At 43.1% G+C, this 288,358-nt stretch overlaps 1 protein-coding gene across 2 annotated transcripts; it reads right to left on the bottom strand.

The window, feature by feature from the left end:
* Nucleotides 1–78,020: 78,020 nt before the first annotated feature.
* PLD1 (phospholipase D1) lies at nt 78,021–245,648 on the bottom strand. 2 transcript variants are annotated; one of them, XM_041002931.1, is made up of 27 exons: nt 244,888–245,648; nt 202,738–202,928; nt 202,367–202,494; nt 200,509–200,654; nt 200,196–200,301; nt 198,597–198,662; nt 192,664–192,722; nt 191,722–191,814; nt 182,192–182,344; nt 179,087–179,236; nt 177,327–177,410; nt 167,998–168,079; nt 160,840–160,950; nt 158,219–158,419; nt 157,064–157,277; nt 156,393–156,506; nt 148,232–148,360; nt 147,456–147,574; nt 145,508–145,621; nt 132,919–133,029; nt 128,958–129,046; nt 116,573–116,686; nt 114,440–114,489; nt 103,210–103,344; nt 93,855–94,008; nt 86,405–86,522; nt 78,021–79,187 (listed from the first exon to the last, which is right to left on the bottom strand). In XM_041002931.1, the coding sequence occupies exons 2-27, from the start codon at nt 202,895–202,897 to the stop codon at nt 78,963–78,965; spliced, it is 3,225 nt and encodes a 1,074-aa protein (XP_040858865.1). In that variant the 5' UTR covers nt 202,898–202,928; nt 244,888–245,648; the 3' UTR covers nt 78,021–78,962. The 2 variants fall into 2 exon arrangements, with proteins under 2 accessions (XP_040858865.1, XP_040858866.1); XM_041002932.1 differs by lacking the exon at nt 156,393–156,506.
* Nucleotides 245,649–288,358: the final 42,710 nt, after the last annotated feature.

Raw genomic sequence — 288,358 nt, 5'->3', positions numbered from 1 at the left:
GCTGTCTTTTCCTAACTAGTTATCTTTGTGGGCAGTCCGAGTTCTGCTGCCTGCTGCCCATCATTTGAGCGTTATTTTGTATCCCAGGCTACAGTTCTCCATGCAGGAAGGTAGGTGGTATGGAGGTGGGTGAGTGTAGGGCATGGGAGTGAGTGCAGCGCTCCCAGGCCCTGACTGTGACAGCCTGAACCCTGCAATAGACAGCTGACATCCCCTGCAAGAGCAGGTGCTACTGTGTCGCCCACTCAGCGTAAATTGGGATGCTGCAGGAAAAGGAACAAAAGGGAAAATGTCCACTTCTGATAAAGATGAGAGGAAATGCAATTTAAACAAAGCTTGAACATTTTTTCAACCTCTCCTCTCTCATTCACTTCCAGTATGCTTTACCCACACCATCTTCGAAACCCAGACGAATCTAATCCATCACTGGGTATTTTCTTTGTTAGGAAGAAAAAGATACCAGGGCCACTAATCTGTTCAATTCTTTTGCACAATAGTCCTCTTATCTCTGGGTGCACTTGACTGTAGGCAACTTCTGAAAAGATTGTATTTTGAGCACTTCCTGTGTGTGAGAACTCTGATGTGGCAGATAACTAGGCTGGAATTCCAGGCCTCCCACTTACTAACCAGGTGAGTGTGGACAAGTCACTTAACCATCAAGGATGCAATTTCCTCAACGGCATAGTGGCAATGATACGGGAGGAGTTTATAATGAGAGGCAAGTGAGACAAGGAGAATGTTTATTATATAGTAAACACTCCTGAAAGGCTTATCACGAGACGATAAGAGTCACACAACAGTGAAAACACACACTGCCTTAGTGCAGGGAAAATATATAAAGGTTTAACAAATGACCTGGGAGCACAAACAATAGATATTCAATTAAATCGCTCAGGGAAGCTGTGCATTTCCCCTGGCATGGGCAGACAAACCAAGTCTCCATTTGACTGGGGACTCACAAGGAGGAGACAGGAAGTAGATGAAGTGTCTGGACAGAAAAGACAGTGATAGGAATCAGGGACCGGGAAGGAGAAATGCTAGCAGACAATAGTGACTTCCCCCTGAATGGTGCAAATGAAAACTGACCTCTCCCGAGATCCTCACAGCTTTCCTTTCATTTGCCAAAGCAAGAGTCCTGAGTTGGGGTTGGAACAACTGGCACGCCAGCATCTATTTCAGCATTACAGCAGGTACAGTCAGTGCGCAAGGAGAAGTGGGAGAAGGCGATGGGAGGTTAGCTGACTGACCCTGTGCAGGGCCTTGAATGCCATGAAAGGAAATGAGCCATCGTTCGGGTGCTGCATGGTGCAAAGCCCTAGCTGGCTTTGGGTCTTGTGTGGCATAATTTTAGGAAGTCTATGTTCTCAATGTGCAGGGTGAATTAGAGGAGGGGAAGAGACTCGGAGGGTTATTGTAACGAAGGCAGGAGAAATATAAAAAGGGAGAAAACAGAGCTAGTAGAAAAGGGGTTAACGTATGGGTTTTGACTGGATGTGGGCAAAAGGAAGGTATTGCAAGTTAACACTAAGATTTCTAGTCTGGGTGACGGAAAGCAGAGGGCTCCCGTCCCTTAGACAGTGGAGTCACATTCATTCCTGAGTTTGAGCTGACAGAGATGTCCTCAAGGTGCCTGGAGTCGTGAAAACATCCTAGCTGAGGTCGGAGGGAGGTGGGCCACGGTCAGCAGGAGCCTGGGTCACCTGGAACGAAAGGAGTGTCTGGTCAGTTGAAACTATTTTTTTGTTGGTTCACTTACCCCTGGAAGCTCTCACCTTCATGAATTCATATCAAAGAGTAAAGGATTGGTATGGCTTTACGGTGTCATGTCTTTCATGGGGATTTATATATCAGTAGGGTCCAAGGCCTTGAACTTAAGAACTCCCAGACAAGAAATTCAGAAGTAATGAGAACAACCAAGTGGCCATCACTGAAACCTCAAAAGCACATTTTTAGATTCAGTAAAATAAGCAAATCTTGCAGCATTGTTTTTCTGTGCTTGCTTGTTTCTCTTAATATAATGTCTCCCAGGCTCATCTGCATTCTAGCAAATGGCAGGATAGGGTTTCAGGACGAATAGGGGTGTGTGTGTGTGTGTGTGTGTGTGTGTGATATTTTCTCAATTAATTTGACTGTGTATCTTGACTTATGAATAATATAGCAATGAACATGGCAGAGTAAATGTCTTTTCAAGACTTCTCTTCCTTTGGATACATACACCAAGTGGTTTATTGGATCACATGTGGCAACATTTTTAATTTTTCGAGGGCCCCCCATTCTATGTTCCATAATTACACTAATTTTCATTCCCATGAAGTAACTGGGGCTCCCTTTTCTCTAGGTCCTTATCAGTACACCCTATCTTTTCTCTTTTCAGAATAATTTAGAAATTCCAAACTGATATATCCAAGTTATTCACAATTGTAAGATCTCATGGAACATTCTGATACATGTATATTTTATTGTCCAGAGTGAGCGCATGTATCTTCTCAAACATTTATGATTTCTTTATGGTGAAAACATTCCCACATCTTGTCTTGTAGACTTAAAAAATAAACATACACTACGTTATCAGTATTTCCAGTTGCCTTACTATGCAGTAGAGGCCCAGAACTTGTTACAGCTCTGTAGCTAGAGCTTAGGACCTGCTAAGGAACTTTCCCTGGTCCTCCTCATCTTCTTCTCAGGATTTGGCAACTACTCTTCGACTCTCAACATCTATATCATCAGCTTTTAAAAATCCATGTGAGGTTGAGAGCGTGATGTACCTGGCTTATTTCCCTGAACATGAAAGCTTCCAGTTTTATCCTCACATGACAAGATTTCATTTTTTGTGACTCAATAATATTCCATTGTATATATGTACCCTACTTTATGTATTCATCAGCGAGTGGGCACTCAGGTGAATTCCATGTCGTGCTATTTTACATGATGCTGCAATAAACATAGGAGTGCAGAGTAATTTCATTTCCCTGAGTTATTAATCCTTCATGATGAGATGCAGGATTATAAGGCGTTCATTTTGGTTTTTTGAGGAACTTTCATATTGTTTTCTACAACAGCAGTACGATTTGACATTTCCACCAACAGTATAAAGGGCTTTTATCCAAACCCTTCCCAAAAGGAGTCTTACCAAAACGCTGTTACAACAGGTATGAGATGATATCTCATTGTATTTTAATTTGCATTTACCTGGTACTTGGTGTTGCCAATCACTTTTTTTTTTAAAGATTTATTTTTATTATTATTTTTTTTTTATTGGAAAGGCGGATATACAGAGAGGAGAGACAGAGAGGAAGATCTTCTGTCCGATGATTCACTCCCCAAGTGAGCGCAACGGTCGATGCTATGCTGATCCGAAGCCAGGAGCCTCTTCTGGGTCTCCCACGTGGGTGCAGGGTCCCAAAGCTTTGGGCCATCCTCGTCTGCTTTCCCGGGCCACAGGCAGGGAGCTGGATGGGAAGAGGGGCCACCGGGATTAGAACCGGAGCCCACATGGGATCCCGGGGCGTGCAAGGCGAGGACCTTAACCACTGCGCCACTGCGCTGGGCCCCAATCACTTTTTTTTTTTTTTTAAAGATTTACTCATTTTTTTATGACAAAGTCAGATATACAGGGAGGAGGAGAGACAGAGAGGAAGAGCTTCCATCCAACGATTCACTCCCCAAGTGAGCACAATGGCCGAAGCTATGCCGATCCAAAGCCGGGATCCAGGAACTTCTTCCCGATCTCCCACAGAGGTGCAGGGTCCCAAGGCTTTGGCCCGTCCTTGACTGCTTTCCCAGGCCACAAAGGGAGCTGGATGGGAAGTGGAGCTGCTGGGATTAGAACTGGCACCCATATGGTATCCTGGGGTGTTCAAGGCAAGGACTTTAGCCACTAGGCCACGCCGCCGGGCCTGCCAATCACTTTTTCAATGAATTGCTGGCCATTTGCTGTCTTCCTTTAAAAAATAAAATATCTAGAGGTGGTATATTTTAATGGAAATACTGCACTTTCATAATTTCTCCTGCAGAATATGCTTATTGGAATTCTCTGTTAACTAAACACCTCCATAAGGGGAAAAGGTTTGTCTATTTTTTTGTATCAATGCAAATTTAGTGCCTGCAAAGAGGTAAACACATGCTAGAAATCCAATAAATATTTATTCAATGATGTTTTCCTAGAACAAAAATCTTACGGTTCTTCCAACATAAAGCTAATGAGCATGATGTCATGGGTGTTAGCTCAGGCAGCAGAACTGCAGCTGCAGGACCACGCAGGAATCAGAGCAGCTCTGACCATGGGACAGCGGCTTTTTTCTCTGCTCCAGGGATGCAACCATTCAGCTCCAGTAACAGTGCTTGCCTGGTTCAGCACGTGTCAACCCAAAGCATAAACCATCATGCTGAGGCCTCCCAGTAGGGAAGTGTCTGGCAAGGCCAGGGCATTTGAATTAGGTGAAAAATCCAACATTTCAAGTATAGCACGAGAAGCACCTTGATGAACAACTTTATGTGATTAAATTTATAATCAGTGTGTATGATGCTTTGCCTTAATATCTGTCCATAGTTCTTCCTGCCTTCTCATATGTAGTACTTAGCAGCAGCACATTTTAAACTATATTCAAGTGGCCTTCCTTTCCTAGTTTTTACTCCAAATTTCCAATACAATTAAAGACTTGAGCTGATCGTAAGAAATGTGCCACAATAAGTAGAACATTTAAAAACATCTTCCTAAAAGCTAATCATTTTACCAAGTGAGAACCCCTTAGTCTCAATGATAAAAGGATTTTCTGCTGGAACTGACCAAGCATTATGTTTTTAAATCCACAAACCTGGAACAGCCTCATGATTTTCTTTCTTTTTTTTTTTCAAGATTTATTTTTTATTTACTTTTTATTGGAAAAGGCAGATATACAGAGAAAAGAGACACAGAGAGAAAGATCTTTTTTCTACTGGTTCAATCCCAAAGTGACCACAGTGGACAAAGCTGAGCCGATCCAAAACTAGGAGCTTCTTTCAGGTCTCCCATGTAGGTCCAGGGTCCCAAGACTGTCCTCGACTGCTTTCTCAAGGTCACAAGCAGAGAGCTGGATGGGAAGTGGTGCAGCTGGGGCATGAATTGATGCCCATATGGGATCCTGGTGCATGCAAGGTGAGGATTTAGCCATTAGGATATCGACCAGGGCTCTCACAACTTTCCATCTATGGAAAAAAAAAAAAAAAACAACTCTTGTGTCCTTCTCTCACAAGCCCAGCTCTGATTTTACAGTAGAACCGGCCTGATGTTACCCTGCAGACTTTCCCAGAAGCACCCTCCAGAAAGAAATTAGAGGCATTCAGAGAATCTGCTGTCCTCTTAAGTGACACGAATAGGGAAGGGAGGAAAACTGAGCAGAGGCACCGCATGCATCTGTTTCTCCCTGATTGCGAGGCCAGCCCTGGGCTGCCGGATGGAGGGAGGCAGGAGAGCTGGGATCTGCAAGGACAGCAGGTGTCATTCCTAACTTGGAGTAGTTACTGATTCCTTTCTACTGTGGACTGGGCAAGGACTGTCATGACTTGTTTTACAGGCCAGTTCTTGGAAAACAATAAAAAAACAAAACAAAACAAAAAAAACACCGGGGCATGCATTGATCCATTGTGTACATGAAGAAGGCCTTTAATGTGACTTTTGCTATACACATGCACCTTCACAGACACACAGCTACATCATCCAAGAACACCAGATTCTGCCCCTTCCTGACAGTCCCAACCTCCTACCAGCTCTATTTCTTGGCTGAAGAAGTTCCTTCAAATTGGAATACCTCTCCCTCCACATCCAGGTTTTCTGTCTATTAAATCTCCACTTCTTTGCAACATTCAGGGCAAATCATTCTCTTTCATCTTCTTTTACTGACTATGGTGTTTGTGAAAGTCATTCACATTGTTGTAGGTATCTGGCATTTGTTCCTTTTAATTGATAAGTAATATTCTCCTGACCGAATGGACAACAGTTTATCTCTTCTCCTGTTGATGGACATGGTCTTCCGCCTAACCAGTGTGATACCGACTGGTGGTACTGTGAACCAATTCTAACCCTACGGGCCAAGAGTGGAGTCCTCCTCAAGACTGCCCTCCCTTCAATGTCAGCAACACATTGAGGAATCCTAGATCCCCTGAACTTCTGGCCCACCTGGCTATATCTTTGGAGGTTCTCGTGGACCCCTGTTTTAATAACTCACTAGATGACTCAGAGAATGCAGGAAAGCCAGATTATAATTTAATGATAAAAGATACACATACGGTGAATCCAGGAAAGAAAAAACATATCCCTTCTCTGTGATATCTGAACAAGTCACCCTCCTGTCACATCCGTATGTTATGGAACCTCTGTCTCCAGAATTTTCATCGGAGTTTCCATATCTAGGTGTGCAGGATAAATTCATGGCCCACATGACTAAATTCAATCTTTAGCTCTCTGCCACCGCCCACCCTGTCACCCGTATTCCCAGAGGGCAGGCTGGATGAGAGTTCCAACCTCTAATTAAATGGTTGATCTTTCTGCTGGGCAGCCCCATCCTGAAACCATTTCATCGTGCCCTCTGACCCCTGCCAGGAACACCTCATTAGCATAATAAAACATTCTTGCCATTTAGGAAATTCCAAGGGTTTTTTTGAAGAGATGAATCAGGAACTGAATATAAAAACCCTTGGGCTTTTCCTGGTGTGTGGCTCTTATGGCCAGAGCAGTATGACATCTATGTACTGGTTTGTTAAATGAATGAGGGAATGGCCATTGCATCTTTTCCTGTGGTGCTACAGAATACTTCCTCAAGGCAAATGTTTGTTCATAAAGGGACTGTGGCTCTGAGAACTGATTTAGGTCAGGAAATAGAAAAATACATATTTTCCTTACATTGCACAGCTAAAAACCAACCTCTATTTTTGCATTTGTCACATACTTGGGGAAAAAGTTAGATAGTATTACATGTTAAGGATCTCTATGGAAACAGAGCCACACAATTATTTATTATCAGGAAACTGACTCACCTGATCATGGAAGCTGAGAAGCCCCATGATCTGCTATGTGCAAGCTGGAGGCCCAGGGATACCAGCGGTGTGATTTAATCCACATCCAAAGGTCAGAGAACCAAAAAGACTGATGGTCTAAATCGCAGTTTGAGGGTAGGAGAAAATGAGTTGAGACCACCCAGTGCAAGAAATGAGGCAGAAAACTGAGGGCAAATTCTTCCTTCCTTTGCCTTTAGTTCTGTCCAAGTCTTCTAGGGAATAGAGGCTTGTCATCCACAGTGAAGAGGGTCATCTGTCTCATTCAGTCAGCAGTTCAGATGCTGATCTCACCTAGAATGCTCTCACAGAGAAATCCAGAAATAATGGTAATGTTGGATGCTGATGCCAAGGTGACATGATCTCTGGAAAACCTAGCTCCATCGTGTAAGGGACTGCCTCCCAGTAGGCGCTGATTCTCAGCCTTCGTCTATTTGAGAGAACTCACACTTCATCTGCTGCTTCGTGCCTGGAAAAACAGTAGGAGATGGCCCAAGTGCCTGTGCCTTTAGACCCACATGGAAGATCCAGATGAAGCCCTTGGTTTCAATGTTCATGGCTCAGCTCCAGCAGAGAAAGAAAACAAGAAAACCAGAGGCCAGGGAAGCAGTTAAGATGGCTCAGGTGGAGTCTGGAGGCCTCCAAAGCAAGGAAGCCAACTGAGTGGTAACCCTCAGTTCAAGGCAGAAGGCGTGACAGGGTAACTCCCTAGTGCTAGCATGAGCAACGAACACGTCCATTGTTGTTCTTGCCTCCTACAGTGATAGAACCATTAGACACAGACTGGTATTGAGTGCCAGTGGGAACAGAATTCATTTATCAGTGGAGAAATAAACTTACATTCATGTGTGAGTGTAGGCCATCCTACAGGGAGACACACCCAACATGATGGGGTCAAAGTGTTACCCATCAAGGAGAGAACAAAAACCAACGAAGTACCCCCCAAGCAAGAACGGAGAGATCCATCTGTCCTCAGGGAGGAGAAAGAAGAAAAACTGAGCAGTCGAATTCAGCAAGGTCATTATAGAAAGAGCTCTTGCTCACGGTCCACTTCATTGTACAAGGCAGGGGGTAGTACCCACATCAACAGGCAAACTGCTGGGAGTGAGCATGTGCCCCTTGTCCCAGATGCACCTGCTGTGTCCTCTGAAGGTGGGCATATCAAATAAACAATTAAAGAGACGGGGTTCATTGTAGGGATACATGGGTTCAAACTCACATAAATTTTAACTAGTTATACCATATCAGTGCAAATTCAAAGGCAGCAGAACCTAGAGTCCAGACATCCAGGGTTAAAAGAAGGACATCCCAGCTACAGGAGAAGGATTTGCCATTCCTCTGCCTTTTTTGCTCTAATCAACCCCCCAGCTGATGTGATGGTTCCTGCCCAAATTCAGAGTAGATCTTTTGTGCTCAGTCCATTGAGTCATGTGCTAATCTTCCAGAAATATCCTTTCAGGCACACCTGGCGTGACCCAAGCCGTGTCAGCAAAAGGAAAATCATTTGGATTTCCCTTCCAGCAAGGGGGTTCAAAAATTTATCATAAATAATGCTTTACCAGTTATCACTTAATTCAGCCAAATCCACCTGCCAAATTAAACATTACCTTCATCCTTTGGTGACCATTCACATGGGTCTCAAAGATATTCACCTTTTTTATTCCCCACGAAGAGACCTGTCTTCATATACCTTTCCAAATTTGTCACCAGCTTTCCAATCATGTTCCTTTCAAGTCCCTGGTCATCCAGCCAAACTATTGGTCACATCCTACACATCAAATGGCCACTTCTCCCTCAAAGCCAAGGGAATAGTCAGGTGTCAGGCTGCAAGTAGGGCCAACTGCCAGGACTTCCCCTCCCCACCACCCTGTAGGGACATCTCGGGGAGAGTTTATAGGGCTGCTGCTGCCTGTTTTCCAGTGGGGCTCACATATTGAGCAGGGGCATCTGCAACCACACTGGAGCTTTTTCTTCTCTGTTATCTGGTTGAAAGCAACATCCTATGAAGTCAGAGGTGCAGGCTGGAGAGGGAAGGAAGAAAGGGAAACCACGGGCATTTGGCTACTTTTTCATGTGAAGGGACATACTTGTGCCTATAGGCTTCCTTGAACTCAGGCATGCATTTGCCATGAGAGCTTGGTGAGTGAAGTAGGGACCTGTTCACAATGGGCAGTTCTGGTTGGAAGGTAATTTGGTGACCCATGGTAGACGGTAAGTCTCTGTGCAGGTCCAGGAGTGAGCCAGAAGCTGATTCTCCAACAGAGAGTAGTTATGGGATATCTCCTGAGGGCTGAGGCTGCGATTCACTTACACGAGCTTGGCCAAGATTCCAAACAGCTTTTCCACCCAACACTACTGGATCTGCTGGGTCACATGACCCAAGTGCCAGTGCCTCTTGCACAGCCGCTTGGACCAATTGCAGAGCCTTCTCCCACTCTGGCAGCTTTGTAGCTCACTCAGCAAGTAGGCGGGACGAACACACTGCTGCTTCCAAAGCCCAAAGGGTACATCTCTGCCTTGGTTGTAGAAGTGGTCAGAAGGAAGAACTAGTTCTCTATTGCAAAAGGGATGCTGTGACATAACCTACAGCTCAGGGCTCCTAGGAACCTTTGACCTTGTAGTTGGAAGTTATTTCCCACTCAGACATGCAAAATTTTGCAGCAATCCACCTGGAACGGCTACTACTTCTTACTCACCAGATCCAAGCCGCATGCTCTCATCACTGTAAAGGAACAGCGTGATAAGCTGTGAAGGCAAAGGGGACAGAGATCCCTGTGGACTAAACCACTACGTAGGACTGGAGAGTTGATGGGCTCCTGGGACAGAACAGGGAAGCTCTAGTCCTGACCTTGCCAGTTGAGAGCAGATGGCTTCTGGGAAGACCTTATAGACCTGCAAGAGGAAAAGGGTACTTGGCAGAGCCACAGCTGTACCCCAAATACAAACAAGTGTATTCATTTGTTCAAGTAATGAAACCGTATCTGGGACAGCAGCCATAGTGGGCGTCACCACCTGGTTAAGCTTAATCTAACTGGTTGAGCTTACAATAACCCACCACCATCCTGTCAGATCCATCTGCCAAATAAGGACATGCAGAGGTACACAGCTGAATTCCCCATCTCTGCATGCCCCAAGTCCTTCGTGGTGGCACTATCTTTTGCAGTTCTCCCAGGGCTGTGGCGTGGTTGCTGATTTAATATTTTTTTTCTGGGTAGACTTAGCTCTGCTGGCTTCCCACCAGCATACCTCTCATTCCCCAGGTCAGGAAACCAAGCTGGGGATTCTTCCAGCAGCTAAGTATTTAAGTATGTGGTTTCCAATTCTGTATTCTGGGGCTGAAGAAATCGCTTCAGGAGCAATTTGGTGAGGGGATTGGAAGGAACATCTGTAAAATCAGTGGCAAAGAATTTTTGAGCGCAAAAGAGTATCGATTCTTGCCACCTGACCATCTATCTTGTCCCTTGGTGTTCCCACAGGTCCCCGGCTTCCACGCTGACCAAACTCACTGCCCATTTCTTGCTCTGCTGCCTTGGTGTTTCCCTCTAGCTTCAGCTCTGTGGATCCTGGAAGCCCTTCCAGCAGGTGCTCTCGCCCACAGAGCACAGCCACCACTGGACTTTCCCTTGGTGCGGATAGCTGACCCAGCAGCACGTTGTGCCTCACCTTGGGGACCAGTGTGCCCCAGGCCCTTGGCATGCATCTGCTAGGGTAATGGGAGGCTGAATTGAACAACCCAAATTTACTTTCAGTCTGGAGATTGGAAGCCCAAGATCAAAGTGCCGGCCGTGAGGCACTCCTGTGAGGCTCCATTTCCTGGCGTACAAATTGCTTCCTTCTAATGGTGTCCTCTTAGGACCTTCCCATGTGTGTGCTCAGAGAGGCAGAGCCATGGTGTGTTGGCTTCTTGCAAGGTTACTTTTCCTAGCAGATGAAGGCCCCACTGTCATTTAACCTTAATTACTTTGTTAGCAAACACAGTCTTTAAATACAGTCTCATTAGGGGTCAAAGTTTCCACAAATGAGTTAGAGAAGGCGGTATACACTAGAGTCCACATGACCCTCCCAAGGCTGGCTGGCGTTCTAGTTTTATACAGCTGAGCTTTCATAGCCAGTGCACTGTTCTGAACTTTGAAATCCCTTCTTCCAACCTGCACTTCTTTCATAGGGTCCTTGCTTGTTATACACAGTTCCCGAGATCAGCCCAGCAACAGATCAAGAAGAAGTGCTGCTCCTGGGGTCCTTGCCACAGTCTAAACTATTGACCTCTCCACAATGTGGAGGTGTGAAGTGGCTTTCCATGTCCCCCCAACCCCCTGGGTGTGGTACCCTTGTGATCCTGCCTCAGGAACACTTGATGGGTCCTGCTGCTGGAACGTGTCATCCAGGCCTTACAGCTTCTTTGGCATATAAACCTGTCTCCCTCTGTGCCAGTCGGGGCACACTTAGAGCTTCAGCATATGCCAGGATCGGAGGTGGAGGCAGATCCTAGTGAGGAAAAGCATTGGGTTCCAAGCCTCTGCCTTCTTTGAGGCTATTGCTTGGCATTCAAACAATGAGCAGAGGTGCTTCTGCAAGCCCGCTGTGTCTAGGGGATGGGGGTTTACCTAGATCTCACCACCCTAAGGCTCCGATCACTACCCTTCCCCTCTGACTTTGGCATTGGACATGCTCACTCTGAGAATGCAGCTTCTGTTAGAATTCTTGTACCTTTTCTGGGAGAAGGAAATGTGTGGTGATGGTGGAGGGGTCTCCTTAAATGCTGTCTAGGAATCTCTCCGATACTCACATTTTGCTTTGCTACAATTCCCCATTGTCTACAAGGGAATGTTGTAGCCACTGCTCTGTAACAGCACAGCAAGCGTGACCAGCACCTACCACCACCATTGATGGAGTCCTCATTGTCAACTGACCGATGAGTGAGCCAACCCCAGAATCCCACCCGGAGTGTCCGACTCCCAGAATCACTCCAGGATCCAGCTACCTCAGATCACATTCCCTGGAAGAAGATTGTTGGGGGGGAGGAGGGGCAAGTGATTGAGCGTGGACCGACTCAGGTGAAAAGGTAAGGGCATGAGTCAGTGGCACTGAGTAAGGAAGGATGCCCCAAGTGGGTCCTTGGGGCACATCTCCTCAACCTTGCTCCCTTGGAGAGCTCCCCATGTGAGTGGCACCCAAAGTTGACCCACCCGGAGTGCTGGAGATGGGGCATCATGTTAGTCAATGTTTGAGGACACACTGCCTCCTGGGCATGTTACTAAACCTCCCACACCACAAAGGACCAATTTTGAGATGGAAGCAATTGTGCATCATCATGAGAGAGCGCGCTGGGCAGCTGAGGCTGAAGGCAACGGGGCAGGGCAGTGCCAGGCCTTGTCAAAGCACCGGGAACGGGGATGGGCTGGGCTGATCCTCAGCGCTCACTGTATTATTCGCTCAGGGCTTATTCCAACCGGCTTCCTCTATGATCACATTTGAAGCATTTCCCAATGTCATTATCTTTTTCTAGATGACATATTTACTCACTGTATAAATATCTTTAATTTGTTTAGGCATTCTTCTGTTGATAGATAAATCACTTCAAAGTTTGCTATGGTAAGTAATGCTAGAATAATCATCATTAGTCTTGATGTATTATTGTTTTCAAAAATCGTTGGATTCAGTTTGATCAAATTTTGGTAATTTTGCATTTATATTCATGAGAAAGAATAGCCTGCAGTTTTATTTTATGGTAATGGCTTGGCTAGCTTTTAGTGGCAGGGTAGTGCTGGCTGCAAAAACGGAATTTGGAGGTTGAATTTAATCCGGTTATTGCGTTCTCCTTGACTAAACTTTGGTAAATTGTGTCTCTTATTTTCATAGGTTTATATATTAGTTTATTACTTTTAATAACTGTAAGATCTGTAGCAGTGGTTTCCTTTTTATTCCTGTATTGGTATTTTCTGTCCTTTTCCTTGATTTAGGCTGGCTGGGACTTTATCATTGTAATTAATCTTTTAAAAGAGTCAGCTTTTAGAAATACAGATACGTAATCATTTATTTGCATTTATCTGAAAGGCAGAGCAACTGAGAAGGGGAAGCAGAGAGAGAGACTGACAGAGGCTGGAACAGGCTGAGGCAAGGAGCCAGGAACTCCAGCTGGATCTCCCACATGCGGTGTAGGGACCCATACACCTTAACCATCATCTGCCACCTCCCAGTCTGCATTAGCAGGAAGCTGGATCTAAAGTAGAGTAACTGGGACTCAAGCCAGCACACACATATGGGTTGCAGGTGTGCCAAGCAGCAGCTTAACACGCTGTGCCACAATGCCAGTCCCAGAACCAATTTTGGATTCACTGATTTCAGTTTTCCTGGACCTCTGTCCCTGTCATTATTATTATCATTCCTTTTATTTCTCCCTGTGGTAGAAATCTCACAATCAGGATGAGAGGGAGACTTATCTACTTACCCTCCCCACCGCCCATTTGTCATTTTCAGTGCTCTCTCCTCCCGGATGGATTCAGAGGAGAACACTTTCGTTTTTCTGAAGGACTTCCTGCAGCTTGCCTTGGAGTGGAGGTCTGCTGCTAGTGCTTGGAAGGAAAATGTTTTTGTTTTTGGTTTTTTTTTCTGTCCTGTTTTAGAGGAAAAAAAAAAACATATTTTCAGAGGAAATACAATTCTGAGCGGTAGTGTGTGTGTGTGTTTGTGTGTGTCTGTGTGTCTGTGAGTGTCTGTGTGTGGTGTTTCTTCTAGTGCTTTAAAGATGTTACTCTGGGGCCCGGCGGCATGGCCTAGTGGCTAAAGTCCTCGCCTTGAACGCACCAGGATCCCATATGGGCACTGGTTCCAATCCCGGAAGCTCCACTTCCCATCCAGTTCCCTGCGTGTGGCCTGAGAAAGCAGTCCAGGATGGCTCAAAGCTTTGGGACCCTGCACCCGCGTGGGAGACCTGGAAGAAGTTCCTGGTTCCCGGCTTTGGATCGGCGCAGCACCACGGAAGATCTTCCTCTCTGTATATCTGACTTTGTAATAAAAACAAATAAATAAATCTGAAAAAAAAAATAGGGAGATGTTACTCTGTGTCTTCTGGCTTGTAGGGCTTCTAACAGGAAACCTGCTTTCATTCGATCTTGTTCCTCCTGAAGGGCTTCTTGTGTCCCGTCGTTCTCTCACTGCTTCCCTCAGCTACCTAGCATGTGCTCCTGGGTATTGTTCTTTCTTCTTGTCTTGAGTTTGAGGTTGAGCGGGATGCTTGGGGTGTACATGGGCAGTTTGCCAAAAAAAATCATTTCTTATATATATATATTTTAAAAAGATTTATTTTTATTGTTTTTTCATTGGAAAGGCGGATATACAGAGAGGAGGAGAGACAGAGAGGAAGATCTTCCATCCAATGATTCACTCCCCAAGTGAGCGCAACGGCCGATGCTATGCCGATCCGAAGCCAGGAGCCTCTTCCGGGTCTCCCACGCGGGTGCAGGGTCCCAAGGCTTTGGGCCGTCCTCGACTGCTTTCCCAGGCCACAGGCAGGGAGCTGGAAGGGAAGCAGGGCTGCCGGGATTAGAACCGGCGCCCATATGGGATCCCGGGCGTGCAAGGCGAGGACCTTAACCACTTGCGCCACTGCACCGGGCCCAAAAAATCATTTCTTCAACTGTCTTGCTTTCCTCTTCTCTTTTATGATCTGAACCCCCTAACTCTGTACGCTGGATCACCTCAAGTTTACCAGATGATGTCACTGGGCTGCATTCATTTAAAAAGCGTTTTTTTCACTCATTCCTCGTTTTGAGTAATTTTTATTCTTAGAGCTTTCTGTAAATTCTTATTTTTTCAGTATTAATCTACTATTGCTTCTGTCTAGTGCATTTTAATTTAAATATTATTTTTCCATATCTAGACATCCCAGTGAGTCCATCGTTAAATGTGTCTTCATTTCCCTTATCATTACATTCATCTTTTCTTTACATTTTTGAGCACCTGGGGCATATTTTCAATTCCTGTTCCATAGTCTTTCTAATTCCACCATTACTGTCATTTCTGGTTTTGATTTTATTGATTAATTGGTATCACGATTTGGGTCATAATTTCCTTGTTTTTTATTTTAATTTTTATTGGAAAGTCAGACATACAGAGAGGATGAGAGACAGAGAGGAAAATCTTCCACCTGCTGATTCACTCGATCCGGAGCCAGGAGCCAGGAGCCTCTTCCGGGTCTCCCACACAGGTGCAGGGTCCCACGGCTTTGGGCCGTCCTCGACTGCTTTCCCAGGCCACAGGCAGGGAGTTGGATGGGAAATGGTGCAGCCAGGACATGAACCACACCAGATGGGATCCCAGGCATGCAAGGCGAGGATTTAGCTGCTAGGCTATTGCGCCAGACCCAGACCTTACCTTTAAACTTGCCTAGACTGGGCCTGGAGAAGCTTTGGTTGTCTTGTTAACTGAGCCACTCTGGGAAGGCTGAAACCTCTGAGGACTCCGCCCACTGCTCCGGGGATTCCGAGTTTACTGCTGTGACTGCGAGCACACTCCAGCCTGGTGCGACCTTCAAGGCTTGTTCAGCACAGCGATGCTGCTTTTCTTTTGTTTTGTTCGTCTTTTCTACCCTGTGATTTTCACCCTACACATGCCTAGGTCAGTATCAGCAAGAGACTTAGGAGCATCCGTCTGCCGCTCTCCAGCACCTGCCCGCTCTGTGCAGCTGGCATTTCCGGTACTCATTCTTGGGCCCCCACCCCACACTGCAGCCTGGAAACCTCCTCCAGGCAGTGACGGGCAATCCCAAGCAGGGCTCCTGCTTCTCCATTTCAGAGATGAACTCCCCTGCCTTGCTTTCTGTCCCAAACCTGCAAATTACCTGTTGGACGTAACCTGAGATTCGAGTTGTACAAGTGAAGGGGGCAATTCCTATTGCAGGGAATCCTCGAGGACAGAATCAGAAATCTACTTCATGTTTTCAAGGTATTTTTGATTTATTAGTGTCCTCAGCATAATTTTGAAAAGAACTAGATGGTGTGTGTGTGTCTGTAGTGTTTATCTGTGTGCGTACTTGTGCAGTCACTGAGTTCAGATCGAGGAATTCTTGATAGGAAAATTCGGACAGCAAGAGATCCATTTGGTTCTTCCCTTTCACCTGGGAAATGGCCGCACCGGGAGCAGAGAGGATTGTCCGTCAGTGAGAAATACAGAGTCTGCAAAGCCCTTCTGGTTTAATGAAAAAAACAAGTGAAGAAAAGCGCAAGGAATGGCGGACAAAGCTACTGAAATCAGCATGAATCCCGCGTCAAATGATGCCATTGTCCCCCAAATGGCCAAAGTGGAAGGAGACAGCCAACAGAAGCAACTGCCCCCGAAGTTAGGGAAGGGACAGTGGACACAGATGGGCAGATGTAAACGGACAGTACTCACCACAGGGGAGAGGAAGGCACCTAAGCACTGCCCGCAGTGAGCCCGCCACAGTGAGCCAGGAGCTGGGGAGCAGCGTGCGCCACGCAGGCCTTGGTGTGGGTGCTAGGGCACAGAGCAGGCTCTGGAGTAGGGGAAGTGGAGCTGCAGAGCAAAGGGAGAAGAAGTAGGACACGAGAGATCATTTCCATTCCATCACTGAGCTCAAATAGTGATTGTTTAGAAAGCAAAAGCTACACGTGTGCGCGTGCTCCTACGGCGATGATATGATAGCATGGCTTATGCACTTGATGTTACTTCTGTAGCTATACAGGCAGCGTCTCTGAACTAATTCATTATGTTCAAAGTTCTAAGGAAAACAAACAAACAAAAACTATGCACTTCCTCTCAGCAGCAGAGAATGGTTATAACAGATACTGTGACAAGTGGCTGACGTGAGAAGTGCTTCGGAGGACAGTGCTGTGGCATAGTGGGTTAAGCCATTGCTTACAATTCCGTATGGGCTCTAGTTCAAGTCTGGATTGTTCCACTTCTGATTCAGCTCCCTGCAGACAAAGGTCAATGGTAAGCAAGCCTTGACACTAGAAGGAAATGGACCAGGTATAGTTTTGGGAAGTGTTGTAATCATATCCATGGCACTGTAGAGCTCAGTGGACACTACCCCCAATGATGATGTAACTTACCCAAGCCTCTTCTTTAGGTCAAAAATGGTGTACTCAAGTCTGGACCTTTTATAAACGGATCTCCACATAAGTACTCTAAAGACTTCCACAGGATAAATGTTATGAATTTATTGGGCTTCCTTCTTGAGTCCTGTGCCAGCAACAGAACATGCATCTCATGTTAACTTAGGCATAAATGAGGGCTTATTGGCTCCATGAGTACATTGCATCAAGAACAGAACTGCCAGGACCTGGCGGAGCTAGATCAGGGCCCTCTCTGGCGGTTCCCTCTACTTCATTCTTTGGCATAGGCTGTCTTCACCTGCGGGGGAGCAAGGCTGACTGCACCTTTCTGCTTCACCACTACCAAGGAGTGGGGATTGATTCTGAGGCCAAGTCCAAAGCTCCCAGAGAGCGCCAGTGTCTGACTTAAGTGAAAAAAAATGAAAGCCAAGCATACCAGCAATTCTGAGTGGACCTCTCTTTTTTTTAAGATGTATTCATTTTTACTGGAAAGGTATAATTATACATACATATATATACATACACACCCTTGGAGAGAGAGAGAGAAAAGTGACAGACAGAAAGATCTTCCATCTGCTGGCTCATTTCTCAAATGGTTACAACAACCAGAACTAAGCTTATCCGAAGCCAGGAGCCAGGAGCTTCTTTCGGGTCTCCCACATGGGTGCAGGGTCCCAGGGTTTGTGGGCCATCCTCAACTACTTTCCCAGGCCACAAGCAGGGAGCTGGATGGGAAGTGGCGCAGCCAGGACACGAACCAGCACTGATACGGGGCTTCAGCTCATGCAAGGCTAGAACTTAGCCACCGAGCCATCATCCTGGGTGCCCTAGTGGGCCTCTCTAGGTCATGTGATGAACTTGACCTAGATGAACCAAGTGAGCAGGTAGGGGCCCTGTGAGAAGAGAACAGCTCCATTTGAAATATTGGCTGGAAGTCAGAGGGAGGAAAGAAGAAGTTATATTCTCGTATGGACTCTGCAAGTTGGGTATGACTATCCTCATTTTAAGATGAGATCACTGAGTCCCAGCGAGCCCAGAAATGCAGCTAAGGCTGCAGAGATCCTAGGCAGTGACACCGTGACTGATCCAAACAGATGTGTTATGGAGAGGAGGAGCTTAGACCCTAGCACACGCAGTCCTGAACCCCCAAATCTCAACTATCCTATTTGTCAGTGTTTTTGGGGCTAACTCACTTATCCACCTCTGATTTCTCAGGCTAACGATGGGTGCAGCAAAAGCATCTTCCTTGTGTAGTTGTGTGCTGGGATGCGGTGACACATGGGAAGTGCTTAGCGCACTGCCAGGCATAATACAATTGCTCCCCACGTGTCCGCTGCTATTACTGGCCAGGAAGAACCTAAGTGCACCTGCTTTAGAACTCGGCCTGGCTGGCTTGTGAGCCTCAGGGAAGCTGCAAAGTGCTTTGCTCCATAGTCTCAACAGCTTTGGGCATTTTGGAATAATCCACCAGCAAATGACTAGAAGTCTGGAACCCCTAGCTCCATAATCCAGTCAGCGAACGGACTTGAGCGATTGGCTAGAAATCCAACTAAGCCCCAGAAATTAAGTTCTCCAACCATGTCTTGTTAGCAGGGGGACCTGGCCACGTACACGAAGAGCTATGGTGCCTCCCACCTTAGGTTGCTTCCAAGTTCCACACTCCCAAACTGGACTCACGTGTCTGTGTCGGTCACTCGGTTAGTCAACAAACATCACACGTTGACTGAGGTTCTATGTGGGGTTTGTTACTTATGTATGAAAAACGTCCTCCTAGATAGAGAATCAGAAGGCATTGCATACCGAGAGGGAGGACCAAACAAAATCAACCCCCATATATAAGATCCTTCAAAATACCAGTGGAAACTGGAATGAAAGGATGCATTTATTTTATGCTTGAAACTGTGAAACCCATGCACGATTTTTCATAACATGCATTTTCCATGAACTTTTTGAAGAATCCTTATGTGTAATAGTTGACTCTTGAAAGCAAGTTTGAGAAAAGCTGTAAAGAGTTCTCAAGGATATGGGCCCAGTGTGGTAGCCTAGCGGTTAAAGTCCACACTTTGCATACACCAGGATTCCAGATGGATGGCAGTTCTAATCCTGGGAACCTCGCTTCCCATCCAGCTCCCTGCTTGTGGCCTGGGAAGACAGTCAAAGATGGCCCAAAGCCTTGGGACCCTGCCCCTGCGTGGGAGACCTGGAAGAAGCTCCTGACTTCTGGCTTCAGATTGGCTCAGCTTCAGCTGTTGCGGTCACTTGGGGAATAAATCAGCAGATTGAAGATTTTCCTTTCTGTCTTTCCTCTTCCTCTCTGTATATCTGAATTTCCAATAAAAATAAAATAAATCTTTTTTTAAAAAAGTTATCCAGGATACGTAGTATCCATTGTGATCAACTCATGATAGACAAAAAAGCATCAGGATAGCCTCTTAAAATCATAAAATGAATTATTTTTATGTCGTATAAATCTTCCTTGGGCAAATTTCAAGGAGAATGCTTCTCTGTTGTACGTGCACGACCTATGAAGAAGGCCTATTTTTCATAATCACAGTTTATCAGTGGGTATTCAGTAATTATAACAGCATTTCACGGATACACAAGCCCTTTCATCCCTCATTTTTAAAGCGCTTTACAACCAATAATTAGATTCTCCAACATCCTAGGGACACATTTATTATTTCCCCCCCCCACACACACAATTTCAAATTATTTTTGTATTTCTTTGAGAGGTAGAGAGATACAGAGAGGCAGAGTCAGAAAGAGAGAGCCTGTATCCTGATTCACTTCCCATGTGTCCACAACAGCTGCAGCTGCAGCTGGGCCAGGGCCAGGTGCCGGGAACAAAAATGCACTTCTCCTGCTTGGAGGTCGGGCACCCAGCTGTCTGAGCCACCACTTTTGCCCCTCCAGATCTGCATGGGCAGGAGTTGGGAGTTAGAAATCAGAGCTGGGAGACCAAACACACCCACCCTGATATGGGGAGTGAGTCTTGACCTGCTAAGGTAACGCCTGGGCACACACTTAAAGGTAATTTGTAACAAAACTTACACTGGCACCCAGGCTATCCTGGATGTTGTGGACCCAAATCCTGGCTGTGGCCTGAAGCCTAGGGCTGAGGAGCACATGTTTTTCACATTGCATCTAGAAGGAAATTCACCAAGTTGCTTCAAATGCTGTCAAAGGAACAAATTCCTAACGTGAGACAGAGAGAGGCCCTACCTGGCATTGGGTCAATCCAAATCTAGGAGGCGCTACTGGCAAATGTTCCCCAGCTCTCATGACAATGCTCACTACCAGCTTCCATGAAGAGATGTGTTGTGGCATGGCGAGATAGGCAGTGGCATGGCCTAGCGGCTAAAGTCCTTGCCTTGAACGCACCGGGATCCCATATGGGCGCTGGTTCTAATCCCGGCAGCTCCACTTCCCATCCACCTCCCTGCTTGTGGCCTGGGAAAGCAGTCAAGGACGGCCCAAAGCTTTGGGACCCTGCACCTGTGTGGGAGACCCAGAAGAGGTTCCTGGATCCTGGCTTCGGATTGGCATAACATCGGCCATTGCGCTCACTCACTTGGGGAGTGAATCATCGGACGCAGGATCTTCCTCTGTCTCTCCTCCCTGTATATCTGACTTTCCAATAAATAAATAAACCTTTTAAAAAAGAGAGAGAGATGTGTTGTGCCCATGATGCTGAGCTTTTTGCCAAGGTACAGGCAGAGATGGCATGGAAGAGTGGGGAGAACACGGGTACAAGATTCCACAGACCTGGCTACATCACTGTTCTGCCGCGACTTGACCATGGCCTTCAACGAGCCTCTGAGACTATTTCTTCATTGATAAAATTGTCCTGGATTACTCATATGTGATAAGTGAGCAGCCCAAAGAACAATGGTAGATAGCAGCGGTATTGTCTTTGGTTCGTGGCAGCTCCACTGTTCCGTAGTTTCTTCTGTCCGGTCTTCTTTCCTCCTGCCTGTCACCTCCCTGCCCTGCCTTCCGACAGCTGGGCTATATCATCTCTAATGTTGCTTTCGTCCCTGAGACCCAGAGAGTCCAGGCCCCAGGAGAGTGCCAAGCCTCAGCAGCAGGAAGGAGAAGTATTACAGGAGCAGGAAGCTCTGGGGTTCCTTTTTTTTTTCAGATTTTCCAGACTCTTCCATCTGAAAGCTGGTGATGTCAGCTCTAGGCCTCTTCCCTTAAGTCCTGAAAGCCAGGCTCGCCATCACAGTCACAGCGTGAGCCTTTTCTGTCTCTTGCTCATAGTAAGTGGCACCGCAGAGCTCAGGCGCCTGGGCTTGTTCTCTAATCCGCTCTCCTTGATTCTTGGAAGCCAGCTGAGGGATATAACCAACAGGACAAGATAACTCTTAGTGGGAGCAAGTGTTGAAGCAATGATGGGGAAAGGAGACGTGAGAGAAGAGACTCAATCCAATAGAGATTCTCCCAGCTCTGCCCCAGAAAATTTAATTGAGGAGATTTACAGGCAGGCTAGGCATTCGCTTCTGTCAACTCTCAAACTTCTTAACTCTTTACAGCACATCTGGCTTTTTAGGAGTCTTCTAGCTGAGTCCTAGCATTCAGCTTCCTGGCCGGGCTCCCTCTGGGCAGGGGAGCTTGTTCACATTGACCCTAAGGGCACGCAGCTGCCACAGGCATCCAGGGCACAAGGCTTTCCTTACAAAGCAGCCCTGTATTACAGGAACTTCCCCACACATGTCTGCACACAGGAGTCCTGTCATTAACTCCATCTTGGTCACCCGGTGGAATGCGCTAAGGGTGGGGGGCAAACAGCTTCTCTCTCAAAAGCTTTCTGTCTGCTAGCGTTGGCATCCAGACAACTGGAATTTTCTCTTGAACATTAGGTTCCACTCAGTTGTGGGTTGTCAAGGATCTCTTCACAAGATAAAAGAGACGGGAGCCGAAGAGGATCCACTTACAGATTAATTTGCCTACAAAGTGTAGAGTTTGTCTCACGGTAAAATCAAGGAACTGATTCTGGGAGCAGCACTGATTGTAGCACAGTGCATTAAGCAGCTACCTGGGACACTGGCTTCCTCTACTAGCGAGCTTGCTGCACATCCTAGCAGGTGGCAGGGGATGACTTAAGTCCTTGGACCACTGCCTCCAGTGTGGGAGACTCAGACTGTGTTCCAGGCCCCTGATTCCAGATGATTCACATTTGGGAAGTAAGCAATAGATGGGAAAGGACTCCATCTCTCTCTCTCACTCGCTCTTTCTCTCTCACTCGCTCTCTCTCTCTCCTTTTCTGCCTTTCAAGTCGATGGAAACAAACACACAAAAGTAGCTGATTCCATGAGCCCTGTCACAAATGTGATTGAACCGTCAGCTGTCCTTTGTGATGCATTCTTCTCCCCATAATAAGCCAATCGGTCCCACTGTACAAAGTAAAGGGAGCAATGCCGATCACTCATTACCTTGCTGCCCAGAGAATCCATTCGCATACCTTTTCTGGAGCCTTTCCCCACGCTGAGGCATAGCCTCTTCAAGTCACACTTTCCTTGTCAGGACAGTATGAACTCTGTGAGGGAAGATGGAAAGCTGTATCTTTCTAATAAATCTAATTGTAACAAAGACTTTTCAATGGTTCGAGGGAGACATTGGCTCACATGAGAGTTTTAGGCATTGAGAGAAGACATCCAATAATCCTTAAAAAACGTCATGGATCAAAATCCCACTGTTTACATACTGTGCAAACAGAAGCTTAGATTTTTGCCCATGTACACCTTAAATGTGACTTTTATCCATTTATTTAGCTTCATCGCTAATAGAACATATAAGAAGATAACTCACTTTATCTATTCCTGTTATTACCTCCTAGAACATCTTCAATAACCACAAAATTTTTTTTTAAAGATTTATTTTTATTATTTTCTCATTGGAAAGGCGGATATACAGAGAGGAGAGACAGAGAGGAAGATCTTCCGTCTGATGATTCACTCCCCAAGTGAGTACAAGGGCCCATACTATGCCGATCCGAAGCCAGGAGCCTCTTCTGGGTCTCCCACGTGGGTGCAGGTTCCCAAAGCTGTGGGTCGTCCTCTACTGCTTTCCCAGGCCACAGGCAGGGAGCTGGAAGGGAAGCGGGGCTGCCGGGATTAGAACCGGCGCCCATATGGGATCCCGGGCATGCAAGGCGAGGACCTTTAGCCACTTGCGCCACCGCGCCGGGCCCCACAAAATTTTTAAGGAAGCCTTAAGAAAAGTCTTAACGGACTCACCACATCCCAAGACCTTTGCCTTGGAATTCTATAAACAAGTGGGTTTAGAGTGTGGGGGTGGGGGGTAGGGGAAAATAAGGTGCAGCGCACATCGGGAAGTCAGAGCTAGGAAGTGTTTTCACTAGTAAATAAAAAAAAAAAAGAATAGAAAGAGAACCTCATGATAAATGGCGGTACGCGCAGTTCCAACCCTCATGAAAGATGAGGGTTGGGCAGCATCTAGAGCACAGGTGCTTCAGCAAGGCACTCAGGGCCCCACAACCTTGTTAGGCTCACTGGCAAAGTGGAGCCTCTCCACGATAAACACTCAGGGAGGAATTCTACAACACAGAGAGGGCAGCAACTCCAGGAGTGTCTGTTCTTCCTTGGCTCCAGCCTTGGCCACACCCCAGATTCAAGGCCTGCAGAACCTCCAGGCTCTTGCCACATGCGGCTGTCAGGGATGCAAGTGTGTGCTCCAGGCTCTTTGTCCCTGATGAGAACAAGCTCCAGAACCGCACCAATGGCCATCATTCCACCGAGTCCTTACAGAGATGCGCATTGCGGATTTCCACTCAGTTTCAGCAGGACAGCTCAGTGTGCCATTACGCAAACTTTCCCAAACAGCCCAGCCAGATACAGCTTTCAAGATGCTCAGCACCCAATTTACCCAGGCCTTGGAGGAGACGCATTTGTCTGAGACCGGCTGTTCACGAGGTGGACAAAGGGCTCTGAGGGTGTGACTCCTAAAGAGCTCGGTGGAGACACTTATGACAGTTATTTTGACTTACCAGGTCCAATCGGCATCAAGGCCCAAATTTTCATTAGCCAGAATTCAGCTACTTATAATTTTCTGATAATCAAAATGTGATCCCATGCTGATTTTAGCTGAAGCAAGTTCATGATAAGACAACTAAAGTTAAAGGTAGAAACATTCCAATCCCATTACATTTGCTTTGTGATTGCTATACAAATCAGTTTGATGGATCTCCTTCCCTTATCTGTGTGACAGCAGATAACAGGGATGTCTCTTAACTTATTTTAAGCAATTTGAGATTGCTCTCCTTCCTTTTCAGAAACCAATAGTAAACACCGGTTGATTAAAAGTGATAACTTGGGTTGGTCACCTGTGCCGTGTTTAGAAAGGAGTCGGAAATCTCATAACCTCCATGGTGGCCATGACAGCATAACTCTGAGCTCTCCTAGTGTGGGAGCTTAAACTTTTGGCCTCAGCTGATGTGTTCAGAATTCCACTTGACTCTGCGGAAACCATATGCTCCACAGCCAGCTCTGTGCCAGCCACGGAGTTGGGCTGGGAGCTAAGGGAAGCCTTGTCCTGAAAAACTCCCAGACTCACTGTCCTGCTGGGATTTTCTGTGAAGTGCAAACACAGAATTCTTTCCCACCCTTTCCCCTCCCTGCCTTGGGGCTCAGCCCTGCAGCCTGGCTGGCTGGTACTCCAACCTCTTCCCTCTCTCTCCTCTTCCCCTCACAGGTGCGTTCTTTATTACATCTCTCATACTCACCTCGCAGTCTTCAGAGAACTGACCTAACACATCATATTTGACAGCTGTCATCTGCAATATATCAGAAAGATCCTCATTATTCCAAGTTAGAAATGAATTTTGGGAGAAAAATTGGCTACATCCCAGCATTTTGCTCTCCAGTTTAGAAGCAGGCTTAACTCACACTCTCATTAAAATAATAATAATAATAATCCATTCGACTGTACAGTCCCTGAGCTAATCTTTTTTCAGCTTCTTGCTTATCTTTGGGAGGTTGACTGCCTTGGTTTCCATGAACTACATTTGCGTGAATCACTCTTTCCTAGTCTAGCTTTGACATGCTGACGTCTTGCTGGGCTTATAGCTTAGTGGATAAAGCCATTGCCTGCAATGATAGCATCCCATATTTACACTAGTTCATGTCCTAGCCATTCTCTTCTGACCCAGCACCCTTTGAATGAACTGGGAAAAAGCAGTAAAATATGATGGCCCAAGCCTCGAGACCCAGGCCACCCACATGGAATACTTGGATTGTGCTCTAGTTTCCTGGCTTGTGCCTGGCCCAGTATAGGTGATTGTGGTTATCTTGGGGAGTGAACCAGCAGATGGAAGATCTTTTTCTGTCTCTGTCTCTCTGTCTCGGTCTCTCTCTCTAACATTAAAATGAATAAAATAAATCTACAAAAAAAAGAGAGAATCTTTCGTTTACTGGTTCACTTCCCAGATGTTTACAAGAGCAGGTTTGCTAGACTGAAGCCAGGAGCTAAGAATTCCATCTTGTTTTTTGCCCACTGTCCTAGGTAGCAGGGACCCAAGCGCTTGGCCCATCATCTGCTGTCCTCCCAGGCACTGGAAGCTGGACAGGAAGCAGTGCGGCTCCCAGTAGAAGCAGTCCTTTAACATGGAGGTCGGCATTGCTGGCACAGGTATAACTTGCTTTGTCACAAAAATGGTCCCTTATGCCTTTTTTTTCTCCCCTTCCATTTATCTATATTCATTGCTTCAATGGCCTGGATAGTCCCTGATCCATATCACCTGTTGAGCTAAATAAATAAAGGATGAATGATGCAAAGAGACAGAAATCCAAGTATGATTCAGGGGCGAATGCCTGACTCACCATAATATGGCCATTAGCAGAGTAAGTTTTGCTCAGTGTACACATATTACAAAGCAGGAAGGAAGGCTGACTTTTTTTGAAAAGTAAAATTTACCAGGTATTCAAAGAAAATATTTTTCCACTAAATTTTTCATTAATCTCATACACTGAGTATTGGGTTGTTCTTCATAGGCCAGAGACTGTTCTAGACATAGAGAATATTGCAATGGGTCAAAGAGGTAAGACAGCTCTCACACATGTCTTATCTCCTGGAAGAAACAAATGCACACAAAACAATGTCAAGCAGAGGTTAGTGCAATAAATAGAGATGATATATACAGTGGAGAATGGGGAAACTGAGGGGAAACCCATTTAACAAGGAAAGGCCTTACTGAGAAGTAAATGGGAAGTGAGACCTAAACAATGAGAAGTGCTCAAGTTCCTGGGGGAGAACACTCTAGAGAGAGGAGCCAGCAGGTGCAAAAGGCCCTGTGGTTGCAATAAGCTTGGAATGCAAAAGTGGACAGAAAGGGGCCAATGTGACTGAACAGAGTAAAATTTGGTCAGCAAAGCAGAAGTGTCATGGGGTCTTCTATGGGGTTTGCATGAGTTTCAAGGTCTCATTCTCAGTAATGAGGAAGCTTGAGCCACCAGAGTGTCCTTGAATCTGATTTATATGGTTTGTTTCTCTAATCACTCTGGCTGCCTTTTGGATTGTGGCATTCAAAGTAGGAACAGGAGGGTCAGCTAGGAGACTTTCAAAGCTAATGGCAGCTTGAATCAGGCAGAAGCTGTGGAAGAGGCTGGGCCGGCATCATTTGTTGAATGCTGGTGCTCATAGGACCTGGCACTTTGAATGGAAAGAAAGAGAAAAAGTAGACATGAATGTTGCAGTCTTGGCTTGAGAATTTAGTGCATGGTGAAATTTTTGTTGAAGTCGGGAAAACAAGAACAGGAAACTCGAAAAGAGTTGCCTTTGGGATAGGCTGAGTTGGATATGTCTAGTTGGTACCCCCACAGTAGATGCTGTCCATGCTGGAATGTCATATGTGAGACTGGGAGTCAGGAAGGTCAACGCAAGACAGACATTAGTGATCTTAAGACTAAGGGCATGCATGAGGCCATCTAGAGTTAGGAAGAAGGCCACCACCATTTAAAGATAGCCCAGCAGAAGGAATCAGAAAGCAGGTTGCAGCAGTTCCTAAACATGCAGAAACATCTGCATTGGCCACAGAATGCCAATGTATTTTGGAAATATATATAGAAAGAAACAACAGTGCCAGATGTTGCTTGGGAGGCTAAGCAAGCTAGCTTCAAAGAAGGGAAACTCAGTTTCAGGAACACAGAGGTTGGAGGTTGCACCAGTCGAAGTTTCTAGGCATGGTGGGAAGGAAACAACTGCAGAGACAGAGCCTTAGCATGTCCGCATCCTGCATCAGTGTGCTTGGATTGGATACCCTGCCCTACCTCCTGACTCCAGCATCTGCAGTGATGGCTCCAGTACTGGGCTCCTGCCACACATGTGGGAGACTTAATTACAGCCATTTGGGGAGTCAGCGAGCAGATAAATTCTCTGTCTGTCTCTCCCCCTCCTTTCTCCACCCATCTCTCAGTCTCTCTGTCTCTTAAAACAAGATGATTCCAGATGATTTAGACAAGAAAGAAAGTCTAGGATCATCTGCTGTTGCTGGAGTGGTTTGTGCGTTCCAGAATGGCTCCGTGGAAAGAACTAGAAACTGTACATATCCCTTGATCTCTTTGGTTAGGCCTGATGGACAGAGGTTTTCACCGAGTGGTAACACAAAGATGGAGCAGGGAGTACTGCACTGTTCTGTGTGATGCAATGGCCCTTTCTAGAATGTATTGTAGCTGCAGAGATACAGAGGAGCGTGAATTTTGGCCTTTTCCTGGATAAGAGTCTCTAACCCCCTCCTTCCAGTGAGGAGAGGGCTATAGGAGGAAGAAAGACTCCATGCTGGCAACTCAGCTGGTCCTCCTGCTCTGAGAGTGGGAACACCACTGTTCCCCCCACATTGTGTCAGTTGCCAACCATTCCTGCCCCAGAAGGCCCATGTTCCTGACTTCTCTAACCAGTTCATTTGGTCTCAACTATGGCTGGCATGGGATGGAACCTGGGCCTGGGGTCTGCCACAAGGGTTGGGATTGTGCCAGATCCAAGTCCCATTGGCTCTTGGGCACAGCATGGCACTGCAACCTGAAAAAATGTATTGGGTTGTTCGTCTTAGCACCAAATCAAAATATTTTCATTGTGGAAAATTTGAAAATTAAAGATACGTACCAGAAGAGAAAAAGAAGAAAGTCTACTCAATTACTGCATTTACCATTTAAATCCACATATATATGGACAGAATATATACCATATATTATGACCTTAACTTTTTAAAAAGATTTATTTATTTTCATTAGAAAGGCAGATTTACAGAGAAGGAGAGACAGAAAGATCTTCCACCTGTTGGTTCACTCCCTAAATGGCCGCAATGGCCACGGCTGAGCCAATTTGAAGCCAGGAGCTTCTTCCACATTTCCCAAATGGATGCAGGTTCTCAAGGCTTTGGGTCACCCTATTCGGTTTTCCTAGATTATAAGCAAGGAGCTGGATGGAAAGTGCAACAGCGAGGACACGAATTGGTGTCCATGTTGGATGCTGGCATGTGCAGGCATAGGATTAGCCGGCTGAGCTCCTGTGCCAGCCTCTCTGTTAGTTATTTTGCAATCTGCATTTCATCCTTAATATATAGCAATCATCCTTCCATGTTAACTATTTGCTGCTCAGAACAGCAATTTTTCTTTCTGTATGTCACTCACAAGCACTAAGCACTTGAGGACTTCCCTGCTGAGATAGGCACCAAAGACTTCACATTGAGCCACAGAATGAAAACAAGTCTTAGGAAATGAACATGGCTCTTCCCCTTGCCCAGTTGCACATCAGGTGAAGAGGGCCCTGTGCCCATTGGGAAAGGGCATGCTCAGAACGATCTTAGAGACAATTAGAGTCAGGGAGAAGATGCAGGGCGGGATGCCCAGGGAGCCGGATGCAGAGTCTAAGGTCATCTACTGCTCTTGAAGGGCTCCTGACACGTCTGCTCTCCATGGCAACAGGCTTCTCACTGAAAGGTAAGTCTGAGGTTTCTATTCCGTGTTTATCACGCGCTCCTTTCAGCCCACATGGAGGAAGATCACTCCTGGGTGCACCTGTCAAGAGGGAACAGGGGGTATTTTATTACCCACATCCCTGATTTTGTCTGTCTTTTCTAACTTTGGAATCATATCTGGCCATGTCTGAAATGGAATTTCCAAGATTCCAATGTTTCCTGAAGTACTGCTTCTGTTCTATCCTGACTTTGCTTAGCCAGAGAAATAGCTAGGGCCTGGTTATCCATTACACTTTTCACGGGGAAGGTTAGCACCAAAATTTGTAATTTCTTTCTATGCTGCCACTCAAGGCAGAGATAGCATGGGCTCAGTGGTCTGTTTCCAGCAACACAGCCGTCCATGATAACTTGTGTTGCATCCCACACTTCTTAACTGGCTCAGTTTTGAGAGGAGATAAAAGGACAGTACTTTGCTGGAAAAACAACAGTTTTATCACTGATTTTGCTAGCAATTTGTAGAAAAATACGGGCTGGGTTATCTTTCAGCTTTTTCAGTGTGGACCCAATATCATTCAACATTTATATATCAAACATTGCCAAAAGGCAAGGCACCGTAAATGATGAGAAAGATACATCTCTAGTTTCTGTCATCCAGTAGAGAGGGGATAATACACGCTCACAAGCAAGCATACACCATAATTTAATAAGAGTCAGAGAGAAGAAAAGACAAATCCTATCAGGATTTAAGAAGGGGAGGAAAGGCCCGATATGATGGCTCAATTGGCTGATCGTCCTGTTGCAAGTGTTGTGATGAGCGCCAGTTCTGTTCCAACAGCCTCATGACAACATGAGAGTAGAGAATAATGTGGTAACTGAGAGTGATATTGACTGGGATAAAGAGGAGACAAAATGTAGGGAGGCTACTGGCATAGGGCAGGTAGGAACTAACAGGACAGAACCAGGAATCAAGGACAGTGTTCACTGACAGCACTCAGCAACTACATTGGACCAGGGGTAGAACAAAGGATGGTGATGACATTGTCCGAATCAGGACCTTGGTGTATCAGAATCACTTGGAGGGCATGTTAAAGTACAGACTATGGACCTGTGCTCTCACAATCTCTGATTCCAACCTGGAGTGGGGCCTAGGAAACTGGGTTCCAGTGTGTTTGTGATGACCTGTGTTGCTGCTCTGCAGACTCTTCTAGGAGGACCTCTGCTTCAGGTTAAACTGCACAGCCAGGGGGAAGGCAGGGGCAGCAACAAGTAGTGTGACGCGTGTAACTTGCAGGGGACTTTTTTGAATTAATAGTGACCTAGGTGCCTGGGGCCAAACATTAGAGCCGTTTTCTACATACAGAAATATTTACATTAACCTGTAAGTCATAGTGCAGAAGGGCATGCATTTAGGGTTTGTTTGTTTTCAGTTCTAATTTTCTCTGAGGACACATGGGTCCTAACCTTAGCAGCATTATGCCATTAACATGGGAATGGATAGTTCTTGCTCCAAAACCTGGTTCTATTGGAGTTAACTTCTTGATGTCTCAGATACTGTACCTGGAAATTAAGACTGGGAGAACAGCATCTGTTGAGCTGCGTTGTGGGTCTGTGTGTGGTAACCCACAGGAAGCACTTGGCACCACGCCCTCCATACTGTGCAACTCAGTGACTTTTCATTTCCTCTCAGCCCCAACTTTTTTTTTTTAATTTATCTATTTATTGGAACATCAGATATACAGAAAGGAGGAGAGACAGAGAGGAAGATCTTCCGTCCCAAGTGAGCGCAACAGCCGATGCTATGCCAATCTGAAGCCAGGATCCAGGAACCTCTTCCTGGTCTCCTGCATGGGGTGCAGGGTCCCAAGGCTTTGGGCTGTCTTCGACTGCTTTCCCAGGCCACAAGCGGGGAGCTGGATGGGAAGTGGAGCTGCCGGGATCAGAACCGGTGCCCATATGGGATCCTGGCACGTTCAAGGCAAGGACTTTAGCCGCTAGGCCACTGCCGGGGCCCAAGCCCCAACCCTTCTTGTGAGAGTAGAGAGGGGGCATCCTAGGGGGAAACCCTGAGATGCCTAAGGTCATCAGACAGCTCCCTAGGGACACTCTGATGGGCCCTAGTGACCCAGCCATGGCTTGGGACCAAGCATCACTTCTATCCTTGTCTTTGCAAATGTGGGGGTTGAATTGGCCCAGGGTGTTGGCCAGTTCATTGGTCAGGTGTTTTCGGCCTTTGCGACCAGTCTGGGTAGGGAGAATCAGAATATGGACTCGGAGCAAGCAGATACAGGAGCACAGAAAAGCTTTGTCTCCTGTGGGCCCCTGATCAGAGCTGGACTCATGGACCTTGAAGCTTTGATCTTGACAATGAGGCCTCTATGAACCTCAGAGGATTTTTAGAGGGCAGCTGTGCAGCCCTTAGGCCTTGGTAAAGAGATAAGTTGGGGGTGGGGGCCTGGCATGTTAGCCTGGTGGCTAAATTCTCACCTTGCTTGCACTGGGATCCCACATGGACACTGATTCATGTCCAGGCTTGCTACACTTCCCATCCAGCTCCCTGCTTATGGCCAGGGAAAGCAGTCAAGAATGGCTCAAAGCTTTGGGACCCTGCAGCCATGTGAGAGACCCGAAAGAGGCTCCTGCTTCCTGGCTCTGGATTGGCTCAGCTCCAGCTGTTGCGACCACTTGGGGAATGAACCAGCACACAGATCTTTCTCTCTGTCTCTTCTTCTCTCCTTCTTCTGTTTATCTGCCTTTCCAATAAAAACAAATAAATCTTTAAAAAATGAGCTAGGAAGTATTTGCTCTTTAACTAGATAAATCTGATGTTGTAACATCCTCCAAACAGGAAAGCAAAATGCAGACTTTGTAGGGAACTACTGAAGGGTTATCTTGGAGTTTTTCATGGGAACATGGTGGCAAAACAGGCCCGGAGGTCCCCGGTCCCATTGTCAGGCAAACAGACCTCAACTCAACCAGCTGGAGCGGAGATGAGGGTTATTTGGAGGAAGGTACTATGGGACACAGTGCCCCTACAACTCTGGGCTGAGAAGAGCGATGATACGATCATAGATTTTTTTTTTTTAATTTTTTTTAAATTTTATTTTGACATTCTTTACATAGTTAATTAGGGTAAGAAGGTTCAAGGGCTACAGGAAAGTGGATAATACTAGTATGTTTTCCATATTGTTACCTTCATGTTTAAAGGGGGGTATTTAAGGGAGAAGGCCCACCCAATACGATCATAGATTAATAGGATCAAAACCCCATGCGCCCTTCCAGTGAGAATTAGTGAGAGGGCCTTCCTTCCATGATCCATATCCCCTCTTGCCAAGATGATTTGATTCTAAGACAATGCGGCCAGCCCCAGATGACCCAGGTCTTGATGTAGAGTCACTGGCTGGTGCTGAAGAGAGGCATTCAGGTGCACGGTGGCATCACCTGTTAACTGGCACTCTCCATTTTTTTTTTTCATCAACTTGGTTAATTTTCCCCTCCATGAAGTCCAGCGCAGGTACCAAGGCAGTAGGCAATTACACCAATGGCTTTGGAGAGCACCATTTAGGGACAAGCAGAGATGATGCAGCTTTTAGGGACAGTACAGCCCCACTTGGATTTCTTTCTTTTTTTTATTATTATTTTTTTTTATTGGAAAGGCAGATATACAGAGAGGAGAGACAGAGAGGAAGATCTTCCGTCCGATGATTCACTCCCCAAGTGAGCGCAATGGCCGATGCTATGCCGATCCGAAGCCAGGAGCCTCTTCCGGGTCTCCCATGCGGGTGCAGGGTCCCAAAGCGTTGGGCCGTCCTCGACTGCTTTCCCAGGTCACAGGCAGGGAGCTGGAAGGGAAGCGGGGCTGCCGGGATTAGAACCGGCGCCCATATGGGATCCCGGGTGTGCAAGGCGAGGACCTTAACCACTTGCGCCACCGAAATAGAATTTTAAAAGACTGTGAAGATGGCTCAGGGGTTAACTCTGCAATTACAGATGTCATTTTTGCTTTTCTTCGCTGAGTCTCTGAAATTATTTATAAATAAGCAATGCATTGCCTATGAGAGAAGGAAGGAAAAATAATTTGATTTAAATAAATGTGTTCCTTCTAAGACACAGCACTTTTTTTGTTGTTTGTTTTTACGAAGTACAGGTAAATAGAGTATGCAAGTGTGTGACCTGAGCATGACTCATTTCAACATGGTATCAGCAGGGCAGGCATTGTGGTGTAGCGTTTAAGCCACCCCTGGGGTTGTCCCAGCCCATACTGGAGTGCTGGTTTGAGCTGCGGCTTCTTTGCTTCTAATCCAGCTTTTTGCCAACCTGCCTGGGAAGGAGCAGGTGATGGCCACAGTCGTGGGTCCCTGCCACCCATGTGGGAGATCTGAACGGAGTTCCAGGCTCGTAGCTTTGATCCGGCCCAACCCCGGATGTTGTGGCAGTGAGCCAGAGGATGGCAGATCTCTGTCTTTGTTTCACCCTGTCTTTATTATCCTTGCAACTTAGTAAAAAAAAAAAATTTACAAAATGATGTCAACGGCTACATAATATACACCATAGATTGCATGCTATAACTTCTTGTCTCAATCCCCATTTGTTGGCTGTTTCTATTGCTCCCGGTTTTGTCTTTTGTAAAGATTTATGTTTTATTTTTATTGGCAAGTCAGATAGCCAGAGAGGAGGAGAGACAGAGAGGATTCACTCTGTTTCGTTGATTCACTCCCCAAGTGGCTGCAACAGCTGGAGTTGAGCCAACCGGAAGCCAGGAGCCTCCTCTGGGTTATTCCACTTGGGTTCAGGGTCCCAAGGCTTTGGGTCATCCTCTGCTGCCTTCCCAGAACACAAGCAGGGAGTTGGATGGGAAGCAGGGTCACTAGTATTATAACCAGGGCCCAAATGGGATCCTGGAGCATGCAAGATGAGGACTTTAGCCTCTAGGCTGCCGCACCAGGCCCACTGCTCCCATTTTTAATACTATAGTTATCACGTCGATCAATATTGTTTAAGCTTTTTTAGTTTTCCCATGGATGTTTTGAAAACGAGCTACCTACATGTTTCAGCTTATCTCCAGGTGTCTTGCCGATTTCAACTTCCACGTATTCACACACTTACCTAAACTGGTTTTTCTTGCTCACGCTATGTCAAGAAGGTCTGTGCTGCATAGGGCCCCTCCCCCACACTGAGATCTTTTCTGGTGGAATGGTTAGGTGTTCAGATGGCCAAGAGCACGTCAGCCTCAGATCTCAGCAACCATCTGGTGCTGAGTCCACTAGAGGGAGGGAGCCGAGACCCCGCAGGGTGAAGTGACTGACCCAGGGGGTTAGCTTTCGGAGGGCCAGGCAATTGGAAGGACAAATGATCATTAAATGCTTAGCAGCAATAATATCGGAAGAGAACATCAGTGACTGAGAACGGAGAGAGGGGATAAAGAGGCCTTCATGCTGAGGGGGAAGGGCGTGGAACGGTAGGCAGGAGGCAGAGAGAGGAGGTTTGCTGAGACGGGGGCTGGAAGGGACTGAGACCTGGCCAAGAGTCTGCAGGGGGAAAGCAGAAAAAATCAGGAAGAGTGAACAGATGGGGACTCCATGGCTGCGTGCCTCCCTCTTGCCATTTTGGATCCAATGGTTCTGTTCCCGGGTGTTCTTGCATTACAGGCCCTTCGGCAGAACCTCTTGCTTCTGTCTACTTCGGGGGGTCTCCCTGCTCCCAGCCTTGATGGCCAAAAATATCCGCAGACACTGCCAAATACCCCCCTGGGATGAACCCAAGCCCTGCGACGTGACTGTCCAGGCCCACCATTGGGGATGCCCTTCCCCCCTGAGAGAGGAACCCAGAGCATGCAGGCGGGGGTGGTAAGCAGGACAGGCAAACACAGCCTCTGCGACATCGTTTGCAAAAAGGAGCGTTGTGCTGAAGGGCAGGCAAAGGACATGATGAAATAAGGCCCATTTTTCAGACAGAGAAAATGAGACAGGAAATACATAATTTGTTTCAGACACTAGGATGAGTCAGAGAGAAACCGGTAAGAGAAATGTGAATTTGCCTTGTGACCTTTCGAGAGCAGAAAAACAACTTTGTTACCCACCACTGCCCTGCTTCAATCCCGATCCTTGTGACAGCAAGGAGGGACCTGGCTGCTCCTTCTGGAAGCCTCAGGAGGGAAAGCCACTGGGAGAAATGGCTGTTTTTCCTGGAGGGACAAAGAAAGAGAGAGGGGAGCCACAGCCACTCATTCAAGGGATAGGAGCTACTGGGAACCCACAATTATGGAGCACCTGCTCATCCTCCAGCCCTCCCAGCAGCCCTCTGCTTCAGGCCAGCAGTTATGCCCACCTGACAGACGAGGAGCTGGAGGCTGGAGGTGACATGGCTCACCCAAGGTCATACAGCAAAGGAATGAGGTCAAAGTGACCAATTGGACCTCCCGGCACCCACAGCAAGGCAATGAATGGCCTACTGTCTGCAAAACCTATTCCTGTAAGATTTCCTCCCTGTCTCCTCTTGAGGTGCATTCCATGAAACCCATCCACCGGCAAGAGTATTACAGCTCTTCAAATCATTCGTGTACAGTGCATAGTATGCAAAAAGCAATGCAGGGATCTCAAAATGATTTGGGCTCCAAGATAAGCTTCCCATTTAATTCCACTTCCCACAAACCTTTGGACCCGCCACCCTCCCTTTATTCCCTTACTACGACAGAGGTGTTCAGCCCTCCCCCCGAGCATTGGAATCAGCAGCCTCATTCTGGGGAGTCAGATGCTGACACCCCATCTCAGTCCCTGCCTTTTGCTGCCTCCTGCGAAGCCACAGGCTTCACCCCAGCTGGTCCCACACAGCCACAGTCGCCCTGGCACCACCTCCACACAGGCTGCTTTGCTTTCTTTCTTCTATAAACACAATCAGGCAGGATGGCATGGCCAGATTTTTAAATTTCTAAATATTTTTCAGAGCTTTATCTCATTACAAGTATTGTATTTGGTATCTTTAAAAGAATATGTGTGGCATTATATTTTGAAAGCCAACTTACTTTTACCTGATGGAGGGCTTCAAGGAAAGAGTTGGTTTTAATACGCTTCCACTTGCACAGAATATATATACACACATACATACACACACAGATACACACACATATATATATTACACACACACACACACACACACACACAATATGCCTCCCCTGGACCCCAGGATGAACAATACAAAATAAATAACAAGCAGAATCCGCATACTTTGAACCATGCTCTAGTAGAGAAAAGCTATGTGTTTTTCCACAGGCCTACATGAGAAATTGAGGCCCGCAGAAGTGAGAGGACTTGTCCTAGGTCACAATTCTAGGAAGTGACAAACTTTGAAAGTAATGGAGTGGAAATCCTTCTATCTGGTTAGAAAGGCTCTCTGCTTTCCATAGATGCTGTAGATGGGCAGTTCTGAGAGTACAGCCTTGCTTCTTGCCATTTGGGGCTAGTAAATCCTGCAGTGAGCCGCTCACAGGAAGAGAGGGGCTGGACAAGACTGGGAGCTCCCGATCTAAGAACTCAGTGCTAGACAGAAGCACCCAGTGTCATTTGTAAGTCTTTGCAACCTAGTCTTCTATTCAAGGTGTCCAGGTGGCACTGTCCCTCCTGCCTCCCTTCCCTTCTCAAAAGAAGGCAGTGAGGCCAACTCCTGCTACTTATTCGTCGCCGGTGCTCAGTCCTGGCTTCCTTTCACCTCCACCAAGACACCCTTCCTAAGTGAGAGAGGTGCTCCCCGAAGCCTTGGCCTAACACGCATGCGGAATCTTTACCTTACTCATCTTTCTGGCATTTGACATCCTGGCAAGCTCCTGTTCCTTGACACTCCCTCTCCAAGGAGACTGCAGACCCTGAGTCTCCCCCTGCCCTCTTTTCCATGCCCTTCCACTTCTCAGATACTCCTTAGCAATGTCCTTCATTAGGATTAATTGCAGAACTTGAAATTCTCAGCTAGCTTTGTGCATGAATAGCTCACAGTGGTTGTGCTGGTGAGGGGAGAAGAGAAGAAAACTCATTCAGATCTGAGTCTAATTTTCCTCAGCTTCTGCTTATTTATTTGAAAAAGCGAGAGAGCCAGAGAGAGGGAACTGCAATTTATTGGCACTCTCCAAATGCCTGCGATGGCCAGGGTGGGTCAAAGCTGGGAGCTGAAACTCAATCTGGTTCTCCTGTCTGGGTGACAGACACCCAACTCTTTGAGTCACTTCCATTGCCTCTCTGGATTATTAGCAGGAAGCTGGATTCTGCAGTGGAGCTGCGAATCAAAACCCCAACACTTCGACATGGATCACACACATCTTGACCGCTGTGCCCCATGCTTGCCCATGGCTATGTCTTTTGTGGGCATTCACTGACAGCTTTCAATGTAAGAACATCTCAATCTGCTACGAACTATGCTGAGGACAGACAGAACCTGATGGCTATGGGAGACTGCAGGTTGGGCAGAGGGCCCAGGCTTCAAGGTCTAGATCTACAAACCCCCCAGTGTTTGTTGTGTGGTCATTTCCAGGGAGTGCTTTTTCTAACAAATAGGTCCCAGCTTCCACCAGCTCTGAGGGTTATAGGTTTGCTCTCCTGGAGACAGATTGCTCAGCTACCTCCCAGAAGACATAAAACTCCTTCCAGTCATCCCAGAATTAGGACCATAGATTTTCGGGTATGGAAGATGGCCATTCTGGGCAACACAGCAGATGTAAATTATGTGCCTGAATTGACTTTTGCATTCATTTCTCACAGGCTAATTTGCATGTTGGTTAAATTCCAAATTTTCAAAGCGACTATGCTATTGTATTTTCGGAGCTGACTTGTTTCCACTGCAGAGAAGACTCCGGGAGACAGGAGCTGTTTCTCAAAGCCTGGCCCTCGTGCGAGGGTAGGCTCAGTGGTGTGACAGCCACAGCAATGCGCTTCCTGTTTGCACAGCTCCTCAGCACCTGTTCTCAGGCTGCTTCTCTATTCTGCTTTTGCAAGATGCATCATGGGACACATTGGCATCCACGCTGTCCTCGGAGGACCAGCCCTGCCCCCACTGGAGCCGAGGAAAGCAGTCACATGGGAGACTGGGGCACAGACAGAGGCATTAACTGTCTGCTTCCTTAGGATAACCCCCCCCATGCCTCGTGCTGCAGATTCTCCTACTCAAGCCAAGTGCTCTTAGAAACTATCAGACGAAGGAGACGAAGGCCATCTATAGCCTGCCCCCTCCCACACTTTTTTTTTCCCCTGTCATTGCACAGATCTGCAGCCCGAACATGATAAAGAAATTCCCACTAGAATCTCTGATTCATGCATACATGCGTTTGTTTGTCAAAAGCTACATAGTACACAGCAAAGTGACAGCACATCAGCTGTTCCTGCCACCAACAGATGGTGTGTGAAGGCAGTGGCTTTTCAGCCGCGTATCTTCATGGCTGTAGTTAATATTTGCTGTTTGGCTTTTATTTTCAAAATGTTTTTCAAAAACGGGTTGATGGGCCGGCCCGTTCACCTCCCCGTTGAGTACCGAAGTTCTGAGGACAATGAAAACGTAGCCAGAGAGAAGCATACAGTGCTTGAGAAACGGATGACGAATGTGGTGAACCTATAAACACGCGATGTGCAACTGACATGTCAAAAACATCGTGAGCCGGGCGCGAAGATTGGACGTGAAGTCGGATGTCTGACACCCTCACGCTAAGTCAGAAGGCTCCTCAAAGACAGCTGGACTGAACATTCTCCTTGGGGATGCGACTCAGAGGGGAAGGGATTTTACTACAAAGCGGGCTTCACCAGGAGGCTGTTCCTTTTGGAGTCTAGCACCACCTAGAGGAGAGAATGAGATCACTTCCATTCTCTGCTCGGTCTAAGCAATGTTACGTTACCCATGTCTCAGTGTTTAAAGCAATTTTTAAAAAGTTATTTGAGAGGCAGAGAAAGACAGGCAGACAGGCGGAGCAGACTCCCGTCTGCTGGTTCACCCCCAGATGCTCACAAGAGCAACCGCAAGGGTCAAGGCCAGGAGCTAGGAACAGCCCCAATCTCCAGGAATCCAGTTATCTCAGCCTTCTTCACTGTCCACCTGCCCCCCAGAAACTGCTCTGGCATGAGGTTTGGGTTCGGAGCCAGAGACTGGCATAGAACACAGGCACTGCAGGTGTTTTAAGCATCATCTTAATGGTTGTGTTAAATGCCCACCCCTGAAGCACTTTAATTTTAATATCTGATTTGATATGCAAGTAATTAGCTTTGAGGTGAGAATTTTTATCTTCATTATTCTGGTAAACAAATTTATTTCTTAGCAGCTTGTACTGTGCAAAGAATTTGATCAAATTTTGTGTGAGAAAAAGTTACCCGTGAATGTATTGTTTTCAAAATAACTTTGTTCAGATGCAATTACGTGTGTAAAATTCATGAAGTTTAAACGTACAATGCTAAAATGTATAGTAAGTACTTTAGAACATCTCACTGTGCTTGATGCAATGGCTCATGGGGTAAAGCCTCATCTTGCAAGTGCCAGGGTCCAATATGGACTCCTGTTCATGTCCTGGCTGCTCCACTTACCATCCAGTTGCCTGCTTGTGGCCTGGGATAGCAATAGATGATGGTCCAAAGCCTTGGGACCCGGCACCTGTGTGAGAGACCTGGAAGGAGCTCCTGGCTCCTGGTTTTGGATCGGCTCAGCTCCAGCTATTGCGGCCATTTGTGGAGTGAACCAGCAGATGGAAGATTTTTCTCTCATTGTCTTTGCTGCTCTTTGTAAATAAATACATTTTTTTTTTTAAAAATAAAAGATCTCATAGACCTTCCTGTGTCTTTACGGGTAATCAATCCTTCCCACCACAGCCCTGGGCAGCCATCAATCCACTTCTGTGTCCATAGGTTTGCATTTTCTGGGCATTTCACACAAAATGGAATCAGATAATATGTGCTCTATGAGTCTAACTCTTTTCACGAAGTACACTGTTTTGGTGATACAACCATATTGTAGCATTTATGAGTCTTGTTTGTTTTTGTTCCTGTGTAGTGTTCCACTGTATTGGTATTGCCATCTTACACCTGCCCACTTATCAGTTGATGCACACTGGGTTTGCTTCAGTTTTTTGTTGTTATAAATAATGCTCTTATACATGTCTGTGTGGCAGTCGTCTTTGTAAACAAGAAACTGTCATTAATAAACAAGGTGGTGAAACAAGTGTGTATTGTGGACTGAAATTAGGTGAAGCAGTCAAGAAATGGCCTTGGAGAAAGAACTTCGGTCCTGGGTTTAGAATGTTGACCTTGGAGCGAAGGGGCTCTGGAAATCACAGTCATGGAGAAACTCAGAAGGTAGAAATTATTCAGGGCTTGATCTGATGGAGTAGTAGCATTCAGATAGTTATTCTAGAATCTCTTTTTGTTGGGCCAATAGAGTAAATCATAGACACAGACGACGCTGGCGACTGCTTCTGAGATTGGAAATTAGGGTATCATTATAATTCTTTCCCATTGAGAAGATCAAGGTCATGAGAAGCTTACAGATGCATCAAAGACCAGATAGATCCAGGCTCCGCCAACATCCTGAAGGCCCTGGCAGATCAGATTCCCCATCAGTAGTCTAAGATATAAAGGCACCTGCCCCCTCCTCCAAGAGGCAATGGATCTTTTTAAAAGATTAACTTATTTTTTAAAACAAATGTGAAAGGCCAAAGTACAGAAAGAAACTCGCACAGAGATCTTTCATATTTTCATCTCCAAATGGCTACAATGCCCAAGACTGACCAGGAGGCAACCTTCTTCCAAGTTTCTCATAGAGGTGCAGCAGCCCAAAGACTTGGACCATCCTCCTCTGCTTTCCCAGGTGTATTAGCAGGAAGCTGGGTAACAAGTGGAGCATCTGGGTATTGGACCAGCACTCACGTTGATGCTGGTGCTGCAGGTGCTGACTTAATCCACCATACCACAGCTCTGACCCCAAAGCAATGGCCATTGAGAGGATATGCTAGGGTGGAGTGTACCAAGAACTTAGCACAGGTGTAGATACACAATGAGTTATGATGATACTTTTATAGGCCTGGATGATTCCCATAATACTCAGAAATAGAGATATTGATCTCAGGTTACCCCTGAGAATCTTCTATGGTATTTCACTAGATATTTATGGTCCGAGGTCCTGGCCAATAGAAAATAAACTTCCTGCCGAGGTGATATAATGTTTGTGAAAGTAGAACTTAATAAAACACAAACAAACAAACAAAAAACACTGCTTACCTCCCAGAACGCTGTCATCTGGTAGAGAGATTTAAAACAAACCTGGAGGGAATGGTTAGGACAGAGGGGGATAAACATAGCAATAATTAGCATGATGAGTTAGTAACTCGCTTTGCATATTAAAACATTGCCTTGGCCTCTAAAGAGTTGTCCCCATTTATGGAAGACAGTCAGAGGTCCTTGGGCTTAATGAAAATTTAATACGCTGTAACGAGAAATATGAAGCATGCAAATTCTCAGTAATAGGTAGTATGTCAAACGCAGCAATTGCCTGTTTTATACAGTCTTTCCTCTTGTGCACACTAATGGAAAAACATGGCCAGAACCGTATTCAGTCATCTCTGGGAAAACAAAGGAATAAGGTGCACATTCTGATGCAGGAAGACTCATCAGATTCCACTAAATCATAATCTCAAAACATGGCAAAACAGCATATTCTGAAGTATATTCATCAGGGATATATCCCCTGTTTGCCCCATGCCCCACCAATCACTGCAAGCTTGGGTTGGAGTACCTGCATTTGCTGTGATCTGCTGATGCTTTTAAATTCACCCAAGCTATAAACTAAGAAGCCTGAAGTAATATTGGGTTCCACAAAACTTTCTGCTGGGGAAAGCCGAGATCCGAAGAGACAGAGGTCACAACCAAAGAGTGAATGCAACACAGTTAGGCAAGCAGAGCTATATAGATAGGGGCTATGAGTGTCTTGTGGGGTAGTTAGAACTAACCCCGTATATACTGTAAATGGAATGCCTGGTAAGCTTATGGGTTTACCCTTTGGTGTCCTGACACTTTCTGGCTTCCATTTCTGGAGACTTTCTGCCACAGCCCTACCCTGGGACTTTGCAATTCTTCCACCAGGAGGCGCTGGTGTTGGCTTTGAGCATCTGGCTTGTGGCCACACTGACCATGCACCTGTTCCAGGACTAGCCCTTGGGAGGTTTCAGTGCATTGGCGATGTCAGGCGAAGAATATACGCCTTCCAGCCAAAGAGGAGGGAAGATACGTGAGGTAGATTGGCATCCACATCAGCTGACCCTCAACTCACCCGCAGTTGCACAAGCAGGAATGTGTTGTCGAAAACCCCTGGATTTTGAAGGTGTCAAGCAGCATGACTGTGACTACAGGTGACTGATACAGATGGCCATGGCTACTTTACAGGCTGAGAGATGTCCATCTAAGGAGTCCCAGTTCTTCATGCCTGCTAGGACTTGCCATACCACTGGGACACAATGGGGACATACTGAGACACAACAAAAGCAATGGCCTGGTTCAGTTGGTATCTGGTAAAATGACCATGAGAGTGGCACAGTGGTGGCATTGTATTGCCTACAATTCCACCTGTTCAAGCTCCATGGCAGGGACATCCGGGACTTACAAAACCAAACGCTGTGCCCAGCGTGGTAGCCTAGCAGATAAAGTCCTATTCTTGCACACACTGCGATCCCATATGGACCGCAGTCTAACCCTGGTAGCCCCGACTTCCCGTCCAGCTCCCTGTTTGTGGCCTGGGAAAACAGTTGAGGATGGCTCAAAGCTTTGGGACCCTGCACCTGTGCAGAAGACCCAGAAGAAGCTCCTGGCTCCTGGCTTCAGATCGGCTCAGCTCCAAGCAGTTGTGGCTAATTGGGGAGTGAATCATCAGATGGAAGCTTTTCCTCTCTGTCTCCCCTCCTCTCTGTATATCTGACTTTCCAATAAAAATAAATAAATCCTTAAAAAAGAAAAACCCAACACTGTAAATTACTGACCCTGGCAAACACCTGTCAAGGAGACCTTATCCATTCAGGCCTATTTCATCATGGTGAATGTGGATCGGTGTACACAGGCCTGGTCCCTTCCCAGACAAAGAGCATAAAATAAAACTGCAACCACATGGTGAGGGTGTGCCTAACCTCTTTTCAGCCCTTGCCGTTCAAACATGTACTCATTTTCTTATACTGTGCTATTCTATTTGTGATAAAGGTCTTTTTTTTTTTTTGTCCTGATCAGCCATCTTGGCTCTTATTTTGAATTTCAAAACCTGCAATCTAACAATGGCCACATTTATTCTGTGTGAGTAGGGCAAAACACGTCTGAGTACAAGCCTATACTGAAAGTGGGTGGCTGGGTCATTTGAGAAGCAGCAGAAGCGAGTTCTCCACTGATGTATATCACACGGGGCTGGGAAGAACCACACTCCACCTACTCCAGAGAAACCTCTGCTCTCTTCCAGCTTATCCTCAACAGAGGACTGACCAGCGGTGTGGGGCCTCAGCAGCTTGTCCTTCCCTTGCGATGCCTTCTCTTTATGCATCTATTTGTGCTGCTTACATTCTCACATCAGCCACATAGGAGAAACCTGAGCACCCACAGACACAGGAAGGGAATAGGAGAGCAGGAGGAAGGCTGGGAGGGCAGGGGAGAGGCTGTGAAGGCAGGGGGAGAGGCTGAGGGCAGGGGAGAGGCTGAGGGCAGGGGAGAGGCTGTGAAGGCAGGGGGAGAGGCTGAGTGCAGGGGAGAGGCTGTGAGGGCAGGGAAGAGGCTGTGAGGACAGGGGGAAGGCTGTGAGGGCAGGGGAGAGGCTGTGAGGGCAGGGAAGAGGCTGTGAGTGCAGGAAGAGAGCTGTGAGGACGGGGGAGAGGCTGTGAGGACAGGGGGAAGGCTGTGAGGGCAGGGGGAGAGGCTGAGGGCAGGGGGAAGGCTGAGGGCAGGGGAGAGGCTGTGAGGGCAGGGGAAGAGGCTGTGAGGGCAGGGGGAAGGCTGTGAGGGCAGGGGGAGAGGCTGAGGGCAGGGGGAGAGGCTGAGGGCAGGGGGATAGGCTGTGAGGGCAGGGGAAGAGGCTGTGAGGACAGGGGGAAGGCTGTGAGGACAGGGGGAAGGCTGTGAGGACAGGGGGAAGGCTGTGAGGGCAGGGGGAGAGGCTGAGGGCAGGGGGATAGGCTGAGGGCAGGGGGATAGGCTGTGAGGTCAAGGAGCATGGGGAGAAGCCGTGAGAACCATCAGGCAGCCCAGAGTATCCCTGAAAAGGTTCACTGGACACAGGAATTGGGGAGAAAGATGGGAGGAGAGCGGGATCAGAACTCTAACGGCCAGCACTTCCCAACTGGCTCTCTTATATCTTAACCCACACTGGGTAAGTGGGGATCTGGAGCTCAAATTCGGGGCAGGAGTACAGAAACCTGGGCTGGAGATGAGGAGGGGGTCACTCAGAGACCTGTAGCGGTCCCAAGGAAGGACCCACCTGAGTGCTAGCACAGAGGGACAGTGAAGGCTAGAGAGCACTATTACAACCCGGCCTGGGGAGCACGGAGAGCGGCCAGGCCTGGGCCTGGGAGAAGCCTGGGGCTGCTCGGCATCGCTGCCGGGGTTTCCAGCAGACTCACTGGCCTTTCCCAGCAAGGGCACTACTCCAGTTTGGAAGCAGGCTCAGTGAAAATCGAAGGCCAAAAACTGTGCCCGCCCAAGCCTGCCAACCACCAGTGGCAGCAAATGTCCTTCCAGTTTCATGCTGTCTTTCTTATCTGAATTCCTATATATATATTTTAAACAAGATGAGTTATGAAGAAGGAAAGATCAAATTCACGCTGTGGGTTCTAGCTTTCTAGCAGCTTTCAGTTCACTGAAGAAAGGTACTTATTTATTTTTTGTTTCTTCCACTCCTAATTAGGAATTTTAAAAATTCTAAGTATCTGAGCCCCTTATATATTTACCTACCCTACTTCCTACCTTTTTATGCTACCTACCACGCCACTGTCCTGGGTAGTAATGTCTTTCCAGCCCATGGAAGGTGGGGCGGCAGTTCATTGTTGTCCCATTGTGGGCAGAGCATGGAAGCTGCAGATGCAATGGGGCAAAACCCCAGGAGAAAAAGCCCAAGTTTCCTTTGAGGGAGGGAAGATGGAAGTGGTTGTGTATGCACTTGGCGGTGACCTGTTACAATGAGCAACTGACCTGGTTTGCTTTAAATGTGGGATTTCCCGGGACACAGGACCTTCACTCCAAATCCTGGGAATGGCAGAGCTTTTACATGCTTAGCCCCTGGATGCAAAGGGATTGCATACCTGGTAATGTGCTGTTGGCTGCCTATTACCGATGAACAAGCTGTGGTGGATTCCTACTTGCAACCAATTCAGCGGCTTAAAGCAACACGTACATATGATCTTACGTTTATGTGGGTTGAATTCTGGATATGGGTTGATTGGTCCTCTGCCCAGAACCTTCTAAGCTATGATCAAGGTGAGCTGGCTACACCCCGATCTATCTGGAGGCTTTACTGAGGAAAATTCTGCCTCCAAACTCAATCAGTCTTATTTTTGAAGAAAATTTTAAAAAGGGATTGATTGATTGATTGATTGATTAGAAAAGCAGAGCTTCAGAGAAGACAGAGAGATCTTCCATGTGCTGTTTCATTTCCCAGATGGTCACAGCTAGGTTAGTGGTGAATCTGTAGCCTGGAACTTCATTGGGATCCTTCATGTGCATGGCAAGGCCCCCAAGCAACGGGACCATCTTCCACTGATTTCCCAGGCACAGAGAGCCAGATCAGAGGGAAGCATCTGAGATTCAAGCCAACACGCACGTTGGATGCCAGCAGTACAGAGGATAGCTTAACTTGCTGTGCCACAATACCAACCCTAATCTCATTCAGGCTGTTAGCAGAATGCACTGCAGAGTCAGGACCATGGAACTCAGGTCAGCTTTCTTCTTAACGTTCTGGAGTCTCCTTTAAGAGCTTCTGCTCAATTAAGTCAGGATCTCTGAGGCTAATATCATTTTGGTTAGCTCAAAATCAGCTGACCTTTGTGATTTAAAAATCTTCTCTTGGTTGGAAGTGAGCACAGTTCCTGTCTACATTCAAGGAAAGGAGATACGGGCATTCAAGTAGGATATGGGCACGAGAAGTTAGGAATCGTGGGGAACACTCTAGATTCTGTATGCCATGAAAGCCGTCTCAAAACAGGGCGGCTTATAAAGTCTTTGGTTTCTTCAGCAGCCAGTGGTCAGGCTAGGTCCAGCAGGGAAGCGCTGTTGAATGCACCTGTTGTCACCTGTGTGGCTGCAGACAGCTGGGAGACTGTTGATCTCATCAGGGACAGCTTGATTCTGGTGCACATGGTCTTGTCCTACAGATGAGCCCATCACGTAGTAGAATGACTGAAGCTCCTCAACTTGGCGGCCACAGAGTAGCAGTTCCTAGGCATATCTTATTGTCTAAAGCTTAAGTTCTACAACTGAGGTTCAGCTGTACAACACAAGGGCAGGTATGAAGGGAGAGGTGGTTTGTGGGGGTCATCACTTTAACCACCTACCACGAAGGCATTGGGAGAAGCTTCAGAACTTGCTTTTGGGTCCAGCATTATGATTCAGTTGGCTAATCCTCCCCCTTGTAAGCATCCCATGTTAGTGCTGGTTCATGTTCCAGCTGCTCCATGTCCCATCAGCTCCCTGCTTCTGGACTGGGAAAGCAGCAGAGAATGGCCCAAAGCCTCGGGACCCTGCACCTGCATGGGAGATCCACAAGAAGCTCCTGACTCCTGGCTTCGGATTGGTTCAGCTCTGGCCAATGCAGCCATTTTGGGAGTGAACCAATCAATGGAAGATTCTCTCTCTCTCTCTCTCTCTTTTTCTTTCTCAATCTGCCTTTTCAATAAAAATCAATACGTCTTTTTAAAAACTGCTCTTTCCCAGGTAATGGTGGGTCAATGGTGGTGTGTCTCCAGTGGAACCCAGGAAGGGCTGTCATTGCACTTAACATATGACTACCAAGTCCTTAGGAATAGAGACACATTCTCAAGTTTTCTAGACGATGCAAGTCTACCACGTTTCTAAGCTCAAGGGCATAGAAGGGATCTTCATAATGACTGATTTTGTGTTTCTCAACACATTGAAAATTCAGGAGTTAGAAATTTGTCTGATTTAGAAAAATAAGATGTGGGGCTGGCACCATGGCATAGTAGTTCAATCTTCCACCTATGGTGTTAGTATCCCATATGGGTGCTGGTTTGAGTCCCAGATGCTTCACTTTTGATCCAGCTCTCTGCTAATATCCCTGGGATCGCAGCAAAAGATAGCTCATGTGCTTGGCCCCTGCTCCCACATGGGAAAGCCAGAAGAATCACTAGGCTCCTTCTTGCCAGCCCCATTCTTGCTATTACAGCCATTTGGGAAGTGAACAGCAGATGAAACAGATCTTCCTCAGCCTTTGCTTCTCTCTTTGTATATCTGTCTTTCAAGTAACAATGAATCTTAAACAAAAGCAAAGGAAGACTTAAAGAGAGCTGAGCAGTGTTATCATGCCAGCCACCTCTTTCCTGGGTTCTCCAGACTTTGAAATCATAGCATCTTTCTGCTAACAGCACCATCACTCCTGGAAAAGCCTGTTTTAGTCCGTTCCTCACAACGCAGTTGTTCCCCCTGGACAGCAAATGTCAACATAGACAGGTTCCTTGTGTCAGCACCTGTATAACTAATGGTTACAGTCATAAGTGCCACTGAACTGCCATCATCAGATGTACTTAGGCTAAGAAAATGCAAGTACAGACTTTTAAATTAGAAATCATTTTTTAAAAAGCCTCAACATTTCAGAAGGCAATGCATGGTCATTGTAACCCAACGGGAGGGAGGACAAAGCACGCGAAGGGAGCCTGGAGCTCCTGGTCCTCTCTGTTATTATCTGAATTCAGTAACAAGCTGGAGGAGAAAGAAGCTGACTGCACTGCACGTTGCCCGAGGCCGGTTTTGCCTTTCCTGGCTTTAGGTTCTGAGCTGATGAGCATTGCTCACTGATAACCTCCCAGGACAGGAGTGTTGGGGGACATATAGGTTTCTGTCACAACCTGGACCTGGGTGGTGTGAAAGGGAGGCCCAGATGGAATATTGAAACATATAATAGAATCGACTAGTAAGTAGCACATAAGCAGCCATGCCTGTTTCTGAAGCTCAAAAAAGAGACCAAACCATCTCATAGAGATGAAAATTGCAGTATTCTGTCTGCAGGATTTATAATCTGATGGTATTCAGTGGGGTCAAACCACACAATCATTCTTTAATGATTGAAGCACAGAATTCCACAGGATCACAGATCAGAGGCAATTCTCTGCTGGCAGGTAGGTGTGGATGTGCCTGATTCTGGCATCAAATTCCTGCAATACCACACACCAATAAAAAATTGTGTTTTCTTCAAGTATGTTTCCATTAAAGCACCCTTGAAGTAGTTGGTACACAGAGATGAAGGACATCTCTCTATGCCCGATGTAAGTTTTATTCCTAGCACGAACCCCCTTTAGGTGCTAACATTTTCAAACAGCGTTTCTATACAATTTATCCAGGTGCTCCTAGAATTACAAAGGTGTTAAGACCCAGTAAATTTGGCCCAGTGCAGTAGCCTATGGCTAAAGTCCTCGCCTCGCATCTGCTGGGATCCACTCTGGGCACCACTTCGAATACCAGCAGCCCTGCTTCCCATTCAGCCTCCTGCCTGTGGCCTGGGAAAACAGTCAAGGATGGCTCAAACATGCGGGTGACCCAGAAGAAGCTCTTGACTCCTGGTTTCAGATCGCCTCAGAACAGGCTGTTTTGGCTGCTTGGAGAGTAAACCAGCAGATGAGAGGTCTTTCTCTGTCTCTCCTTCTCTCTGTAGATCTGATTTTCCAATTTAAAAAATTAAATCTTTTTTTTTTTTTTTTTTAAGAAAAGAAAGCGTTTTTCAAAAATGAGGAAATTAGGGCTGGCATTGTGGTATAGTGTGTTAAGCTGTTATATGTGATGTCAGCGTTACAAAGGAACCCTATCGAGTCCTTGGCTGATCTACTTCTGATTCAGCCCCCCTGTTAATGCACTTGAAAATGCAGCAGAAAATGGTTCAAGTACTTGAGTCCCTGACAACCTTCTAGGAGACCTAGATGAAGCTCCTGGCTCCTGGCTTCAGCCTGGCACAGCACAGGCCACTGCGGCCATTTGTGGAGTTAACAAATGGATAGAAAATCATTCCTTATCTCTCCCCTATCTCTCCACACCCCTGCCTTTCAAACACACAAATAACTTTTTTTTAAAAAAATGAAGAAATAAGCCTATCATCCATAGATGAATTCCACTAATTCTCTTACTATTTAAAATCTAGGGTTTTTTTTTTTTTTTCTTTTCTGGGAAAAAGTCAGTTTTGTTTCTTCAATGATTACTTTTTTATAAAGATTTATTTTTATTATTTTCTCATTGGAAAGGCGGATATACAGAGAGGAGAGACAGAGAGGAAGATCTTCCGTCCGATGATTCACTCCCCAAGTGAGTGCAATGGCCGATGCTATGCCGGTCCAAAGCCAGGAGCCTCTTCCGGGTCTCCCACGCGGGTGCAGGGTCCCAAAGCTTTGGGCCATCCTCGACTCCTTTCCCGGGCCACAGGCAGGGAGGGAAGGGAAGCGGGGCTGCCGGGATTAGAACTGGCGCCCATATGGGATCCCAGGCGTGCTAGGCGAGGGCCTTAACCACTTGCGCCACCGCGCCGGGCTCAATGATTACTTTTTAAACAAAAATTAGCATTTCCTAAGCTGTACTTCCTGAGATGGTAAGAAATATTCTATGATGAAGAGTGCAGGGATCCACTCAATTTGAAAAACACAGTTTTTTTCTGATCTCTTTAGAATCATGTTAATATTCTGAGGAAATTTGCAATAAAGAAACTTTTAGTCAAAAATGTTTACTTATAGAACACTTTTCTTCATGGAAATCTACTAAAGTCTCATGGAATACTAGAGAACACTTGTTTTCAACAATAGGTTGAAATTGAGATGTTTATCGCTTTTTACTTTTTAAAAAGATTTACTTCTTACTTTTATGGGGAAGGATGGATTACCATGAGAAAAGGAGAGACACCGAGAGAAATACCCTGTCACTACCCAAATGGCCATAACAGCCAGAAGTGAATTCATCCTAAGTTAGGAGACAGCTTTTTACGGGTCTCCTGCATGGGTACAGGGTCCCGAAGACTTGAACCAGCCTTTGCTGCTTTCCCTGGCTAAAAGCAGGAAGCCAGATTGGAAGTAAAGCAGCTGGGATGTGACCTGGCACCCATACGGGATGGTGGCACCTCATCTAAGCTTGCCATTCCACTGTGCCAGCTCATCTTTTCATTTTTACTGAGTCCTTTTAATTTAAAGATCAGATCTTTATTTGGATGATAAGAGTTTTCTTTGGTTATTCTTTTTAGTTGCAGGTTCTTCTCTGAATGTTTCTATTATTCCTAATATTACTGTAAAAGATCCCCTAAAAGTTTCTTGTGTTGCTCAGCTTTATTCTCATCTAATGATGTTTTTCCTATACTGACTCTATAGTATATTTTATGTATTGGTACCCAACTAGAATAATTTAGCTACCTATAATATTTAATCCATAGTTTATCCAATTAAGCCTGCTTCCAACAAGTGTTTATGTTCAAATGGTAGACACGCTTTCAATGGTTCATTAAATGTGCACATTGATTTTTTTTACTTCTTTTCAAAATTGGATTTAGAAATTAAGTTCTAAACGTTTGCTTTTAAAAATAATGCAAAACTTTTCATTAAAGTTTGCCGTTTGTTTGAAACTCCCTCTCCATGAATTAGAATAAGGAATAAAGACAGTTCTACTCAAGAAAATAGAATTTCCTAGATAGGTATAACTATATATAATAAGGATGTATATAACACACAGAATTCATGCCATGTACAATGCCCTTCTTGAAAGATGTAATAACATATTTGTCAGTATTTCTTAGAAAAGGGCTCCTGATAAATACACTTTGTTCCCTATTTAAGAATACTGGCCAATTCTGTTGATTCATTGCCGAGAATCTCATGATTGGTGTACTCATTTTCCAATCAAACCTTTTGTTGTTCGTAGGTTTTGCATCTTTATAACATCAGGTTATAATTTTAACATTTGATCTCTATGAGTGCTTTGCTTTCTCTTATCTACTGTGCGAAGATCCCCACCGTTACGCCCCTTGCTGCCCTCAAAATGCGTCCTCTCTCCTACCTGTGCTCCTGGCCCGTCGGGTTTCCCTCGCCTGTCATTCAGCGTTATTAACTCTGGTAATGCTCAGATCAGATGTTTGGCATAGCAAGTTATTTTTTAAACAGACACCGGGTTTGAAAAACAATTTCTCCAACATAAAACAGTCCCAGCAAGTGCTCAAGGACATAGCTGTCCTGCCATCGCCACACAGGTTTCGCAGGCATTTAAATTTCTGCCCAGGGGACTCTATGCTTGGTATATGCTTGCATGAAAGAATCTCATGTGAACTTGAACTGTGGTAATGCAACAGGGTGCAGGAATCCACCTTGTGGGGAGGGTTTAGGGAAGGGTTGGGGGGAATCGCAGTACCTATAAAACTGTGTCACATAATGCAATGTAATTAATAATAATAATTAAAAAAAGAGAACTTCCAAAAAAAAAAAGTTTCTGTCCTGGGGAAAACAAATCTTGGATGACTACAGCAGCTACAGCTCAGTGGGTCCTGTCTCAGACCTTAACGCCAAAATCTTCTTTGTTGAAACCTTAGATTGATGCCACTCACTGTCAAAATATTTACTTGCTTCTTCAAAGCTACATGACATTTCAGAGGCAAGTTTAAAGTGGAACAATTTCTAGGAACAAAATAATTAGGATCGCCTGGGAGCTGAGCATTTGTGTTAACGTAATTGCAGTTATCTTTGCTTCTCTGTTAGCCGTTGGGAACTCAAGTGCCCTTCATCGCTCCAGGCTTATGTGCTTCATTCTTCTCAGTTACTCTGAAGGCGGAGTTGACACGTGAGAATCCCTATTTCAATTTGGGCCTAGGTCCTTGCCTTGCAAGTGCCAGGGTCCCATATGGGCAGCAGTCTCATGTCCTAGCTGCTCCACTTCCCGTCCAGCTCCCTGCTTGTGCCCTGGGAAAGCAGTTGAGGATGGCCCAAAGCCTTGGGACCCTGCACCTGTGAGGGAGACCCGGAAGAAGCTCCTGGCTCATGGTTTCTGGCTTCGGATTGGAGCTCAGCTCTTGCTGTTGCAGCCACTCGGGGAGTGAACCAGAGGACAGAAGATCTTTCTCTGCCTCGCCTTCTTTCTGAAAATCTGACTTTCCAATGAAAAAAAAAAAAAAAGGAATATGTCTTTAAATGTGAGTGTCAGATATTGAGTTCTTTATTAAATATCAGTATATCCCATAATTTACAATAAATATACATCATCCCATGTTAAATTACATGAAAGAAGTTCAAAACTTAAACTGCGATGACTGCAGAAAATGATGAGAAACTAAAGATCTAAACGAATAGGATCAACTCTCCTTACTTACTTATAGATTATTTAAGATATATTTAAGATATTTTAAGACAAGACTCTCCATATTGATCTACAGGTTTAATGTTATCAGCATTAAAGTGCCAGCTGTTTCTTTGTAGAAATTAATAAGCTGTATCCTATAATTTATATGAAGAATTTGGGAAGCAAAAAGTAGACTAAAAAATAGACCAAAACTATCTTGGAAAAGAACAAACTGCAGAACTTGTTTGCCAATTTCAAAAGTGACTATGATCCAATAGAAATCAAGGCATTGTGGCATCAGCATAAAGATAGATGGCTAGATTAATGGAATAGAAGTGAACATCTAGAAATAAACTCATGTTTCTATGGCAACTGACATTTGACAAGAGCACAGACCATTCAGTGGGGAAAGAATGAGGAGCTCTGGGAATGTTACCTCACAGTATGGCACTTGTTGAGGACTTTGAAGCAAAAGAGATCGGAAAACCTCAGAAGCAAAATACCTTTTGACCTTTCCTGCCTTCCTGTCTCCCGACCACCTCTGTGCCCCGGGAATCGCTCACAGGACCTGGGGTATTTCTTGCCCAAAGAAGACTGCAGGTATTAGAAACATTGCCTTCCTTGTCCCTTGCCTTTCTTTCTGGTAGCCAGTCATAAAGAAATTCTCGACTGTCTTTGTCTGATAATAAGTCCCTTAACTCATGTGCAGGGGAAATGACTGTTATACAGGCAGGTCAAGAACAACTGGAACAGAAAGGCCCTTCTGGGTTTCTCCATTCATTCTCTTCCTATTACATTATGTGATTTTGTCCAATCACACTTCTTTAGGTCGCTGTTTCTGAAGGTTCTTGTGCCACATAAACATTGGGTGTGTACGTTTGTTATGCTTTTTCCTTGTCAATCTGTCTTTTGTTACAGGAGTGTTAACTGTGCCCCTTATATTGTGAAGGAGAGGTATCACTTATTTGTACCTCTCCATCTTTCCAACAAATGGAGCTGAGGCCATAGCATAGCCATATATGAAAGGATGAACCTGGATTTCTCCCTCATACTGGATCAAAGGCCTAAATAAAAGACTTTAAACTGCAAGAATCTTGGGAAGAGAGTGGGATATATCATTGTGACTTTGGATTCAGAGATAAGTTCTTAGATCTGACACCAAATGCACAATCAACACCAAAAATATAAATGGACTGACTTAAGATTAAAACCTTCTATGCTAAAAAGGATATCATAAAGAAGCAAAAGATAACCCACAGGATGGGAGAAAATATTGCCAAATCGTGTACATAACAGGGTGTGAGTATCAATGATTTTGAACATAAATAACTCCTATAGTTCAACAATCAGAATACAAACTAATTAAGGAATGTGCGAAGGGTTGGAGTGTCTGAAAAGCATCTGAGAAGATACTTAGCATCACTGTTCAGCAGGAAACTGTGAATGAAAACCCCGGTAAGATACTACCTCACATGTATTAGGAGAGCTGGAACACAACAAGAGTTTGTGAGGTTGTATCTGTTGGTACAAATAAAAAACAGTGCAGCCACTTTGGAAAATAGCCTGGTACTTCCAGGAAAGATTAAAAATAGAGTTAATATTACGACCTAGCAATTCTATTTCGGGGCCTATACCTATAATAAATGTGAACACACACAATGAGTCCACAGAAAAATTCATATCAAAGTATTTGCAGAAGAACTGTTCTTAATATCCATGACTATCTTAGTTACTATTTATGAACAACCTCAATGTCCATGAGTTGATAAATGGATGAACAAAATCTGGTGCATTCATACAACAGAAGCTTATTCTGCCACAGACATGAAGCACTGAATCATATCATTTAACACCTTACAACATGGATAAACTTTCGAAATATGATGCTAAAAGAAGCGAGCTATAAAAGACTGTATAGTATATAATGCTGCAATGCACAAAGAAGGCATATCCCTAGAGAAAAGATAAGTTACTGATTGTCTGGGGCTGAGTGCAGGGTGTAGATGGCTGTTGGTAGGAAGACAGTTAAAGACCTGAATTTTCTCCTTGGGGGGAAGGAATACGTCTTGACTGAGGTGAAGGTTAAACACACCTGTGTGTGTTACAAAAGCAAATTACTTGGAAACTTTAACTGGATAAGCCTGCATGCTAGAGAAATTACGTATTACTAAAGCTGTTTGAAATACAAGTTTTTTTTAATTCAAAACCACATTTAGTTTGGGTCCCTTTTAAAATTATTTTATTTTGATAATATTCACATAGTTGATTAGGGCACAAAGGGTCAAGGGCTACAGGAAAGTGAGTAAAACCATTGTTTCCACATTCTCATTCTCTCTCTCTCTCTTTCTGTGTCTGGGGTAAGGATAGAGTTAAGTGGAGAAGCCCCATCCAGCCTCCTAACCATCCCAGGGTTCCCAACATGGAGTATGCTCCGAGGGCACTGCTCAAGTGGTTTTGAGAATTCAACAGTTCTGAATTGCTGCCAATCTCACCATTCCAAATATGAAGAAATCTCTCCAGAATCCACTGGCTGACACAGTCCACCTTAGAGTCTGTGTTTGCCCAGATTTTCACTGCCAACACATGACTGGGGTAGATGATCAATTTGTTCTGTTCTCTGTCTTCTGTTGTGGTACTAGGTGTCCTCTGCAATTTCCAGTAGACTGCCATATCCTCCATGTACATGTGGATATGCTGTCCACTGCTCCATCTGAGCCTCTGAGGCAGCTCAGCTTTGGCACATGCACTCCACGGTCAGACCACGGAACCTGCACTTCTCTTCATGGTTGGGGTTTTGAGATCAGCAGCTCAGTTGGAGGGATCCCCGAAGAAACTTCATCTGAGGTGATCCCAGACCTGATTCTTGCGTGTGCATGCCTGTACAGGGTCTGATACAGTCCAATGTCCCAATCAACTTATGCATATACTGGTGGTTGCAATTGCTAGGTCAGTTCTGTTTCCAGCCCTGTCTTCTACATGAATCAATGGGTGCTGGATTCTGGCCTGATCCTGCACAGCACACACTCAGCCCTCACACAAAGCAGTGGGAGCTGCAGCCTAGTCGGAGCGACCCACAATAACCTCCACCAGGCTCACCCCCGTCCTGGTTTCCATGCTTGCCAGTCTGTATAGCCTATTGGTCCAGTCTGTCCCACATCCCATTCAGCTCTCATACATGTCAAAGGGCATTGAAACCTAGTTCAACCCAACCAGCCCTACTACCCAGCCCACACAGGCTGCTGGGTGCCATTCTGTCTAGCCACACCTACCCCAGCCCTGGTTTTTATGGCCTCCAGTGGGAGTGGTAATCCAAAAAAAGGTACCCACTATTTTCCCACAATTTTTCACTCCCAAGCGAGGATCAGAACCACTCTCCAGGTGGTTCTGCAGTTTAACTTGACAGAATTAGCCCTCAGTGCCAGCCTCTGCCAGCCCCACCAACCCTTACCTACTCTGATTTATGCTTGCATTAGTAGGAACAGTCAGCCCAGTCTGGTTTTCCCCTTATCTAGTTTACATGAGGCCAACAGGTGTTGTAGCTCTGCCGGGTCTGATCTACCCCCGTCCTGACTCATTCTCTCCAGTGGGAGTGTTGGACCAGCAGAAGAGCCCTCCACATTCTTCCTACCAGCTTTGTCCCCTCTCCCCCAGTTCTCATGTATGCTGGTTGGGTGCTGCATCCAAGTCTAGCATGGCCCACCTTGCTTCAGCATTTACCCGTGGGTGCTGTAGTCTGGCCTAGCCCAGCCTGGCCCACCCTCAGTCCCAGCTCACGCTAGTGGGGGTTACAGGCTAGTCTACCCCAGCCAGTACTCAGTCCCAGCTATAATGTGTACTGGTATATCTGGACAATAAAACGCTAGACTTTATGCTAGGTATATGCTTGCAATGAAGGAATCTCAACTGAACTTGAACTGTGGTTATGCAGCAAGGTGGAGGAATCCATTATGGAGGGAGGGGTATGGAAGGGGTGGGGGGAATTCCCAGTGCCTATAAAACTGTATCACATAATACAATGTTAATAACAATAAAAAATATAAAAATACGCATGAGGCTTGGAAAAAAAAATAATGTGTACTGGTATGTGTTACAACCGAGCCTAGCCTGACCCACACTCTATTCTGGTGCTTGGATTCGCCAGAGGTGACGTGAACTGGTTCAGCCTGGTCCCCTCCAGACTTGTGCCAAATGTATGCTGGTAGGTACTGTTCCCTGGTCTGGTCTGGGCTGGTTCCTATTATGGTTCTTGTGCTCACATGCAGGTACTGTGTCCTGAAAGAGGAATTCCCCAGGTTCCTCCATCAGAACCTCTCCCAATGTCAGATCTTGTGCACACTGGTGGGTCCATGGGCCAGCCCTGCTTAGTCCACCTCCTGTCCTGGCAGGGACTTTGGCTTTTCCCGACTGGCCTTCACCCATTCTGGTTCTTACTGTTGGATGTTTCAGCCCAGCCAAGGCTGGGGTATACCCAGACACAGCTCACACATGGCTCACTAGAGGCAGAAACCTAGCCTAGCCTGTCCTACACCTACCCTGGTCCTCCACAGCACCAGTTGGTGCTAGAGTCTAGCCCATCTCGGTGTGCCCAGCCCCAGTCCACATTTGTGCCAAGGGACACTGTAGCTATATCCAGACCAGAACACAGCTCCTACTCTTGCCCCCTGCACTCACCAGTGGCAACCCCAACCCAGCCAGGGTGTCCTCTTACCTCCCCAGTAAGGCCTGTTCTCAACCATAGACTGCACACATGTTAGTGGTTGTTCTGACCCAGCTTGGCATTACCTTTCATCTGTCTTGGCCTTTGTCCTAGATGCTGAAGCCTAGGCTGACCTGGCCTGGCCCCCGTCCCGAGAATCACTGGCAGGTGATGGAACCTGGCCCTGCTGTGTCTAGTCCCATTGCTGTCTCATGCAAACCAGTACAGTATACAGATAAAAGAAACAGGGCTGGGATCACCTCAGATGAAGTTTCTTTGGGGATCCCTCCAACTGAGCTGCTGATCTCAAAACCCCAACCATGAAGAGAAGTGCAAGTTCCGTGGTCTGACCGTGGAGTGCATGTGCCAAAGCTGAGCTGCCTCAGAGGCTCAGATGGAGCAGTGGACAGCATATCCACATGTACATGGAGGATATGGCAGTCTACTGGAAATTGCAGAGGACACCTAGTACCACAACAGAAGACAGAGAACAGAACAAATTGATCATCTACCCCAGTCATGTGTTGGCAGTGAAAATCTGGGCAAACACAGACTCTAAGGTGGACTGTGTCAGCCAGTGGATTCTGGAGAGATTTCTTCATATTTGGAATGGTGAGATTGGCAGCAATTCAGAACTGTTGAACTCTCAAAACCACTTGAGCAGTGCCCTCGGAGCATACTCCATGTTGGGAACCCTGGGATGGTTAGGAGGCTGGATGGGGCTTCTCCATTTAACTCTATCCTTACCCCAGACACAGAAAGAGAGAGAGAGAGAATGAGAATGTGGAAACAATGGTTTTACTCACTTTCCTGTAGCCCTTGACCCTTTGTGCCCTAATCAACTATGTGAATATTATCAAAATAAAATAATAATAATAAAAAGTCTCAGGCTATCAATCTAACAAGAACCACCACCAACACCTTTAATTGAGTGATTGCTGAATGCTATATGCTCTGCATACATCAATCCATTTAAGCTTTTAACACCTCCCTGAGAACAGTGCAGCGGGTGCTACTGATGTCCTGGCCCACACTGCCTCTGCCTACTTTCAGTTCATTGAGAACCATTGTAGATGGTTCTCATACAAGCTGCTTCCCTATGGTACCTCTACCTGGGGCCTTTCTCCAAAACCACATGAAAAGAGCTCAACTCTAGACAGGAAAGCCTGCCAGATTATTCCTAATACGTACCTTTAATACAAGAATGTTCACAGCAGCTTTATTAAACCAATTATAATTTATTCATGAACTACCACACTGTATTGGGCCTGGCGGCGTGGCCTAGTGGTTTAAGTCCTTGCCTTGAATACCCCGGGACCCCATATGGGCACCGGTTCTAATCCTGGAAGTTCCACTTCCCATCCAGCTCCCTGCCTGTGGCTTGGGAAAACAATCAAGGATGGCCCAAAGCCTTGGGACCCTGCACCTGTGTGGGATACCTGGAGGAAGTTCCTGGCTCCTGGCTTCGGATCAGCATAGCACTGGCCGTTGTGGTCACTTGGGGAGTGAATCATCGGAGGGAAGATCTTCCTCTCTGTCTCTCTTCCTCTCTGTATATCTGACTTTTTAATAAAAATGAATAAATCTTAAAAAAAAAAGAAATACCACACCGTGATAACAAAAGATCCAAGTACTGTTAGACACACTAACTCACAGTTACTGTGTGAAGCAAGAAAAAAAAAAAATCCTCCATCTGTATAGTGTTGGAGAGCAGGCAGAACTAATCAATTGTAATGAAAGTTAGAAGTGTCCTTATCCTGGGGGAATGGCATAAAGGGGGAAAGGACTCCTCGTGGGGTGCCGGAAGTGTGGCATTTCTTGGGCTGGGTCATAGTTTAGTGCAAGTGTATTATGGAAGCATTGACTAAGCAGTACTGACACACTAACTGTATTCTCTTTACAACATAAAGGAAGAAACAAAACATGCCAAAGCCATGGTAGATAGCAGTATTTTCAGTCTTCATGAGGGTATACTCCAGTCATAGATGTTACACTCCAGCCATAGATGCTACCCTAGACATGGTATCTGTCCTGTGTCTGATCAGCTCTTCTCTGATGCTTACTAAGCAGCTGTTGATGTGGCCAATGCACTCTCCTTCATTTCCAGCAGGTTAAAATAAGGAAAAGTGCATTCATTTTCCCAAGAAGGCCAGGGAACAGACTATGTTAACTGTCTTGCTCCAGAGCCATATTCACTTTTCTACTCTTTTTGCCACAATACAGCCTAAAGGATGTTAACTTTCTTTCCATTAGCAAAAGACTGTGATACTCCACTATGTGGTTTACATCAAGTTAACCAGACTTAATGGGTAGAAAACATAAGTTCTCTGGATGCCTGGGCAAGATACATGTGCCAGAGAACATTAAAACAAACAAAAACACACCAAGATCAGGGGCTTGCCACATCTGTGAAGACTTTGGAAGTCCAGTGACTGGACGTGTCAGGCCATGCCCCATGCAAGGAAGGGACCCTTATCCATGCTGAAAGAGGAGCAGCTTTATCGGGTTCCCTCAGATATTTAATCACCCCTTCAGAGATCCGCATCCCGATATTGCTGATTTCCTTCTCTTTCAAAATTTTTGTTTTTAAGACTTATTTATGTAATTGAAACACAGACTTAGAGACGAGGGGAGAGAGAGACAGAAACCTTTACTCACTCTCTAAATGGCCGCCATGCCACACGGAAGCCAGGAGACAGGCGCTCCAATCAATTTTCCTTCACGTGTGATAGAGTACTTGGGTCACTTCTGCTGCTTTCCCAGGAATATTAGCAGGAAGTTGCATTGGAAGTGCAGCAATCAGGACTCAAAGTAGCTCGCTGATGGTACCAGCATCACAAGCAGCAGTCTAACCTACTCTTCCAGGACACCAGCCCCCACACTTGGAAGTTTTGCAAATCCATCTTCCTTCTGGTCATCCAATCCCAGGAATAATAACTGTGCCTACAGACTTTCCTTCTGTGCCACATCAGCCTCCCTAGTCTTCGTGCTTTTCATTTCTTCAATGATGGTTAATCCTTATAACAAACGCCTGTTTTGAGTCCCCCAAAACTGTGACAGACAGTTCTGATACACACTGACAGCCTCTCGGCTCGAAAGATTTCGATTGTGATCCTAAGGACACTGTTGGACCACAAAGCCTGTGTTCCACATCACAATTGGAAGTGAGAATCTGGAGGCAGCACTGAGCTCTGGTACCAACACTGGAATTGGCTTAATACTGCGTATGTTGGTGGCATTTGTTGCTTTCCTGTGAAATACCTCAAAAGTCAGTGAGAGTAAAATCAAACAGAGGAAAAATATTAATGAAAGCATTATAAAAATAACAATCCTCCCCCCAAATCTCCACATTAATTATGTTGTTGACTTTATCAACAATTCAACACTTCCACTGTTAATTGTAAGCATCTTTAACTGGTTTCCCTTGATAGTCTATTTCAAAGATAGGATAGGGCTCATGCATATAGAACTTGCTCTACAAATGTACGTGTATTATCTTTGCTAACTGTATGCTTCAGCTTGACACGGCTAAGGGATGCAGATGCCCATGTAGCTGGTAAAACATTATTTTTGGATGTGTCTGAGGGAAGAGATTAGCCCGTGAATCAGTAACCTACAGACGTCCATCCTGAGCAAAGCCTCTGGCTCCTAGGCTTTTGAACTCTGAACATACACCTTCCCCACCTCTCCTCCAACCCTTAGGCCTCTGGCCTTGAACTGAGTCATAACCTGGCTATCCTGGTTCTCCAGGTTACAGATGGTGGCACTTTTTTTCCCTTTAAGACTTATTTTATTTTTATGAAAGACAGGGTGGCAAAGAGAGAGTGAGAGAGGGGGAGAGAGAGAGAGGGAGAGAGGGAGAGAGAGAGAGAGAGAGAGAGAGAGAGAGAGAGAGAGAGAGAGAGAGAAACGGAGATCTTGCATCTGTTGGTTTACTCCCCAGATGTCCACAAAGGTTAGGTCTGCAGCAGGCTGAAGGGAGCAGCCAGAAACTCCCCATCCAGCCAGCACTTGGGCCACGTTCCATTGCTTTCCCAATCCAGAAGTTGGATTACACTCAGACTGCTGCTCCAGTGTCACGCCGTCATAAGGGGTCGGTTTAACCTACTGTGCCCCAGAGGGTGGGACTCTTGACCTCCACAAATGCACAAGCCAATTCCTACAATAAATCTGTTTTTAATACTCTTTAAGTTGATGAATGTGCAAAAGGGATACGTTTATTTTAATGCTAAGAAATGTGTTCACTACAAAAAAGTTATGCATGGATTTAGAAATATTTGCACCCAATAAACATCTTTTACGTCTTTCTCCACATACATATCCTTTAATTTTGTTGAAGAACCTGGCTACACATGCAGTAGAAGAAGCTGAAGGCTAGAGTGAATGTGTAACTTGTCCAAAGTCACTCAATAAAACAAGAACGTGGTTTTAACCTTGGGGTATATTCTCTTAATTATTAAACAATACTGACTGTCTAACTAGTGATTTAACAAATAATTTGTATTTTCATTCGGATTGCATTTGTGTATCTTTTGAAGATGTTTCACATGCTTTCAGGATAAGATTTCAAAAACAAGTAGATCCTCGGACTTCTGGAAACTGAATGGAATGCTGAGGCAGGGCCAACGGAGCATTTAAACCTGGGCTGTGCTCAGCACTGTCTGTAGACAGAGTATGGGTGCATGCAAGGGGAACCCACAGGCTGCTTAGCTCAGTCAAATACCTCCAACTGGTGGGGAAGTGAGAGCATACACAGTGAATGTGTCTGAAGACTGTGGGGTCTTTGCTACTTGCTGGTAAGACATTGTTTCATTTCATCTCTCAGTTTTCTACTTCTAAAATGTGGGAAAGCAATAGCTGCTGTGATCTGCTCTCAACAGTTCTTCGGAGGTCATACTCAGGAGTGCTTGAAGCTCTTGGGAGGAGGGTCGACCATGTGATGGTGTTGCGTTGGCCTCCCGTAGGCTAACCTGGTCAGCCAGCTTGTCCCTGGCATACTCCGATAAAGACTCCGAGGTGTTGAATTGAAAGCTAATTGGCTTCAGTCCAACCATTGCGGCCAGAGGCTGCAATGAACCAGAGGCTGGACTATTTTTTTTTTTCTCTTTTCCACATCACACTGCCTTTCTAATAAATAAAACACCTATTCAAAAACACAAAGCCATCCCTTGGCTTGGTTGTAGCACTTTCACTCCTATAAAAGTGTTCAAGAAGTGGTTTTCTCTTTCATATCTCTTGATTTCTAAAAAATAAGACCAAGTATCTCAGTAACTTATATATGTGAAAAAATATTTTGAAAATAAAATCAGGTGAAATAAATCCCACCACTCATAATATAGTAGAAAAACAGCTGAGGTTGACTAATGTGAAAAACAACAAAACTACTTCCTTCAGCTTAAACAAAATTTAGGTTCCTGAATATAATGGCTTCTTTTGGGTGCTGAAAATCTATACTGATCTCACTTCTTTTTTTAAAAAAAAAATTATTATTTTTTTTAATTGGAAAGTCAGATACATAGAGAGTAGGAGAGACACAGAGGAAGATATTCCATCTGATGATTCCCTCCGCAAGTGGCTGCAACGGCTGGAACTGTGCTGATTCGAAGCCATGAACCAGGAGCTTCGTCCAGGTCTCCCACATGTGTGCAGCGTCCAAAGCTTTGGGCTGTCCCCGACTGCTTTCCCAGGCTTTCCCAGGCAGGGAGCTGGATGGGAAGTGGGGCTGCCAGGATTAGAACCGGCACCCCTATGCAATCCCGACACGTTCAAGGCAAGGACTTTAGCTGCCAGACCACTGTGCCGGGCCCTGATCTCACTTCTTAAGAGCAGCATTTGGTAGCCATCTGATAATTTTGTAAGTCTCAAGGTAAGTGTGAAGACAAAGGGTTTTACAATTTTTCAAGCACAGGAATGTAAAGTACATTTCCTAGAGTTCTCAGATAAATAGTAACTCATGCAAATAGTTGAAAAGTCCAAATATCTACCTAGAAATCTAAAATCTGAAAGAAAATCATGTAACAGCCAATATATGTGGCATTTAGTTTCTAGGATGACTCCCAAGAGTCCTGTATCCTGCTATTCATGCTATTGTGTGGTCATCAACCTCTGATTAACTATACCAGGCTGGATACCGTCATAATGAAGACAAATGATTTCTACACTTGATCTTAGCCAAAAGGCCGAGAAGCAATGACAAATGATTTCTAAGGCTAGATCCTAACACAAGTGTGGCTTCTGCTTTGGTGTCTGTTGGAGCACTGATGTTGAAGGAAGCTAGCTGCCATGTTGTGATGCCATTCAAACAGCCCAATGCTATTAAAATTCTCACTGTCACATGTTTGTGGGGTGAGGAGTTGTAGGTAATCTGGTTGCCAATTTTTGGAAAGGTGATGGGTGTAATCATACAGCATTAAACACATGATTAATGCAAGGTACTAGACCTCCATACATCAATAGGGCTGGATTTAAAAAGTATGCTTTGTCAGAGCCTGGCACGGTAGCCTAGCGGCTAAAGTCCTTGCCTTGCACGTGCCAGCATCCCATATGGGCGCCGGTTCTAATCCCAGCAGCCTCACTTCCCATCTAGCTCCCTGCTGGTGGCCTGAGAAAGCAGTTGTGGCCCAAAGTAATGGGACCTTGAACCCATGTGGGAGACTTGGAAGAAACTCCTGGCTTCAGCTCTGCTCAGCTCTGGCCATTGTAGCCACTAGGGGTGTGAATCAATGGATGAAGATCTTCCTCTGTGTCTCTCCTCATCTCTGTATATCTGACTTTCCAATAAAATAAATAAATCTTTTTAAAAAGCGTAGGAGACCTATTCGAAGAAAACTACAAACTATTTAAAAAGGAAATTGAACAAGACCTCAAAAGATGGAATAACATCCCGTGCTCCTGGATAGGCAAAATCAATATCATTAAAATGTCTATACTACCACAAGCAATATACATTTTCAACGCAATTCCAATCAAATTGCCTAAAACATTCTTCACGGAACTGGACACAATGATTCAAAAGTTCATCTGGAAACACAAAAAACCACGAATAGCTAGAACCATCCTGAAAAATAAGAAGTTAGCAGGGGGAATCACAATCCCGGACCTCTGGACATACTATAGAGCAGTGGTTATCAAAACAGCCTGGTACTGGCACAAAGACAGAAAGGAAGATCAATGGAATAGAATAGAAGCACCAAAAGGGAACCCACACAGATACAGCCAATTAATCTTTGACATTAGACCAATGACAGTCCAAGCAAGTGGGAAGGCCTCTTTAGTAAATGTTGTTGGGACAACTGGCTGGTAGCCTGTAGAAACAAAAAGATAGACCCACATCTATCACCATACACTAAGATCCAATCTACATGGATAAAAGACCTAAACCTACATCCAGAAACCTTCAAACTCTTGCAAGAAAATGTAGGAAATACCCTGCAAGACCTAGGAGTAGGTCCCGACTTTCTAAGAAGGACACCAAAAGCAATAGCAGTTGAGAACAGAATAAACAAATGGGACCTCATCAAACTAAGAAGCTTCTGTACAGCAAGGGAAACAATCAACAAAGTAAAAAAGCAACCCACAGAGTGGGAGAAGATCTTTGCACACGATATAGGCGATAGGGGGCTAATTTCCAGGATATACAAAGAAACAACCAAAAAACCAAAACGAACAAGCCACTCAAGAAATGGGCACGGGAAATGGGCAAACATTTCACAAAGGAACAAGTCCAAATGGCAAACAAACATATGAAAAAATGTTCCAGCTCCCTGGCAATAAGGGAAATCCAAATTAAAACATCGATGAGGTACCACCTAACACCAGTAAGATTGGCCCACATAAACAAGAACGCCAACGACGCTTGCTGGCGAGGATGCGGGGAAAAGGGAACCCTACTCCACTGCTGGTGGAGCTGCAAATTGGTACAGCCTTTATGGAAATCAGTCTGGAGAACACTCAAACAACTCAAAATCTGCGTACCATATGACCCAGCAATAGCACTCCTAGGAATATATCCAAAACACCTGTTTTACGACAAACCAACATGCATCCCTATGTTCATTGCAGCACAATCAGTAATTGCAAAAACATAGAAACAACCGAAATGCCCATCAGCAGAAGATTGGATAAGAAAGCTTTGGTTCATCTACTCCATGGAATACTACTCAGCTATTAAAAAAAACAAAATGCAGTTCTTTGTGGCTAAATGGGCACAACTGGAAACTATAATGCTAAGGGAAATGAGCGAATCCCAAAAGGTTAGATACCACATGTTTGCCTTGATTTAACCTGTAATTTTTTGTTTGGTTGTTTGTTATTTTTTGAACCTGTCATTGATACTGTCTCAACCCAGATGTTTCGAAGAATGGAACTTGCATTATTTTTAACATATTGTTTACTCGATACTATGTCAATTAATTCCATAATGTTGTATATTGATACTGAGGTTTTGTTGGGGCTTTTAACTGACCGGATCTTTACTCTGTTAGCCCTACCTTCAGACCAGAGAAGGTCTCCCCAAGAGGCCACTGAACTTATCTGGACAATAAGACGCTGAACTTTATGCTAGGCATGTGATTGCAAGGAATGAATCTCAACTGAACTTGAACTATGTTTATGCAACAAGGTGGAGGAATCCACCATGGGGGGAGGGGTATGGGAGGGGTGGGGGGAATCCCCAGCGCCTATAAAACTGTATCACATAATACAATGTAAACAACAATAAAAAAAAAAAATAAAGTATCCAAAAAAAAAAAAAAAGTGTACTTGGGCCCCGGCACGGAGGCGCAGTGGTTAAGATCCTCACCTTGCATGCCCGGGATCCCATATGGGCGCCGGTTCTAATCCCGGCAGCCCCGCTTCCCTTCCAGCCCCCTGCCCGTGGCCTGGGAAGGCAGTCGAGGACGGCCCAAAGCTTTGGGACCCTGCACCCGTGTGGGAGACCCTGAAGAGGCTCCTGGCTTCGGATCGGCATAGTATCGGCCCGTTGCGCTCACTTGGGGAGTGAATCATTGGACGGAAGATCTTCCTCTCTGTCTCTCCTCTCTGTATATCCGCCTTTCCAATAAGAAAAATAAATCTAAAAAAAAAAAGTGTACTTTGTCCAAAAAGATTGTAATATATAGCATATGGTTCATGTAAATAAAAATTCACAATTTTTTATGCAAGAATACATTCCAGTGAAAATATAGGCACAAAATGCATTAAAATGGAAGCTAAAGATGAATTCAGTATGGAGATTTGAAAAGGTAAATTTAAAAAATTCAGAGAAGTGATTTTAATAGGTTTCAAATAGAGGATTATAATTAGCCCAATTACTTGCACTGGAAATACAAAGCTGAAATTAAATAGACCCAAATAGAGCAATGAATCTATGGTTTGCACATGGCACAGAGGTTAAAGTGCTGCTTGTCACACCAGCTCCCGTGTCAGTGTGTCTATTAACGTCCTGGCTGTTCTAGCATCGTCCCAGGGGAGGCAGCAGGGGAGGGTCCAGTGCTGTGCTCCTGCCGTCCCGTGGGAGACCAGGCATCTGGGGAGTGAGTCAGCGATTCAAAGTTCTCTGTCTCTCTCTAGAAAGAAAGGAAATAATGTGGACACATGAAAACAGTGATGACAAAAAAGAAGAGTTGCAGCGAATGCCACGCCAGGTCAGTTTCAAAACAGAGAAGTCTGTGCACAAAGTTGGATTGTTCTGAACATAACAAGCACACAATTAGTTGGGCAAGAAAGTGATTAAGACTGCCGATCAAGAACTTCCTTCTAGTCACTTCCTTTTGGGATCCCTGTGTCCTGATCTGGGTAGTTCCTTCAAAGTGAAGTTTCATTGGAATGAAGATCTGAAAGAGGCTTTGAAAATAACATTTTTATTTATTGTCCAAGGCATTTAAAAGTATTGCTCCTTCTTTTGCTTTTCCTTAGAAACTATCAAGTGTTTGCCTGCTGAGTTATCTGGAATAATTCTAAAGCAACCCTTTTGTCTATTGTCTATGAAATGGAAAGCCAAATATCATGGAGGAAAACAGCATTGTTTAAATTATGTGCAATTATGCTACCTGGCACTGTTGAGTTTCATTATCAGAGTTTTAAGTGCTATTTGTATTTTTTTAAAAAGTGATGCTTCATAAATACCAGAGAAAAATTAGATGTCTACTTGCTAACGTACCACTCTAATAGGAAAGAACCTTTATTTGGCGTGGGGTGGGAAGGTCGCACTCCGCACTATGGCTCAACCTCATGCATCTTGTATCTCATACTCACCTTCGTAAGGTGCGTAGAGAATACAACAAAATTTCACTTCAATGTCTGTGTAACCTGAGCAATATGCAAATGCAAACGCCAAATGCACACATGCATACATTCAAAGAACACATTCTGCTTCAACTTACATGGTCGTCATGATATGAATGCTGCCATCAAGCATGTCCATGACCTCATGTTTTGGTGTTGTAGGAAGCACATGTAAGGTCTGTTGCCTTGGCAGATTTTTTAAAAATTATTTTTTTCATTTCTTTTAAAGATTTGCATATTTATTTATATTTTGTTTCTTTTTGTAAGATTTATTTTATTTTTATTGGAAAGTCACATATACAGAGAGGAAGATCTTCTGCCTTATGAGTCATTCCCCAAGCTACCACAATGGCCAGAGCTGAGCCAATCCGAAGCCGGGAGCTTCTGCTAGGTCTCCCACATGGGTACAGGGTCCCAAGGCTTTGGGCTGTCCACAACTGCTTTCTCAGGCCACCAGCAGGGAGCTAGATGGGAAGTGGGGCTGCTGGGATTAGAACTGGTGCCCATATGGGATCTGGGCGTGTACAAGGTGAGGACTTTAGCCTCTAGGCTACCACACTGGGACCTATTTTTATTAGAAAAGCGGATCTACAGAGAGGAGAGACAGATAGTTCTTCTGTCCTCTGGTTCACTCCCTAAGTGACTGCAACAGCTGGAGCCAAGCTGATCCAAACCCAGGAGCCAGGAACTTTTATGGGTCTCCCATGCATGGGCAGGATCCCAAAGCTTTGGGCTGTTCTCTACTGCTTTCCCAGGCCATAAACAGGGAGCTAGATGGAAAGTGAAGCAGCTGAGACACATCCCTGTGCATGCAAATGAAGATTTAGTCACTAGGCTATTGTGCCAGGGCCTTTCTTGGCAGATTTCAAATATACAACACGGTATTGCTAACGTCACAATTAGACATCCTGATTGAATTCATTCTGTGTCCGAAAATTTGAACAGTAACTAACACCTCCTTATTTTTAATCATTTCTTGAAATACAAATAGTATTTGCATTTGGCCCTTGTACTTGGTTCTGGAGGTTGGCAAGTCCAAGGTCAAGGTGTTGGTGTCTAGTTAAGACCTTCCACTATGTCATACTAGCCAAACTAGTACTCAAACTAGTACTCTTAAAAGGAGCCACCCCCACAGTAACAAAGCTACTCTTCTGATGATTACATTAACCCATGAGCAAGAACAGAGACCCCCGTTAGGGCCCACCTCCCAGCACTGTTGCATAGGGAATTAAGGTTCTTGCATATGCTTCTTGGAGAACACATTCAAATCAGAGCAGATACATAACCCAACGTGGGGCTGTTGGAGCATATGGTAGTTCTATTTTTAATTCTTTGAGCAACAGCTATGATTATTTTCCATAGTCACAGGACCAGTTTTCAAGAAAGATTAGTGGCTTATGCTACCTGGCACTGTTGATGTCCAACATTGCAGGCTTGTCTCAGATTTCACATTGCCAGCTTTGCTCTCCGTGAGTTTCTCTCTGCTTCTCCAAGGGTTCTCTTGGCCCCATAACATCTTGCTGAAAGAGTGTGCAAGAAAGTTCCAGAGTGCTGAAGATTTGATCTCCGCAGTGGTGACCTCAGTCTCCCGCTCTTCGGAGGCCTCGGGTAACTGAGCCCTGTGGTCTTCAATGCAGCTGGCACTTTCAGGCACCCTCTCTTGGCTTTGCCCTTCCCCGTCTTGCTTTGCTCACTCCCTGACCCATGTTCCTGAGAATGCAGCTTAATGAAACCACCTTCACTGTGTCAGGGCTTGCTTTAGGGAGAGCCCAGAAAAATGGACCAGATAAAGTGCCAAGATGTGTCCAAATGAAGAGTTTCCCTCACAATCCAACAACTTCTCCCTCTCCTCCAGCTCTTCTGCTCCTCCCCAATTCTCTGGCGCATCTATGTGGACAGTGCAGGCTTCCACTTGCCTAACCTCTTGCTCATTGCCCTTGATCATGTGATTGGCTGTGGAAGAAGTTGCCATGGTTATCACTCCCTTCCCTTTATACCTTTCATTCCATCATCAGTTTTGGTTTGCTGCTTTCGTTTAGGCAGTTACACGGTCTAAATATTTTCATGGTCTAAACACTTCCGTTCTTCCTAGCTCTTGGCAGGTGCCCAGTAATTTCCTAGCCTTCTCTATTTTCAAGTTTAAAAAATTATTTTTTCCTCCACCTGTTTGTCATGCATTTGGTACAATGACATATAATCTGGTAAGACTGGAGTATGTGTATTCAAGGATTGAAAAACTTTTCTTGCAGGCCTGGCGCCATGGCCTAGCGGTTTAAGTCCTTGCCTTGAATGTGCCAGGATCCCATATTGGCACTGGTTCTAATCCCAACGACAGCCCTGCTTTGCATCCAGCTTCCTGCTTGCAGCTTGGGAAAGCAGTTAAGGACGGCCCAAAGCCTTGGGACCCTGAACCTACATGGGAGACCCGGAAGAGGTTCCTGGCTCCTGACTTTGGATTGGCCCAGCTCCAGTCATTGCGGCCGCTTGGGGAGTGAACCATCAGATGGAAGATCTTCCTCTCTGTCTCTCCTCTCTGTATATCTGATTTTGCAATTAAAAAAAAATCTTTTTTAAAAAAACCTCATCTTGTGCAAAGCAAAAACAACAACAATCTTATCTTCTAATTCCATTTCTTATAAAATTGTAAAAGCGTCCTCATTGTTAGGTAGGGGGTGTGCCCCAGTGCAGAAGATAGTCTTGGTCTCTGCCTTCTTGCATAGAGCTCAGGTTAGTGCTCTCAGAGGCCTTAGCTAAGAATGAACACTTTTCAAAATTATCTCTGATTGCAATGACGGGTTTTGCAGGGACAAAACTTTATAAATAGATACTTTCTATGTTGAAGTAGAAAGTGGCACTGCAGGGACAATAGTGGAAGAGATATTGAAATAGAATCGATAGACTTGGTGTGGCTAATTGAAAGGTGTGAGAGAGAAATCAGGATTGATAATTACTTCACAGAGTGGCAGTTGGTTTAGAGTCAGGGTCCTCTGCAAAATGAGTAGAAAGTACACTGTGGCAGCCCCCTGAAGGGGCCTGGGAATGTCAATGGTGTCTGCCATTGAGGATGTGCTGTGCCCCCGATTGCGGAGTAAGTGCCGGAAAGGAAGTCAAGATAGCCAGGACTTGGCCTTGAGTTTGTAGTCCAGAGGAAAGATCTGGGTTACAGGTAAGCACACAAATGACATTGAAGCTACACATCGTGTAGAGTGAGCAGAGATGTGGGCACATGGCAAAACCTACAATAGTAGAACAGAGAGAAGGGAGCCAGCTATGTTCCTAAAAGTCACTGCTGAGAGAAAAAGGAACCTACTTCACTGTTGTTGGAAATGCAGGCTGGTACAACCACTATGGAAGTCAGTATGGAGAATACTTAGGCAATTAAAAATCCACCTACCATATGAGCCAGCAATACCACTCCTAGGAATACAACCAGAAGACCTGGTATATGGAAGAGCAACATGCACCCTTATGGTCATTTGCACCACGATCAACAATCACAAGAATATGGAAGCTACCTAAATGCCCATTAACAGAGGGCTAGATAAAAAACTGTGGTTCATCTACACTGGAGTGCTACTCAGCTATTAAAAAAATGAAATACAATACTTTGTGGCCAAATGGGTCAAACTAGAGATCATTATGCTAAGGGAAATGAACCAATCCCAAAAGGTCTGATATCACATGTTTGCTCTAATATTAGATAATATCAAATTTAGGTATATTATATGTGAATCTTATTCCATGTCACTTCGTACTTACCGGTACATTCTGTAATGAGATTTTTGCAGTGTAATTCATTAATCAACCATCCATAAGAGGCTGATTGTTTATAATCACCTGAGATGATCAATTTCACTTTTTATCACTGTTATTGGTACTTCCCATAAATAATAAAGATCTAATCCTCATGTACCCTCATTAGGGCCCTGGGATACAAGAATGAACTCAAAAGGAAATGACAGTTGGGAGACATGGTTGGGAGACACTCCAGCAGATGAACTTGGGAAAACTCACGAAAGATACACATTGTGAAACTGGACGGGAGAACAGGAGAGGAGGGGAGGGAACTTGCAGGAGGGGAAAGGGAGACCCCAGCGCCAACTGTATCTCCCCCTACCGAAAAAAAAATAAAAATTGTCGCTGACCTGGAAGCCCAGGGAGCTTAAGAGATGTCTGGTGAGATAAAGACTAAAAGTGTTGAGAAAGACCATGAAAGGCATTGGTGTTTTGTGTAACAGTCAAATTTTCAAATCCTTGGGACAGGAGACCATGGGGAAATGGAGTGACTTCAGAGGCCGAGAACTCTGAGGTCATCCGCTCCCACTTGGATCTCCCACAAGGGATGAAAGAAGCCCAAATCCTTCCTCGCAGGATCCAAGGTCAACGGAACAACAGCCAGGAACTCTGAGCAGCCCACAGAAACAGAAGACAGTAAACTTCCTTCGGGAATTGGGAGAGGAACTTTCTCTGGTCCTTACTAGTTCCAACTTTGGATCCCCACCCTCTCTTGCAATGGCCATCAGGGTCACTCTGGAGGCATCCCCCCCCCACCTCCCACCAAAAAAGTTAGATTAGATAGAGAATAACAAGGAAAGCTCAGTACCAGAAATGCAGTCCATGGATGTGGGCGTCAGGTGTGTGCTGTCTTCATTCAAGATGCCCTGAGTGTCGAAGAGTAAATGAAAGGCAGCTGCTGTGGATGCTACTAACTCAGCTGGAAGCATCCACTTAGTCTGTGCCAGGCATCATGCCCCATCTAGACATCTCACAGGCTATTATCGAGTATCTGAAGACACGAGTTTCATCTGTTCAAGGGCCTGCTGCTAGCAATCAGCAGGACAGAGCTGTTAGTGGAGCTGCTTCCTGTTGAAGCCTTCTGTTTCCCCTGGTTCTTGCTGGTTACGTCCACATTTGTACTTTCCTGGCCTCGAGCTGGCACATGGAAGCGCAATGAATTTTAGAAGAGGGAGAAGGACTATTTCATGACCATGGTCAGGACCAGAGAGCATGTTTGGCTTCCCAAGCTGCAGAGCATCAACTATAGAACTCCAATGTGAAGCACGCATTATTATTATTGGTAGCAGTACTAGCCTTGTGTCACATCATTTATCAAAAAGAATACCATCTATCAAAACAACTAAATAAAGAATACCATTTATCATACTCACCTGGGAAAATCACCACATAGCATTCTAATGCTTTTCATTTCAGGCACTTACTTGTTAATGATTTTCTATTTATTTGTTTGAAAGTCTGGAGGAGGTGGTTGACATTCCACACAGTGGTCCCCAAAGGCCTACAACAGCTGGGGCTGGATCAGAGTAAAGCCAGGAGCCAGGAATTCAATCTGGGTGTCCAGAAGGCAGCAGGGACCCAAGTACTTGAGCCTCCCTGGAAGGAGGACAGCAGAGCGGGCAGAACCAAGATGAACCTAGCCACTTTTAAGTTCTCGGTCAAATGTCTATCACCCAGATACTTTCTTACTCCAAGAATGAAAATAAATTTGCTTTGTACTCTCCATTCACTAACTTGTGAGTGCATTCAAGATGTGCTCTCGTTTGTTCTCATGCACCCTAGCACTTCTCCCTAGGTGCTTGCTGAATAAAATATAGATCTTTTAAAAGGAATTTGCTTCAAGAAACAGAAAGCAATGAAGTTGGACCTGGTGCAATGGCCTAGCAGCTGAAGTCCACACCTTGTACACACCAGGATCCCACATGGGCACTGGTTCATGTCCCAGCAGCCCTGCTTCCCATCCAGCTCCCTGCTTGTGGCCTGGGAAAGCAGTCAAGGACGGCCCAATTCCTTGGGACCCTGCACCCACGTGGAAGACCCAGAGGAGGCTCCTGGCTTCAAATGGGCTCCAGCTCCAGCCGTTGCAGTCACTTGGCGAGTGAACCATCAGATGGAAGATCTTCCTCTCTGTCTCCTCTCTGTATATCTGATTTTCCAGTAAAAAAACCAAAAACTTAAAAAAAAGATTTATTTATAAAAGCAAAGTCAAGAAAGTAGAAAATAGAGTAACTGTTAGTGAGACAGTAAACTAGTACAAACACTACAGAAAACAGGATAGGGACTTCTTTAAAAAATAGAAATAGAACTGACATAAGACCCAGCAACCCATTTACTGGTATATATCCCAAAGATAGGGCATTATCATATTGAAGAGACTCCTACTCCATATTTACTGCAGCGTTATTCACAACAGCCAAGGTGTGGAGTCAACCAAAGCATTCATTATCAGATGAATGAGTAAATATGGAAGACACACATAGTGCACGGTTGTTCAGCCACAAAAAGAGTAAAACTACTTATTTGTACAAAAAAAATGAATGAACTAGAGGAAATACTCTAGATCCTTCCTAAATGCTCTACATGTAATATTTGAAGTATTTAAAAAAAATCTCAATGTCACTAAAGAACAGTAATTATGAGAGCCTGGGAGGGTAAGAAAGAGGAAGTTAATATAATGGATACGACATCAGAATCAGATTAAAGGAACAAGGTTCTAATGTTACACAAAATAGTGGAATCCCTACAGATCACAATAACCTCATAGGCATTTTAGAAGCAAATACAAGGGAAAGAGGATCATTATCATATTGAGCATAAGACCAAAGCAGCTGGCATTTGGGTTCTCCTGTTTTGATCACTACTCAGTGTAGATATGTATCAAAATGTCACACCAAAGCCTCTAAATAGGCACAATTATTAGCAAGACTTTTTAAAAATCTACAGTGGGTATCAACAAAAGAAATTTGGCTCACCACTCTATTTCATGAGACGAGGGTGTCAAGCCTGTAACTGATTGGCCTTTGTGAGACTGTGTGTGATGAGGGCTTTGGGGGCGCAGTTGGTGGCCCCCACTTCATTCACACAGCACACTGACTCCAAAACACACTGCTAGGACTCTTACAGAAAATACGGTAGATTTTGCAATTTTACCTGGTCGACTGATTTGCCCGTAGAAGGCAGCTAAAAGATGAGATGTAGCACGGACAGAGCGTGACATAGAGGGACAATTGCATCATTTTCAGTGTCACCGAGGACAATAAGGGAGAGTAAAGATGGAAAAGGAGAGAAGAGCTCTTACAGACCTCATTCTGAGCACACACACCTAGGCCCATCCACCCTCATTTACGGAACACATTTCCTCCCATTCGTGTGTGTGATTTCTTGGTTGGACAGAGCCTGCTCTAGCTGAACACATTTCTCATCAGAGCTCCAAACCGTTCATTCCTGAAAGGACTTGTATATGCTCTTAGCATAAATCTATTGAAGGATACTGGGCCCTCTGACAGGGACACTTGGACACCTTTTCGATGCAGACTGAAACTTCCTCAAACCTGGTTGAGGGACTCGATGTTCTCTGCTGTTTCTAGGGGAAGGACCGGCAATTTTTTCCTCAAAGACTGCGAATGTTCCAGGATTTGTGGACCAGATAATCATAAAGGCATATAAGGGAATCAGCGTGGCTGTGTCCCCATAAAACATTATGAGCAAAAACCAAAGCCCCGATTCTGCTCAGGATATCAACATTCTGAATGGACGTTAATCACCAACATTTCCTTTCCCTTCCAGGGTCCGTGTAATCCAACTTGAGTACCTTGAAATGAATTATTAAATGGAGAGTATCAGTAACTTGGGCTGCTGTGTGGGAAGACACCAACTGGAATACACGTAGACAGGAGCTGACAGTACACTCCCTAGCATCAAGCAGACTGGGGATGGCATTTATTCACGTGCATTTACCTGGAGTACAGTGCAGCATTATTGTTTGGGAACAGAGAAGAGTGATTGGTTGAACCCCTGTTTTGATTGGATTTCCCAACTGACTCAAATTTAAAACTTAAAATTACCATGAGCAGCCTAATATAACAACACCTAAATCTGTTTTTCCCAGTAAACTTATCCTTGCTGTTTAAATGCTTTTTCTATTTTAAGGAAGCTCTCTGGATGAGGACAGAGATGGAAAAATATGCAACGAGGTAGGACGAGAGGATACGCAGGGTTTCTACTGTGTAAAGAGATTCTTCTCAGCCTGGTCTTACTACTGCCAGATGACATCTCAGGATGTTTTTAATCCGAAAGATTGCGAATTCAAGGTGTGCTAAATTTTCTCCTGCTTTTATAGGAAGCTAACTGTCCATACATTGAGTACCTGTAGGTACAGCGCTTTCGCAGGGGCTTTGAAAGTCAATGTTTTGCTTTACAAGATGCACACAATCGCTTAAGGACTAGTTCTCCATGTCATGTCTGTGATGCAGGACAGCCAAGGATGGAGAATGTCCCATTGGAGGGGGAATCTCAGTCTGGGTATTTGGTTCAGAGCCAATGCCTGCACCACCACCGCTGTGGCAAAGGTATTCTGCAATGATTTAAGTTTGGCCAATCTGAGCAGCTTTAGCAGGCGCAGGGCAGTTTCTACCTTTTTCTATCTTTTTCATAATAATAACTGAATTTTTCCTTCTTGAAAACAAAAATTATCACAGGGATCAGCAGGTTAGCATTTATAGATATTTCAAAAGATTATACTCAATTTGAAATGTTGAACAGATTCACAACGGATTTTCAAGGTTTCATTTTATTTACATTTCCAAGTTCTTATCAGACATAGCAATGTTAAAGACGGATTATTTGAACTGCTAGTAGCTAGTAATCATGTCAAAGAGTGACATGTAACTAGTTCACCTCGGGTCCATATTTCGCAAGACTTGTGCGGAATGCAAAAGAAGCAATTATTGCACTGAATTTTCCACAAAATCCTCCAAGTAAATCTTGTTGCCTCTTCACAGCTGGGAATCTTGCCTTCAAGAAGATGGAGCAGACAAGAGACTTGCCATAGAAACCAGCTGTAAAAAGTTTTTGTGTGAGATCTGCTAACTTATGCTTTCATTGGCACTCTCTTCCACCTCATGTGTCCATTCTGTCATCATTGAACTCACAGGTGCCGTATCAGTCCCCAGGGATACAAGAGGACCAAATGCAGTCAAGTCCCTGCCCAAAGGAGCATCCATCCTAGTAGAGGGAGGCAGGCAAACACACAAAGAGAAGATAGCACGGGAATCCCGAATGCTTAGAGACATCCCTCTTACCATCTGTTGACTGAATGGTTACATTTGAGAGGCAGTGAAGGAGTGAGGAGAGAGGCAAACAGCAGACTTGAGCCGTTTTGCTAGTCCCGTTCCACCATCTCTACACTGCATGGATTTTTATGAATCCTTTATTCTACTGGAATCTCACGTCCCTTACCTATAAAAATGGGGGAAGATTGGATGCAATGACTTAACAAGGGACAAGATTCTGTTAGGCTTTTATTTTTCATGGTCTTATAGGAATATTTTGTAAAAAGTCACAATCCAATTTTTTGTTGACTCTTGCTAGCTTTAAAAAAATATACCTAAAATGCAAAAAATCTGTGGCTATCCCATACACACTCAATACTTCAAATGCCAATCTAAACTTTTTTCATAAAGAGCAAAGGTGCTATCCACAAGATGTTACAGAATGTTTTTATTCTACCATCTTCAGCCACACGAGTTTTGTTATTCATGAAAATATATTGCTTTCCATTAGTGTTTACAAAATTCTACTTCACTTGAGAAATGCTCTCTAGCGACAACATCCTAGACACATCCTGGAAGTGACACTTCCTCCTGTGCTAACCCACATCATGGACTTTGCGCCTGTTTTAGACTGAAAAATCAGCTCTGTGAAAACAGGGGCTGAGTGCTTGCTTCTCTGCAGAACAACCCAGATGCTATTCTGTCCAGTCATTCCATGGACCACTATGATGGTCTCTTTACATGCGTGGTACCTTTTGGGTTCAGGCTGGTTGGGAACCCATGTTGGCTCTTTAAGTTGGTGAATAGTTCTGTTTAGTACAATTACAACTTCATTCCACTGAGGGGTATTTACTCTAAGATCTGAAAAGCAAAAGTGGGTTTCCAGAAAAATGTACCAGGAAGGACTATATGAATTAATAACTATCCTAACTTGTTAGGAAGCTCTGTTGGAATGTTAACATATCTTTAGCAGCACAAGTAAAGCAGAACATATTTCATGGTTGACTCTTTTTTTCTTTACAAAGAAGATATATTGGGCCTGGTGGCATGGCCTAGCAACTAAAGTCCTCGCCTTGAACATGCTGGGATCCCATATGGATGCTGGTTCTAATCCCAGCAGCTCCACTTCCCATCCAGCTCCCTGCTTGTGGCCTGGGAAAGCAATAAAGGACGGCCGAAAGCCTTGGGACCCTGCACCCATGTGGGAGAACTGGAAGAAGTTTCTGGATCCTGGCTTCAGATCGGCGCAGTTCCAGCCACTGCACTCACTTGGGGAGTGACTCATTGGACGGAAGATCTTTCTGTCTCTCCTCCTTTCTGTATATCCGACTTTCCAATAAAAATAAAATAAGTCTTTAAAAAAACGAAGATGATATATTGAGACAGCTGAACATCAAAAAGGTTAGGCTTAGACGTATTAACTTGGTAGGAATTAACTCTTTGATTCTCTTGAAACACAAACTGTATTCACTAGGTTGATTGTGAAATCAAGAAACACAAATTTCAATCAATTCAGTGGCTAAGGCTGAGAGGAAATCTCAAGGACCACGTGGAGTTTTTGGTTATCTGGATCAGGTCCCATCGACACGCTGGGGGTTGCTGAAGGTTTAAACCCTGTGAGTTTTATCTGCTTTCTGTGTAATCAAATATCCTACACGTTTTCAAATGTTATCAGGTGGTCCCTATCACAAGACCACATCCTGTCAGTGTCTTTGGGAACAAAGTGAAATCATTGTTTTAACATTGGGATTTGACTCCTTCTTGTTGTTCTGTGCATGAAGATTTAGGGCTAGTGTTGTCAGAAGCACCTAACACAAGCTAATCTCACAATGAACTGTGAAGAGAAGGGGACCAGGACCTTGGAAGGGAGCATGCTACCACTTTAGGACCAGACGAGCAGGAGCATCCCATGTAACCTCCAAGCAACTTGCAGCAACCGAATGACTTCTACAGACAGACAGTATTCCAACAATAGCTATATGTAGAAGGAAATGAAGGCACATCCAGCAGAGAGTGGTTGCAGAAATGAAAGAGAACAGGAGATTGAGACAACTTTTGGTGACTTGGGTCACAGTTACAGATAAATTCTTGTTAGAACAGGAGATATGAGTTTTGGTCTATGCCCTGCAATTTGGTAGTGTGTTTTGAGGTGCTGGGTACATGTCACCAACAAGAACGCAGCCCTTTTCACAGGTAAGAGGAATGATGAAGCCACGCTGACATTCACTGTCCTCCCCTCAGTACGACGGTAACCTTTCCCAGCCGTTCCAGTGGGTCCATGGGTGGCGTACAGGAGTGTATCGGGCATAGCTTCGGCTGTGAGGTCCACATGAAGGTACTGTCCACAGTGTGATTTTCAGGGTGAAGCTGTTAAGCTGCAAACGGGTACTATTTTTAAGTCCAAACCTCCATAGGCACAATGGCTTCTTTGGTTCCAACAGAAGGCAACAAACTTTCTTCAGACAGGAAATAAAAGGGGAATTGCACCAGGAAGCCACGGATCTTTTTCAGTTCTTCTTCAGCTCTAATGGGGTCTTCTTTTGCTAATATAGGCTTGGTTATGAAGTCTCTCAGCTGAATTAAGTTGTGTACTTCGTCATTGGGGAGGCACCGGAACACCTGGTTAAAACAAATATAGGATGAAATGATCAGTTTAAAAAAAAGCATGTGTGCTTTATGGGAAATAGTCCAACAGGCAAAATCGTTATTTAATTAAATACCTTAGTTCTCCATCAAAACCCAGATTTAAGAGTTGCTCCTTAATTTGCTACAGAAATTTGCTAGATTGTCCTCTATTGAAAAATTACAGCTCCTCAGCACTGGCTACTTGTGGAACTACAATTTCAGCTGCTTGATCACCATATCACCATGTCTGACAAACCCAATATTACTGAGGTTGAAAAATTCGATCATCTGAGACAAAGAAGGGAGATGCAAGATGGCTGGATAGGGAAGAGACATGCTGGTTTTGACCACAGGAAAATAACAAGAAAAAAGGAGGAATTGCATTCCCAGGGGACAGTTGGGACACTAAGTCCTTGAGACATAGTTCAAACAGAAAAAGCCCTCAGAGAAAACCAACCAGTGTTTCCACACATGCCCAGACATAAAGATAGAAAGATGAACATGGGTAACAATATGACTCCCCCAAAGCAGTGCGCACGCTAACATTAGAGTGTGAAGAGACTGAGGAAATGTCTGAAAAGAAGTTCAAAAGAATGAAAAAATTCTTCAAAATTACAGAGAAGCAAATACATGAGTTAAGGACATCCAAACATGACACAGATGAGAAATTCTGCTGGGAGACAGTAATATAGGAACCAGACCAAACTGAACTAATAGAAATGAAGACTTTGATATGTCAAACAAAAATATAGTGGTAAGTCTTAAGAACAGACTCAGGTAGGCAGAAGGAATACCTGAGCTAGAAGACAAATCATTGGGTGTATCTCAGTCAGACAGAAAAAAAAAATAGAACCAAAAATAAGATGAGATTTATAGTATAGTATAAAATGACCAAATATACGTACCTTAGGCATTCCCAAATGTATCAACAGAGAGAATGGATTAAAAGATCTATTCAATGAGATATCAGAAAACTTTCCTCATCTGGAGAAAGACAGGGACAGCCAAGTACAGGAAGCACACAGAACTCCTAGTAGGCGTGACCATAATGATCTTCATGATATGGTCAGCTAAACTTTCAGATGTAAAATATAAAGAAAATACACTAAAACAAGCACCACAGAAACACCAGATTCTCCTCACAGGAGTTCTAGTTAGATTGACTGCTGATTTCTCATCATAGGTGAGAATGGAGAAACATGATCCAACTCCTGAAAGAATACTATACCCTACAGAGCCCTGATTCACAAATGAAGGGGAAGTAATGACATTCCAAACCAAACAGAAATTGAAATTGTCACCACTCAGCCAGCCTTAAGGGATATGCTGCATGGAGAAACAGACATAGCATCATGAAAGAACGTGATGGTAGGTAAAATGTCCCACAAAGGAAGTGCAAAGCAAAACAACAGGGATGTTTATGGGGAAAAAGTGAGGGGGCAGGACCAAGTAACTGCTCATCAATAACCCTGAATGTAAATGCCCTAAATTCTCCAATGAAAAGTTATAAATGGACTGGATTAAAAACCAAGGCCCATATATTTGATGCCCAGAAAAAACACACTTCACTAACACAGAGACTGAAATTAAAAGAATGAAAAGATATTCCATATTAACAGAAACAAAAATAAACAAATTAATTAATAAATAAATAAAGCAGGAATAGCCATCATAAAATCAGATAAAATAAACTTTAACACACAAACTGGTAAAAGAGACAAAGGACAGTCTGTAATGTTTAAGGGATCAATTCAACAGAAATACATGATTAGAGTAAAGGTTTATGCACCCAATACAAGGGTGCCTGGCTATTTAAAACAATCAATAATGGATCTAAATGAGACATAGGGCTCAATACAATGATCATGAAAGACTTCAACACCCCACTTCTATCAATGCATGGATCAACCAGACAAAAAAATCAACAACAAAACAAAGCTAATCCATACTCTTGACCAAATGGACCTAATTAACCTTTACAGAACATTTTATTCCACAGTTACTGAATAGACATTCTTTCAACAATGCATGGAGTGAATATTATTTAAGCCAGATCATATGCTAGGCCAAGTCTCAATTATAAAAATGTCATGTATCTTTTCTGACAACAATGAAATGAAGCTGGAAATGAACAACTTGAAATATTTTGGAAAATACAGACATATACAGACCGAACAACATACTCAAGAATGAGGAGTCGGTCATAGAAGAAATCAAGAAGGAAATAAAATTCCTAGAAATGAAGATGACAACACAACACATGAAATTTACAGGATACTTCAAAAGCAATTTAAGAGGAAAGTTTATAGCCATTAATGCCTACACCAATAAATGAATGATCTAACAATGCATCTTAAGGATCTAAAGAAAGAACAAACCAAACCCCAAATTAGTAGGAAGAAGAAAATAATAAAAATTAGAGAAGATGTAAATGAAACTAAAACCCTGAAAATCAACATTAGAAAAGATGAATGAAACAAATAGATGGTTTTGGAAAAAATAACTAAACTAATATACCACTGGCCCAACTAACCAAAAGGAGACAGAGACAACCCAAATTAATAAAATCAGAGATGAAAAAGGAGATATTACAATGTGCTATGTCATAGCGTAAGCCTATGCTGATGAATGCTACCAAACTTAAAAGAATTAATTCCAATTCTTCTCAAACTCTTAAAAAAATTGAAAGGGAGGGACTCCTCCCAAACTTCTTGTATGAAGCCTACTTCACCTTAATCTGGGGGATTAAGGTGATGCATAAAAAGGCACCACAAAGACTACTATAGACCAATGTTGCTGATGAACAAAGATCAAAAATAACCATCAAAAAAATAATAATTAATCAAATCCAGCAATACCTCAAAAAGATTATTTGCCTGGACCAAGGGAATTTATCCCTAGTGTACAGGGATGGTCCCGTACAGGCAAATCAATCAATGTGATACATTACATTAACAAACTGAATAAAAAAACCATGTGAATATTTCAATAGGTACAGAAAGGCATTTGATAAAATATAACATATTTTCATGATCAAAAAACTTAAGTAAGTTCAGCGTAGAATATATATAGAAGATACATATACAGTGAAGACACAACACAGACAAGGGAATCCATCACACACAGGCAGCTTCATATTAAAGCCTTCCCACTAAGAGCTGGAGCCATACAAGCATGCCTTCTTTTACCACTGCTGTTCAATATCATTCTGGAAGTTTGAGCCAGAGTCACTGGACAAGATAAAGAAATCAAAAGAATACAAATGGCAAAGCAAGAAATCAAACTATCCCTGATTGTAGATTACATGATCCTATACAGAGAAGAATGACATAACATTCCACATAAGAGAGTTTGGCAAAGTTCCAGGATATAAAATCAATGCACAGCCTTTGTATGCACCAACAATGCAAGGCTGACAGACTTGTAACATCAGTCCCACCCCTGATACCTACCAAAAATTTAAATGCCTTGGGATAAATTTAACCAAGAACTGAAAGATCCCTGTAATGAATCTTAGAAAACATTTACCAAAAAACAGAAGTTTACACAAAAAGTGGGAAAAATCTTTCACATTCACGAATTGGAAGAATATCATAATACTGACAACACTTGATGGGATTACATTGAGCTAAGCAGCTTCTGCACAGCAAAGAAAACATCCAACAAAGTAAAGAGGCAACTGACAGATTGGGATACAATAATTGCAAATAATGCACCTTTTAAAGGATATAAAAGGAGCTCCAAAATCCCAAACAGCGAAACAAGCCATCCAATTAAGAAATAGCCTAGCAATATGAACAGGTGTTTCTCAAAGGATGAAATATAAATGGCCAACACACATGAAAAAATGCTCGGGATCACTAATCTTTAGAACAATTCAGATAACGAAACTTCACTTTACTCCATTTAGAATGGCTGTCAATCAAAAAGAAAAAAATCAACTGCTGGTTAGGATGGATGTTAAAAAGGCATGTAAACTAATATATCCATTCTAGAAGACAGTATGGAGATTCCTCAGAAATCTGAAAAATACCTTTATCTTATGACCAGTCATTCCACTATTTACCCAAAGGAAATGAATCAGCATATGAAAGAGTTCTCTGTATGCCATGTTTAGAGCAGCTCAACTCACAATTAGTTATAATATGGAGTCGACCCAGGCATTTATCAATTGATGACTGAAGAAAGAAACTGTGGTATAGTTACACTATGAAATGCTACTCTACCAAAAAAAGGATGAAACCCTGTCTTTTTGCAAAACAACAACAAAAAAACACTGTGCTTGATGAAAAGCCAGCACCCCAAATACAAATCTCGTATGTTTCCCCTCATTTGTGGTAACTGGCTTATAGAGCACAGGAAAATACAATGCTTATGAGCAAAACTGACCTTGTGAGATTTCTTATTTGTAGTCCTTGCCTATGCTCTTTAGAAACCATGGATTTGCTACTTGCTGAATTTTTATTTTGTTGAGAGTTAAGCTCATGATTTTTAAGAGATATAAACATTTCTTAAAATTGAAATATACTGAAAATTGGAAACATGTTGCTTAAAATCGATATCTATGTCATTGAAAAAATTAAAAGAAAAGAAGGAAGAGGAAGGGTAAAAGTGAGTGAAGGCAGACCCCAGGTGTAGGCCATGGCCAAGGGTGCTTTGCCCTAGGCAAGTGTGAGATTGCTGTGAGAAAAGCAGCCAATAATTGGCAGGCATTCTGGGCCCGCTGGACCGTGGTACTCCTTGCACGAGCAAGATCCAGAGCGAGGACTGCACTGGTGGGAGAAATGCAAGCACTCCCCTGCTAGGCTGCAGCTTCTGCTGCTGAGCATTGGGGCCAGGATGTGGGTGGGCCAGGCTGACCAAGGCAGCAACACCAGTCAGCATATGCGTGGGCTAGGTCTGGGAATGGGTTGAACTAAGCTAAGCTACAGCACTCATAGGTGTGCACAAGAGCCAGATGAGATGTGTAATGGACTTGGTTTGCTTGCAGCACATACAAAAATCAGGGCTGGGGGTGAGCCTGTTGGGAGGTATTGGGGGGTCAACCCAACTATGCCATGGTACCAATTGGTGTGTGTGAAGACTGGGCCTGGGGCAGGTTGGGCTAGGCCACAGAACCAACCTGTTCATGTGAGAGGTTGGTCTGTGAGTGGAACTAAGAAGCTATATCCACCAGTATGTTCACTGTCTGGTATAAGTAACAGATTGAACCGGCACTAGCTGGGAGTCAAGTCTGAGATCACCCCAGGAAGTTTTTTTTTGCGGGGAACTCCTCAATTGGGTTACCAGACTCAAATCCCAGCCACAGGGAAAGTCACAGTATATGTGCTCTGGCCTTAGAGTGTATATACTGTATATATTGTTACTAGGTCTCTTTAGTTGTTGACGTCTACATAATGGAAAGCATGCCCAAATGCACATGGAGGACCTGACAGCCAGTTCATCTAAGCTGGAAGAGGATGTCAAGTGCCTAGTCAGAGGATGGACAGCAGAACGGGTTGGACAACTCTCCTGGCCAAGCTTTGCAGCAAGTGCCTGGATCTACAGATGCACACTGAGGTGGACTTGGTCAGCTAATAGACCACGGAAAGATCAAGTTTAAATTACCATGCTGCCCGTTTACATCTAAGAGTGGAGAACTGACCATGAAGGGTCTGCCTGCCTTCCCCATCTCCCTTGTGTCTGGCAGGAAAGCGGAAGACAGTAATGCTGGTAAAGGAAAATGCTGGGTGGGATGACAACAAAATCTAGAGGAAAAGCAAGCCAGCGCAAGGTGTCCTGCAGGCTGAACAAAGCATTTTATTCAGTGTTATTTTTGTTCAAACGATTTTGATGTTTAGAATGCACAAGTTTTAATATACAGATAGAGTTTTGAAATCTGGAAAAAAAAGATCACTAGATTTTCAAATTTGGATGTCCAAGGACCATGAAGCCCAGGATAAAGTAATTTCACCCATTACTCAAGAATAGGCTTGCCACTTTGGCTAATAATCATTTGTGAACTTCAGGAAAACTGCATGTTACGTTTTCTCTTATTGTTTAGAAAGATGCTCATATTCCTACCTTTATTTAGAGTTACTGAGTGCTAATATATAATCTTTATTTGACTATTTGAACATGACTTTCAGATATTATAACACTTCATTCCAGAATATTTCATCATATATCATGCAAGGACATTTGCCTATGAAATAACACCACCATTCTCAAACTTAAGAAAATTAACTCCACGCATTATTCAGGATATCACCCACATTTAATTTATCCTATTACCTCAAAAATGCCCTTCATAGCCAAACTGTGCTGTGCATTTCTAAAATCTCATTTTAAGACAGCCCATGTATGTGACCTATTTGATCGGGATCTTGAGTCCTCAATGTGAAATGAGGACTTGCGATGTTTCATTAACAAAGGCAAAGTCGCCATGCTTGAAGGGACCCTGGATGTCACACGGAGAACACTCTTTGGCCCAGTTTCTTTTAGAGCATCCACAAACCCTAGCTGGAATATCTTCCACAGTGAGAAGCTGGCTTCACCATCCTCAGATATGCAGCTCTTGAGTTTTGTCCATTTGTTATCATAGGTGATGGCTATAATCCATCTGAAATTACATTTGCTATGTACCAAAAGGAGCTGTTTTGAAAGACTTGTCTAAAATTAGAAATGTCCAAAACAGGAAATGGCTCATTCTTAGAAACATAATTTAAAAGATGGAAACTATTTACTATGGACTATGAGCATGAAGGTAGATATTATTAATTCTCATAACCATGCTAGGAGCCATCTCTTTCAATGTTTAGGGAGAAAAGGAGGACAGAGAAATTGATGCACTGTATGCACAGCTGTATCACATGCAAGCAGATGTGTGGGAGCGGATGCAGGTCTGAGTCACTGATTGATTCCATTTGCCTTTCTTCTGTTTGTCACTAACACGTTCGGAAGCTGGGTAACCCTTAGTGGGGGACTGATGGGATGAGATTCCTGCATCACACGAGAGGTAAAAACACCACTGTTCCCCTTAACTGTCACACATCATGTTTTTTGACTCCTGGCTGTCCAATACCTGCAGAGAGCCCATCTTTATTATCTCGAGGTGTATTGGTTTCTTGATATTCATGAAGAATTTTCTGTATCCACCAAAGGCAGAAATAATGATGTGCATTTTCTGATGAAATTTAGCTTAAAAGGGGGAGGTGAAATATGAACCTCACCTTATCATAAATTGTAGCATTCCGTGCTGCTGTTGAGACCCACACTTCCTTGAAGAATCTGTCACTCACTGGATCCTGGATGTCCTCTGAGGGATCAGAGAGATAGCCCAGTACAAGCCTGAAACACAAGTGCCACGAGTTGAGTGGTGCACACAAAGAGGTTTGCAGAGTCCACCTTGTTTCTTGCTGGTAACCATAATTCAGCCAGCCTCAGATGTCTTTTTTAAGGAAATCAAGGGGAGCCAAGAAAACTAAGTAAAATGCATAATACATAATGTGTATCTGAAGTGATAAAATGAAAGAAAATAAAACCAAACCTAAGTGGCTTTGATAATTGCATGGTTTTAATAACTGTTGGACAGAAAGACCAATTTTGTTCTAAGAGTACCCTTGTAATTGGTGTGGAGCATAGAATTACACTCAAAACAAGTACCCAGAAATATGTTCAGTCTTTCCAAGGATTATCTCACTAAAGCCTCAATCACATCATGAAAAAAAATACAACAGCAGCAACAAAAAGCCCCACAAAACCCTCCTACTGTTGTTATTTTACAGATAAAGGAACAAAGAGATAGAATAAGGTGTTCTAGGTCCTGTGAGGTAAGTAATGCAGCTCAGACCCCAACTGGGGCCAACTGACTCCCAAGTCGGGCCTGCTTGCATGCCTTCCTCCCTCCTTCCTTCCCTCATGCTCACCTGCCTTCCTTCCCCGTGCTCTTCTGTCTCTTGGGCCAAGTACTGTGCTGAATTCTACAGAACAGACCTGAGTAAGGAAGGCAGGTGACCTCTGAGGGTAGAGTTATATTTGGTGGGTGAGTCCAAAAATGAAGACATAACCCCGTTTAGAAGGTTTTCATAACAATTTTGATACATGCACGCTATGCTCTAAGAGCATGGGATGGGTGTGGTCAGGGACATTTTTTGTCCTTCCATCAACCACTCATCTGAACCTACTTCCTGCCTTAGGGTTCGGCACAAGATAAGTTCCCTAAGACTTTTACTGGCTCCCCTGTTCCCATCTCCCACTGCTCCCTTGGAGATCTGAGCATTCTTTCTTGGTTCACCTTCTATACTTTGCATATATACTGCCTTTGCCAGAGCTTCTACAATATTTTGTGTGTAACACACCTAGTTCCCATTTGTACAATGCAGATTCTTGGGGAGACCAGGGCTGGGTTGCTCTTATACCCCCCAGAATACCTGATGTACAGGAAGCCACAAATAAGACGCTACCTGAATTGACTTTACATAAACAAAGAATCAAAAGGAACTAGAAATTCTCGAGCAGAGAAAGACACGCCCTGAGCTGAGCTGGTTCTGTGGGAGGTGAACAGGAATTCAATGTTGAACTTGGGGAGACATCTGGTAAATATCTAAGTGGCAGAGCTGAGCAGGCCACTGGATAAACAGGCTAGGGTTTAGCGGAGAAGGCTTGACGGGTAATATAAACTGAAGAATCACACGTAAGCTCATGAACCTGTGTGCTTCTCCCCTAAGTTCACCAAAGGAGTGAGCTGCCACAAACAGGACTTGGTCCATCCCAGTAGTGATGGAGAGGAGGTACAACTGGCAAGGCTGGAGGGAAGCCAGAGGATGTGGGGTCCTGAAACCCCAGCAGGAAGCAAGTAGCGGAGATCTGTGTCAAACCCAGGCGAGGACTGATCACGGGGAGGTTATTAGAATGTGGCCCTTTCTGTGTTCAGACAAATGGAGATTTACATAATCATTTTAATGAGTTTGGCGCTTTCAGTGAATGTGGATTTTTCTAAGCAGTTCTCTTACTATGAATTTCTGGGTAGTTTCCAATGTTTCATTATTACGAATAATGCTCCAGTGAACATAATTTATTCATCACATATAACTTTCGTGGATTTCTGTAGTAATTAGAAGAAGTTCTAGAATAAAATTCCTAGGCCAAAGAATACACATGATTGCCCCAAGAAAGGTTGTGCCACACCCACTGTTAATCATGAATGTTCTTGTCACTCATTTCTAACATCAACTTCTGAAAATGTCCCATTTTTTTTTTTTCAGGACAAATGGGGAGTTCATTTCCATTTTAGTTTGTCTTTTACTGGTTTTAGGAAAGTTCTGCTCCTAAATAGATCTGACACCATGACTTCCTGGGATTCTTCAGTTTTAGGACCTCAAAAATCCTCTTCTACTTCAACGCTTCCTTCAGACAACATGGTCATAATTTGAAGGAAAAAAATCACACACTAAGAGATGATGTTTCCATGCAGATGTTGAAAGCAAATTGCAACCCAAAGCCATACTGTCCCTAATATGAAAAAGGTCATTCATTTTGCGACAGTTTAAAGGGATACTCTTCATTTGGGCCTGGACTTGGGAACTAAAAATAAACATAGAGTATTTCTGTGACTCTGTTTTAAAATCAGAACAGAGAGAGGAACATTCAGTCTGGGGGTCAGATGCTGCTGAGGAGGCCTGCATCCCACGGAGGCCTGCATCCCACGGGGGAGTCCCAGCCCTGGCTCCTGATCCCAGTCTTCTGCTGACACATACCCCAGAGGCAGCACTGATGACTCAAACAACCGAGCTTTGGCCATGCATATGGGAGACCAGGAATGAGTCGCCATGACTGACCCAGCGGATGAAACACTCTCTTTCTGTCTATGTCACTCTGTCTCTTAAATAACAATTTTAAATAGTTAGAACAAGAGATGGAACTATGTGTCCACCAAGTTATCCACTAATGTCTTTTCAACAGAAGCATTTAAATAAGCTTACAACATGCCACGTTTAGCAATATGTCATTTTGCCTAATGATATTTTCAGTATAACACACTTATTCCTAAAATTGTACAGTAACACAATAGTCAGTACTCTATTATTTTGAGGGCTTAAGAGGGAAATGGTTTGGTTTTATTTGGATGTGTATAATGGCCATTATTTAATTGTTTATGTATCACAGTGGGAAGGCAGTGAAATTGTCAAACAGATGCTCCCGTATCCTTCTGTTCCTTACATCTACTACTTTCAATGATTCTGAAATCAACATGCATGGAAAACAGCTTCTGTTGAGGGCGGTTCTATTTGTGAAGTTTGGATAATTTTCTAGGACTTAATGAACTGCTCAGCTCAGCGCTGTGACACTCAGCACGGTACCCTGATGGCTGATCCCGTGTCTTTTCAGAATTGATTTCACATTGAAAGGTGTGTTTCCATTTCTATTCAAAGACGGCCCAGATGGAAAATGGATTGAAGCTGCATTTTTAAGTGAGAAAATGGCTGCTCTCCGGGCCACAATATTTGTCTTTGGAACATTTCCTAATAAAAAGAGGCTAAAATTGACACATGGTTTTTGTGGTGCTTTTTAATATATCATCTGTGTTTGCCATCGGGGCAGAATGAAAATAACTGTTCAAGAACAAATGTCTCTCTGAGACAGTTTGAAACTTGCCAGGAAAATAAAATACTTGAAATAAACTTGACGTGAAATGTACAGGATCAGCATAAAAAGAAAGTGATTTACTGAAAATAGCCCTCTCCCAGTAATGATTTACGATACAACAACAACAACAACAACAACAAAAACCTTAAATAAATTGAAGGCACACTGTGTGTGTTTTTCAACTGAAAGACTCGATTCTTTTTATATCAATCTATTCATCTGCTGTAATCCCAATTTCATAAACAAAAAAGGATGTAAGGGAACTTGGATAAATAAATCTAAAGTTTATATGGAAGTTGAATTGTGAAGACCAGACAAAACTACCCTGGAAAATCATATGGATTTGGGGAAGTGGCATCCCGAAAGCAGAGTGAGAATGCACAGCCACAAGAAAAGTGATACATGCTAGCAAGCAAATAATCAAACCTTCCATGTCACACAACAGAGCCCTAGAGAAGATACAGGGCAGTGTGGTTAGCACGAGGGTGCTCCACATTTCACAGAGTCCAGGCACCACAGCATGCCCCACAGTTCTGAATTGGTGAATTACTTGGAGGCAAAAGTTAGAGCTCCCTGAGGCTGGTGCCGTGGTATAGTATGTTAAGCCTCTGCCTGCAGTGCCAGCATCCCATATGGATGCTGGTTCAAATCCTGGCTAATTCACTTCTGATACAGTTCCCTGCTAATGTACCTGGAAAAGCAACAGAAGATGGCCCAAGTCACTGATCCCTGCATTCACATAGGAGACCTGGAAGAAACTCCAGCTTCTTGGCTTAGGCAGGCCCAGCTCTAGTTGTTGCAACAATTTGGCTGGGGAGGGTGAACTAGTGGATGGAATATCACTCACTGTGTCTCTCCTTTTGTCTGTAGATCTTCCTTTCAAATAAATCTTTAAAAAGGAAAAGGAGCCTTTATTTCTTACCTAGCAAGAAACTTCAGGTATTAAATGCAAAAAAACAAAAAGCAAATAAATAGTAGGAGATACAAATAAATATTTGATAGTGACTGAGGAAGCTATGCTAAGCCTATGGGAAAGGGGGACAAAATGAAAATACTTTGAAAGATTTGACAAACAGAAATGTAAGGATTTTCATGTGGGCAGCACTGTGGTGCAGTGGATCAAGCTGCGACCTGTGGTGCCAGCTTCCCCATGTGAGTGACTGCTATGCTGTGGCTGCTCCACCTCTCATGCAGAACCCTGCTCATGTGCCTGGGAAAGCCGTGCAAGATGGCCCAAGTTTTGTAGGCCCCTGCACCAGCAATGAGAGATCAGGATGGATTTTGTAGTCCAGTCTCAGCCATTGCTGCCATTTAGGGAGTGAACCAACAAATGGAAGATCTTTCTCTTTCTTTCCTTCTCTTTTTCTCTCCCTTCTACCTTCCTGCCCTTTAATATTGACTTTCAAGCAAATCATTTTAAAATAATTCAAAAATTCTCCTTTATGCTCCATGATGAAAAGGCAATTGACCAGCCGGATTTGCAACACATGTGACAAAGAACACGGCATCCTATGTATTCATAATCAAATGAGAAGAAAATGAGGCCTCCCAACATAATGAGCTAAGGAAGTGAACAAGTGAGTCAATTTACAAAAGAACTATTACACATGACAAGTATATTTAAAATTTCCTGAAAATGAAAATAATGGAATTCCCATTTGAAACCTAGCAAGTTGGTGAAGGTTAACTAAAATGATGCAAGTCAGTAAAGACGGAAGGCATGAGGCCTCTAAAGCATAGCAGGTGATGTAACAAGTTAGAAAGCCAAAGTCTTCCTGAGTCTCGGGCAACAAGAAGGTGACTTACAGACACAAATGCTGCTTTAGATCAGCCACAGATCTGCTCAATAACAAGATGTTAAAGGAACGAGGGTAGACACAGGTAAGCCCTCCCAACAGCTATAGAAAATGCACATTCTTTTAATTACATTGTCTACGAACATTCTGAAATGTCCTCAGTGAAATATGACTCAGCCATTTAAATGTTACTGAATACTTTCTAACAGAAAAATGCATAAGACATTACTTAAATAGATATTACAGGACCTGAAATATTCTTATTTTTAAGAATATCAAGCATGCAAGTGTATAGAAACAAACAGAATAATTGAATCACAAATTTGAAATGCTGAAATTATTAGCACTGGGTGGTGGTGTAGATCAATCTAATTACAATGAAAATATGCTGTATATTAGAATGCTTTATAAGTGATCAGACATTTAAAAATTTATCAAGCAGCCCACCACTTTAAAAAGAGTAGTTTTCACAGAAGCAAAAAGACCTGACATATATCCTCACTTTACGAAAGGAAATATTTGTTTTTGTGCACAGGCTGCAGTAGGCCACCTGTAAGTGGATCAGCAAGCTACTAACTTTGAATTCTCTACTGCGGAACAAAACACATTCCTGTTAGTCGTGCAGCTGTAATAAATACAGCAGGGGAAGCTGCAGGGAATCCTGACGGCTTGGTGAGGGCTGGGCTTGCTGGGCTTCTTGGGAAGGGCAGCAGCATGGAGAGCACCTCTGGAATCCCAAAGCTCTGTTGGTCTGGGAGGACACGGTGTGGAGCGGGAGCACCAACAGGGGCAAAGAGCTCCATCTGGGCCTGTCGGCCGGTGAGGATTGACTGAGCAGTGCTACAGCGCAGTGCCCTGCCACAAACGCATGGGGCTCCAGGAAGTTGCAGAAAGTGGTAAGTTGGTCATGGTGGGGAAAAAAACAAAATTGAAAGCCATCCAAGTAAGTGAAAAGACCTGATATATATCCTCACTTTACGAAAGGTTTTCAAAAAGACTACACAAAATGAGCATTATGCAAAAACTATGCATGGATATCATGTTTTTTGTTGCAACAAAATGTTTTGGGGGGTTTCATTTTCCATGAGCTTTCTGAAGTCCTCTTGTAACATCAGGCACCATCTTTAGCCATGTCAGTGACTCTTTCTGCATCTCACCCTGAAATCACAGCATAACCAAAACAGTTCTAGAAGAGTCAGCCTGTAGATTCCCTGCAAAGATCATGAGACGGGAGACGGGTCAGGGCATTCCACAGACAGCAGTTAGGCAGTGTCTCCATTACGTGAGAGGAACAGTGCCTGCTGAGTGGCCTGTGTTAGGAACAAGCATTTGACACATTGCTCATTTGTGCTGGAAGAAGCCATTGGACTATAGGGCAAAGAGAACTGTGACATGGTCTGGAAGGTGCTAGAAGGATCACCTACTGAGAAAGACAGACTACAGTTGCTGGGGGCAGTTACAGCTCAACCTGGCAGGATCCTCAGTAATGGCTCATTGGAATGAGGGCCTCATGAGGACCACGTAATTCTTGCTTTCTAGCCCAGCTAGTCTTCTGGTCAACAACTTGTTTAAAATTCCTATCTTCTTGCTGAAGACAAAGCATCTTCCATTTTGAGACTCATCCCACACCTGAGAACTAATGTTCCCACACCTGAGTGAGACACGAATCATCACTGGCAAACTCCTTTGCTAAGTTTTCACACCTTTATATTCCAACATTTATATCTGTATGTATAGACATATTTTAATGCAGTTATCTATGGAGGAGTCAGAGCTTTATATAGAGAGAAACATGGAGGGAGAGAAAGAGATCTTTCAGCTCTGGTTCACTTCCTACATAGCTGCCAAGTCAGAAGCCAGGAGCTTCTGGGTCTCCCATGTAGGTGCAAGGGAAAGTCTTGGGCCATCTTCTGCTGCCTTCCCAGGCCACAGCAGTGAGATGAACAGAAAGTGGAGCATCTGGAACTCCGTGGAGCCCGTGTGCGATGCTGGCACTGCAGATGGTTGCTTAATCTTCGGTGCCACAACACTGGCCCCAACTTAGTATATTTTAATTATTGCTTTCCAAATTATACATTTAAATAGTAAACGCTATGAAAATAAAACTGGGCATTTTGCACATTAGTGGTGTATTCACCTTCCCTAGTAAGAGACACCATTTCAAGAAGAATGTTGAATGCAGGCATGTGCTAACGGCAGGAGCCTGTGTCCAAAATTCCGCTTGGCAGAGCAGGCCTACCTGAAGCACTGTAGCCGAAGGCCAAGTGCAAAGCAGCCGGCCTGGTAGTCTTCCCCATCCATGACAGAAGGCATCGTCTCGGTGTCCTGGACAATGATAGCCATTTCACTGTCCCGCTTACCCAGCATGCTTCGGTCATTTATGTTGGCTGAGCCTGTAAGGACAGGAGAGAAGCAACTTGCTTGGGGGTGTCCACACTGCTGACTTCCTGCTCACTGGATTCTGCTGTGCTATGAATAACCCTGCTTTTCTTCAGGTTACTAAGATGTGTTTTAGGGAGGCAGGGGCTTCCCTCATTCGGGGGGAATTATGGGCAGGATGAAACTACCATGGCAACTGCATTATTTTTGCTGGTGATTGGCTCAGAAGGACACTTGGCGTTTTAGCCAATGTGACATGAAGTGAAGCCTCCTAGGCACTTACAAGGAAGTTTTTCTCTTTTTTGTAGGAACACAAGAAATGGAACTGTCTCAGCATTTGGATATATGGACTTGTGGGATAAAGGCATGATTAAGCGCCACACTGCAACTATGAGGGCACAGGCAGAAAAGCCAGGGACAGCAGAGCAGAAACAAGAGAGCCTGGGTCTGAAGTCACCGAACTGGGCAGCCCTAAGATGTCTCACTTTCTGCTAAAGGAGGCAAAATACTTTCTTTATTGTTTCACCTACTTCTAGTTGAGTTTACCACCTTATCGCTCAAAGGATTCTCATGTAACCAGCAAGCACTTAATCAGGCTCTCTGGACTTTAACTCAAACAAGTGTCCCAATCAACTTTTACAACGGTCTCATCTCAGGAGAGCCCATCACGGCATTTGGGATATGCCCTTGCTATCTGGGTCAAGGCATGCCACCAGTATCTGTGGCAACCTCCCCTCAGCCCGCCTGTAAATCCTGAGAACACGGATTTGCACTTGGAAGGGGCCAACATCTTAACCTTGGGTTCAACGGGAGCTTTAGTGCGGTTCTCAGCTGATGATTTAGAAAAGTGCTCAGGTTTTCTGTCTCCATCATGGTGGATTCACGCTTTTCAATCCTCGAGATCTCCTACACACTGCCGAAGTGGCCAGGCAAGCAGCCACGCACGAGCCCATCCAGCAGGCAGGATTTGGTGTCGCAGAAGCTGCCCTCTCCTAACACAGGCACGCCAACCTCCAGTGTCTGTGAACATGGAGCACTGGCTGACGGAGAAAGGAGCACTCCACAGAAAGCTGGGGAGCACCACTGGAGTGGCAGAAGGTGGAAACTTGTGAACCACTTCAGTTTGTAAGCAACAAACCATCCTTTAGAACACATACATTTTCATGAAGCTATAGAATCTGCAGCCGTATCTTTCGACGTCACCGTTGGCCCAGTACTCATTTGGACAAGTCATTTAATGGTCTCAGCTTTAATTTGATCGTTTTTAAATCAGAATAAGAAAGGCACTTGGGGGTGAGAGGGAACTGTGCCTTAAGTAACACCATGTGCAAGCACTTAATGCTGTACACACTTCTCTACAAATGTTTATTATGATTGGCATTAGCAACAAATACTTCTGCATTCCAGAGTGTCTGGACCAGAAAGCACTTGTGGTAGGAAAAGACAATTTGCTGAAATACATCATTTGCATCAAAGAAATCTTTCTGGCTTAATTTCCTGGACACACGTGTGTAAGGACTCCAGGAATGAGTTTCCTCTGTGTTGCTTGGAGACTTCATTACTCCCCCACTCCTGCAGAGGGCGCTGTGGGGGTGGAGGGGCAAGGAGCTCTGGGATCAGGCAGTGTTTGGAGGACCTGCTGAGTTCCTCAACCTCTTCCCATCAAAGCAGGGATCCCTCCACTTCAGAGAGGAGGAAAATATTCCTCCAATTCTGAGGGACAACAGAGAGAGGGTGTGGCTCTCGCTCTTCCAGGACAATGTGTAATTACCCAGGGCACGGAGTCCAAAGTCACAGGGTTTATGGCCCAGGCCAGACACCTGAGCAGCTCAGCCTGGGAGAGCCTCCTGCACGGTCCAGGCACACCTGAGCAGCACAGCCTCCGGGGGGTGGGATCCTGCACCTTCTCAGGCACACCCCTCCTTCCCCAAAGGGAGACTCAATGTTGGGCTTTATGTTTTTCATTCTTTGCTGTTTTCCTAAACAGCTCACTTTTGACTTCTTAATTTACAGAAGAGGAATCATGGAGTAGGTAATCCTTTGAGATTTCTTTCTTTTCTTGTGTATCATGATTCTGGAATTTATCTATGCACAGAAATGCACTTCTTTTCCTTGAATGAACACACGAGGGATTTATTTCATCATTCTGTTGATGGATGCCTACACTGTTTCCAGAATTTTGCTGTGATGTGCAATTCTCTTTCACACAGTTACATACAAGGGCATTTCAAAAAGTTCATGAAAAAGGACATTTTGGTGAGAAAGTCTTTTAAATTAATGTTCAGTTGTTTCAGAATTAGTATGTTCCACAAGCTTTTTGAAAAGGTTTGCATTTTTTAAAAGTTGCTTGAAATAAGAGAGAGAGGGGGAGGGAGGGAGGGAGAGAGAAAGAGAGAGAAAGAGAAGAAAGATTTCAATTGCTGGCTCATTCCTCTGGTACTCAGAACAGTGGGGCCAAACAGAAGCCAGAAATTCAGTCTGGGTCTCCCATTTGGGCAGCAGGATTGCAGGTACTAGAATAATCATTTGCTGGTTACTAGGGTGCACACTGGCTGGCAGCTGACATTGGAAGTGATGCTTGGACTTGAACTCTAACGCTCTGATCTGGGAATGTGGGGAATCCCAAGTAGACATCGTAACTGCTATTCCAACATCCTACCTCAATGACCACATGAGAGAATATACTGATGCTGTGTACACAGCAGTAGGTGATGAACTTCAGGGTGGGTAACTTTAGTAGGTAATAGCAGAATATTATGTTTTTCTTTTTAAAAATAACTTATTTCTTCGAAAGGCAGATTTACAGAGAGGCAGAAACAGTAAGAGAGTTTCTATTTATTGGTTCACTCTCCAAATGTTTGCAATGGCCTGGGATGGGATGAAGCCAGGAGCCTGAAATTCCATTTGGGTCTCCCAGATGGGTGCAGGGGCCCAAACACTAGAGCCATCATTGCTTTCTCAAGCACACTAACAGGGTGCTGAGAACCAACACCCAAACACGATGCTTATGTCCCAGGCAGATATCTAACCCTGCACGCTACAACACTGATTCCAATGTCAGGACACTTTCTAAAGTGCTTTCCAATCTACATTCCTATCAGCAGTAATGAGGTCACTGTTGCTTGAAAGCTTTTCCAACACTAACACGGTCAAGCATTTACATTTTTTCCTATCTGGTATTAGAGCTTATTAGGCCACTGAGGTCTGATAGAATCCATTAGGTCACTGAGCTTCAACTTCTGGTTCTGGTGAAACCTCAGCACACATCATCTCAAAGTGAGCGGGATGCTTACTGCTCCAGGAATCCAGGCACCTGACATGCTCCCAACTCTGTAAATTCCACCAAGAACCTATGGTTTTTCTACCTTGGCAATGTTCATTTTGATGAAGTTCCTGTACATTTGCCTTGGCCATTTTTCATGGGATGCTGTCTTTTTTATTCGTGAGTTTGCCATATACTTTGAAAACTAAAGGTGCTAAACATGTTTCATTCTGTGATTTGTCTTTTTATTCTTTACAGCTTCTTTTAATTAATACATTTTGCATTGTAATGCAGTTGGGTTTATCTGGGTTTTCCTTTATTGTTAGTGCTTTTTTAAAGATATGTCTTATTCAAGAAATTGTGACTCCCGCTGTGACAGAGTAATACCCTCAAGCATGTCCACATGCTAATCCCGGAAACCTGAGGATATGTTCTGTTGCGCAGCATAGGACACTGAGGCTGCAAATGGAAATGGACTTAATGCTGCACATCAGCTAACCTTACACTGCAAATCAGCTAACCTTACACTGCAACAATCAAAGGGCACTTGAAAATGAAGGATATCAAAGGCTAGCCGACTATTCCAGAAAACTGTCTGTCCCAGAACATACTGAAACTGGAGGATTTTTCAGAGATGTAGCACTGCTGTCTCTCAAAGACAGTGGAGCAGGGCTAGGAAACAAGGAAAATGTGCTGTTTGTAGAAGCTAGAATGGCAGGAGATTGGCTTGTCCCCCTGGATCCTTCCTCCCAGATTCCCCTACAGAAACAGCAGCTACCCCACCTGTAAATGCAGGAACACATCCGCTCTGCTTCCTCGCTTTATCCCAGCGAGACCCAAGCTGAATTTATAATCTGCAGAAATGTCAGATAACAAACTTGTATCATTTGAGCCATTAAATTTGTGGTCATTTTTTACAGCAGTTACAGAAAACCAGCACATGGGGATTAACACTGTGATGCAATGGATGAAACTGCTGCCTGTGACACTAGCATCCATGTGGAGACCAGGTTGTCTCCCAGCTGCTCCTCAATGCAGCCAAAAGGAGCTTCAGGCTCCTGACTCTGACCTGGCTCAGCCCTGGCCATTGCACCCATTTGGGGAGTGACCCAGTAGATGGAAGATCTTGGTCTCTTCATCTCTTCCTCTGTAACTCTGCCTTTCAAGTAAATCAAATGGCTCTTAGAAGAGAATACATCCCTATTGGAAGGGCAGTTCTGATGAGAGCTGCCCCAGAAAAGGGGACTTCTGTTTTTTAAGAAAGAGGTCCTGGGGTGGAACAGGCAGATTTTTAAGAGGTCCTGGGATTGGGGGGGGTGGCAGTGCTGGTCTCAGTCTTGATTGCTGGGAGCTTAAGAATCTGTACACACGTACATTGGATGGATGGAGCGATGGGTAGATTGGTAAATAGGTAGGTAGATAATACGTTAGACAAACCGGTAGTTAGATAATTATATCAACAGTAGAGAATTTAGAGTGAACCTTAATTGTGCCTACAGTATAGGGTTTTTCTTTTTTAAGATTTATTTTTATTGGAAAGGCAGATTTTTACAAAGAGAAAGAAAGATCTTGTAACCACTGGTTTACTCCCTCAAGTGGCCACAATAATCAGAGCTCAGTTGATCCAAGAGCAGGAGTCAGGAGCTTCTTCCCCATCTCCCGTATGGGCATGGAGTCTCAAGGCTTTGGGCCACCCTCTACTGCTTTGCCGGGCCATAAGCAGGGAGCTGGATGGGAAGTGGAGCAGCTAGAACACAAAGTAGCATCCATACGGGATGCAGACACCAGAGGGTAAAGGATTGTCCAGTTGAGCCATCATACTGGCCCGTGCAGTATAACTTAAAATGGATACTAAGAAAAGGGATGACTTAGGGGTACCAGAACGGAACAGTGCACCAATAAGTAGTTCCTTCTTGACCTAACTGAACTAGTCCAGTTGAGCTGGGATCTAGACGTTGGGAGGTTTCGTGTTTGTTTTTTGACATTTCTACTATTAGAAATATTTTAAATTGATGCAAATGTGCAGTAGGAGCTGAAACTTTGCAAATGGGTGGAAAGTAGCTATAAAGTCCATTTGGACTCAACAGTAGATTTTTTTTTTCTTTTTTAAGAAAAGAAAAACAAATTAAAAGGATAGGCTTGACATGTTGGCAACTTCTGCCTGGCCTCTGGACCCACTTGCTGCAGTGCAGCCACACCCACCCCACTGATTCTGACATTGGAGGATGGGGAGGCTGCCTGAGCTGCAGCCCCACACCCTAGGAGGGCAGCAGCCCCGATCCACAGGAACTTTGCATCTCTCTATTGTGCATTAATGCACGTTATACGTAATCATTCCCCATAATCAACAGGAAACTTAAATTCTACTTCAAAGATAGCCAGGTTTTGTTTACGAAAACAAATGTGTTGGGCCCAGCACGGTGGTTCAAGTGGTTAAAGTCCTCGCCTTGCACGCCCGGGATCCTGTATGGGTGCCAGTTCTAATCCCGGCAGCCCCGCTTCCCTTCCAGCTCCCTGCCTGTGGCCCGGGAAAGCAGGGCTTTGGGACACTGCACCCGCGTGGGAGACCCGGAAGAGGCTCCTGGCTTCGGATCCGCATAGCATTGGCCGTTGTGTTCACTTGGGGAGTGAATTATCGGACAGAAGATCTTCCCCTCTGTCTCTCCTCTCTGTATATCCGCCTTTCCAATAAAAAAATAATAAAAATAAATCTTTAAAAAAAATAAAAAAGAAAACAAATGTGACTTTGGGTAAAATACTAAAATTAAGACAGATTATAAAATTGGATTTAGTCACAGATTTGATGACCAGCAGGGCTACCTGAGGCACCAGGCCATTAAAACAATATACAAAAGAGATCTTCAATGTGAGAAAACAAATCTCCAGGGAGAAAAATGAGAATAAATAATTGCTCATTTTTCTTATGTCAATGATCTAAACCTTCTAGCATAAGCTTGCCACGTTACAAAAATTACCCATAAGTTCCTTTAACCTCCTTTCATCTTTTTAAAGATCTGCTGAACAACTATAAAAATGTCTCAGCTTCTTAAACTGAGAATTGAAACATCTTTCTTCAGGTCATAAGCTTAAACAAGCCTGAAGCATTGAATGAAGCAGCAAATCTGCCAGTCCTTAGAGTTTTCCCTGGGACAGAAAGAACAAAGACAGCTTTGGGTTTTTCCTGGAGGGGACTCTGTTCTTTAAGGCACTGCCCTTGGGGAAGGGGAAAAAAAATACAACCAACCTCAAAGAACTGGCAAGGCAGGCCTCTTCATACCCCCACATCTTCACTGGAAGAGACCAGGGAAGAACTGGGCTCACAGTAGACCGACGATTGCCACACTAAATCTGCTGTAGCTTTGGAGGGCTCAGAAACCTTTCTAGAACATAACCAATTTAAAAACAAACAAACATATTTAACTGCTAGCTCTGTTCCTGGAAATGACTTTGGCTTTCATCGCTCAGGTAAAGTAGGCTGAAGGTCAAAACGGCCTTTCGCTTCAAGAGTTCTGAAATCTTGCCGGAAAGACCAGCTGAATTTTGCGTGGCTTTGTTTTGCCATTTCAGCAAACATCAATACTCCTTTTGTGCTTTCGTTTTCGAATGGGATATAAAAATATTCTGATGTTGGCTTTTGAAGAGCAAGGTCAGAGTACTTTTGAGGAAATAAGAGAAATCATGTGTATGGGGGAATGTGGGGCAGCAAACAAACCTCTAAAGAACTTTCATGTCTATAAGATAAATTTTTTAAAAAAGATACTTTTCTTAAGTGCTCTGTGTAAGTACAAAGGGATATCTATCTAATCTAGCTATCCCCCCATCGCTGTATTATCTAGTTTCTCGCTTACTTGCTCACTCATCAACTCTAGTGGTCTGTACATTTTCTGCCTTCAGAACTAATTTTTCCAAATCACTGTGCAGATAAAAGAGTCCCATTACTATTAGCCAGAGGATTTTTTCCCCCATACTTTCTCTATGGGGGACAGAAATGGAAAAGGTATATTTGCTGCCAAAAATATTTCAAAACATTGCTTAGCACTTAGTTTCTTAAAGAATAGCGAAGAATCTTATGGTAGCTGAGAAACTATGTCTAATTTAAAACAGACGAGCAGAATTCTCAATAGTGGCTCACGTCCTCTCTCTACGACATGACACCACCTCGATCAGCTCATTTAGTGAACTGCTTATTAACACCTTGCTTCTTTCTCATTTTGGTCTCAACCCAGTGTTTGTGTAACATAATATCAAGCAATTCAAGGATGGGAACATGAACCTTTCTGTGGGTATGCAAGAAGAAAGGTGAACACTCAACTTTCTTGTCAAGTTTTTCTAACCTGCAAAGGATGTATGACCAGTGACTTCTTCCTGAATGTATCACTGGAGAAAGGCTTTTGGAAAGATCTATGGTATCTTCTTGTTGGAGAGAGAATAAATGCAGACCCCTGTGTAGGGCTACTGCATGTCATGAAGAATTCTTGGGCCTGGTGTGGTAGCAGCTAAAGTGCTTGATTTGCACATGCCAGGATCCCATATGGGCATTGGTCCGTGTCCTGGCAGCCCTGCTTCCCATCAAGCTCCTCGTGTGTGGTCTGGGAAAGCAGCAGAGGTTGGCCCAAAGCATTGGGACCCTGCACCTGCATGGGAGACCTGAAGAAAATTCCTGGCTCCTGGCCTAGGATCCGCTCAACTCTGGCTGTTGGGGCCACTTGGGGAGTGAATCAGAGGATGGAAGATCTTCCTCTCTGTCTCTCTGCCTCCCTGTATATCTGACTTTCCAATAAAAATAAATCTTTTTTTTTTAAAGAAAGAAACAATTTCCTCCTCAGCCACACATTTCAACAAAACTGGCCTGCTCTACAGGCTCATTAATGACACCCAAGATACAGATGTTAGCAACAGACAGCTGTAAGCATGCTAGCTACAATATTTTAATAACTTGGTTACTTTTACAGGGGTAATTATTAGCTTGCTGTGATATAAACACAAACAAATGACCACAGGGTACTCACTTACAATACCCTCTCCCTCTTCATTTCCTTTCCACCTGTTTTCCAAACTCAGGCAGGTGGTTTTGATATATTAAAAAAAGGAATAAAGAAGAATGGAGGGCCCGGCGCGGTGGCGCAAGTGGTTAAAGGTCCTCGCCTCGCACGCCCGGGATCCCATATGGGCGCCGGTTCTAGTCCCGGCAGCCCCGCTTCCCTTCCAGCTCCCTGTCTGTGGCCTGGGAAAGCAGTCGAGGACGGCCCAAAGCTTTGGGAACCTGCACCCGCGTGGGAGACCCGGAAGAGGCTCCTGGCTTCGGATCGGCATAGTATCGGCCCGTTGCGCTCACTTGGGGAGTGAATCATCGGACGGAGGATCTTCCTCTCTGTCTCTCCTCTCTGTATATCCGCCTTTCCAATGAAAAAAATAATAAAAATAAATCTTTAAAAAAAAAAAAAAAAAAAAAAAAAAGAAGAATGGAAAGGCTTTTGGCTAGTGACTGTGTTGTCTGCATCCCATAATACATAACCTGGGTTCATTCTTGACTCCGACCCTGATCCAGCTTCCTGCTATGATTCACCCTCGGAGATGGAAGTGACAGCTGAAGTGACTCGGTTCCTGATACCCAATGGGAGACCTGGATTGAATTCCTGCATCCTGGCTTCCTCCTGCTCTGCCTCCAGCCACTGTGAACGTTTGGGGAGTGAACTGGTGAATCAGAGCAGAGATCGTTGCACTCCACGATTAAATCGCTCTCTCTGAATATAATGCATATAAAACTCCATATGGTTGAGCTTGATTTCCAATTCTTCACACATTAAAAACAGGATAAAAAGGGACCTAAGGAAAATGGCTGCTCAGAAATGTGTTAGATGTTGTGTTACACAAAGGAAGTTAGGATGGAATACCAAGAGTTAGCGTGGGAGAAGTGAATGACACAGTATACAGCTGCAGAGCACACACTTACCAATAATAACAGTGTTGTCATCAGCAATTAGCAACTTGCTGTGGACATAGATCAGTTCAGTGACCAGGTTTCCTTCCAGCTCAGCATGTGTTCTGAGGCCGCAGAATGATATGTAGTTTATCCACTGGTTACCAACTGTAAATATAAAAAAGATAAAAATACGGTCAAGCTAATAATAGCCCACTATATTTGTTATTTTTCAAAACAAACATAGTTAATCAGTATGTTTAGAGTATATTGTATCAATATGTACTTTGTATCAGAATTTTATCAGGATCCATTTTTGGTCATCGAGGAGTCTTATATTATTAATCTGGATGGTTATACATTTGAAAAATAATCTTGGTTTGTTTCCTGTCTTCATTAAGCCAATCCTAACATCTCTTTGAATGTTTACATTCCATGTCAGTGACTTGGAGGTTAAGGCTAAACCAGTGTAGTTAACTCAAGTTTGCAAAGTGATAATGCTTCTATCTTGGTGGACACTTGCCACAGTTTAAATCAGATTTAAGATGCATGCCAAAACCACCTACTGAATACAGTATAGAGCATATTCAACGCTAAGCAAAAGTTAAGTTCTACAGACACTGGATAAATAAATACGTTGGCAATTTCAAATTCTCCTCTGCTTTGGATCATTAAAATCAGTAGATGAAGGGCTAATTACTATATTTAACTCAGGGGAATTATTTTCAGAGTAACTACTAGATTTGTACTTTAACATGTTGCTCTCTCATCTCATCATGTGAAAAGGTGAAACATGTTTCGTAAGAAGCCAAGCCAGAATTGTTATCCTGGTGCCAGTGTGAGTCGCCAGAGTTTATGATCTCTCTCAAACATACTAGTTGTAGTGGATATGCTAAGAACAAACGGAGTGGAACCAAACCATCAGCAATTCTAACAGCCTTTTTTTCTTCTTAGAAACTGAAGCGTGCTACTAGAACAGCTTATGTTCCATTTCTTGAAGTTTCCATTTGTCACTGATATTTCCTATATTACTACTAATAGTCAATGTTTCTGTTAAGTTGAGGTGTCTTGAAAATGAATTCGTTTGTAGGTTATGCAGAAATTCCCCCATTTACAGATCATCCTTCGCTGTGTGTTTCAAGGATCCTGCATAGCTGTGTCTGACAGGGGCTGACCTGTGACTGTACTTGTGCAAGTTGTAACAAGTGTTCCTAAAAAAGGTTATGCAAATGAGACTTTTGTAAACCATTTTTCCTTTGCCATTTACTAATGTTACATCCAAAACATCTTCTTTTCTTTAAAGTCTTCTCTGATCCAAGAGAGAGCAGCACTTCCTGTTTTAAAGTCTCTCACATTCTTAAAACTCCTGGAAAATACCGTTAACATAGGATCTAATATTTCACAAATATTTCTTCAATTCTTATTTTTAATTTGCATAGGAATTGAGTCTTATACAATGTTTTATCCTCCATCTTAAGTAATGCTAAAAAATAAGTGAGTGAAAGAACATATATTCAGGTGATAGCTAATATTTTAGGTTTTGGCTTCTCTGTATCACTCACGTTCCTGCAGTTTCTTAAGAACTAAGATAAAAATTTTAAGATACAAAGCAGTTTCTAAAAGAGCAAAAATTTTTGCTAAATATTTTTGCAATATTTCTCCTTTTAAAAATCACATTGCACAACACAGTGTGCATACTGGCCACCTCTATGGGACTTGTTAAAAGCAGATGCCCCTGACCCAAATCCAGAAACTCGATTCAGAAGAAATGAAATCAATAAATGTCCTAGGGCATGTTGTCCTTGATGACATTGACAAGGAGCTTTAGTATTTATAAATTTATGATTAGTAACACATGTCCATAAAACCACGTATCATGACCCAGTGCGTTGCATTTTGGGGGTATCCAATAATATAATGCAAGAAATCTGTCTAGAGAGTAAAAAAATCACATGGTCATCTATATCAATAAATGCCAAGAGCTTTTCACCACACTTTGCATCTACCTCCATTTGAACAATAGTATGGGTATCTGCCAAAGGTCCATGTGCTAAGAGCCCAATCCCGAGTGTTAAGTAAGTGAATTAAGGATGGTATTTATGGTTCTGAGGGTGAGGCTTTGGAAAGCGATCAGATCAACTGGATTGCGTCAGGATGCTGGGTGGCGCTTTGTAAGCAGAGGGTGATCACACAAAGGACAAAGTGTTCCCTCATCTCTCTCCCTCCTAGACGGCCATTTCTTCTTTAGTCTGCATAAGCTCTGCCCTGGACAGCTGCCGCCCTCATCAGACTGCAGGCTAATGGAGCCACCTGCTCTCGGGCTGAGAATCTCTACACCATGAGCAGAAACAAATCTTCTACCCTTTGTAGCTTTTCTTGGGTATTTTAGGTAATGCAACGGAAATCTTACTAACATAGATATCTATTCCTAATTAAAAACAATAAAGGGAATGGGAAATGATAAATACTTTCTTAATATATTTAAAAATACATAATATATGTTATACATGCATAAGAGCATGCTCAACATTTTTGTTTTGTGAATTTAAAACTACAAGGAAAAAGAAGTTTGTTTAAAATACTACCAAGAAAGAGGGATGAAAACTCTAAAAATGGAATACAAACATTTAAATTTGACTTTTAACCTTGCATTAACTTTTGATTACAGACATTTCAGTATATCTACTTAGCTAAAGACAAAAGCAAAATTGAACTCTAGTGTGTAGATGTACTTTTCATAGTGGTACAGGTTAGCAGTTCTGGAAAAAACTTTTGTGTATTCTAAGGTTGAGAAAATATGTCAGTAGGCTATTAACATTGACAGCCAGGCATCTCACTGTGAGTGAAAGGATTTATAAAGCAGAAAGAAAAAATGCCTAGGAGGACTCCCGTGATGTGATACTGGGATGGGAGGCAACAGAATAAGATTGGTAGGAAAGTGGGCAGATTAGATAGATATATAAGCAGACAGATAAGAGATAGACACATAGGTTTGTGCCTGTATACAAAAAACCTAAAGCAAAAACATTTCATTAGCAATGGTCTTATCTAGCACCTAAATGTTGACCTGTATTATTTCTCATTAGAAGAACTTAGGCTCCTTGGAGCAAGACTGCTTCCAGGCCTCATGCTAAGGATGAATGAGCCTGGAACATCTTGCCACATCGAAGAGGAGAGAAGGCTGAGGGGACATGTCAGAAGGACATGACACTAGCTTCAAGAAGCCAAACCCAAGGCAACAAAACATCAACATCATAATCCCCTGAAGAAAGCAAGAGTCAGTAAGCCCACTTTATTAGAAATCAGTGCATAAATAAGTAAATGGGAAAGAAGGGGGAAATCCCCTATCAACAGAAGCCAACTAATCAATTTAAAGTAAACTAACAGGAGTTAGTGTTCCGTCAATTGCATCTCCGATATCCCATACTGGAGCAGCTACCCACTTCTTGTCCAGCTCTGCTCCTGTACCTGGCAAATATGTGCAAGTGCTTGGCCCCTGTCACCAGTTTGGGCCACCTGAATGGAGTTCTAGGTTCCTGACTTGGGCCTGCCCGACCCTCCTCAGGGCTTATGGGCATTGGGGATTGAAGCAGTAGATGGAAGCTCACTCTGTAACTCTGCCTTCCAAATCAATCAACACATCCTTTTAATAAACAAAGTGATAGATGTAGGAGAAATCATGGAAAGTCAGCATTTGGCAACTATCACAAAAATAACAGATCCAGGGCATAATGATTAATGTACCAAAGTCAGCAGATGGAAATCAGATGAGAAACAGGACATCTATTCACTCGAGATGGTTTCCTACAAAATATTTATTCATCATAAAGGGGAGAATACTAACTTCACAGTGGGGAACGCTCACAGACTTCTCCTTCAGTGATCTGATGCAAGTTAATGCAACCACTAATAAGACAAATCAGGGTCTGGCTCCTCCCAAGCTAAGGATGCAGCACACTTCTGTGATGTTCTGGTGTCAAAGGCGTTACCTACGTCTAAACAGGAGGACACGACACACGTAACCAAATTGAGGGACATTCTATGGAATAACTAGTCTGTACTATTCAGAAAGTAAAGGTCAAGAATGCTCCACGATAAATGTAGAATCACTTCAGATTAAAGAAAGTAAGATATACGAGAACTAAACATCACATGGACTGGGAAGTGAATCTAGACCAGAAAAAAAAACCTGTCTTTTGCTACAAAACTTTATTAAGACAGATGGCAAAAATCTCACCAAGGCCTGTAATCCAGATAATAGTATTATATCAATATTAATTTCATTTATTTTGAAAAAGAGGCTGTCCTGTTTTTTTAAGCAATGCACACCTACAGTAGCCCTAGAAACTTCTCTGAAATTATTCATAATTTAGCATATTGTTTTAAGATTAGTGATGCTGACTTGTGATCAGCAACATGAAGGTTTCATTTATAACCTACAGAAGCACAGCTATGTGCTCTTCCATGACAGGCATTCAGAGTATCAACAAAATATCCACTAGCCAGGGAGCATCCAGGCCCACTGCCCAGACCCACTTCCTGCTCATAAGTGCCAATGAACAAGCCTTCATGATATGCTAAAACTTTCATTTCTCTGTGGAAAACAGCCTTGAAAAGAAAGCCAAAAGGACCTCTTCTAGGGTGTAAGAGGAAGAAAATCATTCTCTGTCAGAACATTGAAATCTGGAATGGATGGAAGACTGGCCTGTCAAAGGCCGAGGGAGTGTCCTGCTCCGAGGAGAAGGAATCCAGCACACAGTGCTGGTGGGAAGAGGAAAGCGGGAATACATTTGTAGTAGTCCCTTCTTCTGTGAACAGAAAAGAAAAAAAACACCTAACATACACTAGCAAAACAGGTGCCTTTTCAGGAAAATATGGGAAAGCCAGGAATGTGTGTACAGAGTTAATGTGATGGACAAGTGTCAGGCAGATTTTAAGTTGTGTATCATGGCTGTATCTCAGGGATTGGAAGATAGAGGCCCCAGAACATATCTGCTATTACCATTGGTGTGTGTAATTCACAAAAGGAAGCATTTAGTCCAATACATTCAATATTATAATGAAAATTTGTGGAAGATATCAAGACTGTTTAAAGACTCTTGTTACTTAAAAATTTGAATCCCGCTATATGTACATATTAAATGTGTCTGGCCTAGATGGTAAACTATTCTGAATTGGCTGCTAAAAGGTTATAATTCGCACACACTATAAGAATGAAAAAGAAATACTTGGAACATTAAATTTCAGAAGATTGGAGTATCATAATTATGTACTAATAGTTGCTGGGCTTTTTTTTTTCAGGAACTCTAATGTATTCATAGCAGCAGTTTTGTTATGCTGAATAATTAAAACAGCAAGAACTCTATTTCTCTATCCAATTAGAGATTAACTAGTCCACATATTTAAAACCCACCACACATTTATAAAGACAAAACCAACAATACAAAGTCTGAAAGGCGCTGTACGTAGTTAATCCTTTCTCTCCACGCGCAGCATGTGCACACTGCCCCCTCCGAGGTGCTTCCTTTTCACCTGTTCCCAGGGCACCTGGAAATCTGTTCCTAAGCAGGCTTACCACTGGAATTCCTTATTGTGTTAAAATCCACACAGAATAGGAAAGTAGGGAAAAGGGTGCTGAGACAAATGCTTTATAGTAAGTCCTGCACATTTTCACAGCTGAGAAATTAAAGAATAGGTTTATTTTGATTTTCTGGGAACTTCACCTCTGCATTTTCACAAGCCACTGCCAGCTCTCAGCAGTTTTCCTGATTTTTGTTTAATCAGGTGGAAGACCTGGCTGACATCCTGGGCTCCTAGCTACAGCCTGGCTCTTGTGAGCACGTGGACAGTTTACCAGCATAGGGAAAGCCCTCTGTTTCATTTCCAGATGGATATATCCAATTTTCCCAGCACCATTTGCTAAAAATACTATCCTTTCTCCCTTGTTTATTCTGGCTTATTTGTGAATAATTAGTTGTGATACATGTGTGGCTTCACTTCGGGGATGTACATTCTGTTTCATCAATCTCAGGTCTGTTTTTGTGCCAGTAACACACTGTTTTGATTACCACTGCCCTGTTGTTTATCTTGAAATTTGATATTGTGATACTCCCTGTGTTGTTTTTATTGTTTAAGATTACTTTAGCTATTGGAGTCTCTTGCATCTCCATATGAATTTAAGTATCATCTTTTCTAGGTATGAGATGCACGCTGTTGGAGTTTTGAGTGTGTGCATTGAAGCTGTATGTTATTTTTGGCAATACAGGCATTTTGGTGATGCCGATTCTGCCAATCTAGGAACACAGCAGATTTTTCCATGATTTGATGTCTTCTTCTATTTCTTAGTGTTTTGTCGTTTTCACTGTAGTGATCCCTCATGTCCTTGGTTAGGCTGACTGCAAGGTATCTGAGGTGACTTACTTTTATGTATGTACATTATTTGTTATTATTGTGAATGGGATGGATTTTGTCTCCTCTTTCTCAGCCATTGTTTTATGTGTGTTGATGTTGTCTCCTGCGATCTTGCCAAAGTCTCTATTGAGTTCCAGTGCTCTCTTGGTTGAGCCTTTGGCCCTCCTATATACAGAATCATGTCATCTGCAAATGGGGATAATTTGACTTCCTTATTTCCAATTTGTATTCCTTTAATTTATTTTTCTTGCTTTGTATCTTTGGCTAGTATTTCCAGTATTATGTGGAACAGCAGTGGGAGTGGGGGCACCCTTGTCTGTTTCCAGATCTTAGTGGGAATACCTCCAGCTTTTTCCCATTCAATATGCTGCTGGCACTGGGTTTTTCACATATTGCCTTTACTATGTATGTTAAGGAATTATCCTTTTATGCCTAATTAACTTAAGGTTTTTAACATAAAGAGATGTTGAGTATCACCGAACGCTTTCTCTGTATCTATTGAGATAGTCAGGTAATTTTTATTCTTCAGTTTGTTGATATGTTGCATTACATTTATTGACCCATATATGCTGCATTATCCTTGCATACCCGAGATAAATCCCAACTGGTTTGGGTGAATGATCTTTCTGATGTGTCGTTGGATTTCATTGGCTAGTATTTTGTTGAGGATTTTTGCAACTCCATTCATCAGGGATACTGTTCTTTTTTTGCTGTTGAAAGAGCTGAAGAGGGAGAAGAAGAAGAAGGAGAGAGAGAATAAGAGTGAGAAATAGAGGGAAAAGAAGGAAAAAGAGGAGAGAGAGAGAACTCTTTCATTCATTAGTTCACACCCTCAAATGGCCACAATGGCCAGAGGCAGGATGGTCTGAAATCAGCAGCCGGGAGCTTCTTCCTGGTCTCCCGAGTGAGTGCAGTGGCCCAAGCTCTTCAGTCTTCCCCCATTAGCAGGGAGGTGGACTGGAACTGCAGCAACTCCAGCATCAGCTTAACCTCTTGCGCTGTGGTGTTGGCTTTAGAAGGCAGACCTTGTGGAACTCCTTGGCAATTTCTTTGAGTGTTGCACAAAAAGCAAACAAAGGAAGAGTTCATGCCTTCACTCACTACTGAGCTGGATTATGATCTTCGACTGTACTTGTACCAGGATTTACACCACGGACTCCCTTAGCTTTTATACCATTGGCTTTCAAGGGTCTTCAAACTGTATCGAGCAGATTTTGGAGCCTCTTATCCTCCTTATAGTTGCTTAAATCAATTTCTCACAATAAATATCTTCATGTGTAGGGATGGTGATCAGCTTAGCAGTTAAGATGCCAATCGTGGTGTCTGTGCTCCAATCAAAGTGTCTTGGTTGGAGTCCTGATTTCCCTTGCAATTTCATCTTCCTGCTAATGTGTACCTTGGGAGTATCAGGTGATGGCTCAGCAACAAGGCTGGATCCCTGCCACCCTCACGCAACTGGATTGAGTTCCTGACTTCCAGCTTCAGCCTGGGCAAAGTTATTTTGGGAATTCAGGGAGTAACCCTACAGGTGAAATCTCTTTATCCTTCTAATTCTTTTTCCTTTTATTCCCTTCTCTCCTCTTGTCTCTCCCCTGCCATCCTCTTTTCTCTCCTCTGCTCCTTTTTTTTTTCTCTTTCTCTTTCTGAGTCTCAATCTTCCTAGCATCCCAACATAAAAGTGGGTTATTGAAATGTGTTTAATTTCCCATTATTTGTGAATTTCCAAAAATTACTTGTGTTATTTATGACTCCATTATAGACATATAATACGCTTTATATAACTTGCTAGACGTTTGGAATTAATCAGTCTTTTACACTTTCCTAAAGGGCTGTGTGTGTGTGTGTGTGTGTGTTATGTATGTGTGAGTGTGTGTGTGGGTGGGTGAGGAGACATGCCTTAAACACTCAGGCATGCAGTTTACAATTCTACTTTAGGCTTCACTCGCTGCTTGCACAGTCTCAAGGTCAGCCAGAGGTTTGAGAGCTTAGGACCTTCTGAAACTATTCTTGAATACGTAAACAAACCTACATACACAAGCCCATAGGGTTTCAGAGCTCCACAAATAACATTGGAACTACAAATTCTCCTTCCCTGGCTTTCCTTTTTAATACTTTTTTTTTTTAAATAAAAGATTCATTTGTTTATTTTAAAGGCAGAGTGACAGAAAGGGAAGGAGAGAGACAGAAATCCTCCATCTGTTCATTTTCTTCCCAAATGTCCACAATAATTGGGGAAAGGCCAAGCTGAAGCCAGGAGCCAGCAACTTCATCCAAGCCTTCCATGTGGGTGGCAGGGACCCAAGAACTTGGGCTGCAGGGATTAAGCAAAGGAGTTATCATGTGCAATCTCCTAACCTTATTTGCCAGATGTTAAATGGGAACTGTGAAGTAAGCATTGTAGGAATGAGGCCCCAGATGGGATGGGGGCATCCCACTAGATGACTCAGCTAGGGGGCTAGAAGCTGTCCTCCCCATGCCCTGCCCCTCCAATGGTTTGAATCTGCTTCTGGTTTGCTCCATTGTTACTGCTGCCTCAGGCAGCTGTGATGTCAAATCACTGTTGCTGATTGGTTTTGATAAGGCTATGCGCACCGAGCAAATTCAGAGCCAGTGAAATAAACAAGTCCTCTGGGTGGTGGTTGGAAGGGTACTGCCAGATGAGTCTTATGATGACAGGACTCTGAGAACTGCCAGAGGACAGGAACATCTATCCAGTTTAACTCCTCCAACTCTTGGTTTTTAAAAGCACTAAGGACTTGAGGAATGGGTGGGGATGGGGCTGTGGCAAGTTAAGCACTGCAATGCCACAGACTTGCTATTTTTTTTTTATTGATATTTGGCTATTTTTCTTGAATAACCAACTCTTTGGATTGTTACAAGCCTTTGGTAAATGGTCATTGCCTGAAAAGAATGATTGTGAGTTTTTTGGAGGGGTGGGTGTGTGGGGGTCAGTGTTGTTACTGCTTTTACGAAGAAGTACATCTTTGAGATCACACCCTCCTCCTCTGTAATTCCTGATGATGTTTTATCTGTGCTCTAAGCTAAAAGTACCTCTGGGAAGGACTACTGTTTCCTCCGCAAGTTTCCATATATCATCCAGTGAACTCCATGTTGGAAGTTCAATAAAATAAAGCCTTCCTCCAAGAAGCAAACAAGCTAACAAAAACCATTTTTGGGGTTCGTATCCCATCTGCGGATGGTGTCACATGAGGTCATGTGATTAGGATGGCCCCTTTGGCTTTTCCAGACCTGTTGGTGATAGTTTGTTCCGCTAGGCAGTTGGGCTGACACTCTCAGAATTAATGATGCTTCACTTCCCTTACCTGCCTGCTCTTCCAGCCCTCAAGCCCATCATGAGTCTATTCTTCACACTTGGCCCTCCTTTGCATACCAAGACATCATCTATTTCCTGCCATCCATGTCACACTGCTCTGATTGCCAACAGGAACTTTGATGAGCTGGCAGCTGACGGGTTCCTATCAAGCTGATCTTGTCTTCTGTATAAAATTCGGTTTATTTGGTGTGGCCATCCAAGTTTTCACAATCCGTACCCCACCTGATCTGGAAGCCAGATAACTTGAGTCAGGCCAGATTAGTTCTGTGGAATCTGGTACACACAGGGACAGAACATTATGGAATATTACTGAGCAACTACTATATACCAGGAGGTAGTTCAGAGAGCTATAGGTAAGTGCATACACAGCTGTAATAAATGATATGCAAGAACTATGTTAAAAGGGTAAATCAGAACATATGAGAAAGCGTCACTGCAACCTGGCTGTGGATCCCACACCTCCAGAGGCCCCGTTACTTGAACGATGCCCCATTTCAGCAGGAAGTAGCCCCTTACCCCCACAGAAGTAGGATGTGGGATTCCAAGAGGGGTGTCTGAGACGGTCCAAGCCTGCTGAAATCTTGGCCGCACCTTGATGTGGGTGGCACAAGTATTGCTTATCCATTTCCTAACTACTTAAGAGACACCAATGGGAAACCTTTTACCTGTAGGTTCCTGCTCAACAAGGAGGGGTCAGGGAAGGCTTAAAGGCCCAAGACCCTTCCTCACACCTTTAGCGTCTCCCTCCCCCTCTCCTTTCGAGAGGTACCACATCTCTCAGCTTTCTCTTGGGAGGTACTTTTCCCTTCCTTCTCCCTTCCCTGCTCACCTGATCCCTTCACAAGTAAACTTTTCTGTCTACAACTGGTTCCCAGCTTTTTATTTCTATATCAAGCTTAGGAAAGTACCCACTGGGCTTTTCTGATAACAAAAGCACCTTTGAAAATTTCAAAGAATTGTAAAACTGAAAGATATCATTGCCTTTTATTATTATTATTTTCCACCCCTATCTAGTATAATAATCTCAAAGGCTAGTAAAATAAAAATGGTGGCAAAATGGATTTACAATACACTTCCTTTCCCAAACACAAGAACTTCTACATTGACAGGCGGCTGCATAAATTTGCCCCATACCATGTGTCGTCTCATCTTTAAAGCTAAAATGACATTTGTCCTGACGACTCCCTAGGATTTTGATAGGGAGATAAAGGAGAATAAACATTAAGCATCATTGTGACACCTTGCAAATCTGTTATTCAGCTATTTATACATTTTTTAAAAAATAAAATTATGAAGACACCCATTGCTTAATAACTTGTGCATACCAAGTCTTAGGGCTTTGATTTGAACACTGGTTTGCCGAATTTAATGAGAACATACTATTTATCTGAGTGGAGCACTCATTGGGGAGCCTTTTACGAATGCACTTCTGTAATCGCACTCGGAAACCATGAATAATTAGAGCGAGCCCACTTTCATCATCAAAAGCAACCACGGAGAAGAGAAAACTTTTCTTACGTTCTGCTTTTAATTGTCCAAGGATTGAATTTTCTCCTCTGCACATGGTTCTGAAAAGATGTAAAATAAGAAAGAATTAAGAAGGTTTTGAAATAGCCACTTCCCATTGTAATCGTTATGGGTCTATCCCTAGCCCACGAAAAGAAAAAACAGAACATGGGCTTACATAAGAACATTTACACACATTTTTGAAAGCTAGAAATATTACATGAATATCATGTTACTAACAGGAAAAAACAGTTGTTTCATAATCAATAAATTCTGGTAAAATATGGCCATTAGGTTTCAGAAAGACACGCTCTATTTAAAAAGCTGGGTTATGAAAGAACTTGCCATCTTCAACAATTCAATGACATCGAAAGTAAAATTTAGAATGTCTCAATGGATAAGTACACTTACAAAATCACTTTGCCCCCAGCAATGAATGGGCAGAACACTTAAAATAATTCAAGAATTAAGTAAAACTATTATACAAGACTTATTTAAAAATAGGTAAATCTTTTTAAAGGTGATAAACGAGCTTCAAATAACTGACTCTACTAATGTTTTGTTTTTTAAGATAATAGGCAATGAATTATAAAGACTGACAAAATAAAAACTCTATGTTCCATCTGCTTGCTCTGTGAAAGTAATTAAAAATACGGTTATGCATGGGAAATGGTGATATTATTTTAAATGATGCCAGCACATAGATATTTTTGCATAATGAAAGGTTATGCCTTTGGATGCTGAACAAAAGCCAAACATGTTATTTCAGTGAGTTGTTTTACAGTCAAGAAAATTGTCACAGAAAATAATTATCAGGGACCATATTCCAACATTAGAATGACAATTACAGCAGATAAAATCCAATTAAGTATTGTGTCAGCGCCTTCAATACTTGAGAAGCTTTTTTCATTATGCTATAAATCAGACAATATTAGAAATTGACAAATCCTGAGTCTAAGTGTATAAATCAAAACTCCCATACTGTAACTAGGCAAAATTACCTGGCAGGGAACATACAAGTCGTTAGCAGAAATTCTGGCAGGCAGATATAGGCTTCAAAAGTCAACAAGAAGCAATAGGAAACCAGAAATCCCACCAAATGGATTCCCCAGTGTAGTGGAAGTTACCAGACCTTATAGCACAACCTCTGATGAGAGACCCAACTACCTGTGCACCTCTGCTTCCAATCCCAACTGGCCCAGGGCCCTGGGACCATCCCTGCTTACACAGCCAAGGTTTTATATAAGGTCTCCTTTGTCCTCTTCCCTCTTCAAAAAACAGTTGGCTGGATTAATCAGATAAGAAACCACAGATGGTTCAGAAAAAAAACGAGATCTTAACTAGAAAACATCTAGGCTCTGGGATGGCTTTGCTGCTACCGACCATGGTCTGCAAAGGCTCTCCCTGGGTCAGCAAGCTGGTAACAGGAGCCAGATCCTGCCAGAGCGCTCAGCTCAACTCTGCACCTCCACTGACTGGCCCAGTCCAGCAGGCCTGAGGCAGGGTCAGAGGTGCCCCTCTCTCACCTTCTGTGCTCCTCTCTATCCTGACCTCACTCCAGCAGGTACCCACATGTGCCTACTGAATATATTAGGACACTGCTTTAAAGACACCAAAAGTGGCACTTACTACACTCCTCAAAATTGTAATATACATGTGACAAAACACAGAATTAAAATGTTAGGAGATAGGAGTTTGCATTATATCACAGAAGTCATTATTAGTAGCCTTCAAAAACTCATTGTCAAAAGAATCATAACTAACTCCATTCAAATCAAACCACACTAGCAGTTTTTTTAACTTTTCTGTATTTCAAAGACTAGCTTATAACTATCTCATGGCTTAAAAAACTTTAATCATTATTTGACATAGGTAGATTGATGAGTGATGCACATAAAAGAGACAAATATTTTAGGTCTTTCATACTTGGCTTGTGCCTACATCCAGTCTATCATTCATGATTTCTGGCTCCATCTGAATTTTATCAACTAGTAAACAGGCTAAAATTTGAAAGTAAAATGAGCAAATGTTCATTTGTTCAAAGCTCCATGGAAAGGATGTGGAGAAATAACCACCATTGCCCTCACCAGCTCCCATGCACAAAGTGATTGAAAGCTGCAGACAGACAATTCAGAATGTTGGCACCTGTAGTTGAAGTGCATTATCGCCTGCAGAGCGTTTCCTCCACCAGTGGAGATGTCTCCTTCAAATCCTGGCAGGAGCGGGATCACGACATACACCCGGTATCTCTGGTTCTCCCTGCAGACGTCAGATGCAAAGAAACACATTCACCAAAAATAGATCACTTCTCAGTCAAAAACGACAGTCAAGCCATTCACAGGCTTTCAGAAACTGAACGAAAGGCTTCTTCTGATACATTCTGTCCTGTTTCAGGGTTGGGACGTGGGGTGCTCCTGAACTGGAGGCCAGACTGTGCCATCCAGGCTGTCAAAACAAAACCTGAACTTTACACTGAACTTTATAGGAAAGTGGGAACAGGACCCACTTGCTCTACAACATAATCCTTTGTTTGAAATGACAAAAAAAAAAAATCCTATGGGTTGACTGCCATGGAAGTGGCAAGGAGAAAGGGATTATAGCAAAGTTTTGGAAAAGATGTTAGCATATTAGTTCTGTGGATAACCAAGCAATATTCATGGTACTGAGCTTAGAAGCAAATAGTAGGCACAGAGTTCGTAACTGTTGGTTAATGCTGTCCAGATTTCGGGGGCAAAATGGTATTCTGGATTTTCTAACAGAAGTCACTATCATTCAGGAACTGCGAGATTCCCCTTAAAATGTCATCCTGGGCTCTTTTTGAATCCTAGATGACTAATATTTATTTTTAAATCCCCTGAGCATTCAGCGCAGTATTTCTCTGCCTACCCTCCCATTGTTGATGACAATCCCCAAAGGAAAAGTATTTCTGCCTATAGTATAATGATCAAACAAGGACATTACAGCTTCCTATGCTGAATGCATACCTATTGTCAGAGCCTTGGAGAAATGTGCAAATAGGTAATGCTTATTTGGAATGAAAACTGCTCACATCCTGGAGAGGCCTTCTCTAAGAGACAGCCTAGAGATGAGGGGGTCCACTCTGGTCACTGGGTCTCCATAGGATAGCTGAGAAGTCTGTCGTCACACAGAAGGTTACTACTGGTTCATTTCCATTCTGATCCTTCTTAAAATATTCCTAGGTCTTAACGGCTAAGACTCATTTTCCTCTGTATTGTTAACATTGCTTATTTCATGCGAATAACAGTACTACTCCGAGGGATCAGATTTCATCCCTCCTGACTCTGAAGGTCAATGTACAGAACGAGGACATATGGCAAATGAAGTTCAGGGTAGAAGTCCCTGCCAGCAGAACGCAGTTTGGAGGCCTGCGAGCTTGGCTTGGCACTGAAAGGCAAGGCACATTAGGAAGGTTGCTGTAATGGCATGGATTAATCACTAGATGGCAAACACAGTTTGAGTTGGAAAGAAAACAACAAAAAGCATTAACTCACTCAAGATCTCTGCTTGATAAAATGAAAGACTTATACCCCTAAATGGTAAGCAGGCTATTGTCAAGGAATGGAAAGAAGATCTAAGCTATTTTCCCAGCCAGAACTTAGAAGTCCTAATGAATTACCCCAGTCAACAAAGGACATCACTGACTTCAACTGCTTATCCAGACTCATCTTATGCTAAAATCCTCCCATGCTTCTTCCCATGCATCATCCCCATGACAGGAAGCTACTGCCCTCTGCTCAAAGATACAGCTCCTACCAAGAGACAGGGCCCATCTGCCTTCAACCTATAAGGAATCCTACTTCTTCCTGGTCACCTTACAGGTGATTTCTTCTGTCAAACCACCCAGTAATATTGCTTCTGCACCTAGAAGACACCCTGCCACACCCTGCCCTGTACCCTTCCTACTTTGCCCAATTGCTGATACACAAATCTGCTGTCCAGGCTATCTGAAAAGCTCCGGAGATTCTTGGGGCTATACGCATCCCTGCCTTTGATTTTTGGCAGCCCCTAATTCAGGACCCCTTCGCCCAGGATATACTTGGTGCTATGTCCTCAGCTAGACCAAGAGCAGGCTGGAAGAATACTTCTTTCTTGGGAAGCCTCTGGTAAGGAAAAGGTTAAGCTGAACAAGATTTTTTTCCCTTTATACTGCATTTTTAAAAATGTGTAAGTGATAAAACATATGTATTCGAAATGAGCATGTCATCATTAAGTATACAATTATTTGACATTAATTAGAATCACAATGTTGTGTAACCATCAAGGTTCTCTACTACCTAAGGTTTTTCATCACCCCAAACAAAATCTCTGGGGCTATTAAATGATAATGACCCTCTTTCCTCTTCCTGCAGGCCCTGGTAACCTCCAGTCTACTTCCTGTTTCTATGAATTTATCTGTTCTAGACTGTGCATGTAAGCAGACATTTTTCGCCTCTATTTCACTTAACCCAACACCTTCATGGTTCACCATGTTTTGGTATATACTGGAAGCTTCTTCCTTTCCATGGCTGAATGACATTCCATGGCATATATATACGACATTGCTTCATGGGTGGGCACTGGCTTATTTCCATGTTTTGACATTCATGACTAACACTGTCATACAGTAGCTGTCAAGTCCCTGGCTTCAGTTTTTCAACTTAGAACTAGAATTGCTGGGTTATAGGGTCACTCTATATTTAGACCTTGAAAAACCACCAAATAAACTACATTTTTTCCACTGGATAACATCCACTCACAGTACAAAGTGTAAGAGGCAAAAAAGGGAACCCTGAGAGTGGTAGGGGACTCTCCTTCAGTCCAAAGTCCTTAGCTCCTCTACTCTATCCTGTTACCAGTTTTATCCACATTACTTGAATTTACAGGCATATATAAGTGCTCTTTCCTTAGGTGCAAATGTTAAAATCTGTAAGCACTTTTGCGAATGCTATTTTTTGACTTAACAGTAAACCCTGGAATTCCTTCCACATCAGGATATGCAGAATGACTCATTTCTAACAACAGAAGCACAGTGTCCTATCATTGATCTATATGCTCACATTTAAACCAGCTCAGACAGCCAAGTGTTTACTCCCTGTGACAACAGAACCTCATATCAGAGTACCAGTTGGACTTGTAGTTCCTCCACTTCTGATGTAGCATGTTCCTAGTGTGCCTGGGCAGACGGAGAATACTGGTACCATCCACTCACATGAGAGACTAGGACGATCCTGGCCTGGCCCAGTTTCAGCTGTTGTGGCCATCTGCGGAGTAAACTAGCGAATGGAAGACATCTCTCTTTTTCTTCACTATGTATGTGTCTCCCTTTGTCTCTCTGTATTTCAACTAAGCCTTTATAAATGAACAACCTCTATATTGAAAGGTATGTAAGGTATTTCTAGACTTTTTACCATTCAGAATAAAACATTTTAATATTTATACTTAGGCATCTACATCATTTTTTATACTTGTTGGAACACCTTTGGAAGTGATACTGTGGGCTTTTGACACCAAATCCTTGTGGACAGTCTGTAAGAGAGGGCTCATTTTATCCTTGCACTTTTTGAAGGCAAAAGTGATTTTAAAATGCCAACTATGTGTAGGACACTGAGAAATGTTCTATAAAAACATTATGATATCTTCTGGTGAATTTGGGTTTGTAGAAGCCAGACTGATCACATTTTTGTTGTTTTTTTTAGGACTTTCTCAGGTCTACACCAAAATCCTTTGCTATTTTATGACACAGCAGCTTTTCAATTTCCTGAGGGATGGATATTTTAAACCATGTTCAGCAATCTGGCAGAAATGACGTAAAATTCCACTACTGTGCAAAAAAGGCTCTGAAATTTCAAACAACAAATTGTGGTTGGATGTAAGCCAACGAAGTGGAAATTCTGTAAGAGTATGTTCCATTAACCTCCTTTATCAAACCCATAAAGACATCAGTTCTCAGCCACTGATGATTCTAATCCCTATCTCCCACAACGTATTGTCATATCACTAGAGTTGTGCCAATGACAGCAATCCCCTTGGGTAAGAATCTAAACCCTACAAGTACAAAATTACCTATGGCCTTAAAAGCAACATAACAGCCAGTGGGCACTACCCACTTGTAACTATTATTCAAACAAGCAATCACTTTGCCCACCTGAGTTCAGAGCCATTTTATAAAATTGTATTCTCAAGCTTCTTGTCTAAGCTCTTTAAAAATTCACTGTCTTTTATGACAGTATTATGTGTGATAGCTAAAAATTGGAAATACATTCCCAGACAACTGGCGAACGGTTAACGGCATTATATGCTCTAGCCACTCAATGAACGATTTTTGTTCAGCCACTAAAAATGATTATTGTGACGGCCAAGTACAAAAATTCTGTGATCTCATGTGAAAATGACCCCAATGCAAAGTTACAATAAAAAAAATTTCAAATGCTTGAGGTTGGCACCGTGGAACACTAATTTTATCCATTCCTGTGCCTGATGATACAAAGCAGGCACTGACCCCGGAGTGGCCCCTTCTGAAGGAAGCAGGGCATGGAAGATGCCCCCCTCCTAGACTTGCTGAGCCTGGGCACAGAGCAAAGGCATCCAAGTGAGACTTGGAGCAGGCACGGACTCTGTCAACCTCAAGCTGGACTCCAGGGGAAGTGGGATAAGCTGCAACCCCTTTCAAACGTGATGCTGTGACCTTTGCCTTGTTCCCAAGTGAACTCGAGAGGAACGTGAAGTGTGACCACCAGCCCAGAAGAAACAGCAGAAAGGCAACAGCGACAGGACCAGGCCGTGGTCCCCACGTTACATTCCAGCAGATGCCAGATGAGGCCTGCAAGCAAGCCGTGCCAAGATTTGGAAGCCTCTTTCCAAAGCCCCCAGACCTCTTAGCACCTCATCAACGAAGGGGTTGCAGATCCAGTGAACTGGTCTATACACATCAGAAATTACCCATCTCAATTTATCCTTTTTAGATAAATAAGGGATGTGAGCTAGAAATCCAAGTAGGTCACAGGAAAAAAAAAAATAAGGTACAACACAGCAGAAAACAGAAACACACATATTGGGAACAACATGTGGTGCAGTGCATTAAGCCACTGCTCACAAATCCAGAATTCCATACTGAATGGAGCACTGGTTGGAGTCCTGACTGTTCCACCTCAGATTCAGCTGCTAATCCATCTGAGAAGACAGGAGAAGATGGCTTGGTCCCCTGCCATCCACGTGGGAGAAGCGAGGAGTTTCTGTCCCAACTCCCGCTGTCACAGCCACCTGGAGAGTGAACCAGTGGATGGAAGAGCTGTCATTCCACCTTTCAAATAAATAGAAGAATAAAAAGATATACTAGCATGAGAGGAAAAGAGCACATAAAAATAAAAGTGAATTTTTCAGAGTGGTTAGAGTGTGACAAGTAAATGCATATTTTTATGAATGTGGCAAATGAATATTTTTAACTTTGGAGAGTAATGTAATATTGCTTGCACCTTTAAAATCAGGGCACTGGGCTGGGAATTTGACACAGTGGCTAAAATGTCTCTTGGGATCCTGAAGACAAAACTGAAATGCCTGAGCTTAAGTCCTGGATTTGCTTTCAAACCCAGTTTCACACCAGCGCTCATCCTGGGAGTCAGCGAGTGGTGGTGATCGCTCAGCTGGTTCAATCTCTGCCACCGACACAGGTGGCCCAGACTGAGTTCAAGATCGACAGCTTTAGCCTTGCCCGGTCCTGGCTGCTGGAAACCTTTATGGAATTGAACAGTGGGTAGAAGACCCTTCTGTCTTTAAAATAAATAAAAGTAAATAATAATTTTAAAACTTTTGGTGGGAATTTATGACAATCACCAAATAAATTCTTAAAAAAATAATAAAGACCTGTAGATGGGAGTGGCGGCAACCTCTGCATTCACCTTTTTTGTTCTCTCCTATCAACTGCTGCCCACTTCACCCCAGCTGGGTCGGTTCATGCCAGAGTCACAGGGTCTCTAAGAAACGGGGTTGTCTTAGAGACACTTTGCTTTCTGAGAATGTTGAGGTCTGGGCATCATTGATCATCACTGTAAACTCCCTGAGCTGCTGTGCGCTTCTGCAGCAGAGAACATCAGCAGAACGGCTGTGCTTGCAGCTTAGCACGTGTTTGCATTTCTGTGTATAACATGGTAGTGCCGATGATTTGGGAATTAGATCTAAAGTCTCTGGGTAGTTTGAGACATAACGCTTTTCACTGTGCGCTTGAAAAACCTTTAAAAATACAGATTCTTGCCTTCAGTTTTTCCTCTGTAACATGGTTTGGCTAAAATCAGCTCAATCCACCAGAATTGCTGGTCCAATTTACCACTGACTTTCACCTACAAGCACAAGTGACTTGACAGCCTAGGACATTTATACGTTGTGCATAAACACATAGCTTTTTCTTCATTATTTATCTTTTGAAAATGAAACAGAAATGCCGAGGGACAACACAGCCTGCTGGCAATTCAGATTTTATCTTGGGGCTGATAATCTTTGTTTGACAGGCATCCTTTCACCCAAACAGCCCCCAAATCAGATTCTACTAAATCCTTTCCCAAACTGCTCCTGCCAAGGCTTCGCCACCTTCACTCTCCCTCTTCACTCTCCCTTTCCATCCTCTGACTGTCAGGTATACACTCAGCTCCAGGTGACGGCTGACCCTTTTCCTGGCTGATTTTCCCATCTCTTTCTCTCTCTAAAGTGACCACTCACACATTTCTTTTTGGAAGAGAATAAAAGCAACGAAATGACTAAAAAGTTCCTTTATCATGATCTGTTGTCTGTGGAATCCCCACTGTAACCTCTTATTCCGAAATGTTACAGAATGTGGAAATTATCCCATCAGAATAAAAGGTAAAATTGGCCATTGGTATGCTGTAAATGTTTCTATCTTTTTTATGATAATCTCTCTTTTATGCTCCTGAAGGCGCCCATCAAGTCTCTTCAGTTTGACATGAAATTATGGGTGACGGTAATTACAGGATACAGATTTTTTTTTCCTTAGTCAAATAAATTTTTATAAAGCAATTACTTTAGGAAAATAAAGCGTTCATCTGATTGTTGTTATTGTTGTTTAAAGTATTCCTCACGGGCTATTGGGAGGTTTAACAGTAATCTCTACTTTCCTTGAAGCTTGCAAAGCTTAGCGGTAAGAATGAAAGTTGAAGACCCAGGGGCATAGTTACAGTCTCAGTGCCACCAGGAACAGCTGTGTGACTTGTTGGCATTGTTTGAACAGTTGTCCCCAGCCAAGCTCAGGAGATTGTCCCCTATTCCCGCCAAATCTTACATTAATGTTACCAAGAGAGTGGAAACTCAATCCAACCCAAGTATTTAGAGATAGATACTTGGGCAGCAAACACTCCCTGCCAAATGGACTCATTCACCCTGGGATAAAATTACCTAATCTCATTAGGCCCAGTTGTGTTAGCCTTAGATTGGGGGTTAATTATACATCCAATCCCAAAGGTTAATGTGAATACTGAATGCTGTAACACAGGTAAAATTAAGAACCTATGATGTGGAAAGACTCAAAAACTATTTGGCTATCTTTTCCAGTTAATCAACAACCGGTGTTATCAATTAGAAAGATCATATATCTTGTAAGAATAAACCAATATTCTTGCAAGGTATGCAAAATGAAATGAAACTACAACAAAACTAAATTCACGGGCCAGATATAATGGCTCAACTGGCTAATTATCCCCTTGTGAGCACTGTGATCCCTATGGGCGCTGGTTCATGTCTCAGCTGCCCCATTTTCCATCCAGCTCCCTACTTGTGGCCTGGGAAAGCAGTCAAGGATGGCCCAAGGCCTTGGGACTGTGCACCCACATGGAAGACCTAGAAGAGGTTCCTGGCTCCTGATTAGCTCAGTTCTGGCCACTGTGGCCATTTGGGGAATGAACCAGCATATGGAAGACCTTTCCGTCTCTCTGTATAAATCTGCTTTTCCAATATAAGTAATAAATTAAGAAACAAGCCCTTAAATTCATATGATGTTTCTGGGTTCCTTTTATTATTGTGAATATTTTTGGTGGGTGTGTTGCCAGATCAGGGATAAGGAATCCAAACTGATTCCAAGCAGGAGTCAGGCACAGGTGTTTGGCAGGGCTCCTCTAGGCAGGCTGCACCTGCTCTTAGCCAGGTGCCCATATGTCCTCCTATGGGTTAGGAGAAAGGGTTACTGATCAGTGCAGACACCCTGCTCTTCTTGGTGATTACGCAAATGTTCTTAGTTCAGCAAGGGTTGAACACCAGATCAGAACATGGAGACTGTGCAAAGGCATGTTCCTGCCAAGAAGCAACCAGAAGGAAGTGAGGCAAGCAGAGCTATTGCTAAAGGAACTGGTGTAAGGCTCGATTCCAGTGCTGGCAGAAAAATATTCAGCCCAGTTGATGGAGCTGGCAATTTCAAGACAGCTCTCCCTGGGGTGGGAAGGGCCTGGAAGGAGGCCTGTGTTCTTTGGGCAGGCATGGCCAATGGCTGACTGCCATTTCTTGCCATCTGCCTTGAGCTATATTCTATTCTTCTTCCAACAGCCAAAAACATCTTTGCTGTTAAGAATGTGACTTTGAAAGCAAGATCTGGAGTCTCAGAAGAGCACAGAGCAGAGCTGTATAGAAAGGGAGAAGGCACAGTCTCACAAGATGGCACCTCACGTTTCCTACAGAATGGACGGTGGTCAGACTTCATGATGAATGTTTTGATTCTCCCCTGATTTTGCCTAAGAACACAAGCTCAAGGTCTAAAGTTACTGAGCGGAAGTATATTTTAAATTACAATTAGCATAGGAGATGAGTGGTAGTGTGGAGCTCAAGGAAGGAGAAAGAGATAAATCCTGTTTTTCACAGTACATAAAAAACACTGCAAATGGGAATGAGAGATACCCACAGTATTTTGAAGTGTGGTTGTCAAAGCGCATGAGGTTATTGAGAAATTAAAGCCAAGGATACAACAATTAATTGTAAATTCGATGAACTCATTTCCCATTTTCTACAAGTTGCCTGAAATTGCCAGTTTTTAATAATGTACCTTGGAAACCTGTAAGCCTAAGATGTACTCAGGCCATCTTTCTGTAGAAGAACTGTGAATTGTCCATCATAGAATATCCTTTTATCCTAACAGGCTATTGTTTTTTTTTTCACTTCTTTTTTTTTTTTTTTTTAGAAAGGCAGACTTACAGAGAGAAGAAAGTCCTACATCCACTAGTTTATTCTCCAGATGCTGTAATGGCCAGACATGAGCCAATATTAAACCAGGAGCCAGTAGCCTCTTCCAGGTCTCCCATGCAGGCACAGGGTCTCAAGGCATTTGGCTGTCTTCTACTGCTTTCCCCGGTCACAAGCAGGGAGCTGCATGGGAAGCAGAATATCTGGGACATGAACCAATGCCCATGTGGGATCTTGGCACTTGGAGGTGGAAGACCAGCCAATTGAGCCAACGTGCTGGGCCCTGTGTTTTTATATTAAAAAAATATATATATATGTAGTATATATATATTATATGTATATATGTAGTATATTATATATATATATGTATATATGTAGTATATTATATATATATATATATATAATATCTCCCAGCTCCAGGAAATTAGCATCCTGTGGTCCTAGAGGGAGAAGTCAAACTCTCCTTATTCTGTAAAAGCCCAATGGTGATTCCCACATGTAGTCAAGAGGGAGAGAGACTGTACCCTGCAGGAGGTTGGGGAATCCTGTGGTGGGCCCTAAATGCCCTTATCACCAGATCAAGATAACACATCCCCCAGCTGCCACAGGGATTGACAGCTCTCTGGGTGCCCTCCATGGGCACTTGCCTCCCTCCCAAATGCTGCCACGCCTAGGGGTCACTCTGTATCCAAACACTGATCTTCGGGAGAGGAAGGAACCACAAAAGCCCCACCCACCTGCCTAAAGTTGAAAAAAACCCAGAATAGGTCAAGAATAACCACATACTGAATGTAAGTGGTATTAAGTGTTGAAATTCCTAACACTTATGCTCAAAGATTTGCTGTTAGTAACTTAAACAACCACATAAGTCTCGCTCTCTCATGCGTGTTGTCAATAATTAACATGTAGTAAATGGTGTATGTGTATGTGTGCATAAGATATGCATTTTGGAGACAGAGAGTGCTCCCATTTGTTGGTTCATTCCCAGGATGTCCACAGTGGCCTTGTCCTTGCTGGCCAAAGCTGAAAATTAGAAATCAGAATTCAATTCAGTTCTACCACACAGGTGTCAAGGACCAAACTACTTATTTGGATGTGCCCTGGCAAGGAGCTAAAATTGGGAGCTGGAATCAAGAATTGAACATCAGGCACCCTATTGTGGGACATACGCAGAAATCAACATCTCAATAGCTGTTAAAATTCATATGATATAGCTATAAACTGAATCAAATAAAACAGCAATACTTACTACTAACAGATGTCACCAAGTAGAATACTCCCTGCATATGATATGTGGCAGACATCGAAGTACCACATGATGCTAGAAGTTAAAGAAGGTTTAAACTTCCCAAGTTGTAAATGGGTACTTCAAAAAGTTTAGGAGCAAATAGAACTCAAAGACAGTTTACTTTAAAGCAAAACAAATTTAAAATTCATGCAACCTTTTTTCATAATATGCATTTTATTTTCTTTTTGAAGACCCCTTGTAAGTACTTATTCTTAGCTGTATTCATTCAATAACTTAAAATAATAAAGTAGAACAGCTGATTTTGTTGCTTTCATATAAATTAAAATAAGTCTCTGGTGCTAATGCAACTCAGTATGTTGTACATTCATTTGCAGAAGAATGAAGTTGGATCCCTACCTCACACCCTATGAAAAATAAATCAAACACTTAAATGCAAGAACCAAAAGTATAAAATTCTTGGCAGAAAACAGGCATAAGTATTCATGATAACATGCATTTTATAGATATACATATATATTATACACATATAATATATAATTTTCTTGCTCAAGTAGAATTTTGACAAAGGCCAATCTGTTTTTCTTTCATCATCTCTGCTTCAATATTTTATATATATACACATCATATATATAAATTATACATATAAATTATTATATAAAATTCTACTTGAACAAGAAAACTATATATATGTGTGAATGTATTATATATCTATATCTATATATATAGATATAGCTGTAGATATATATACATTATTGAAGCACAGATGATGAAAAACAGATTGGCCTTTGTCAAAATTAGAACTTCGATGTTTCAAAGGATACCATCAATGAAATATAAAGATAACGCACTAAGAGAAAATCCTTGCAAACCACTTATCTGATGCGAGACTTGCAGCCAAAACACATAAAGAACTCCTACAATTCAGCAGTAAAAAGTTAAATATGGATGATTCACATATAGTTAATATACAAATAAGTAATTAGCACACAGATACTCAATATTATCAGTCATAAGTTAAATTCTAATCGAAACCACCAAGAACTATTCTTTCACAATACTAGAATAACTACAACAACCATAACAATAATAATAAACACAAGTAGCAATCGGTTAATGGCGATGAGACAGTGAAACTCTAGTTCTCAAACTGTGGGAATAGAAAATGCTGTAGCTGTTTTGCAACACGGTTTGGCAGTTCCTCAATGTGTAAAACATAGAGTTATCCTGTGACCCAGCAATTTCACCCCAAGAGGAACAAAAACATGTCTGCAGAAAAACTAGCACAGGATGTTTATAACAGAATTACTCATAATAGCTCCAAAGTGCAAACAATCCAAGTGTCCAGCAACTGATGAGTAATTAAACAAAATGTGTTATTCCCATAGGATACAGACTGTCTCGTGGCTAACAAACATGAAATAATGAACATTCCATAACAAAGATGCCATTTCACATATTATGCTAAGTGAGAGACGTCGACCATGAAAGACCACATATTGCATGATTGAATTGACATGAATTGCACAGCCTAAACAAGCCTACAAAAAAAGAAAGTAGATTAGTAGTTACTGGAAGTGAAGGGAAGGAAGGAATGGTTAATGACTGGTTATAAGTATGGCCTTTCTTCCTGGGGTGACAGAAATATTGAAAAATCGGTTGGGTGTGGCTACACACCTCTATGAGTATACTGAAAGTCAATGGATTCCATGGCATGAATTCCACCTCAAAGAAACTGTTATTAAAGAAATAATCCCACGAGCTAGAGAAGTGAGGCAGCTGGCAACAGGGATTTAAATATAACCCATGGAAAAATATTATGTCTATTTGGCCTTGTTTTTCAAATGAGCAGAGCTCACTGTCTGCCATTAAATACATCAAATCATAAACCTCATGTGTGGGAAGGAGTCTAGCCAGGAAAAAATGATCGTATCCTGGAAGAATCTAGATTCCCTCAAAAAGAGACCAAGAAATGCTTAGCTACCAACTTCGAATGAAAAGAATCAATCACACTTCTGGCTACACTGAAGGCAAGGCTGTGACAGAACGGCAGCAAGTTAAAAGTGGGTTTTTCATCTGCAGCAATGACTCCCACCAAAATGCCCCGAACACTACCTGTGTGCTTTCAGGATCCGCTGGGCAATGGCATCGCCCACCTTGTTGAACACAACTTTGTCATCAGCACAGCTTATGAAAAACTGGTTCTAGAAGAAACACACAACATACACCTACATAAGGCTTTCTCTACTTGAGCAAGAAAAACAGTGAATAATTAACATTACACAGGCATTCTGAAGAAATGAAAGCACCCCAGGCCCAACCACTGACATCCTATCCAGAAGGTCAACAACACCAAAGCCAAAGAAGGTTCATTTGACCTGGGGCCGAGTGCATTTCTGGATCACCTCACACCTCACATCTGAGTCAGAAGGACACACTGTGCAATTTGGCCATGGCTGATTTTCTGATATATGTTTATGGAATTCTGGAAACATTCCAAACTTAGTCAAATGGGGAAATCAGGTGTGTTTTTTTGTTTGTTTATTTCTGAGATTCTGACACTACCTAAATGCTTATGACTTAAAAATCTGAGGCTGGCAGTGTGACCACTGCTTGGGATGCCATGTTGTAATGCCTGGATTCAGGATCTGGCTTTGTTTCCAGTACAATACATGCTCAGCCCCTGTCATCTCCATGAGAAAGTGGTGGAGTTCCTGAATCCTGGCCTCAGCCTGGGTCAGCCTGGAAGTTGCAGGAATCAGGAAAGTGAAGCTGAAAATGGAAGATCTCTCTCTCTCTCTGTCTCTCTCTCTCTCTTCCCTTCTCTCCTCTTCTCTTCCTGTTACTCTGCCTTTCAAATAAATAAAAATTATATAGAGGTTTAAAACAACCTCTGCTGACAAACATGCTACCTTGTGCTTGGTCCACTTTTTTCGCAGCATAGATGACAGAAGCCTGTTCAAACGTTTCTCACCTTTTCCCCATGTGCTTTCAACCTGTCTGGTTTCTTTGGGTTTCTTATTATCCCTGAACTTTATTCTAAGGAGCTCCACACATCTCTTTGTCCAAGTATGTTGCCTATGTAAAAAATGAAAAAAATAAATTTTTATTTTTTGTCTAAGTTCTCCTGTCATCCATATATTCATAAAATATCTTTTAAAGCTATTATTGGACTATTAAGATAACATTATTCTAAAAATAGTGTGGAAGACGGTTCTGTTGCATAAAGGAATATTAAGAAAGAATACTGGATGTTCACAGAGAACACAGTCTGTTATGATGCACATTTATTTCATAAAAATAACTAAAAATAAGGTAGAGGAATAAATAAGCTATGAGCTCAGCATGGGTGCCCCCCTGGGCGCCACTGCTTTGTACGACTCTGGGTCCTTACACCTGATTGCACACATCTCTGTAAACTGCCTGCATAGACACACTTATAGCAAGACTACTTACTGCACACTCACCTGAGAACGTAGTTTTCCCATCAGGCATCAAACAAAGTCACAGTGGCACCAAAGCGATGCATTTTGCTTTGCTATTGTTTTTTCCTGAACTCACATGACAGAGGAGCCCAGCACTGTTTAAGTGCTGTAAGCACAGACTGGCCACACATCACATCCCTTCCTTCTGTTTTCAGAAGAGCAAAATAGAAGCTCAACACTGACCTTGGCTGTATCGACAAGCTGTGTACCTAAGGGCATTCCTGACTGCACTGGAGGGTATGCTAGCATTCAGTGGCAGGCTGATACTAATGCTGCAAAAATAGGTGAAGAAAATAACTGTGGGTCACAGATGAGCCAGCCTTGACATCTTACTCTTATATATCATCCAAGCCAATAGTACTATTCGTACAGGGCAGACACTGTGGCGCCTCAGGATAAGCCACCATTTGGGAGACACACATTGTCTATCAGAGTGCTGGTTTTTAGACAGTGCTACTCTGCTTCGGATTCAGCTTCCTGCGAGTGTTTCTGGGGAACATAACATGACAACTCAAGCATCCGAGTTCCTCCCACCATGGAGGAAGACTTGGTAAGAGGTTCTGGCTCCTGGCTTCAGTCTGGTTCAGACTTGACCATTTGGGGGAGTGGATCAGCAAAGTCCTCCTTCTCTCTCTCTCTGTTAATCTGTATTTCAAATACAAAATTTAGTATACATATGTATGTATACGTGTACACACATACAGCATTACTCAAGTGCAGACTTTCTGCACTAAGTCCTTTTTATAGTGTATGATCCCACTGAGGATACCACCTGGCATTTTAGATTGATAGCTTCTTTTTCTCAGATTTTTATTTTAAAGAGAGATTTACAGAGAAAGGGAGAGACAGAGAGAAAGATCCTCCATCTACTGGTTGGCTCTCCAAATGGCCACAGTGCCCAGAACTGAGCCAATCCGAAGCCAGGAGCCAGGAGCTTCCTTTGGGTCTCCTGCATGGGTACAGGGCCCAAGGCTTTGGGCCATCCTCTATTAATTTCCCAGGCCTCAAGCAGGGAGCTGGATGGGAAGTTGAGCAGCTGGAACACGATCTGTACTTGGAGAAGGATTACCAATTGGGTCATCGTGCTGGGCCAAAGGTTGATAACAGCCTTCTTTCGCCAGGCCTGCAAAGCAAATACATCCTTTCTTGCTTCCCTTTAATGAACTGCCACTGAATGGAAGGGAAGAAGGTCAGAACTCAAGAGGAAGGAAAACAGGGCAGGAAAGGTTCATTCCAATCAACCATCTTCCTTCATATTAGTTTTTATTAGATAGAAAAGTAAAAAATAGAATAAACAAGGGCCATGTGCTCTGACTCATTTTTTCCATTCTTGTGACTTTTTGCTTTCTCAGGGTTTTTAAAGTGCTCTATTTTTGCATTCACTTTGAAGTGTAATTAAAGTTGCCAAATTAAACTCACTGTCCCCAGATTTTCTCAATAACTGTAAATATAAATTATGATCTGAAAACATTTCAAAAAGATTTAAGAAGGTAGTACCAGCCTTTAATATTCATATGTTCCTTTCCCAGAATCTTTTCCTTGTCACCCTCTAGTCCAACATACCCAAATCAGTCTCATCCAACAGTTTCTACTTAGCAACTGAGCCCTGTATATGTTCTTATGAAACAGTTCAGTGCTTACACTTAAACCCTACAATCTGAGTCAAATCAAAACTTAAACCTCTTCGTTGGGGCAATCTGGCTAATAATATTACAATAAATTGATGTATTTAATAGTAAGGACTTGGGAGACTCCCATTATAATCTTTTTATTATTGTTGTTGTTGTTGGAAAGTCAGATATAGAGAGGAAGATCTTTTGTCTGATAATTCTCTCCCCAAGGGGCCTCAACAGCTGGAGTTGAGCCAATCTGAAGCCAGGAGCCTCCTCTGGGTCTCCCACATGGGTGCATGGTTCTTTGGCTTTTGGCCATCTTCGACTGCTTTCCCAGGCCACAGGCAGGGAGCTGGATGGGAAGCGGGACCACCAGGATTAGAACTGGTACCCATATAGGATCCCAGCATGTTCAAAGTGAGGATTTTAGCCACTAGGCTACCACCCTTAGAATCTTGAGTTAATGACAATTCACAGTGAATTTCAGGTATGCTGCAGGTGTCAGAAAGGGCAGGTAACCAGCCTGCTAGTTAATTGTTGGTTAAGATGCCAGCGTCCCTTCTCAGAGTCCTTGGTTTGATTATTGCCTCTGGCTCCTGACTGCAACTTCCTGCAACTGTAGATTCCTAGACAGTGGCGCTGGCTCAAGTAGCTGAGTCCCTGCCGCACACACAGGACACCTGCTTCTTAGCTACAGCCTGGTCCAGGCCCCATCACTGTGAGTGTGTAAGGGAGTGAGCAAGATGGGAGCTCTCTTTCATTGTCTCTTCCTTCTTCCATCCCTCCTGTCCTACTCACCTCTCTCTAGGTCTCTTAAAATAAGAGCCTTTGGGAGGTCCAACTCACTGCCTCTCCAGGATTTGTCCCACCCAAACACACATGTCATACAACAGCATGTGCTGACTTTCAGAACTCTGCAGCTTGTGCACAATACCTGTGGGCTAGCAGGCTTTCAGAACTGCCATGGAGAGAACTCACCTCAATATAGATATAGTGCTTGCTGTTCTCTATCACATTGACATAAGCGGCGTGGATGGACTCTTCATGGTACTTGATTCCAGCAGACCAGTCAGCAGCAGACCGGAGCAACTGCACAGCAGCAAAAAAGGAAGAGGCAAACGTCAGACAGTGAAGACAACACGGGGTAGAAGAACTCAATGAGGTCATCCCTGTCTCTTCTAAACAACTGACAGATGACAACTGTTTGACTGCCACATGTGGGCCAGCAGGAGACGGTGATGGGGAAGGTGCTGAAGATGGGGTAAAGGGAATGGTCCTTGGACGTAGCCAGCTGGAAGTCAGCTCCTGAATATACTTTCTAGACCCAGTTATTTTCACGCAACATCAGAAGCCACACTTTGTGGTCTCTCCAGGGAGTATTTCAGAAGCCCCTCTGGTGTAGTCATGAGTAAGATAACCAATTGCGCTCTGACTGTATGCCAGTTTCACAATCACATCAGAATACCCACTGTGTGGGTGTATTTATTAACAGTGCCCATGTCACTCTCAAAGGTGTCCTGTTTTGGACCATATGATCTGATCAACCTAGCTCTGAGTTAAAATATGATTATCCTTTTCTTCCCAAACATACATTGTTCAGAATAATAAATTCCCAGACAGTTTATTTAAGTACATAATCTTGGTTCTGCCTTCACTTGGCTCTGTGATCCCTGGCATACCACTTTAAATCTAAACTTTCTCATGGTGGTAATAATAGAAACCTCATTGACAACAAGAACATTAATGCCCGGAGAACAGAAGTGACTTGCATGGTGTCACAGGGGAGCCAACGTTTGCACCCCTTTCTCTTCTCATTCCAATAGCACACGTATGTCCATCAGGTCACACTGTTTTACCACTTCATCCATCTCTGTGTCATTCACGTTAACCCGTTTGCTCAGCTTAGGGATCAAAGCCAGCCTAGTGTGTTTCCTCTAAACCATTTGCAATCCCCAATATTTTACTGACTGGGGAAAAGGTATCGTTTTGTCGTAAGTCTTCAAGGTCAGTGATCTTGGGTCGGTTTTCAGCTTGTTTTTTTTTTTTTTTTTCTCAAGAGTCCCTATCTCACTTAGCATCCGATTCTATTTACTCTGGAGGTTTTTTCGGATTTTTTGCTTGCACATCATTTTCCTCTGCTCAGGTGCACGGCAGCTCCTGCCTGGATTTCACGGAGTGCTTCCTGCTCAGACAGCCGAGTTCCGGTTACACTTCAAGGAAGGGCTATACTGCCTAGGTTCAAAACCCATCAACAGCCACTCACTGGCTGATGATCCTGGTCATACCTTACTTAACCTCTTTGTGCCTCAAATGTACATTCTAGAAAAAGAAGTAACTGTCTTATGAGGTTGTAGAATGCACTAAATGGATTAAAGTATAGTGGGAGGCCTGATACCTTTGAAGTGGTATGGAATTGTTATTGTTGATGAGACTATTGGAACACGCATTAAGCTATGGCAATCATGTCAGCAACATGGCAGAACAGAAGGCAGAAGAGCGGATTAGAAGATGCAAAGGCCTGCTCAGCACTAACCAACTACGGCTGTCCTTTTTATTTTTCAGTATTTTAGTGGGGATTGCTAAAATAAAATAAAAGTTTTTTAAAGTAAAATAAAATAAAAGCATTATCCTGGAACACAATAGGTGCTCAGTAAATTGTCAGGAAATCCTCTTCAATACTATGAAACTGCAGAAGAATCACTGTAAAAATAGACATGCTGTTCTTGATTTGATTAGAATGTTAAAACTGTCCCTTCATGAGGTCAACTGAAATTGACAATAAAATGAAAAGAATCTGACTTTGCAATAAAAATAAATCTTTTTTTTTAAAGATTTATTTTTATTATTTTTTCATTGGAAAGGCGGATATACAGAGAGGAGAGACAGAGAGGAAGATCTTCCGTCCGATGATTCACTCCCCAAGTGAGCGCAACGGGCCGATACTATGCTGATCCGAAGCCAGGAGCCTCTTCCGGGTCTCCCACGCGGGTGCAGGGTCCCAAAGCTTTGGGCCATCCTCGACTGCTTTCCCAGGCCACAGGCAGGGAGCTGGAAGGGAAGCGGGGCTGCCAGGATTAGAACCGGCGCCCATATGGGATCCCTGGCGTGCAAGGCGAGGACCTTTAACCACTTGCGCCACTGCGCCGGGCTCATAAAAATAAATCTTAAATAAAAAATGAAAAGAATGTCCTCACAGGTACTAGGAACATACAAAACGATCCAATATATGATCCATTTTTATCACTGTTACATATAAAATGTTGTGTACAATTCTTAACGACTTTATAAACTATACCTGTAAGGCTCCCAAAACTGAAAAATTAGTGTTTGCCAAAAGTTACTATCTCCACATCCTTATCAATATTGGGTCTTAACTAGCATAGGATATACATCACAAAATATCTCCCCTCAATGCACTTAATTTTGTCAGATGAACACGTGCAATAAAAGTGGAAATTTCAACTGTGATCATGAATAGTCAAACATTACTCATATGGAAAATGAGATCAAGTGACCCACACTTTGTAAATTTCTTGATTTTTATTTTTTACAACATTCACTAAGAACTAGATCATTCTTTATCTGTTAGAAATAAAGAAGCTTGAATAAAAAAAAATTTCAATTCTTAGTCCACTAAAACTAATGTGGAATTTTGATTCTATCGAGCCTGGGCCTGAACATGCAGGCTGCCCTAAGAAGATGCTGATGATGCAGAACTCGGTCTAATGCTCTGCAGCTCTGGAAACAATCTAGAAAATGTCAGAACAGCCTGGAAAGTGTGATCCTGCATATGTGATCATGTGCTTGTTCTACGCCTCTTAGCTCTTTCATCACGAACAAGTCACTCCAGTGTCATGCTCAGTCTCCTCCATGCACAGTGCAGAGTTCTTTCCCAGCCCTCACTTAAAATCCACCATGAAGAAAACAGCATAATAACACAAAGTGCTATTGCTGGGACCTTGCTCTTAGTCGCAGACATTCTATGTATTTATATCTATAAAAACTTACAGGTGAAATTCATCAATCATCTTTTGTAGTAACACGTTAAGTCTTCCCCTCATCCTAAAACCTTTACTTTCTTCCTTCACTCTCAAAATGTGCTGTTTCAAATAGTTAATGAACTCATTTACATAAATATAAATTACAGTTTTTAACTGCGCATCCACTTGTAGGTCAAGTCTAATTGATGCAGAGTGGCCTCACTGGGGAAGAAATCTGAGGTTGGAGACCAAGGGCTGCCAGAGAGGCAAGGATTCAGGTGACACATTTGCCATTTCCCAGTGCCAGATAGTGATCGATACTTCCTTTCCTGGGTGCACTGTGGGCGAAAAGAAGACCACTTTATGTGTCAGCTCCCAGGATTCCATAAAGCACAGGTGGAGGGAGGCCTCCCTGTGCCTATGACACAACAGGCAGCCGGCCTCCTGCTGGGTCTCAGCAGGCTCCATTCCATTGTCTGAGCCTAAACCCAGACCTCTGATACACAATGAGGTCATTTAACTTTAAAAAGCACTTTTGTCAACCTTGAAAAGTATCTTTCAAGTAATACAGGAACTGGAGATTATTATTCAGTTACCATTTTTCTGATTAGTTAAAATCTTATACAAGGTCAACTGAAAACATTAATTCCCTTCTTGCTCTTCAGGAACCCTTGGAAGAACAGAACCAAGAAATTTTGTAAAAATCCGATTAACCACTTTAAATGACTGAAGGTCCAAAAAGTTTTACCAACACATTTTGACTGGCATTCTTTTGGTTTAAATGTAAGAATGATGGGCCCCTGTTCTATCAGTCTCCCTGATCATGTGTGCTGGTTCGAGTACCGGCTGTTCCACTTGTGATTCAGCTCCCTGCTAATGTGCCTGGGAAAGCAGCAGAAGACGGCCCAAGTCCTTGGGTCTCTGCACCCACATAGATATGGATGAAGCCACTGGCTTCAACCTGGCTCCATCCCAGCTGGTGTGGCCACTTGGGAAGTGAACCAGTGGAAAAAGATCTCTCTCTGTCTCTGTCTCTCTCCAATTCTGCCTCTCAAATTAATAAAATAAATCTTTAAAAAAAGAAAAGATTACTTTCTTTTTTTTTTCTTTACTGACCTGGCTAACTTGTCAAATCTCAAGCTCCCTCTTCTACATGCTAAAATGCAGTTACTGTGCTGTGCCAAAGTGTGCCAGGAAACAAACCAAATCCCATCCAAATCCCACCCAAATGTCAACATGGAATAAACACTTTTAAAATATACAAAAACAACATATTTCTGATTTTATGGCTTAACCTCAAAATTGTAACTAAGACTATTCATTTTCTTTATATTAAGTCCTATTTTTTAACTTACAATATCACCTCTCTCTTTACCCACAAGCTGCAGTTCTCTTAAATAGTATGGGTCCAAGTCAAATATATAGACTAAGCAACACACAACTCTTCTGGAAGGAAAATTTTCAGAAGTTTACTAGTATTTATTCCAAGGTCTTTTATTTTTAATCCTGTCACTGTATAGCTTGTGTTTGCTATAAATTCCATGAACATCTCCAATTCTTCCCAGTTCCTAGGCTTCTAAGTCAATCACGGAATGAAGACAACTGGTTTGTATTAAAGCATTCCTCCCGTGTCCTGCAACAGAGGCCGTCTCCATGGAGACGCCGGGAGAGGAAAGGAGGTGGGGAGAGAAGCAAGGTGCTCCAGAAGTGGGTCTTATTCTTCCATGCTAGCTGATTCTCTATTTAAATTATTTTTATTAAATAACAACAAATATTATTTTTTACTAAAATCCATCACACCAGTTTTCCACCAAATTTTAAGGAAATACAAAGTCCTAAATATCTTTCTTTTGAAAGATATGTGTCATCATTAAAAAAAATGGAAACAAGGAAAATTAAAACCAGAAAAACCACACAATAACATCACTCAGTGACATCAACTGCTAAATTATAATCATCTTCATGTTTATTATAACTGTACAATTATCTTTATATTTGTGTATTTTGCATTTTTTCTTAATTTTTCCTTGACTTTAAAAAAATTTTTTATTTTTCATGATACAATCCTTTAGGCTCTGGGATTTCCCATCCTCCTCCCGCCCTCCAACTGTTTTCACCTATATTATAACAATAGCATAGTCCTTCAACAGCACTCACAAGTCCATCATTTTTCTATTTTTTTCTGGTCTCCATTGTAGGTATGGACAATGGTAGAAAGTTTAGCATCCTATTGCCAGGATACATGTAACAGTTTCACTGGGAGTCCATCTGTTATTCAGGAGTAGAGATGCATACTGCAATGTATTCTTGTCCCCATGACTCAAAGAACTGATCTAGCTCAGGAGTCGGCCTCATCCTGCCGAGATTCCCTAGGTTTAAAGAGAGTTTTATGTATTTTATTTAGGAGACAGATACAGAAATTCAGACACATAAAGAGCTCAGAGCAAAGACTGAGACAGCGAGAGTGAGAGAGAGGGTGAGTGAGAGGGAGAGAATGAGAGAGAGAGAGAATGAGTACTCCCACTTGATTGTTCACTCAAGAAAAATCTAGAGCAGCCCAAGCAGAGATGTGGGCCCTCTGCCCGGCTCTCCCACAGAGTTGGAAATCATTCATTCAGCTGGGTCATCACCGATCTCTGAGAATGCACTGGCAGGAAGCTGGATGCAAGAATTGAATCCAGGACCCGGCACAATAGCTCAATTGGCTAATCCTCCCCTTGTAAGCACCAGAATCTCATATGAGCACTGGTTCATGTCCTCACTGCTCCACTTCCCTTCCAGATCCCTGCTTATGGCCTGGGAAAGCAACAGAGGATGATCCAAAACCTTGGGCCCTGCACACTCGTGGAAGACTCAGAAGCTCCTGGCTCCTGGCTTCAGATTTGCTCAGTTCCCGACACTGCAATCATTTGTGGAAAGAACCAGTAGATAGAAGATCTTTCTTTCTTTCCTTCTCTCTGTAAACCTGCCTTTCCAGTTAAAATAAATCAATCTTTAAAAGGAAAAAAAAAAAGGATTCAAACCCAGGTTCTCCAACATGGTCCATGGGCATCTTAAAACACTAGGCTTCAATAATTCCTTTTTTTGCAGCTGAGTGCAACTTACGACTATTCACATAGCACGATTCCAATGATTGAACAAAAGGAAAGCTTGTGGGATGATGTTGACAGGACAACTTTTCATGAATGGGAGGAAGGTTCTAGGAAAAAAGGTATAGTTGGGGACTGTAAGAAGGAAGAACAGAAGGAGAGCTGTGGTCGGATTTGGGGCTGGGGCAACAGAAGATGACATCAAAAGGCAAACATGACACACAGCTTTGCCTCATTGAAGCTCTTGTGTCATAACCAGCGTGGCTCTTACTGGGAATGCTCTCCGCCCCGGACAATCACCACTTAGCACAGATTCTTCCTCACCTCTCCAAATGGCAGCTTCCTCATCTGAAGGTAGCGGCTGTAGGGCAGGTGCTCGGCACAGCAGCTGAGAGAAGGCTCAGGATTCGTTAGGACTCTAGCAGAGCACCTGGTGCCCAGCCTGATGCTGCTTCTGATTCCCGCTTCCTGATGAAGCACATGCTGGGAGGCAGCAGGTGCTGGCTAGGGTAGACAGGGCCTTGCTACGCATGTGCAACAACTAGATCAAGTGGTTACATAACTGACCCTTAGTTTCAGGGGGATTGAACTTCGGATGTTTCAGGCAAACTTGGGGGAATACACTAGCAGATGGTTGAGCGATATTTCTCCCTCTTCCTTTTACAAACAGAATACATTTTAAAAAATTTAAAAATAGAGCCTTGAGAGGAATACAGCTCTTAAATCAGTATGTGGGGCCTGATGCAGTGGTCTAGTGGCTAAATTCCTCACTTTGAACACACCAGCATCCCATATGGACGCCGGTTCTAATCCTGGCAGCCCTGCTTTCCATCCAGCTCCCTGCTTGTGGCTTGGGAAAGCAGTTGAGTACGATCCCAACACCTGGGACCCTGTACCTGCATGGGAGACCTGGAGAAAGTTCCTGGCTCCTGGCTTCAGATCGGCACAGCACTGGCCATTGCAGTCACTTGGGGAGTGAACCATCATACAGAAGACCTTCTTCTCTGTCTCTCCTCCTCTCTGTATATCTGACTTTGCAATAAAAATAAAGATTTATTTTTTTTAATAAAAAAAAAACCAGTGTGTGGGGTGGGGAAGCAAGGTAATCCACAGGAGCTCAGCACAGGGCAGAGCATGGAGTGGAACCTGTGAGCTCACACGCATGTCCATGGAGACTGGCCCTCAGCCAAGTGTCGCTGCAGGAAGGACTGGCCTGTGAAGGTAAAGCTTCCTTTCCTTCCAGAGAAAGGAGGTGGATGGCTCCCCTTTCACCTATCCACCTGCTCACATCAATCCACAACGTGAGGCTTCCTGCCATCCACTGAAGTATAAGATGTCTTCTGGGACATCAGTTCCACCTTACCCAAGGGCAGGACGACTTTCCCCAGAGTATAACCTGGCTGCCTGGTGTGCTTTCCTGCTTCAGCCCTGTGTGTATGAATGCGCGCAAGTCCAGGAGCATTAGTTCTCTCAGTACAGGCAGGATTTTCTGCAGGTTTGGCTGACTCCATGACAAGGATCAGTCACCTGGGTAGATTCCACATCGGTGGGGATAGATTAGGCCTTTTCCTTCGCCTTCACAGACATACCACTTGTCCATTTTGGATCTCACATCTTCAATAGCCATGAAAGCATTCAGGAGCCCAGTTTCTTCTCATTAGAGAGAAAAATGGTAAAGAAACGTGTGCATTTGTGGTCATAAGCAGTTTCAGAACCTTCTTTCTTACTTCCTCCGGGAGGCATGCCTCTTTTTGCCATGCTTTCTCTGAGTACTTGACCAGCTTTTGAGAATGCCCGGCCTGGAGGGTGAACACCCAAGGTTATGTTTAAAGTCCTGGGGGAAGCTGCTGATGTCAGCTTTCAATGACCTCTGCAGCAGTGACTCGGCTGACGGGCCGGACCTCTCCCTCCTGGGGTAGCTCTCCTCTCTGGCAGGCTGTGTCACCCTGCTGTGGAGCCACCAGAAGGGTGTGCCCAGTGTTTGTAAATGCAAAAACTAAAGACCTGGTCTCATCTCTGCAGAAGACAGAATAAGGTGGGTTTTTTATCTATGCTTTACTTTTGTGCATCAAATGCCCTTTTTCTCCATTTTAGCAAATATGAGGGGCCTTCAAAAAAGTTTATGAAAGGTATAATTGAAAGCTAATGTGCATTTTAATGAACTTTTTCATTAAAATCCTTTAGAATTTGAGAGGCAGAAAGATAAATATATCTACACACATACTACTCCCATCCACTGGTTGACTCAGCAAATAACCAGAAGTTAGTAGCTCAATCTGGGTTACCTTTGTTGGTGAAACCAGATCCAACTTCTTGAGTCATTAGGGCTGCCTCCCAGAGTGCACATTAGCAGGAACCTGGAGTCAGAAGCCAGAGCTGGGACGGGAAACCAGGCTCTGGGATATGCTATGTGGGCAGCCCAAGTGGTTGCATGAGTACTGTTGCCGAACACCTCTCCATGAAGCCCTCCAAGACGGAGCATAAAGATTTTTATCCAGAATTCACCTAGCAGTCCATCCAGAGAGATGTTGGTTCCCTTGTTACAACCTCTAAAACCCCAGGGAAAATTTGCAGGTTGACAGAAAACCAACTTCAGAGCACTCTGTTAGGGGCTGTGCATGGAATGATGCACCCAACACCACAGCGCTAAGAGGCACAATGCTATCATTATTTCTGCTGTATGGATGAAGGAAATAAGTACACAGAAGGGAACAAGTTCCCTCCAGGTTACACAGCTAGTATGTAGCAGAGCTGAGATCTTAGTGACCTGGTCCTAACAGCTACTTAGCATGACTGTATCGTTTTGCTCCTTTACATTTAAGGAAGCTTGTGGCCTCTATATTATGGTATGACTATAACCTACGTTAAAAATCAATGCTAATCCATGTGGGAGACCTGGAGGAAGTTCCTGGATCCTGGCTTTAGTTCGGTGCAGATCTGGCCGTTGTGGTCACTTGGGGAGTGAACCATCAGGTGGAAGATCTTCCTGTCTGTCTCTCTTCTTCTCTGTATATCTGACTTTGCAATAAAAATAAATAAATCTTTTAAAAAAATCAATGTCAGAGTGATAATCCTAAGGGAGAGTTTTGCCACATTTTTATTAAATGTCTCAACCCAGTGTGTAACTGGCACAGTGCTGCCATATTGTTCTGCTTTGGGTATGGTCTGAGAGTCCTCAAGTGTGCACTGTGATTGGAGACTTGGTTCTCAGGGAGGCATCTGTGGAAGGCAATGGAGCGGTGGCAGATGGGGCCTAGAGGGATGTCCTCAGGTAGTTCTCAGAGAGCCCTTGGGTTCTCTCGTAAGAGGGTTGTTAAACAGGAGAAAGCCTGGTCCCTCCACCCTCTCTGCTCCAGTTCATGCTGTGACACTTGCTCTGACATACTCCCACCATTGCCACCGAGCACTGCCATGAGCTTCCCACCAGAACTGACTTGACCCAGGTGGCTAAGTGAATCTCTGATATTTTCATTGACTTTGATATTTTCCTTTCCTCTCCATGACCCACAGAAACCAGTTTCATTTTCAAAAGGACAAACACTGAGAAATGGTCTCTCTTTTTTACTTAGTCATAAAATTCTAACTCCTTAACGATTAAGATGTATCTGTGGTAGACATTCAGTCTTATACGGGATATTGTCTGTAACAGGAGGACTAAATATAAAGCAATGCTTACAATTTAAATGGCACCTCGTTTATTTAAGCGATTGCATGAAAACCTTCCCTTCAGATACCTGCAGGGACCGCAGATGAGTCACACAACACAACACTTTCAGATGAGAAGGGCCAGACTCAGGAAGGGGAAGTGACACGCTAAGGCTACAGAGCCTTCACACCACAGCACATGTGGCTTTCTGGCCTGAGAGCATGATATATTTTACTTGGACAATTTTCCTGAATTTTCAGAAGCATTGCCTAGCTACACTTTCAGGTTCTTTATGATACCCAGTATCACACTGTAAAATTTCTGTCACCCACAGCAGGTCTACCAGGAGATAGCTGAAGCCCTGAGTGGTTTCCTTTAGTCTTCAAGCAATGTCCTGTGCATCCCTGGTGATGCTGAATTAATTACCTAGAACTCTAATATTTTCAGACAATTCACAGTCGGGATACCCCTTGGTCTCTTTCCTGGACAAATATTGTATTTCTTTTTATTTATTGTTTAGCCGTTCAAGGAATGTCAGTATGACTGCATCAGCCTCTTGTCTTTTGTTTTCATTATCTTTCTAGTCTAATTAGTTCTTCCTATGCAGAAATTTTAGGTCTCTACATGTTTGCTCAGGGAGATGGAAGCAGACAATACGAGACTAAAAGAGAGGACTCCCTCCTACCATGCACACATGTACAACAGGTTGGGAAATGCTTATACTACATTCACTCTCATTCACATAACAAAGGCACCAAGCAAGGCTGTATCAGAGATCTGCACAACTGTATCTGCCCATGGAAGTCTTTACTGTGGAACAGTTACCAGCATTTCACAGGTAAATTCCAGTTTACCAAGACCCTGTCCTAACCTGACCTGATTCATAAAACACTCATGAATCATGCTTCCTCCCCCAATGGAAAAACAGTTGCAAAGCTCAAGAATGTTTGCAGGAACAAGCCCAGATGCATCCAGCTGGTGCTTCAGAGATCCTGTCCTGGCCTAAAGACACCATCGGATCCACCTACCATCTCCAGTGGCGTCCATGATTTGCCATAGTGGATCCTTCATCTTCTAAGTAGGCTGGCTTACTCCAGAGGACAATACTGACAGCATACCCACCTCTCTGTGGTTATCAGTTTTTTCTCCCTAGTTAAAGTTTCAGAGGCAGATAACTCTTTTTCTGTCTGCCCTTCAGCACCCAAGTCCACATCGGTGAGTTCTCTGTGCCAGCAGCAAATAAGAGGGCTGAATCAAGGCACGGGTGAGTAGGTCAGTGAATGAGTCTGGGCACGTGTCCTTTTAAATCAGTTGCCTTTTAAAAGTTCCTGATTCCCAGGTGCCTAAGTATAGCAGGAACAGACACAGGAGCTGATCAGAAGGGATCATCAGAAAGCCCACACTGAACACAGCATGCAGAGGTGTGGAAGACACAAAGGAATATAGACATAACTCCAGTTTCACCAAGGCTGCTAGCTGAGTAGGTATGAATCAGGGCCTTAACAATTGGGGAGCAGGAAATGTATGTCTATACAGCACTAGGCTAAAACAGCCTTTATTACTCATGAAAAGACATCATTCTTAGAAAATATGCTTTCAGCAGATGTTCAATTAACATCAGATAACTTTGATGTCAGCCACCACATCAATTTTAATATAAATTCAAATCTTAAATTCTCTTATTTTCCTAGGTTCTTATTTTATCTTTTAGCATGGGTAGAAAAAAAAATCTAAGGTTTATATAAAGAACGCATCATTTTTTGTGTAAATACGTAAGTTATTCATGCCTGCAATTTTGAGGTAGTTATTTCACAGCCTGAAATGAATATAAATATTAGCCACAAAACTTCTTTCAAGTGGTCAACACTTTTTTGTTGCTGTATTATTCATCTATGGTCTGTAATATCCCTATTTCTTATCCTTAAAAAATTTGTACAAAATAATCTGAATAACCCATGTTCGGATTCAAAATATTTTGCACCAAAATAAACTTAAGTCTTGTAATTCCATTTCCCACGAACGTTCTGAAGACCTTTCAAGCAGACACACATCTCTTCTTGCATGGTGCCAAGCAACTGATACAGGGACCTCGTTTATGTCATCGCATTTGCAGAATCCACATCTGCATAACGACAGTGCACACCGTGACATCAGAAGCATTCTGTTGGTCTTTTCTTTACATAACGCTTGGATGTTGAGAGTGTGACTTTTCTGTCCCTGCATGACCTTAGGATATTTGAGCTGTGGCTAGAACGGGGAGCAGACTGGGTAACACTCCATTAGACTAGGACTTCCAGCTCTACCTGTCAATCACTGGCTAAACTGCAGAGCTCCACTGTGTTTGAATGTCGTGACTTATGATAGGAGGTGGTCAGAATGGATGTGCTACGATTTTGTGCATTGACCAAATTTATCATTTTTCAAAAAAGCTTCCAATTTTCTCATTCTTCAAAAAAGCCTCTAAAAAGCATTTCAGGAATTGAGAACTAAAATTAGATTAATGATAACCGGATTCCTAGATGCTAAGTGTCAGCCACATTCCTAGGGTTTAAGCAGTCAGTCCCAGGTTCACTGTGTATCTTGTTGCTGGGGTCATGTCAGAAGAAATTGCTAGAAAAGCATTTTTTGACTGCAGTCATTTCTGGGAACACATATTATAACATTTCTGAAAGAGCTTCTGAAAGACAGTGAACAGAATCCACTTAACCTGGCAAATATAATACTCAATTTGAAAAGATCCACCCAGAATTGCTTTGGAAAAGTGGTTGTGATTGACAATCTAAAGCCAACCCAATAGACAGTGCCTCCAGGAACAGTAGTTTTACCAGCAGCTCTTAAAAAGTTTCACTTACCTGTACCTTCGCTTTTACAGCCCCAGGAACTTGGTATTTCAACTCATGGGCTGTCGTCTGAGACTTGGGCAGCAGGAAAGGATAGGAAAGGGACCGATATTTTGGTTTCATAATCTAAAATAGAGACAAGCAGATAGGAGAGGTATGAATGGAAAAACAGATCCATACTTTACACTTTGTAATTATGAAAGAATTAGGAAGGAAATTCAGGGTCATTTATAAAACAAAAGAAAATGTTACTGGTGGACATTTTTAAGTGAAGCGCTATAGATCTGTGTTTCTAATATAATACACTTTTTCTTTTGTATTTCTATATTGTCTTCTTTCATTTCGTAGCAAGCATGTATTGTCTTGTATTTGTAAAAGAAGATTAAGTATACAGTTATAGATTATAATCTGATTGCAAAAGTGACATTATTATTTCATCAAATAAATTTTATCCATGATCCATGCATCTTGCCACAGAACTATATCATGTTATTATTTTATAGAAGTGTCATAGTAAAGTTTTAGGATTTTAGGATTCAGAGAAGGTCAGGAGACGAGATAAGGCAGATAAGGCTTGAAGTTAGGGGAGAAAGAATGGGGAGAAGGGATACAATGGAGCTGGGGGTTGAGGCTGTCCCAAGGGAGGGCAGGGGGCTTGAAGCCCTTCATTCCATTTGTACAACAGGCAGCCTTAAGTGCCCACTGACCCTGCTAAAGTGGGTGGGGAACCTGCAGAAAGCCTCCTCAGTGAAGTGTACAGGGCTTTGTCCAACAGTTGGAAATGCCCCAGGGTGGAGTAAGATGTTCCTAAGCAATAAGCATCCCAGCAGCCTTCAGATTATCTGTGGGGGCCATTTCACGAGGCTTGGGCCCGAGGCTTCAGTGGCCTTGCTGGTTCTACCAAAAGCGGAATGGAAACAGCTGCAGCTCATTTAATAGGCTTCTGTGTAACAGGCATTTCAGTTATTTCTCATTTTATTTTAATTATTAAGGTAATAACAAAACATATTACATGATTGGATTATTTCTTTAGCTTCAAATACCCAGAAATAGTTTTTCTGGGTAAAAGATGTGGACTTGTAAAAAAATTTATTGGTGGTTTATCAATTTATCTCCCTCAAACAGATGATAGATTATAGGTTATAAAAGCACACACACGCGTGCACACACACATACACACACACCAAAGTCAACTGCAGATACTGGCTTTTTTTTTTTTAATCTTTGTCATTACAGTAGGTTCAAAGTAGTACCTTCATATTTATCCATCCTCTCTAAATTTCTGTTAAAATTTTTGAGACTATTTATATGAATGAAAAATAAAGTGTTTAAAAAATTAAATCTTTTTGCCTAAATTATCAAGAGAAGTTATGCCTCATTATCACTCATGGGGCAGTAGGACCTTAGCAGCACTGGATTTAAACGCACAGCTTGAGTGTCGGGTCAACGATTAAAAATCCTGAGCCACACTAAAGAGGACCTAATCAAGAGACCAGAGAAAAGAAAACGGCTCGTTCTAACACTGTCTGCTCCGCTCAGAACCTATTCTGAATCCTGCACAATAACCTAGTACAGTGTCCTGAACTGTGGATATGAACACCAGTTTGAATCATAAATGCTCCACTTATCATCCAACTCCCAGCTAACAGTTCATCATAGGACATCAGAGTGCTTAAGTGCTTGGTCTCACTGCCCGTATGGATGGAGTTCCAGTCGCCTGGCTTTGGCCTAGCCCAGCCCTGGTCATTGCAGCCATTCAGAGGAGTGAACCAGCAGATGGAAGATTTCTCTCTCTATAAGTATCTTTGCCTTTCAAGTAAATGAAGCTTTCTTTAAAAACAAAGAGAACGTGACACAATCCCAGGTTTGGATAGCTGTCAGAGCTGTTCCCAGTGCAGCCCTTGAAGCCAACCTCCTAGTTTCTCCTGCAGCAAGGCCTGGGTCGCTTGCATCCAAGTACCTTTGTGAAGTTCCAGCGCTGGATGAAGTGCCGTGCGACGTCGCGAGCTGCCCTCCCATGGACCGCAGAGGCAATGTCGTGCCAGGGCATCCGGGGAGTGGAGTACCTGTCAATGAAGTCTGCCCACGTGCAAGGGGCAAGGGTGCGTCACTAACTCCTGTGCTGAGCACAGGAAGCCTGAACCCCAACTACGACACACAGGGGGCATCTGTGTTCTTCTCCTTGGCTTGGGTAGAACACCTTTACTGTCAACAGAGACATAATATTGAGGAACACAGGTCACCCCCCCCCATGCCTCTGCCAAACATGTTTCCATTCCATACAGTCCCATAAGATCCCCAGAGTGGGAGGTAAGTCAGTGTGAATCTGCTAAGGGTATATACTTGATATTCTAATTCCATTTTATACTTTGGAAATAATGGTAGGCTAAGCATGCATGGCCACCTGTAGAAACAGAAGCACCTGGGCACTCTCAACTGAAGCCGATCTAATGCTGGAAGATAAGAAAACAGTGATCAAAGGAAGGTTACCATCTCTTGAGGAATTAGATTATTAACCAGATTGTCCTTATAGGAAACCTGGAGACTTCAGACAGTGAACTCTGGCATATTCTTTCCTGAAAGTAGTTATAAGGCAAAATCCATCAGGATGCCCCTACGTATGACACCTCCACAGCATAACCAAGCAAAGGGCGTTGAGATCATGCACATGAACTTTGAGATGCTTTAAAGGCAAAGACAAAAACATCACTGACATCCCACTACCAGGATACTCACCAGCGAAAGGTTTATCGAGTTGGACCCAGTCTTTGAAGACAAAGTTGCAGTAGTCTTTCCCATGCCAGAACCTCGTTTCCCCGTGCAGCTCGCCCACACCAGTCTGTAAACTGCGGATGGAGCCAGTGTCTGTGGAGGCAGCAAGACAACCCCCAGAGACTGGGATTTAGCTGGGACCAGAGTATGAGGCTCACCTCTCACAATTTTTGAACTTTCTCTCTGGAGACTCATAACTGGGGGACCCCACTGCCTTCCAAACAAAGGTAAGATTACATAGCAAGATTACATAGCTTTTCTACATTTGACTTGTGAGGGACTATGACAGGTTCATCACGGGACAGTGAAAAGGGATATTCCAGGCACTTGAGCAGCTGGTTCTCTCCACTTTCCAGAGCCCTGGAAGATCCAATTATGGGGTTCACTGAGATTATGAGAGCCCAGTGGAACCAGGGGACTGTGGATACCATGAGATATAGATAGCCAGGTACCACTGCCAGTTCTGTCCTCAACCAACACAGTGCATGCCTAGCACCTAAGTCTTGTCTTTGCATCTTGAAAGCCAAGTGACACTGGGTTTCACCTTTTGGGGTCAGAAATCTCTTATGTGTAGAAGAAAGAATCGGGCCTCACTCAATGATAGCCAAGATCTTCTATCCTCTAACATTTCACATTCCTAAAATTATAAATGATACACATAAAAATGCAAAGATAGAAGTTTATAACAGATGCATGAAAGCAGCAATCTACTGTGGCATTTCACAAACATCTGCTTAGTAAACACTTAGGAGTTAAAGAGTTTGTAAGCCCAGGGCAAATGCTGACCACCAAGACAATGAAGCAGGAAGACTAGCAGATTCACAAATCACAAAGGCAGCAGGTGGCACAGAACAGGCACTCAACAAATCAACACTGGATGCCAAGTTACTCGTTGAGTAAGTAGGCAACACTGCTTGCAACAGCCAGCGGGAGGACGGGCCAGGAGGACAGGCTCGGCCTTCTCACCACCACTCTGCCCCCGTGCTACCTCTCTACAATAGAAAAACTCCAGCAGCCAGGAAGCAATCGGGAAATATTTGCAGAACAAATGTTTTATGTCCTCACCACACACAAAGCTAATATTTGTCCTAAAATGAATGATTAATCATCCAATGGTTATTGAAATCAGTCATGAAAGAAAAACGGCTTTGAGTCTGTGTTGTGGTATAGCAGGTTAGGGATTTGGGATATGGGCTCCCATTTCAGAGTTCAGATTTGGAACTGGCTATTCTACTTCCAGTCTAGCCTCTTGCTAAGATACCTGGCAAGGTAGTGGAAGCTGGCCTGAGTACTTGGGCCCCTGCCACTCAGGTGGGGATCTAGAATGGAGTTCTCAGATCTGGCTGCTGCAGCTGTTTGGGAAATGAACCAATGCATTGAAGATTTTAGTCTCTCTTCTTTCTTTCAGCCCTCCCCCACCCCACTCACATTGCCTCCCCACCCCCACCCTTGTCACTCTTTCAAATTAACCAAACCTTCTTTAGAACAAGAAACATCGCTTGAAAGCACCAATAATAAATAAAACTAAGTAATGGCAAAAAATACACTCCTTCTGACATCTCCCAGTGAATTATTTCTATAAAGACTGAACAGCAAAGCACTATTAGGTCTACTTGCTCACCTGGAGGCTCTTTATAGTAAGGCATGGCACTTTTTAAAGGAAAACAGGGAAAAAGAAAGGACAAATAATGAGATAAATACAGGGTCAAATTGAAAAATGTTCATATACATCTATAGTATTTGTTTCCTTCAGTTGAGAAACTCTAAGACATGGATATACAGACTCATTTAAAAATGTTCACTTAGTAATTTGTTAAGAAGAAGAAAACAAAACATAGCAAATTTCCAGTCTCAGAAAATTAGTCTTCATTTTAACTGAATTCAATGAATTCGTGATTCAAATCTGTTTACATTTTTACCCATGACCTAAAGGATTCCCCTTAAATCAAGGGGCTCCCCAGAACATATGGACTACGGAGGCACTCCACTGCACTGCAATCTGGCTCTTTGCCTGCCGGTGTGGTCAGAACAGAGTATCTGAGTCCAGGTGATGTACAAAGGAGGATTTACTTGGCTCCCCATTCTGTTGGTTGCAAGATCCAACTAGCGTAGTACCAGTGTTTAGGGAGGGTCCCCTGGGCTGTGTCACAGCATGGCAGAGAAGCAGAAAGGGAAACGGCTTTGTGTAGAACTGACGCACACATAGGGTGGCTCTGTTTTAAAACAATCTGCTCTCAAGAGAGCTAATCCACTCTGGAGGATCTGCCCCACTCCTGTTGAAAACTCTGGAATTGATTCCCCAGGGTGGGGCACCAGGCTAATCACCTTCCACTAGGCCCCACCCCATGAAGGTTCTTACACTCCAGCTTAGCACCCCCACACAGTATGAGGAGTCCAGCACATGCGCCCCTTTGGTACAAACTGCATCCAAACCATGGCAGGCTCCAGTGTGATCCACAATGGGTCTGCCTCGTGTTTGGACACAAGCTTGTCCTGACCGTTTTCCACACTCTCTCAGTGGCCCAGATTCTGACTTGTGGAGCTGGGGTGGTGTCTTGCTGCTCCCTCCTGCTTCCTCTCATAACCTTCCAAGGTTCCACTTCTCCTTTCTCCACTAGCTCTTCCTAACCAAGCTCCTTCCTCCTAACAGTTTTCCCTCACCTTCCCCTGTCCTTTCCCATATAATTCCTAAATGTACATGGATAGGCCTGTCTTCCTTCCTGACATTGTTTACATATATCTTTCATTAGCAATTATATCCAACACCCCCCATAAAAATTATGATTACCCCCCATAAAAATGAAGTTCTCCCTTACGGACTTCCTGTGTAGAGTTTTCTCAGGCTGAAAACTCAACTCGGACGCCTCCCTTCTCTACCCACCTGCCATCAACACTTCCTGAGTCATAATGAAATTCTGCTGCATTCTTGGACCATCCAGTGCGACCTAATGGAACTCCTCTTTCTCACTCTGGCATAACCCTGTAAAAGTTTACACTTACACCACTCCTCTCCAGTGGAATTCTCCAGTCAGGAAGGGATAAGGAACAGTGTATTTGTCTGACTTTTCAGGCCCTCTATAAACCAATATAGAAATATCCTACTGCCCCATCTATACAAATTAACTAATACTTGCCACACTTCCAAGGCTCTGGAAAATAATCCCTGTTTTTTCCCATTAGTTATTTATTAATAGGGCTTGACACGCACTAACAAGAGATTATTGGTTATCTACTGATCCCTCTCAGAGTTTGCTTACATTCTGTGAGTTTGCTGTACACTGCTGGGGCTGTTACATTACATTGCTTCTCACATCCAGATCCTTTTGATTTCAAAAGTAACTAACCCCAAGAATTCTCTTTTCTTTTGGGGGGGGGGAGATCATAGATTTATGTAGGGGCTGAAATTCATACTTATGACATTTCCCTCACTTAATGCTTTAAGATACAATGGCTTAGGCCCAGTACAATGGCCTTGTGGCTAAAACCTCGCTTTACAAGTACTGGGATCCCATATGTGTGCTAGTTTGTGTTCTATCTAGCTGCCTGACTATGGCCTGGGAAAGCAGTTGAGGATGGCAGAAGTCTTGGGACCCTGCACCCATGTTGGAGACCTGGAAGAAGTTGCTGGCTTCAGATCGGCTCAACTCCAGCCCTGCAGCCACTTTGGGAGTGAATCAGCAGACAGAAAATCTTTGTCCTTCTCTGTGCAAAGCTGACTTTCCAATAAAAATATACAAATGCTTAAAAAAAATGTTACAATGGGGCCTGGCGCAATGGCCTAGCAGCTGAAGTCCTCGCCTTGAACACCTTGGATCCCATATGGGTGCTGGTTCTAATCCCAGCGGCCCTACTTCCCATCCAGCTCCCTGCTGTGGCCTGGGAAAGCAGCTGAGGATGGCCCAAAGCCTTGGGACTCTACACCCGCGTGGAAGACCTGGAGAAAGTTCCTGGCTCCTGGTGCAGCACTAGCCATTACGGTCACCTGGGGAGTGAATCATTGGATGTAAGATCTTCCTCTCTGCCTCTCCTCCTCTCTGTATATATGACTTTGCAATAAAAATAAATAAATCTTTTTTAAAATATTGCAATGGCGTGAGCTGCCTACTAGGAAGAAAGCTCTCTTCGTAACAACTTACTGAATTTCTGCCTTTATTCTAGGCAAGTTCAAGCAGAGTTCCTTACTGAAATATACTGAAAACCTTTTGATTTTCAAAATTCCAAATGGTAAGATTAAAGGGTTTGTGGATTTGTACTACCTGTGTGGAGAAAGCTTTAGTGATGTCTCTTGAAGCCAGAGAATCTTCAGTGAATTGCTAAAGTACTGGGTTCACAAAACACTTAAAGACTATGCTCATTTGTTAGCTAATAAATTCCTTAACAAGAATAAATGGGTCTTACATATACATTACATCCCTGATAACAAAGTTTTCAACAGTTTAATCTATCACTCATTATCCCTTAAGACTCTATATTCAAATTTGAAAAACGTTTCTCAACAAAATTGCAAAAGAAGTATTTCTCCACCTCACTCATTTATGTAATGCAGCTTACAAGGAAAAGATCAGCATAGCTGCTGAACATAAGTGGAGGAAGTACAAAAACAAAATTATGTCATTTGGAAATCTCTCTTTTATAATGTAATTCTGGGAGAACACAATTCCTGGAGTCTATGGAAATCTACTGGCATTCTTAGTGGGATTTTTCTATTTACAAACCAAGGGTGGTCTTGTATGCACCATCCACACTCAATTCTGTTACTCCAGGAAGGTTTACTAGGAACTCAGATCAACACAGCTTGTTCTACTCAAGTGAAACTGACGCCAGAGAGCAGTTAACCTGGTTTCATATCCTCAAGAAAGGGAAACCATTCATTCAAACGAATAGCTTGTATTTCTAATGAAGAGACATTGCGTGCTTGGTTTCAAGTCTTTTAAGAAATGAGTTAAAGTTACCACTCAACTTAAGCCGAGAATCGTGCTCTTTGTATTTCCTTCATTATTTTTAGCACAAGCTTACCATCTTTGGAATTCAGAACGAACTCTGACAATGAAACCAATACAAGTGGGATTCTTCTGGGTGAAGCAGGTGCCAGCAGGGGCAGGAGAGGCCTGGGGTCAGCTACTCAGGCTTCCCTCACAGCCCTTGAGAAACTCAGGGCTGGAAAGTTCTGATGTCAAGAACTCAATTTTCCTTTGGCTTCTCTTTTAAAATCAATTTTTCTCATATTAATAATACATAATAAATTTGCATGTATAATTAACCAATAAAACCAGTAGGATGACAGTATCTACCATGTGGAAAGCAAATGAATCACTTCAAATTTCATCTTCCCAACAAAGCTGGCATCATGCATTTTTCCTTCGCCAACCTGAACCAGCTGCTTGCTCTGACAAAGTGGCAATCTTCCTCAAACTCTGTCTTCCCTTGCTGTCTTCCCCCGGCCTTCCCACAGTGGCACTAGTGACTTGAAGTCCTCGCCATCTATCATATCTCATATCCACTGCACTGTCAAGTGCTGTCAATTCTACTCTCAGAATATATTCGGTTGGTCATTATTCGTCACCTTGATCTGCTCTGCAGGATGAGTCTGTAAAAATGTAGTCAGAACGCATCCATTCTTTGCTTTGGACCATCAATTGAGCGCCTGTCTCACACACAGCCAGATTCTTAAACACTCCATAAAAACTCTCCCAATCTATTCAGCCCAATCCTCCTCCAAGCCCCCTGTCTCTCTGACGTTGCTCCATCATTTTTCTGCAGCTCACTAAACTGCAGCACATTCCTGGAGCCCAACCAATCTCGGTCCTACCTCACCACCCTGGCCCTTGCACTGCCTCCTGCCTGAGGCATCCTCAGACAGTCTCTTACTCACCCTCTTTTCTTTCTTTTGATTGAGTTGAAGACTAATTCGAGAGGTACTCTGAGAGGTCCTGACAAAGGTCACACAAAGTGCCCACTATTGAAGAAACTCTGCAGGAATTCGTTTCCTTCCATCCTTCCTTCCTTTCTTCTTTCTTTCCTCCTTTCCTTTCTTTTTTTCCTTTCCCCTTTCCTTTCTTTAATTTTTGCACCAAAATAAGGTTCTCTTTTAATTCCATTTTCCTTGAGCTTTCTGAAACACCCTTGTATACAGAATGGCAACCCATCCCTCTCTGCATCTGCCCTTATTCTCGTCCATTTCTCTCCACGGTAATCGTCACCCTCTGAATGGTGTCTGATGATCTATTTGTGTAGACAGTTCCCACCTTTCCCCCATCACTCAGCTGCATTTCATCTGTTACCGTTACTACATCACTAGTCCTAAAATGGCAACTGACATAATCAAGGAGATCAGCAAATACTTAAATAAGCACATCTACATTTGTTTTCTTTGTTCTTATAATTTTATGAGTCTCAATTCCTTCATCCAATCATCATTATGATCTTCTCTATTTTTCCACAATCTGATATTTAGGCTGTTTACTCTTATTCTCTCTTTTTCTCTCTCCAGAAACAATGCTGTCCTGGACATACATCCAGTGTAACAGTGAGGGGTTGTGAACACGGGCCAGGCTAATTCCCATCAACACAGGAAAACCCAACCCTCCCCAGCATCCTTGGCTCATCACCATGGCCATCTTCTCCTCAGCCTGAGTTATTTGCTGCAAGCAGCATCCAATTTAACCCTTCTCTGCCTGCTCTCAACCCTGTTGTAAGCAGCACTTCTACCCATCATAATCCAGACACCTCTACCTTATGATCTGGCAACCTCATTCCTCCATATCATTTTAAACACCTGACATAAAGAAACAATGCCACATATTATAATGAGGGGGTTACATGGTCCTGTTTCCAGCTCTCCGCCTTTAGTATCTCCTGTAAAAGATACTTGTGATCGGGCTCTGTGGATTCCTAGTGGCCTCTAGTTTTCGGAGCTTTGAAGTTCTGTCAAGTACGTGAATTACAAGGAGTTGTCCTTGAGTCTATGCCTCAAGCCCTAGCTGTATGCTGAATAAACGTCTCTCCAAGTATGTTCTCCATTTCAAATGTATAACAATGTAATTATATTTTTAAAAATTCAGTTTTTATTGCATAGTTACCTTGAAGCTTTTTGTCTATATACAGCCAGGGAATGCATTAAACAAAAATGGAGTACACAGAGTAAAGCAGGCTCAAGGTCCAGCCGCACTTATCAGTTTTATTAGCTGTATGGGTGACCGTGCCCAGGGGTGTCAGCAGGACGCTAACTCCCTCATCTTCTGCACAGTAGACAAGAGCGACCTTGGAATGAGGGTTACCAAGGATAATCTACATTTCTGCTAAATCACAAATCTGAATCATGCACACTGGGAGGCTGATAAGATGGCATTTATTGGGCCAGTTGATCACATCTCTAATCCTAAGATTACTGCTAAGCACGGCAAATGCTCAAGGCAGTCACATTCGGGATATGCACACAATGATGGGTGGCTAAGGTTTTGTTATTAGTATTTATTGCAGTGACTACTTATCTTTGTGCTCGCCAAAACCTCCTTCATTTTCATTTCTGTAGCTTAGGCCCTGATGAAGTAGTTCCTGGAGTCCCTGGTGCTGACACAGGGTTACCAGTTTGCAATTTTGATCATGCTGTATTTCTGAATACAGCCTTCATGTCAACACCTTCAAGATTTTGCACCCTGTCGGCAGTACGAACGTGACCTTGTTCGTCTTCGCAGTCTTGCAACAAAAATAGCCCCTGACCCAACCGGTAGTAGTTTAGGATGCTTTTCTATTCAACCTCTTTCACTCAACTCGCCTCCTTTACTTGCCAAGTCTCCCCATCCTCATTCACTCCAAACAAATGCCTCCAGATCCAAATCAGACTCAAAACATCTTCGTGACTCATCAAGGAAGAGGAAGTTCTCCCTCCTTCCCCAGCTCACACTTCACGGACTGCATCACTGTTAGGCATGTTTTCCCCTGTTGCTGGAGAGGAGGATCCCTGGGAGCCACTCAGCAGGTCACACAGAGCACACGTTCCGTAACACAAGTGGCCTGGAGATGGACACACAGCAAGGCAGCCTGGACACACGCTCCCTATGCCAGTGCAGTAGACGGTACAACAGAAGCTGAAGCCTGGCAGCTCTGTCAATCACATGTCACTTACCAGCATCAGCTCTAGTGAGTCCCAGCTCAGACTCACTGGGCAGGCCAAAGAGTTTCAAGTGGGGTTTTAGACCATGGATTAAATTCTGATGGCTTCTATAGTGATTAAAATAACCTGGAGAAAGTTGAAAGTTCTTGTTTTTTACACAGAAACACAGATGTACAGGGTTTTCTGAAGAGGAAAGCAAGTTTGATCATTTTTAAAAGGAGGCAGGGCTATAAAATCAGTCGTAAGGCTGCGCCCTACAGAAAATTGTAGGGCTTTAAGACAGACTTGAAAAGAACAGCAAATTCAGAAGACGGAGAGAGTCTGCTATTTGATGCTACAAGCTTGATGTGTTCCCAAATGGGAAAACATGAAATTTCTTCTAAGGAAAATGAATAAAAGTCCATCTAATACCTTTTTGCCCTGTCACAGCTTTGGCAAACTTTAGAAACCCTGTCATTCTTTTACCACCAGAAGCATGAGCTGTGATTGCTACAACTATTTGTATGAATAAAACAATAAACCTGTGCTACAACGGGGCAAAGACATGCGAAGGCATGATCTTGAGTAAGACGACAAGACTCTTCTGCATTGTGTAGACCGACTTGGAGAACGGGTACATTGTGACCAGCTGTGGACAAAACAAAGTGACACCACAATCCAGAACGGCCAAGAGTGCGACTTACTGGAGGCACTCTCAATACTGCTGAGGCTGTCGGAGTTGTGTAGCGGATGTTTGTGTAGCTGCCTATAGAGGCTAAACTTGGAGAACCTTCTTGGCTTGCCGACCCCTTTCAGTTTTGAATCCACATCATCCAAGCTCTTCCTGGGTGGCATATCCTTGTTGGGTTGATTTTTATCTTTGAGGGTTAAGGACTCCATAGATCCTATGGTGGCAGCCTGAGGAAATTATTTTAAAGAAAAAAAGACATTGAATAAGATAGGATGCAATGCAGCCCTTTGGTGCAGCTGAGGGGCAAGGCTTACACCTGCTGGGGGCGTGCCAGGACACACAGAATCCCTCCCAGGTCAGCCACAGGGCAGCGCAGATTCCTGGAGCTGCTGAACACAACCTTGTGACTGCTTTCTGGGAGACCAAAATTCCTGAAATTTCACCCCAATTAACCTTTTTATCTTAAATACCACTCCATGAGCTACATTCATGACTGTGTGAGCAACTGAACTGCTCCTGCTGAAAAACAGTGAACAAACACCACTGCTTCTGTTCTCTGTTCCCTAACTCAGGAAATCACTGTTTCCCAGAAAAGTCATCAAGAGTACACAGAGCCAATCAAAAGTTCTAGTTGGCGTATTAATGTTTTGCAGTCATTCCATTGCAGAAGCAAGCAGATGGATATACATATAGAGATTTCTTGGCACTTCTTGATTTGAAAAGTATTTTGAGATGTTATTCACTTCCTGCTCCAACAGAATTCCCTCAGGTGGACCCATGTTACTTTTGTCCATTCTTAAACAGGAAGATTTCAAATGCCTTGGCAGCTTCTTTTAATAAGGCACCATGCCATTACTGAGCTAACATCGTCATTTTCACACATTTTTGTTTAGGAACTTCTTATTTACGCATAGAACATCAATCTTTAAGTGGGACACCAGGGAGAGGAGCATGAGCCAGGAACACTGAGTTGCATGTGTTTTCTTACAAGGGAGGAGACAGACTTAGCTCAGCTGCGGAGGCTGGGATTTGAAACCAGGGCTATCTTCTATCTCCCCAAGGAGAAGTCACCTGTGATTCAACCAACCAGGCGATCAGTCCATCAATAAAACACTGCTACAAAAGATGCTCCCTTTGGGCCGTTCCATGGCGGGGGACATTCACTCACCGTGAGGGACCCCAGAGACGGTCCTGAAATAACACGTTTCACGCTGCCCACGTCTGTGAGTCTATGTTCATTGTCATCCCACCTTCCGTAGGCCAGGTCAATCCCACCCACGAAGGCCACCGACTGGTCGATGATGACGAGTTTCTCATGATGAGCCCACAGATAGACACTGGATGACACGTGATCTGGATGCCGCATCACCTAGCGATGGCAAAAGTTCCTCAGTAGGTTTAAAAACAATGTTTTTCCTATCATACTAAGCTAGATCTACTTTTTCCCTGAAAAGCATTTCTAATATTTCAAATAACAAAACATGGTAAGTATATGCCTACCTCAACCACTGCAACATCCCCCTACCAACAAATTCCCAAATTACATAGCCAAAAAAACTCCTTTTTACGCCCTCCTACCCTGCACACAGATCCCATATTCAAGGTACGCCCTCCTACCCTGCACACAGATCCCATATTCAAGGTACGCCCTCCTACCCTGCACCACAGATCCCATATTCAAGGTAGCGACCATGATGTACACTTGATGAAAGCTCAGTGTGATAGTTGGTTTCCTTTTCCTTTTGATTATGTTTTATTTTTAAATTTTTTGGTGAAAGGTGGATTTATAGAGAGAAGGAAAGACACACAGAGAGAAAGATCTTCCATCTGCTGCTTATTCCCCAAGTGGGCCCAGTGGCCAGAGAAGGGCAGATCCAAAGCCAGGAGCCAGGAGCCTATTTATTTATTTATTTATTTATATTTATTGGCAAGTCAGATATACAGAGAGGATGAGGGACAGAGAGAAAGATCTTTCATCCACTGATTCACTCCCCAAATGGCCACAACAGCTAAAGCTGAGCCAATTCAAAGCCAGGAGCCTGGAGCCTCTTTTGGTATCCCATGTGGGTGCAGGGTCCCAAGGTTTGGGACATCCTCAACTGCTTTTTCAGGCCACAAGCAGAAAGCTAGATGGGAAATGGGGCCACCGGAATTAGTACTGGAACCCACATGGGATCCTGGCATATGCAAGGCAAGGAGTTTAGCCATTAGGCTACCACACCAGGCTCACTAGGAGCCTCTTTTGTGTCTCCCATGTGAGTGTGGGACCCAAGGACTTCATCCATCCTCCACTGTTTTCCCATACCCTAAGCAGGAAATTGGACTGGAAGTGGAGCAGCTGGGACATGAATCAGCATCCATGTGGGATGCCAGAGCCACAGAAGAGGATTAGCTTGCAACACCATGGCACTAGCCCCCTTGGTATCACTGTTGTTAAAACTCCAAACGTCAACATCTGTGGCTGGAAAATGAACAAATTGGATTTGGTAGCTACTGAGTCGGAAGCCTAATGTATGAATATAGGCACAGAAATCAGAAAGGAACTTGGAGGAATGAGTGACCTCAGGCTTTCAAACAGAACTCCCTAAATGAATCATGTGACCTATCCTATTTTCATGAGCCTTCGCGGCACACTTTCAAAAACTTTGGCAAGAACTTTTCATTGCAGTAAAACACATATAACATAAACTGTCACATCATAACCATTTTGAAGTGTACAGGTCAGTGCTCATAGGGCAATGATATATCAGGGCATCTTCTACCCTTTTCAATGTTTGGAAACCTTTGAGAAGGACTGATTATAATTCAGTAAATATTTTGTAGAATTCCCCAGTGAAATAATCATATCCAATAGTTTTTTGTGTGTGGAGTAGTTTTGATATTGACCAATTTCCTGAAGTTATGTTGATCAAGATCGTGTATTTTTTTCATAGTTCAGTCTTGCTAGGTTCTGTGTTTCCACAGAGAATTTAGCAACCTCATCTAGATAATACAATTTGTTGATGCATTATTGTTCACAGTAATAATGTTTATTGTTAATATATTTAAAGTGTCAATAGATTAATACATTTCTGTTATGATTCAACATTCGTTATAATGGTAATTATTTATATGTTAAAATTAATAATAATTATTGTAAAGAGAGGAAAATCTTCCATCTACTGGCTCACTCCACAAGGGGTCACAGCTGAGCCAATCTGAAGCAATGAGCCAAGGGGCTTCTTCCAAGTTTCCCATACGCGTATAGGGTTCCAAGGCTTTGGGCCATCTTCGACTGCTTTCCCAGGCCACAAGCAGAGAGATGGATGTGAAGCAGGGGCTGCTGGGATTAGAACCACATTTTACATGGCATTCCAATATATACAAGTTGGGGACTTAAGGCCCCTAGGCTACCACGCCAGGCCCAAGCTAGGTTATTGAATCAAAAAGAACTAGAGGAGATCTCCTGCCATTATCAACCCTCTGGGGATGAAACCGGGGGATCTCCTCCGAAGTGTCTCTAGGATAATCTTAGGCAAACTGTGAAGCGTTTGCAGTGATCTTGGCTATTAAAGCAACTGTAGAAAGTATGTTCCTGACTAATCTGTCACTTTGAATTATCAAGGTCAGAGGGACAGACACAGGAGTTCTGAGGACTCTCACTGGTTGAGATTTTTCTGTATTTCCTAAGATTCCATTATTTACTTAAAATACATACTAGAAAATTACGTAGTTTATTGAGAACCATAGCACATGTACCTGAAAATTACATACAGAAGCAAGACTGGTCATCGGGGTTCATTTAAATACCTTGATATTGGGGTGTAGATGCATTAATGTCCTCTTGCTGTATTCACTATTGATTCCAAGAGCAAGTTCGACTTCTTTGTAGAGCATAATGAAGATCCTCACTCCTTGTTGCTGTCACAAGAGAAATGCATGGAAGAGCAAGGGTATGATCTTCCTTTCTGTGCACCATACTGTCTTCTATTAACAAGTATAACAAAATAACTAATAGACAAGGAAGTGAAGCATGAGTGTCTATTAAGACACCAATACCAAAACTAACAATTTATCTCATTTCCATTCTTCGGTCTTCTTGTATCAAGAGTGTCAGTATTTAATTAATTCCAGATCCAGAAGCTGAAGTTGTAGCTCCAGTTGTTAAGTATTCCATAGTCTTACATAACTTCTAAAAACTAGTATTTGAGGAGCAGAGAGACATACACAGAGAAAGGGACAGACTGACAGCGCTCCTGTGCAGTTTCACTTCCCAAACATCTGTGTAGCTGCAGCTATACCAGGGTCAAAGCCAGGAGCCAGGAGCTCAGTCCAGGTCTCCCACAACGCTGGGACCCAGTGACTCGAGCCATCACCGCTGCCTCCCAGGCTCTGCCTTAGCAGGAAGCTGAAATCAAAATCTGCTCTGACTCAGGCATTTTAGCGTCTTAACTGCTAGGCAAGATGCCCATCCCAGTCCTGTAACTTGGAAACACCTGTCACCGAGGAGAGTTTTGATCTGATTCATGTTACAGGAAAAGAGATGTTGCTTGGTTGACCTTCATTATCTCTCAATTAGGTAAAATAACTGACCATTTTTTGGATGCAATACAGAGTGGTATAAATAACACTGTTGATGCGAATCAAAAAGACTGTGCAATCGCAGGAAACCGCTAGTATTTCTATTTTAGTTGTGGTTCATGACAGGCTTTCAGTCTTGGCTAAATTGCTCTGGGACCTGAACATTCACCCTCTTCTCCACCCCAACATAAGCTCAGAATGTACTTCCTGCCAGGCGCTCTTAGCCACCCCTACTCCCTGGGTCACTTTTTCCTCCTTCTTTGTATCCTCAGGACTGCTATGCAATTCACACCCCCGAGATACTCATTCTCTTCCCCACAGCTGTGAAAGCATGCGGAAACACCGCATACCACTGGATTCAAGTGGCTAATGACATCTCGGCATGTAACTACCTAGAGATTAAAGGCAAGAATTTTTTCCTAATATTTTCTATAGTATTTAAGTATGCAATTGCATCTCATAAAATCTAATGTCAAAGAGTAATTTAGTCAATGTTTAATTTGGTAATCCAGGGTTATCAGTAATTTTTCATAGCATAAATTTGAATTAAAATTAATCTTACTATGTCAAACTCAGGAAGAAATGAATGTTTTGCATTGCTGTTTGATAGGAAATAACATAGGAGCTCATATTTTTAGGTTTTAGATCACAGGACATAAATTTTGGTTCAAACCAAGCACAGATCCAATTCCCCAATATTTCTTGGTCAATAGTATTAAGCATGTCGGGGGTTGAAATTCATCATAAGAACAAACCATTGAAAATTGCTAACATGTTCTTTTTGTTGGTGTCAGCAATACCTGAGAGTACACACAATTTTGGAAGAACACACTTTACTGACATGTTGGTGTGCACTGGAGCAATCTGAGTACCTGGAGAAGACCCACTCCTGTTCTTAGAAACACAAGATCCAAAAGATTAAACATGTCATTCCGTTTCTACACTGCCCTTTGGAATTCCCTCATTGCTTACTGTAATCATGGACCATTATTACAGTCAAGTCCATCAGTACAGATTTAAGCAGCACAGGAAAGAGGCACGGGCTAGGCATGGACCGATTAATTTCAAATGATTTTAGCCGGCAAGCGCTCCGCAAGGAATCATACTGCGTGAAAGTTTCATGGCGAAGTCGGAAGCCGATCCCATCCTTCAGTGCTACCGTGCAAGTTGTGTTCTGCTATTCAAAATCAGAGTGCAGCCAGAGCAGCCACCACATGTGGCTGCCCAGCAGAAGGCATGAGACTCTGTATAAGTTCCCGTGTGTCCAAAGCTGACATGCCACCTCACAGCCAATGTCTAGCCCATGGCAGATGAGGACAAAATGCAGCTGGGTAAGGTGGAGGAAGGAGGGAGAGCAGCAAAGGCCTGGGGCTGCAGAGGTACTCTCGGCAGAAGCTGGAGATGCTGAGGCCTTCCTGGAGGAGGAGGAGGGCCTGCCTCCACCCTCTCTAAGAGTCAGAGACAAGCCTGTGATTTGTATGTGACAGCAGCCCTGCACTACTCAACCACCAGTCAGTTGAGCATTTTTTTGAGTCCCCCTTGCAATTACTGCTTATTAAGGAAAATTGGGGAATTTTAAGAATCATTTAACCACCCAAATGCTTCCAATGTTAATAGTTTGGTGTTAAAGGTTTCTCTAGAAATTTCTGTACATAGATTCCTGGTATGTTTATATAGTTATTACCTGCTGTACATATAATTTTATGTCCTTTTTGTACTTAACATACATTTTTTTTCATGTTAGAAAAAATTAGGACTTAACACTGGATAAAGGTTTCAAAACTACAGCCTCTCACTTAAAATATAATGCAAAGCTAAAAACCCCAAATTCCAAACTAAATTATGAAATATCACACCCAATTTCTTTCATCATGGCTTATTTGTCTTAAGTGAATAAAATTCTGCTCCTTAGGCTTATAGCATTCATACTCATGAAGAGCTGCAAATTAAGAACTTGGTCTGAATCCTACAACTTTCCTTCTAGTGGAATAACTAATGGGAATTTTAAATAGTAGAGATGTTATCATTAATGGATTACATTATTATCCTCCATTTATTCAGACCTGACATTTTCTCCTATATTATGTCTTTACTCATTGACATAAATGGACTCCAAAGGAAATTGGGTAGAAAGTTTTAAGTCTTTTTGGCTGAAATACAAATGACTAATAAGGAAGTAATAAAATATTACAAAGTTTATTTCTTAAAGTGGTTTATAATTACATGTCTATAGCCATAATAAACAGTTAATTAGTAGGAACTTATGTGATACATCCATTATCTTTTGGTCATGACATTACAACACTATCATAAATTCTACCCTGAGCCCGGTGTGACAGTCTAGTGGCTAAAGTCCTCGCCTTGCATGCATAGAGATCCCATATGGGTGCCAGTTCTAATCCCAGTGGCTGCACTTCCCATCCAGCTCCCTGCTTGTAGCCTGGGCAAGCAGTCAAGGATGGCCCAAATCCTTGTTGGAGACCCGGATGAACCTCTAGGCTCCAGGCTTCAGATTAGTGCAGCTCTTGCCATTGTGGCCACTTGGGGAGTAAATCAAAGGATGGAAGATCTTTGTCTTGGTCTCTCCTCCTCTCTGCATATCTGAACTTTAAAAAACAAATTCTACTAGTAAAGGGCACAGTAAATGCATCAATCAGGAACAAAGGCACCTGTTTCACTGTGGGTCTGCAGTCTCATAATCTATGGGAAATCATTTCTCCACAAGGAAAGCTATATGGAGAAAAAGGACCTGCGTTAACCCGTGACTTAGAAAGCACTCTGTGAAAACATCCTATGTCTAACACCTTCCCGTGACCAGAGGGAAATCAATTCTTCGCTAGGAGGACGTGTGTCCTGGAGTTGACCGTGACCACCCAGTGTCCTGCTTCTGTTCACCTCAACCAAGTCACATATTCCAGAGAAGAGAGTTGATGAAATCAAAATCTGGACAGAAAACCTCTTTGTCTTTACCTTATGTCCTGGTTAGCTTCTCATCAAATAGAGCAGGCATGATAAGGAGTAAGAAGTTTTACAATACAATACAAAGAACTTTTATTTTTTATAATAGAATTTTTTAGGAGCTTTAGATACACTAATTTCATGTGAATACAATGAAAAACATTTTTATGACAAAAATGAAAGAGGCTTTGATTCTTAGCCAGATTTCTTTCTCTGATTAATGTAGTGTGGTTAAAATATTTTCTAAATGCAGCCAAGTTTCTCCAAGGAAACAGCTTAGTTTCCACACCCCTCCATGCCAGGATTATCACCAGCCAAGGATTTCCCAGAGGCTTCAGGAAGAATAAAAAGAAATTGTGTCCTGAACTATAACATAGAGCAGTGCTCCGTCTATAACAAATTTTGTTTAAAGCACAATCCTGATGGTTACAGACACCATCTCCGCTTCCTACAAGCCAGGTTTGCCCATCCCTGATAGGGCCACATCTACTTTCCTGTGCAGGGATGTCATGACTTGTCTTGGCTCCCAAGCCTGGTCACCTGTTCCTTTACGGGGGTCACTAGACTGCAACGCTACAATGCCAAGACCAAAACTAAACCTGGAAACAAACCCTCCTCAGAAGCTCAGCCCCTCCTCAGAAGCTCAGCCCTCTCCTGCAGGTCCCCAGGGTGCTGCATTTGCAGATGCCTTCAAGGCAAGCTTTGTAAGGAACAGCATACAAACGCAGTCACTACCCAAATCAGAATACAGTATATGTCACTTTTTAGCAGAATAAGAGCAAAACTACAGAAACATCCAGCATGCTGTTTGCTTTGCGGTGTAAGCAATGTGCCTCCCAATACTAGTTTAAACTATTTGAAATAGTGACCCTTACATATCAGCAGGGTGCAGGCAGACGAGAATTCCAATTTGTTGCCAGAAAAGCAAAATAGTGTTCCTTTTTCCTATCAAACAGGACATTTTCCAATATGTTGGGCTATATAGCAGAGATCAGTTGTAAATCATTCTTTGAAAATCTGCACAGATAGAAGGGAAAAAACTCATTTTAATCAAACTTACAGACCTCTGGGGCCCATTAATGCAAAAATAAATATTATGTTTCAGCCCTGTAATTTGTGAAGCTAGCATGTGGCTTTCAGAAACTAAATTATTTACATGAAGCAGTGTTTATGTGCAACAAAATGTCAAACTTTAATGATCCGAGTGTTAAAAATTTATGACAAAAGTAAGAATATGCTGTTGTGGCATTCTGCCAAGCCTACCACTGAGAAATTAATTGTTACTGTTATTACCATTTCCCCAGGAAAAGAAGAAAATAGTCACTCAAATTTTTAAAATGAGAAGCTTCTAGAACGCAACACAATTACCAGGCAATGGCGTTTGCTTGGTCATGGCATGCACCAGCAACCTCACAATGCTAGCTACATAAGAGGCAACTGGATAGGCACACTAAGGGTAGTCGACAGACACTTGTCAGCTAACACAGTTGGAGGGCCAGGTCTCTGGGAGCTTCCTCCTGAGCTCTGCTGAGGCGTTTTCTAGCTTCCTCAGATTCACTTACACATCCTGTGGATGCTTTACAATCAAAAATTGAGCTTTCTGAATTGGAGTTACCCCATTTCTCCCACACTGTATTCTGATCAGGACACCCATGTTTCTTCCCACTGTCCATCAGGAAGTCCCAACTGCTGGCTTCACTCCTAGATCTTCACCTCCTGATTGCCAGCAGTTGCTACAGCCTAGTCTCCATCCTATTTGTGCTAACTCCGTGGGGCAGAGTCCCTTGACTATGATGGATACAACCTTCAGCACAATAATTACCGCATCTAGAAATGTCTCTTTTCCTTATCAAAACCAGATTCCCATTCTAAGTCCCTTATACCCTTTGCCTGAACAGATCTGTCCAATGCCCTCCCTATTACCTCTGCGACTGGGCCCTACTCTGTACCCAACTGTACCATGCACAGATTTTTAAGCTCCTTCATAGCTTTTATCCATGCACAACTGCATGATTTGCCAAGCTCCCTCATCATAGTAGATATTTAACAAATACACACCAACTGAAATCTAAAACAGTTTAGTATGGGATTAAAAACTCTGAGGACAAGATTCTCCAGTGGGTGAGGAGACTGCTTGTCAAGGCTGGAAACCTAAAATGGAGCCTTGAATGGCTCTGTGAAAGGAAACCTGGAGAAAGCTATAGTCCATTCAACAGAAGTTTGGTAAAACTATGACTGAACACAAGACATGATTCCTAGGGCAAACCTTATAGGGGCACGCTGAAACTGATTCACCTCATTGTCACAGGTGAATAGGGACAGTACCTGGGCCAGAGGTGGCATTTTGGAGATTGTACTGAAATATGTATGCATTTGTGAATAACACCTTTCAACACGAGGATTTCTAATTTTGTGGATGGAATTCTGTTGATACATTGAATTAGAGCATCCACTAAAGTGATGCCATTTGGTGGGACATGTGTCTGAAATAAAAATTAATAACTTCTGCCCTCAATATGAGCAGTAATGCCTGACTCTACGGATATCCTAAATCCTACTGGAAACACATGGAGGAAAAAAATGCAAGAATGGAAGAAAATGGATGAGAAAAGAAGAAATGGAATTCAGAGGCTAGGAAAGAAGAAACGGGCAAAGATGAAAAGAAACAGAGAAAGTGCTGCTCCCCTTTACTTTGGATCTGTACACGCCACTAGAACGCTTAGTGACAGAATCTGTAAAGGGTCAGGATGGTTTCAAATGACAGTAAAAAGTTTGGCACCCTCTAATTTTGATATGGCCAACAATAATCCAGATCTAGTCTAGTTTACTTAGAATCACTGGTTGCAGGCCTGCTGCATAAAGAACTCCAAGAGTAACACTAATGGAGTCATTGATAAATCCATATTGCTTCAGTTACTCACTTTTCATAATAAGAGGCACAGCCAATGTTCACTTAGGCTCTACAGTTTAAATGTTATATCGTTACAATGAGCACCCCCACACTGAGACCGAGGCACCACCAATTTACACCAGTGTGGCCCCAGGTGAATAAAACTATACTCTAAGTGATATTGTCTTTAGCTTAAATTGATGGAATGATGAGTAGTGTATTTTATTTCATCACTTAGTATTCAAAAGATGAAACTCTCTAACCTTTTCTGGCTGATGAAATTAACTCCCCAGACCTAACTAACACAATTTTGATTACAAAATTTTGATAATCCATACTGTTAACCAGGCTAAAATATTCATTCATTCAAAAGTAACAAGAAAAATATTGAACCACATGAATTGGAAGAGAATAAGGAGAACTCTAAAATTAAGAGGTTTTGTTCAATTCTAGAGAGTTCCGAGTATGCATGAAAGAGGGAATTCAAAGGCAACAAACATTGAAAAAGTCGTTTCAACAAGGGTGATGACAGTACGCACTGCTTTTCGTTTCAGAACACAGTCCAGCCTCCACCGATTTCCTTCCACTACGGGGCGTTTCAGGAAGATTTCTGGACTCAACCTGAAATCATGAAATCAAGATCTCAACCAATCAAGACAAAAACAAAGTCATGACTGTGTCAGAGGAACAAAACACAAAGCTCAGATGCTTTCACCAGAATGCATCATGGTAAGGGCAGCCAAAATTTTGCTAATGAGTCAATGTCAACTTTAGATAGAAGGAAGGGTTTTTATTCACACAAGTTTATTTTTGTTTCTTTTACAAATACACACACACGCATACATTTAAACACATGAAGATATTGTGAATCTCCAGCCAACATCCATTTACTCCCATGCTCCCCTACTGTCTGGCCTCCTTCCCTTTAGAATTTGAATATCCTAATCATGTTTGTACATCGAGACCATGACATGACATAATCCACCACATGCAGCTAGAGGCTGGACCCTGTTTCAGGAATGACATTTTGGGATGTGCAGCCATATTCATGTTGTGCGGGCCGATCTGAACTTGGAAATCATTAGACCCTTCCATTAATCCTGGCATCAACCATGTTTGAATTCCTCATTAAATGAGACAAATTCTCAGTGTTTAAGCTTCTTTAACTCTGCAGCGCTATCCTGCTGGAAACATTCTGATTCACAGACACACTAACTTCTGTATCAAGGAGAGTGCCCACGAGAGCCTGAAGCTGTCAGAGCAGGGAAGAAGGGTTGCTAAGAGGCAGCATTATTCTAAGTGAGCATGGACCCTTGCACATCTCCCAAAGCACTGCCACAAGGCACAGGAAAGAGCACAAGAGAGCCACAGCTGGCCCCTTTGGGCTGAAACCAGCTGTAAATGATATAACTCCTCTACTGGGAGGAAAAGCAAATTACTACTACTACTAAAAAAACAAACAAAACAAAACAAAACAAAAAAAACAAAAAACCTTTTCTCTGCTGAAATTTGAAGCCTCAAAAAGCAAGGGCAGCTTGTGCAAAAATTAACACCTTTTAGGATTCTGGGTTGGCACAGCGCCTAGCCATGGAGTCCCAGCATGAGAAAATAACAGGGCGAGAGGAGTCACAGGGATTAGAAGGAATCAGTTTTATGCTCTATTTCACTCAGTGAAAGAAAATAAAACTCCAAAGACAAAGTCTCTAAAGGAAGCACATATTGGAGTGGAGACGTAAGAAAACGGGCAAATGGAAGAAGAGAATGTATAGTGTTAGCACCTGCACAACTAACTTAGAGTAAGAAACAACCTCACAGGGAGTTCACGTCCAAACAAGCAAGCAAATAAAACAAAGAAATCGATATAAGAACAAAAGAGAAATAAAGTTTGTCTTAACTACAAAGTGCATCTCTGCACACTGTAAATTCCTTAACGCAGGAAACATTCAATGTCACACACTGACAATCACATCTGTATAGATGCATATCTACACAAATTCATATCCACATACATATATACACATACATACACACACATTAACTGTTGACTCAATGGGGTTAAGCTTGGGGTCATTTTAAAAGGCATACTCTACGATTAAGCTTTAATTATATTTTCTTTATTCTCTCATTTCAACTCACAAATATCATGTACCCTGTTACACAGAGCGTTCCACTAGATATTTCGAGGACTGTAAGATAATTCTTATCAAGCTATTTTGAGGATACTACATGCCATGAAGCAAGACTAACATGAATACTAGAAACATGGCAAGAAGAAAGCAGTGGTGACTCATTAGTCACCATTCTATCAGGACATTTTCTGATCAATTGTTAGATCAAAGTTGGAATTGAACTCTAGGGCGTTGTAGAGAACCTTAGGACACCAATGAATGTCAGACGCCTAATCACTGCATATATCACTAAGAAAAGGCAGCAAAAAACTAACTAACTGTACAATAGCACTGAACGTGAGACACATCTTGATTCTGCAGATGTTACAATGTACTGTTCTGGTTTTAGAAGACGAAATGCTTATAAGAGAAAAAAGCCTAAAATGAATGATCTAAGTACCCATTTGAAGAAGACAGGAAAAGAACAAATTAAATCCAAGAAAAAAAAGGAAGGAAATAATAAACAAACAGAACTCAATGAACTATGAAAATGGAAAACAACAGAGAGGAAAGCTGGCTCTTTGAAACATCAGTTGCTGGGGTCCGTGCAGTAAGTGTGAATGACATGAAGGTGTGAAGAGACCAGCTCCCCTGCTTGGCAGGACCTGGGGGAGCTCCCAGGTGTTTGGCAGGGTCCAGCGGATGTCTCTCCATCTACCTTGATGTGGTTTCACCCTCTTTTTGCATGGACACTCAAGCACCCCACTAAGAATTCTGTACTCTATTGACACATTGTTGCTTGCCCCTGTGAGATGGCTTTTGTAACTGACGTGAGCTTGGGAGTTAATGTTATGATAATGTCCTGGTGAGTTGGCCTTTAACTGTGCACAGGAGTATAATTAAGCCCATGCCGTTTCTCAACACCTTATTGTGTGCCTACCCATTGCCCTGTAATCTGGCCCAGACATGCAGCATGCTTCTGGGAAATGGCTTGATAAGAATCTTACAAACTAATGAAAGTGATGGGAGTATGAACTGAAATTGCTTTGACAAAAAATATAGCTACTGTGACCCTAAAAGGTTAGCCTGTACTTGCAATTCTTTAGAGCATAGAAAATGTAGCTGTCTTAGCCACTTTTATAATATTTTTAACTAGAGGAATTATAGGGTGATTTTATCAATATCATAGAGATATGCTTTTGATTACTGTTTGATTGTTTATGGGGTGAAATTGTAGGGGGGTTTAATATTTGAAACTTTTGTCTTGGATTTTTACGTTTTTTCCCTTGTAACATATTTCTCCCATTAAATGATGGGCAAGTTGTGGAAACAGAAATGTAGTAGGAATGTATTACTGATTAGTAGGTAATTGCATGTGCCTCGGCCTTGGAGTTCTGGCTGTCGCCCAAAGGCTATTACTGCAGAATGAATAACGACTTGGTTTGAAGAAAATTATCATGGTAACTTACAGAATTATCTTTAAGAGCACCTGGTTGACCATGAAGTAAAAAATAAAATAAGCATCTGTGCATAACCACTTAGTTATGAAGTAAAAATAGAACAATCAAACAATTGTGCAGAGGCTTGTGATGTGTCTGAGTAAATAAAAAGGACAACTTCTTCTTGAGCTGTTACAAGAGGGCACCAAGTGACAGTGTCCATGTCTTTTCTTATCGCCAACTCCACACACCCTTCTTGAGCTGTGAACTCAGCTGGAGCTGGGCTCCGGCAATCAGTAAGCTTGATAAACCTCTAGCATGAGCAGAAAACAAGCACCAATGGCAACATGAAAAAACACAATACAGGAAATCAACATAAAGTCAACATAAAGACACTGAGATGATAGTAAATGGTTAAAAAGAAACTGCAAATCACTTTATGTCAACAGGATATATTTATTTACCTTTGTTTTTGAGATTCAGATGGAGATAGACATACAAAGACAGAGAGAGCCCCTATGCATTGGTTCACTCCCTAGATGCCCACAGTACCGACTTCCGGGCTTGGAGCCAGAGCTAAGAGCCATGAAATCAATCCAGGCTTTCTGTAAGGTGACGGACTAAAAGCCATGTGAGTCAATACTTGCTTTCTCTCAGTATCTGCCTTGGCAGGAAGCCCAAACTGGGAGCTGGAGCCAAGAATGGAACCCAGATACTACAACATATAACAAGAGCATCTGAACAGCTAGGTCAAATACTTTACCCAGTGCTTACACTAATTCAGAAAAAAAAAATGAACAAATTCCTGGGGAAAAGTTTCCAAAATGGAAACAAAAAGGAACTGAAATTTTGGTTAATGTTATATCTATTCAAAAACTGCATTCCTGGGGCAGCATTGTGTAACAGGGACTCAAGACTCCATGTTTGACACCAGCATCCTGAAACAGAGAGCCAGTTTGCATCCTGGCCACTCTGCTTCCCATCCACCTCCCTGCTAATGTGCCTGGAAAGGCAGCAGGATACAGCCCAAGGCCTTGGGTCCCAGCCCATCCCTATTGAAGACTTTCCATACAGAATTCTGGTTTTGGTTATGGACCAGCCCAAGATGTTGCAGCATTTGGAAAGTGGACCATCAGATGGAATATCCTTCTTTCTGTCTCACTCTATGCAACTCTGCCATTCAAAGAAATTCAGAGAGAGAAAAAATTGGATTAATAAACTAAAATTTTCTGGCAAATAAAACATATCCTGATGATTTTATAGGTGCGTTTCATAAAATATTTGAAGAAGTCATGTCAGTTCTACTAAATTCCATCACAAAAGGGGAGTGGATTTACTACCTCATTTAAAGAATCCAGCACTATCCTTGTACCCAAACCAAACACAATTCAAGAAAACACACACACACACACACACACACACACACCCTTCATGGTCATAAAAATGAAAATCTTTGCCCAAAGTCAAGTAGCTTAAAGAAGGGTTAACAGATTCTGATAAAAAAAAATATTATGTTGGGAATATAATTTGGCTAAAAAGCTGAAAATCTACTTGATTCACTATGTGACCAGAGTAAAAGGGAGAAGCACATGGTCATTTCAAAGAATGTGCAAAACCGAACAAATCAAACTCTACACAAATTATAAACAGAAATGGAATTGTCTCATGTAATAAAGAGTGCATACAAGAACCTGCCTCTAACACCAAACAACATGATGAAAAAGAGGCACAGAGGACCCTCTTCTACTCAAAACTGTACCAGTGATACTAGCCACACAAGGCAATAAAGTAACAAATAGAGCATGTAAATTAGAAAAAAAGTTGGTCTTTATTCAGAGACTATATGATCATATATGAAGAAAGTCTTAAATAAGAAAACTGCAAATCACTATTAACAAATTAACTTAGGTCATAAACGTATAACGTCAGTCTAGGAAAATCAAGAGCACTTCTAATTCCAGATGCTGTCAGTAAGCAACTGAGAAATGAACTTTTGAAATGCCATTTACAACCATATCAAAATCATAGAGTACTTAGTGATACATTTAATAAAACAGGTATAGGAAAAACGTAACTAAATATTGCTATGAAAAGCTAAATATCAATTATTGCTAAATAAATGGAGAGATGGAGTTTTCATGAATTGGAAGTCTCAATATTGAATTAAAAAAAAGCAATATCTGAAGTACTGTATGTGAGGAGTGGTTCAAATAGTGCTCTGGAGACTGATGGGACCCGCCATCTTGGAGACCTGTCACTTCCTGCTTCTTCTTCTCAGATCTGCAAAGTTCCTGCTGTTCCAGGAGCCCACCCATCTGTAACCTCACCATATCTGACAACTCCACCCACCAATCTCTCACAGCCCCTCCCCCTAATGCCCACCCCCTACCAATTGCCTGCAGCTTCAACGTCCCATCCACCAATCCCTCATGGCTACCCTCCCATCTGCTTCCTCTTCTTCCCTCCCTTCCTCCTCCCCTCCCTGTACATGCTGCCTCTCCCCTTCTCCCCTATTCTCCTTTGTCTTGCCTCTTCCCCTGCTCTGGCAGCCACATCTTCCCACCATATCAGGAGATGTTTCCCTTCCCCCGCCACCCCTGCATTCCCACTCTTGCTCCTACCCTGCTAGAATAGAAGAACCTCTTAAGTACCTTGCTATGACTGGTATTTTGGCTTATGGTGGCAAACCTATCCCAAAAAGAGGACTTAGCTGTGTGAAATTAGCTGTGCATAAAAGCTAACATTATGTGACTAGTAGTAAGTTTACTATTCCTCCCCTTTGTGCTTTGCAGGGGGAAACCTGGAAATGAGGATTGGCACAGGGAGTTGTCCAGAAGTCCTCGTAACTCAGCGGGGGCAGGGTTGGCCTGGAGAGTCTGCAGGGACAAGCCGCTGGGATCTCCCAGGGCCGCATCCCCAGACAGCACAGGCAGAACATCTATGCAAAACTCATCTTTGCAGAAGACTCAAAATGGATGCCACAAGGACCTAGAAAGTAGTTGAGAAGTCATGTGGAGGAAGAAGCTTTGGAGAGTAGGCCTATAAGATTGGATATTATCTTTCCGTTTATTCACAAGCTGCCCATGTACAATGATTTAGCAGCACACTGAAGAGCTGAAATAAGACTTTCCCTCAAGTCCTAGAATGGCCACTAGGTGGCACATGGTTGGAACAGATCAGAATGGCAGTGCCACTAAAGCCATATTCATGGACAGCTACTTGCAACATTCTGCCAGAACTCACATGGGTCAACCACCTAAAACAAAAATACCAACATTCTCCATACCATTAAAAAAAATCAAAATCTTTTTGAATTAGAACTTGCTAGAATACAATAAACAAAGCACTTGGCACACAAAGAATTGGCAAAAAGATCAAATTGTATGGAAACAAAGAACAGGTGCCAGCAGCAAGATGACATGGATGGTATAATTACCTAATTCATTCCTTGTGATATATTATAAAAATTATCTCACAATTAAGGGTGAAGACCTTAACTGTCAGCTGGAAAGACAGAAAGTATCACTAATCAAAGGAATAAAACAAAGAAGAAAAGACATTTTCAAATCGAAATATACAACTACCAAAAAAAAAGCAGAATAACAACAACGAAAGAGCCGAACTTCCCCCAAGGAGGCTCAGTTACAGGATGGAGATGACAAGAGGGAATCGACAAGCTTGAAGACAAACAGAAACTGTCCAATCTGAACAACAGTGGCAACAACAACAGACTGACAACAAATGAAGGGAACTTCCAAACTCTAAGACAGAAGCAAGGACACATTATTTGTGTCACTGGAGACCAAGAAGAGAAAACTACAGGAAAAGATGTCTGGAGAAACCCTGGTAGAGACTGCCTTATTTTTTTTAAGATTTATTTTGTTTTTATTGCAAAGTTGGATATACAGGGAGGAGAGACAGAGAGGAAGATCTTCCATCTGATGGTTCACTCCCCAAGTGGCCACAATGGCTGGAGCTGAGCCAATCTGCAGCCAGGAGCCAGGAATTTCTTCCAGGTCTCCCACATGGGTGCAGGGTTCCAAGGCTTTTGGCTGTCTTTGATGGCTTTCCCGGGCCACAGGCAGGAAGCTGGATGGGAAGCAGGACTGCCAGGATTAGAATTGGCACCCATATGGGATCCTGGCACATACAAGGTGAGGACTTTAGCCACTGGGCTACTGCGCCAGGCCTGAGACTTTGTTAAATCTGGCAAAACCCATAAAAGTAAAGATTCTGAAAACTCAGAGAATCCCGAACAGGACAAACTCACACATTATAACAAAGTTGTTGGACGATAAAAACAGAGGTAAATTTACAAAAGCATATCAGAAAAATAATATGTTACTTATAGGAGAACAATGGTCAAGTGCCTTGCAAATTTCTCCTTTGAAGTCATGAAGACCAGAATGAAGTGGAACTATTTTAGCACAATGGAGAAAGATCTCTTAACACTGAGTAAGAAGACAAATAATTTCATTTTAATCCCAAAGGGGAGAGATCCGAATAAATAGTTCTTAAAAAGTAAAATGTCCAAAACCCACATGAAAGCTCAACATGAAAAGATGCTGCTGACACCGACGAAGGCCACAGTTGAAGCCTGCTGCACACCCTTGGAAACACAGGCTGACGACACCCAGGCTTTTGTTTTCACTTGTTATGAAGAAAGTTACTGCGAAGGTTTTATTTCAAGGGATATATGGTGCAATCCAATTATCCAATTACACTTTTGAAAAAGAAATAGTCTCCTGAACCATTCTCTTGCTAAAAGGAGAAGAGCAAACATTCAGGGTTCTGTCTCTTTAGATTTTAAAATGAGAGTCAGCATTTAGAGCCCTTAACAGAGATACTCAATGCAAGAGTGCTTTTCAGTCTCTCGTGTCTTTGCAAATATTCAGATTTTTTTTAAAGGAATGCAGTGTTATGTTAAGCCTTAGTGTATTCCTGTATATGTTTAGAAAAAAACTTAAGGAAAAATTCTTCACTATGGGACATTTTCTTTTCCCCTTTCTGGTTACTGGATGAAAAGGCAAAATTTGGCAATAGCATAAATATTACAATTGAGTCCCTGACAAGCATGAGCATGCTGGCCACCACGATGAGTAGATATCACTCATTCACTCTAGATCAGTAATTCTCAGTGCAGAGAGATTTGTCTCAACTGGCAGACATTTTGTCAAATGTCTGAAGGCATCTTCGTAGTGGGAACCCAGAATTTGCTTCTAACATGTAATGTGTAGAGATTGGGGATGTGCTGTTAGACACAGCACTCAACGACAAAGACCCTCTGTTACCACAAATGTAAAATAGTGCCAAAGTTGAGGAAGCATATCCTACAATTACAGGCTTCCATATAATTAAAACCAAGCAGAAGATGGCTTCATATTCCCATCTCCTCTGCCCCCAAATCTAAAATTAGAAAGGAGCAGCATAAGATGCTATTGCCACAGTTCTTATGCAAGGCACAATTTGGGAAGAAATAGGATGGGAAAAAAAATTAAGGAATTTAAAATTAGAAAGGAATAGACTATGATGATATCATCACAGTTCATATGTAAGACACCATTTGGAAGGAAACAGTATGTAGAAAATAAATAAGGAATTTCAAAAAGCGAAGTTTCTGGAAGGAAAACACATCTTAGGTATTTTCATCTTGACTCCAGTCAATACTGTCATCTGTGTGGAGTCGTAACTGCCTAAGTAGATGTGTAAATGATACACAGTCTATACCATCAGTATGGGGAAAGTTTCCCAAGAGCTAAATGAGTTGTGGATATGAGGCTGCCAGTGGCTTTCATAAGTATCTTAACTCTAGTGGACATTTAAAATAGGGCTAGAATGTTGAAACATGATATATGTCCACAAGAGCTGAGCAGGCCTGGTCAACATAGAGGACATTTTAACATATGTCCTCCAGTGAAACGGTTTTAATATCAAAGCAACATTTTAGAAGACCCACATTCACTGGGCCAGGAGATGGACATTACAAAATGAGGAAAGATACCCAAAGAAGATTATTTTGTATTGTCTCTGTAACTAAATTTGCAATGCAACATAATCCTTATGAAACTAAATAGTTGGGTATCCACTTCCAAAAATGCAAAAACACGACTGTTCAATCCATGTATTTTAAGAGTATATTGGAAGGCCAAGTTGGTTGAAAAGAGCTCTCCTTAGGGACTATTCCTTATCTGGTTGGGTCTAAGGTAAAATCATTGGTGGAAACTGCTGGGTTTCATGGTGTAGCTTTCTTGAACAGTTGAAGACTACAGTACATTTCTCAACAGAGACTTCCAGACAAAATTCCCACAGGCAAATACTAACCACCAATCCGTGATAAAAATCTCTTCCTTTGCCTCTTCCATTGCATTTGCCACATCTTCGAAATATCCTTTGGCATTAACATACCTAAAAGATGCAAATGTAAGAACTTAGGAAAACAAAAAAACAGCCCAGAATTTTCAAATCATCCTCAGTTTAATTTCTTTCAGATTTATTTATTTATTTTTACTGAAAAGGCAGATTTACGGAAGGAGAGCCAGAGATCCTCCATTCCTCCATCCACTGGTTTACTCCCCAAATGGCTACAATGGCCAAAGCTGAGCTGATCTGAAGCCAGGAGCCAGGAGCTTCTTCAGGGTCTCTCCGATGGATGCAGGATATTAAGGCTTTGGGCCACCCTCCTCTGCTTTCCTAGGCTATAAGCAGGAAGCTCTATGGGAAGTCGGGCAGCTGGGACTAGAACTGGTACTCATACAGGATGCTATCATTATAGGCAGGAAAATAACCTATTGAGTCACCATGCTGTCCCCTCTCAGTTTACCTTGTTTAGCCAGAAAACTAGTACTGAGATCACTGTACTAGTCTATTTTATTCTGTTGTAACAAAGCACTTGAGGCAGGTAAACTTTACAAAAAGAAGAGGTTTTTTCCAGTTCATAATTTATGAGGCTGAACATTCACATGGCAGAGCACCAGCCTCTGGCAAAAGCCAGTGGTGGGAGCCTAAATGAGGAAGGAGATCAGATCTCAATCCTGGGGGTGGACAGGCACGGGCTTTTCCAAATCTCCTCTCAAAAACTAACGTGGGTCCCATGTGAAATCCGGTAATTCCTTTCAAGGGAACCCTTCAATTGACCTGATGACCTCCTCAAACCTCAGTTTCTTGGCATTCCATTGCACCTCAAATATTACCATCCTGAGAACAAGCTCCTGGAACAGGAACTTTCAAAAGACAAGTCCAGGGCATAACGGTTTCTTTTAATTTGTTACTTACGAGGGAGCAGTTGGTGGACAGAAAAAAACAACAACCTGATTCCTCTCTGTTCAGAGACAACTGACTTACCCTACCATCCTATGAAGCTAGATAAATTCTCCTATTCTACTTAATCCACAAACGGTTTTGCTCCTCAGACTGAAAAAAGACCCAAATTTCCAATCCATGCGTAGAAAACACGCCATGGATGATTTTATTTTTTAAAAAAAAACCTAGAAAATAAATGCTTTCCCTCAATTATGCCTAATGCCTTAAACATTTGATTTATACCATTAATAAAGCATATGAAGCTAGCTTATGATCCAGGACCAGCATTGTGGCACAGAGGGCCAAGCAGCTACTTGTGACAGCAGCAATGTCAATCAAATTGTGGACTGGTGTCCTGGCTGATCCACTGCCAATCAAGCTTCCTGCTAATGCACCTATGAAAGCAACGGAAGATGGCGCAAGTGGGCGTTTCTCTGCCTCACTTGTGGGACACTAGGATTGAGTTTCTGGCTCTTGCTTTGGCCTGGTCCAGATCTATCATGACCATCCAAAAAGGGAATGGACAGATATAATAGCTCTCTGTCTCTCCTCCTTTCTCTCTGTAACTCTGCCTTTCAATCAAATAAGTAAACATATATTTTTAAAAAAGAAAATTTAGCTACATTGAGTTAGCAAACAACTACTTTAGAAAAAGAGGTCCTTCTTAAGTATCATGTGCAACGTATTTCTGCAGTTCTAAAAACTGATTCCAGATGAACTAGAGCTACCATTCTGCTAGAGGCTATGATTATCTCACCAGGCTTATAGCAAAACTATCTTACCATTTAGTTAATGTGTTATCTTGGATAGCAGCATAAGAACCAAATCGATGATCTTTGAGATAGTTGGTGCCATGTTTCTGGATGAACTCTTCTATTGCCCCTCCCCACCACCGAGCATGTCTGTAGCTGTTGCATTTCAAAATAAGGGTCCTTTAAAATACAGATGTGGAAAAGAAGAGTCATTCTGCATTTATCTGTTCAAACAAGGCATAAAATACAACATTCCCTAATTTGTTTGGTCCTGTAGCAGACATAAATTGAAAAGTTTAACCAAGAAAAGAAAAAAATCAAGGCCTTTGAACATTTTTGGTAGGATTTATAAAATAATCAGCAGATGAAAGAAAATATTCAGGTTGCTTCTTTATTTACTCACTCATGCAAACACACATATGCATATTACTATAGAACTGGAGCTTTGCTGAACAAGGCGGTGAAAGAAGTTCAAGGTGAGTTCCCACACGGAAGTGGTGGTTCTTCTGTGGGCTCCACCTGAGAACCCTGGTTTTGCGCAGCCCACGGTCTATTCCCTGGCTGTCCAGGAACAGTACCTTGGCTATGTTTTAGTAAAGTCATCCTCTCTTTTCCGTTCCCTTCCACCAAAGCTAAGCAAAATGGCACACTCCATCCTCTGGTCCCAGAGAGTGGGATCGTGCATGTACAAGCCTTTCTACCCAATGCATGAGAGCAAATCTGAACCCTGCTCAGGAAGCCCTGGAGAGACCTTCCATTCCATTCCATTGGTGCGAGGATGGGAGGCAGCCTTCCAGCTACCGTAGTGTACCAGTCTTGGGGCAAAGCAGATCACAGACAACAGGGCCGAGGAAAGCAGGTGAGCACTGCCTGAGCAGCAGCATGCGCCTCACAATCATTGGGCCCAGGGTGGCTACAGAATGCTCCGGTTTAAAGCAGTTGCATTGAATTTCTGTGTCCCATAGGGCTGCAGAGAGGTCTATACATGCTGAAAACCAAATGGAGAAAAGTTACAGATGTTGCTGCTGCTAAGTATCACAACTGGTGACAACCACCAAGAGTTGAAAAATAAGATACTCATATTTGAAGATCAAAAGAAAGTAAGGTATTGGAGCCAAGTGACTTCACTCAGTACAATCACATTGATATATAAGAAGATCAGGAACGAGACAGGAGAGTGTGCCTTGGGAAGAAATGCAGCCTTCCTTCTAGAACAGTAAAGAGGCTATGTTCAGAGATTCTCAAATAATTACTTTTAAAGATTAGGGCATATCCTAACCACTCCTATGAGAAAGTCACATGGTGACACATTATTGCCCGACAGTAACTGAACCTTCAGAGCATCTGATGCTGCTGGGGTTGGAGATGAGGGGGGTGACAAAGATTCGGGAGACTGAGATCCCTTCCCAGGAAGTGGTGGGCTTCAGCCATCACACTTAAGGTAGGACAAACAAATGCCTTGTCAGAGAATCTGAATCAGCATTGAGGAGCGAAGGGAAGAACTGCAAACATGAGGACAAGAAGAACAGATGTGAAAAAGCCAAGAAAAAACCTAGTGAGGGGCCCGTCACAATAGCGTAAAGGTTAAAGTCCTCACCTTGCACGCACAGGGATCCCATATGGGTGCCAGTTCTAATCCCGGCAGTCCAGCTTCCCATCCAGCTCCCAGCTTGTGGCCTGGGAAAGCAGTTGAGGACAGCCCAAAGCTTTGGGACCCTGCACCCACGTGGGAGACCTGGAAGAGCTCCTGGCTCCTGGCTTCGGACTGGCTCAGCTCCAGCCATTGCGGCTGCTTGGGGAGTGAACCATTGGATGGAAGATCTTCCTCTCTGTCTCTCCTTCTCTGTATATCTGCCTTTCCAATAAAAATAAATAAATCTTTAAAAAAGAAAAACCTAGTGAGAAGAGCTGAGAGTGACAGCTGCCTCCCTGAACCAAAACGGCTGTGCCAGGGAGGCAGGGCTGGAAGGCCTTCTGCTACAAATGGAGGGCAAGAGAGTCTTCAACAAAACAGCAAGGGGCTCTTCTCCAGGAGGCAGCTGATGGAACTGCACCTTGACCATGGTGCCCAAGTGAGGGTGAAAGTGGGAAGAAGGCAGCTAATAACGTGACCACACAGGGACCAATGGACACCAAGGCCTAACTTCCTTGGACAACTGAGAAATAGGAATACAGCACTTGGAAGCAGGTTTAATGGGAGACCTACTACATTTCCGATAACAATTCTGCATATTGCATTCTCAGAGAATAACAGGAATTCAGTCCTATCACAGATCCATTAAAAAGGCTTGAATGCCTATGTCTTTTACAAAGACCCAAGGTGCAATACTGAGCACATGTACACACACACACTCACACACACACTCCCTGTGGGTATTAACAGAGGTATATATGTCAGCATGTATAAGTATATAGAGAAATATATTCATACATGTATAAGGATAAACTATTCAGAGTGTGTGTGGGTATGCGTATATGAAAAGGGGGAGAGAGAGAGACATCAGACACAAGGGCATTACAAAAATTTCATAAGAAATGGAATTAAAAAGATGTCTCCTTTTAGTGTAAAATTTTTGAAATCCAAGCATAGAGGAGGTCTTTAAAACATCCATTGAAATGTATATTATGAAAAACAATGCTTGACTTCAAAAATTCTTTCTGTACCAAAGTAAACTTCTCCTTGAATTCAATTTTTTCACATGTTTTTTGAAATACCCTCATATACAAAATCATATGTATATGCTATAATCATCACCTTCTAAGATGAAACATATACAAGGGTATCCACACACATATACCCACTGATAAACTATACAATAAAAGACACAAATATCTTCCCAAGACATCTTTGTAAGATAAAGAGGTAACCAAATTTTGCAAATCAAATAATTCCTCAGGTATTTTGTTAATTAAGACATTGAGTTATAAAGATTTTTTTTCTCTTTCTACCACACATAGGATGTTCTGTTTCTAAAAATACACAGAAGGAGGAAGTAGTCATTATAATTCAGCATGATTTGTAAGTAAAAACTCCATAACATCTAAATTACTTTACCCCTTTCACTTAAGACTGAGAGAAAAACTATTTTTGAGACATCATGAAAAAAATGCTTTTTAAATATGTTTTGGTTCTACCTTGAAAGATTATCAATCCGGAGTCCATATTTTGTTTCGGTCTCTTTTCTGCCCACCTTAATTCTGAATTCTTTATCAACCAGCAGCACAAACGCAATCGCCCCACTGTCGGGTTTCATATACATTAAGAAGGAATCTTTCACGATTAACCACCTGTTAGGAGAAAGTAAGGATTTTTAGGGTTGTAGTGGGTTACAAGATTATAAAGGAGAAATGATGCTATTAAACCTTCAGTCAACTTTAGTGGACTACAGACATAATTTCATTTTTTTTTTCAAGGAGGTTTTATTTTTAAAACATCATTATCAAACAAAACACTCTGTTCTGTCTCTTCTAACTACTGGTATCATGCAATTCAAGACGCTAACAACAAAATGTGGAACGATGTCCTTGATTTTGGCAGGCAGTACTTTCAGTGTGTTCAGGCAGCCCCATCTATTAGAAGAACACAATGAATGATGTTTGCTAGAATAAACTAGCATAAATGGGGGAAATGAACCCTCCAGTAAGTATAACCACCCTTTAAAACAGCCACTAGGCATCCCTAACTCTCCCTATTCTGGGGTTCATTTCAAACTATGAGGTTTAAAAGCACTTCAGCATGTGATCCTCAAGGGGACAGGAACAGTTCTCAACGTAGTTCCATTCAGCTAAATATAAATGTCACAGGCTCATAATGACAGAGGCATAGTGATAACCTGAACATTAGAACAGATGGAAACAGAACAAAGATAACTCAGATGCAGATGTTCTCAAAGGACTGAATAAGGCTGGTAGGCTACAGATGAGGATCCAGGCCAGATAAGACAGGTGGTACTACAGACAAAAGACAAAGGCAGTGGAGCAGGAAGACCGGATCCTGAACACTAACAAAAAGCCAAAGCATTTTCCTGAGAAAGGGCTGTTTGACTAATACCAGAAAGAGTCCCCAGCTTGGGGAGGACTAAGATGTACATCCCACAACCCAGGAGGACTGAGTTAAAGTACTCGGGTGTGAAAGCACTGCATGTGCTGGAATAACTGGTGGGGCCGCAGTGCTGGGGAAGGGAAAGAGCTGCAGGAGTGGGGAAAACAGACAAGAGCCAGACGGCAGGATCTAAAAGCCATGCCACAAAGACAAGTTTGATATCATAAAGTCAAGCATATATCATCTTAAGTGTACCTGATAATCAGAATTTCTTGGGATATTAGTGGAAAACAGATTACTAGGCCATTAAAAAAGGCTTGAGAATCTTTGATGTTTAAAAACAACAACAAGGGCCTGGCGTGGGAGCCTAGCGGCTGAAGACCTTGCCTTGAACACACTGGAATCCCATATGGGCGCCAGTTCTAATTCTGGCGGCCCCACTTCCCATCCAGCTCCCTGCTTGTGGCCTGGGAAAGTAGTCAAAGATGGCCCAAAGTCTTGGGATCCTGCACTCGCGTGGGCGACCCGGAAGAAGTTCCTGGCTCCTGACTTTGGATCAGGACAGCACCAACCTTTGAGGCCACTTGGGGAGTGAACCATCAGACAGAAGAGTTTCCTCTTTGTCTTTCCTCCTCTCTGTATATCTGACTTTTCAAAAGAAATAAAATAAATCTTTAAAAAAATGGTGCTCATTGAATAAGGTAATCTCATATTCTGGCAAGGTAAAAAGACAGTAATAGGAAGGAACATCAAAGCTGTTTGTGGAAAATGAAATTAAAAGATGTTTAATTTGGTACAAAAGAAGTTGAAATCCATGCATTCAAGGTTTCATCAAAAAGCTCATGAGTAACATGCATTACAGAAAACATGACTCATGAATTTCAAAAGATTGACACCAAAATGAATTTACCCTTTAATTCCATTTTTCCAAGAATTTTTTTGAAGTATCTTCTTATCATTGGACCTACATTTCAGAGAGACAGGGACAGCATGCATAACATGGCAGGTCAGCAAGGGACTGCAACAAGGCAGAAGCTCTTCCTGTACTTTTTTTTTTTTTTTAAGATTTATGTACTTATTTTCATTGGAAAGTCAGATATACAGAGAGGAGGAGACACAGAGAGAGGAAGATCTGCCATCTGCTGGTTCACTCCCCAAGTGGCTGTAATGGCCACAGCTGAATCGATCTGAAGCCAGGAGCCAGGAGCCTCCTCTGGTGTCCCAGGTGGGTGCGGGGTCCCAAGGTTTTGGGCCGTCCTCGACTGCTTTCCCAGGCCACACGCAGGGAGTTGGATGGAAAGCGGGTCCATTGGGATTAGAACAAGCACCCAAGTGGGATCTTGGCGCATGCAAGGTGAAGATGTTAGCCATTAGGCTACCATGTTGGACCCTGTACTCCATTTTTTTAAAAAATGGACTGATTCTATTCATAGAGTAGTAGAGAGAAAGAGAATTCTTAACTACTGGTACACTGTTCTAATGCCTGCGGTTGCTAGGGCAGGACCACTCTGAAGCCAGAGCTTGGAACTCAGTTCAGGTTTCCCATACAGAAGGTAACCATTTTCCTGAGCCATCACCTGTTGCTGGAGGTGGGAGCCAAGCCAGGCCTCAAACTTAGGTGCTCTGATATGGTATGGGCTGCACATATCCCAACCAGCAGCGTCACTGCTAAGCCAGATGCTGGCCTGTGCTCTGATCCTGACATAACACAGATTTTCAGGCAACACAGCTGGGCACTGAGATTCCGCATTTCCCGAGTTTATAGGTGATGGCTATTCTAGGACCACCGCGTGACAAGTACAGGCCATGACACTCGCAACAGGAAGAGAAAGAAACAGGGCTTTTCATGTGGCGCAGTATCAGGCACAAGGTACTTCAATAATTTAATGAAAAAAGAATAAAGGGAAAGTTCTTTTTGATGCAAAATAGGGCTGAGATTCATGCATACACATAGTCTTTTAAAAAGTCTGCAAAAATGTGCACTATTAAATATCTATGCACAGATTTTTGTATCAAAAGATGAGTTTTTAAAATTCTGTTTCCCATACACCTATTGAAGAACCCTCATATTCATATTTATCTGTAATTGTATAGTGATCAAATGATAGCAACTGCTTTAAGTAGTAAAGGGTATGATAGCATACATCAGGCTAAATAAAGTGTTTGGGATGATTGGACATGATGGAACGGTTAAGGGCAGAACACCTGAACATACATTAGTAGTATGGTGGCTTGGGAACTTAGTATTTAAACAAATTGATGAGACATCTTTACTGAAATTGCTAATCACGTTATGCTTTAGAGACTTGATAATTTGGGATTCAATGTACTCAAATATATTGATTTCTACATGGGTGGCTTTTCACTCATCTATTTTTAAATACAGAATGAGGTGGGATAGATTCAAAGCATTTTATAATAAAAGGCATGTCGGATGGTTGATAAAAGGAGAGACATCAAGGTCACAGAAAGTGAAGACCTAAATCTGAAGGCCATGTAAAGAGAGAGATGGCATGCCAAATGAGTCTGAGTTCCCTGGTGTAATCTTATTGAAGGAATAAATGAAAGAAAGAAACCAAATCCAAGGGTATTTTATCATTTGGAACCTAACAGCAATGCTACTGAACACTATAGTGGAATAAATTTTCAAAAACAGTACTTGGCAGATGCATCATGACACATTTTATAAGAATTCCTTTAACATGCAACATAGCCAGGATATTATAGGGTAACTCGGTAATTCTCAAAGGGCTGAGTTCTGAGTTCAGAGATAAAAATATCCATGGCGAAGATGTGGTTAAAAGCAGACAGCATGGCAACGAATGGCTGTCTGGCACAGGTGTGTTATGTGGTTGACCAGGAAGGAGTCACAGGCTTTGATAACTCTAGCTGACAGGGGTGACAACCTGAGAAGAAAGTCGAATCATCCAGATGGGTGAGTTTGCCTCTGTGGATGGCAATGAAGCATGAACAGCACCCAAGCCAGTTCTCACTACAGCTCCACACCGGAGGCAACAGTGTGTGCTGACAATAAATAGCCCATATTCTGGCACAACGAACTCACACCATCAACCTGAGAATTTGAAAAACGCTCTTTAGAGCACACAGGCTCATGGTATAACATCCAGGAATAAGGGCTGCAAAATAGGCCCTCAAGAAATAGGCCACCAGGACGTAGTGCAGGTGTGCCATGCGCATGGTGCCTGCTACACACGCTCAGCGGCAGGCAAGGCTTCCTTTCCCCAATCTGCACAGAAGCAGTGTCATCAATCGTTTTGCTCAACAGAAATGAGAGAGACGGCAGCTGGTAAATGAGATGGTGCATAGAGCTGCTGTCTGGGATGCTGGTATTCCATGATGGAAGCAATTCACGTACTAGCTGTTCCACTGCCAATCCAATACACAGCCATCTCCTCCCCCTCTTCCTTCCTTTTCTAGGTCAAAGCTCAAGCACTTGGGTTCCTGCCATCCGCATGTGAGACCTAAATGAAGCTCCCAGCCTCTCTCTGGTCCAGTGTTGGCCCTTGCAGCCATCTTGGGAGTAAATCAGTGAATCAAAGATCACTCCCTCCCTCTCTCCCTCTATCTCTGTAACTCTGGCTTTCAAATAAAGAGATAAATCTTTTAACAACAAAAATAAGAGATAGAGAGAGGTGAGGGAAAGAGGAAGGAATAAGAAAGAAAGGAGATGGCTGTGTATTTTGGCAGCCAGGGCACTGGCAATTCCAAGGAGTGGCATTCACCTTGCAGGCTCCATGCAAGTTTCCTCTTCTCTGCCCTGCCACATGAGGACACCTGAAAGTACTCACTTCTTCCCCACTGGCTGCTGCGTGAACACAGAAGGTCAAGGCTTCTCTCCGTACATACAGTCTCTTTGTACAATGCAATAGCCATTGAATACCAAAGCAATCTGGCTTAGAGCCCTCCAGTCAAGCCCCTGGATTCCGATTCCAGCTCTGCCTGCCCACTCTAGCCTCATCTCTCTACGTGTGCTCTGATTCCAAGCTGGTTACACTCCGGGTTTCTGTATCTGCTGCTCCTCTGCCCATCAATTCTTGCAGGTCCTCTCATGGCCAATCTGTCTTATTCCTGAAACCTCTGCTCGTGGATGCCTCTCCCAGGAAGTTAGCCCAGTGAAAACTGCTGTCCTCCGGCCCCAACTCCTTCTCCATGCCTTCAGGCTGCTGGTTTAGCTTCTTTGTAACGCATTTGGAAGCACTGACTGGTCTGTTCTCTGTCCCCTGCACTAGGGGGTGGTATTTGTGAGGTGGTGCGAATGGGTCCCGGGGAGTAGAGGGAAAACATGTAGGTACTGTCACTATTTAAAAATTTTACTTGACTGGAAGAGCTCATAGCACAGTAAAGACAACATTTATTTCTCAACAACTATACACCCTCTTCTTTTAAGATACTGAGAAGAAAAACACAAATCTATCCCACTAACAGGTACAGAGACTTTCCAATAAATGCCTTGCTTATGTAGATGTTTAACATCATGAGAAGAAACATGTGTGGCCTTTGTTTTTCCTTTTTTTTTTTTTCACCTTTCCCTTAGTTAAGGAAGAATCCTGCTGCTGGCCTTTCCTCAGTTTACTGAAAAAGAACAAGTAGGTGATGAGAATTTTTTTTCAACAGGTGCAAACAGCCTGGGATGAGGGGTAAGTGCTTAGCCTAGTAGTTCAGATGCTGCATGCCATGTCCAGTCCCTGCATTGATCCCATGCCCTGGCTCCAGGCTCCAGCTTCCTGCTAGGGAAGATGCTGAGAGGCAGGGATGATGGCAGAGAGAAAAAATCCTGTCATCCCCTGTGTGAAACAAGATTATATTCCTGAGCCCAGCACAATGGCTTAGTGGCTACATTCTCAACTTGCAAGGGCTGGCATCCCATATGGAAGTCGGATCGTGTCCCAGCTGCTCTGCTTCCCATCCAGCTCCCTGCCTGTGGCCTGGAAAAGCAGTCGAGGATGGCCCAAAGCCTTGGGACCCTGCATCAGCATGGGAGACCTGGAAGAAGCTCCTGGCTCCTTGCTTCGGACAGACTCAGCTCCAGCTGTTGTGGTCACTTGGGGAGTGAACCAGTGGATAAAAGATCTTTCTCTATCTCTTCTCTCTGTAAATCTGCCTTTCCAATAAAATAAATAAATCTTTTAAAATAAAAAATATTCTATTCATACTCATCACCAGTTCCTGGGGGAGAGGAGGGTTTGGGGGGAGCACACCAACTGTGACAATGTGTGTTACTTTCTTTCCATCCCTCCCTGATCATATCCTTCACTTCTCAAATGAAATTTCAAAATGAGTAGCACCTGTAGAAGTAACTCCCGTTTAGACACCAATGTCTTCCGTAAGAAACTTTCTAAACTAATTTTGCCAGGCACACTTTATCTTCTATATATGATTTTTGATATTTTAAATCCCACAGATAGGAGTCAGAAAATACTTATTAATATGGAATCCCAGCTTTACTCTGCACAGGAAGATTTTCCCAATTTAGGAAGGTGCCACATTTCATTTCAGGTAGGATCCTATCTCTCCAGGCTATCTTGCTTGAAGCACGATGTGACAGAGGCTAAAAAGAGTGAGCAGGTTTCTCTATGCAAGCTCTGCCCATTTGCACTGGTCTCTTGCTGCTTTTAGAGACTAACCCAAAAGTCACTTCTTCAGGAAGCCTTTCCTTGACTTCTGGGGCTAAAGCCTCCCCTCTCTGCCTGTCCCCAAACCCACAGGACCCCAGAACCCCTTTCCTCAACTTCAATGGCCTTATAATGGCCTTCACTGATATAACTTAAGCACCTGCCAGCTAACTTACTGCCAGCATTGTTGCAAAGATTCTGAGGGATTTTGTCTTCTTTACTGCTATCCCAGTGGCTGGAGCACAACCCTGAGTGCATGCCTAAAGTTGGGTTGCCCCAAATGTAAACTCTGAGATAAAGACCCTCCTTAGGGAGGTGGTATTGGGAGGCACCAGCCAGGAGGGGCACCACGGAAGAAAGTCAGAGAGGATGCACTGTTACGCCCTTCGGGATGGGCAGCTGGGCTGTGAGTCTGTCAGGAGCACAGGAGGAATCATCCCAACTCAGATGGGAGAGAGTTGGACCCATGACAGCTCTCCGGTGCCCCTGGGGTGTGTGACACTTCCAAGCTGCCTGGCACACAGGCTCTCCATAGAGTCCTGGGTACTGTGAGGAACTCTGTAACACTCACCCATGTCCTTCTGCTTGGCATTTGGCCTCAGTATCCTGCGGCTTCTGTACAATCTGGGGTGACAAGATATTGCTAATGGAGTTTCTTTGTCTGCCGTCATACAATGTACTCTTAATACGAGTAAGAGAGGTTATGTGAAAGTGATTGTTTTTTCCTAGTATATTGTTGTTTTTTCATCTCAGTAAGTTCTAACCAAAAGTTTCCATCTCTTTGGTTTTTTTTTAAAGCTTTTTAAAGTTATTTTTATTTTATTGGAAAGGCAGTAATACAGACAGAGACAGAGAAAAAAGGGGAGGGAGAGGGAGAATGGGATAAATATATATATTATATACGTATATAATATATATAAATATATATATATGAATGATTATCCATCCATTGGTATATTACCCAAACGACCATTATAGCCAAGGCTGGGTATGCCAAACCCAGGAATTAGGAGTTAGGATCCCCATCTGAGTCCCCAAAATGGGTACAAGTTACTAGGACGTGGGCCATTCTCTCCTGCTTTCCCAGGTGCCATCAACAGGGAACTGCGATTTTGTGAAACCCAGCACAGAGTAGTGAACCCAGCACAGTAGTCTAGTGGCTAAAGTTCTCACCTTCCATACACCAGGATACTACATGGATGCTGGTTCTAATCCCGGCTGCTTCATTTCCTTTCCAGCTCCCTTCTTGTGGCCTGGGAAAGCAGTGAAGGACAGCCCAGGACCTTGGGACCCTGCATCCACATGGGAAACCCAAAAGAAGCTCCTGGCTCCTGATCAGCTCAGCTCCAGCCATTGAGGGCACTCAGGGAATGAACCAGCAGGTGAAAGTCCTTTCTCTCTGTCTCTCCACTCTGTAAATCTGCCTTTCCAATAAAATTAAATCTTAAAAAAAGAAGAAGTGGAGCAGCTAGGATTCGAACAAGCGTCCACATGGAATGCCAGCAGTGAAGGCAGCAGCTTTACCCACTACTCCACAATGCTACTCCCTCAATTTCTTTAAGTTTTATCTTCTTCTATCCTTCAAAGTTCAGTGACCAAAAGCCCAACCCAATGGTATTTCTTATCAGCACTGTATTTTAAATAAGTATGCTTAAAATTAGACACTATCAATTTTATTCACTTAAATATTTCATTATTTACATATTACTACATTTCTTTTCACATTGGAAAATCTAGTCCTAAGTAGATATAAAATATTGACATCTGCTTTTTAAAGTGTTGTAATATTTTTTCAATCCCAGCATATTACCATTGGGAAAAGCAGTTATTATTGTGTACGATGAACAAAAGAGAAGCAGCACTTGTCATCAGTGGTTTTGGGCATATTTGAAAAGTAGTACAATATCACCACTATCTAATTCTAGAATGTTTTCTTTCTCCATAAAATCCTATATCTAATAGCAGAATTTAATTAGCAAAAACAACTCTGCAAATCTGTTTACTTCCAAGTCTACAGGTTTGTCTAGCCTAACCTTGGGATCCTGAAAGACGTGGCTTTTGTATCTCCTTTTTTTTTTTTTTAAACTTAGCATGATATCTCATCTATGTGGCATCCTGCATCAGGTTGTCATTCTCCTTTCTATTAAAACTTAAATTTTTGTATCTAATTTCGTACACATAAAAATACAGGATTGTGTGGCTTTTAGCATATTCACAGAGTTCCATCACTACCATCTAATTTCAGAACATTTTCAGCACTCCCAGAAGAAATCTCACCTCATCAGCAGTATGCATCCCTTTTTATATTTAATCATATTCCACTACAAATGTGCTCATCCTCTCAATCAATGGACATTTGAGTTCTTTCTACTTCTTTTGAATATTGCAAACGCTGCTGCTCGGGTAAGCTCAGACATAGACTTTTTCCCCCCACTTACCTCACTGAGTGCCTAGGACTGCGATTGTTGGGGTGTAGCGGCACTGCACATTCAATAATATGAAGAACTGTCAGACTGCTTCCCAAGTGGCTGTGGCATTTCACGTTTCCTTCAGCAATAGCTGAGGGTTCCAACTTGTCTGTGTCCTTACCAACATTTGTTTTTGTCTGTCTTGATTAGCACCACTAAGGGGCTATGAAATGGCACTTCCTTGTGGATCTTGTCTACACCCACCTACTAGCTTACGATGTTGTGTATTTTTTCTCCTCTGCCTACAGGCCATCTGTACATCTTCCTTGGCTGCCCCAATGTCGAACACCACATTCATTGAGTTTTTAAAAATGTTACGTGTATTCTCCACCAATAAGTTCCAGATGTAAATAAATACTGTAACTTGGATTTAAAAATATTGAAATTGGCTCTATCATGGTTTTTAAAGGATTTAGATCTTAAACTTGGCATGCAAAAAAATCACTAAATATCCAGTATACAAAATTTAAAAACAAAAACAAAACAAAACAAAAAAACTCATAGGAAGCTCCTAGGGCCTACCTTTTGGACCAACGGTAGCAGGCCCTTCCATGACCACAGCAGTTCAAACCTGGGATTCTGTGTCCTCCAGATCTTTTCATTATCATACCTTCTCTGAAAGAAATGTTACGTTAACCAATCATCATCAAATTTCCAACTCAAATCTAGCTGTACACCTCACAACTTAGAATAAAGTTGTTCTCACATGATTTTCCTCCTCATTCTTTCCTCCTTCACCCTCAACTAGTTTGGTGTCATTTTGGTCAAGTTGGGTAATACAATAGATAACCTTGAAAAAAACCGGCCATACGTAGTTCTTTGGCATTTGACACAGCACAATCATGCTGCGCCCTGAGCAGTGTTGAGGCTGGCTCTGAATGCCAAGTGCTTCCCCTTGTCATTGGGAAAACCTAAAAAGACCCTGTGCTGAGATAGGTTAGCTATGACAGAGGCCATGACGGGGCTCATCCACAGATTCCAGCTCTGTATGCACCTCTCCCTTGGCTTCTAGCCAGCAGACCATGCCCACAGTGGCAGAATAAAGGATCCATAGCAAGAAATTTCTACTTTCAAGGAATACTAGTTTGGAAAGCAATAGTAACTTTGGAAAAGCAATAACAATGGCTAAACATGACACTTAACTTCCAATAATGTTCTCAAAGAACTGATGTTAAAAAGTACTTCACTTACTGATTTCCATATTGAACCCTCTGACCGTTAGATGCGAGGGAATCTGTGTGCTAAAGGAATGGGAAAGACAGTAAACCATGTGCCACCATGGTCTACTGTCAGATAGCCTGTGTTAGGCAAGGAGATCTCCCCTCATCCCAGTTGTTGTAGTTCTCTTAAGGGGCAGAACTTGCAGGAAAGCCAGGAGGTTCCATCACCATGGCATGCCACTAAATCAAACATGAATACTTATTAACTTCATATTTTCTTTCAAGGGCCAACACTGAAACTTACATGCCCTTTGGTCCCAAGTCATGGATGAACGACAGCTGGCTTATATCAAGAAATTCTGTCTGAAAACAAGCAAAAAGAAATTCATACTTCAAAAAGGAAACATTTTTTTTTTTTACAAATAAAAAGTTTGTACTGAAAATGTACTACGCATAACACTGTCTTTGGTACATTCTAGGTTACATAGTTTAAGAACCATAGTGTTGCAGCAAAGAAGTGTTAATGAGAAGCATGTAAGTAAATAAGACAACCAATAAAGCAATAGGTAGGTACCCAATCATGTAGAAACAAAATGTTCAACGAGGCCATGGAAAGCTGACTCCCAATGCTTTGTGTTGCTTTTGTTTGGGAGGTGGAGCTTTGGCTGTACTAAGTGCACAAAATAAGAAGAGTACATGGTAATTGTGATATTGGGGAATGTTGTGGAAGAAGGACCCAATGTGCCATGTGGAAATGAGACATGAAGGAGCAAATAAGACAGAAGCTGTAAGGAGATATTATGTACAATTGGGTTAAAGTGAGAATGACGAAAAGGTCATGGGAAATAACATGGCAAGGCAGGTTACTGAGACTGGGAGGCAAAATATATTTTTAATGAGTTCAAGGGGAGAGAATTGTAGGCCTGCCTTCACAATATAAGTTACCAAATACCTGCCAACTATAAATACTACAACAACCACAGCTGTGGCTAGCATTTACTGAACGTTTAGTCGGTGCTGGCACAGTTTTGAGAACTTTTCAAGCTGAAACCTTTTAGAGACAGGTGTCACTTTCCCACTGGATAAAAAAAAATGAGATTATAGCATAAGTGAACATTTTATTTGGCTAAAGAATCATGGAATTATATCATAACATTCAAAATTAAAAATAAAAAATTTTAAATTTGACAGCAAGCATTATTACAATATTTTAACTTTTTTCAACCAATAAGAAACCAAAAGCTTATCTTAGCTCATGAGACTACAAAATAAGATGGTCAGCTTAATTTCCTGCATGGGCTCCTGTTCACCAACTTCTGGCTTAGAGAGCTTCAGTTGTCCAAATTCACAATGGACAGATTTAAAATCAAGTTATGCCAAACCAATCTTCTGAAAACTAAGCTACAAAAGCAACCAGTCATCTCACATCAATCCTGCTCCAATTGAAGTCCACTGCATACTCTAGCTAGGGAAGAGGTAACTGCAAATAGGGAGGTACAGCCGTTAAAAAGGAATGAGAAGAATGCAGTGCAACAAGTGCAGTTAGACAAAATATTGTTCATGATGTACAGACTTGTTTTTAAAGCATCCAACAGTGAACCCAGATCTACCAATGGTCTTTAGGTCATGACAATAATAGACTTGATAGGAATGAGAGAGAGAGACAGAGAGAGGGAGGGAGGCATGGAAAGGTGGGGGGAAGGGGAGAAGGAAGATAGATAAAAAGAGAAAGAAACAGGTGCTTCCAGCACCAGGAAGCATGCAGAGGGGATCAGACATGGAAAACACTCCATATCAACAATATGCTTTGGGATGAACCAGACCGGTGACACATGGATATGTTACCATTACAGGAGTATGGGCAACTACAACTTCCTAGCTGATACCACAGCACTAAGAAGGTGATATTTGATCTAGGCTTGTTAATGTAATTTAACAAAATCAGTTTTAAATGTGCTTGGAAATATCTTATTGTTTTTCTAAAAGATAAAAAAGCTGCAAGTATCTCCCAGTAGGTGGCCAAAAGGAAATGTCCAGATGTCCAGATGAAGGAGGATAGGAGCACTGAGTTGGTCAGCTGGGCAGTTGTGCAGTGAGGCGAAGAGGCTCACATCCTCCAGGCAAGGCTGCCCTCTTGGGCAAATCCTTAGCAAGGGCACAGGGGGGCAAAGAAGACATCTATGGAGGAAACTGGGAGGTTGAATGAAGAGCTCAGCACTCCCTCTCCCAGCCCACAAGACTCAATCTAAGGGAGAAAACGTGTCCCTTCACTTGGCACAGCCGCTCAAGTCAGTACCATTCTTCTCTGCCCTTGACCTACTCTTCCCCTCAAGTTAAAGCTACTCATCCTACCTAGTGAGCAAAAGTGAGCTCAGTCTTATTGATCTGTGGGATTTTTTCTTGAAGGCTTCAAGTGAATCACCACCTTTGAGATAAGGACTCTGAGTCACACAAGTTAAATGATTCACTTCCAATTAGGGCTAACATGCTAACTGCTTAGGGCCTTCTCAAGGAAATCATGTATTTTGTTCTACTTCCAGATGTTAATCCTAAGTTTTAAAAGAGCTCTTTGTCCTTTATCTTCCCTTTCAATTCTCTAGAAGATAAGAATTTTCCAGTTACTAATTAAAATCTGTAGCTGGTGGGCTCTATGCTATAGGCAGCACAGATACAACTTCAGAACACAAAAGGAGCTTCTGTTGGATATTTCTTGAATGTGATTTTTACAACTCGGTTGGATTTGTGCCATTTGTAACAGAGCTATGCCTGGAGGAAGCATGAAGTCCATGTACCCCATCTTACAAGTGTGTAAGGACAGCAAAGGAATTAGTCATCGAGAAGGTTTTGTATCTGAGGCTAAATCCACTACAGTACTATGACGCTCTGTTTTTCACAACTCTAAGAGTATAAAAGGTGGGGAAAAAAGGAAGAAAAGGTAGTTGAGTGCCATCTGACTTACTGGCCATGGAAAAGAAAGGGAAAGAAATGTGCATGGCCAGTGTTAAAAGCCATTTAAGATAACGAAATGGCCAGTGCTTGAACATCTACCCCAATGACTTCAGCTAAATCCACTAGCAACACCATGATAATAAACCTACACCACCTTCACATTCTCAGTGATTTATTATTTGAGAAGTACAGAGAAGGAGGGCTGTGCATTTTTCCATGCTGATTCACTCTCCAAGTACCCTCAACTGTGGGTACTGTGCTGGGCCAAAGCCAGGAGTTTGGAAAACAATACGGGTGTCCCACATGAGTGACAGGAAGCCACCTGCAGCACCATTATGAGTCTCCCGGGAGTGAGGAGCAGGAGCTGGCCCTAGGACCTGAAGCCTGGTAGCAAATCCAAACACTCCAACACAAGTGCAGGCATCCTAACTGGCATCTCCATTGCCAGGCCAAAGATCTGCCCCTCTCTCCGCTTCTTAAGATAATAACATTTTCAAGCTGAGCATGGAATTTGACTTCAGTTCTCAAATTAACCTGGTAATAAAAGTCATCTCAAGCACTTGCTGAAGTTTCAGATCTGGATGCTATTATAGTAAAGGTTCTACACCGTCCATTCTCTTGACCTTATCTTACTCGTGATTCTTCCGATTTAAGGGTGTGAATTAACTTAAAGTAGTTTTGCTTTATAATTTCAGAGTGGAATTTTTTATATTATGTATAGGCAAACTTTACTTTCATCAAGTTTTTTTATTTTAATTTTTTCATATTTATCAAAAGAAACACATAGTTGCTAATTTAATTTAGAAATATGACAGGAGGACCTGTAAATCTAATCTTTGGCCAGAACACATTTAGTTTGAGAGCAATAAATTAGAGAACTGACATGCATCACATTGCAGTTTATATTTAAATCATTTTGGAGAATTCTGCTGCTGGGGGAATATCTCAACAGCCATCAGAAATGAGAAGAAAAGCTCAAGTAATGGGGTTCTTGACCTCTACATGGGAGACCTGGTTTGCGTTCCTGACCCAGCTGTTGTGGGTACTAGAGAAGGTCCAGCAGATTGTTGCATTTTCTGTTTGGCTGTCTCTTTGTCCATGTTTCTCTTTCTCCCTACTTTCCAAATAAGTAATTTAAAAAAAAGAGTTCAACCTATTCAGTGGCTGATTACGGCTTTCTCTTCCAACAGAGAAAGGCACACTGGAATTCCTAAGCGCAACGTGGTTTAACTAGGAAAATATTTTTACCACTGGAAAAATACTTAAAATGAACATTTTCAACCTAAGGGGAAGACACTTAGCCTAGTGGCCAAAATGCCACATCTCATCAGAGAACCTGGCTGTGATTCCTGGCTCTGATGCCTTAATAGAGCTTCGTGCCGATGCGGACTCTGGGAAGGAGCAATGATAGCCCCATAGGAAGACAGCTGCCACCCATCTGGAAGACCTGGCTTTGATCGAGCCCGGCTCCAGCCACTGTGGGAATTCAAGGAGTGAACCTGTAAGGGTGAGATCTTCCTCTCTCTCATAAATAAAGTGCAAACATTCTTTAGTCAGAATCAGAATCTAGGGTCCAGCATTGTGGTATAACATGTTAAACACCCCCCAGCAATTCCAGCATCTAACACTGGCCCCAGTTTGAGTCCCAGCTGCTCACTTCAGATCCAGCTCCTTGTTAATGTGCCTAAGAAAACAGAGAAAGACGACCCAACTACCTGGGCCCCTGCACCCATGTGGGAAAGAAGAAGCTGGAAGAAGCTCCTGGTTCCTGGTTTCAGCCTAGTCTAGCCCCAACCATCGTAGCCATTCAGGGAGTAAATCAGCAGAAAGGAGATTCTTTTACTCACTGTTGCTCCCTGTCTCTCCTTCTCTCTATGTAATTACATATCTAATCTTTAAAAATCTATCTAAAATATAGTAAAAACATGGAAAGAGAAGCTTGAATTCAGCACACTCAGCGAAGTACTGAATGCTATGCCACAGGCAGGCAGAAGAATAAATTAAATGGAAGATTATTGAACTCAGACATTCACCCACACCTGAGCAATTCTCTATGACAGAAAAGAGCTAGTCTGATTTTTAGCGATCACAAAGGAGGCAGAATTTCCAGTGCTTGCAGCAGAGTAGCTTAATCATGCTGCTACTGCGAGATACCTGTTCCTGTGACACACAAAGGAAGAACTCCTGCCCATCCTCCTACTCCTGAGCTCCTCTGGTTGAACTCCAATTGCTCACTTACATGCGGAATTGTTTATTCCAGGACTGACGGCCATGCAAGCTCTGTCAGGCCCACTGATCATCACACTGCAAGCTGTTGCAGAAGGTGAGCCATGGTCTGGTCTAGGACAGTTATGTGTGTATAAAGGGCAGCTGCTGGATGCATATTTGGAGCAATCTGCAGATCATCTGCTGCCAGCCTCTGACACTGAGGAGTACAGAAGAGCCAACGGGCTGCCGCTTCCTCTTCTGCACACAGAGGGCTGTGTGTATAAATCTGATGGCATTCTCTAAACCAGTGGCCAACTCACAATCACATCTACTCTTGGGTTCCACGTGTAATCACCTTCACAGCAATGCTGCTGGTGCAGGCACAGCATCAACCTAACGCTTGAATGCATGACATCTCTCTAGAGCTGGAGGGAACTGCAAAGCTGAGCTTTTAAAGACACCCATCATCGGGGTCTCTGGAAGAGCAGAGCTCAGCATGTGCTGACACGGGAACTGTACAGACCACTTCCTCCACCTCACTGGCTAGCTGCCTCCTAACAGCTCTGAGGCTGCTTCGAAACTTCAACAGCTTTTCTCTCCGTTCTCAGATTTCTCAAATTTTCTTTTTCCCTAGCTTTTCCCATGCATCTCACTTTCAGAAGGAAAGAAAAGCCTTTCTTTCATAAGTGTCACAGGCCAATCTGACAACAATCACACTTTGCTTTATATAATCTATGAGTGTTCAACCCCACTCATTCTTTTCTCATTCACTAAATATTGTTTGATGTTAGAACTGCTTTCATGCATTATTCTAGAGGCATGGAGACTAGAACAGCATCTCAAGTCCATTTAAACCTGATCTTTCACTGAATTCCATGCAATACTTTAAAACAGTATCATATCACCATAAACTGAACCTTTCCTGGCAAACCCATTTTCTAGTCATTTAATTTATTATGATTCAAGGAATAATACAGATGTGGATGCAAGGACTTGACTTAATAAAGTAATCCAAAATTTAGCTTAAATTTTGCTATTTTATCAATTAACCCAAAATTTAAATCACTGAATGGTACTTACTGTTGCATGATAATTCTTATACATGGGCATTTTCAGTATCTTTGCCAAGTAATCTTCCAGTTGTTTCTATAAAACAAAGAGGTAAGAATTAACATGGTCATATTTATAGAACAATTTAATCACTCAGTGCTGGTGATGAACTCTTTTGTTTCATCTCCTATCAGTTATTTGATTATTCATGCTATTATTTGAAACATTGAATATCATTAAGAAGTTATTTCCATTTCTCCCTTGAGCAATTACTTAAATTTCTTCTTCTTCCTATTTATGATTCCACTTACTGAGCTCTTGTGTAAACTGCGGACAGTTTCTAAATTACACTTAGACTTCTGTAGCTGCCACAACAGGCTAGCCCACAGCATGCACTTCTAAAGCATTTGTTTATTTTACCAAAATCTTGGTTTTATCTTTCAGATTTTAACACAGAATTTATTGGAAGATGCATTGCAATTTTAAATGGCTTTCCTAGAAACAAAGGGGAAGAGTTAACAAAACTTTCCAGAAGGGTGCACTCTGACTTCCTGTCTGTTAAAATGTATGTAGCAGGGGAGATGACACAGGCTTGAGGAAGTGGAGCAAATCACACTGACCACGAACTAAAAACCCAGCACCTTTTCACTGCTTCACTCAGTGTCAACAGCTGTAATCATTCTTCTAATGCACATCCCAAGAAACCCCAAGCTTTATGTCTAGGCATCATGGAAAATGTATTTAAAAATTATAAACAAGATAACAACTACAAAGAAGAAACCAAGTATTTACCATAGAACATAAAATTTCAGATCACAAAATACAACTTTTGGTCATTTCCTAGTGTCCAAAAAAAAGACCCTGTCTACACAGCAGCACTCCCTGAAATGGAGTTGGCAGAGGGCTCACTTTCCCTTAGCCTCCCATCCTCGAGTCATGCAATCCACACCTGTCACCCTCTTCTCGCTCCCCAGCTGCCCCATCTGTGGATCAGGAATGAGAAATAAGCTACTACAAATTAAGAATCAACTTATGTAGATGTGCATTTTTTTAAGATTTATTTTTATTTGAAGTGTTATAGATAGAAGGGGAGACAGAGAGATCATTCTGCTGGTTCACTATCCAAATGGCTGCTAAGGCCGGAGCTGGGCCATTCCAAACCCAGGAGCCAGGAGCTTCCTCTGGGTCTCCCACATGGGTGCAGGGACCCAAGGACTTGGGTCATCCTCTGCTACTTTTCCCAGGACATATAAGCAGGGAACTGGATGGGAAGCAGAGCAGGAAGTATGCGAACTGGCGCCCCTGTGGGATGGCACTAGTTCCTATGTATGTTGTTTTTAAGGACTAGACCTCAAACCTCACGGTGAGCAGCTCCATGCTGGCCTCCATGTTGGAACCCAGGCAGTTTCCAGCAGAGAACAGAGCCTGTTTCTAAAGTAACTGCTGACAAATACTTTCTCTCTCTCTCTTCTGGGGAACTGCTATCACCTCTCCAGGGCTTGGGCAAGAATCCAGTGCCTAACTAGTGTCAGGGATGCTAAATCAGCATGGGTGATGGAACACCACATGGAGAAATTCAGCCACAGCTTCTCCATCTCTATGTAGACGAGGGACTGTGAGGCCACCTACCCTCCTACCGAAGTACTGCTCTTCTCTCATGTCTTCAGATGTCCGGGGCAAACTGGGCATATTCCGAGGCTCCTCTCCTTTAACGTTCTGTCTTCTAAATGTGTGCCTAAAACGCATAAGGTAAGCATTTCTTAGACTGGACTAGGTGATTAGGACTCATAATATCCTTCATGAGGTAGCTTATTCCCTTCTCAAAAAGTCTGTTCGGTTAAGACCATTTGTCAACAGTGGACGGACTAGCCTGCAAAAGGGCTGAAAGATACTTGACATCCAACCTGCGTACTGGGATGACAAGTCATTCCGACAGGGTTACCTTTTGGTGGGGATGGGAATTCGGATGAAGGCTTTGTACTTGACCAACTCTCTGTGAAACTCTTGGAAGTGCTTGTACTTCCTCTTAACCTGCCATTTAAATTCCCCATGTGTCAATTCGATGGTGTAGAGATTGATACTTGGCACCTAGTGATAGAGAAAAACAGTTGGTGATTTCAGACAGCAAAAAATGTCCTAAACGATCAACAAACAGTTAATAAGTAGCATGGAAGTGTGCTTATATACTTCCATTTTTTTTCAAATATGAAATAATCAAAACTTTTGTCCGATAAGTTACTTAGGAACAAACTTCAAAGTATAAACTCCTACAAATCTTCCTTTCACACACATACACACACAGATGCATAATCACAGAGGCAGACATAGACATAGTTACACACACACACACACACACACACACACACACACAACAAGAATCCAGACAAAGAGACTGAGTGAGGGCCCTGTTTAGTTGTCAGGAAGCCAATTCATAGGTGAAAGCAGTGAACAGGCAACTGGCAAAGGTAAGAGGGAAATGGAAGACAATGGCTGCGAGCAACAGCATCTTGGCCCTTCTGTCTTCTCTCCTCCTTCTGTCACTCTTGCCAAGGCCTAGCCCTGTCTGTACCACCCAGCTGCCCTGAGGCACCACCAGTGTCTGGAAAGGGCAGGCAAAGAAAACTGCTGAAGCAGTGAGCATGCAAGGTGCAGCGCACAATTAAGTATGATAATGGTGCATTGGAATGATTTAATCTTCATAACAAACCTAGAAGGTAAGGACTCTTATGCCCATCATTCAGATGACAAAACTGAGAAACATGGAGGATCACAAAGCAAAATTAAACTAAACCACATGTTAAACTCCTACATGTTTTTGCCTTTCCACACAACAGCTGGCAGGCAAAATAAGAAGGCAGAGGTCATCTATCTTTAAGACACTGCTGAATTGGTGGTAGTTTTGGGGAGACATGCCCCAACTTATAAGAAAGCCTTACACCACAGCAAGGCACGGAGGAAGGTGTATAAATCAGGAAGTCAGCACAGGCATGAAGGAGGGGGTGAGGACAGAGTACTAGCAAAGCCATCAGGAAACCCAAGCTACACTGCCACATTCCAGAAGACAAGCAGGGAGCAGGAGCAGAGCTTATCTCTAACTGAAGGTCAGTAACCTCTGCTTTCCCAGAGGAAGGAGTCACAGTTGGCCTTATCCTGGTATGGCTGGGGTTCAACTGGTAGGACCAAGGTCACCACTTAGCAGTAACTTTCCCCGCCAGGCACAAATGAAGCGAACACAGAGGCCCCCACCAACTGCCCCTAGCCAAACCCATTGCCAAGGGAACAGCTTTGCTCCAAGAATCCATTTCACCACGAGGCCTTTGCAGGACTCAGAGAAGGATAGCAGGCTACACTTTTGAGTCATCACACTGATAATCTGGCATCCTGGTTCTTTCGCTGTATGAGCCACGTAACACTGCTGTTCTCTTGCTCAACAAGCACAAAAATAAAAGCTAAACTTTTCCTCAACTTCCACCTGGCATTTCAGGCGCAATGCTTATTCCCCAAGAATCCAGATGTAACAGAAAACTGGGGACATGGGAGGGCTCAGGAGAGGCAAGTGATAATTTACTAAACTATCAGATTGCTTTAAATGCTTTTCAAAAAAAGTGTCTCCTATGAGGAGGGAAGAATGTGACAATAGAGATTACATGAGAAGCAGTGAGAACTTTGAAAGGGCTAGACAAGGAAAGGAACAGAAATCAAAAAACAGAGCTGTAGCCAGGAGGAAGAAAAAGGCGAGTGGAGGCAGCGGCGGAGAAGCACTGTGAGAACAAAGAGGCGAGGCCACCCAGTGCTCGGACCTTTGAGGTAGAGGTGAAGCGCTCCACTTCCAGGACTTGCGCTTTGACGGCACAGCCAGAGAGATACGTCTGGATGTTAGGCTCCTTAAATCCTTGAGTGTTATAAATCGCAGAGAAAGGGATCATCCCTAAAAAGCAAATTAGCAAGCAAAGTTGTCTCAGTACGTGACAGGAGCATCACTTGCCTCTTACAGACACCCTTTAAGAATCACAGCATATTAAAACATATTAATGACTGATTTTTGTCTCATCTTTTACGAGATCATTTTAGTCCCATGTCATGATATCTCCCAAGGAACGGGAGTCATTTCCTGGTTATTTCAGATTCCTTGCTCTGCCAACCAACCCTGATGAAATGCATCTGTCTTCACCTTCCTGTGCCTTTGGATCGCTGGGAGACAGGTCGCATTCCACCTCCTCTCCCTCGAAGTGGAGCTCCCGCGAGTCGAGGTTTTCTATCAGATTGCTCATGTCGGCAGCGATTTTCTGCAGCGCAGAGGTGTTCACTCGGGGCTGATTTTTCAGTGACATGTTATCAGCAAACAGAGTAAAAGCAGAGGGGCTGAAAAAGAAGAAAAGAATTCCAAAACCTTATTCTTCTGATCAAAGCAAAGCCAATCACACAACCTGAATCCAGGCTGGTGTGCAGCAAACGGAAACCCCCCAGCCTGCTTTCGCCTGAGCCCTGGTTATCTATCCCAAGCCACCTTTTCCTTGACCTTCCCCTTTAACATCGAATGGATCCCAAGCTTGTGAATTAAGATGGAATGAAACAGTCATGAATAAGGGAAAAAAGAAACACCACCTGGAATGCATGCCCATGTTTCTTTCATCCAATGTTATGAACTTCGACAAGTGAGGACAGAGTGCTTATTCAAAGAAAGGAAACAAAACCATAGCTGTAATAAATACATGGAAAGAAAGACTACCACATACAATTAAAAAAAAAGAACTTTAAATACTCCCTAAAGAAAATTGAGGCTATTTCATAAACATGAAGATATAAAAACAGTCTTATAATGGTAGCCTTTTCTGCATTTTTCCTGGAGTTGATGCTTTAAGCTGAGTATTTGAAGCCTTTCTGAGATAAGAGGTTTCATCCATGAATTGACATGATGACATGCGTGGCTTGAAATGAAACTGATTAATATACCTGCTCCAGAAGATAGCCAAGATGCTAGACTTAAACAACTCTGCCTCTCTTTTTTTTTTTCCCCCAGAAAACTGGTTCTATTTCATTCCGACAGTTAATAACACAAGTCGTTGCACATCAATACCCAGGGAAGAAGAATTCCTATGGATTTTATTTTTCATTCAAAGTACTGAGATTTAAGCCTTGAGCACTGACATTGGAGCTCGATGAAAAGTCTGAACTGCCAAATGGAAAAATCATCTCTTAAGTTACAACTGGCCCTAAAAGGGAAGGGTTCTCATACCAATCAGTAACTTCTGTGCTTGTTAATTTATTACTGCACATTATAAACATTAACTAAGCACAGATCATGCGTGAGGCACAATGAGTGGGAATGTAAAGATGAGGTGGGCTGGACTCTGATTAATAGCACCTGACACTGATTGAAACAAGCGCTATGTTTCAGTTCTATCCTTGGCCTCTTGGGAGGACGTGGAACCTAGGAAGGGAATGGGATGGAATGAAAGGAAGACACTTGGCTGAGTGCATTCCTTTAGCTGCTATCAAAAGACTAGCGTGGCTATGTGGGAAGCACTAGGGTGAAGCCTCAGGGCCATTTGGGCAGTCCTCACCATAACTCAGCAAGTGCCTAAAAACCAGACTGCTGGCAGCAGGCAGCAGGCAGCCAGTTTTAAAGTCAGAAACAAAGGGTGGTGGGGTAAAGGAAGGTGATTTAGCTTATACCACCCACCCACACACACACACACACACACACACACACACACACACACACACACATCTAAAATCCATCTAAGTTCCTTATGAGTTATGTTATCAATCATGTTTATTTCTGCATTCTGGGTAGAAGAAAGCCTGAAGCTAAATTGTGGCCTACTGTTAACGAAATACAGGCCTATCTTTAGTTGTACATTATTGCATTAGGAATCTAAAGAACAAAAGATATCAGAAGTTTATTATTTCTGCTTTGAAGATGACATGAGTTTATCCATTATTCATTTACACATAAGAAAATTGGGGCACAAAGATATTAACTATGTGACTTCTCCTTGGCCAGTATATCTAAGGCCTTGGGTCTGGTAGACTGGGTCAAGCAGAGGGATTTAAGTACAGAATTCTTTAATCCAAGAGCCTACATTCAACCATAGTCTTTATATTATAGTATAATTTCTGCTGATAAGTAGATACTACAGAATAGAGAGAAGCATCCAGATAAACAAGTACCCTCAGACAGTCTGGTTAAGAACTGACTCTAACAGGAAGAATTAAAAATTAATTGCTCCTGCAGCTCAGTCTCTTAGTCTATTTTTTTGAGATTTATTTTTTTATTTATTCAAAAAAAGAAAGCGAGGATTTCCATATCAAGGAGAGTGGATTATTTCAGGATAAGGCACTTAACATGAAACTCTAATTACCAACAAAAATAATTGTAAGATTTTTCAGCCTCCCTTGATAGTTTAATTATTTCAACCCTTCTCCTGTGTCAAGAAATTAATCCAAGTCAGATTTTGTCTCTTGGTTTATATGTGTAGGAGGCAGAAAGGGGGGCGGATCCCACCTGCTGGCTTTCTTCACAAATGCTCACAACCAGGAGACAGCAACTCAACCCCGCCTCCCACGTGGGTGACACAAACCTAACCACCAGAGCTATCACTGCTGACTGTCCCAGGCTCTGCACGAACAGGAAGCTGCAATCGGGAGACCAGCAGGAAACTCGGCACAAGCCCTGTGACAGGGGAAGACTGGGACAGGGGTGTCTTCACAAGGCTAAACACCTTCCTAAACCAAACAGTTTTTACATGTGAGAAGCAGATCACAGATTTTTTTTTTTAAACTTATTTATTTTGTTGGAAAGGCAGATTTACACAGGGAAGGAGACAGAGAAAGATCTCCCATCTGCTGGTTCGCTCCCCAAGTAGTCCTAATGGCTGGAGATGAGCCGATCCAAAGTCAGGACTCCGAGCCTCTTCAGTTTTTCCAGGTGGTTAAGGGCCTCAAGGTTTTGGGATGTTCTTGACTACTACTTTCCCAGGCCACAAGCAGGGAGCTGGATGGGAAGTGGAGCAGCCAGGACACGAAACAGCACCCATGTCGATCTCAGCACTTGCAAAGCAAGGATTTAATCACTGAGCCATCATACCAGGCCAGACAGAATGTTTTCTCACCTGGATAATTTAGCCTGTTCAACCTCCATTGAAGAGCTATTGTATCTAGACACAACTAAAATATTTATTTATTTCCTTTCCTTCAGGTTTATGAAACACTTGTATTACTACAATGAAGCAAATTTTGCTTTAATTGATTAAACAAACTTAAGGATAAAATGTCCCAGCCTTCTCAACACAACAGGAAAAAATATGGTTCCCACTACCCTTTGTGCTTATGTTAAAAATTTATGCTAACTTGAACATACACAGACTAACTTTGTAAGATAATTGGGATAGACCCAGCTATCCTTCTCCTAGGAATATACCCAAAAGAAATGAAATCCACATATGAGAAGGGGATCTGTAATCCTACATTTGCAGCAGCACAATCCATAATAGCAAAGACATGGAAACAAACCAGATGCCTGTCCAAAGTAGAGTGGTTAAAGAAACTATGGTACATCTACTCCATGGAATATTACTCAGCTATTAAAAAGAATGAAATTATACCATCTGCAACTTGATGGTAACGAGAGACCATTGTGAGTCAATTACAAAAGAACTAACACTGTATGTTCTCTCTAATATAAAAAAAACATCATGCAACGTGTAACTTCAATAATCCAATCCATACTGGGTTTTTTTGGGGGGAGGGGGGCTGCATTCCTTTGTGTTTTAATGTTTTTGATTTCAGTTTCATTTATTCCAAATACTTTCTTTTCTCTTGTCGAATCCATCACTGGCTCATGAATTTCAGGGTGGCATCATTTTATGCAAGAGACTTTTGCGTTTTGTTTTTGTCACCAATGTGTTGGTTACATAGTGGTGCATTTTTTCATGATTCTATAATTCTGCTGTTATTGTTGTTGTGACTGCTGCTCTAATTCATACCAGTTGTTGACCTTATTTCATGGCTTCCCATTTATGGAAATGTATAGTGATGGAGTACTAGGGACTACCATATCAAGATGTGGGGATACAATGCAATATGCATCCCTGCTTCCAAATCAAAGATGGACACCCAATGAAACTGTTGGAAACATGTAGATGCTGGATTCTCTTTCATTGTATCAACAACATTGGGGCACACTTAAATAACTGATTGATGGAACTGATGGAATTATGAAGAACTATGTTATTTGTAGCAACATGGGGAAAATCTGTTGGGGAATGGGAGTGGGGGGGAGGAATCCCAGTGTATATGAAATTGTACCACAAAATTCAAAAATTCAAAATAAAAAGTTAACAAAAAAAGATATATGCATCCTTAAAAAAAGATAATTGGGACAGTTTTAGAACCCCTGAATCAAGCAAGAAGAAATATTCAGGCTGAAAGAAAAGAAGTAGACTAACTTGTGAAAAACTTAAGAATGAGTGAGAACAAAGTACAAAGTCACTCAGCTTGGGCTAGTGTTAAGTTTATTAAGTAGGTCAACCTGAGTCTAAATTACCATGTGCTGGGTTCTAGAGGCTAACTATTTTCATCTTACATGCTTGAATGCCTGTAAAGGTAAATCGATATTTAATAGTTCACAAATTTATATATGTCAATATATTTATATTAAGTATACATATTTGCATACATATAAATCAATATCTCATATTACACACACATATATATTTATAAATGTTTAAGTTCTATAACAAGAGATGACCTCCACCTTAATCACTACACAGTGAAAGTGATCCTACTAATCTACAGTCATCACGAATCCAGAAGCAAGAAATAATGACAGCTTCCTAAATTTTGTCCTTACCTTCTATTTTTTACAGTTCACAATATCTTCTAAAAAATCACATGGAACTTCAACGGACCCAAAAGATTAGTAAATCCGTCCATGCTTTTGTGAGTGAACCATAAAACAACGGACAATGAATCAAGTCCTTTTTTCACCATTGCCTTTACCTGTATCCTTCACAATGTTTTTTGCTTTTTGTATTTTTCTTGTTATAATTATTTTCCACGACACAGTTTTGTATGTATAGGGATTCCCCCTCTATCTCCCCTTTCTCCCCACCACATTTCCCCCTATATTGTTGCTGTAGAGGAGTCCTTTCAGCAACAGTCTCAGGTTCATCCTTTTGCTATTTAAGTATATCATGGCATTGCAGGTATAGGCAATGACATAAAATAGAGTACCCTACTATCAAATTTGCTAGTCTACATTACATATTCATCTGGGAGAATATATGTTTACAAATAGAAAGCAATATATTTACCTATATATGTATTCAGTGTTCACCTATATATCTATTTGTTTCGTATTTTCCATGAATCATTGGCTTTTGATCAATCATATTACTGGATTTGCTTCTGAATACCAGCTCTCAGGCCACTCATGCCCTGTGCTGTCAACTGGCATGTTAGTCAAGGTTTTATTGGTTTTTTTCCCCCGCATCTAACATGATCTATAAAGGGTGGTGAGCAACTGACTCAGTTACAGCTTATCTAAACCAGCAAAGGGAGAAAAGGCCTTCAATGTTTATACATGAGATAATGCCATTGATTTCATTACCTCTTTATAAAATTATGATGCAAGATCAGTATCTCTTTTGTACCAGGAAGGGATGGTGCGGTGAAAAGATAAGGGCAGTTGTTTCCCTTCTATTTGCATTTCTATCCAGGAAGCAAACACAAAGGTCCTCTCTCCCTAGTTTTGATGGTCTTGATACTAGAGTTTAAAATCTTGGCAGGAAATATTTAGTGCAACCAGCTATTTAGTGACGAAACAGAAATTTAAAACATATGATCTCAATTTTCATCAAGAGTGGGTAGTAGAACAAAAAAAAAGGAAGATGACGTCTTTTTCAGATAAGAAATACATAAATATTTCCTTGGCCAAAATACAGTAAAAAGACCAAGAGTAACGATTGATATTAAAATAAATATTAACATTAGCTAATATTTGCTGAATATGTGCTACATACCAGGCACTGAGCAAAGAGATCAATTTCATGTCCTCATCTGAAATTCACATAACTTTAGGCAAAGCCTACAGAGGGCAAATATGGCTTTGGTGCCACATGGTCGGGAAGCAATGGAGCTACACCCGACCCTGAATGATATGATCCCAAAGTCCAACTAGTTAAGAAACTAGTGGTGGAACCAGAGGTGGGGGCAGGGAGAGTCACCAGGAGACTGTCCTTCCTCACTTGATACCAACTGCAAACGGACAATTAAAAAAAAAATACAACAACAAAACCCCAATACCTATCAGGTGAAGATAACTGGGACTCACCTCTTAATTCGTTTTCTAAAATATACAAAATTCTCCCATGATTTTCTGCATGATATCTATGCTTAGCAAGAGAAACAAACACAATGGCTCTGTGAACCAAAACAATATTATAATGTATGAATGTGAATGACTGTTTCTAGTTTAATTGATTAATGGGGATTTCTTGCTCTCTCATTTTATATGCTGCTGGCATAATTGGAGGATCTGTACTAGTAATCCCCGAAAATACACTGTACTGAAATTCCTTAGCTAGAACAAACCCTATGCTCCCTGAAGCACCAAAGTCATGACTGTAGCGTCAACTGCCAGTGATACATTAAGCCTTGCAAAAATAGTGCCTTTTTTCCTGTTTAGCTTTGAATGAGGTAAATAGTATTGCCATATTTTATATTCCAGATTGTATATCTTGCAGAAATAACTCATTTAAAAAGCTGCTTGACATATCTTTAGAGCTTTCAGTTTTTGAAAGGATGTCATTTTCCCCAGTATCAATGGAAAATTGATCCTGTACTTTGGGTAGACAACCAGAAATAAGTGGTGTAGGGGAGAGGACAGAATTCCTGGGCCCTACCCATCTTAAACTCTCAGTGTAAACAGCATCTCCTTTGCAAAATGAAGCAGTGCGATGGGGTCTCCATCTCAGGAGGCTGTGAGGTACCAATGTGATCATGGGTATGTATTCACATGTAAAGGCAATCTGGGTGGCTAGTATCACCTTTAATTAAGGCACCTCCTGAAGCAATCAATGACGTGATCTTCACTTCAGTGTTTCAGGGTTGCCATGTAGTATCCCGTCTTGCATCTCTTAGCTCCACAGACTAACACACCATTTAGCAGCTAACTTTCTAGCTGTGCTACTCAGATGAGGTTTCCCACTCAATCAGTCCTGAAATCTCTAGGCATTGCCACACTAGCACTGGAGTAACACTTCCTCCCAACACAAACCAGCCAAACCCAGTTAATGACCCTGCCTTGTACATCTGCCTGGCCTCAGCTGCCTGCTTTTTCACCTGGCTATGCCATTCTTCTTTTCCACCCACACAATACTCTTCACCTGTTCCCACTATGGCAGCTCTGTTCCCTGTCGCATCCAGGGCCCGTGGCGACTTTGATGAAATGCATGAGCCCAAGCATAGGGTTTTGTATATATCTTTGTAAGTCCATGGCTGTCCCTTCAAGTCCTTGGAAAGGAGTCCTGCAGTAATGAGCTGAGATGCTGACATACCCATCTGGGGAGAGGATTGGAGCCACACTGTACGCTACTGCCCAGCTACACCTAGCTGGGCACCTGCTCAGCAAATGCTTGTTCGGTGATTTAATCAATGAGTTGTCCACAGAGGAAGCCATCACCTGCAGGTTACCCATACCACAAGGAGGTGTTCTTTCCTTCCTAATCCACAGACACTGTCAAATGCCAAAGATTTCTACTTGGACGAACCTTCAAGAGCAGTATTCTACAAAAGAATCTTCCAAAGTAACTTTAGCTAATGCAGCAAACCGTCATTGAAGCTTAGGGCACTTGCTTTGGTCAATGCCTTTTGGTGTATCATCCCAGGCAGGCTTCACAGCAATTTCATGAGGAGGAACTGTCATTATGCTCGCTTTAGATGAGACACTCTTCAATGACACTCTTCAAGATCACCTCTCAGCCCACTTCTGGCTCACCCTAAAATCATGCACCTGTTCCACCTGCTACGGGAAAAGGACTTCTTCCATTTGGATTCACACAGCCCCTTCTGCTGCCGAGCATAGGAGCCCGCCTTTCCATCTCAATATGGCTAAAGGAGATAGAAGTTTGAGTCCCAAACAATGTCCTCATGTCACTCCACAGCTCATCAGATCTCAGGGCCAATGGCCTTACAAGCTTTTCCTAACTAGTCCTTCTCCTGCTTTCATGTAAAGCCCTAATTTGGTCTAATTCCTGCTTTCCTGAGATGATCACATAGGTGCCTAGCAACCTGGACTCACTGCACTCACAGAATGCCAGTCAAAAGTTTACATCTTCTTTTCCCCTTAGCCCATAACTTCTGCAATCAACTAACTGTAGCTAAAAGAGTATGTTATTAGGATACCCTGATAATGATCCTTCCTGGCCATCTTTTAACACTAAGTCAAGACAACCAAGGCAGTTTTATGACATGAAAGCACATGTCAGTCCCTGAAGATGCCCTTGCTTCCTATGGACACAACCAGATGTGTCCCCACCCAAGACTGGGACTCATAATTAGCATGGGACTCATAATTTTTTGAGGATGAATACCCTTTCTCCCTTCTCATGATTTTCCCTAAATGCTCTTGGCATCGCCTTTTAAAAGCGTCTAGGTCTCTGTTCCCTGTCATGACTCAGTCTTTCCCTTTGATGTGCCCTGGAGTTGAGTATCTCTTACTTTACAGTCTATCTCAATCATGTTTTGAATCCAAACTTTGCTTCCAGAGGCAGATACACATATTAAGGAAAAACAGCATCTATCTTGAACATTGATGGTTAAGAAAATATTATCTGTCATTTATTGAGTGCTTGCTCTGATCCAACCACCAAAAGGCACATTTTGCACATCTTATTTCTAGTCTCCATAGCATCTGTACTCTGGAATTGGGAATAAAGGACCACAGGTGCCTATCGGGGCTGCACAGACGAGTGGGAGAATGGTCTCGGTGAGGGGACCACATTAATGCACTTACCCTGCCTGTCACCCTGGCCCCCACTCTATGGAAATCCCCACTTCCCAGGGGGAGATCACCAGTCTTGGCTGATCTCATCTTATCCATCAGCATTTCCACCTCTTGGATGATGGCAGGGCTCCAGGATGCAGGGCTGATGGCATGCACTGCAGCACTCCCACTCCACTGACTCCTTAGCAGTGGGCATTCACTCACTCGAGGGTGTGCAGATCCAGATGAAGAGCTAAACTCTTGCTTCCTCAGGCATTGGGGCATGGGAGAGTTGGGGAGGAGAAACAACTAAAGATGTGAGGTAAGTTAAGAAGGCAACAGATGCACATATCACCCCCCTCCAGCCTTGCCACTGGGCTGAGCACATGAGTGCCACACAGATAATCTGGAAGGAATGTATGGGGCTGGCTGTTTTGTTAGGAAGCTATAGTAAGCCAAGCAATGCACCACCTTGCATTCATCTCTTTTCTTTGCCCCCTTCCCTTTCTTGCTTGGAATTACAATTCCTCCAAAAGCCTACCATGCAAGCTTAGCTCAGGCTCTGTGCAGGAGACTTGGGTCAGTGTGGTGTGAGAATCAAACCTGTGCTTGTTTCCACTGAACCACTCTGAATCACTTCATGTTGAAGAGTAATTACAAAAAGCAAGCAGACTGTGTGCATGTGGTAACTCAAACTGTCCTGACAACAGAGCAACAAGGAGGCTGCTATTCTTACCCCACTTGTATTGAGCAAGGAAGCAAAGGGTACAGACAGGTTAAACGACTTGCTCAAGGTTACACAGCAAATTGATGGGAGTCAACTACCTCATTTGCTCTTGCCTTGACTAACCCAGGCAAAATCATTTAGTACAAGTACTCATCTTCCTCGGCTAAAACCTAAGAAGAAAAGTAGACCTCATAAGACTATGTAGTTGCCTTGTTTTAGGACAAATGCACTACGGTAACAGTACCACCTGAGCGGGGCATGTGGTCTGGGGCTAAAACACCTGTCTCCTAGCACACAGTGTTTGGAGACTTGAATCTAGGCTCTGCTACGATTCCACATTCATACTAATGCATCCTGGGAGACAGAAAGTGATGGCTCAGGTATTTGGATTCATGTCACACACAGGAGACTTGGACTGAACTCCTAACTGCTGGCTCCAGCTCAGGGACATCACAGCCACGTTGAAGGAGGACAACGGATGAGACCTGTCTTTGTCTCTACTTGTGTGTCTTTATGCCTATCAAAGAAGTAAATGGAATTTTTTTTTAAAGATTTATTTTTTATTATTTTTTCATTGGAAAGGCGGATATACAGAGAGGAGAGACAGAGAGGAAGATCTTCCGTCCGATGATTCACTCCCCAAGTGAGCCCAACGGGCCGATACTATGCCGATTCGAAGCCAGGAGCCTCTTCCGGGTCTCCCACGCGGGTGCAGGGTCCCAAAGCTTTGGGCTGTCCTCGACTGCTTTCCCAGGCCACAGGCAGGGAGCTGGAAGGGAAGCGGGGCTGCCGGGATTAGAACCGGCGCCCATATGGGATCCCAGGCGTGCAAGGCGAGGACCTTTAACCACTTGCGCCACCGCGCCGGGCCCAATGGAATTTTTTGTTAAAAAAGCTTCCTGTCTCATCATCATTAAATGTGGGCATGAACAATACATTCTAAACAGCAACACCCAGAAGATAAAAGCCTAGCCCAAATTCCCAGGATATTTAGATAAGAATATTGAGCCAACTTCTACCAAGATGTATTGCTGCCTCTTATGAACGACACAGTCTATACAGACATTGGTATTTGAAGGAAAACATGGCAGCGCCACTCCCAATTCCAAAGTCTATCAATTAGCTTATTCTGTGTGAGTGAGGCTCTGCACAGCCACTGAATGCATGTTAGCCAGTGAAGACCCCAAAGCGAAAACTGCTCCGTATAAAATAAAAGGGAGTTAATACTGGCAAAAACAACAAAATGGGTCAGGCTTCTGAGAAATACCAACCTCAGAAGTTAAATCACTACTCCATTTTCTATGGCCAAGAATAAATTATTCACGCATTGTGATGGGCCTTTGGAAGAAAAAACTAGCACATGTGAATCTACAGGAACATTAGTGGCCTTCAGTAAGTGAGATGAGCATTTTCTCACTAAGGCAAACTGAGACTACTATCAATTCTACATATACATACATAAGTATACATACATATAAGCACACGATGGGCTATTTTTACTCACTCATCAAAAATGAGTGAAATCCCGAGATTTACAACAAAATGGATGCAACTGGAGAAGATTATGCTGAACAAAATAAATCAAAGACAAATACAGTGTTTTTTTTCATATTTTTGGTCGTTAATATATAGAGAGTAAATGTTGTGTGGATGTTGTATGTAGTTACAAATAATGCTCACTGAATCAGACCATGTAAACGACAATATATTACTTTTTGCCTGAAATGTTTTTATACATTTGAATATCTACATAGACTTTTTAAAATACTTTGAATTATATATTCTACTTCCACAGATGTAAGTGTATGATCACATAATACAAATATTTCTGCACAGATAATTTCACACAGCATTATTTATAGCAACAAAAATGGAAGTAAGTTAAATGTGGAGGGGTAGGCTAATATTAACAATGGCATAGTCCTGCAAAGAATCATTATGTGGCCATTTAGAATGTTTCCTAATAATGTTTAATACAGCTGTCACATTACACAGCTTTAAAGAAAACATGGAGTGCTTTAGGAATCTGTGAGTCAGCCTTGTGCAGGGTGCATGCTAAGCTTAGCATTCTGATTTTAGCACATAATTGCCGAAGAGGGAATGACAACATAGTCTTCATTCACATGACCAAATAAAAGAAATTGAGGAGAGAATAGTGAGGACTTTTGGGGGTGCTTATAATACTTTGTTCTTAATTTAGCTGTTGGTCATGAGTGTAATCAGATGACCAAAAAAAATTATCAATATACTTCTGTACTCTTATTGACATTCATATTTCAATAAGCCATTACACAAAAGAACTTTTTTCTTTGCTTTTTGTAAGAACATATATTATCAAGAAGCTTTAGGCAATTCAAGAGTTTTAGTGTCTTCACCACATGTTTAAAAAACAACTTCTCTTGTTTCTTAGGATGATAGCAGCATTTGGCTAGAACCGACACACCCACCTCCAGACTTTATTATTAAAATTCTCCCTAACTATTTCACTGTAATGAACCTTCTCCTTTACTATCTTTCCAGGGCCAGAAGACCAACTCTGCTAGTGTGAGGTTAGGCAGCAGAGCGAATGCTGGATGACAGCCTGAGAATTTAACGTATGACAAGAATGAAGCTAGCACACACATGTGACAACTCCCCCAGACATTCCCAGCGACAGCCTCTGAACTCTCCAATTTAGACACACCCCTCCCAAGGACAAATTAATCAGACAAACACAGCAGAATCTCAGCGTTCTTATCCATCTGCATATTTTCAAAAAAAGATTCTTAGTGTAGCCCAATACTATGGTAAGCATGTGACTCTGAGCCAGTCAATTTTAAATCTTACCGTCCTTAGGCAGAAACAGGTAGCCAACTTCTCTCCAACTTTCAGCTCCCTAATGTGTAAAGTGGATTAGAGCTTGGGTGACGTAAGATACTAAAAAGTTGGTTCTTCCCATGCCTCCAACTAATGCAACTGCTCCAAGCCTCTGTCCAAAATCCATACAGAACCATCTGCCTCTTCAGCACAGGAGCTGGTAGCAACAGTTGGATCCTGAGGATTTCTGATTACTGTCTCCCAGAAAACAGCACTACAAACTTCTGGAAACAGCTACACACACTTGCCTTTCCACTTAAAACACAGAATTGTTAAATAATTGTATTTAGAAAATATCCAATCAGGGCCAGCCAGCATTATGGCACAGCAAGTAAGGCTACTGTCAACAATACGACATCCCTACAGGGGCCAGTTAAAGTCCTGACTGTTCTACTCCTCTCCATTCCTCCACTGATGTGCCTGGGAAAGCAGCAAAAACGGCCCACATGCTTGGGCTCCTGCACGCATGTGGGAGACCCAGTTGAAGCTGCTGGTTCCTGGTTTCAGCCTGGTCCAGCCCTGGCTGTTGCAGCCATCTGGGGAGTGAATCAGAAAATGAAAGATCTGTCCCTGTCTGTCTCTCCTCCTCTCTCTATAGCCTTGCCTTTCAAATAGAGAAATAAATCTTAAAAAAAAAAAAAAAACATTTTTTAAGGAATTGCAGATCAAGCATGGAGAACAAATGAATGTGAGAAGGGCACACTGGAACTGAAGCTGACAGGTCTGATTTTGCATCCAGGTTCTGGGATGATGGTTGTGTTTCCCCAGGTGACTGTTGCAAGCCATGTTCCCAGCAACTATGGGAGTTAAACTTTATTAAAACTTTAAAACAACAACAACAACAACAAAAAAAAAAACAGAGCCTATAAGAGCTACACTACCAGTGGCCTTGGGAAAAAAATATCAGCATGGAATTGTTTCATTACAAAACAAAATCTTTATATAAATATGATCCAGGGTCACAACTTTTTCTTTCAGTGATAGAGGTGTAGCTCTTACCTGGCCAACTGTGTCATGGAAAACGGCTATAAAATCTGAGCAAAATTTTTTTAACTGCTTGAAGAACAACTGAAGTCAAAAAGAAACCAGAGGGAAGTATGCATGTGGAAGAAAGAAACGGCACTGTTTTTGTCTCAGGGCTAACCCAGATCATGCTAACTCTGATAATAAAACTCACACTGGCTTGATGAACCAAAGTGCAAACACCTTGCTCATCAAAGCAGATGGACCCTTCCCTATTTTAAAACTTACATTGTGTAACTTGATCTCATTTCATTTTCAAAAGTCCTTATACAGGTGGTACTATGCTCATTCCTGAACAGAGCTGTGTGAATTGACAGGGTCCCTGTCCCAGGTCACTCAGCTCCAGGGCAAAGGGGGCACACTCTGAAACCAGCCAACTGCGTATCAAGATTTCATACCTGTTGGTCCCATCCTTTAACACTGAATAGCTGTGAATCACTCCTGTACAGACTGGTTCAAATCTACAAGGTTGGCCTCCTCAAAAGCCTCTACCCTACTCTTCCATACCCATTCTCTCAACCCACACAAAAAAACACATGGTCTAAACCATTGTCCAATGTTGCTTTAAAAGAATTTAAGGCACCTCTGGCCTAGACTTAAAAGACACCCATAGCCCAGCATCCTGCTGGAATTCCACTCATTCTCTACTTTTCCACCAAACTGGATCTGGCAATGGAGGGTGGGTTTGCTCTGGTCTCTGGATCCAGCTGCCCAGTTGCAGGAGATACAGAGAACAGAGGGACATGCTAAGCTACACTAACAGGTACAATCAGTAAAATGTGGACTGTGGGCAACTCCTTGGGCCAAGCAGTCCAGGTTCTGTAACAGAAAAATTGTGAAGGAAAATAAATACAAGAAAGCTTATATGTTAAAAGTAATTCAGAATATATCCCAAAGAAGAAAACAATAAAAGTAAGCCAGATGGAATTCTGGTGTGCAATGGAAGTGCATTCAGGTAACAGAACTATAAATACAAGATTCCACTTAAGAGGTCAAGGACTAGAGGGTTAGGACCTAGATGGGTCAAGTCACATGGGCTCCTGCTCTGGTTATATGTTTCATTTGTGACCTGAACAGTGACACATGGCTGTTTGATTTATAATTAATCTTCATAATTAAGCAGCACAGTCAGTCCCTGGTCTTCCCCAACCCGTGCATCCTGTCCTGTCATTTTAATTATCCTCTGTCCCCCTCTGTCTGGTGAGACCTTCTAACTCTCCCCTAACACATGTTTCTGGTTCTTCCCCACCTTCTCCAAAGACAGCAATAAAACCCTCTTCACTAAGCTTCAGAGAGCATGGTACCTTACTCTTCAGCTGCACTACTAATTTCCTGTATGTTTGGGAACCTGCCTGATATCCTCTGTAAACTCTGGGGAGAGGAAGTTTGATCATCACCACAATCGTATATACATGGTAAACACTCACATTTTCTTTGCTCAACCAACAATGTTAGGTGAAAACTTTGATCTCACTGAGTTTCCCATGATAAAATCTCTATCCATAACACCAATCCATCCTTCTTTACGCCTTTGGCTTGCAGACTGTGCATGTTCACCTGGGTTAAAAGCATGAGCTTTTCATCCAGGCTCTGCCACTTACTAGTGCTGTAACAATCTAGGAATTGATTACATGACTTTACTGCTTTGTACTTCATTTTTCTCCACTGAAAGTAATCCTACCTCCTTAGATGGTGGAATACTGCACGTAAAGTACTCAACCAGGTACTTGACATGAAGTAAGAGCTCAACGCATATCCAATCTTAGAAGTATTAACTACTGACTATTAGCACCATTAATGGAAAAGGTATCTCAATCTTCCAGCAAATAAAGTGTGAAAGTAAAGTAACAGACATTTACAAAATGCCAAACACACAGTGTGAAGTACAAGAGTAAGCCTATTCGTCATTCTTCGGCTCTTGGCCATACAAATCCAAGGTGTTTTTGCTAAACTGCGGTGATCTGATGGTTGTTCTACTGTTACTGAACTATGAGCTCTTAGGGAACCCAGAACCACAACAGAGTGAACTTGTATTGCAGCTCTCCAGTCCCACTGCCATGGCAGACCCCTAATTGCAGCCCACTTTCTTTCCTGAGCAAACATGATCTCCTCATTCTTTGTTCCCCACACTTTAGAGACTTTAAAGTCACTGTCCTCCCTCTCAAAGCAAAACAAAACACACCTGATCTATTTATTATTCTTAGTATTTGCTGAAAAATGCATTAAATGGGGGAAATGAAGTTACCAATAATAGGCACTGTTTTCTTCTGTACATGGGTGGTGTGTGTGTGAGAGAGAGAGAGAGTGAGAGAGTGAGAGACAGAGAGAGAGAAAGAGGTGTCAAGGAAATTCATTAAGCCTGGGTGGCACATGTGTTTCTAAGCAGACCCAGCGGAAGAACTGAGACTACCGGGCCTGGTGTAATGGCTTAATTAGTTAATCCTCCTCTTGCAAATGCCAGGATCCCATATGGGCACCAGTTCGCGTCCTGGGTACTCAACTTCCCATCCAGCTCCCTGCTTGTGGCCTGGAAAAACAGAGAATACCCAAAACTTTGGGACCCTGCACCGTGTGGGAGACTGGGAAGAAGCTCATGGTTCCTGGCTTCAAATTGGCTCAGCTCCAGCCATTGCAGCCATTTGGGAAGTGAATCATCAGACTGAAGATCTTTTATCTCTGTGTAACTCTTTCCAATAAAAATATATAACTCTTAAAAAATAAACTGAAGCTGAGGCTACCAAGGGATACCAACCTTGGTCAGTAGTGCCTTGTGCATAGGATAATCTGGGCACTCCTGAGTGTTCAGACGGCAAACAGAAAAGACATAGATGAGACTACAATACAGGCCTTTTGGCCTCTTGCTTGGTCATGCAAGTCGACTGGAAGGGTGGGTTCTTTCCAAGTGATGCAGCTACATACCTTGTCAATGCTGGGGAAGAAACACAACCAGACAAGCAGGAAAAATGGCTTTGGGCTGAGCAGCTGCCAGATTCTGCTTGGTGGGCGTGGACAGCTTGCCAACATCCCCAGGCAAGAGCTAACTTAGTCCCTGTGCAAGACCCAGCTGCTTCTGCACCTGGTGATAAGAGAGCGACTCTGAGAACACCTGACTTCTGTGACATTCAACAGGGAAGAGAAGCACTTGGAGTCCATCAAGGCAAACAAGAACTGGCAAGCTGCAAGACAGGACGCTCCTCATGGATGAGCTGGGTGAGTTGCTGTGCATCACCATGCTGGCCATCAGGGCTGCCTTATGGGCTTCCCTATGGCTTTTCAAAATGACAGCCATCCACTCAGGGTATTTACTAAACACCCACTATGTGCTGAGCACTAAGGCTCTGGAGGGATTCAAAGGCCTTGCATTTTTCTTCACCAGGAACAGAGGGCTTTGGGGAAGGAATTCTCTGAATACCCCTCTCCTATGTATCAGCTTCCTTTCCCACAAAACCCTGCAAGAGACAGCACTGCCTTCCACCTCCAACCACTCTAACCCTATTCCTGTACTTGTCTCTAACTCCCCTCTCATTGCATCATTAACCAACTTCTTTAAAAATTCTTTCTGCTTCCATTACCAACACAAACATTCTCAAGTATGTTTTAAAGATTAATTTGTTTATTTGGAAGGTAGAGTTACACAAAGAAGGCACACCCAGAGAGAGAGAGAAAGAAAGAGTATCTTCTATCCACTGGTTCATTCTTCAAAGAGTCACAAAAACCAGAGCTGGACCAGAAGCCAGGAGCTTCTTCCAGGTCTCCTGTGTGGGTGAAGGGGCCCATGGACTTGCGTCATCTTTCGCTGCTTTTTCCTAGCCCCATTAGCAAGCATTTGGAAAAGAAGCACAGAAGTAGGGACTCAGGCACCCATACAAGATGTCCATTCTAAAGTAACTTAGTGCTTTGTTCCCTCTGCCTACCATTGCTTTCTTGCCATGATTCACAGTTTTTAAGAATTTTTAAGAAGATTAAGCTCCCCTGCTCAGCTGAAAACAAAAAAACAAAAAAACAACAAACATACATGTGCAAGCTCTCCAATCTCTCAGCTCTCTGACAGGCTCCTCCCTCTGTGGCTTCGCCTTCCTCTAATTCTCTTCTGTGACTGACTGGCTGCTAAACCTACTGCGATTTGTCTCAGATTCCACTTCCTCCCCGGAGCCCCCATGACCACCCTGGTTACTTAAATGTCTTGTCTTTGTGCACCAATGGCATCCAGGTCAGTCCTCTGCACACCTCCCTTTTCATTCAGCCTCTGTCTCCTCCAGAACACGCTAACTCCTCTATAGGGAGAGGCTATCTCCAGATTGCAAGTCAGATGAGTCTAGTGGTCACTCAGGCACTGTTTGTGTATCCAACACAGAATGAGTGAATATGTATAACAGCTCACAGAATAGAGAACAGCATGTGCGTAACACTTTGTAGATAACAAAGCATGTTTTACACATCCATCTCACTGCATTTTCCTAATAATTCTACAGGGCAAACAGTATTAACCCTTTCTTATCTGAAAAAGCAATGACTCAAAATGCTTAAGGCCAATGTTGCATCTGCAATATCAGTATCCCATATTGAAAGATCAACTCAAGTCTTGGTCTGTCTGATGCCAACCAATCCAGTTCCCTTCTAATGCACCTTAAAAAGCAGCATAAGATGGTCTCCCAACCACACATTACTTAGGTGCAGTTCTACAGGCTCTTGGCTTCAGCTTGGCCCAGCACTGGGCTTAACTGACTATGCAAAGCGAGTAACCAACAAGTTAATAGAACATTTATTTCTTCCTTTCTCCTCCTTAGTCCTCCTCTCCTCTTCCTCCTCTCTCTTCTTCCTCCTCCTCTTTCTTTTTTCTTCTCTCTCTCCTGTCTCTCATCCACTCTGCCTTTATAATAAATATTAGCTCATAATATTATTAGTGCCATACCATATAGTTGCCGTGGCTGAAACTCAATTTCATGTGCCCTGTTTTCTCCTTTCTCGCTAAGCTACAGCCCTAACATTCATGTGTACAAAAGTCTCCATGCATGCTCCTCATCAGAGCCTCGTATCTGGAAACCACAGTCTTCTTGCCTTGGGCCCAAATAAACTAATTATTAAAATTAACATAAATGGATTCTGGTTAATTAAGGAAATTAAATAGAGTAATAAAGATAACACTTCCAATTTCCTCTTGCATGATCACCATAATTATAAGTGGCATTTTGTCCTACCTTTCCCCCTAGCCTGCAAAACATCTCAAAGGTAGGGTTAAGTGAAAAGGGCCCCAGATGTTCCCTATGACTGACTCATTAAAACCATGACTTCACCATCAACCTTGTGGTGGCTGTGCAGGCACTTTTTCCCCCAAGACCTCCTTTAATACTTTGCAGCTACTTAGGTCTCCAACTGCTGTTAACTCTCCCTTAGCTCCCTATGGGCCCGAGTCTGTTTACCAAGCTGAGAGTTCATGGTCCATCACTCTGATCCTCCTCTCGCTCAACATCTCCGCTTGCATATCCCATTGATCTTCTGTTGCAGTTATAAGGAAAAATCCAAGCCTGAGCCAATCATCTGCCTTCATGATCCCTACCTGAAGGCTTCTAAAGATGATTATGGAAAAACACACCCCTACACAGCCTGGTTTTATTGATCCCTCACCCTTTCAAGACCATCTTCCCAGAAAAGTTGCAGAGCTGACCCTTCTTGTTTCTTCACTTCACCCTTATTCTTCAACCCACTGCAATTTACTTCCCCCTCCATCCTGAGTAATTCTCCTGCTCTAATTCTTTATATCTAGTCAGTTAATAAGTCCTGCTAAGGTGTAAAGAGCTCTTGCATTTGACCATTATCGTTTATTTCTATAAAAATGGCACACTCAAATCAGGTATGGTGTAGCTGCACATGGGATATGAGACAGATAATGTTGAGGCATTTCAACTTTATCTCCAACCTCCCCCCACAGAGCTGTCTCGGTGGTGAGAGCCTAGACCTAAATAAACTTTAGCAAAAAGAGGGTCAAGGCTGTCCAAAATAGGACAGCACAAACCACACCACCTTCACTTAGTTATTGTCTTATTACCCAGTCAAGCATCATTCTTTCACAAATATGAAAAGGTACTCTGCAGAGCTGAAGACCGGCTCATTCCTCATCATAACACTGCTACACTGAGTAATGACTTCCAGTTAAGTTTCACCTTTGTGAACCACTGCACCAATGGAATGATCAGAGTTGAGTTCTGGTCCATTCCAGAAACAATGCAACACTCAAGGTAAACAGCCTGACTGGATGTGTGTGGAGGGTGAGGCTTTGGGGAAATACATAATATAGGGAGTAATGAATATACTAGGCCAACAGCACACGGATGCACCTGCAAAAGTATTGATTCATCATTAAAATGACATATAAAGTCCATAAAAAGCTGCTATTCAGTAAAAAAAAATTTAGGTTTATTATATGTTTGTTTGTTTGTTTTTAAGATTTATTTATTTGCTTGCATGACAGAGTTCCAGATAGAAGGAGAGACAAGGAGAAAAGAGATCTTCATTCACAGATTTACTCCCCAACATCCAGGAGCTTCCTCCAGCCTACATGAATAGCAGGGGTCCCAATACTTGAGCTATTCTCTGCTGCTTTTCACAGGCTGTTAGCAGAGAGATGGACCAGAAATGAAGCAGGCAAGACACAAACTGGAACTCATATGGGATGCCTCTATGCCACAACACCAGCCCCAAAGTTAGTAGTTTTTAGAATTCATTCTTGACTTGTATTGGGGTATAGCCAGTTAGGCTGCTCTCTGCAACAATGATTACCCACAGGAGCACAGGTTTGTGTCTTGAAGGGTCCACTTATGATCCAGCTCCCTGCCAATGCACTAGGGAAGGCGGCCCAAGTCTCTGGGCCTCTGCATCCACATGGAGACAGATGAAACTCCAAGATCCTGACACTGGCCTGGCCCAGACCTGGCTATTGCGTCATTTAAATGAATGAACCAGAAAATGTGGGATCGATTTTTCTTGATCTCTATCCTCCCCAACCTTTCCCCTCTCCCATTTTCTGTAACTCAACTTTCAAATCAATAAGCATTTTTTTTAACAAAACCAAAAAATCCTCATTCTTGTTCTTGTGCTATCTCTCACTATCCAACACTGCGATGTTGCATCAAAGCTCATTAAAATTGTGTGAATGTGGAGGTACATGGGCATGCTCAGTAGAAAGGAAAGAGAAAACGTGTCAGCAAAAATCTGCAAAGATAACTTCATCACTACTCCCAAAATTAATCAGTTCACATTTTAAATAAGTTAATTTTATGTTCTGTGAATTGTATTCCAATAAATGTGTGAATCAGCAAAGGCATAGGAATAATAGAGGCATAAAAATCAATCAACAGATACTGACATTCAAAGGAAAAGTGGGAAGAGTCCTTGAAGGTATGGAGACATGATTAGGGACAAAAACAATGTCTACACTTCTTGTAAAAAGGAACAGACCATTGCAACTTACCATCAAAAAGATAAGGGGAAATACCATTGTTGAAATACTTAAAGGAAGCAATCATGGCTTTTAATTGTAGCTTCTACTATGCAAAGTCTGCTGAGTGAGATAAGTATGTTTTCCTAAACACAAAGGTCACAAAGAGAGGTATTTTAAGTTCAGAAAAAAAAGCATGCAAGTCTCAATACCTGACACAGGCAACCTGGTAAAGGAAAGATACACTTGGGATCAGTGGTCATTTCCTCTTCAAGCAAAATCCGAAGACAGGTATAAAAGATGGATTAAGAAGCAGGAACAACCAGTTCCTCAAAGCCTCCTAGGTGACTGTTGGAAAAAAGAGAGGGATTTCCCCTCTCCCCAGAATAGTATAGTCCTTCATAAGGAGTTATAATTCCATCAGGCTGTTAAGCGTACCCTGGCACTGCTGTCTGACAATGTCAGAAAGTCTAGCATCTCACTATGTACACATTTCCAACAGTTTCACTGAGCGTCCATCTTTGACTTGGATGTATATTGCATTATATCCCAACATTTGGATATGGTAGTCTCTATTACTCCATCACTATACATTTCCTTAAATGAGAAACCATGAAATATGGTCAAAAGGCATGAAGTTAAAACAACACAATTACAGCACCATAGAATCTAAATAACTAATGCATGGGTGATGAAAACACAAAAGCCAAATTCACATGATGGTTTTCTTATATTAGAGAGGACATATTTGTCCTTTTGGGATTGATTTATTTCATTGAGCATAATGGTCTCTAGTTGGGACCATCTAGTTGCAAGTGGTATAATTTCTTTCTTTTTAATGGTTGAGTGATAGTCCATGTAGTAGATGTACCACAGTTTCTTTAACCACTCTACTTTGGACAGGCATCTGGTTTGTTTCCATGTCTTTGCTATTGTGGATTGTGCTGCTGCAAATGTAGGATTACAGATCCCCTTCTCATATGCCCTTTTCAATTCTATTGGGTTTATTCTTAGGAGCAGGATAGCTGGGTCATATGGCAGACTTATTTGCAAATCCCTAAGCACTCTCCATACTGATTTCCACAGTGGTTGTACTAGCCTACACTCCCACCAACAGTGAAGAAAGGTACCTTTCTCCCCACAACCACACCAGCAGGTTTTGTTAGTAGAGTTTTGAATGTAAGCCAATATCACTGGAGTTAGGTGGTATCTCAACATGGTTTTCATGTGTATCTCTCTGATGGTGAGGGAGCCTGAGCATCTTTTTACGTCTGTTATCCATTTGAATCTGTTCTTTTGAAAAATGTCTGTTCATTTACCTTGCCTATTTTTTTTTCAGTTTGTTTGTTTTGTTTTGCTTTGCTTTGCTTTTACTTTCCCTGGGTTTCTGAAGCTCTTTGTAAATCTTGGACATTAGTCCCCAGACTCTACAGAATTATATCAAAAATTCAAAATTTAAAATAACAACTCAAAATAAAAAGGAAAGTGTGCATTTTCAGTCTCTGTTAGAAAAACAACTTGGTTCATGCAAAGATAGAGTTCTTTTGAAATCACTTTAAAAGGTAGCTGCCAAAACGGAAGGTGTGTGCTCACAAACAGATCCAGGAGAATAGAAATAGACCATGCCTATCCCAGGTGGCATTCACTCCTAGACACCAAAGAATAGTTCTGTTGACACAGAAACAAACAAAACTAAAGCAAACCTGCCCTCTAATCTTCATCTTCAAAGACAACATGCTCAAACACATGAACCAAAGTGAAGTCATTTTGGGATTTCTAAGCTAGAATGGGCTGACCGCCCTGTGGCTCAACACATGGTTTTCAAAGGTCTACTCCACTTTAGAAACACCCAAGGCACATGGAGGCAGAACTAAGTACACAGAGTACAGGTCCCTGGCATCACAAGTTTTAAAGCTGGGGCCTACTCTATGTGGTAGCAAGTGAAACAGCCAACTATGATGCCAGCATTTCATGCAGAAGCCACTTTGATTCCTGGCTATTCCCACTTCTGATTCAGGTAAGAGACCTCAGAACGCAGCCAAAGATGGCCTAAACAGTTGGGCCCTTGCACCCCTGTGAGAGTCTCAGATGAAGCTCGTGACTCCTCTCCCTTTCTTGCTTGCTGTCCCTTATCCCCTTTTCTCCCTCACTCCCTTTCTCCCTCCCTGTCTGTATAATTCTTTCAAATAAATAACATAAATCTTTTTTAAAAAATGCTTTAGAGCTAGTCCCAGCTCTGAGGACCCCAAATAAACACGAAATCTCCACTGACATCAGAGTTGGCTTGCAACCTTTATATATCTATCTTCATATTCCAGGCATGCAGTAGGTATTCAATAAATGCTTCCTGAATTATCACTCCTGATAGCTCACATTTACTAAGGACTTACTGAGTATTTTATACGCATCATGATGTTTCATCATTCTAACAACATTATAAAGTAGGCTTTTATATTATTGACCTTTTACAACACCAGAAATGGAGGTTTAGAGACTCAGAACATGCCTTTGTGACTCTGGCTCTATGGCAGGCAGAGGGCTGTAGAGCCCAAGTTCGTAACACAGTGTGTACTGTTGCCTATCAGAAACCATCAAGTGCTGGCCAAAGTAATCCAGGCGATCAATAATCATCCAAGAACACTCTGTTTGATGTCTGCTTTGTTACTCATCTTTTTCTACCTCCTGTCCTTGTTGCAGTGCCAACAGTAAAATAAAATAAATAAATTATAAAAAAGCAGAAATCCTTGCTATTCAAAGTATAGTTCAAGGAACAGCATGATCGGCATTCCTCTGGACTTTGTAAGAAATGCAAACTCACATATGCTCTTCAGAAACAGGCATTGAATCCAAGTACTCAGGTGACGTGTCCCCAAGCACCTTAGTGGGAGAGAAACTGGTTTAGACATGTTCCAAAATGATTCAAGCTCCCTTTACAACAGGAAACATTTGGTTCTAAAAAAGTGATCGAGGCACTGTACATGGTGAGAGCAAAGCTACCTTGCTATGACTGCATCAGGAGGATCTTTCTCCACCTGGAGACTGGCACATGAATAACCGGCATCTCACAGCAAGCAGAAACACACGCAGCCTTGGGCAAATCTTGAGTCATTCCTCAGGTACAGTGCACCTTCCCACAGCCTGATGAAACTCAACTTCTACATGACATTACCACCCCCTTTGCAATCCAAGATTTAATGCTCACCGAGGCCATTTTATCCCTCTCAAATATTGACACCTTTTTGAGAAAATATACAATACCAAAATGCTCTTGAGTTTCCACTGGATTTAAAGCACAGTTGTTATCAATAGGGCTTATGGTTACCTGCTTAAGTGGCACTCCTGACTCAGACAGTAGTCTCTCTTTTTAGGTGAGAGGTGCAGAACAGTGTTGTCCTCTCACTAACTGATGTGATGCTCCCAACCAGAATCCCAGCAAGCACCTGGTGGAGTTTGTGCAGTATTTCTTACCTGTTTAAGCAGGGTTATAAAACACTCTGCCTTGAGAAGAGCTTGGGAGAAGGTCAGATGTATGCCTTTTTATTCCAATTTTTTAAAAATAATAAATTAGTTTTTATTGAAGAGGCAGATTTTATAGAGAGAAGGAGAGACAGAGAAAAAGATCTTTCAACCACTGGGTTCACTCCCCAGATGGCTGCAACAGCTGGAGCTGAGGCAACTCAAAGCCAGGCCAGGAGCCACCTCCAGGTCTCCCACGAAGGTGCAGGATCCCCAAGGCTTTGGGCTACCCACTACTGCTTTCCCCGGCCAGAAGCAGGGAGCTGGTTGGAAAATGGAGTAGACACAATAGGAACCAACATCCACATGGGATCCGGTCCCGTGTAAGGTGAGCATTTAGCCACTGAGCCATCACAGCCTGCTCTTTTTATTCCCATTTTAAAAACAGATAATGACTTTATTTTCTAGCAAATAATCTGCACATGCTGGAACTAACAGAACAACACTGCATACAAGTGAAAATATTATGTTGTCTGGTTTTATTTTCTGCCTTATCATTTGAAATCTGCTGGGCAGATTATTCTCAAAGCCTCCAACTATACATTGTCACCACTTTTTGGTGTCATTTTTCTTACTTTCATCTAGAGAGGATTAGCATAATTATAATGCAGCTCTTGTTCATAAGCCATCCAGTATCTCCTATAAAATGACCTGTTTCCAATCACAGATCCAAGAAAGAAATGCTTTCAGTTCTTAATTCTCTCCCATGTCGTCTTCAGGATTCAGCAAAGTTTCTACAAATGGCATCAAATAACCCTGGGTTTAGCAATACAGGAAATGGAAGGAAGTGAGAATGGTCAAAACTACAGAGCAAGTGGGAGGCAGAGCAAAGTTTAGCACAGGGAAGCTCCACGAGTCTGACTCCAAGGACTCCGAGTCCAGAGGTTGCTGTAACTCAGCATGTATTAACTAGCAGAGGAACACTGGCCAGGTAACCCAAAGGTCGGAGTCAGCCTAGGAAAGGAATATCAACAGATGGATGAGTCCTGCAAAGAGCCACACACTCAAGATTCTGCCACAGATGGGCCCGGCGCGGTGGCGCAGTGGTTAAGGTCCTCGCCTTGCACGCTCGGGATCCCATATGGGCGCCGGTTCTATCCCAGAAGCCCCGCTTCCCTTCCAGCTCCCCGCCTGTGGCCCGGGAAAGCAGTCGAGGACGGCCCAAAGCTTTGGGACCCTACACCTGTGTGGGAGACCCGGAAGAAGCTCCTGGCTTCGGATCGGCATAGCATGGCCATTGCGCTCACTTGGGGAGTGAATCATTGGACGGAAGATCTTCCTGTCTGTCTCTCCTCTCTGTATATCGCCTTTCCAATAAAAAAATAATAAAAATAAATCTTTTTTTTTTAAAAAAAAAGATTCTGCCACAGAGCTGAATTCCCAGTCCAAATGAAATCAGTAATGGATTATACAAAGAAATCCAGTGCAAATGAAGCCAGTAGGGGATTATACAAAGCTCTAGTAACAATTGGACTATTCAACCTCATTGTTGAAGACATTGTTACTAGATATACCACGCTCAGGAATTTAGTAGTACATTTGATAACCACAAAAATATCTATGCTTCCTCTTCTGGTAAAATCACTTAAAGCTATAGGGTAAAGGATATAGTGAAAACTATCCCTGGTCAAACGAGAGACAAAATTTAATAGAATAAATTAACATGCCCATGTTTCAGTTCAAACACACACACACACACACACACACACACACACACACACAGGTACAGCCTGGCAATTGCTGAGATTTGCAAATTTTCTTGTGAGAAAGCCCCAGAAGTTTGAGGACCCAGGTTCTCCATCTCAGAAGCGAGCATGGCACAGTAGATCCTACAATCACATGGAGCTAGGTCTGCATCCCAGCCCTTCCTGCAGACTGGAAAGTACTGAAATTCCTTATGCTTTGGTTTTCTCATCAGGAAAATGGAGATACCGTATTTCCTATATTTTACAGGTATTTCCTCCCCACCTGCCCCTGTATTTTAACGTTGCTGCCATTAGACTGGCTACTACTTTTCATGCCTACATTTAACATGAGACAGAATTAGCTATTCTCTTTTCCCTAAAAAAGTTCAACTTTAATTGCTGGTCTTGCCATCAGTGGTATTTTCGAATCAAAGAAACAAAATAACTATGCAACATCATCATTGTTGTGAACAGGCAGTGGCTTCTCAAGACCATGCAGCAAAATATCTTAAAAAGAACAACTTTCCAGAAAAATGGCATTTATTATTTTTTAAAGACCTGATATACCATTAGGCTCCATTCTCTGAAAAGTCATCTCCCAGGAAAGCAGCTGATGATCTGCTTTCTGTTCAGCCTGCATTTGGATCACCATATTGAGACTGCAGAACAAGGCCAGGAAGCGTGGTCAGAATAAAGGGACCAGGCTGAAGAAGAGAGCGAAAATCCTATGATGAAGAAATTAAGAGTTTTTAGGCCAACCAAAACTAAGAAGCCTTTCAAACATTCCAAGACTCATGGGTGAAGTAGATATTCTCCTTGCTGAAATACAGGAATGGATAATCCCCTGGATACAAATGAGAACGCACTAATACATGGAGCCCCGCAGCAGGAGGAAGGCCGTGGGAAAGGCACAGCTTCCCCAAACAGGAGGAACTTTGTGTTGTAAGCACCTGAGTCACCCAGTGTCCACGTTGTGCAGAGGACACAACTCCTCAGCATCAGCAAACACACACGTGGGCTCACTCCAGCGTCAGAATGCCACAGCTGACTTCTCCAGCAGACCCAGAGCAGACCCCTGGGATCACCTGGTCACCTCTGTGACCACCCTTTGGCTTCCGCCAGCACACAACCAGCACACAGGCAAGAACAAAAGGGATTTCAAGGGGTGTCTATTCACAGCAACTCACACGGGAAACATGGACTTGTGTTGAAATGAGAAGCCGGGTGAATTCAGTCAGGTGGCATGAAGCAATGCTCGTTACCATCCCAAGAACGAGGACGTATTAACTGCAACTCTCCCAGTAGGCACAAGGTAAGTCCTGTGATTCCACAATAACACCACCAATAACTGAACTCATCCCATATAGAATGTTCCAGGTGTAACCCTAACAAACCCTTTAAGAGGTGAAGCAGTTTTTGATGAATTATAGTAAACCCTTGGTGAACATCACCTTCTTGCTTCAGATGTAAGCCAGCCCTCTGTGGCCTGAGTTACATTCTCCTAAACTAGCAGTCCATCCGTGCTTTCAGGAAAAGCATCTATTCACATTCCATGAAAAACTGCCATGGCCTCAGATGGTAACAGAAGCATGACTTCTCACTATGTCCTCTCCCCAGCATTTGCAGTCTCACTAACATCAAGTTCACTGTGAACTTTGTCGTTCAACCACACGGTCGGGTATTACGATGACTGTATTTGAGCAAAGGTGGTATGCATCAACCTTGCCCAGCCGACAGCCTCTGTTTATATCAGGATCCTAGTGGGACTTATACCACACCAAAGTCAATGGCACAGTTACTGTATTAAAGTCCACAGGTCTTTAGATGATGTTACTAAACAAACTGAAGCTTAGACATTTTGCTTACTCACTTCAGCTTTCAGTTAATCAAGCTTTGCCCTCATATTTTATATATATATAAAAAATGGTGATTTCCAAAACCAGATATAGTCAAGTCCAAATGAAGTAATATCAACATTTTCCTTTCTGTTGTTTTTCTAGAGCTGGGAGAGATTAAGAGAGGGGGTGAGGGCAGTGAGATGGGATATCAAATTTCTTTCATGAAGTGATAAAAATGTTCAAAAATAGATTACGATGATAGTCACATAACTCTTCAGATATAATTTTAAGCCACAATTGAATTGTATACTTTAAAGAAATTAGCTCTATGATAAATTTTATAATACCAAGAAAGCTGCTAAAAAATTTGCAGGGTGAGCCTTTAATATAGTAATTAAGACACCGTAGGCTGCCCTTACCTCATTGCCTCAGTTCAAGTCCTGGTTCTGTTTCTAACTTCTGGCTCCTGCCAGCATGCTCCTGCAGGCAGAGGATGAGGACTCAAGTACTTGGGTCCCTGCTACCTACATAAGAGACCTGCATTGAGCTCCAAGTTCAACTGTGGCCTGGCCCAGTCCTGGCTGTTAGGACATGTGGGGAGTGAACCAGTGGATTAGAGAGCTCTCTCACACTCTCGCTCTTCTTTTAATAAGTTCAGATTTCAATTCCAAGTTTTTTCTAGTCACTTTAGATGGCTACTGTTTTCTAGAATAGACATGGAAACCAGATGTACGTTAAGTAAGCCTGTACCAAAGAACAAATGGAAAAAACAGTCATGCCTTCTGCCTCTTTCTCAGCACCAGGAAGTGCTGAATGGTATCACTGACATCTATCAATCTAAAGAAACGGAAAAGGAAACTCCTTATTACTAAAATGTGCTAAAATGGGCATAATGAAACATAAGGGGCAGCAGTGGGGAAACAAAAGGATTTCCAAAAGCTGCAATCCAATCTGCCAGAATTTCATAGTCCCAAAGACACACCCATTTTGGGCTCCAGCAATATCATCTCTACAACGAGGAGGCAGAAGAACAGAGTCATCTATGTGAAGGTTTGCATCCACTCTTTTTTCTTCTTCTTCTATTTTATATTCAATTTTATGATACAGTTCCATAGGCTCTAGGATTTCCCTTACCCTCTTCCCCAAATCCTTTCCCTCTCACTGATTTCCCCTGAATTATAATAATATAGTCCGTCACAAGCAGTCATAAGTCCATCACTCTGCTATTTAAGTATATCCTGACATTGTGGGTACAGGCAATGACAGAGTCCAGCATCCCATTGTCAAGATATATCCAACGGTTTCATTGGGAGTTCATCTTTTATTTGAAAGTAGAGATGATTGCTTCATTGTATCCTCACATCTGGATATGATAGTTTCTATTACACAGCTACTATGCATTTCCTTAAATGAAAAGCCATAAATAAAGTTTAAAAAAATGTATAACACCATGGAGTTAAACAACATACTATCAAATAACCAATGTGTCAATGAAGAAATGAAAAATAAAACAAGAAAACATTCTAGTGACAGATTGGGCTAGATTCCAGCTCCCACTGGTACTCGTGAGAGCCTGGTTGGATGTGGAACAGACCAGACTGGGTCTTGATTCCCGCTGAACTATGTGAAAGCTGTGTCCAGGCATGGACCAGGTATCACTGGGCTGCAACACTCAACAACAAGAACTAGAATGGGTGTGGCCAGTTGAGCAAGGCCACTATTCTAGTCAGGACAGGAGGTGGTCAAAGTCAGCCTGAGCCAACAACTCACTGGTGTGCATGAGAAGTGCCACTGGAAGGAGACTCTATGGAGGAGCTTGGCAAACTCGTTAGTTGGGATGCAGACCCTGCAGGAGAGCACAGGAAGCAAGGCAAGAAGCATCCCAGATTATGTCAGGTCACAGTACCCGCTGGCATACATGTGGGGCAAGTCTGGAACAGACCAGTCTAGGCCAGCATATAACACCCACTGGTAGATCTGAGAACCAGAGCAGATGTGAGAACCAGGGCAGGGGGCAAGAGGAACCAGATTGGGCTGTAACACTAGCTAGTTCACGTTAATACCAGGACAGCAATCAGGCTGAGCTGGGATAGGCTGCAGCATCCACCAGCAGGAGCTGGAACAGGGGGTAGACTAGACTAGGCCATGTTGTGCAATAACATTGTGGATGCTGAGGTAAGGCAACTCATGCTACTCTGGGCCCAGCAGGGGCCAGGTACACAAGTCCCAGGGACAAGGAAACTGGTGGGATTTCCACCAGGGCTCAAGTTGCCTATCCTGGGTCCTATTACCTGTCTGCAAGGTGTCAGATTTATGAGCCTCAGGGGTGGAGGATCCATTGGGGCTTGGGTCTCCTGTCCTGGATCCCAGGACCTGCCTTCTATGTGGGTATCGGGTTCGTGAGCCCTCAGGGAGAGGGATTCAGTGGGGCTCGGGTTGCCTGGCCTGGGTTTTAGGGCCTGGCTCTGCAAGGTGGGTGCCAGGTTTATGAGCCCCAGGGGTCGGGGATTTGGTGAGGCTTGGGTCCCCTAGCCTAGGCCTCAGGGCCCGCCTAGTAGGTGGATGTCAGTTTTGTGAGGCCCAGGAGTGGGGGATCCAGCAATGCTTGGGACGCCTGGCCCGTGTCTTGGACTCACCTTCAAGAACATGTCCTACTTAATCAAAAAGGTGGAGCAGTGGACACAGGCCCTGTTGTAAAAGGAGAATATGGCAGCACATTTGGTGCTTATAGCACAAGAAGAACAGAGCAAACTGGACGACTACTCCAAACAAACGATGACAACAAAAAATCTCAGTGAATGGAGCCAATGGGTATGGGGAGGGTGACATCATACTCGGATCGGCAGCATTTCAGAACTATCCAAGCCACTTGGACAGAACCCTTGGAGTATGTACACGCTGAGACTCTGGGTTGATATCAAGTGGCAGTTCCTCATCCCTGGGCACTGAGACATGTGGAAATTTGTGAATGGTTTCCCCTTTTGTCTCTCCCTTCCCCCAGGAACAAGAAATAGCTAATTTGGAAGCATCCTTCCCACCCTGATCAACCAAGTAATCATTATTAAAAAATAAAATTTATAAAAATAAAAAAAATCTTGGAGAAAACAATGCTAATGTATTATTTATGAGTCAGTGAAGAATTCAATAAGAGAAAAGAAAAAACTACAAATAAAAACAAAAATTGCAAAATCTGTGAGTTGGCAGCAAAAACAGTATTGAAAGGACTATTGATTCATTTTATAACTTGCATGAAGTTTGCCTTATATCAGAATATATAGCATTTTTCTTTTTGGGATTGGCTTATTTCACTGAGCAGATAAGACATATTTCATGGAGTATATGGGACCACTTGGTTGTAAAGGGTAGAATTTCATTTTGTGTGTGTGTGGCTGAGTCATGTTGTTGATCCCAAATCGTCTCTCCTAAAGATTCTCTTATGGGGGTGCTAGCTTGTTCCAGCTGCTCTTAAACCAAAGGCATGCCACTCAGAGAGCAGGACACACCTCCCAGACTACGGTTTCAAGTATTTTACTATTTTCCTTCCCACATCTTGCATTAAATCATGATCTGTCTTGTCATCTAACTAGCTGAGTCTGCTGAGCAAAATGTTAAGCAACAGTAAAAGACAGGTATTCTAACATTAGGTAAAAGTGCAACTGCATAATCATTTTTCAAAGTAAAATCATCTTGTTCTTTATAATAGGCTGATCAGGCCTCAACTCTTTTAATTTGTTTAATTTCCACCATAAAAACAATAAATTCCTGCTTTAGGAATCCTTACACTTGAGGAAATTAAACCCATCCTTTAGAGCTACTCCCTTAGGTAGATTAGGAATGATCGTAAGCCTTCTATCAAGCTTTGGTATATTTTGTTCTTATTTTTTTTCTCCATGGATATTTTGTCTTATTTTTCCCGAAAATAAAACTAATCTGTTTTAAAATATGAACACACAATAAAGTACAAGAAAGTATAAGCCTTTAAGACAGTCCCTAAGTCTCCATGAACTCCTAGTAATCACACTTTTTGTGCCTCCCTAAGTAGAACATGCGCACAGATAGGTATATTTTAAACAAATCCAAGTCTGAGATGTAGAAATAGCTTGATAGCTAGTACTCACACTTACATACCTGTCATTATCATCGTTTCCTTCAACTTTCCTCCTACTGTTACATGTTTTTATCATTTCCAATTTTTCGTGAAAATAATTAATGCTTTAATGAATAGCTTTTGCTCTTAAAGCTTTATACTCCCATCTAGAAAATTAAAATTCATTGGCCTATTCTTTGTATGATTTCCTCTACTGATTTTGGGAACAAAATGTGCTTGCTTATCCAAGGATTAGAATAATTATTCTTTTATTTCTTTTTTCTCCTTTAAAAATAAAATTAATTTTTTGAGCCATCTGGGCTTTATGTATTACTAAAGGCTCTAAACTTGTCATGCATTTAATGAAGTTTTAGCCAAATCTAGCAGGAGTTCTTTGCTCACCATTTTTCAAATGCACAGTTGAGTTTTTTGAAAGGAACAACCGTCTCCTACTCTGAACTTTCCACTAAGCTTCAGAAAACCTTCAGGACTGACAAAATAACCAAAGCTTTGATTAACAACAGGACTAAAGAGGACACTCAATCTGGCCAAATCAAAATGAAACAATCACAAAGTTCAAGTTCCCAGCTTCAGTGGTTTTTATTATTTCAACCTTAAAAAGCCTCAAGAGTTCCAAGATGAGCATTGAGAGGCAAGACACAGCACTCAGGGCGTTGGACTTCCTCTCCTGATGGACGGGACATCATGGGGCTTCACTGCACGCAGGCAAGTCTCTCTCATAACCTGTCTCAGTGCCAGTTTGCCACTGTTGCTCACGTGCAGGTCAGGCAGTGGAAGAGAGACACAAGTTCACTGTTGACGGTGGGGTGATATAGTATCTTTGGTACAAAAAGGAGCTCATGTGTCAGTACTGACATGAGATCTTCTCATGAATCATCAGCACTGTGCTACATTAGATAGAAACATCCATTTATTCTTCTCCCTTAGAACAGCCCTCTTTGAGACCCAGTTCTGTTGTCACAACTTACTCGCTGCGATAACTGACTTAAACTTTCGAGGACAAATTCTCAAGAATAAAAAAGAGTTTTCAAGCAGGGATTGCAGTTAGGAAATGCCCTTTGAGTGTGCATCATCCTGTGACCCCCACTAGAGCAACACAACTCCTGCTAGAACTCCTGTACCGCCAACACCCTCAGAGAGCCAGATCCGGGGAGGGGTGTGGGCACCATAACCTAACCTCAGCCACAGTCTTTCTGGAAATTTAGATTAACTGCCATCACTGAAATGGGTGAATTTCAGGGTGGACAGTGTCCCAATCACCATCACCAGCACCACCCCCTTTCTGATACATAAGCTTAAAACCTTTACACACACACGCACCTTCAGTGAGCAGGGTTATAGGCAAGAATCAGGGTGTGGGGGTTGGACAGGAGAAGGCACGGGGGGTGACATTGCAATTGGCAAAGCCACGAACTGCATAACAAGGGCCTCGACCTCCCAACTCAGGTACTGCAAGGAACAAAACTACAGGTGGGAATAAGGAGTAACCTGGCATATGAACAGAACTGGTCTTCCAGATGAACGCCCACCGAGGTCCACCAGTCAGCAGGCCCAACTTTACAATCCCAGCTCCTCTGAGCCTCCTCTTCCCTCCCCCCACCCCCCAATTCCTGCCTTCCTCTGAGTCATGACCTTCCACTGCTACTTAATTTTCACAATATTGAATGTGCAGGTCAATACAAGTTCAACTAGCATGCTTAGGATTACCTCTCAACTTTGAAACTCACTGTAAAAGAGAATTGCCATTGCATGCTTCTAGGTAATCAGGCAGGTTCAGAAACCACCTGAGATCCACAAGTGCTCAGAGCACATCCTTATCAACAGAAAAGCAGCCCAATGTGCAACCGAAAATTAGGCAGTATGAGAAAAATGCCTGTCCGCATGATTTTAGCCAAAAGTAACATAACTAAGCCAGTCCAGCAAAATAAGAACAAGAAATGCAATGTGGAAGCCAAAACTAAAACCAAGAATAACCTAACCTTTGCTTAGATAATGACGCCTGAATTATCACTTTTGAATATTTCTGTGCAATCTTTTCTTTTCATCCCCTATGTTTCAAAACATTTTATTGTGTATATTATCTGGGAAATCCCTAAACTCTAGTTTTGAGGGAATTTTCCACTCACTCTATCCTGTCCCACATTGCTTATTACTTTTTCTAATCAGTAGTAATTTGCCTATCATCTATAGATTAAAATGCTAGGAAGTACTTGGCTATGCAAAAACTGAGATCTACAAAACACAAAGGAACTCTGAACCAATTTTTTTTGCAATTTTGTGCATGCTTATTGAGCACAAACATGGGATCAATGAATAAAATGTCTCCAACATTTTTTGTAAATCACTAGGCAGATACTACCAGTTTGACAACCATCTTTCTTTAACATTTAAGGTAACAGAATTAATAACATGGTAAGAATTGCATACAGCAGAATTAAAAGGTCTCCAAAAATCTCGGAAAATAGAAGGAAAGGGTATTTCTTTAGGTAGAAAAAAAAATTGACATTTATACTTTTTTCACAAACTTTTGAGAATCCTTCCTATTTTTACATATATACATATATACAATACATCTATATGACATACAATAAGTGTAAAACATAGCTACATCATGGTAGTTTTGGCACTTTTCAGAAACCTAAAAGGGCCTCCTGGATTTAGTGTTGAAGAAAATATCCACAGAAGCAGTTACAATCATAAAGCTGAAGACTGCATTTTACAGGTACAAGGTCCAACCCGTTTTGCAATCCTGACGTGGCCTGCAGCCATGAGTTTACAATTTCAATGTCAAGGTAGATGGGAAACGGGATCCTTAAAGTCCATCAGAGCAACTCAATTTTTTAAAATTCCTACATTTATCATCCTTCTCCATCAACTGTTGTTACATTTAGTTTTTAACACCAAACATGAGAACAAACCCTTCCTATATCAATGTATTTTCCAGTAGAAAAAAAAAAGAATGTAACAGCAATAACAGAAGCATATTAGCACATCTTAAAACACAAGTACATTATGTCCAACTGAAGCATACATCTATTAACATAAAAGTGAGAGAAAGCATAGTTCATACAGGCTTGCTAACTTTAACAGAGCATCAAATTGAACCATGCATCCAGGATAATTTTATGCCACATTGCTTTGGCAGCAAATTAACAAAGGTAAACTGCTGTCTAGATGTTTAACTTAATAAGGTTAATGAAGATACTGTCTTGGTAGTAACTTTTATTGACTTAATTACTCTATTACTATTAACAATATTTTTTATACATCACCCTCCATTTTTTTAACTCATTATTTATTCCTAGGGTAATCTTGTATTCTGAGAATTCCTTGAGAATAAAACCAATGACAACTGTGGAAGAAAGTTGGTCTGGCCTGGTACACCTGTAGGCTCTGCCCCAAATGACTGCTACATAGAAATTTTAGGAGGAATGTCAGGAAAGTTCCAGGCTTTTTAAAAAGCAAACTTAAATATCACGTTGGTGCCTTTCAACGTAAGGAGCAGGCCCGATGGAAAATTTTGCATCATACAAGAATGGCAGTGTGGTGGGGGGCAACAACGCTAACTGGGGCACAAAAGAAAACAATAAAATCAGCTGTATTCCAATTCAGAGCTATCCCTAGAAGATTTCATTGCAGTCACAAAGAAAGGAACTGTCCTTCCAAAAGGAACCGAAAATGCTTATCAGTCTGGCAGTCTCCAAATCTTAACACATACATGTCATTTCCTCTTGGCTCCCACTTGCATTTAATTTTTGCAGACAGCGAATATATATTATAGGGAGAAAAGTTTTATCCCCCCCTTCAGCCCCCATAGGATCAACTAGCTCACATTATTTTCAGAAACAACACAGCAACAGCACAAGTGCGACCCGCCTGTCATATCACCAACCCTAGGAGCAGAGAAACAAAGTGACACAAACAGCAGAATCCAAAGCAGTCTTTACTAACCTGGTGCCCCCCTGAAAGTGGCCACTCCATGGTACTTGAAAGGAAGAATCGTGACCAGGAACTGTCTCCAAAGCAGCTGATGGTCAAAGTGGGGAAAGCGAAATGCCCTGAGAAGCCGCAAGAACAGGGACAGGCGGCCTGTTCCCAGACACCAGTTTTGGTCCACTCCCTACCGGCAAGTGAAGACACAGCCAAGCCCACAAAGCACTTGAGCCTATAAGCTTCAGTAATGAACTCGAAGCCACTCCCCATATGTTAAAGAGACACTGGTTTGCTGTGAGAAAACACAACCCACGCTCAGCGTGAACTGAGGCTTCGGCTTCACTTTTGTGCTTGCTGCCCAAAGCAACACAGCACAAACACAAACCCTGAGACCTCTCTCTCCCTCACTGTATGAAGGTGACTGATTCATACTAAATAAACAGGAAGTTACAGAATGACGGATATTGCTGTCCATGCTGGGGAGTGGTTATAGAACATACAGCACTGTGATTTTACACTGCATAGCAAGTACTTGCAAAGTCAGGGTTTCTAAGAATCAAAGGCACATGTGTTATTGCATTAAATATGCCTGAAGCCTCATGCATCACTGACGTCCAAAAATAAACTTAAATTCAAGGGGAAAAAATGGCAAAAGAAAAGTCTTTCTTCTGATTTTGACTTCAGAAGTAGAAACTTATTTTTTTTTTCATTCTAGAAAAATGTGATTAAATTTCTTAAGGCAGTTAAATCTTAAAACAGAACCAACTACATCACAGCGCATTGCTACCAAAATAGTAAAAACATACACTGAGATTTCTAACAGAATTTGTTCGCAGTATATATAGTATTCCCTAGTTTTCAACTCCAAGAACAGTCCTAATGACATTTTTCCTTGACTTCTATTTTATTTCAAGAAGGTCTACTTTAGCCCTAAAGTCAAGGTCTCTTAACTTTCATTATTGTTTCTTCTAAATGAGAGGCTTTGGTCAAATATGACAGAGAAATGCAGTTCTTTTGTTGCCAGACAAAAGACTGACATGCACAGAGATACTTGAAAATGTTCTTGGAAAAACCGAATTAAAAGATATTTACTTTGATAAAAAATTTGAAATCTGTGCATAGCTTCTTCATAGTACATATTTCCACGAACCTTTAGATGATCCATTGTATATGTGAATTTCAAAGCATTTTGCAACAAACTCTATTTACTATTAACTCTATTTTTCCATGCAGTCTGCAAAGTGTCCTCATTATTCCGCCAAATGAAAGTTTGCTAAAACCTGTGAAATATTAACTCTGAAAAAGCCGGAGTCTGCTGACATATCACTCACTCTGCCCACTTGTCCTACCACCAAGACAGAGCTCAAAGATCTCGAACAGTGTTGCTTGGGCTTGCAGCGAGCCAGAGAATCCCCTCAGCGAGAAAAGAAAATCCATTTCAGACTTTAAAAGGCACCAGTACCCCACCTGCTGGCAAAGTCAAGGGAAGGCTGGAACACTGGCATGGGCCTCTGGAAAAGGCTTATGCAAGCAAACATAAAAGGAAATGTCATTCAAACCCATCTCCTTTATGTAGCTCTGGTTTGTAGGCCTTCTGAAAAATCATATTAGTCTCTCCTTTGCCAAGATTGCATCAGGAAATATGCCTGAGAAGTCAACATAAATCTCCAAAGTAAAAAAAATTTGGATAGATCCCTAGTTGAGGCATATGGACTATCAGTGCGATGGTCCTCCTTGAGTCAAAGGTCTATATGCCAGGATGTCCGGCTTTCTGTCCAAAAAATCATTTTCTTTCTCACATGCAGGCAGCTGCCTAGATTACCTCACACCCAGTCACGTGTTACGTTGCTAGAAGAAAAGCAGTCAGTAGTTGGCTGATATTCTGAATCTGGCTCATGCCAACTTTGTGTTAATTACACCAGAATGCCAGCAGAGTTGCCCATTCCTTAATGTTACATCTGTAAGGAAGCGGGGTAGAGCATGCAAGTGAACCACCACCACCCACTTATTAAGGTCCTTGGGCTGGCGTGGGGGTCACTGATGTGGGCAGAACTGCAGCTGCTAGCCTTCCTGGGCCAGGCTGCTGCACCTGCTGATGCATGCGAGAGCCAGGGTTGGGGGCAGGACAGGTAACGGGGACCTGGAGAATCTGTGCTGTGCTGCAAGCCTTTTCTAGCCAGACACCTGAACTTGCTGGCGAACACAACAGTTGGGGCCGGGGGTTGGCCAGGCAGGAGGCCCTAGAGGGCCAGCACCATGGCATGCCCGCGCCAGGCTACTGTACCCACTGCTGAATGCGAGAAACAGGGCTAGGTGTGAGAGACAAAGTTGGGGCGTGGCAGGTAGGTGGACCAAAAGGGCCTCCCTGTACCTCCTGTTGGGGAGATGCGTACCAATGGCTTTTTGGGTCAGCAAGCGGCCCATCGTTTCCTCTTACGTTGGCCTCAGACAGATCAGGATCTCTGATCTCAGGTCCTTAGACTTGTGGGTGTGAGGTCTGACCTTGGCCCTTGGCACACATGTTGCATGATTATACAACCTGCATTGTTGATTCCTGTGCAAAGAAGCCAACAACATTTCAGGGTAATAACAAAGATGTAGGAAACATAGCCATTGGCCCTGAATATAAGTTCTCCGGCTCAAAAAACCATTCTAAATTCAAAATGGACAAGCCCTACAACCCTAACCAGCAGGAAGTAACTACAGAAGATGTACGGATCAGTTACCTTTCAGCAACACTTAGATTAGGGGTCAGAAATCTCCAAGGGGAGAATGAAATGAGATGAGAATGAAATGAGACAGGTGGGTAGCTAACTTAGGGTCACTAGTAGGAAGGCACACTCCCCCCCTGCTCTTTGTAAATCCTACCTGCTTATTTACCAATCAAATTACCTTTACTCTAGGACATACTTCCCCTCACCAGGGAAAGTATGATGGCAGCGTCATGGAACCACACCCCTTCCCAGGACTATCTCAAGAGTGGCACCATGAAGCAGCAGTTTCTCCCTTTCTCTGGATACAGAATGAAACATTCCCTCTCTCCCATCTTTCCCCTCCCAGCCCACTCCACCCCTGAACATGCACCACACGCACTCGTGATCTCCTCACCTTTAGTGAGCAGAAAATATTTTTAAAAAATTATTTCCTTTTGTGTCATATAAATTGACTTTGCTAAAATCAACAAGCATCAGACTCAAAAAAAAAAAAAAGATAAAGATGGTTGCAGGAAGCAGTGTCCCTGCTTTGGGAGAAAGGGCGGGGCGCTCAGGCAAGGGCTTCTGACAGAATGCAGGACCTAAGTGAAATTTAACTTTTACTAATATTTAGCTGAAATTTGGTCTTTCCTTTGATTATAAGTATAGGCAAAAATTTGTTGCAAAATTAGCCATTCTTGTGATTTGTCAATGATATAAATCAAAAATATTTTCATATTACATCGCAATTACTGAAAATATATCAAATTTTCACTTATACTCATTAGTGCTTCAAAACTCACAGTAGCTGTCATCCCTGCCATTAGGCCTTGGTACGTAACACATTAGCACAGCGGGTGTGTTGCACACTTACTTCCAGGCACACTGGTCACTGTCTGTCAGTGTAACTGGCTTCCTTTGCATTCCTACGCTCTTTCTGAAAGATTTGTTTATTTAACTGAAAGGCTGAGTTATAGAGAGAGAGGGAAAGCAGGAGAGTAAGAAAATAAGATATATAGAGAGAAATCTTATACCTACTGGTTCACTTCCCAAATGGCTGCAAGAGCCAGAGTCAGACCAGGCAGAAGCCAGGAGAATTCTATGCAGGTCTCCCATGTGGATATGAGTGGCCTAAGTACTTGCATCATCTTTGCTGCTTTCCAAGGTACTGTAACAGGAAGCTGGACTAGCTGGGACTCAAACTGGCACTCACATGGAATCTTGCCATGGTAGGAAGCAGCTTAACCCACTGAACAACAACAACACTTTAATTTTATGCAATAGACACTACTTTTCATAGGGATCGGGCCCAGCGCAGTGACCTCGTGGCCTTGAACGCGCTGGGATCCCATATGAGTGATGGTTCTAATTCTGGCAGCTCCACTTCCCATCTAGCTCCCTGCTTGTGGCTTGGGAAGGCAGTGGAGAACAGCCCAAAGCCTTGGGACCCTGCTTGCACGTGGGAGACCTGGAAGAAGTTTCTGGCTCCTGGCTTTGGAACAGCACAATGCCGGTCATTGCGTTCACTTTGGGGAGTGAATCATCAGATGGAAGATCTTCCTCTCTGTCTCTCCTGCTCTCTGTATATCTGATTTTGTAATGAAAATAAAATAAAATAATAAAATAATAAAACACAAGCTTTTAAAAAAAAAACCATAATAAAGGAACTAAACAGTTTTGTTAAAACTTCAAAGTCCCCATAGCTAACCAATAACGTAAAAACATCTTACTCAAGAATTATAGAAAATCCCCTGAAAAGGCACTGGCAAAGGAGGCCCCTGGGGTGAAATATAGTCAGCGTTCAAGCTCAGAATTCAAACCCAGGACTTTTGATTTGTGCAATTTGCATTACTTGACCCCTACATCCTAAAGAAAGGAACCCTTTCAATTATGGAGCACTAGCTTGTGAGCTCATGGCAGCAACCCACCCAAACCTGCCACAGAAGACACCATCCCTGAAGCCGTGGCCCCCTGGGCCCCATCACTGCATCATCCCAGCACAGAATGTGGCATTCATTTCCACAGAGCCACAGCCATGAGCACAGAGATGAGGGGCCAGCCTGTCCCTTCCATATCACCTAGAACCTGTCCAGGAATCAAAGGCATAGCAGATGCATAACCAAATGACAGACCCACACTTCCCTTTAAGCTTCGCGTGCAGGCAAAGCTAACCATCTAATTGGGTTCTTTGCTCCAGGCTCTTGTATTAAGTTCTAACGGGTGCTCCAGGGTGAGCTGTAAAAATTACAGTATTACAACGGTAGCATTTTCTGTTGGCTGTGTTCAAAACAGAAGCCTTTACTTAAGCAATTAATTGGAAATGAGGCGGCTAAGCTGACACAATGGGCTCTGTTCTGTCCTCCCCGTGTCCTCCATCGCGCATTCATCATTTAATCTATGACGTATGTGAACAGGCTGTGGTAATACAACAGAGCTCATTGTCTCCTCAGCCACTCCTTCTTCTGCAACATCTGTCCCGCGTTCTATCCATGTGTCATTGTGTGTGGCTTCTCTGGCGTTTCCATGGTCATTTTCATAATTACCATAATTGGCTCGCAATTTGCCTTCAAAACCCTTCAAAATATATCAGTATTTTATAACTTGGAAGCAACCAAAAATTTAAGATCCATGCAGAGGCACCCTTTTAGATTACCTTTTATACAAAACTAAATATTTTATCTCAGAGTTGACATAGATAACTTTTTAATAATCTGATCAATTTACAAACTACAAGGGTACTTCAAAAAGTTGGTGTAAAATAGAATGCAAAGAAATTTATTTTATTGCAAAAATGCTAAAATTCATGTACAGTCTTTTTTTTTTTTTGGTAATACGTACTTACTTCTTTAAGTGCATGTATTTATTTCAAAGGCAGAGAGGGTAAGTTATAGTAACAGAGATGTTCTTTCAGCTGATTTATTCACCAAAAGCCTGCCACTGGCAGGGCTAGGATAGCTCAGAGCCCGGATCCCAGAACTCTGTCCTCATCTCCCACATGGGTGGCAGGAACCCCACATTACCATCTCATGTCTCCCAGGGCGCACACTAACAGAAAGCTGAACTCCACAGCAGGGGAGGGACCGGACCACAGGCTCTCTGAAATGCAGCCGGGTCATCCCAGACTGTGGCTTCTGAGAGTGTGTCACCATGCCTGACTCCAGAATATACATGTTCCAGGACCTTTCTGTAGACCCTCTGGAGCATTTGGGGGCAGCAAAATCTTAAAATCTATTTGAATTTCATTTTCCATGAGCCTTTGAAGTATCCCCATCTTTGGGTCATGTCTCATAAAATATTACCTTTTCATTTTACAAAACAATGAGAATTTAAGTTTGCATGGCTAGTTTGACACAATATGCGCTCCAAAATAAATAAATAAATAAATAAATAAAACAATCCAAGCATCCCCTATGTGCATGTCACATGTAATTCTTAGATTCATTGATACTTAATTTCTAGCTTCTCATACTCTTTTCCTTCTTGATTTAACAAAATATCATAGCGAAAATGATCATTTACCTTTAAGTACTGACAAACAAGAGTGTCCTTGTGGGAATGATGTAAGCTCCAGCTTGGTTACCAGGCCCTCCTGTTCTTTCCCGCCTCTCCACTGTACATAAAACACAAAGTACAGGTTAGTGCCAGATCACCTGCATTATCAAGGGACAGGGGCAAGATGTGGCAGCAGCCTTCCCCCCAGTAATTTACCGTATTTGCTGATCAGCCAGAAACAGCTCCTTCCTTGCCCGGCTAATTTAACCACAAAAGGTGTCTAGTTGCCTAGCAGTGCCTTTTGCTTTTTGCCACTAGCTGGCATTCACATCCTATCTTCCTCACATTGTTCCCTCACAAGATCACTGCTTACACCAAACAGGTGTACCCCACCTTTTCATCCTCCCCTGTGTTTCAAGGGGCAGCACAGACCCATGTCCCTTAAAGGTCTTCTGGCCACTCAGGTTTGAAAAGATCACTCATGTTGAGTGATATAGCGATTGCCAGCAGCAAATCCATTAGAGAATTAACTATACCTTGTGATATTTGTTCTACCAACCTGTCTAGACAGGCTACTTGAAATGCTATGGCAATTAATTGATCACATGTCAGATGCTCCTCAATTTACCATACAGCTACATCCTATAAAAGCTATCCTAACTCCATGTCTTTGCTATTGTGGATTGTGCTGCTGCAAATATAACATTATAGATTCCCTTTTCATATGCCCTTTTCAATTCTATTGGGTTTATTCCTAGGAGCGGGATAGGTGGGTCACATGGCAGGTTTATTTGCAATTCTCCAAGCACTCTCCATACTGATTTCCACAGTGTACTAGCCTACACTCCCAGCAGTGAAAGAGGGTGCCTTTCTTCCCACATCCACGCCAGCAGGTGTTGTTAATAGAGTTCTGAATACAAGCCTCTCTCACTGGTGCTAGGTGGTACCTCAACATGGTTTTCATTTGTATCTCTCTGATAGCTAGGGAGCCTGAGCAACTTTTTAATATGCCTGCTAACCATTTGAAACTGTTCTTTTGAAAAATGCGTCTTCATTTCCTTTGCCCATTTTGTTACAGGGTTTTTTTTTCCCTGTCCCTGGGTTTCTGAAGCTCCTTGTAAATCCTGGATATTAGTCCCTTATCACTTGTATAATGTGCAAAAATTTTCCCCCATTCTGTTGGTTGCTTCTTCACTTTGTTAATTATTTCCTTTGCTGTACTGAAGTATTTTAGTTTGATGTAGTCCCATTTGTTCATTTTGGATTTGATTGTCTTTGCTTTTGGACATGGAAACAATCCAGATGTGCGTCCAAAGAAGAGCGGTTAAAAAAACTGTGATACATCTACTCCATGGAATATTATGCAGCTATTAAGAAGAATGAAATTATTCTATTTATAACCAGATGGTCCCAACTACAGAGCATCATGCTCAGTGAACTGAGTCAATCACAAAAGAACAAATATCATATGTTGTTTTCTCTTATATAAGGAAACCAGCATGGATAAAGTATAACTTCAATAATCTAGTCCATACTGTTTTTTGTTTGTTTGCTTTTTTGTCTGTATCCCATGTGTTTTGATGTTTTTTATTTTAGTTTTGTTTATTCCAAATAATTCCTTCTCTCTTGTTGAATTCATCACTGGCTCATGGATTACACAGTGGCATCATTTTTCCCAAGAGACTTTCGTGTTTCCTTTTTGTCACCCATGTACTGGTTACTCAGTGGCATGTTTTTTCATGGTGCTGTAATTTGTTGTTGTTGTTGTTGTGGCTGTTCTAACTCATACCAGTTGTTGACCTTGTTTCATGGCTTCTCAATTATGGAAATGTATGGTGATGGAGTACTGGGGTCTACCATACACAGATATGGGGAATTAATGAACCATGTATCCCAGCTTCCAGAAGAAAGATGGATTCCCAGTGAAACTGTTGGACATGTGTAGACAATGGGATGCTGGAATGTTTGACATTGTCTGTACCAACAATGTTGGGGTGCACTTAAATAAGAGACTGACAGAATTATGATTCCTTATGAAGGACTACACTATTGTATTAAAAGGGGAAAAATCTGTCAGGGGTGGAAGTTTGTGGGGGTCCCAGCCTATATGAAATTGTACCACATAATTCAAAATTCAAAATAAAAATATATTTTTTTAAAAAAGCTATCCTAAGTCTAATGCATTGAATACATCTATCTTGCCATCTCCATCACCCAGCTAGTCCATATTAAACATGCTCTTTGAGACTTACATACTCCGACAATTGGTCAAATCTGTCTAATACAAAATATTTTTTAGAGTAAAATGCCTACATCTTTTGAAATTCATGGAATATTGAAACCAAAGTGAAAAACAGAAATTTTTACAGGGGCATGGCATGGTTTCATTCTTATTTTCTATTTTGAAAAAGACTACTTATTTACTTTGATGGCAAAGTGGTAGCAAAAGAGAGGACAAGACAGAGACCAGGAGAAAGAGCGTGTTTCTACCCACAGGTGCATTGCTGCAGATGGCCACAAAGGCTGGGTTTGGTTCAGGCTCTGGGGCCAGGAGCCCAGACTCCAGCCAGGTTTTCCACCTGCGAGCAGCAGCCCAGACACTTGGATCCTCTGCCACTGCTTTCCTAGGAGAGCTTAATCACAAGTAAAGAAATAAGGATATGAGACAGCACCCCAACATGGCAGCCAGCATCACAAGCTGCGGCTTAGTCCACTGTGCCTCAATACCAAACCCACAGACACATTTTTAGACCATCATAAAACTCCAAGTCAAGCATAAGTAAGGGACTGTCTTGGTATTTATTTCTCCCAACAATAAATATGAATCACTAAATCAACCAATATGAAAAACACTTAAGAAACTAGTTCCACTTTACATAGTATACATCTAAGAATGTTAAAACAGTTATGTTGTTAAGTAATAATTAGTAATTCACACCATGGCCAAATCTTACTACCTCCGACATTTTCTTTGACATTTACATCAGCATTTCTTCTTCTTCTCAGATGAAGAAAATTGAGCCAGCAAGACTAATTTGCCCAAGGTTATTTTCCCCACAAGCATTTACTGCACATCTATCATGAGACAGCATTGTTAGCATCAATGGCCCCTCCCACAGCAAGCCCCCATCTATTACAGAACAGAGACTGCAAAGACTTCAAACAGTGAAGGACTCAAGAGTGACGAGGTAGGAGGAAGGCACCCCTTGGAAAGAAGACACTAAGCTGAGACTTACAGTCCAATAACCAGCCTTTTTATGTATGGGTGGGTGGTGGAGAGGATCCGGGGAGAAGAAGCAGACACTGCCAGAGCCTTGAGCCAAAACAAACTTGGGGAGTTCAAGAACAACAGAAAGGCCAGTGTCGTCAGAGTGCTGTGGAAGCAAGGGCAACAGAAGAGGATGAAGTCAGAGAGGAAACAGGGCAGTCAGATCACAGAGTTCTTTGTAAACCATTACATAGTCGGTTTGTTTTCCCTAAACATAATGGCAGGCCCTGGAAGATTTTAATAAGGGGAGTGAAACACTGTGACATGTTCAACGCCACTCAAGTTGTGTAGGTAAAGGAGATAGATCCAGAGAGGGCAGACTATCTAGTAGAATACTGCCGTAGGCCAGGTGAAACGATGCAGAGAAGCAATTGCATCTGAAATAACACTGTGAAGACAGAGCAGGGAAGGCTTCCTACCACAGGTTGCAGTGCAAGGTGTGAAAGGATGAGAGCTGTTCTACTGTACTAGTCTGCTGCACATACTGGCAAGCACAGGAGGCAGGATAGGGGGTGGGCGTGGTGGGGGTTATTGTGGGTCGCTCCAACTAGGCTGCAGCTCCCACTGGTTTGTGTGAGGGCCGAGTGTATGCTGAGCAGAATCAGGCCGGACTGCAACACCCATTGGTTCCAGTGGAAGACAGGGCTGGAAACAGAACCGACCCAGCAATTGCAACCACCAGCTGACTGGGGCGAAGGATTGTACTGGGCCCCATACTTGCAAGTACACACAAAAACCTGGTCTGGGAACACCTCAGACAGTTTCTTTAAGGATCCCACCAATCGAACTGCCAGACTCAGATCCCTAACCATGAACAGACAGAGGACAGAACAAATCAAGCAACTACCCCAGCCATATGTTGGCAATGAAAAACAGGGCAAACGGAAATTCTAAGATGGACTATGTCAGCCAGTGGATTCTGCAGTGATTTCTTCGTGCTTGAAATAGCGAGACTGGCAGCAATTCAGAACTGTTGAATTATCAAAACCACTTGAGCAAGACCCTTGGAGCAAGCCACACATCAGGGACAGGGGATGAGTGGAAGACTGGGTGGGGCTTCTCCCTTTACCTCCCTCTTTACCTCTGATACAGGAAAAAATAATGTGTGGACATGATAGTCTTACCCACTTTCCTGTAGCCCTTGAACTTTTGTGCCCTAATTAACTTTGTAAAGATTGTCAAAAACAAAATTTTTAAAAATGGAAAAAAAAAAGAATGAGAGCCATCAGGGAAGACTCAAAGACTGGCACATGTGCATGAGGGAGAGAAGTACAGTTCCCAGGCTGGGCAATGTGGCAGGTGGCAGGAGTGACAAGCAGGAGGCTTGGGGTGCACACACAGACTGTCATTCGGAAGAGATGTTCCAAAAGAGTTTTAGGGACCCAAATGAAGGCTCATAACAAAATGGACGTCCACATGTCAACATCGGATTCATAAGCCAGGGATTCAAAACGGAGCTATACAACTGTGAGTCAGATGACCTGAAGCCTGATGGTTTGTTTAAATAGTGTTTCCACCATGAGAAGGGACTGGATTAGGAAACGATGAATGCAGACTGAGGCTTGAGGCTTCCCAACCTTTAACTATCAGGAAGAACAGGAGGATCCGTTTTTATTTTTTTTTAAAAAAGAGCTAGAGATCTTGCAGTCAACTAGAAGGAACACCACAGAAGCCAGATGAACAAAGTACTTCAAGGAAAAGTGAGCAGTGATGCCAAAGGCAGCTGAGATGGAGAAAAAGAAACACAGGGCAATGACACGGGGCACAGACACAAGGAGACCACCGAGAACCTAAGCTAAAGGAGGTTCTAGGGAATTCTAGGAACCAAAAGCCCCTAACAGGGTTCATATGAACATGTGATTTCAAGACACTGAGAAGAGAAACTAAAGACTTAAAGGCATAATATAACATGTAAATGAAGAAGGAAAATATGTAATATTGTTGTCTGTTCTCCATAAAATGATTTATAGATCATTTCAAGCCCCACTAAAACTGTACTGGAAACTTTTGTTAGAACTCGAACATTTTTAAATGGATACAGACTACCCAAAACAATCATTTAAAAAATGGAGTTTAGAGACAGACCATTTGATTTTCACAATAGTGATACAGAAGCCCGATTTGAAAAAAAAAAAAAAGTGGGGACTAACGAAGTAGTGCAGGACATTAATCCTGTACATGCAATGCTGGCATCTCATATGGATGTCAGTTCTAATCCCTGCTTCTCCACTTCCACTCTACCTTCCTGACAATGGCCTGGGAAAGCAGCAGAGGCTAGCTCAGGACCTTAGGCCCCTGTATCCATGTGGGAGACTTGGAAGAAACTCTCGGGCCCTGGCTTCAGATCACCCCAGGTCCAGCTGCTGCAGCCATCTGGAGAGGGAATCAGTGGACAGAGGTCTCTTTCTCATTTACTTGCGCTCTGTCTCTCCCTCTTTTCCTGTATTTCTGACTTTAAAAAATAAATAAATAAATCAGCATGGGGCCCGGCAGCATGGCCTAGCAGCTAAAGTCCTCTCCTTGAACACACCCCAGGATCCCATATGGGCACCGGTTCTAATCCCGGCAGCTCCACTTCCTATCCAGCTCCCTGCTTGTGGCCTGGGAAAGCAGTCCAGGATGGCCCAAAGCTTTGGGACCCTGCACCCGTGTGGGAGACCCGGAAGAAGTTCCTGGCTCCTGGCTTCGGATCGGCATAGCATTGGCCGTTGCGCTCACTTGGGGAGTGAATCATCGGACGGAAGATCTTCCTCTCTGTCTCTCCTCCTCTCTGTATATCTGACATTCCAATAAATAAATAAATCTTTAAAAAAGATAAATCAGTATAGCTTGGGAAAAAAAATCTATGTAAATCACAAACTTAACAAAGATTAGTATCTAGGATACAGCATAAATGTCTACCATTCCATAAAGTGAGCAAAACATCTCACAGCACAGCTTACAGAGGAAATGAAACGAATTACTAGTAAGCACACAGGAATGTACTCAATGTCATATCCACATTGGAAATTAAAAAACGATGAGACGCTGCTCTCCCTATCAGAATGGATACCAGTAAAATGATTATCAGAGCATGAGTTTGGCGCAATGGTTCAGTCACTGCCTGAGAACTCACGAGCTACCTCCTGAGGGCACGCCCCAATCCCACTTCCCAGACACCATAACTGGATTCCGCTTCTGTGCTCTTGGTACCGTCAACTTGGTCATTTTGAGATTTAAACGTGTTTGGAAGCCATATACATCCCCTGGGTCCCTCAAACTTAAGGAATTAAATCAAAGGCAGAAAAAAATCCAGCTCTCCAAACGTGATATCCTCAAGCTCCATCCAGAGCACAGTGAGGCAGGGGGCAAGGGGCTTCGCAAGCCACAGCCCATGCCTCCACACTCACAGGAGAGACACTCAGCTCTGCAGCTCCACTCAGTACTTCGCAGCAATTACACTGCCTGGCATTCTCTGTAGCGACCTTTCCCCTGGGGCGGCTGGCTGTCTACTCAGATCCTCGAGTTGTCCTAGACATGCCTTGAAATCAAGACAGAGGGTTCTTGGCACCTACAACTCCACTGGTCTCTACCCACATGGCTGCCCTCTCTGGCTGCTTTTGCATATACTAAAGCCTGAAGCGTTCCCAGCTTGGGGAGTACAATGCTTGCAGCTCTTGCAAGGTGTTTCACATAGCTGGCCCCACAACCTCTCTGGGTTTCCATTGCACATTTACTAACAGCTTGCAGGCTATAACTATTGCCTCACTAGAGGCTCCATACACTAGCTTGGATCCTGTGATGGCTATGCCTACCCTCTCTCCAGCTTTACTCTGAGGTCTCCATGGAAACTCCCATGAGTCCATAAACAGCAGCACGTGAGCAGCAATCCAGGGTCTGTAGGCAGCATGAGTTACACGGGGGTCCACCTGATGCACCTGCCTCAGAGGACTGTGCTGGCCAGACAGAATCCAAAGTGGGCCCTGGGAAAGCAAGGCATCCTGGGCCTCTCCTGAAGGGATTATACCTTGGGAGATCTTTGAAATAAAGCTTCCCTTCTACACCTCTGAGCCTGTGATGGGAGGGACGGCCTCAAAGATCCCTGAAGTGCCTTTCAGGTCTTCTCCCATTCTCTTACCTGTTGGCACAGGGCTTCCTTCTAACTGCACTTTTGGAAAGTGGTTCCTCTACCATATCCTCCTATCCCAGATGTGACATTTTTTTCATCCTTCCTCCTCCGACCAGGCTGCAAAGCTTCTGAGACTTTCCATTCTGCTCCCTTTTGCTCCTGAGTCTCACTGGAGAACTTACTAACAGCAGGCAATCATCCTGGACTGCAGCCTGAATGCTCTGTAGCCTTGACATCTTCCTTGCTCAACAGATCAGTCCCTGGAACACGGACACAGCAAAACCAAGTTCTTCGCCTCCAAGTATCAAGAGTGAACTTTTTCAGTGAAATTCCCAGGGAATCCTCACTTCCACCTAAAACCACATCAGCTAGGTATTTCCTAGCTACATTTTTATCAGCACTGCCGCTTTCCCAACTCTCACCGAAATCACCTATAATGCTCTGTTTATAGCATTCCAGGTTCTCTCAAACTCAGTCCATCAAATTCTTCTAACATTTTTCAGTGAACCAATTCTAAAATATGCTTCCATGTGTTCAGACTGTAGTTGTAGTAACAACCTCGCTCTTCGCAACAATTGTCTGGACTGGTCAGATTTCATTGCCACAGTGAAATACGTAGGACAAGCTACTCACAAAGCAAGGAGGTGTATTTTGGCTCATGGTTTGGAAGTTTCACAGTGCAGATCAAGTAGGTCCCCTAGATCTGGCCATCTGGTGAGGTCAGAGAATGGCAATGCTGCCATGTTTGCAGAGGAGTAATCAGTGGTCCAGCCATGCAGCAGAGAGAGCAGTCATGGCCAATTCTACTTATATCAACAATTGTCTCATGAGAATTACCTTCCAAGAGCATCCCCCTAAAGATCCCAGGACCTCCCACTAAGCCCGCCCATCATAATCAGATTGCGTTCCCAGGCCCACAGGACAATGAACTTAATGATTTAACTGTCTGTATGAATTTGGGAACCATGCCCTATTTAACTTGTGGCACAGTTCCTTATAAAATTAAACATAATCTACCCCATGACCCAGTAATTTCATTCCTAAGTATTTACAAAAGAAAAAAACCACACATGCACACAAAGACTTTTGAGTTTGCTCACATCAAGTTTATTTGAAACAGGCCCAACATGGAAACAACCCAGGTATCTGCCAACAGAAAAGTTAATAAACAAACTGTTGTACAAACTACAGAATAATTGCAAGAGAAAGGCATGAATTATTGATAAACATTATACTGCATGAAAGAAGCTGAAATAAATACATACTGTATGATTCAATTCTGATAATATTCCAGAAATGCAAAAATAATGTGGTGATATGACTCAAGAATGCACACACATACACAGCATAAACACAAGATGTGATGTTATGAAACAGTTAAAGGTTCTCTGTCTTACCTGTATCTCTTACCAATGCTAGCTATCCACAACACCTGTTTGTACTTGAACTTTGTTTGCATGGCTTATCACTCCATAACCAGTCTATCTAAATGCCAAGTGTATCAACTTGCATTTTGCATTTCTCCACATCCCTCTTCTTCCTTTTGTCTCTATCCATTCTACCTGTCCACCTATTTTATACTATCCTCACAGAAGAATGGCCAAGAAGCATTGCAAGGAAGTGCTGCTCAAACAATGTAATATTCCACAATATGAAAGAATAATGACCGTTGCACAAGAGGTGTTTTGGGACAATTCTGAGAAAATGGAAGCATTAGATATTGAAATCAGGTATTATCCAGGCTTGTATCTTGCCCAAAAGAATTGCTTTATGGGGTCTTGGTTTCCCAAAGTGTTTGTTCTGTATAATTCTGATACATGTGCCTTGATGATTGCAGTAACAGTACAGAACTAAGCAAAATTTTAGAGAATCCTTATGAATGAACTTCTTCTGGTTCAAGAAAGAAATTGATCAAACTGAAATATCTCTTGAATATGAAAGGTCTTTATATTCAAAGAATATAGAAAAACAAAGAAAACCAGAGCAAGCGCTTGCCTCTGGTGGAGGAATGGCAGGGCTGTCTGGGAATTTCTCTGGAGGCAGCATGAGAAAACTCTCTATGGCAGTGGTCTTGTTCCCCACCTTAACAAGAACCTGGACTGCAGCGACAGCACATGCGTTTGTTGGAGCTCTTGAGCAGCGTGATTAAGATTTGTGCATTTCAATTTAAGAAATTTTAATTCAAATCCTGACCCCAGGTTTACAACAAAAATGCTGAAGTATTTATATTGATGCCTGAAACTCACTTTAAGATGCATTTAAAGGAAAGACTATTGGCACAGCAGTGAAGCCACCACTGCGAAGCCTGCAAGTCACGGCAGAGTGTCTGGGTCCAGATGTTGAGCCCACTCTCCACGTCAGCTTTTGGCTGCTTTGCACTCTGAGAAAGTGATGGCTCAAGTACTAAACTGACTTCCAGGCTCTTGGCTTCTGCTTGGCCCAGTCCCAGCTGTTGGAGAGTCAACCAGCAGACAGGTGATCTCTATTTCCCTCTGTCATCTTCTATAAACTTATAAACTTTTAAAAAATTAAATGACTTTAAAACATGAATTGTGGGGCCTGGCGGCATGGCCTAGCGGCTCAAGTCCTCGCCTTGAATGCGCCAGGGTCCCATATGGGCGCCAGTTCCAATCCCGGCATCACTGCTTCCCATCCAGCTCCCTGCTTGTGGCCTGGGAAAGCAGTCCAGGATGGCCCAAGGCTTTGGGACCCTGCACCCGTGTGGGATACCCAGAAGAGGTTCCTGGATCCCAGCTTCGGATCGGCACAGCACCGGCCATTGCGGCTCACTTGGGGAGTGCATCATTGGACAGAAGATCTTCCTCTCTGTCTCTCCTCCTCTCTGTATATCTGACTTTGTAATAAAAATGAATAAATCTTTAAAAAAAACATGAATTGTGTTGATTAAAAGAAACCATGCATAAAACCTAACAATCAAGCAAAACAGTAACAGCAGAGTCCAGGAGGTGGCTTCTGGCCATTCCCCTTAACATTCTTACAAGTTTCCCCTATGTTTGAAAAATTCATGAAATAATGTGAGGGTTGAGTGTGAGCTAAGGAATGGGAGACAGTGGGTACGACAATCTGTTTGATGAGTTTCACTTTAATAACACACACAGATATGGGGCAGAGTGAGAGAGAGAAATGATTCAGAGAGGTGTTCGTGCGAGAACGTCATAGCAGAAGAGGTCAGTGGAAAGTGGGACTGCAGGGATGCTCATGAAAGTATGCTGCAGGAATGGGGCTCCGAGTGGACAGTGGCAGCAGGTCAGGTGCACTCAGGCGACATGTCCTCAGCCCGAAGACACACACATGCAGGTAAAGAACAAAGGAGGTGGGGGACAGCTAGTAGTCCCAACAGGGAGGTTGGGTAATAACAAGAGGAGAGTTTTCTCAATTGTTTCTTGTGTCCCATGAAGTAAAAAAAAAACAAGATTGTTACCTGAGAGAGACAGGAAGAAATGCTGGAAGTTTAAGGTCTGGGGCAAAAGTGTAAAATCCTGGGGGGAGAGAAGAATGATTATCAGTGCTGCTAAACACTGCTCAATGTCACAGGAGGTGGTGAAGGGTCGAGGCTGACCACACAGCTCTTGGGCATTATCCAGGCATGCTCGGCTGTTTGATAGCAAGTGCCGATTTATTCCTACAAAACAGTTATTTTGAGCAAGACTGTGTTTTGCGGTATTAAGATGGAGTGGGGAAAAAAAGGCAAGCAGTACAGTCACTACATTGACCAAGAACATAAGATAAAGAAAACAGGTAGACTACACAGTGTACGATGGGAAATAAGGTGGCAGTGTCGAAGAACCGGAGGTTGCTGATCTAGGATCCTAGAAGATGTGAGTAAGGAAGTTGTTAGTGGAGCAGGAATTAAACCTAATGGCCGACTCCTAAATTCACCCTCTTAACTTTAACATTTTTTGGATTTCTGGCCTAAGTCTCCGGGTTTGGCAATGTGTGTACCGATTTGGTCTTTCTTTGCCTTCACATCTTTCCAAAAATCTCTATAGCAGTACCTTCTTATTCATGGAACAGGAAACAGAAAACACACGTGCACACATAAACTGTGATTTTTCAAAACACTCAACAAAACAGCCACAAAATAAATTGTCCCCTTGTCTCAGCGTGTCTCTTTGTGCCTTGTATTTCCCACCCCTAAAGAGAAAACATTACTCTTTGGAACAAAATAAACATCACATTTGTAGGATCTGAGAGAAGAGACTGAAAGCAATTATTTAAAAGAAAACTAATTCTAAGAACATTTAAGTACAAAGTCACACTCAGCAAAGAAGGGCAACACACACTTCTTCCTGGCATTCAGGATTTTATAAGGCCCACTAATTGGGGGTTTCGGATATCATGGTAAAGGCTTGGCACTGGAAGCCCAGTCCCTGTGGCATTTAAACACTCAGAGAAAGCGCAGTTCCCTAAACGTGGCCTTCCACTGTTAAATGTGGTCACTTCCCAGCACACAAACCATGCATGTCCCAGCAAATGGAAACAACCTACCCTCTTGTTTCACATCTGAGCTTTCCATCTTAATGTTCCCTCCTCCAGGCCACCCTCTCCACATGCCCTCTACCCACACCCATGTAGCTTCCTCCAGGCTCCAACTCCAACACAGAGCCCACCCCATGGAGTGACCACTCCCCTCTGGATCACCTAAAGCTTCCAAACCATACCTCTGCAGCTTGTGCCTCTGCGTGTGGTTTCACAAACACTGGACGATTCCTCCTCCCTACCATGCCCTTACAGGTGACAGCCATTTGAATCAGCAGGGCCATATGATTCACCTTTATCCTCAACTCCCTCCCAAAAACCTAGCACGTAAGCGTCTGTCAGTAAACAGCTGTCACAGAAACAAATATGTACTTCTCAGACATCATAAAGAAAAGTTCAAGGCAACATTAGGTGTGTTTATTTTAAGCTCAGCATTCTGTAATATAATAAGGTACCTTGTGTACAGATCCAGATCTTATTATTGTGGGATTATTATCAAGTTATCCTTCAAAACGTTTAACCCAATTTAAATGGTCACCACGATGTTATGCCTTACTGCTTTGAGAGTGCTATCAAGGGGCAGGCGTCTTGACACCGTAGGTTAAAGTGCTGCTTCAGGAACCCATATCCCTTATCAAAGTGCCTGGTTCAAGTCCTGTCTGCTCCACACTGCTGACTCAGGTTGCTGCTAGTGCACCTAGGGGGCAGCAGACCAGGTCTCCAATGCGTGCATTCCTGCACAGGGGAGACCAAGCTGCAGTTCCTGATTCCCAACTTGGCCAGGCTGTTCCCAGCTGCCCCTGGCTGTGGTAGCATTTGAGGACTAAGCCAGCAGATAGAAGATAGCTCCCTGTCTATCTCTGTCTTTCTCTCCTTCAATCTCAATCTCTCTCTCTCTCACTCTCGCTCTCTCCCCCTGTGTGTGTTACTCTGCTATCCAAATATTTTTTAAAAAGCAGTAATATACAACAGAATACATTATGAGTCACATGAGCCATATGTAATTTTAGCATTTTAGTAGCCACATTAAAAAAAATGCAAAGAAACAAATGAAAACAGTTTTGTGGACATGATACATAATTAAGTACAATTTAATTCCAGCACACAAACCATATAAGAATCCTTAACAAAATAGTTCACATTTCATTCATGCTAGCTTAGTAATCCAGAGTAGTTTTAAACTGAGGGCACATTTCAGCTTGTACCAGCCGTGTTTCCACTGCTTGGAAACCCTGTCCAACTAGCTGGGTTAGCAGGGGCATACGGTCCTAAAGGGCAGAGTATGCTATTTCACCCTTACATCCTACCCAGCGACTAAATACAACAGGTGTAAAAAAGCAGGTGTAAGAGCATTTGGAACAGTCCTGGCAGCACCTGCTTGCTTCTCCCCTCTCACCTGCAGTGCAGACACGCCATGGATGTTTCCAGGACTGACTCTCCAAGCTAAGCAGGCGCATTAGGACGAACACCAGCATTCCCTTACTCAACCCTGGCCTCGACAAGCAACCCTGATGCTTCTTCATGGCAGATTTCCTGGGAGAAAAGTATTTCAGCACTGGGAAACTATTCCAGAAGCAATTCTCAGACTAAAATAATAAAAAAGTATTATCCTGGTATATTCATCATTTTCCAGATAATTTGTGTTTAAGTTAGTGCTTAGGATTCATTTGTCCTGGGCTGAACTGATAAAAGGAATTCTGGGAAAAACACCCACTGATGCTTGTTTTTCTGCACCAAAATGTAGCCACCTCTGAGTCGCTCTAGAAAAGAATGGTCAGGTCAAATCCACAGCATGCAAGCCTGCTGCCCACCCTGCCAGCCCCATGCCCAATAAGCCATTACACAGAGGCCCAGGCAGCATGAAAGCTCAAAGTGTAGTTTTTATGGCCCTACCCTATACAAATTTTGGTTGAATGGTGTTTGACCATTCTGTATTTGCCTACCTATCAAACACACAAATAAATAGTCTGTATAGATAATATATATTTGTATAATGGGAAAATATCACAATCTAAAAAACTTCAGTTAAAAAGGCAACTGCAGAATCTTCCTGCCAATTCTCATCTCTCATAAAAATATACTAGCCAATCAAGTATTGAGTATGTGCCGTGCCTAGTAGCAATGTCACATGCTGATTAACTCTTCACTGATATATAGGCATTGCTTTAAACCTTTCAGCCTCTGTCCACCCATTCCTTCCTAGACTCCTTGCACATTTACTCATCTATCCAGCCATTTCTCCCATAAATGTTATTGAATCAGTGGTGTCAGGCACATGGCAGAGAGAGATGGGTGGTTAGCCTCTGTGCTGGGGAAGCTTAAAGATTTCAGTCCATTGCTGCCCATCCTTCTTTTCTACCCTGGGCATCCACTGAGGTCCCCAAGGCCATTACTCAAGCAGAGGTCCCTTCTGACAGGGCTTACAGTATAGGCTGTACAGTCAATTAAACTTCCGTATACTACAATCATCTGTCAGCAGCATACCTTTACTTTCAGGATCTGTCATGTTGAAATGAAACATCTGCACCGAGTATTTTCCCCCCATTTTCTCTTGAGATCACAGTACTTTTCCTGAGCAATGGCTGGACTTTCTCCAAAAGCAAATACCTGGGTGCCCCCAAGTGGCCAATGAATGCTTCTCTCACCTTGCAAGAGTTGGCTGTACAAACCAGAGCTGCACTGAAAATCCCAGAAGAAAGGTCAAAAGGGGAATATAAAACTCATGTTATAATTCACTCACATGTCACCATTTCTGGAACAGAAAGGGCAGGCCATTTTGTTGCTGCCAGTATTTATGATGTGGTGTGTCTGTGTGTGTTGGGCAGGTACAGATTTGTAAACAAGGAAGTTTGATACAAGTTGAAGCACAGAAACCACCTGTGAAGCATCAAGTACACTCTCCTTGAATTCTCAATTAGCAAAAGGGCATGTTTTTTCCCCTGATAATTTAATGAGATGTAGAAAAGTAATCAAATTCACTTAGCTTTTTTTAAAAAGAAGATTTTTTTAAAAAAAAAATACAGTCAACTGTGGTGATTACTAACTTGAAGGACAAAATGAACTTTTGCATTTGCGAGTAGATCTGCACTTGCTTTTGGCTGCAGCCGAAAGGAGGATTTGTAAGCCCAGAAACTGATGAGAAGGGCGATTAGAGAGAGAACCAGGATTGTCAGCTTACAAATTGCTGAGAAAACCAGCCAGGTTCACCAGCTAATAGTACAATAGAGCAAGGCGGAATGTCTCCTGCAGGAACAGGATTCCTGGATCTCTGTTATAACTGAATCCATTCAGTCAGTATTTCCATAAACCAAGAAAATTGCCTCTGGTTGTCTCCCAGTCTGTCTGAATTAGCCTCCCACATAAAATCCAAAACCAACAGACAAGACAGCAACAAGCAAAACAAAATGACAGACTTTTATGACACATTGCTTGAATTGTTCACCAATCTTTTCTTTTCTCCTGAACACTGACTCAGGAAAACACTGACAAGATGATGACAAAACTCAGTTTATTGCTAAGCAAAAGAACTTTGACATTCTGCCTGTGGCTCCTCCCACTGAGATGGCCATAAAGCCGGCTACAGCTTAGTCTGTGCACTTCCATTGCCAACTCTAAAGATTTGCTTAAGCTTAAATTCTCTGCTGTCACCAGTAGGGCTGCTTGGCATCTGTTAATGAGACTATTTAAATGCTACCATTTTATTTTTGTGTGCTCTGAATACCAACTCGGAGTGATATACTCCGAGAGACACTGACGATTCAAGAGTGAAAGAGAAAGGTTCTGTGCTCAGAAAGTTGAAAGAGTCATAGAATGGGCTGTCCAAATGGCCCCAACAACAAAGTACACTGCGTGCGCACACACATACACACACACAGGTGCAGGCTCAGGGGGAGAAGATACAGGACCGAGTCAGCCCAAGAGGAAGGAGGGTGGTCAGGACCATCTCCACCAAGGCATACAAACAGCATCTATCTACCTCTAAGCAAGGCGGGGACAAGAAGGCATCCTGTTCAGAATGCCACACAGTAGATAGAGCACATGGCAAGGAAAAAGCCCTAGGCAAGAATAGGGGCAGGGACAAGAGCGGCCCTATGTGTGTCCATTGGGAGACTGAAGACTAGGGTGACAAATGAATTTCATGGCAGTGACATTGAGAATGTTCTTGAATGCTACCTGGGGCATTTCCGACTTGGTCTTCAGTGAAGGTGAGCACTGAAAGCTACAAACAGTGGAGCAGCAACATCTGAGTTCTGAATGACCACCCTGTAGAGTGGGAAAGAGAGAAGTGGCAGGGGCACAGAGGCCACAGTAAGAACAGAGAGGAGGCATTGTGGATGGATGCAGTCACCAGTGGGTGGTCGGAGGACAGGGAAGCAGGAAGGCTAGATCCGGTGCTTTACCTTGCGTGAGGAGGCAGTAGCTGGATGCACGGAAGGTCTAGGCAGGTGTGTGTCACCATGCTCCTTTCCAGAGGACCAGGCTGGGAGCCTGCAGAGATGCCAGCAGAGCCACAGATCCCTGGGCAGTGATGGCCTGAGTCCTGAGATGAGATCTGGGGTGGACAATTCAGAGGCCCTGGGTGATCTTCCTGTTCCAAGGGACAAGAGGAGGGGTCAGGTCAGCTCCCACATACACTAGGAGCTTCTTGTCAAATAGATGGACCAAGAAAAAAGAAGACAGAAAAAGGCGGGCAGGGCCAAAAGAGGTCAGGACCCAAGGAGGGGCTAGGCCATTCTGTAAACTGACAGGATAGATGGGTGAGAGATCGGTGGCTTCATGTCTGAAGGTGGGGGATGAGGCAGAAAGGAGAGGCCCCAACAGGAAGTCCTATAAAAGAAAGAAAAACACACAGAGAAGGCCTGCCCAGCAGGATGAGGCTGATAAGAAGAGCAAAGGCAGATGGGGTGTGTGGAGGCTGCCGGGAAAGCTCATCCTTCCTGCCTTTCTTGGAGGAGAAGGACATGAGGTCGGCTGCAGAGAGAGAGGCACAAGTTCACGTGCAGCCTGTGATGTGCCCAGAGTGAAGCTCACCTTCCCACGGAGGCTGCAGACTGGAAAGCCTACTTGGCAAGCTGGGCAGTTGGCTGAGTCTCTGCTATTTTCAGCTTCCTACCAAGGTTAAAGAGCAGAAAACCTAGGGCACATTCAAGTTGTTTGCCAAGGAGAAATCAGCCTTCTCCAATACGCTCTCCAAATACACACCTACAGATCTGGAGTACTTCTTAACAAAATGACTGCTGACTTAAAAGGACGTTACAAACTCAAGACTTTGTCTTGTCCCATTCCACACATCATCTATGCACACAACAAACACTGATTGCACTTGTCAAATATTGTTGCAGGCCTTGTAACAGGGAGAAGGCAGCCAATAAAATAGAATATCTGCTTTGATGGTGCTTTCATCTAAATAGGAGTTAAGCAGGAAGATACAAAAAGAAAATGCAGAAATATATAATCAGAAACTTAAAAAAAATGAAAAATGAAACAAAACCAAAAAAAGAAAACAGAGCAAAACAGCTGAGCAAGGCAGGACTGTGTTTAGGATGTGTGGTCAGGAAAAGTCTCTCCAATACGTGATACTGAAGCAGAGAAGTGAAGGAAGTGAGAACGCAAACCACACTGCAATGGGAACTTTACCCCCTTGCCCTCTCCCATGGCAACCTTGACTGTGCTTCTTAGAACTTCCGTGCACTTTCTAGAAGAGCTCTGTGGTTTCTCCCAAACAAGCTCTGCAACCAACCCCGAGATGGACCCGGGTCACTCCGGAAATGCTCTTTAGTCTCTTTAGTACCTTCGTTACAGACATGGTCAGTTCCCTCCTGCACTTCCTCAAACACAGGCTCCCGCACACAGCGTGTCAGCACTGGTGGCTTCCTTCCTCCCCAATATCCAGTGAAGGTGGCATCAGGAAGGCCACATCCCTCTACCAAAGCATCAGGACGACTTCACCCATCTCCACTGACCTGGTCATTGGGATCCTGATGACCAGGTCCCAATACTGTCCAGAGCCAAGTTGAACAAGCAACTGCAAAATAAAGGAGTGAAAACCTTGATTTAAACTACACCCAAAGGATGAACACACTTCAGTGCAATAGAAAGTTTCCTAACCAAAGCCTTACTTGGATGCTCCCCACAAAATTAACATAAAACATTTGCAGCTCTGTGCTTGCCATGTCACCAACTTGGTTTCTAGTGAAGTCACATTTGAAACAACTGAATTAACTTTACTTACTTTTTCATTTGTCTTAACACACCTCTATATTTAAATACAAGTATCTACTGGCATAACTTGGTGAATGTACTAACGACCACTGTACACTCTAAAAAAGTGGATTTTAGCTATGTGATTGTATCTCAAGAATTGTTAAGAAATAGACCATTATAGAGGACTCCACAATAAAAGACTAAAGTGAATGACATTTCCTCAGTGGAAACGTATTGACAACGCTCCTCATTTTGGTTTTAATTATAAAAGCTGGTATTGCATTCACAGAGAATAAAGGTTCCATTAGTGTCTCTGAACACAGAAGATGAAAAAAAATAGAAACGAACAAAATATGTGTGCTATCATACCTGGCCATTTTTCAATTAATTTTGAAAGCAAATTTCAAGTTTTGTTGGCCTGATGGGTTCATAATGGCAGGTGAGCCTCAAAAATCTTCACTTAATAAAAACCTTTCAAAAAATTGGTCTATGATAAACAGAAAGAGACTATAGAATATAAAAATAATCAGAGATACAAGGAACAAGATGCTTTTATTATAACCCAAAGAATAGCATCCATCTACCTTCTGCCACATAGAAGAAATGAAGAAACATAAATGGATTTGCTTTATTCTATGTCTCTCTGCGTGAAAACAAGTAAATAATAGTGCATGATCTGTCTGCTTGGCCAGGCTAAACTGCATTCTCCAGAACCCATTTTAATAGGGCCCATTACAGAGGACATTTCTCTCCAGAGAGTTAGAGGAAAAGAGGACGCAGCAGTCATCACATGCACACACACACCAAACACACATGGATGCATGTGCACATACCGCACACACCTACTCCTCCCTATTCAAGTGCTAATCTGGTGCTTCTCTGAAGGAATTTGCAGGCATTAAGTTAACTAACAAGTTGACTTGGCTCAACAGGGAGGTTCACATAGGTAGGACTAGTAGTCAGTTGAAAGTCTTTTCAAAAAGGGCTTGGGTCTCTCCTTCATTGCAACACCAAGCTTCAGCTCCTGCACGTAGGTTCCAGCCTGCGTGCTGGTCCAATGAACAGCCAATCTCCTTAGTTGGGCCCATGGCTAAGGAAGGAAACTTTCTGTATGTATTCACACATAAAATCTATGAATTTTGCCTCTCTGGTCAACCCTAATTCATGATGGAACAATGACCATGTACCACAAAGATGTCTTGTATAATTGGAATCAGCCAGAAGACACAGGAATGTCTGACAATAGTAACCAAGAGAAGGCTGTAAATGAACAGATTTTTCAAAGAATGAGTTTTGTAAGAATTTAGAGATGTGGAATGCATTAAAGCCAACACCTGGGGCCCGGCGCGGTGGCGCAAGTGGTTAAAGGTCCTCGCCTTGCACGCCCGGGATCCCTTATGGGCGCCGGTTCTAATCCCAGCAGCCCCGCTTCCCTTCCAGCTCCCTGCCTGTGGCCCGGGAAGGCAGTCGAGGACGGCCCAAAGCTTTGGGACCCTGCACCCGCGTGGGAGACCCAGAAGAGGCTCCTGGCTTCGGATCGGCATAGCATCGACTGTTGCGCTCACTTGGGGAGTGAATCATCGGACAGAAGATCTTCCTCTCTGTCTCTCCTCTCTGTATATCCGCCTTTCCAATGAAAAAAAAATAATAAAAATAAATCTTTAAAAAAAAAAAGCCAACACCTGAAGGTTGGTGTGGCCATGTGACTAAGCTCTGGCCACTGAGATAGTGTGGGAGCAGTGAGATTAGCAGACAGGACCCAAAGAAGCAGGTGAGTGGCCCTCGCCCTCTTCCCCTCCTGAAATCTAAATAATGAAATCTCCAGTTCCAGCTGCCATCTCAGATAGGACACTGGAAGACAGCAGTGGAGACACAGATGGTGTCTAGCGCCATCAGGCCAGCTCTCCACCAACTGCTTCTGGGATGTTTTCACATGAGCAATGACACTAGCATTGGCAGGGGTAGGGGGGTATCTGTGATACTCATCTCACACATGCTTCCTAACCGGCCAACAAACTTCCCTAGCACTTGTTTCCTAAGAAGTGTGCTATTACATGGAAAGTGCTGGGTGATAATAAAAAGCACTGTATTTCATTGCACTGCTATTCACATGAGATGCATGAAGTTGAGAGGATTAGGACAATGAGGGTCAGTAAAAGCCCATCCCAATCTACCCACACTTCTACGCTTTGGCAAAGAATAGCAAAAACTTTCTCAGAGTCTGCGATAGATGCCTTCACCAAAGTCACAGACTTCAATTCCCATGGAATCAAATTTCATACAGCAAGTCTCTGGTCACATCCAAATCCACTGATTCAACAGGTTGGTGCTAGAGAAAACTCACTGTTACCTGTTCAGATCGACTCTGTCTGTTCGTGTCATGCTCATCTCACGTCCCCCAAACCAACAACCCTGGCTGGGGCTTATGTTTTGCTGAGCGCAGGCCACATGATCTTGTCAAAGTCTGACCTTGAGATCAGCAATACTGGGCTTTCTGAGTATGCATGAGCACGACTACCCAGACTGACACACACTTTTGGCAGGCACTGCCCAGCTGCAGCTCTGTTGTTTTGCTAAATCACAGTGGGGGAAAAAAAAAACCTGCCTGACACATCAGGCAGCTGACAACTGTGGGAGGAAAAAAAAAAATGGCAAGTCCCTGACCAAGGGGGAAAATGAAGAAGTTAAAATGGAAAACACAGTAAGAAAAATCAAACAGGGAAAAAAGCTGACATTCCTCCTACTGTCCGTGTCAAGCAAATCTGTGGTCATCTCACACTGACGTTAAAAGGTGCCAGTAATGACACAGTACAAAAGTAGCAGCTGTCTTCCTGACCCTGGGCCACTCCTGATGCTGTGGAGTCTGACTCCGTCGATCGGAAGGAGGAAGGGAGGTGAGGGACTGTAATTGTAACTCTGAATACAAAAACTTGGGGAAAATATCATGAGCCAAACTGTCCCCAAAACAAGCCATGAGCGTTGAGCATCACTCAACCTCTTTGTATCGTTTCCTTCCTTTCAGAATTCCCTGGACATTACTGGTTGTCTAGCCCTGGGCTCCCTTTCTGACCTGCTATGTGTGGTGGGGTTCTGAACTTGACCTGTCTACCTGCCTTTTCTTCCACACCCTCTTGGGTAGGACTATCTCATGGGCAGGCATGGCTCAACTCACAACTGTTCTATCCCTGGCACCACCATCCCTGAGCTCTCTTGCCCAATACCCCATGCCCAATACACACTGGACTGTCCCTCAGGTACTGACTCATTAAACACAAACTTATATTTCACAACTCAATATCTCTGCCTCACAACGCTATCACCTATGGACTACCCCTATATTCCTTACTCTAGTCTCTGGCCTCTCCAAGTACCCTCCTCTTATTTTCTCAGCCTTATTTTATCTAGCAGGAGTAGTAACAGCTCCTGGCCTTTCATCTGCACCAGAGATGAAGCAAGGTCAGAAAGTACCTTCAGACAGCCTCCAGGGGGGTGGGGAGAAGGCAGGAGCAGCCCTAGACTGGCTCAAGTCTGCGGCAGCAAGTAGCTGCCGGCAGTGCAGAGGGCTGCCTCTTCCCCACATCCTCACCCCAACCCCCACATCCCCTCCTCGCATGTGTGAGTCATGGAAAAACCAATCCAGCAGCTTCGGGTTCCTGGACAAGGAATCAGACATTTCTGCAACATTCACACAGGCTCCAGTATCCTTCCGGCCCCGCCTTTTCCCACCCTCTCCCCTAATTTGTAAATTGGGGAAAAACAAGAGCTGGCACAGAGCTTCCTTGGCATGCATCCATCTCTCCCCTCCAGCATGGCACCAGCTAGGGGCAGCAATGCCTCACTCACAAAGCCCCCTGGTCCAACATCACCAACCAGGAAACCAAAGCGTATACCATGTGCAGGGTGGGGCTCGGAGGACAGCGGTGAGATCATTCCAAGATACCGCCAAGGCACCTGAAGGAGATTTTTATTAAAGGCACAACCTGTGCACATGGAAATGCAGACCAGTGAGATCTGTACCACTGTACGAATGGACTTCATCCGGACGCACATGCTGGCAGCTCTGACGGCATTTCTCAAACGCATGCCCGGGTTTCTTTTCATGCCTCCAGACCACTCCCTTTAAACACATTCCCCCCCCCCCCCCCCAGATTGCTACCCAAGCGATCTTGCAAAACTGCAACTCCAGCAGGGTCCTGAGCTGTTCCCTACAGGCTCCTGAAAGCTCAATGGCAATGGTCCAGAGATTTAGGGAGTTGTTAAATATCATAGTGATTAAAATTAAATTAGACAAAGTTACAGAAAAATGAATTATATTGAGCCCAAAGATTACACATACATGTGCAAAATGTATCACATCTTTATTACTTCATTGTATTTTAATAATATCTACACCCTGAGGCTTCTTAGGTTCGTTTGATCTGCATGTAGAAACACCACCACGTTCTTTTTGCAACTTGCTACAACCAGAAGTGGTCATGATGAGAGTATTTTTACAGGAAACTGACAGACACTACATACCACAGTTTGAATTTTGTGTTGTCGATCAACTAGGCCTGAGAAGTTGGTGAAGATGACAATAATAAACTGTAGTTACATTGAGAATACATAAAAAGGAAATAGTCAAGTATTCCAGAAGTAACTATTTGATCCATAAAGACATCTAAGGAACAAGGGAAGGTTTGAGATATGCCTTCGTCGCTTCGGTTCCACCTAATTCCATGCTTGTCAAAAGGAACAATTGCCCACTTTTGTCTGTAAGTATTGCAGGTTAAACAGGGATACAAAAGTTCAGCAAAAGCCAACAGAAACCCTTGAGTCAACTAGCCAGTAGAACTTCATAAAAAGCAGGACCGACTTTATTATCATTTGCACCTCGTGCACCATCTGCCATGAATATCAGTAAAGTTCATCAAAGGTCTATGTAGATACCACACACACACGCACACACACACACACACACACACACACACACACACACTCATACACACATTTTTTTTTTCTAGAGAACTGAACATTAAATATTTACCCTGGTATAATTCCAATTAGGCTTAAACATGTCTTCATGGTCCTGCAGATTAAACTCCTCCTTCATGACTCTAAATGCTTTCAAACTCCCCTCTTCATTCTGGTGCTGCTAGGACAGCCAGTTCCATGAAGAACGGAATTAGTTTCACTGAAAATTCACCTGCCGAGGCCTCTCTGCCACACTCCTCCTCTTTGTGCCTCACGTTGTCACCTACAGCAATCACCCTGGCAATCAATGCATGTGACCGACGAGTGGGGCTGCCTCTGCTCAGAGGGAGCCAAGTTTTTCTCTCTACATGAAGTGACAAGACACATTACAGAACACACACTTCTTGCACGATCCCTCGGAATTAAACAGTCGCCTATGGCAATGGCCTTGTTCATGACACTGCCTCGTAGGGGCTTGTCCCTCTTCCCTGACTCTCCCTAATTCTTCGCTCCTGCTTCCAGGATGACATTCCGACTAAACGAGCTGGTGCATGTCTCTGCCCCAGACACTTCCTATCACTAAAGGACAGGATCCAGGCTCCTTAACTTAGCAGAGACAGCTCTCTGAAACAAAGACATCCCCAGCTCCTGCTTCTGCGCATGCTATGATTAGTCATGAGCAACACAGGGATTCTCATCCACCTCCGGACGCTTTACCCATGCTGTTCTTCCCTCTACTTCAAATTCTTCCCAAAAGACTGTTCACAGAGTTAGAACAACTTACAGCAAGCTCAGCCTTACAAAGCAGGCAAGAGGCCAAAGTAGGGCAGAGTTAAATACTCTTCTATCTGCTATGGGCTTCTGGCTCTGGGTCTCAGAGCAAATGACAACTCCAGCACTACATGAACTGAATTAAAAGTATTTCCTCTGGCCCGGAACAGGAGCCTAGCAGTTAAAGTCTTCACCTTGCAAGCACCAGGATCCCACATGGGTGCCGGTTCTAATTACAGCAGACCCGCTTCCCTTCCAGCTCCCTGCTTGTGGCCTGGGAAAGCAGTTGAGGATGGCCCAAAGTCTTGTGACCCTGAACCCATGGAGGAGACCCCGAGGAGGTTCCTGACTCTTGGCTTAGGATTGGCTCAACTCCAGATGTTGCTGCCGCTTTGTTATGGGGTGCAGCCAGTGATAGCCGGCACCCATTGACAGTGGGCAAATGAAATTTGGTTGTGTCCCCTACCCTCTGTCCTAAAGGTGGGCCCTAACAGCAATGGAATGTAAATTCCATCCTCAACCAGCCCCCTACATTCTAAATTAGCCAGGATATCAGAAGTCCAATTAATCTAGGTGTTTTTAGCTAATAGCCCAGTTCCTCTTCCTGCCCATCCCAACGAGCACTAATCAACTCCTTAGCCCACAACACTTAGGTATTCGCTCCTGCCCACCTGTGACTTGCCTATCAACTGAGAGGGGACAGCATTGCATTGTTGTGTAACCACTCCCTCACTGCCCTTTAAAAGGCCAGTGAAGCAGGAGCTCTGTCTTTCTGATCAGGTGCTTCCATTGCTCTGGCACTTGACTCTTGGCTGATTCAGGACAGGTAATCCCCGGAGCACGGTCCCTGTGTACTGCTTAGATGGAACAATGGATATAGTAATGTTGTTTCTGTACTATCAGGAGTTCCAGGAGAGGTGAGGCCTAACAGTGATGGAAAGTGGGCAGAGAAGCCAGGGAAAGGTGAATGTCTGCAGCTTTGTGGAAGTGTGTCCAGGTTATTCATTGCATGTCTCAAGATAACTTACACTGTTGGGGAAGCTGGGACATAGGTCTTCAGCTTAACAGATGGATTTAAGGGTAATGACCATTTGTTCCTTTTAGGATTATGTTTGGTTGGATTATGATTGGTTGGATTGCCATATAGACTTGTGATCTGCTATTTCTAGTATGTTCTGTTATCACCAAGCTTGGTTAATAACGACTCCTTAATAAACCTTAGATGTGTCTGGTGTGATCTTGCTTGCACCGTGCACCAGCTTGGGGAGTAAATCAATAGATGGAAGATCTTCCTCTCCGTCTCTCCTCCTCTCTATATGTCTGTCTTTCTAATAAAAATTTTAAAATAAATCATTTAAAAAAGTGTTTCCTCTTTCTATTCCAAGATACATGGAGTTCCACTTCCCTTTACATTATTACTATTTTTTCCAAAGACATTGTATCTTTCCCTAAAGAACAGATAGTGACTTATTTTTACTTAGCAATTTAATCCAACTCCTCAAACCTTCGCTGACCACATCTTGTAATTATTTATGATGAGTGTAGTGAGGAAGACAAAATTGAATAACATATGTTGTAGACAAATATCACAGCATGTAGCATAAGAATTAGAGAACGCATCATTAGAGATGTTTAAGATAGCTATAATACAGACATTAAGTTAAATGCACAGAACAAACATCCAAGAAATTGACACAATATATACAAGGGGAAGAAGAGCAAATTAACATACTAAAAGCAGACTAAAAAAGAGGAAACATCTGAAAAGAAAGCTATTTTCAGATTTTAAGTATTTTCAAGATAATTATTAGCTGGGATCAGCCATTCAAAAACCACACAAGTTCCCATTATGCTTAAGTTTCCTTTGTGTGTGGCTATATTCTATACTATTTCAGACACTAACAATCTTCTAACCACTGGTAACTATCATACAAAAAACCCTGAAGAGCATCAGCTCCAGTCCCCCTCCTACAGAAACCAAGGCCCCGGGGTGGGGGGCGGAGGGGTTGCTGCCTTCTCCCAGCTGCTTCCCCTGAGGAGTCCAGCCACCACTTTTGCAGCCACTCAGACTTTGACCTTGGTCTTTTTTCACCTTCCCCTTCTCCTCCCTAGGAACCAATGCACTCCTACCTGTGACTTCAGCTGCAGACGCCTAGCATGACCCCCATGCTCTTCAGCATCTGCACTGGGCTGCTCACCAGCCCTCCGGTGGTCCCTCTATCTCTCCACCGTGGTCCAGTACTGCCAGAGATTTCCAGGCCTAAGCCCAGCTCTGCTCCTGCTCTTCCTTTGCCCCGGAAACTCCCAAACCCAAGAATAGGTCACTTTCACTTTCCAGCTATCTCTCAGTTCCTTCTTGTTTCTCTTTCTCCACAACTCTTCAGCCACCTTGGCCACGCTCCATTGCTCCCTCATAGACATTCTACCCTAGCTGCCAACAGCAGACTGTTATTGCCCACAAAGGATCCACCCTCAGGGCTTTCACCACCCTTTGTAATCCTGCTTCACCTCCTCTCTTCCTTGAAGAGTTCTCAGATCTCCAGGTCATTCATCCTTCATCCCAGCTCCCCACTACAAGTTACTTAGTTCACAGCCTTTGATCTTTGAAGCATGGTTACTATGTGTCAGCTAAACCATCACATTGTTCTCACATCCCAGACCCCAAGCCAACATCATCAACATCATTTGAAAACTTGATCAAGATGTCAATTCTCTGCCCAACTCAGACCTATGGAATAAAATCTTCTGGTAGAGCCAGCACTCTACGTTAACATGGATCCAGGAATTGGGGGGGGGGGGAGGGGAGTGGTGTGTGATATCAGCACACTAGATCTAGACTGTAAATCCCAGTAGGGAGCAGCCAGAAACAAGGGTAAGTCATCTCCCACTCCAGAGGCAGGAACTGACAAAGATGAGAATGAAAATTCAGGGAGAAAACGTCCCAGGGGCATAGGAAGTTAACTGCAGGGCCTAAATTGGCATCCGATTTTCCTGCCTATCACACTCGGGTTCTTTCAGATTGATTCCTGTTTCTAATAGTAATTCTCCATCATCTGAATGTATACCTAAATACTTGTGTAGCAAATGCATATTAGTGATTTAGAATGTCAGTGTGTACTGATAATAAATCCGGCCATTCGCAAACTGTGATTTCAAAAGGATGAATTAGCTGAATCAGCTAACAGGACTTACTTGGAGAAGCCCTTTTAGTCTGCAGGAGAAACCCTGCAGCAGTCAGCCATTGAATTCATGGCCTTCACGCTTCTTAGCAGGGCTTTGGGAGCAAACCAAGAAAGCTTCTTTTTAAAGATCTATTTATTTAAATGTCAAGAGTTGCAAAGTCAGAAAAGATAGAAGACAGGGAACTAGAGAGGAGAAGATAGGGAATGAGAGACAGAGAATGAGGCAGGGAGTGAAGAGAGAAGGACGAGGCAGAGGAAGAGATCTTCCCTCTGCTGGTTGATTGCCCAAATGTCTGCAATAGCCAGGATTGGGCAAAACCAAAACCAGGAGCCTGGAAGTCTGTTTGGGTCTCCCACATGCGTAGCAGGGGCCCAAGCACTTGAAATATTTCCAGTGCTTTCCCAGGAGCATTAGCAGTGACTAGAATCAGAAGTGCAGCAGCCAGAACTCAAATTAGCACCCATATGGGATGCTAGCATTGCAGGCATGTGGTTAACCACTGCACCACAATGTCAGCCCCAGAAAGTTAAAGCAAATAAAATAAACAAATGCATCATCATCCTGTGTCATTTACAGGCTTCTTTTTAAAAAGTTTTGTCTTTTTATTCATTTAAAAAGCAGACTGACAGAGGGACTTGGGGAGATGGACAGATCTTCCCAACACTTGGTTCACGTTCAAGATGGCCAAGATGCCTAAAATGGCCATGGCTACACATCAGGACAAAGCCAGAAGGCTAAAACTCCATCTGGATCTCCCATGTGGGTAACAGGGGCCTAAACATTCGGGCCCTAAATCTTTCACTGATTTCCCAGGTGCATCTGCACGAAATCGTGTAGAACATTCAGAATCTTTGCAATTGAGGGAGACAGAGCCAGCTGAATCACCTCTGAAAGGTCCAGGAACAGTTGATATGGAGATGAATGGATAGGAAACTTCCTGGTCCCACAGGTTTAGATAAAGGACCTGCTAGAGGAACAAGTTGTGTATTGGGGGGTTGTTGAAATCCTTGCTGTTGAAATGTAAATGGCTCAAGCCCCCTCCCTGGATGCCTATGTCTGATGCTGCTGATAAACTTTGGCTACTGACCAGCAGTCAATAGCCATCAGTCCACATGTGTTATTATCAGTTCCACGCACCAAGTCCATCGCTGCAGGACAGTGAACAGAGTTGGACTGGAAGCATAGTACCTAGGATTTGAACTGGCACCTGCTGATAGGGAATACCAGCATCATAAGAGGAGCTGAACTCACTGTGCTACAAGGTCAGCCCCTGTTTATTTTCTTTCCATTATATATGATGAAACCATATTCAGATATAGTGGCTGGCATTGTGGCATAGCAGATAAAGCAACTACATGTGAGGCTGGCATTCACTATGAGCTCCAGTTCCATGTCCCAACTGCTCTGTTTCCAATCCAGTTCCCTGCTAATCCCTGGGAAACGCAGCAGCAGATGACACAAGTACTTGAAGCTGGATAAAGTCACCTGCTCCTGACTTGGGCCTGGCCCACAACTAGCCATCCCAGCCACCTGAGAAGTGAATTAGCAGAAAGAAAAGTCAATTCCTCTCTCTCTCCCTTCCTTCTCTTTCTATATAATTCTTCCAAATAAATAAATGAATAAATCTTGTAAAATATATATACACAAATATGTTACATAATATTTAACGCTAACTTAACTTCATTCATCTATTTCTATTTGAAAAATAAAAGACAAAAAGAGACAGAAATAGCTCGCAATCACTGGTTCACTCTCCAAACATCTGCAATAACCAGGACTGAGCCAAGGAGAAGCCAGACTCAATCAGTGCCTCCTACATGGGTGACAAGGACCCAACACTGCTTTCTGTTGTCTCCCAGTGTGCGCATTGGCAGGAAGCTGAAATTTAAAGAAAAGCCAACACTAGAACTCCAAGCACTCCAATATGTGATGCAGCAGTCCATACAACAACCTTGCTGCTGTGCCACACCCCAACCCCCCAAACAACTTAACAATGTGGGGGAAAGCTGGCTTATACAACTATCACTAAGATCCTTAAATGCCTCACTTACTTATTTTCAGCTGCCTACTTACAACATCCTGAAATTGGCAAAAATCTTACAGAGTTTATTCATTTTAAAGATATATTACTCCCCTAAGTAACATTCTCCTTTATAAGTGCTGTCACGGCTGTCATGTGAGAATGACAAGCCCATTTTCCACATTTCATGACTCATTTGTATAATGGTAACTAAATATATGCATCACTGACCCTTAAAATGTTAAGACCATATACATTTATTTCAAAGGGTAGGAAAATATTCTCAGGTCACTGAATCCAGCTAACTCTCAACATACAGTCAGCAATTTGCAAAACGAAGCTGAGCAAGATGAGAGCAGCCTGATTCAAACACTGTGGGTTAAGATCTAGCACTCCACAACTGGGGAGTGCCATAACCTAAACACTCTCTAGAAGGCCATTCTATTTTTTTAAGACTTCTTTGTTTTTATTGGAAAGGCAGATATATAAAGAGAAGGAAAAAAAGAAAGATCTTCCATCTGTTGATTCACTTCCCAACCAGTCACAATGGCCAGAGATCAGCTGATCTAAAACCAGGAGCCAGAAATTACCTCTGGGTCTCCCACGTGGGTGCAGGGTCCCATGGGTTTGACCCATTCTCTACTGTTCTCCTGGGCCACAAACAGGGATTGGATGTGAAATGGAACAGCCAGAACATGGACCAGATCATGCAGGGCAAGGATTTTAGCCGCTAGGCTATAGCACTGAACCCTAGAAGGTCCACCTACACCTGTGTCAGCAGTATCCAGCAATGAGTCTGTACTCTAAAGAAAAGCAAGCTCCTGTTTCAGCAAGCAGTCTCTTGCAGGCCTGTCCTTCCTCTGAGGAGAAACAGCTCCAAAGTGGCTCTAGAAGATGTCCAGCAGGTTGAGATTTCTGTGTCCTGGTGTGGTGCTGCCCGTCTGGTGCCCGATCAGCTCTGTGAGCAGTGGTGAAGGAGCTCATGTGGCCAAATCAAGCCCCAGGTCTCCTCTGAAGCAACACCTCCCTCCTGATCCCGGACCAGCCTGGATTGTGAACTATGACAAAAAGGTAGAATTATATCCATCATTGCAAGTCATCTCTACTCGCTGAACACACACATAGTAAACCATGGGTAAATGTCAGACTCCCTGAGTACTTAGCCTAAGGAAACTTGGCTATAAGGAAACCTTGGCTAGACAGAAGGTACACTATTAAGGGCCCGTGACTTAGTAAATAAAGCAACAAATGGAAAAACAAATTCTGAGTGGAATAGGAGGCAGAACCAGTACAGGCACAGATTGGTGTGAGAAAATGAGAATGAACAAGAATTAAGTTTTTGCTTGGGTGTGTTAAAATAATTTTAATTACAGTTAGCTATATGAAGCACTAATCCTTTATGCTTAACTTGTGCTTAATGACCATGCAATACAATAACGACTTCCCAACACGCTCCAAATTAACACTGTTAACTGTTCAATTGATTCTCTACAGGCCTGGCCAGCTGGTACCAAGGCCCAGCTCTAGACATACTGCCTGATCCTCTTGGAAGCTGACCAAACACAGGCACAGGTGAAGTTGCCTATGGGTGGGAGTGATGTGCCCCAATGGCACAGCAGATAGCAGGGTAACTCAGACTCACCAAGTCACCAACCAAGGCCTATGGCAGCAGTGTCTTTCTGGCCCATTCACCCAGGTCATCTGGTCTCCCAGTGTAACTGCCTGCAACTAAAACCACTCACTGGAGTGTTTCTGGGTTTGTAAATGGACACAGAAACCAGAATACGTAAAGGCACTGGATTTTAGAACAAAATCAATGAAATACAAAACAAAGTCTGTAATTAAGGGAAGCCAAGGAGTCAGGGAGTGAAATATTTTTTAGGTCTTTTTGATTCCATTTCAAACCAGGTCATTAATATGTCATGTACTACTATATATAATACCTTTAGCTGCTTTAGAAACAAGGGAAATGCAAGATTAGAGTGAATTATATTCTCAGCAGAGAGGAAAATGGCCCAAAGATTTGCTTTATGAAACAAAGTTAGGATGGCTGACTCAAGGTTCCTGGAATAATATATACTTCTAGCAGCAAAAATAACTAGAACAGTATGAGCTTCACAGTCTATATTATTAAAGGAAATTTTGAAAAAAAATGAAAATTATTCCTAAGTCTCTCAATGATATTAGACTTGGTAAGTGCTTTTGGGAGGAAAAATAACTTTACACTTCCCTATTGTTGATTATTGATCTCAGCAATAAAATGTGAGGCCAGCACTATGGCTCAGCAGGTTAAGGCTCTGTATGAGATGCTTGCTTCCCATAACAGAATATCAAGTTGAAGTTCTAGTCACTCCACTTTTGATCTAGCTTCCTGCTAATGCAGGGAAAGCAGCAGCAGATGGTTCAAGTACTAGCGCTACTGCCCCCATTTTAGGAGTCCTAGACAGAGCTACAGATTCCTGCATCTGCCTGGTCCAGCCTTAGCTTTCAGGCTCAAACGAGGGAGTGAGCCAGCAGATGGAAGATAGATTTGTTCACTCCTCCATTCATTCATTCTCTCTCTTTTTACTCTACCGTTAAAATAAATAAAATTCTTTGAACAGTAAAATTCTGAGTACAGAGTATGAAGTGGAGCAAGTGGGGAGGAATGCCTGTAAGTCTCTACTCTCAAAAAACAATGTCAATACTTACTACAATGTAATGACTTCAGCAAAAAAAAAAAATAATAATTATAGCGTACTTGGTAAATTGACTTTTTAAAACTTTGATTTATTTAAAAGGCAAAGTTACAGAGAGAAAATGGGAGATAAACAGAGATTTTCCTTCTACTGGTTAACTCCCCAGGTGACCGCAACAACCACAGCTGGGTTGGTCTACAGCCAAGAGCCAGGAGCTTCTTGCAGGTCTCCCATGTGGATATAGCGGCCCAAACACTTGAGTCATCATCCACTACTTTCACAAGTGTATTATCTGAGAGCTGTATCAGAAGTGGAGCAACCAGAGGGCCCAGTGCAGAGGCTCAAATGGTTAATTCCCCACCTCCAAACACGAGGATCCCATATGGGCACCAGTTCATGTCCTGATTGCTTCTCTTCTATCCAGCTCCCTCCTTGTGACCTGGGAAAGCAGCAGAGGATGGGCCAAAGCCTTGGGACCCTGCCCCTATGTGGAAGACCTAAAAGAAGCTCCAGGCTTCTAGCTTCAGATCAGCTCATCCCTAGCCATTGTAGCCAGTTAGGGAGTGTACCAGTGGATGGAAGAACTTTCTTTTCATCTCCCCTTCTCTCTGTAAATCTGAAGAGGAGAAGCCCTGGTAATTAGATTTTTTACACACAAAATGAATAAGCAAATAGGATATTCAAAGGAAAGAAAAACATTGGAAATAAAAAATACATGAAGTGATATTTTTCAAACATTTTTAAACAGCAGAAATATTGGCTCGAAAGTTATTGTAAGGTCAAATATAAATGAATAATAGTGAATTACAAGTCATGGTATAAAATAAATGTCCATGAGCTCACATTGTTACAAATAAATAACTTAATTGACAATGAGAAACAAAGGAGACAAATCTTCCACACAGGATTCCTAAGAATCTCCCTAACTTCTTACCACACCAGGAGGCAGAGCTGTTGGTTCCCACTCTGGGCATACGGCTTCCTTCCAAAGACCACAATCCTGAGGGGAGGAAGCAGCTTTACAACAGAGAACCCTAGAAACACAACCTCAACCAGGTGGTCAAGTTCAATATCAAGCATGGAAATTCACACTGGCAGTAGGTACCCTTCACACAATGTCAAGGGAATGGTATTTGATTTTTGTGGCTCCTCAGGTCTCTAATTCCAAGCTAACATGAGGAAAATACCATAACAATCCCAATGGAAGGGTCTGCTGCAAAATACCTAGCCAGTACGCCTCAAAATGGTCAAAGTCATCCAAAACACACCATCACGGCCAACTAGGAACTCAAAGAGACATGACTGCTAAAGGTAATGTGAGATCCCGGATGGCATTCTGGAACAAGAAAATGGCATTAGAGAGAAACTGAAGAAACATGCATCAATTATAAGCTGTAGTTAACAGGGCATCAATATTGGTTCATGAACCATAACAAACCCACCATCCACCACTGTAAGACAATAATCACAGTGAAAACCCTGTATCTAATGGAAACTTTGTGTATCATCTTTCCAAATTTTCTGTAAACCTAAAACAAATAATATTTAACAATACAAATAAAGAGCAACCCATTCTCAAAGGGCAGTGTTTGGACTGAATGCGGACAGACACTCCAGAGTTCTGCCCTCAACATTTCAGGCCCCCGTCGCTACGCTGACTCCAGGTTGCCTGGCCTCAACGGGGCAGGATGCCATCACATCATGCCTATGACTGAGTGCCTCATAAAACCAGAAACTTATTTCTCACAGTTCTGGAGGCTGAGATGTGATGACCAAAGGCACAACAGAAGCTGTTTCCAATGCCTACCTTCCAGATGGCCAACTTTCTACCGTCACCTTACATGATGAGAAGAGCAAGCGACCACTCACCAAGCTCTTTTATAAGGACACAAACCCCATTCAGAAAGGCACAGCCACCTCCACGGAATGACCTCACAACAAGTCCTACCTCAACAATATCACCTTGAGGGGGAGGATTCTAACCAATGAATTTGGGGAGGTCATATTTGGACCCAAAAGAACAGTATGGAAATCACTATCAAGACAAAACAGAACATATATATAAAATATATATCATGGATATGTGCATTTGTTTCTTTATTTACTATGTGAAAAACACAAGTCCTTTCCAGGACCCTCGCAGAAGTCAGCTGCACCATCCAGCCCTGCCTTCACGTCACTGCGCTAGACAGTAAGCTCCATGTATGTGTTCATGATGATGCAGGAGAGCAATAGGCAGAGTGTGGCAGACACAGGTGAAGGCTTCATCACCATCCTTATCTACCATCCTGGACTGAATCTACAGAACCCCATCAGCACTCACCAGCCCTGCCCCGTGTCTCCTGGAGAACCGAGGCAGGACAAACACCTTCCAACACACACTTCTGCTGGCTTCCTTGTGTCTTACAAGCAACATGTGAAACCCCCTTCACCACCACCTTCCTCAAAAAAGAGGCAAGAAAGGAGAATCAATATCCAAAATTGATCACATTTCTTTTATATTTACTTTCATGTTGAATTCCTCTGCCACAGCGTATCCATCCACAGGACAAATAGATGCAACTGACGCAAATCCGTGTCAAGGTTCTTAAAGCAAAAGATGTCATGCACACGGAAAGCTGCAGGTTGTACCTGTCACTGGTTGACAGCAGCATTTGTTCCAAACTGCCATAATATCTCAGCATGGATCTATTGCACAAACACAGCAACATCTGCGAAGTCAGCAAAGAACACTCAGGAAAACAGATGAGCTGCTGGAGAATGCAGAGCACACCAGGTCAGTATAGCCATCACGGCATCCCCGGGGAAGCAGGTCCTAATCCCAGAGCATGGCTGTCCTCTCCTTTTAGTACCTCTCCTTTCTAGTACCCTTTACTGACATGTCTTTTCCACTCAGTTTTGCCAGTCCTTTTCTCATTCCTATGAAATTTTCAGATCCTTGAAGACAAGAAAAATGTCTTAATCATGTCCATGTCCTTCATGGGACCAATCACTGTGTTTTCCACATAATGAGCACTCAACACTTGTTCCCTGAGTGAGTGAAGGAAGGCATAAGTGACTGTGTGAAGTCACCCTTCAGTGTCTTTCGTGCAGTGATTCCACAACACTTCTTGGTACTAAACACCACGGATGCTCAAGTCTCTCCGACAAAATGATACAGTACAGTGAGCATATAACTTAGGCACATCCTCCACATACTTCAACATCTAAATGACTCGCAACAGCCAACACAACAAAAATGTTCTACAAATGGTTATTTTGCAGTGGTTTTTTTAGGCAATGATGATTATCGAAAAACGTCCGTATGTTCGCTACAACTGCAATTTTTCTCAACTTTTTCCATCTGTAAATATTTGAGTCAATGCAAGGGTGTAGAACACGGATATGAAGACTGCAGCCTAAATGCAATTTGGAGACACAGTCGTTTCTCAAGTAGTGAGTGAGCACCAACCGTGTGTCACATGCCCTGCTCTCACAGAGCTTATGTTTCTGTGAGCAAACCTTTACCAAGAAGGTTTGATGAGTTTGTCACCAACACAGATGACAAAACAAAGAAAGCCAGGGAAAGATTTAGCAGAAAGCTGCTTCAGCCAGAGGGGACAGGCCCTGGGAGGAAGGATGGTTGAATGGGGCAAAGACCATTCTCTTTCTTTTTAAAAGAGTGGCGGATTCATTTGAAAGTCAGTTACAGAAACAGAGGGAGAGGCATAGAGAGGCAAAGGAGACCTATCTGCTGTTTCACTCCCCAAATGGCCACAGAGGCCAAGCCGGGGCCAAGCTGGGGCTGGGCAGCAAGCACCCAAGAGAGGAGACAAGTGGGCACACAGGATGTCCATGAAATCCCACACAAATTTACAAAGTGCCATTTTGGGTCCCATCCCCCAAGAGTCCCAACTTCATGGGTATGTGATAAAACCTACTAATCTGTGTTTGATCAGTGCTCAGATGATTCTGAATAGCCAGACCTCAGGACTACTGTGCTGCGCAAGGAAGGCAGGCAAGTCATGCCCCAGAGGTGAGGGGAGAGGGCATGAGAGGCAGAAAAACCCAGCTCCAGGAAAGGACAGAAGGAGGGGCTAGCCGGAATGCAGTTGTGATCTCCAGCCCTGGGTACCATTTCTAACGGTACAAGTGAATAGGAAAAGAGATAAGAGCATTGCAGAACTAAGTGCTTTACTCCACCCCACCACATCCTCCAACTCCAAACCACAGTTGAAAGAAAAGAGCTGGCTGTGTTGTGCTGGTCAGAATGAAGGAGGGAAAGAGGGAAAGCTCTGTGTCCCCGTGGATAAAGCAGTGTGTTGACAAATGCTTCACAAGCTGTGGGGGCGGGGTGCATGAGACACTCTCCCTGCAGCATCCACCAGTCCTCATTGTGTCTGTGGCCCCTCCAAGGTGGATCTCAAACGTGCACCATGGCAACACCCATGCCAACACCCATGTTGGCATGGACGCGACATGCCCACAGTAATTACACAGACATCACAGACAAGTAAGTTAAAGATCACAGCCAGTAGTAAATCTCTAAGTAAAATAATTGCTAAGTAATGGATTTAGATAATATCTTAGCTCACAACATAACATATTTACTGTAAGTTTCAAAATGAAATTTAGAAATTTTGATTTGTAATAACAGCCTGCTCAGCAACTGCTTCACAAAATCCCCAAAAATTTGACATACTGATCCCAGTATGAGCCAGTTTCAGTGTGCTATGTGCAAATGCCTCTATTTTAAGAAAAAAAAAATTGTTTTCTAGGTCAACGTGATGGTTCAATTAGCTAATCCTTACCTCTCAAATACCAGGATCCCATTTGAGTATGGGTTCATGTCATGGCTACTCTACTACCCTTCCAGCTCACTGCTTGTGGCCTGGGAAAGTAGTAGAGGATAGACCAAAGCCTTGGGACCCTGCATCCATGTCGGAGACCTGGAAGAAGCTCCTGGCTCCTGACTTCAGATCAGTTCAGCTCTGGCCGTTGTGGCCACTTGGGGAAGGCTTGGCCTGCATTCTTGGTATGTGTTTGGCTCTTGCACAGCCTTTGGTCATTGTACAAACTTTTATGAACCTGCCTTTCTCCTTTCTCTTTCTCTGCTTCTCTTGCTTCCTCTTTCTTTCTCCCTCTCTCTCTCTCACCCCACCTCACCCCACCTCATCTCTCTCTCAATTAAATAAATAAATTTTAAATCATAAAGATACAATTCTCTAGGTGCACCCTTGGGAAGGGCTGATGAATCACACCTCCCATTAAATGTTTTAAAAATCAAAATTTCTGAATGTTTATGAGATGCATTTCCTATATAAACATTCAATAAAATCTGGCTTCAGTGTCAGTTAAGACCCATATGTAGAATTAAGCTTAAGTGACATCAAGAACTTCTTTTCTATATTTCCATCACAATGGCCCATAAATGCATGACTTTCTGACCATGCATTGGGATGACATTAACATTGGTTTGGCTCTATCTTACAGGATAAGCAAGGAGGTTTTATTGTTTATTTGAGGGAAACATGTGTTCTTTTAAAATTATGAAACATAGTATGAACATTGACTCAAATATATGAGTTATTTAGAAATATGCATCTCTAAAGTAATGAAAATTAAAAAAAACAGTATACACACCAAATAGGCTATAAATCTTTACTTATCTGAAATAGTACTTCGGATTTTTTGACAATGAGAATTTAAAAACTAATGATGGGCACTGTTATGTAATAAAATAAAGATGTCCAAGGATTTAAAAAAAAAAGCAAAATTTCTGGTTGGAATCAAAGCACACACATACCCTACAAGGATCTACTGCAATCAGTTTATCTTTTCTCACAGTAACCAGCTCTGCTGCCTGGAACCATCCTATTGCTTCCGCTCATCAGGTCTCACAGAATCCACTCCCAATCAAGAACCCCTCTCAGGGTCCAGTGTGGCAGCCTAGCGACTAAAGGATGCACCAGGATCCCATATGAGTGTCCGTTCTAATCCCAGTGGCCCCACTTCCCATCCAGCTCCCTGCTTGTGGCCTGGAAAAGCAGTTGATGATGGCCCAAAGCCTTGGGACCCTGCACCCACATGGGAGACCTGGAAGAGGTTCCTGGGTCCTGCCTTCAGATCAACTCAGCTCCAGCCATTGCAGCCACTTGGGGAGTGAATCATCAAATGGAAGATCCTCTTCTCTGTCTTTCCCCTCTCTGTATATCTAACTTTCCAATAAAAATAAAATAAATCTAAAAAAAAAAGAACTCCTCTCAAATAAAACTAATCTGTTTGTATTCCTATGGGCACTCGTCTCCAAGTTAGCCCCAGCACAAATCCCAGTTAGCTTAGTGTTTAAGAATGTTGTTCCCACTGAACTTGGGCCAGGGAGAGGAAGATGGTGTGAGAAACCATGGGAGCCTGAAACTGCTACTATCATTTCTATGTTCCAGGCTCCATCATTTCACTGGTTTCATTTTCTTCCATCCTCACAGCAATCCTGTAAAACAAGTACTGTCTGACCTGCTTTGCCAGTAGGGAAGCTAAGAGTTAAGTTACTATGTGGGGCTGCAGTCCTCACATTAGCAGCCAAGCTCACCGGCTGTTAGTCTAGTGCACCCCAACAGAGTCTGCAATCATAACTTCTCCTAATGAGGAGCTTGTGTGGGACTTAGCTGGGCCTAGAGACCCAAACCAATGGTTTGAGTTCAATGACCCATCACTCTCCAGGCTCTGTAGAGAAAGAGGCAGCTTTAGGTTTAGATAGGGCTAGGGTAAGAGTCAGGGTCTTTGTCCCTGCACTATGTTCCTAGCTTTAAAGTATTTTCAATCTACAATATCTTATGGCAAGTTTTCCTCCATATAAATTATATATAGACCTCTAGCTAGATTTCTATCATCTGTATAAAGGCAGTGCAAATCGACAAAGCACAATTAAATAGGAGGAACAAGTTCTGCTGTTCCATAGAATTCACAAGCAACTAGGATAGATTTATAAAGAAGGAGAACAGAGGCTCCAAAAGGTCTAAACATGGAGACATCAGAACAAGACAGAAACCCTGCTGGAGCTAACATTGTAGCCTGGCACTTTAAGTAGTTGCCTATAGTGCCGACACCCCACGTAAGCTCTGGTTCCAGTCCCAGCTGCTCCACTTCTGAACCAGCTTCTTGTAATGTCCTGAGAAAGCAGTGGAGGATGGTCCCTGGACCCATGCATCCATGCAGGGGACTCTGAAACTCTTGGCTCTTGGTTTTGGTCTGGACAGCACCAGTGGACAGAATATTCGTGCTCTCTCTCTCTCATTCCCTTCCCACCCTCTCTCCCTCACTTCCTGTAACTCTGCCTTTCAAAAACACAACACAACACTGAGGACCCTGATTTGATCAGTATTCACTGCATACATGAACTGAAATACCACACAATAGCCCAAGAACATAGATAATTATCACATGACAATTTAAAAATGAAATCATACAAAGTAGTATAACCCAAAATAAATTAGATTTTGATGAAGATCCTAAGCAAAGATGTAATGGATTGAGTGGACTTTGTCTCCCCAAAGCTCTTGCAGCCACTTACACGGAAGTCTTCATGCTACTAGCTGACGGGTTACAGATGAAGACTTTCTGTAATGATGGTGCCTAACAAATGGGACCAGGGGGAGGTCTTGGGTCATTAGGGGGTGTGTCCTGGCCTGGTGGTCCTCATGAGAGGTTGGAGCGTTTCAGTTCAAGTTCAGCCTGATGTTTCATGCTTTCAAGCTCCTGGTCAAATTACTGCCAATTCAACCAGCATGGTTGGCGTCCACCAGACACAGGGCTGTAGGACCACCTACTCTTATGACCTCTACCTGTGATGTACAATGAAGCTTTTCTTTTCCAAAGAAACTCTCTCTGGTATTTTAATTAAAACAACAAAGCAGAATAAAACAAGGGGGAAAGAGCTCCCCAGTACCTCATTGAATTATCATTGTCTTCGCAGTATTTCAATCGCTGTAAGACCATCTCAACTTAAAGGAAAGATTTGCAACAGACTTGATATTTCGAAGGGCTTGTCAGAGGTGACAGAGCCCGAGGCATCTCATCCAGACCTGACAAAGTGCTTGCTCACATCACCTCCTCTGTGACTCTGCCACTAGCTCTCTATCCCCATTGCTTTCTCCATCCCAATGTTTCATTTCTGTTCCCCCTCATTCAAACATACTGCCAAAACCCACACTGAAAACCATCACTGCCAATGCTGAACACTTACTTTCCTCTCCTTAACATAACGCTTGTAAGTATTTGCCCTTAGAAATCTCTCTCCTGGGCCCAGCACAATAGCCTAGCAGCTCCTGGCTCCTAGCTTAGAATCAGCTCAGCTCCAGCAGGTGCGGCCACTTGAGGAGTGAATCAACGGACGGGAAATCTTCCTCTCTGTCTCTCCTCTCTGTATATCTGACTTTCCAATAAAAATAAAGTAAGTCTTAAAACAAACAAAAAGAACCAGCCTTCTCCAGAACCTTTCTCCAGAACCAGCCAAATAAAATTATCTTATTATTTATCTTTATTTATCTGTGTTCCTTTCTGCCAATTTTCTCTCGTGCATCCAAAACTTTGCAAAGTTTTCCAGCTCTGGACCCCAAGAGCTCAAATATATGAATATTGAATAAAGTGTTTCCTTTGCCTAGAAGAAAGCCCAACACCGACATATTCCAGCTGGATAAGGAATCGGGATCTGCAGCCTAAACAGCAAGCTCTCCTGCAGCCTAAGTGCCAGGAGCTTCTGTTTTCCACACCTCACACACAGCCTGTGCCCTTAATGAGCAAGTGAGCTCCAATACAATGACTAAACACCACCTGTTCCCTCCCAAAGACACTCCTGGCCTCCCTTGGACCCATCCTCCAGGATCCCTGTCCCAACCAACCTCCTCATAGCCAAGAGTGAAGGTCTGGTACAGCAGAAGAGTCTTCAGGACCCGCTCCTGGGGCTGCACAGGACAGCCCCTTCCTGCACATGGAAATGCTCCTCTTTGGAAAAACACAATTACACTACGGTTGCCATTCGGTCAAGTCACTTGCCCCTAAACGAGGATCAACCAACCACAAAAATGGGATGGGGGAGGTCATTTGTGAGACAGGTATAGCCGCAGGTTGTGTTTATTTGTTGAGATCCAATGTCAAAATTCTTCGTGGGGCCAGGGCTTGGGACCCCAGCTCTGCCATGCTCTGCATATTAAACTGCCTCACCTACAGCATGGATGTAATAAGATGTCCTGCTGAGCAGAGCTGTTTTCAGGATTAAACGTGGTCACTTTTGTAAAATACTTAGACTAGTGCCTGATACAATGTATGCACCGTGGGGTTTTAACCAGCATCTGATTTTATTCTGACAGGGCTATTTTAATCAATTTAAAAATCAGGAGTTTTACAACAGAAAAAAGAAAGAGAGAGAGAGAGAGGTCGTGACAAGATGAAAGTCTGGGACAGCTGTTTAATCACCCTGCACCAGGGACATCTGGGCTCCAGGCTGAACACAACACTGAGAATTTTGGGAAGCCAAGCACACTAGAATGTGTTCCTGCATTTGTGTGAATCCCTCACTCATCAGAAATGTCCCAGGCTTATGGGCAACTTGGATTACAGGTTTCTCAGTCTAACCCTGCAACAGCTTTGGACCACACCCTAGCAAATACACTTTACTTGGGAGTGTTAAGACTTACACGATTGCAAACATAACAACAGGCTTTGCAATGACTCAGCTCATCAGCCAGATCCTCCGTGCAGGATTCTCCAGAATCCACCTCGACACACACCTGCGATGGACAGGAAACTTACTTTTTCTTTTTTTTTTTAAGATTCATTTTTATTTTTATTACAATGTCAGATATACAGAGGAGAGATAGGGAAGATCTTCTGTCCGATGATTTACTTCCCAAGTGAGCGCAACAGCCAGTGCTGTGCCCATCCGAAGCCAGGAGCCAGGAACTTCCTCCAGGTCTCCCACACAAGTGACGGATCCCAAAGCATTGGGCCATTCTCAACTGCTTTCCCAGGCCACAAATAGGGAGCTGAATGGGAAGTGGAGCTGCCAGGATTAGAACCGGTGCCCATATGGGATCCCGGTGCGTTCAAGGCAAGGACTTTAGCCACTAGGCCATGCTGGACAGGAAACTTACATCTAGCAGGTCGCACTGCAGCACACTCACTCCTGGTTACACAAAGCCTCCACAACCCAGGCACAAGCCTACTGTTGCCAAGCCCTACCGTACCGGTAAAGGAGACCCAAAAACTGTCCACAGTCTGTTAGATACGCAAGGGAGGAAACTGCCAGAAGCTCCTTCCTGTTAACAGCTAAAACTCACACTATTCTTCCATGCAATTCTAATTAGACCTTCTCCTCACCCATCCTTAGAAAAGTGTCATTTTTCCCTAAAACTATAAAACCTCAAATCTTGCTTCATAAGGAAATTCAAGCTGTAAAACAACTGCTCAAATGTTATTAATAAATAATAGTCTTGTAGGTAGAAAATGGTGAACACTAAACAAGCACTTAAAAACACCTAGCATGAAAGTGTGTGAGGGGGTGTTTTTTACAGTAAAAGTACCCCAAAAATGCTTTTTTAAAAACTGGATGAGTTAAAGGTAAATAAACTTCAGAGCTACAAGGAATACATGCTAAGTTATCAGAAACTTGCAAGAAGCAGGATTCCCCACCGCTTAGCTACGACACACCCAAATAGGCTTGTTGCAGCGCAGCATATAAATATCTCAGAGCAGACACGTCTTCCTCGAAGTCTTCACCACTCACGCTTTCTATCTGGACTGTGAGCTGAAACAGGCTGGGAACGTATATAATTAAGGATCCCTAAACCACACTTGCAGGCTGCATACAAACACTAGCTGAAAGGCCTGGCTCACAAGCACTTGCCTGCACACTTGAACACACGCTCCCTAAGTTCACACTGAAAGAGCCCCTTATTCCAAGGGACAGGGTATCAATGGGTGACTGTTGACAGCTGAAACTGTAGATTCCTCTCATTCTTGACGTTTTTCATGGCACCACCATTATGTAATCCATTTAGTATACCACGCGGTGCTCTGCGTTCCTGTCTCCCGGAGGCCCCTGGGAGGCTCAACACGGGGGTTATCTAGACTAAAAGTGGCCGCCTGCCTGCACAGAGCAGCAAGGAAACTCCCCATCCTGCCGACAAGACCCATGGAGTTGACTAAACTCCAGTCTCTTCAGAGCTTTTAAAAAATCGTCTTGCGCTTTAGTGCTTCGTGCAGGAAGTAAAAAAAAAAAAAAAAAAAAAAAAAGCAACGCGTCGAGATTAGGAGGAACAAACAAACACTGGCGTAGCAGGAGCCCCTCACGAAGTTCCTGCCCTCACTGAATCCTAGGGCAGGCTGGGAGGACCGCACAGCTGGAGCTCAGGCACCGGCCCCGGGTGCCTCGAGGAGTAAGAACAACTCCTGCACACCTTATTACTAGAACCCTCACCTCGCACCTCGCCCGAGCTCAGCGTCCCTTACAGCACCTGCCGGGCTCGCGGGCCACCCAAGTTCAGGACGCCGCACTTCCTGGAGGGCCAGGATGCTGGTCCCAGCACGCCCCCATCCCTGTGGCGTCGCAGGCCTGTTAACCCAGGGCGCGCCTGAGGGACGCCCACCGCGGCGGGAGTCGGGGTACACTCTGTTGGACACGTCCCCCCACCCAACCTCCTGACGCAGACAGCTGCCAGCTCCGGCAAGCGTGTGCGCCCAGGGTTGTCAGCGCCTCCTCAGCACGCGTCCGCGGGAGGGCGGGGAGCCGCCAGGGAGTCCGCTGCCCACACAGCGCCGAGGTCTCGTCCAAGTTGGGC

This window comes from Ochotona curzoniae, unplaced genomic scaffold (genome assembly GCF_017591425.1).
Source record: "Ochotona curzoniae isolate NIBS_2020 unplaced genomic scaffold, NIBS_Ocur_1.0 scaffold_2587, whole genome shotgun sequence".
In the NCBI taxonomy this organism is placed as follows: Eukaryota; Metazoa; Chordata; class Mammalia; order Lagomorpha; family Ochotonidae; genus Ochotona; species Ochotona curzoniae.
The sequence above is the reverse complement of the archived record's forward strand: the minus strand, read 5'-3'. Positions and strand labels throughout refer to the sequence as shown.

What these genes read in the sequence shown, in the direction of transcription:
- PLD1 (XM_041002931.1), bottom strand. Translation starts at nt 202,897, where the DNA reads ATGTCACTGAAAAATCAGCCCCGAGTGAACACCTCTGCGCTGCAGAAA. An exon ending in ACTCGATAAACCTTTCGCTG is followed by an intron (nt 147,575 to 148,231) that starts GTGAGTATCCTG and finishes GCACGTGGGCAG; the next exon opens with ACTTCATTGACAGGTACTCC. An exon ending in ATAATGCACTTCAACTACAG is followed by an intron (nt 114,490 to 116,572) that starts GTGCCAACATTC and finishes ACATCTTTTCAG; the next exon opens with AACCATGTGCAGAGGAGAAA.